General features: G+C 40.2%; 1 protein-coding gene across 1 annotated transcript; it reads left to right on the top strand.

Annotated features, from left to right (window-relative positions):
* The first annotated feature begins 61,468 nt into the window (after window positions 1-61,468).
* XKR6 (XK related 6) lies at window positions 61,469-263,153 on the top strand. The gene is made up of 3 exons (XM_058164828.1): window positions 61,469-62,190; window positions 256,280-256,476; window positions 262,189-263,153. The coding sequence occupies exons 1-3, from the start codon at window positions 61,469-61,471 to the stop codon at window positions 263,151-263,153; spliced, it is 1,884 nt and encodes a 627-aa protein (XP_058020811.1).
* The last annotated feature ends 25,205 nt before the right edge of the window (window positions 263,154-288,358 follow it).

Here is a 288,358-nt window from a genome sequence, read left to right as displayed (position 1 = left end):
AGAATTGGTCTAGCAAAGATTTTGTATGCCGTAGTTTGCAGTAAAATATTACCAGAGAAGAAGCTTCGCAAGATTAGGTTAACAACTCTTAATGCCTTTTTGGCAATGCTTTTACAGTGAGCTCTGACACTTAAATCATTAGAGATGAGTACACCAAGGTCCTTGACAGAGTGAGGGTCGTCTACGAAGTCATATCCGCCCAGCTTGTATTTTGTGTTCTGATTTTTTTTGCCAATGTGTAAGACAGAGCATTTCTTGGTTAAGATTTGGTTGGTTTAAAATTTGCCAATTGTTTGACCATTCTGACACAAAGTCTTTTGTAGGGTAGGTTACTTAAGAAGTGGGTGCAGTGTCAGATCTTTTTGTGATCTGACAAAGGATTGCTGCAGTAAAAATAGAAATAATTAAAATTAACTTTAAATGCATACGTGGAGGTTGAGCAGTTTATAAGCAACTTTCAGCTCAATTTTTAGTGCTTAGGATGACAGAAAGCTATTGAGCACCACACAGTGGCACAAAAATGTATTTAAAAATTAAAGCAAGAACAATCACATCCCATGCCTCTTTTGCTATTTTTATAAAAGATAATGGAAAACTCCTTTTCTGAAAATAATTTTAAAGGAATCCCTCCCATAAATATGATGATAAATCATAATTGGTCACAAAGTCAGCTGTTTAAATTAGATTTGGCATTTTTGTTCACCTATCAAGTTCTTTCCAAGGACCTGGGATAGGCAGATGTTAGTTGATGGTGTTAAAGATTTATTAAATACCTTTATAAATAATCATTGCAACAATGAGATGGTCGACTTATAAATTTTATGAATAAGCAGATACTAAAACTGTGAAATCACAGCTGCCAGTTCTTTACCTAAAACTGTTAGCCTTCACATGCATTGATTTCTTTCCAAGAAGCTATGGTATCATAATGTTTCTGCATAGCATATATGCAGTGTGGCTTTATCAATGTGCATATTTTCTAAATGTTATCGTTATTATCTGTGGGTAATCATACAATTAAATTCACAATCTAAAACTGATGGATATTTAATAATTCAAACTCTAACTAAGGACCTAAGAATTATTAAGGCTAAATCTCAGTGCTGAGCTTGCCGATTGAAAGGTCGGCAGTTCAGCAGTTTGAATCCCTAGTGCCGCATAACGGGGTGTGCTCCCATTACTTGTCCCAGCTTTGGCCAACCTAGCATTTCGAAAGCATGTAAAAAATGCAAGTAGAAAAATAGGGACCATCTTTGGTGGGAAGGTAACAGAGTTCCGTGCGCCTTTGGCGTTTAGTCGTGCTGGCCACATGACCACAGAGACTTCTTCAGATAGTGCTGACTCTTCGGCTTTGAAACGGAGATGAGCACCGCCCCCTAGAGTCGGGAATGACTAGCACATATGTGCAAGGGGAACCTTTACTTTTAAGAATATACACAGTTCCAAGCAAGGTGGTTTTTTGGTTTTTTTTTGTAAAATTAGGCTCTTTAGGTCCAATAAATTCAGCATTTTCAGATATCAAGTAAATGCTTTATGTATCACTCTGAGGGCTCCAACCCTGATTGATATAAAAAGAGATTTGTTTTTCCAAAAGCATTCAATTTTGATCTGCAAGCCCCAGTATTTCATTTTCCCCCCAATTGTTTTTCCTCAATTCTAGCAACACCCAGAATAGCAATATTAACAGCTTTCTTCTTTTCAGAAGTTATATCACTGTTCTATCAGGTATATAATGAACGAGATGCTTGTCTGTTTGGATCTTAAAGTCCCATAAGATCTTAACTCGTTCATTTTCCAAAACCTTCATATTTTTAGTAGTTTACATTCAAATCCAAACCTCTTATTCAAATTTCTATTGAATAATTGTGGCAACTTACTTATGGTGCTGCTTGTAATGGTTTCTGAAATTCTACAGGGGGAAAAAATGTATATTTGATTTGCAATTTTGCCTGTAAGTAGCTTGTATGTTGTTAGCAAATGGGTTGTGGTTCTGTTCTTTCCAGGCTCATTTCCCTTCTCCTTCTGAATTAGAAATTTCCATTTGTTAGCCATGTTTCATTTTCTGATGTTTCCAAAACCCAATTCATCTGATCTGTCAATCTTGTGTAGATTTATCAATGGTTCGTTCTTTCCCATCATTCCACTATAACAACTACTACTGACCTTATTTGCAAGCTACTTAATGCAAGAAGCCTTGTAAATAAAATACTCGAATTCCTCCTCTTACTAAATACTGCTATATTCGACATTATATTTGTCTGTGAAACTTGGCTGAATACATCCCTCCCTGATTCTATTACTACAGTAAGAGACTATTATGTTTACTGGTCAGATCATGAAATCCGTAGAGGAGGTGGTGTTGCTATCTTCTACAAAAAGTCTCTACATCTAAAAAATATTCAAGTTACACAGGAACTTGCTCGTCCTGAGACCATTGTCTGCGACCTGTCCTTAACTACCACATTTCAATTTTTACTTTGTTACAGAACCCCAGATGACAACATCGAATATGCAAACTACATAACTTCACTACTAACCTTGGCAGCCTCCTGCCCACACCCAATAATCTTTCTTGGTGACATTAACTTACCACTTATTAATTGGACCCTAAATGAATGTACAACTGAACCTATACATGTAACCCTGTACAATACTGTAACTAATCTGGGACTTGTTCAACTAATAACTAATAACACTAGACTCAACAACTGCCTTGATCTCATCTTCTGCAACAGTTTAAATTCAATTTATGGACTACAAATAAAAGAACCATTCTCCAACAGCAACCACACCATGATTGACTTTTGTCTCAACTTACGCCCTCTCAAAAATCATCATAATGATGGGATTCCATTAAAACTTTAAAAAAGCCAACTATGATCTCATAGACAATGAACTCGCATATCTTGATTGGCAAATTCTATTCTCTAGCTGTAATACTGCTGATGACCATTACAACATTTTCTTGTGTGAAGTCAAAAGAATCATTAAACTTTATGTACCACTAATATCCCACCAAACCAGAAAAAATAAACTACCAATAACAATAAGGAGATTACAATCCAGAAAAAAATCTCTTTGATGAAAAAACAAAACTATGTAGCTAACTTCAAAAACCGCTATAAAAACCTATGCCAACAAATAAAGACTGAATGCACCAATTATCACATCAAGCAAGAAGAAAACCTACACACAAAATCCACCCGTGCCTTCTATAATTCTGTAAACAACAAACTTAAAGACTCGAGATCCATCCCACACCTAAAAGGACCAAATAATGAAGACTGTATTGACGAAACCGTTAAAGCCAATCTCTTTAAAACGTTCTTCTGCTCAGTCTTTGTAAACAGCAACAACACACAACCAATATTTCCCAGCCGTACTACAGACAATTACAATGATTACGGTGATCTTATATATATTGATTTTACACAGGAGTGAAATCTAAAAATTTTCACTACTGGTTCTGTGGGCGTGGCTTAATTTGTGGGTGTGGCTTGGTGACTGGGTGGGTGTGGCTTGGTGGTCAGGCGATATACCATGATATACAAATTTAGCCATTTAATACATAAATAAGAATAACAGAGTATACAAAATAGTAAAAAAACAATAAAAGAGGTACTTAAATACTTACATAAAACTGTTAGTCGTCTTTAGCTATAAGATGTTTCCACATAGCTATTTCAGTGGCATTCTCCTCACTTCCACTTTTCTTGCACGTGATGTGCAGATCATTGGCTGAGCAATGGTGTTCTCTGAACCATTTTTTCACTGCAGGAACAGGGTCCCATTTTGGAAGAGGTAGTCCAATAATGCTGATGATCATGAGGTTGGTTAGATTGGAAACGGCTAGGTGACTTCTGCTCTCTGAACATATCAGGTTCATTTTAGAAAAACCCCTTTCCGCTTCAGCAGAACTCACTGCAATTGTTCTGACAATATCTTTTGCTTTTTTGATACTGTCAGGAATTGCATACCTCTTCGAATCTTTCAAGACATTCTCCACAAAATCTCTGTAGTCATTAATGTCAATTTTGTAGTGAAAATGTCACTAAATGTGCGAGTTGTTCTTCAGCTGTTGCCCATGGAACAACTGTTTCCTCAACATCCCAGTACTCTGGCACAAAAAACTGTAGAAACTGTAGTTTATTTGTGGTGTCTTACAGTTGATTCCCAGTTTTTAAATGCTCACAGTCCATCAGTCGTTTATGCAAATTTTTGATGATACTTTGTAAAAGTCTTTCTCGATGAAGACCAACAAATCGATAGTTTTCTATGAACTTTTCTATGAACAAGAAGCCTTCCCTGGACCCAGCTATTTTGGGAAATTATCGTCCAGTCTCCAAACTTCACTTTGTTGTGAAGGTTGGAGAGAGTGTGGTGGCTCGGCAGTTACTCCAATACCTGGATGAAGCTGTCTATCTAGACCTGTTCCAGTCTGGCTTCCGGCCTGGATATAGTACGGAGACAGCTTTGGTCGCGTTGGTGGATGATCTCTGGAGGGCCAGAGACAGGGGTTGTTCCTCTGCCCTGGTCCTATTAGATCTCTCAGCGGTTTTTGATATCATCGACCATGGTATCTTGCTGCACCGGTTGGAGGGGTTGGGAGTGGGAGGCACCGTTTATCGGTGGTTCTCCTCCTATCTCTCTGATCGGTCACAGATGGTGTTGACAGGGGGGCAGAGATCGACCGCGAGGCGCCTCACTTGTGTGGTGCTGCAGGGGTCGATTCTCTCGCCCCTCCTGTTCAACATCTATATGAAGCCGCTGGGTGAGATCATCAGTGGCTTTAGGGTGAGATACCAACTGTACGCTGATGACACGCAGCTGTACATTTCCACCCCAGGCCACCCCAACGAAGCTGTCGAAGTGCTGTCCCGGTGCCTGGAAGCCGTACAGGTCTGGATGGGGAGAAACAGGCTCAAGCTCAATCCCTCCAAGATGGAGTGGCTGTGGATGCCGGCACCCCGGTACAGTCAGTTGCAGTTGCGGCTGACTGTTGGGGGCGAGTCATTGGCCCCAGTGGAAAGGGTGCGCAACTTGGGTGTTCTCCTGGCTGTCATTTGAAGATCATTTGGCGGCTGTCTCCAGGAGAGCTTTTTACCAGGTCCGCCTGGTTCGCCAGTTGCGCCCATTCCTCAACCAGGATGCCTTATGCATGGTCACTCATGCTCTCTTTACCTCTCGCTTGGATTATTGCAATGCTCTCTACATGGGGCTCCCCTTGAAGTGCACTTGGAGGCTTTAGTTAGTCCAGAATGCAGCTGCGTGGGTTATAGAAGGAGCCGCATGCGGCGCCCGTGTAACACCACTCCTGCGCAGGCTGCACTGGCTGCCTGTGGCCTTTTGGGTGCACTTTAAGGTGTTGGTTACTACCTTTAAAGCGCTCCATGGCTTAGGGCCTGGGTACTTACGGGACCGCCTGCTGTTACCTCATGCCTCCCACCGACCCGTACGCTCACACAGAGAGGGACTTCTCAGGGTGCCGTCTGCCAGACAATGCCGGCTGGTGGCCCCCAGGGGAAGAGCCTTCTCTGTGGGGGCTCCTACTCTCTGGAACGATCTTCCCCCTGGCTTGCACCAATTGCCTGACCTTCAGACCTTTCGCCGCGAGCTGAAGATGTATTTATTTACTCGCGCAGGGTTGGCTTGAATTTTAAATTTTTGGATGTATTTTAATTGGGTTTTAGATTTTAATATGTTTTAAATTTCGGCCAATTTTATAATAAGTTTTTAAAATTGTTTATTTTAATTGTATTTTGTTATTGTTTTTATTCCGGCTGTACATCGCCCTGAGTCCTTCGGGAGAAGGGCAGTATAAAAATCTAATAAATAAATAAATAAAATAAAAATAAACTTTATATTCCTGAAGGTTTCTGAGGTAATTAATCGTTCAACTTTTCTTTCCTATGGGCCCTTTCCCTTTGTTAGCAGTTCACATGCCTTTATTGATCTTCTCACCAGTTTTTCAGCTTTTATTATGTCCATATTGCATGCTTGCAGTGCAGTTAAAAGAAGTGAAATTTCTTCCAAAATGTCTATCATCAACACCAAATCATTTAAGAAATGTTTATTTTCCAGATGGGTAGCCATATCGAGTATTTTGCATTCACATGAAAATATTGATGTAGCACAGGATAAGCATGCCACACAGCTATGGTTGCCCTTAAACTACAGGCAGCCAATCTTGGCCCAAAAACCCGACCAATCCTTATGATGTTAATTTCAAGTTCTTCAGATATTTCGTCAAGTTCAATTCGGTTTTTATTCGATTGCTAGAAAATGGATCCTCATTTATTCTTTCTTTCTTATAGAGATCTTCAAAATATTTATGTGCAATCTCTTTTTTCTTTTCTATTGTATGTTGGTTTTCTCCATTTTCATCTTGTAATTGGTAAATGGTTCTTTTCTCTCTCTTTTGAGTTTATAAGATAGCCATCTTCCTGGTTTAGTTGCTTGTTCAAAGTATACTTGTTTGGTTGCTTTCAGGTTTCTGACCAGTTCTTCCTGCTCAACTATATTGAGTTTGTGTTTATGGAGAATTAATTGGTCTTGTATTTGGAAGGTTTGTGGATTATTCTGTAAGTTAGTCTCTAATTTTTTGATTGTTTGAAGTAGATTATTTTGTTGAGCATATTTTTCTTTGTTGTTTTTTTTGCAACAAAGGATATTATAACTCCCCATATCACAGCTTTCATAGTATCCCATAGATTTTGGGTCATTGTATATTGATTATTATTTTCTTTAAAATAAAAATTTAGTTCTTCCTTAATTTTCTTAATCAGTTCCTCATCTTTCAATAATTGGGTATTTAGCATCCATCTTCTCTTTAGTTTTTTCCCCCCTTCCAACTAATTCTGAGCAGGTTATGGTCTGCCCACAAATTTGGTAAGATTTCTGCTTCTATCACTTCTTTTGCTAGTTCTCCACTCATCCATGCCATGTCAATGTCTGACCATGACTTATGGGGGTTTGAATAAAATGTGAATTGTCTCTTTTCTGGGTTTGGTGTTCTCCATATATCTATTAAATTTAATTCCTTAGTCATTTCTACAAATATTTTGGGTAGTTCTCTTTTCCCCCCACTTTCTTATTTCCCCCATTGTAATCTTTTTGATAGTTTGTTATCACATTATAATCTCCTATGATGCAGTTATTTTTTTTCTAATTTAATAATTTTATCATATAGGGCTTTGTAAAATTCATTTTGGTTATCGTTGGGGGAATAAATAACCACTAGTATGATTTTTTAAAAATTTATCTGTATTTTTATTGCCAGAATTCTTCCTTTGGAGTCTTCAAATACTAAATTTGCCTCTATCTCTTCCTTAATGTAAACCGCTATTCCCTTCTTTTTCTGTGGATCTGCAGAAGCGGTAAACAGCGTCCCTAATTTGGGGCAATTTAAATATTTTTCATCAGTTTTTAGAATATGTGTTTCCTGTAGACATATGATATCTACATTTTGTTTTATTAAGTTTGTGTGTTTGTGTAGTTAGAGTGAACCAGTACAGAAACACACCAAATCTCAGAAAGCTGCACAAATATTTATTTTATCATTTTATTTTTATTTTTAGATAAAAGCAGCTAAATTTAAAACTTCCTAAACTACAAATGAAAAAAAACCCTCTAAAAAAACCCCAATTAACTAATTTTTTTAAAGCTCCCCCCCCAAAATAAAGAAACTTACTCAGTTGAAGGGACAGGGCAGGCAGATTCAGTTGCTCACCGGTGAGATCAATTGCAGACAGGCAGATTCAGTTGCTAGCAAATGCAATAGATTGCAGGGATTACAGCAAACAAAGGAAGGCAGGCATTGCAACCAGCAGCTCGGGATTCGGTCCAAAGAGCGAAGGTAAGCAAGCTGGAGGCTGGGGGAAAAGGTGGATGGTTAGCCAGGCCAGGCAGGCAAGCATGGGGACCGGGGACCGGGGGGATTTGACTATGTGTCAGATTGGTCTAACAAGTGGCAACTTCAAATCTCAACCAATAAATGCTCTGTCTTGCACATTGGCAAAAAAAAATCAAAACATAAAATACAAATTAGATGGACATGACCTTATAGATGATCCTCACTCTGTCAAGGACCTTGGAGTACTCATTTCTAAAGATCTAAGTGCCAGAGCCCAATGTAACAACATTGGCAAAAAGGCACTAAGAGTTGTTAACCTAATCTTGCCTAGCTTCTTCTCTGGTAATATTGTACTACTAACTAGAGCATATAAAACATTTGCTAGACCAATTCTCGAATACAGCTCATCTGTCTGGAACCCGCCCTACATTTGGACATAAATACAATCGAGAGAGTCCAGAGATGTTTTACAAGAAGAGTCCTCCACTCCTCTACCCACAATAAAATACCTTATGCCACCAGACTCCAAATTTTGTAGAACTACCTGACTTCAGTCTGACCTAAATATAGTACATAAAATTATCTACGACAATGTCCTACCTGTCAATGACTACTTCAGCTTCAACCACAAGAATACACGAGCAAATAATAGATACAAACTCAAGGTAAACAGCTCCAAACTCGATTGCAGAAAATATGAGTTCAGTAACAGAGTGGTCAATGCCTGGAATGCACTACCTGACTTTGTAGTTTCTTCCCCAAACCCTCAAAACTTTAAGCTTAAATTGTCTACTGTTGACCTCACCCCATTCCTAAGAGGTCTGTAAGGGGCATGCATAAGAGCACCTGCATGCCTGCCGTCCCTGTCTTAATATTCCGTTTTACTTACTCTTTTCATGTATCCAAATTATGTTTATACTTTTACCTGTTATTTTATATATGATTGACAAAATAAATAAAAATAAATAAAATAAATTTTCAAGACTTTTGTAGAATTGATGCCGATTTGCTCTAAATTTCAAAATCTGGTGGAATGGAATTATTTGTTATCATATCAGTTGATTGTCTCTGCAATAGTCATGTCTCTGTTTCAATTGTTCTACTATTTCTGTAATTCCTTTACTTTCCAGGTTAGTTCAATTGCTTAGTTTTGATTTCCTTATTTTTCAAGTTTTCTTCAAATTCCTCAAATGGCTTAAATCTATGCAAATTTTCTTTATCTTCACTTCCAATTGCATTTGCCATTTAGATTTTCATAACCTAATAACAGAGTTGGAAGGGACCTTGGAGGTCTTCTAGTCCAACCCCCTGCCCAGGCAGGAAACCCTACACCATTTCAGACAAATGGCTATCCAACATTTTCTTAAAAATTTCCAGTGTTGGAGCATTCACAACTTCTGCAGGCAAGTTGTTCCACTGACTGATTGTTCTAACTGTCAGGAAATTTTTCCTTAGTTCTAAATTGCTTCTCTCCTTGATTAGTTTCCACCCATTGCTTCTTGTTCTATCCTCAGGTGCTTTGGAGAATAGTTTGACTCCCTCTATTTTGTGGCAACCCCTGAGATATTGGAACACAGCTATCATGTCTCCCCTAGTCCTTTTCATTAAACTAGACATACCCAATTCCTGCAACCGTTCTTCATATGTTTTAGCCTCCAGTCCCCTAATCATCTTTGTTGCTCTTCTCTGCACTCTTTCTAGAGTCTCAACATCTTTTTTACATCATGGCGACCAAAACTGAATGCAATATTCCAAGTGTGGCCTTACCAAAGCATTATAAAGTGGTATTAACACTTCACGTGATCTTGATTCTATCCCTCTGTTTATGCAGCCCAGAACTGTGTTGGTTTTTTTGGCAGCTGCTGCACACTGCTGGCTCATATCTAAATGGTTGTCCACTAGGACTTTTCCTTGCTTAATAACTTCATTCCTTCATATTTTAAGCCTCAGCTCTTCAGCGGTTATGTAGGCTGTGTCATACATCAACTAGTTCGTTTGGGCTAATGTTTCAGCTTATTTTAACGTAAGATTTTTAACAGCTTCATTAATATTTGTCATGGTTTTAGCCAAATTTCTTCATTAGCTTGATTAAAATCTTGGCAAACATATTCTTTCAGCTCCTTTCATTCAGTCCTTGTTTATTTCAACTGATTCTTGATAACCAGCAATGCTTGCTGTTCTTTAGCAACTATTCTGGTTGTTTTTCATTAGCATCAATAATTTATTGTTTATTGCTCACTCTCCAAATTGGCATTATTATCTCTTTTATTCATTAAACATGAAACTCAGTCAACTGATCATTTAAAATTATTATTATTATTTACTTTATTCATTAAACATGAAACTCAGTCAACTGAACATTCAAAAATGCATCACAAATACCATTGACTGGTGCTAATGGTTGATATGGGTTGGTGCCAGCGTCCTAGTTATCAACCTTCTTAAGATGTACAATGTTCCAAGTAGTGCAGTTCTTTGCAGTTCCACTGGTGTTATTGCAGGAAGCTGCAATTTGTTGATGTATCTTATAAAATTCTTGGACATGGTACCAAGTCCCGATGACAATGGGTATCACTGTTACATGTTTCATCCATAGCTGTGTAATTTCGATGGCTAGGTCACAATATTTCATGATTTTTTCCATTTCTTTTTCTTCGACTCTGGCATCTCCTGGTATCGTGATGTCAATAAATTGTACATTTCGGTTTTCGACAACTGTGATATCTGGCATGTTGTGTTCCAAGTGGTGATCCATCTGTATTCGAAAGTCCCACAAGATCTTCACCTTCTCATTTTCTATAACTTTTTCCACTTTATGTTCCCATGACTTTTTGGATACAGGTAAGTCGTATTTTTAAATAATGACCAGTGGATTAATTTAGCAACTTGGTCGTGTCTAGCTTTGTAATAAGTTTGTGTGATTTTGCTGCATTCACATATTAAATGTGAAATAGTTTTGTTGTTGCAAAGTCGACAGTTAGGATTGTTGGTGGATTTTTGTATCTTTGCTTTCATGCCATTAGTTTGTAGTGCTTGTTCTTGAGCAGCGAGTATTAAACCTTCTGTTTCTTTCGTGATTGTTCCCATCTTAAGTATGCCCATCTAAAGTTGTCATCACATTTTCCTTCAATATTTTTCAAGTGCTGTCCATGCAAAACTTTGGTTTTCCATCTATTTAATCTGTCATCCAGCTGTTTTTCCTTATATTCTGCCTTTGTTTCTGTTGTTTTTATAATGTTCTCCATTTTCACAGCCTACAGCAATTTTTCTGTATTTTGGTTCACATAATCATTCAAACTTCGTTTTTCTTCTTCTACAGTTTGATGGATTTACAATAGTCCTCTGCCCCCTATTTTTCTTGGCAGGTACAACCTGTCGATGTCACTTCGTGGATGTAAAGTGTTGTTGTTATTATTATTATTATTATTCTGATTAAACCTGCATTTTGAGTTGCTTGTTTTACAGTTGCTTCCAATTCAGTGCTAATATAGAACTTGTGCGTTAAAATTATGTGCTTTTGGTCCAGAAATCTCTCCTTCCTTCCTTCCTTCCTTCCTTCCTTCCTTCCTTCCTTCCTTCCTTCCTTCCTTTCTTCTTCTTACTACTATTATTATTATTATTCCTTGGCAATTAAAAGTATCATGAAATAGATAAATTTATAGAACAAAATAAAATTCTTTTTTTCTTCTAGATTGTTTTATGGAGTAAGACATGCTGATTTTACAGTTTGAACTGAGTCTCAAATCAACACAAAGTAGGCCATATTTATAACTTTCTTATGTTTAATGTGGCTGCGATAAACAAAATTAAAGTATAATAGTAAAGAAAAAATGTGTTTATATAAATTTGGAAATTCCATCTATTTAGAGTAATCTTACCTATTCAAAAGAGAGTACCAAGAGAACATTGTCACTTTCTCATGTTAGAGGGAAGATGATCAGCTCCTAAACCTGAAATGCAAATATTATGCAGTCTACAACATCAAGATCCAAGACCATGATGATTGGCATTGCTCATTTTGGTATGAAGGGCCTAAACACCTCATTCTCTTTTCACCCTGAAATTTCACAAGATGCAAAGCGAGATTAGCAGAATCTCAGGAGGTGTCAAAATTTGAAAAAAAAAATATTTCAGAGAGGGCAGTTAGGCCATGATCTCTGTCCAAAGAATTTCCATTTATTCATACCCTGAGGCTAATTGCACCCAAAATCCCAATCTATATAGCTAGGTATTCTAAGGAAAGAAAAGAAAAGAGGTCTAAAAGGGAAACACTAGCCATGATTTCTTCGGATTGGAAATAGACCATGGCCAAAAACTAAGGGCTATAATTCAGGACAATGATAAATTGGGAATATATTTGTTTTTGTCTTCATTTCAGTTTTGAATCTCAACTCTCTAGCAATCACAAATGCCACTGTGCCTAGTTGCTTTGGTATTTCTTTCACATAGTGATTTCCTTTGGCATTCACTAATGTCCTGATTAGGATATGGGATGTACATATCTGTTGGTTTCAATCATCACAGCAAAGCTTAGTCAGATTGGACCCCAAAAAACGCAGTATACATTGGATTTTTGCATGCAGGTGTGTGTGTGTGTGTGTGTGTGTGTGTGTGTGTGTGTAATTTATATCCTGCTTTTTAAAAACATGGAATTCAAGGCAGCTACCAATAAAAAAATGGACAGTTAAAATATTATAAATACTGCAATACTGCATTCTAACACTGCACCACCACGGCTGCACCATAACCAATGGAGTTAGTTATGACAGTTAAAACCACTGTCATAACTAACTCCATTGGTTATGGTGCAGCCGTGGTGGTGCAGTGTTAGAATGCAGTATTGCAGTATAACTCACTGCTTGCTGCCAGGAGTTCGATCCTGACCAGCTCAAGGTTGATTCAGCCTTCTATCCTTCTGAGTTCAATAAAATGAGAACACAGATTATTGGGGGCAATATGTTGACTCTGTCATCATGTAAACTGCTTAGAGAGGGCTGTGAAGTGGTATATAAGTCATAGTTCTATTGCTAGTGCTAACTCAAATTGAAAATGCTTGGTTTAAGAGGAAAACTCAACCTTTTCTTAACAGCAGAATTTGCAGGGACTGAGCACAACTTTGTAGGACATGCAGTCAAAAATATGTGGGGCAGAGGCTAAGATTCGAAAAAGCCTTCTTCAGTGAGCCTAATTTAAGCTTGATTTGGAAAAAAAATTATTCCTGATCTGATTGATATTTTAATGGGTGATTAGTATTAGGGGAAAACATAAGGCAATGTAGATATACAAACCTTTAGCATGCAGTGATTCTTTCGTTTTATATGAAACTTCTCTTCGGGTCCTTCTGGCTCATTGGCCTTCAAAGAGCTTAATCTTTATTTCAATCTTTTCCGCTCTTATTGTTTTCAAGGTGTGTTTGACATTTTTGATCCCATAAACTGTTAAGACACCATTCATTTATCAGTTTCATTTGTTTAAAACTAGAGATCCGGCTTAGGAAAATAGTGAGTTCCGGCTTCTGGAGGTTAGTAAAAAAAATGGTAGCCATTCTTTCTATATCCAAGATATGACTGGGAGCAATGAACAGTCAGTCTGTCAAGGTCAGGATGACACAAAAGAGTTCTGAGACAATAGTTCAAGCATCATCCACCTATTATCTCCTCCTCCCCCATTTCATCAGATCTTCCATAAATGCTGGGGCTCCTGACTATGTTCCTTCATCTGACTTAGCAGGCATCTTTGCCTTTTTTCAGATCATCTCTCATCAAGGAAGGGCTGAACCAGCTTCTGACCATGAGGATCATTCTCCTTGCTTTGGATGTGCTCTTGCTTTTGGCCATAACTTCTGAAGGTAATGACATGGGAATTCAGTTATGAGTCTCTAGAGAATAGATGGGTGGGATTAGATCAGAGATGGGGGAACTTTAATTCTCCTTAGATGTTATTGAATTATAGTGCCTATATTCCTCACAAGGATTATGCTGGTTAAAGCTGCTGAAGAGACAAAAGTTCCCCATCCTTGGATTAAATTACTTGGTTACCTTTTTACTCAAAGATTGTTTAATGATAACTGTGCTTCCTTTGGAGGCAGGAATAGCATTATGGCTGCAGGCTTGTCTTTATAGAAGATTGAAGAAAATTCCTACGTTCTTGTATATAATGAGTGTGGTCACCTTACTAGAATTTTTCTGGGAAGGGGAAGTCAATGTTAGGAAGTCTAGAGATGGAGGTTCACAATTAGCTGGAGAGAAATGCAGTGATGTGGCAAAGTCTTGAAATAGGAACATAGGGGGAGCCATGTTGGTTCAGAACAAAAATCTGAGTTCAAAGTGCTAATTCGGGAGAAAGGGATGAGACTGACACTTAAAGAATCTGAGAGAGCTCTAAAACAATTCAGCACTGCTAGGTTTGATCCACACATGCTACTGGATGAGATGATCCCAGTTCTAAATTAGTTGAGTTGAACTTTTAGATTACTTAGATAGAATAGAGTAGAATGGAAATTTTTTATTGGCCAAGTGTGATTGGACACACAAGGAATTTGTCTTGGTGCATATGCTCTCATTATACATAAAAGAAAAGATACGTTCATCAAGAATCATAAGGTACAACACTTAATGATAGTCATAGAGGACAAATAAGTAATCAGGAAACAATCAATATCAATATAAATCATAAGGATACAAGCAACAAAATTACAGTCATTCAGTCATAAGTGGAAGAAGATGGGTGATGGGAACGATGAGAAGTAGTTCAGATTTAGTAAATAGTTTGACAGTGTTGAGGGAATTGTTTGTTTAGCAGAGTGATGGCATTTGGGAAAAAACTTTTAGGTTCTAGGCAATAGTCTTGAATGCTCCTCCATATGCAGAAACACTCCTGCAAGATTCTCACAAGTAATTTCATTTTGTATTCTTTTAGTTCCTTATTTGTGGGGAAATTTTCAAGTTTATTCAGGAGGATTCAGAAATGAGGTTTCTCAATAATGATTCTGAAGGGGTATCTCATCCTTACCTCCCAGGGGTCTCTCCCTGCTCATTGATTCCTCATTCCCCTTTGCCAATTCTCCTCTTAGCTGGCAAATTATAAATAACTTAAAGAAACAAAGCCACGAAATGGGATAGAATTAACAAGAATCATAAACAGGACAGCCCCTCTGTGAACTGTGAGTTAATTAGAGGAGATGTAAGAGTCTTGGGATGACATGCTGAAGCTGGGGATTTGGTTCCTATATTTAAAAACTCACCTAAGTCCACCATCAGGTTCTCCAGCTTTTGCTAGAAAACAGGAAGATTGTCTCAGATTGGACCTCAAAGCAGCTCAGGGACTGAGGGATTTGGGAGAAAAATTTACCATGATCCTTCCTGCAAAAGTTCACTTTAATGATAGTTTAATGACTGAGACCATCCAATCCAAGTCACTTCATTGCCAAATGAAATAACTAATAAGTGAATAATTAATCCATTCTTTCTTTTTCCTAAAATATTTTGATTCCTAACATGTCACAGCAGGTGGCAGCACTTGGCTAGCCAATCTAACCAGCAAGCAAAAGAGAATTAGACCTCACTGATACATGGAAAGGAGATACTCAAGAAAAGCCAGGGCTGTAGACTAGACCAGGAATTAATATATGTTTAAGAAAAAAAACATGATGCAATAAATCATTTCTATGTTATGGCCAAAAAATGTTGTGGCATATGCACCAAGATAAATTCCTTGTGTGTCCAATCACACTTGGCCCATAAAAAATTCTATTCTGTTCTGTTCTGTTCTGTTCTATTCTATTCTATTCTATTCTATTCTATTCTATTCTATTCTATTCTATTCTATTCTATTCTATTCAATAGGAACATGGATGTGCCCATATAGTCATCGGCACTCAGACTGAACATAAGAAGGAACTTCAACTATTGCTGCTCTTCCTAAAGAGTAGGAATTTTGAAGAGAATGGAGTGTTGGGGGCAAATTGTTCATTTTATCCTAAATGATGGAATTTCTCCCCCATTTTCTTGTTGTTTTTCCATTGAAGCCAGATGAATTTCTCTATGTGGAAATAATTTCAAAATAATGAGATTATATTTTACCTGATTAAATGCTTGAATGGGAAATCCATTTGATCGCACTGAATACCGGACCAAAATTGGCTATAGCCTACTTCACATGAATACAACCGCCCCAAATCCTTTCTTTTCTTTCTAATGATCCAAAACTATGTTTAGGGTCCTTGGAGTTCTCTGAGCCTGGTTGTTTTCTTGCAGATGTTTCACTACCAAACTAGGTAACCCCATAGTTCAAACCTGAGTTACAAATATTATCTTCTATCCAAAGCGATGTTTAGCCTAATCTTGGCCTTCCTTTTTTTTTTTACAGCTTATCCAGTACAATGTGTTCAAGACTGCTATGGGCAATGCTTTAAAAGGTGCCCAGCAAACTGGCTTCCTACATCAAGCTGTGGCTGTGCACATACATCAAATATTTGCTGTCAACCACCGCTACCACCACCGCCTCCTCCTCCTCCTCCTCCTCCTCCACCACCACCACCACCACCACAACCACGACCTGCTCCTAAATGGCATTACCCACGTCCACCCCTGCCTCCGCCTCCACCACCCCTAGCTCCTCCTCCACCTCCTCCTCCACCTCCACCACATCGTAAATGGCACCATCTTCCTCCTCCTCCGCCCCCACCCCCTCCCCCACCCCCTCATCGTTAATGGCACCATCTTCCTCCTCCTCCTCCACCACCTCTGCCTCCTCCTCCACCACCACCACCACCACCTCCTCCTCCTCCTCCTCCTCCTCCTCCATCTCCAAAATATCATTGGAGGACTCACTAGTAACCTGGAGTTCCAGAAGACCAAAGGAAGAGTGGCGTCCTATTCGAGAGCTGGTGTGGTGTTGTTTTTTTTGACCCGTGAAAAAAAATTCTTTCCTCTTATTGAATAAAAATACGTAAGCAATCAATCATTTTGATCTTTCGTGTTTCTTTTGCATTTTGCCCATCTAATGTTCAAGGCAGGTTGGTAAGAAGCAGTTACTGGTCCTCAGCTGACTACTTATTTGCTGTTATAAGCCCACCCAGGTAAAGCAAAATAGTAAACACAACTAGATGAGCTAATTAAATGAGCTCTTATTGTTAGGCTATATTAAAAGGATCAGGCAAGTCTGGACGTACAAGCTTCCTGTCACTACTTTTAACTTCTTGATCCATTAGGATGGATTGTTCCTAAGTTTCTTTCTCCGTTAAACCACTGGGGGCTCCTGCCTCTCTTGTCTGGTTGTTTCAGTGGTGGGTTGCCCCCAGTTCAGACCGGTTCTATAGAACCGGTAGTAAAACTGTCAGGAGGCTCCGCCCACTGACCCAAACGTCATCAAAACTCTTCTGCGCATGCGTAAAAGAACATGCGCGCCTGCCAGCAGAGCAAGAGCGCGTGCATGGGCACGATGTAAACCGGGGGTAAAGGTAAGTAGAACCCACCCCTGGGTTGTTTCCTAGGCAGCATCTCTTCCCCTCACTCCCCAAGGTCAACACACATTCCATGACAGTTATCCTCTTACTTCCAGAGTCACAAGAATAGTGACTTCCTTGCTTTTAGCTTCCTTGAATTTAATATACTTTTAATGATGTTCCGTAGCTATAGTTTATCAGTGTGTAACAGATATGATACCTAAAGATCAGGAGCATAGGATCATACTTTATTTGCGGGGTATTGTTGTTGTTTGAGAAAGAGGAGAAGGAGGTGGATATGGACTGAACTTTCTTGTCCTTACAGAAAATGGTACATACAGATTTTCAGGTATATACTTAAGCAAAGTTCAGTTTTTTAAAAAAAATATCTCACAGGACTGAGACATATAGCTGGGATTAGAAAGGAGGATGCAAAAAAAAAAAGAGAGAGAAAGAGAGAGGATGGATTAAGGTGTTGTACTATTGCACAATTTTTCAAAAATCATCATGAGAAGAGAGCCTGAGGACTAAAACAGAGGCTAAACTGCACCTTGCCAAGTCTGGTTCTATAGGCCATAAATGGACTGACTTTTATGCCATTTATTATGGTTTCTTATGAACAAATAGGTACAGTGCAGTGCAAATGTTTGATTACTTGTAACAAGAGAAAAACAAATTCAGAGACTTCTCAGAATATCCATTGTAGTGGAATGAAAACTTAGAAATGATGCTGAGTTCCTATTTATGTAAAAAAAAAAAAAGTAAAAGTAGGTGGACATACATATAACCTCATTTGACATGTCTGTCAGATATGATTGCTTATCAAGTCTTCTATTATCAAGACAGAACAATTGATGTGAATGTGAGAACATCTGAGTGACTCTATACCAGAGGTCTCCAACCTTGGCAATTTAACAACTTGTAGACTTCAATTCCCAGAAATCCTCAGCCTGCACATGCTGGTTGAGGAATTCTGGAAGTTGAAGTCCACAAGTCGTAAAGTTGCCAAAGTTGGAAACCCCTGCTCTATACTACTGTCAAACAAAGATTTCTCTGATCAGAATTAAATCGTGAGAGTTACAATCCCAAAATTCTAGAAGAGATAAAGTTGTCTTCTTTTGCTTTACACATTCCATTTTGTTTTCTGTGTTTTGACAGAATAGTGTAAAAAAAATAAAACAAACAAGCTCTCACTTGAAGCAGTTGTCATTATGCTTCACAGAACTGATAGTGTGTGAGAAATTGGGATGGCTTTACGTTTTTCTTTTCAGGTTTGTATTTGGAGGTAAAACACAAACCACACTTTTAAAACAAATTATAGTCATCTGTGGTCTCATCTACTACAACTGTTTCTTTTTAAAAAGAGAACAGGATTCCTCTCAACAGGCAAATATTAACACCAATGGAAATTGGCCTCAAAGAAAGGAGAATAGAATAACAGCCATGAAATGGTGCCCAAAACTCCAGACCTCACAACTGATTGAATATTGAATACTGAATACCAAACGCTGCTGAGAAATCAAGAAGCACAAGGATAGATGCAGTGCCCCATCTTGGCTCTATCAACAAACATGACTATATGGTGTCTCCATGTTGTGACCTTGCCTGAAAGCCAAATGAAACAAGTCTAAATGATCTGTCTTCTCCAAGATCCTCCGGATTTGAAGCTCAGTCTCAAAAGGTCCGAGCTACGGATCTAATCCAGTAGCAACAACCCTAGGCATGTGGGTGGGTGCTAACTGGTTTATTAAGCCAGATTCAGGCATATAAATGAGCTCCAAAAAGCACTGCTCACAAAACAGATGCAATCCAGAATTAAAGTCAGCACTGGGAGCATTCACCTCTCAGCACATTGATATGGGCAAGCTACACCCTCCGCCTTGCTCAGAAGTCACTCGCTCGGCTCCACGTGGCTGCACAGCTGATCGTTGGATGTCCCAGCTGCCTCGCTCTGGCTGCCTCCTAGTCACACAGCTGATTGGCACTCCAACGGAGGTTTGTGCTGTCTGCCTCCCTGTCACAGCTGATTGGCACTCTAATGGGGTTTCTCTGGCATGTGGCTGCAGCCTCCAGTGTCATGAATTCCCACCACCACCAAGACCTTCCCTCCCCCCCCTCCTGGTAAGGCAAACCCCCAAGGTTTGACAGGTGGCTCCCCTCTCAACAGGGCAGCACCTGGAAGAAGTAGTGAGGATACATAGCAAAAGGGCATTATACCTGGCCTCCCGTATGCCCTCCCCCCATTTGTGAGGATATTTCCCACAGGACTTCCTGAGCAGACGGGCCGCCCCCACCAACAGAACCTTCTCTCCCCCCTCCCTGGTAAGGTAAACCCTGAGGTTTGACACTCAGCCACATTCTCAACAACCTTTCCTAAAAAGGGAATGTTTGATATTGGACAGAAATTGTCCAGAATCATTGGGTCCAGCAATGGCCTTTTGAGGAGGTAATGCACCACAACCTCCTTCAAAGCTGAGAAACAACAGTAGATATCACTGATTGGATTCAATAATAGGTCATCTCCCAGGCAGTCTTGATCAACCAGGTGGGACCTGGATCAAATAGGTGGCTGAATTCACAGTCTGAACAACTCTGTCCACTTCCACAGGTAGGAATCACATCCATAACCTTGTTCCAGATACCCTAGAAGACTCTATTCCAGGCACCTCCAGTTGGGTTTAGGACAACTCAGCACAGCCAACACAGTGCAGCCAACTTTCAACGGACAACTCGCCATGGCCAACTTGCTGAGGGACAATCACCGCAGGACAAAAGTTACACTAATATCAAAAAAATGATGGAATTGTATAATTAAAAAAAGGTTGCAAAAGGAGGGGCAAAGTAAAATGTGAATGACATAAATTAAAATATTTTTAATTATTTTAAATTCTTATATTGAATTGTTGAATTATCCCACAGCAAATTATCCTGCGGTAAGTTGACCATGGTGAGTTGCTTGTGCAGAGTTGGCCACACCAAGTGGTTCCATTCCGCCTCCGATCCAACTCCAAGCAATTCCGAGTACTTTCTCTGCTAGATGGAAATAACTTGCTCGTAATGACCCCTAAAATGTTCCTGTGGCTTGTCCCTCCCAGCAGGACATGAGTTACCTTGAACAGTGTCATTGGGCAATCTTCAGTAGATTTATTTAAGGGCAGAGACATAACGACTTGTTACTGCTCTTAGTACCAATGATGCAATCCTGAATATGGGCTCTTACTCATGTTTGGTCAGGCTTTCACTTTGTCTTCCTTTACTCATATTTTATAAATAGCTGTAAGAACTGTCATGGGGGCTGAGGCATTCTTAGAAATAGAGGAAATACTGAAAGTTGGCATTTTGTCTTGCAGTGCATTGGCTTTCTATTTAGAAAAAAAAATTAAAGACTCTCTTCCTACCCCTCCCACACACTCAGAAGCAGGACAAACAAGGCGACCTGGCAGGCACTAAAAGGGATGGCATCAGCCGCCTTCGACAGGACCTGTATTTAACTCATAGAATCATCTATTGCAATGTCCTTCCTGTTGAAGACTACTTCAGCTTCAATCACCGCCGCTGGGTGAGATCATCAGTGGCTTTGGTGTGAGGTACCAGCTGTACGCGGATGACACCCAGCTGTACTTTTCCACACCGGGCCACCCCAACGAAGCTATCGAAGTGCTGTCCCGGTGTCTGGAAGCCGTACGGGTCTGGATGGGGAGAAACAGGCTCAAGCTCAATCCCTCCAAGACAGAGTGGCTGTGGATGCCGGCATCCCGGTACAGTCAGCTGAGTCCACGGCTGACTGTCGGAGGCGAGTCATTGGCCCCGATGGAGAGGGTGCGCAACTTGGGCGTCCTCCTGGATGAACGGCTGTCTTTTGAAGATCATTTGACGGCCGTCTCCAGGAGAGCTTTTTACCAGGTTCGCCTGGTGCGCCAGTTGCGCCCCTTTCTAGACCGGGATGCCCTATGCACGGTCACTCACGCCCTCGTGACGTCTCGCCTGGATTACTGCAATGCTCTCTACATGGGGCTCCCCTTGAAGGGCATCCGGAGACTGCAGTTAGTTCAGAATGCGGCTGCGCGGGTGATAGAGGGAGCCCCCCGTGGCTCCCGCGTGACACCTATCCTGCGCAGACTGCACTGGCTACCTGTGGCCTTCCGGGTGCGCTTCAAGGTTTTGGTAACCATCTTTAAAGCGCTCCATGGCATAGGGCCGGGTTACTTACGGGACCGCCTACTGCTACCGAATACCTCTCACCGACCCGTGCGCTCTCACAGAGAGGGACTCCTCAGGGTGCCGTCAGCTAGGCAGTGTCGTCTGGCGACACCCAGGGGAAGGGCCTTCTCTGTGGGGGCTCCCACCCTCTGGAACGAACTCCCCCCAGGACTTCGTCAACTTCCGGACCTCCAAACCTTCCGCCGCGAGCTTAAAACATATTTATTCATTTGCGCAGGACTGGGCTAGGTTTTAAATTTGTATTGATTTTAATTGGTTTTAGTATTTATATCATTTTAATTAATTTGGCTTTAGAATAAGTTTTTTAATTGTGATCTTAATCTGTATTTATATGTTTTTATTGGCCCTGAGTCCTTCGGGAGATAGGGCGGTATACAAATTTGATTAAATAAATAAATAAATAAATAAATCACAACAATACAAGAGCAAACAATAGATTTAAACTTAATGTTAACCGCTTCAATCTTGATTGCAGAAAATATGACTTCAGTAACAGAGTTGTTAATGCTTGGAACATACTACCTGACTCTGTGGTCTCTTCTCAAAATCCCCAAAGCTTTAACCAAAAACTCTCTACTATTGACCTCACCCCATTCCTAAGAGGTCTATAAGGGGCGTGCACAAGAGCACAAACGTGCCTACCGTTCCTGTCCTATTGTTTCCTTTCATTATATCCAATTAATATAGTTATTACATACTTATGCTTGTATATATATATATGCTTATATGATATGCTTATGCTTATATATACTGTTGTGACAAAATAAATAAATAAATAAATGTGTATTCATAGGATGACACTGAGTGGGCACAGCATATTTATTCATTTGCAGGACTGGGCTAGGTTTTAAATTTGTATTGATTTTAATTGGTTTTAGTATTTATATCATTTTAATTAATTTGGCTTTAGAATAAGTTTTTTAATTGTGATCTTAATCTGTATTTATATGTTTTTATTGGCCCTGAGTCCTTCGGGAGATAGGGCGGTATACAAATTTGATTAAATAAATAAATAAATAAATAAATCACAACAATACAAGAGCAAACAATAGATTTAAACTTAATGTTAACCGCTTCAATCTTGATTGCAGAAAATATGACTTCTGTAACAGAGTTGTTAATGCTTGGAACATACTACCTGACTCTGTGGTCTCTTCTCAAAATCCCCAAAGCTTTAACCAAAAACTGTCTACTATTGACCTCACCCCATTCCTAAGAGGTCTATAAGGGGCGTGCACAAGAGCACAAACGTGCCTACCGTTCCTGTCCTATTGTTTCCTTTCATTATATCCAATTAATATAGTTATTACATACTTATGCTTGTATATATATATATGCTTATATGATATGCTTATGCTTATATATACTGTTGTGACAAAATAAATAAATAAATAAATGTGTATTCATAGGATGACACTGAGTGGGCACAGCATATTTATGGCAATGACTTCCATAATCTCAAGCAAAAGTCTTCCCTACTAGTTGTTATCTGATCCTTTTTAACTGGGAATGCCAGGGCTTGAACCCAAGGCCATCTGCATTCAAAATATGTGCATTTAGCCAAACTGTACTCCCTGATTTCTAAAAGAAGGAAGAAAAAAATAGAACACAAACAACAAAATTCCTACAAGGAATGCTAACATTTTCTTTTAAGGATGCTTTTATCCAACTCCGCTGAATATATTAGGGGGAAAATTCTATGAGTCGTTTCTCTCATCTCCCAAGGATACCAGCTCTGTAAAAAGCTGACTGTCGATCTTGCACCATTCATCAGGGATGCAGAGAGTGTGAGACAGCAAAGTGTTGCTTTAAACAAGTGATGTCATGAAGTCTCCATGCTACTGCATCATGGCCCCCTCTGCTGTGCAGAAACTGAAAGCTTTATCCCTGAAAATGAGTGCTAAGCATTTGGGTTCCCAAACGGTACCTGCAACATTCTGTATAAAAGGCACAGGAGGTTTTACATTCATATTTGTGTCTCAGGGAATCACAATGTCAAATTGCAAGGGGGGAAAAATGCAGCACCTGGAAAACAACAGAGTCAACTGAGGTCAGGAGATGAGTTCCTCAGTGTGGCAGGCTTCATCATGGCTTTCCTGCTAGAGAGATCTGCTGGCAGGCTGATAAATGGAGGGCATTTGTACTGGCTTTTTTTTTTTTTAAAGGATATTAAACAGCATGGTGCATTCTTTGTACGTATATCTTTTTAATATGAAATCAGGCTTCAAATGTAAGCCTTTTCTCCTACAGTAGAGGTTAAATTAACATGCTTTTCCACCTATCTTAGAGTCAGCAGATTACATTCTTGTGAACTTTGCTGTCCCCGTTGCTGATTCCTGTTTTTTAAATTATAGTCTTATTAAGCATTTGAAGAAATGAAAAATCAAAATGATACACAAAAAGAGAAAAAAAATAAAGTATCAAGTAAAAGAACAGGGGATTTACAAACATCCTAGAATTAGATTGCAATTTCAGTGGGTTTTTTTTAAAGTAGTTTTAAATAATTGACTAAACTATAGTGTTTTAAAAGTCACAAGTCATTGTTAAAATTCAAGCAATATCTGAATATCAATAACAATAGGCAGTGCAGGAAATGTCATAAAATGAGATAAGAATTACAGTAATTTCTATCTGAACAATTGAAAAACTCAAAATGTGGATGTGGTACCAGCCTATATAGTGTTACAATCCAAAAATGCTTTCTGAATTGAATTAGCTGATTAGATGAAAAAGGGGAAAAGCCAACCTGATACTCTACTGTGGTACTGGGACCAGGTTTAATTTTGTGGTTAAGGCTGAACTTGGTCTAAGCCATATTTAACAGAATAATAGAGTTGGAAGGGTCATTGGAGGTCTTCTAGTCCAACCCTCTGCTCAGGCAGGAAACCCTGTACCATTTCAGACAAATGGCTGTTCAATCTCTTCTTAAAACCTCCAGTGTTGAAGCATCCACAACTTCTGGAGGCAAGTTGTTCCACTGATTAATTGCTCTAACTGTCAGGAAATTTCTCCTTAGTTCTCAGTTAGATCCCTCCTTGATTACTTTTCATCCATTGCTTCCTGTCTTGCCTTCAGGTGCTTTGGAGAATAGCTTGACCCCACTCTTCTTTGTGGCAGCCCCTTAGATATTAGAACCCTGATATCATTTCACTCCAATTCTTTATTTATTAATTTTATTTATTTATTAATTTAATTTCTATACCGCCCTTCTCCCGAAGGACTCAGGGCGGTTTACAGCCAGATAAAAACACAATTATACGCATAGCACAAAATTAAAAACCTGTTAAAAATCTAATTCAATAGGCCGAAATAAAACTAAAAACAATAGTACTTAAAATAATAATAAAACTATAAAACCCCTATTAAAATTACTATTACTTTAGGCCAGCCCTGCGCGGTAAAACAAAAACGTCTTCAACTCGCGACGGAAGGTCCGGAGGTCAGAGAGTTGTCGTATCCCTGGAGGCAACTCATTCCAGAGGGCAGGTGCTCCCACAGAGAAGGCCCTCCCCCTGGGGGCCGCCAGTTGATATTGTTTGACTGACGGCACCCTGAGGAGGCCCTCACTGTGGGAGCACACAGGTCAATGGGAGGCTATCGGTGGCAGAAGGTGGTCCCGTAGATAACCCAGTCCTATGCCATGGAGCGCTTTAAAGGTGGTCACCAACACCTTGAATTGCACCCGGAAGACCACAGGAAGCTAGTGCAGCTTACGCAGGAGAGGTGTTATATGGGAACCTCGAGTTGCTCCCTCTATAACCCGCGCAGCCGCATTCTGGACTAACTGAAGCCTCCGGGTGCTCTTCAAGGGAAGCCCCATGTAGAGAGCATTGCAGTAGTCCAGGCGGGAAGTGATGAGGGCATGAGTGACCGTGCATAGGGAATCCTGGTCTAGGAAGGGGCGCAACTGGCGTATCAGGCGTACCTGATAAAAAGCTCCCCTGGCAACGGTCGTCATATGTTCTTCAAAGGACAACTGTCTATCTAGGAGGACGCCTAAGTTGCGTACCCCGTCCATAGGGACCAATGACTCACCCCCAACAGTCAGTGATGGAATCAGCTGGCTGTACTGGGATGCCGGCATCCACAGCCACTCAGTCTTGGCAGGGTTGAGTCGAAGCCTGTTCTTCCCCATCCAAACCCGCATGGCCTCAAGACACCGGGACATCACTTCGATGACTTCATTGGGGTGGTTTGGGGTAGAAATGTACAGCTGAGTATCATCAACATACAGATGACACTGCACCCCAAAACCACAAATGATCTCGCCCAGCGGCTTCATATAGATGTTGAACAGAAGAGGCGAGAGAACCGACCCCTGTGGCACCCCACAAATGAGGTGCCTTGCGGCCGATCTCTGCCCTCCTGCCAACACCATCTACGACCGGTCAGAGAGATAGGAGGAGAACCACCGAAGAACGGTGCCCCCGACTCCTAAAGCCTGCAGCCATCGCAGCAAGATACCATGGTTGATGGTATCAAAAGCCGCTGAAAGATCTAATAGGAACAGGGCAGAGGAACAACCCCTGTTCCGAGCTCTCCAGAGATCATCTACCAACGTGACCAAAGCCGTCTCCGTGCTGTACCCAGACCTGAAGCCAGACTGGAACGGGTCTAGATAGACAGTTTAATCCAGGTACTGGGGGAGCTGTCGTGTCACCACACTCTCAACAACCTTAGCCACAAAACGAAGGTTGGAGACAGGACGATAGTTCGCTAAAACAGCTGGGTCCAGGGAGGGCTTCTTGAGGAGGGGCCTCACCACTGCCTCTTTCAAGGCAGTAGGGACAACACCCTCAGTCAAGGAAGCATTGACAATTCCCTGAAGCCAGTCTCGTTTGACCTTCTGTGTGGCCAGTACCAACCAGGAGGGACACGGGTCCAATAAACATGTGGTCGCATTCAGCCTCCCCAGTATCCTGTCCATGTCCTCAGGAACCACAGTATCGAACTCCTCCCAAATAATATCCCCAAGACCTACCTCCGTCATCCCGTCCGAATCTACCCAATTTGAGTCCAGACCAACCCGGATCTGAGCGATTTTATCGTGCAGATATTGTCCAAAATCCTCAGCACGCCCTTGTAGGGGGTCCTCCCACGCCTCCTGATGAAGGAGGGAGCGGGTCACCCTAAACAGGGCGGCTGGGCAGTTATCTGCCGATGCAATAAGAGCGGAAACATACTCATGTTTTGCCACTCTTATCGCCACTAGGTAGGTCTGAATATAAGACTTTACTAGTGTTCGATCGGATTCAGAACGGCTGGCCCTCCATCCACTCTCTAGGTGTCTTTTCTGGTGTTTCATTTCTCTCAGCTCCTCAGAGAACCAAGGAGCTAGTCGAAATTGGCACCGGGTCAGAGGCCGCAAAGGCACAACACGGTCCAAAGCCCCAGCTGCCGCCCTTTCCCAGGCGGCGACTAGTTCTTCAGCCAAGCCGTGGGCTAGATCCTCAGGAAATGGCCCAAGCTCCATCAGAAACCTCTCCAGGTCCATCAGGCGCCTGGGATGGAACCAACGAATCGGCCCCATCTCCCTGCGGTGTTGGATGGTGGTTCGGAAGTCAAATCGAAGGAGCGAATGATCTGACCATGACAGGGGTTTGATAACTAGATCCCCTAATTCTAGATCATTCAACCACTGTCCAGAGATGAAAATCAGATCCAGAGTGTTTCCCCCGATGTGAGTGGGACCATTAACTAACTGGGTCAGGTCCATGGCCGTCATGGAAGCCATGAACTCCTGAGCTGCTGCTGATGCTTCACCGATTGACGGCAGGTTGAAATCCCCCATAACCATAAGTCTGGGGGTATCAACCGCCATCCCGGCTATCACATCTAATAGCTCGGGCAGGGCTGCTGTCACGCAGCAAGGAGCCAGGTAGGTAATCAGCAAGCCCACCTGCATCCCCTGACCCCACTTCACACAGAGAGACTCACAGCTGGCTATCTGTGGTACAGTGGCCTCCCTCGGATCCAGACATTCATTAATAATAACTGCCACCCACTCACTCCTACCTTGGGCCCTCGGCTGATGAAATGCTCGGATGCCTGGTGGGTACATTTCCACAAGGGGCACCCCCCCTTCCGTGGCCAACCAGGTCTCCGAAATGCCAAACAGGTCCACACACCCCTCTTGTATGAGATCGAAAATGAGGGAGGCTTTATTTACCACGGACCTGGTATTACATAGCATCAGCCGAAGGTCCAGGCTCTGGGGATTCCAGCCACTCGGGGAACGAGAGAAGTCAGAGGGACCGGAGTGCGCGATCGCTCGCAAACAGCGAGCGCGCACTCCCCGTACAGGATACGGGTCCCCACTTCCACCATATCTGCCTCTCCCAATTACCGTGCCAATGGAATAGCCCCCATAGAATTGAGATCTTGCCTCCTCCTTCGCCTCCGAATCTACTGCAGCTATATCGCGAGCCCTAGCAGGGTCTGGTCCAATCCCAGATGGGTTTCCCCCAACACCCAGCCTTACCCTCCCTCCCCTTAAAAACCCTTTAAAAAACAAGTTTAAAAACCCCCAAAGACTCTTCTTTGCCACATGCCACCTCTCGGGATTCCAAAATCCGTCATCAAGGCAGGCCCTCGATAGAGTGGAGGGCCACGTCTGTGAGAGGAGGAAATCTCGCAAACCAAGAAGTTCCGCTGCTGAGTACATATGTGATTTGAAGAGTGGCGAGTATTCTTATCCCGGCCAGTCCAGATGGAAAGTCTCTGACTAGGAGCAAAGTTAGATGATAATAAATCCAAGGCCTCAATCACCGAGTAACACCCGCTCAGCTTCAGAGGGGCCCAAGGGGGGAAAGAAGTCACCACAACTGCCGCCGCCGCCACCAAAGCGCCGTCGCCACCAAGAGACATTGCCGCCGCCATCGCCACAGCCGCAGTCGCCACCCGGTCCAACCATTCAGACCTCCGGGGGGCCCCAAAAAGGGAAAGAGGCCGCCGCCGCCAAGAGATGTCGCCGCCGCCACTGCCACGGCGGTCGCAGCCGCGGCGGCCATCACCACGGCGGCCACAACCCCCCAAAACCCCCCAAGAAGGCTCCATGGGGGAGACATCGCCATCGTCGCCGCCACCGCCGCCGCCACCTCCGCAGGAACAGCACCACCATCGCCAGGAACGCCAGGAACGTCGAGGATATCACCACCGACGCCAAACGACGATGATGACGATGACGACAATGACAACGACGTGGCCACAGCCGCGGCGGCCACCATCGCCGCAACCACATTCCCAAACCCCCAAGAGGGCTCCACGAGGACTCCGTGAAGCTCCCTCCGTGGGGGGGAGATACTCCGTGAAGCTCCCTCCGTGGGAGGGGGAGATACCGACGTCGCCACTGACGTCGCCGCCTCCTCCTCCTCCTCCTCCTCCGCCACTGGAAACAATGCTGTCGCCGACCGGAATGGTGGGAACGCCTCCCCCGCGGCCATCACACAGCCTCACTACCGGAGCCTTACCAACGTAGCCACAGATTCCCTCGGCTTCCCTCGGCTTCCCTCAGCCTCGTTCTTCATCAGCCCTGCTCTTCCTGGCTGGCGAGTCGTTCATCTAGTCGGGCAGGGGACCTAAAAAATTGAAAACGGTCTCCCCGTTCAGGGCTGACCGGAAAAGAGTCACCATCCCCCTTCACTCTCACAACTGCAGCACCATCTTGAGCATGCGCAATTATGCTCTTCTTTTCATTAAACTAGACATACCCAATTCCTGCAACTGTTCTTCCTATATTTTAGCATTCAGTCCCCTAATCATCCTTACTGCTCTTCTCTGAACTCTTTCTAGAAACTCAACATATTTTTTATATCGTGATGACCAAAACTGGATGCAATATTCCAAACGTGGTCTTTCTAAGGCATTATAAAGTGGTACTAACACTCCACGTGATCTTGATTCTATCCCTAAAAAAGGTTGTCCGCCAGCCTTCAAAACTAACTTTTCCCAGGATATACACCACACATTAAAATAATAAAACCTTTCTTAAACTAAAATAATGACCAAAATGCAAGATATCAGCTGTAGATCTCGCTGTGTGACAAGTATGCTTTTTCTTGGTCTACGTTAACTTTTGCTGTGGAAAAACTGCAGGAGGCAGTGATCTATATTTCATCTTAAGTTGCTGGAACGGTTAAAAATCTAACAAAAGAAGAATGGATGAACAGGGCAGAACATATCTCTGTGGTGTAACTCATTAAGGAGAAAAGTCATGATTTGCAGACCAAAATTTCAGCAAGTACCGGTACTTTGATCAAGTAACTCGATGGAGCCGTGGCTGAGACATCCATGGTTGCCACTCTGCATTACATTAGGGCAGGGGTCTGCAAACTTGGCTCTTTTAAGACTTGTGGACTTCAACTCCCAGTGTTCCTCAGCCAGCAAAGCTTTGCTGGCTGAGGAACACTGGGAGTTGAAGTCCACAAGTCTTAAAAGAGCCAAGTTTGCAGACCCCTGCATTAGGGTAAATTCCCCAAGTTCTATAAAGCAGAGCTACCTCCTAATACTTCAACGTCTCCTAAATTTCCTAGGACCATGGCATTAAAAATGTATGGCACGGTTTTTCATAATTTTGGACTGCTCTGGGAAACAAACAAACAAACAAAGGAAATGTATTAATTCTCCAGAAATAATTAAAAAAAAATCATGGTGACTGTGGAGATAGAAGAACCATGTGATTTGATTGACAGCAACACCAAACTCATTTGCCATTGTGTTCTTCTGAATTGTCTCCCTTACTTGCCGTCAAGTATGGGTGGGTTGAAGGAACTCAGCGGCTAAGATGCTGAGCTTGTCGATCAAAAGGTCAGCAGTTCAGCGGTTCAAATCCCTAGTGCTGCATAACCGGGTGAGTTCCCGTTACTTGTCCCAGCTTCTGCCAACGTAGCAGTTTCGAAAGCACATAAAAAATTCAAGTAGAAAAATAGGGGCCACCTTTGGTGGGAAGGTAACAGTGTTCCGTGCTCCTTTGGCATTTAGTCATGCTGGCCACATGACCACCGAGACGGCTTTGGACAGCACTGGCTCTTCGGATTTGAAACAGATGAGCACCGCCCCCTAGAGTCGGGAACAACTAGCACATATGTGCAAGGGGAACCTTTATCTTTACCTTTTTATGGATGGGTTGGTGTGGGGGGGGAAGATCCTACCCCTGTTCTAACAATAGCTTTATTAGCTCCTGTAACCCTTCACTTTCAAAAAAACAAAATATTAAAACTCTACCCCCACATTTTTTTTAAAAAAAGGATTCAAAGTTCACCATAAATCATATATTGTTTTGTGTTTCATGTTATTGAAAAATGTAAGAAATGCCGCTACAGAAGTGACAAGAAATGGCAAAATATTGGAAGATCATGAGTTCCAGTCCCATCTTAGCTTGGTGACTTTGGGCCAGTCATCCTTTCTCAGTCCAACCTACCTCACAGGGTTGTTGTGAGGAAAGTAGGACAAGTAGGTTGGATATGATCACTGCCTTGAGTTATGTGTAAAAATAATAAAGGTAGAATACAACCAAAAAACCAAATAAGTTTTGTTTCTTTGTGCCCAAAGGAATGCAATTAGACCTAATAGGTTAAGTTGAAAGAGGCTAGATTTTAGGTTAACATCAGGAGAAATATATGTTTGTAAGGATAATTTGAGAATTGAGCTAATTCATTCTACCAAGGTTCTCTCCCTCTCTTCCACTCTGTCTTCAAGCAGAACAGGGATGTCAAACTTGTGGTCCGTGGGCCGGATGCGTCATGTGCCGGCCATGCCCATGTCCAGTTTAGCAAAGAGGGAAACTTGCAATATGTCACGTGATGATGCTATGACGATACGAGTTTGACATCCCTGAAGTAAAAGCTCGTGTCACCTATAAGGAATGTTCCAACTTTGATTTCCTAGCTGAAACAAAGGAACTGAAGTAAATAGCAAGAATCTTCCTGATCACAATTCTTGAATGGCCATCAACTTGCATAACTGAGAGTACTCCTCTTCCTACACAACCTTCTCCAGCTGACTAGGCCAGGGGTCTCCAATCTTGGCAACTTTAAGCCTGGTGGACTTCAACTCCCAGAATCCCCCAGCCAGCTAAATTGGCTGGGGAATTCTGGGAGTTGAAGTCCACCAGGCTTAAAGTTGCCAAGGTTGGAGACCCCTGGACTAGGCAACAATTCTGCAGAAAACCCTAACCACAACAAAATGACTACACTTTACATCCGATTGACCTCAATGTCTTATCTGTCCCAGTCTGCCATGTGTTGTGGCTGACTCAAGCCACCTAATTGGAGGGCCATACCTGGAGTCAGCACTGTCTTCCATCTCTCTATCAAGTGCTTATACCTCCTAATATTTACTCATATATATGTTTATATACTATATAATCCTTTTTATATGATGTTGTGACAAAAATAAATAAATAAAAAATAAAATAAGTGTGATGCATTCAATATGCAGAAGCTAACATCAGATGTGTTGTGTTTTGACTGAAGAAATATGTTCGTAACTCTGTTCTTTCAACAACAAATACTTGGTGCAGCATATGGCTGTTTCCAACAGGGTTGAAAATCTACCACCACCCACAAGCCCACCCACTCTTCTGTGTGAGTTTGCTACAAAGTGTTGCTGTAGCAGGGCACGGATCCAGATTCTTGTTGAAGATGCAAATCATCCTTCTGTATGTAACATAAGCCAAAAAGAGTCTGATCACTCAAAGGACCAACTATTTGCTCGTTGGATTACATTGCTAGTTAGCATTTATTTGGAGGACATGGTTATCAAAGTAGGTAGTTGATAAAAACCTCTTTATTTTCCTGCTACTAAAAGGATTTTTACTAAAAAAATATAATCCATTACCTTTAAACCAGAAAAAGATGGTTTAAACCAGAAAAAGATACTGTAGAGAAGCAATCCTATTGTCATCAAATGTTTGCAACTTCAGCTTTGATCAACCACAGCCAGCATGGCCAATGGTGGTGAGACCCCTCCTCAAGAAGCCCTCCCTGGACCCAGCTATTTTGGGTAATTATCGTCCAGTCTCCAACCTTCGCTTTGTTGCGAAGGTTGTAGAGAGTGCTGTGGCGCGACAGCTACCCCAATACCTGGATGAAGCCGTCTATCTAGACCCGTTCCAGTCCGGCTTCCGACCCGGGTACAGCACGGAGACAGCTTTGGTCGCATTGGTGGATGATCTCTGGAGGGCCAGGGACAGGGGTTATTCCTCTGCCCTGGTCCTATTAGACCTCTCAGCGGCTTTTGATACCATCGACCATGGTATCCTGCTGCGCCGGTTGGGGGGATTGGGAGTGGGAGGCACCATATATCGGTGGTTCTCCTCCTATCTCTCTGACCGGTCGCAGACGGTGTTGACAGGGGGGCAGAGGTCGACCGCGAGGGACCTCACTTGTGGGATGCCGCAGGGGTCGATTCTCTCGCCCCTTCTGTTCAACATCTATATGAAGCCGTTGGGTGAGATCATCAGTGGCTTTGGGGTGAGATACCAGCTGTACGCTGATGACACCCAGCTGTACTTCTCCACCCCAGGCCACCCCAATGAAGCTGTTGAAGTGCTGTCCCGGTGTGTGGAAGCCGTATGGGTCTGGATGGGGAGAAACAGGCTCAAGCTTAATCCCTCCAAGACGGAGTGGCTGTGGATGCCGGCACCCCGATTCAGTCAGCTGCAGCCGCGGCTGACTGTTGGAGGCGAGTTATTGGCCCCAAAGGATAGGGTGCGCAACTTAGGTGTCCTCCTGGATGAACGGCTGTCGTTTGAAGATCATTTGACGGCCGTCTCCAGGGGGGCCTTCCACCAGGTTCGCCTGGTTCGGCAGTTGCGCCCCTTCCTTGATCGGGATGCCTTGTGCACGGTCACTCATGCGCTCGTTACCTCTCGCCTGGATTATTGTAATGCTCTCTACATGGGGCTCCCCTTGAAGTGCACTCGGAGGCTTCAGTTAGTCCAGAATGCAGCTGCGCGGGTGATAGAGGGAGCTCCGCGTAGCTCCCATATAACACCGCTCCTGCGCAGACTGCACTGGCTACCTGTGGCCTTTCGAGTGCGCTTTAAGGTGCTGGTTACGATCTTTAAAGCGCTCCATGGCTTAGGGCCTGGGTACTTACGGGACCGCCTGCTGTTACCACATGCCTCCCACCGACCCGTACGCTCTCACAGAGAGGGACTTCTCAGGGTGCCATCCGCCAAGCAATGTCGGCTGGCGGCCCCCAGGGGAAGGTCCTTCTCTGTGGGGGCTCCCACACTCTGGAACGAACTTCCCCCGGGTTTATGCCAAATACCTGACCTTCGGACATTCCGTTGCGAACTGAAGACGCATCTTTTTATTTGCGCGGGGCTGTCTTAAATTAAATTTTATCAAATTTTTAAAATTCTTATTAACTAATTTTAAATGGGGTTTTAGCTCACTGTATATTTTAATTTTCAGGCCAATTTTAAAATAAGTTTTTTAGTTGCATTTTAAATTATATATTGTACTGTCTGTTTTATTTTTGCCTGTACACCGCCCTGAGTCCTTCGGGAGAAGGGCGGTATAGAAATCAAATAAATAAATAAATAAATAAATAAATGGCAAGGGACTATCCTAATCTTAAACTTGAGAACATGGGCTTTTTTTTTTTTTGCCTGATATAAAAGGCCAGTAATTTCTCTCCACCATCATGGATCTAACTAGGGGTGCATGGGTCTGTCTGAAGTTGCCACATATGCATGCCAGCACAAGCAATGGAGAAACACATGTGAGGAGGAGGAGTATGAATACGAGGAAAAATGTAGAGAGGGTTTGGACAACATTAAGCTGTTCACTAGTACTAGCTGTTTACTAATATTCAAAGTAGGTCAAAAGAAGCACTTATTACCTAAGTGAGATGGCGGACCGCTCTTTGCCCTGATAAGTTCAGATGGGAGCTACAGATTCATCTCTCTGAGATGCTTTAATTGGATTCCTGTTCTGAGCAGGGATTAGACCAATGGGCTAAAACTAAATGGTCCTTTCTAACTACATCATTCCATGGTCCAAAAGCAAAGTGTGATAATACTGAAAATCAACAAATGCCTTGTAAGGACTTTGGATAACCCCACTATTCTATTATGCAAATCTGGGATTAAGACTAAGCTTGATTTATTTTACTGTAGGGAAGATATAAAATGCCGAAGGTCACAAATTACAAATTAAGATTATTTCATATTGCAATAGAGCACCATCTATGAACAAATCTGTTAGAAGGCTCCTTATTTTGAAAAAGACTTTGTAGCTGCCATTTCTACTTTGGTTAATTTTGAGAATATCTCAGTGCTAACAACAAGTCATTCCTGGCATTTTTAATGAATATAGGTAGACCTCAATTTATGACCACAGTTGAGCCCAAAATATATGTTGTTAGGTGAGTTTTGCTCCATTTTATGACCTTTCTAGCCACAGTTGTTAAGTGAGTCATTGCAGTCGTTAAGTTAGTAACACGATTGTTAAGTGAATCTGGCTTCCCCATTTTGCTTGTCAGAAGGTCACAGAAGGGGATCACGTGACCCCAGAACAGTGCAACCTCCATAAATATGAGTCAGTTGTCAAGCATCTGATTTTTGATCATGTGACCATGAGGCTATTGCAACGGTCGTTCGAAAAATGGTCATAAGTCACTTTTTTCAGTGCCATTGTGACTTTGAACAGTCTTTGAACTGTTGTAAATCAGGGATTAACTGTTGTTGTGACCCAGGCCCAAGTAGGTAGTAGGAAACTCAGTCAGTGTAAAAACAAACAAACTTTATTTGAACAGCTGAGAATTCATTCTCAGCGTAGTCCAACTAAATTAAAGCAAATTCCTCCCAATACAATTCTTCAGTCCTATCACCCAACCTTGGTCCAATTAGGCAAACTGCTAAAGGCCTTTCTTGGCAAAAGTTCAGAAGACACCGATACAAAACAAATGCAACAAGACAAAGCTATCAACATTGTTTTCTGGCAAAGAGCCCAAAAGTTGTTGCTGGTCTTTTAAGCTTTATAGAAGAGGCCAATCATCTCTTGGCCCTACTCCCAAGTCGTCCTCTTTCCTTGTGCTGCTCTTGCCTTCTGGTAGCTCTTTTCATGCATGCATTAGGAACAGGCGCCTCCTGTTCCTCTGCCTCACTACTGTCAGCCTCTGGAGGCTCTGGAGTCCGCACCTCACTCCCCGATGGCCCTGGCCCTACCTCTGCCTCCAACACAGAACCCTCATCCGGGCCTTCCCCAGCCTCCAGGACTGGCCCATGTTCTTCCTCAGCCTCATTGCTGTCTGACTCCGTTGCCATCTCCGCAGGCAGCTGGCGGACCACAACACCTGTACAGGAAGCCAAATTAATGCCCAGTGCATACAATAAATACTTTTAAAAATGGTCCAGAAGCAAAACCTAGATGCTTTGAACCTTCTACCATTTCCCTTTCTTCGTGGACACTCGTGGCTGGATCATATTGTCCATTTATGCCAGCTGGGTAAAAACTTCAGCTAATAAGCTGTGCTGTTGAGTTTTATGGCTACTTTTCTTTTGTCATTTCAATTACCCCAGTTCTTTGTTTCCCCTGATCTGAAACTGCCAACATTTGTTATTCTCTCATATCTTGGAACTTTAGCATTGTCTGTAGCTCAGTGCTTCCTCCTCCCCTCTTTGAAATTATTCTATCTTTCTCTTACCCACCTACTGACCCCCATTTTCCCTTTTTTTATTTTTCATACTTCATCAGGATGATGGCTATTTCAGAAGAAGTAATTCACATAAGAATTTTCCACTACAATAATTCCCTGCCATCTTAAGCAAGCAGTACACCAGTCCTCTCTATCAGGGATTCTTCTTACAAGGCCAAGCCTTGACTCTATTTTCTCAACAGTTCATACATGAGAACAACGGTGCTTCTTTATAAACAACGAACAAACAAATACTAGAACACCTGTCCTTACCTATATAATAGGTGCCACCACTTGACCCTTAATACAACCATGGAAGTAAAAACAGGTGAACTCTCTTTAATATGATTTCCCTCTAAAATATTAAGCTATTATCCAAATTGGGAACTGGGTTAACAAATTTCAGATTCAATTCAAACTTGGTTTTGCTACGAAGGGTTAGTTCCTCCACCCCCTATGAGCTGTTCCACCTCATTTACTCTAATCTACAAAGGCAGCACTCTGTCTCTAAGTCATACTTGCCTGGTGGCATTGAGTGGCAGTGGCAAGTGAACATGAGGTGAAGGAAGCAAGTCTCATGAATCTGAATCACTCCTGGATTAGAAGTCAAATAGACTGGTTTCTGAAAACCTTAAAGACCTTCAACTTTATTTTGTTCAGATTTCATATCAGAACAGACTCATGCTCAAGAGGCTATATCAGAGTCTTTTTTTTTTTACACAGCTACTCTTTCTGTGTGTGGGGGTGTATGTGTGTGTGTGAATAAACATAATGGAGAAGCAGATCTATAGAATGAAAAAAACATTGAAGAGTAATTTCCATAAAAGATCCTCATTCACATTGTCCCATTAACGCATTCTTTGAATTTTTCTAAGAGTATGAATTCCATAAAAGCAAATAAACAAAAAAAAAGAGTTCATTTTCTTTCTTATCTTCTTTCATCTTCCTCTTTTAGATTTTGGTTTTGAATAAAAAGAACAAATTGCCTCCACTTCCAGCTACCAGGCAGACAAGAACAGATCCTACAGCTCACTCCAGTTAGCACAACATGGTCCTGTTGAAGTTGGCTTCTCCGCTTTGGAAGAACATTGTGGGAGAGAATAGATGACTATAATAGGCTGCACACATAAGTTCATCAGAAGGAACAAAGACTTGCAAAATAATTTGTTTTAAAAAAAGTTTCTTTCAACGTGTAAGAAACAAGAACAAAGTCAAGGAAATGATTGGTCCACTAATGGAAGAACATGGCAAGGTGGTAATGGGTAGGAGAATGAAAGTGGTACTGTTTAATTCATTATTTGACTCTGTCTTTACTCAAAAGGAAAAAGTGGTCCAATCTATCAAAAACTGAAGATGGAATAGAAATGCATGTCTAAATAGGAACACTTATCTCCAGTGGCTACTTAAAGATGAGCAGTCCAAAATTACAGCACAGGTGGCGCAGTGTGCACAGCAGCACTGGGGATTCGTTGGAAACATGTGTCAAACCCACCATAGCTATTTTATACAACAAATGTGGTAAACCCTTCGCTTCTTCCTTTCTCTCTTAGTAATAAACTGACTATGGGCTACACAGTTTATGGATTGTGATTTTAGTATAATTAGACCATGTATAATTGACTGGATTTTATCATAGATTTTATCTGTTATTTATTATTTTACTCTAGAATTTTTAATTGTATATTTATTGAGTGTTTTTATTTGTTCTGGTCTCTGCTCTATGACTGTAATAAATAGGAAGGAAATGCTAATCTGGATGGATTCAAGTCACCAGGATCAAGTGGTTTGCATTCCAGGATTCTGAAGGAGCTGCCAGATGTGATCTCAGAATCTTTTAAAGTTGCTGGAGCACCAGGGAATGACCAGAGGAGTAGAAAAGAGCTATTGTGGTTCCAGTCTTCAAGATAAGAAAAAAAATGGATCCAAGAAATTATAGACAGACATCAGTCAGTCTGATATCAATACCTGAGAAAATTCTGTAATAGATGATCAAGCAGCGGATTTGCAAGCACTAGAAATGAGTAAAATGATTACTAGAAGCCAGCAAGAGTTTGTTAAAAACAGATCATGCCAAGAAAATCTTATCTAAAATCTATCCAATAAGATTCAGTTCAGTGGTGAGAAAAGTAAGGTCCTGCAGAAAAAAATCAAATGCACACATTTAGTACCTGGCTTAACAGTAGTAACTGTGAGAGAGATCTAGGTATCCCAGTAGATCCAACTAAGAATGAGCCAACATATTTAAATCTCCAACTGCCCAAAAAAGTCAATGCAATCCTAGGATAAATCAACATTAAGATAACATTAACATCATGAGAAGTGAAAGTGCACTAGTGTGCACTAGTGAGGCCACACTTGGTATACTGTATACAGTTGTAGTCACCATAATACAAAAAAATAAATAAATTCTGAAGTTCCAGAAAGAGTGCAACAAAGATGATGAGGGGGCTGGAGGCTAAAATATATGAAGAATGGTTGCAGGAACTGGCTATGTCTAGTCTAACCAAAGAGAAGGATAGGGGCTGTCACAGAGTAGAGGGGGTTGACCTATTCTTCAAAACACGCAAGGGCAAGATAAGAAGTAATGGATGGAAAATTATCAAAGAGAGATCTAACCTAGAACTAAGGAGAAATATTCTGACAGTTAGAACAATTAATCAATGGAATGCTTGCCTCCAGAAATTGTGGGTGCTCCATCACTGGAGATTTTCAAGAAGAGATTGGACAACCACTTGTCGGGATTGGTGTAGGGTCCCCTACTTGACCAGGAGGTTGGACTAGACTTCCAAAGTTCCTTCCAATCCTGTTATTCTATGTCATTCTGTGCTTCTCCTCACTCACTTTATCTTTGTGTGAATTAAGGAGTGGCCTGGCATAAGATGTTTACTCAAATTATTTTGGGCAGGTGGGCTCAGGCTTCATATCTCACCATTGCCTTGGAAGCAGCAATTCCTCCTGTCCTTCAGTGCCATTCCTTAGGTACTCTACAAGCTGGAATTAAAGAAGTTAATAGCAGAGGGAAGGCTATGACAAGAAACTAGAAACAGCCAGGTTTTCAGCACCCGCTTAGAGATCAGACAAAAGGAAAGGATCTTTCTCATACAACAGAATTGGAAGCTCACTGTATTGGAAAGCTCACTGTATCAGCAGAAAATTATACTGCTATGTTGCAACAAGGGTTTTGTTTGTGGAAATGGGGCATTATAAACAGTGACCTGTTATGGGACCATTCATTATTCCTCATGAGCGTCTCCAAAAAATGCTCCATTGCTCTAACCCAAAGCTTGAATATATTTCATTGAACTGATGCCCAACTGATGCCTTCTGTATGATGCCTTTATGGCTATGCGTATTGTGTGTGTGAGAGAGAGAGGGGGGGAGACAGACAGACAGACACAGAGAGAATGTTGTCTTCCATCCCTCCAATCATTGCCCAATATTTTATTTTATTTGTGTCCCACCTTTATTTTTTTAATAAACAACTGAAAATGTCAAACGTGTCTAGTACTTCTTCCTCCTCCTATTTTTCCCATAACAACAAATCTATGAGGTGAGTTGGACAGAGAAAGAAAGTGACTGGCCCAAGGTCACCCAACCAGTTTTCATGCCTAAGGCTGGACAACACCTCACAGTCTCCAAATTTCTAGCCTGGCGCAAACTGGTTTTGTCAACTATGTGATTAAAAGAGCCTATTCAGGAAGCTTCATTAAACAACAGCACTTTGCAGGGAGCGATGGAAGGAAGGAAGGAAGGAAGGAAGGAAGGAAGGAAGGAAGGAAGGAAGGAAGGAAGGAAGGAAGGAAGGAAGGAAGGAAGGAAGGAAGGAAATAAATAAATTCAGAGGAGTTAAGCAGAATTATAAGTACTAAGAGCATTAAGATATTTTAAATTTTAGTTACATGCAGTTTTTTAATCTTTCAGATTACTAAAGGATTATATCCGTAGGCTGTGGTAATCTCTGTCTACTTATAATATACACGACGAACTCCTGAAATGTCCAACATTTTTCCGTTTTCTGTCCCGGTCTGTCTTTGGTCTTTGATGCCCAGACTTAATTTTGCTGGAAACACAACGTAAGTGCAAAGCTCACATCGCATTCATTCTTCTTCCTCCTATTCCTGTTACGTCGGCGGCTGTAAAGCTAAGATTCCCCCTCCCCCGCCTAAGTGGTTTTTAAAACAAGAAAAGCAAAGCAAAGCGACACTGATTCAGTCTCTGCCGCCTCTTCTACACTAGTAAAATCGGTGCGCGAACACAACAGATTTCTCCTCCGCGCGCCTCGTGATAAACAAACCCAGATTCTTAAGAGCCGAGGACGCCCAAATTAGCAATGATGAGACAGTCGTTTGGTGAGTGTTGACGCAGCACGAAAGCAGCCAGCCCCTATTTTTAATGAGTAGTTAATTACCAGCCGTTTTTAATTAGGGGGCGCGCGGAGCCAGGCGCGAGTTTACAAACTTGCCACCCGCTAAACAAACACATGTGCCAGACTCAAAGCGCTCGGCTGCCTCCCTCAGTCCCGGTCCCTCGTGCCAGCGGAGGAGCGGAGGGCTGCGAGTCATCTCGCTTAGTGCCAGGCGTCTAAAGACGCGGAGACTTAAGCGTGGTTTCTAAAGGAATAACGGGGATAAGACAGAAAGAAAATTCCTTTCTTCCCCAAGAAACTGACTTCTGGGAACGATTTCCCCTTATTTTCCAAAGCACCTGAAGGCCAGACAATGAACAATGGATGGAAACTGAACTAGGAGAGATTCAACCTGGAAATAAGGAGAAATTTTCTGAAAGAATAATCAGCCAATGGAACAGAAGTTGCCTTTGGAAGTTGTGGGAGCTTCATCACTGGAAGCTTTCAAAGAGACTGGACTGTCATCTGTCAAAAATGGCGTAGGGTCTGCTGGCAGTGGGGGTGGTTGGACTAGATGACCTAGAAGGTCCCTTCCAACTCTGTTAATCTGTATCTGTAGAATTAAGAGACCAATCCCTGTAATTAACACATTAACAGAGTTGGAAGGGACCTTGTAGGTCATCTAGTCCACCCTACCCACCCACCCCACCCAAACAGGAGATACTACATCATTTCTGACAGATGGCAGTCCAGTCTCTTCTTGAAAGCTTCCAGTGATGAAGCTCCCACAACTTCTGAAGGCAGAAGTTCCTTGGTTGATTGCTCTGTTAGAAAATTTCTCCTTATTTCCAGGTTGAATCTCTCCTTGTTCAGCTTCCATCCATTATTCCTTGTCTGGCCTTCAGGTGCTTTGGAAAATAGCTTGACCCGTTCCCCTCTGTGGCAGCTCCTCAAATATTGGAACACTGCTATCATGTCTCCCCTGGTCCTTCTCTTCTCTTCACTAGACTAGCCATGCCCAGTTCCTACAACCATTCATTGTATGTTTTAGCCTCCAGTCCCCTAATCATCTTGGTTGCTCTTCTCTGCATTTTTTCTAGAGTCTCAACATAAGTGAGGGAAAGGAAGGATGAGATAACAAACAAGACTGGAGGAACAGAAGGGTCCTGGGAGATCCTAAAGGTGCTTTTTCAAGAGGCAACTGGACTTCCTTGGGTTTTATTTTTTAAAAGCATCTTTGGGACAACCATGACCTGGATGACTGAGAATCTCCATAGACATTTAGCTGTGCTGGGAGATGGTATCCTGAACCAAGTCAGTTGCAGAACCGGCAGTTTCATTTCTACAATATATGCAGTTTGGGGTGACATCAACCCAAGGGGAATTTATCTTTTGGACTTTACTGCTCTACAAACTAGTTGATGCAGTTTAATTTTCAACGCATTGCGCACATCCAGAAAATTGATTAATTAAGTGCATTATGTGAATGCCACCAAGGTCTAATCTCACAAAGTCCTGGAGCATGGATGTCAGTTTCGACCTGGAGACCTTTTATAATTTACACCTATCAAATGAATAAGGCTGCCCAATACCATAAAGACTCTGAGCAGTACGACTTTAAAAACAGCAGGAACAATCAAAGACATTAACTAAGAATGTAACAACATGTGTCACTTTCGGTATTTCTACTCCATGCATTGCAAGAACATATGGAGAACGAGATAGCAACAGATCTATCATTGCATGCGCATGAACGGTTTTCTCAGATGGACATGCTGATTCCTAAGCATGGTGTGTTGATTACAGACTGCTTGCACGTTATTTTCAACTGTGATTTACTTAATCATTGTTTACTGACTAAGCTATAATTGGCTGGGCGGTGGTCACACACTCTAAGCCATAGCCAATGGCTTATGAACTATGCAACCTGATGATTTTCATGTGATGTTATGAAATCAGTTTCATACAATGCTGCTGTCCTTCCAAAATAAGCTGATCTTCTTATTGCAGGGTTAAAGTGCAAACTGAGTCTCCTCTTCAGCCAAACCTTAATTTCACCCCATAAAACCCACAACCAACCATGGCCTTAGGTCGCCAACTTCCTTGAAGAGAAAGAAGAGCTAATTCTTTCTAAAGGTAAAGGTAAAGGTTCCCCTCGCACATATGTGCTAGTCGTTCCCGACTCTAGGAGGCGGTGCCCCTCTCTGTTTCAAAGCCAAAGAGCCAGCGCTGTCCGAAGACGTCTCTGTGGTCATGTGGCCGGCATGACTCAACGCCAAAGGCGCACGGAATGCTGTTACCTTCCCACCAAAGGTGGTCCCTATTTTCCTACTTGCATTTTTTATGTGCTTTTGAACTGCTAGGTTGGCAGAAGCTGGGACAAGTAACGGGAGCTCACCTCGTTACGCGGCACTCGGGATTCAAACCGCTGAACTGCCAACCTTTCGATCAACAAGCTCACCGACTTTTTTCATCATCACTAAAGATTTTTATCTTTGACCCAGTGTATTACTGAGGATATTAAGTTCCCTGGATGTTTTGTTTCCCTTTCCGCATCTCTTTTCTGATCTTTTATTGCAAGCTTTGTATTTCTTCTTCTTGTTTAACTACTTATTATGTTTTTTTTACGGTTCTTTTGTTGTCTATTCTGAATGGTCTTTAAACAGAAAGGCAGGGCAGACATTTTTTTCCATGAGTAAAAGAGAGTTGGTCTCTCTACTGGACTTGGACTCAGGAACTGGCTGTCTGAAAGTGAACCGACTGAAGGTGCCCTCATTAGCCATAATAGCTCTTCTGAGCTTTGTGGAGTTTCCTCTTTGTGTTGTCTGGCGGAATGGGGTACAAGTAGTCCTGGACTTACAATAGTTTGTTTAGTGACCATTCAAAATTACAACAACAGTGAAAAAAGTGACTTATGGCCATTTTTCACACTTAACAACGGTTGCAGCATCTCCAGAGACACATAATCCAAATCCAGACATTTGGCAACCGGTTCATATTTCTGTCGGTTGCATTGTTCCAGGGTCATGTGATCACCTTTCCCAACCTCCTGACAGGCAAAGTCAAAGTTGAAGCCAGATTCACTTAATAACCGTGTTACTCACTTAACAACTTGCAGTGATTCACATAACAACCATGTCAGGAAGGGCGTAAAACAGCTCACTTAACAACTGCTTCACTTAGCAACAGGAATTTTGGGCTCAGTTGTGGTCAGAACTGGAGGACTACCTGTAATTGCATATTTGTATACTAAACCAAAAGGGGATGCGGTGGCTTAGTGGGTAAGACGCTGAGCTTTTCAATTGAAAGTTCAGCAGTTCAGTGGTTCGAATCCCGAGTGCCGCGTAACAGGATGAGCTCCCGTTACTTGTCCCAGCTTCTGCCAACCTAGCAGTTCGAAAGCATATAAAAAATGCAAGTAGAAAAATAGGGACCACCTTTGGTGGGAAGGTAACAGCGTTCCGTGCGCCTTTGGCGTTGAGTCATGCCGGCCACATGACCACGGAGACGCCTTCTGACAGTGCTGGCTCTCCGGCTTTGAAATGGAGATGAGCACCGCCCCCTAGAGTCGGGAATGACTAGCACATATGTGCGAGGGGAACACTTACCTTTTACTTATACTAAACCAATTTAGGGCCCTAAAATGCAACAGCATTTTTTGGGGGGCAATAAAGGAAGATACATAAAACTACATGTCTTCCAAAAGCAAGACTATTTCCTTACAGCTTTCGAAGGGAAGTCTTAACATGACAGAATTAGCACTATTCAAGAGACTGGATGGATTTTTTCCCCCCCAAAAGGTCATAGATTTAGCTGACAGTTCTAGATTTTCAATTTGGCTAGAAGCACTTTCAGATAAGGATTCTGCACCAGTTCAGAGTTTGCTCCAGGTGATGTAGGCTTGGCTACTGTCAGAGTCAAGCATCTTATCTTGTCTGATGGAGATACAAGAAAGAACTGTAGCATGGAAGAACAGTATCATGGCACGAGATACTTTCACACTGAGGAAAAGGAGCAGCATAGTCAAAAGGCTGACCAGCGTTCAAAAATAATTGAAGCGGTATTGTATTTCGAAGAATAGGTGTAAAATAGAATCAAGGAGCAGGCCTGAATCCAAACATTGGGGTAAAACAAAAAACAAACAAACCCTGACTTAGAATATAAACATGCAAGTAAAAAATGAACACTGTGAGTGATGTTGCTGCTGGCCTAACCAATATTTTTAACGGAAAACTCCATCCAAACTTAGTCAATATTTATTAGCGCTTGAGGGAAAACATTGCTCCAAGAAATTCTGAATAAGCTTTGAATTGTACATATCTGTGTCACTCTTCACATCATTCTCTATCGTAGTGGTGCCATTCTTATGGATTTAATGATGTGGAATAATTTTATGATCAAAAGATGGGAATATGTGTTCCAAAGGGGTAGAAAGAAACAGCTTTCTCATTAAAGTCCCACTTTGTTCTGAGAATTCAAGGGAAAAATGCTATTCCCTTGGCTTCATGAGTTCTTCCTCTTTTCCTGAAGAGAACTATCTGAGAAAACCATTTCAGACCTGATTAAATGATCCTAGATTTTTCATCTGGCCCTATTATGCTTATATCCCATAATGCAGTACCTGGGAGCTTATTTCTCTTCTGAAAATGACCAAACCAATAGCACTGAGACTTATATACTGCTTCACAGTGCTTTTACAGCTCTCTCTAAGCCAGCGGTTCTCAACCTGTGGGTCAGGACCCCATTGGGGGTCGAATGACGATTTGCCAGGGGTCGCCTAAGACCATCGGAAATATGGGAAGTATACTTGCGAGTTGAAGAATTGCGCTCCAATGGTTGACTCCACAAGCCAGCTGCAGGCTCTTCAAATCGCTAGCTGAATTCGGCTTCAGGCGTGATCAATTAAAAAAGAGAGAAATCTTTGCTCTGATGTCTCCCTCTCAAGCCAGCTGCAATCACTCCCAATCGCTAGCCTAATCTGGCTTCAGGTGCGATAAACTTAATAGGGGAGGAGTCTCCGCTTTAATGCCTCCGTCCTCAAGGCAATCGCAAGCAGTTCAGATCGCTAGCCAATACGGCTTCAGGCGCAATAAATTCAAAACAAAAATAATTTTACGGTTGGGGGTCGCCACATCATGGGGAATTGTATTAAAGGAGTTGCCACATCGTGGGGAATTTTATTAAAGGGGTCGCAGCATTATAAAGGTTGAGAACCACTGCTCTAAGCAGTTTACAGAGTCAGCATATTGCCCCCAACAATCTGGGTCCTCATATTACCCACCTTGGAAGGATGGAAGTCTAAGTCAACCTTGAGCCTGGTGAGATTCGAACTGCCAAACTGCAGTTAGCCGGCAGTCAGCAGAAGCAGCCTGCAGTACTGTATTCTAACCACTGTGCCACAGTGGCTCTTTTAAAATATGCAATCAATATGAATCTGTATAAACTTCTTGCTGGATAATAGTGGGATGAGTGTGGAAGCAGATGCATATGCTGTATAGGATAAAAGACAGTGGTGGAATATTGTTAAAGCTAATGAAAAAAAAACCCAATCCTGTGACACTTCATTGAGGAATATTGAATGGTTCTTGGTTCTCAACTAATAGTACTATTTGTATTCTGTATTATGCAGCCACCCACAGTAGCTTTTATGCTACAAATACACTACATTTTAGGAGCCTAAATACCATATTTTTTGGAGTATAAGACACACCTTTTTCCCCCAAAAAAGAGGATGAAAATCTGGGTGCGTCTTATACTCCAAATGTAGCCCATGCAGCTTCTCAAATGGAGGTTTCAGAGGCTGAAAGAAGCTTCAGAAAAGAAGCTCCCAAACAGCGCTTCAGAGGCTTTTTTTTCTGAAGTTCTATTTTGGAGGCTTTCAGAGGCAGAAAAAAGTTTTTTCTGAAACAAAGTTTCAGAGGCAGGGAAAAAAAGTAAAAAAAAAGCAAGGCACAGAGTTCACAACCAAGGAACCTGTTGCTAAAATTCACCTCTGGGAACAGCTGATTGGGGGTATTCCAGGAGGCCAATCCACCTGCCAATCAGCTTTTTTCTTATTTTCCTCCCAAAAACTAAGGTACGTCTTATACTCTGAAAAATACGGATAGTTGGGGAAAAAATGGAGGTAGTGACATTTATTTTCCTGGGCTCCAAGATCATCACAGATGGGGACTATAGCCAAGAAATTAAAAGACGCTTGCTCCTGGGGAGGAAAGCTATGGCAAATCTAGACAGCATATTAAAAAGCAGAGACATCACCCTACCAACAAAAGTGCATATAGTCAAAGTTATGGTTTTCCCAGTTGCAATGTAAGGCTGTGAAAGTTGGACTATAAGAAAGACTGAGTGCCAAAGAATTGAGGCCTTTGAACTATGGTGCTGGAGAAAATTCCTGTGACTCCTTGGACTGCAAGGTGATCAAACTGGTCAGTCCTAGAGGAGATCAACCCTGACTGCTCTTTAGAAGGCCAGATCCTGAAGATGAAACTCAAATACTTTGGCCACCTAATGAGAAGGAAGGACTCAATAGAGAAAAGCCTAATGCTTGGAAAGATTGAGGGCAAAAGGAGAAGGGGACGACAGAGAACAAGGTGGCTGGATGGAGTCACTGAAGCAGTCGCGTGAATTTAAATGGACTCCAGAGGATGGTAGAAGATAGGAAGGCCTGGAGGAATGTTGTCCATGGGGTTGAGATGGGTTGGACATTACGTTGCAACTAACAACAACAACAACAACAACCCAATAGGGTGTGGAAGTACCTAGTCAATTGCAACAAATAAATTTAAAAACATTGGACCAGAATGATTGCATCAAGAAGACAGATTTGCATAATTTCAGCTGCTTCATACAATGGTGCCTTCAGTGCAATGGAGAAAATCTAAGGCATTGAATTCAGCATTAAGGTCAGCAGGAGAGATGTATGCATTTGGCTTTGAGTGCATTGCCAATATATAAAATCCATATTAAATTAATTATTCAATCAACCATTCAGTCAGTCAATCAATCTGTTTCCTGGAACCAAAATACGGTTCTAAAACTGCCCTTGGATTATGCAGAATGCTCATCCCTATCTCCCTAGCTTTGCGAAAAGCCATCTAGAATTTGATAGTACACTTTAAAGGATAGATTGTTGGGCTACTTAAATTTATTTACTTATTTTGTAGCCAGTCTTTATATTAAATATAGGACATAATGACCTAAGAGTAAAATATAGATGCATTTAGACTGTTGTAATTAAAACAGGTTAAACATACACGTATGAGCTATTCTTTCTGGAAAAGCAATGCCATTGTTTGCCAATAGAGGGTCCAGGGGGATGAAGCTATCTGGGCCTGCATTGTCAAGATAACTTTCATCAATTTTTCCTCATTAGTAAGGAAGAAGGAAATGCCTCTCCAGGCACTTTAAACTGAGGCAGGTCCAGGTGGTAGAATGTGGTTTTCCAAACATCTAGTCCCAGAACAATAGTAGAGACTTATAGTATAACTGATAAATTAATGGTGTGTCTGCCTGTCTGTCTATCTTTAATCCACTCAATATTCATAGCTCTGGGATCCTGAAATCACTGAACATCCAGGATGTAATAATCACCCCCAGCCTCACATAAAAGTTACATTACACAATTCCAACCAATGTATTGGGTCTAGATCAGAATCAGATCTGAGCATCTTAGAATTTATCAAAGCTTAGAAAAAGCTAAAAAAAAAAAGACAGAAACTCTGTTCCTTTTCATGTATGGGACTCCTGCCCATTTTGCCTGGTCACTCATTCTGCCCACTGCAGCCCTCATCCTTTCCAAGAAAATGGTAAGTGCACATCCCTGCCAGCAAAGAGATGTTCACCACCAACAGAGAACAACTTGCCTCTAGAAGTTGTGAATGCTCTGGAACACTGGAAGTTTTTAAGAAGATGTTGGATAACCATTTGTCTGAACTGGTGTAGGGTTTCCTGCCTAAGCAGGGGGTTGGACTAGAAGACCTCCAAGGTCCCTTCCAACTCTGTTATTCTATTCTATTCTATTCTATTCTATTCTATTCTATTCTATTCTATTCTATTCTATTCTATTCTATTAGCATAACATTCTTTTTAAAATCTGAATCCGTTTTAAGGAAGTATCTCAAATTATAGCATTATGAATTGGTGAGTGGTTAGGATATATTAATGTGAACTTCTGTCCATTATCATAATTTCATGCATAATTTTTAATAAATCCTAATACCATTACTTAGTGGAGTTTTTTAAGGATGAGGGGTAGAATATTATTACTCAATCCTGTCCAGCAGTGCCAGGCATCCCATAATATTGGAGAAAACAATTATAGTAGATTTTCAGAATTCAGTATGGTTAGTCCTTGAGTTATGACCACAATTGAGCCCAAAATTTCTGTTGCTACGTGAAACATTTGTTAAATTAATGAGTTTGTCCCATGTTACGACTTTTCTTGCCACAGTTGTCAAATTCCAATCGTGCCTTTTATAATTTTGTCAACAGTAAACTTAAAGATTCAAGATCCATCCCACCACTAAAAGATTCTAACAACAAAGAATGCAATGACGAAACAGTCAAAGCAAACCTCTTCAACATTTTCTTTGGCTCAGTTTTTGTTAACTCCGATAACACATATCCAACATTCCACAAACGAACCAGCAATGACTATGATGATTTAACTCATATAGATTTCACAGAAGACAACGTTGGTAAAGCTCTTCACAACTTAAAACCATCGCTTTCTATTGGACCTGATGGTCTATGTGCATATTTCTTAAAAAAACTTTCCATTAATATAGCTGAACCCCTAAGTATTATCTTTGATAAAGCTTTCACTACCAGTTCTCTTCCCAAACTCTGGTCACTAGCCACAGTCATCCCCATCTTCAAAAAAGGAGACCCCAGTTTAGTCGAAAACTACAGACCGATCTCCCTTTGCTGCGTCACCTGCAAAGTCATGGAATCTATCATCAATCAATCCATTACCTCACACTTAGAAACTAACAACCTACTCTCCAACAAACAATTTGGTTTCAGGAAAAAGTTATCATGTAACTTACAACTTCTCCACTGCAAAAACATATGGACTTCAAATCTAGATCAAGGCAAATCAATAGATGCAATCTACATAGACTTCTGCAAAGCTTTTGACTCAGTAGTACACGATAAACTTCTCCTTAAACTAACATCCTATGGCATCTCAGGACCCCTCCACAAATGGATATCTGCTTTTCTGTCTAACAGACAACAAGTGGTCAAAATTGGCAATGCTTTATCAAATCCTGTTCCTGTCAAGAGTGGCGTTCCTAATAGCTTTAACCAAAAACTTTCTACTATTGACCTCACCCCATTCCTAAGAGGACCATAAGGGGCGTGCATAAGCGCACAAACGTGCCTACCGTTCCTGTCCTATTGTTTTTCTTTTCTTCTTCCTATATATGTTTATATGTGTATATACTATATAATCTTTTTGTATGATTTTGTGACAAAAATAAATAAATAAATAAATAAAATAAATAAATTTGTTAAGTTAGTAACATGGTTGTTAAGTGAATCTGGATTCCCCATTGACTTTGCTTGTCAAAAGGTTGCAAAAGGGGATCAAATGACCCTGGGACACTGCAACCGTCATAAATATGAACCACTTGCCAAGCATTGAAGTGTGAAAAACGGTAACACGTCACCTTTTTCAGTGTTGTTTTAACTTTGAACCATCACTAAATGAACTGTTCTAACTCAAGGCCTACCGGTATCCTCTAAACAGGTGAGATAAAGTTCACCCATCAGAAACAACATTCCCAACCAATATAGCAGTCATTTGTATGAACACCTTACTTTCAGAAGCAGAACTCAGAAACTGGAGTATTTCAAGAGCTACTGCTGCTCCTTTTAAAACTTCACAGAATTTTTGAACTCCCTGCAAACTATTTGTTAAAGGCATCTCCCCCATTCAGTTCAGATGCTGCTTTTCATGTTTGGTGTCTTTGCACTGTTCTTTTGTCTGCCTTCTTTCAGTGCTTTTTGCCTTCCTTGGATATGACTAAATTTGAGCCACGGCTTGAATGTGGAACTTGTGTAGTTAGAGACTTTGCTAAAGATGGAAAATTTGGCCAGTTAAGTTAGGTGGAAAGTCAAAGCTGAGATCTTTTGACTGGGATATCTTCTGTTTTAATATAATGTAGACAGCTATGTTGCATTTAAGGAAAATACGCCCATAGTGTCTTTAAGATTTTGGAGAGGTAACAATGTTCTGTTGTGATACTGATGAATAGATATGCTTCTGGCCACAACTGGCTGGTGGCCAAATGTGATGTTACAGATACCTGCTACATTGCAGCTCAGATCATGATCTACCTAGAATAGAATAGAATAGAATAGAATAGAATAGAATAGAATAGAATAGAATAGAATAGAATGGAATGGAATGGAATGGAATGGAATGGAATGGAATGGAATGGAATAGAATAGAATAGAATAGAATAGAATAGAATAGAATAGAATAGAATAGAATAGAACAGAATAGAATTTTTTATTGGCCAAGTGTGATTGGACACACAAAGAATTTGTCTTGGTGCATACGCTCTCAGTGTACATAAAAGAAAAGATCATCAAGAATTCTAAGGTACAACACATAATGATAGTCATAGGATACAAATAAGCAATCAGGAAACAATCAATATCAATATAAATCGTAAGGATACAAGCAACAGTTACAGTCATACTGTATGTTAGAAGAATCATCTATTAAAATTAGGATTACAGGAATGAAGGGCAGCATCATTCTGTTTTGATCATTATGAAAGAAGAAAAGGATGTTAGGAGGCTGCTAAATCTGATCTCTAAAGGAAGAAAATTACAATGAGGTGGGAGATCAGTCAGGCCAATATATTATATAATGTGTGTGTGTGTAGCAGAAAGAGCAGTGAGTTAGTGGCTGGATTTACACAAAACATAAAATCTGGATTAACATAACTCAGTATCTATTTTTATATGCTACATTTAAAAAATCCCTGTATAATCACTTTATAACATGATCTGCTTCACTTACACTATTGTGCAAGTGGCGTATTGAGTGAACCCAAATAATATGTGTTAAAGATGGATCTCCTCCTTTTGGCTCATTCTATTAGTAGCAAAATACAAAAGTATTGTGCTTTCTGCTTCTACTGGTGTTGACTTATTGTGCTCACTCAGAAAGTTTGCCATTACCTGCAACACACAAGAAAAAAAAAACTCTTGAGGATTGGACATCTAGAGCTTGTCATTATATTTGAAAATGATATTATCAAGTTCAGATACCCCGTTTTCCCCAAAATAAGACATCCCCTGATAATAAACCCAATTGTAATTGTACTAATGAATAAATTTTAGCTTCCTGAACACATACTAGGAAAATAAGAAGAGCCTTGCTGGATCTATTATATTATATCATTTGCTTCTCATTCTAGCCAACCCAATGTCACTAAAACACTCAAAAGTAGGACACAAGGCAATCATCTTCTCTTTTTTGTTTCACTAGTAGCTGTTATGTAAAAGTATAATGATAGTTCCAGAGGAAGCAGATGGCCCTCATGATTATAACCACCGCTAAGGAGATTCATATAAAATAAACATTTGTTACCTTTTTCATATGGGTTGAACATTTGTTGAAATTACAGAGTTGAAAGCTTAATAAAATTTGTAGAACAAAGACTGATTCTGGTGATAGAGGAAAGGAAGACCATATAAGATTGAAGAGTTGATCAGAAAAGTTTGGCTGCAGATTAAAAACAATTAAAATTGAAGCCATTCTGGACCTCAGACTTTCAGAATAAGACTTTCAAACCATGAAGGTTTGTGAAATATTTGTGGAAGGAATGGATCTATAATATCTCTTAAATGTTTTCACAAGGGCAACTATTAAAAATATGAATCAGATATACAGCGGTTCTCCTGGCTCAGGTTTGTTCCTGATTTGAATTGTGTTCCTGAGCACTTGCAATTAAAACTCAACATTGCAGTCCTGCCAAAAACAAACTTCCCCTTTTCAATAGTTAAGTGATGTGTACTGATTGGCTCATGTCTATGTTATCAAGGGTAATGGGCATTTCATTTCTTTTTTTCTTTTCTTTTTTTACATTTATATCCCGCCCTTCTCCGAAGACTCAGGGCGGCTTACAGTGTGTAAGGCAATAGTCTCATTCTATTTGTATATTTACAAATATACAAATTGTTGACTTTGTTGAAGTTTTTAATACTTATTATCTATATCTGTTTGAGAGTAAAGAGTCCCCTGGGATTCTGTTTAAACATTTAATAGAAAAAACATTTAAGACACTGCTTTGTCAAACTTCTAATAGTCACTTGCAATCAAGATAGCCACCATAGATTCTTGCAGAGTCTCATTTTATATATATATATGGTTTTCACGGGTGTTTGTATGTAGGTCTTTGGTTATTTGGGTTTTCTCCCGCGTAAAATTGGAAGTGTCTTGGCCGTCATGAATTGGCCAAGACACTTCCAATTTTACGCGGGAGAAAACCTGAATAACCAAAGACCTACATACATACATACATACATACATACAAACATACATATATATATATATATATATATATATTTGTTTTCTGAGGTTTTCACAGGTGTTTGTATGAAGGTCTTTGGTTATTCGGGTTTTCTTTTTCTAGTTAACTATACAGCGGTTCTCCTGGCTGTAGTTAAAAAGGAAGAAACAACTAGCAGTTAAAAAGGAAGAAACAACTGCAATCACACATTGCTCCCAGAAGCACAAAGCTGAAGCCTGAAGATGACGAATGAGACTTCATCGAAACGTCGCCAAGACACTTCCAATTTTACGCGGGAAAAAACCCAAATAACCAAAGACCTACATATATATATAGATAGATAGATATAGATATAGATATAGATATACATATACATACACACACACGCACACACACACACACACACACACACACACACATATATATATATATTTTAAGGAAAAGGAATTAAATTCCAAAATCTTATGAATAAGGTGACCAGACTTTGTTTGCAAGGCCTTGTTAATCCTTCTGATACAGAAAGAATTCAAACCATTTCAGAATTCATTCTGATTGTCACAAAGAAGTCCTCTTTGGACTGAGAGCAAAAAGACATCAGATGAAAATTTGGGGACTGTAAAAAGTAGTGAGTGTATTGTCATAATGATGTCTATTATTAGTGAAGTCAGTGAAAAGTGAGTGTAGTCAGTGAAATAAAATGGAATTTTGGATTAGAACAAGAGACAGGTTTAGATCTACATGGTCATGGAAGGTCAGCAAGTGAACTAGGGACTGTCCTCTCTCAGTCTAATCTACCTACAGAAATGTTTAGAGACAATTTGAGAAAGGAATATTATGTATCTCATCTTGAGCTTCTAAAGGAAAGGAAAGATATAAAAGATGTACAGCTCATAAATAAATTAAAATAACCTCCTAGTACAAGAAGGCAAATATAAATTAATAGATGTAACAGAGATAACTCCAATAATTGGACAATAGCAATTAATCTATATAATTTGTTCACAAGGAACAGATGCAATAGATAGGAAGGAGGAGTTAGTTTCCACTCCTGCTCATAAATCTAGGGAATGGACTTAGTCATAACGTATAGACTTATCTGGTTTATAATAAGTGAAGAAACAAATAAAAACATTGCCATTGTTGATGTCTACTATCACTACACCCATCAAGGAAAAATGTAACAATGTATTCCAAAAACAAATTTTTGTTCTTTCAAAGAGGCATGAAGTAGCAGTGATTGGGGAATTTGAATTAACCCAACATCTTTTGGGACACAAACTCTGCCAGGCATGTTCCTTCTAGAGGATGGAGTAAGGCACAAGAGAACCAGTTCTGACTTAATGCTAACTAATAGAGAAGACATCATCCAGGAAGTTGAAGTAGTAAAAAGATTGGGGTAAAATAATGCTACAGTTCCTGATTTGAAGAGAAACTAAAGTGGAGTACAGACAAACATGTATTTTGTGCATTAAAAAAAGCAGATTTTAATCAATTTAAAGCAATAATAAGCAGAATCCCATCGCAGCAGAAACTAATGGGAAAAGGAGCTCAAGAAGTGTGAGAAAAGTACAGTTCTGAATTATTTCAAAGAGGGGGGGAAAAGGAGGTCATCAGAAGAAGCCTGGACATGTTCAAATGCAAGCTAGGCAACCATCTGTCAAAAGTGGTTTAACCTGGATCTCTGTACTGGGCAGGAGAATGGATTTGATAGCTTAAATGGCCTCTTCTAGCGCTATTATTTTATTATCCTATGATTCTATTCTATAATGCCGACACAAACATTATGATAATCTAGGATGGCCTCTTTTCTCCTTCCCATTCATGGATTTTCTTGTTGATTCTTTTAATTAAGGATTTTTAAGTCTCAGTGCTTTGTCTCTACAGAGCACTTTCCCTTTCTTGTTGTTGAAAAGAAATGAAGAATGTGAGAAAGGGTCTATCAATTGACAAATCTTTTCTCCTCTCAGGAGCTTGTACTTAAGAACAATGCAAGGTTAATTTGCTGGCCGTTTCTGAAGAATAAACCTCACATCCATAGGAACTGAGAGTGAAGAAGCAGCAGATGGGGAAGATGTGTTTAACACTTTGCCCAAACACTGCCTATTTCCCTTTAAACTGCCACTGTAGGGGATTAAAAAGACTCTAATTTTGAATGGCCTGATGCCTATCTGTGACTGGGGACCGTAAATCTTGAACAGCCTGCGTAGTAGCTGGGAGACTTTTAAGGATTCTTAAAACACTGCCACTGTCCCCTCCAAGGGAATAGGCCCTGTGTGAAGCAGGTACATTAACAAAAGAGATTTCATGAGGAATGCAGGCCCAGTGCCCCAAAGCCCTGGAAGAATTGGAACCAGAATGATAAAGTTAGCATGGAAAATAGAGATTAGCTCTATTTAAGAGATTGTTTATTTCTCTTTACTGCTGCTTGCTCAGCTTGGTATTATTTTATATTTGGTCTAATTTTCTCTTTCTTATTTTTTGTCTGTTTGCACAAATAATTTACTGGGTACAAGTTAGGATCCGCAGGTATCAGCTTTGAATAACAACCGTAAAGTTTGCCTTTTGTAACAACCGTATCATGTATGTTTCATATTACATATAAACAAAAAAGAAGAAGAATCCCTTATCTCTATGGGTTGTATGTGTCTTCCTCAATCTTCAGTCCTCTGTCAGGGGCCTGGGAATATGAGGGTGCTTCACAGTATCTTAGCTGTTCCTAGCATTGGACAGAGAACTCTGGTGTTGTCCCTGGGATTTGTTGGAGCTGCTCTCCCAGTTTAGAAGTAACAACCAACTCCCTACCACCATCACCACCGGGCTCACTTAGACCTCTCTGGTTTCTCTTTCAGGCCCTGGTACTTCTCCAGCTTCTTATACCCCTTCTTCCTAGTGTTGCTGTCACTACTACATCTGTCATCACTGTTGTGATCTAGGCCCAAATAGTTATTACCAGACACAATCAGCCCTAAACAAAGATATTTTATTAGAATAGCTGAGAATTACTTCATTCTCAGCTTCGTCCAAATTAAACAAAGTCCTTCAGAAAAAGTCCTTCGGCCTTATCACAAACCTTTGTCTTCTTTGGCACCCTGCCAAAGGCTTTTCTTGGCAAGAACCCCACAAAGTTCAGAAACAAGAGGTAAGAAACAACTGCAACAATGTTGCTTTCCTGCAAAGAACCCAAGAACCGTTGCTGCTCTTTTAAGCCTTATGGGAGTGGCCAATCATCTCCTGGCCTTACTCCCGAGTCATCCTTTTTGCTTTAGCTGCTCTTGCCTTCCGGCAGCTCTTCGCATGTGTGCACTAGGAACAGGCTCCTCCTGTTCCTCTGCCTCTCTGTTGTCCACCTCTGGAGGCTCTGGAGTCCTTGCATCGCTCCCAGATGGCCCTGGCCTCATCTCTTCCTCAGATGCAGAGCCCTCGTTCGGGCGTTCCCCTGACTCCAGGACTGGCCCATGGTCCTCTGCAGCCTCCTCACTGTCCAACTCTGCTGCCAGCTTCGCAGGCTGCTGGTGGACCACTATAATTACTACTGTCTTCTGATTCTTTTCTATTACTAGAGTGTCTGGTTGATTGGCCAATACTTGATTGTCTGTCTGAATCTGGAAGTCTCACAGGATCTTAGCCTTCTTATTTTCTATAACTTTCTGTGGGATCTTTGATCTGGACTTGGGAAGGTATAGCCCATATGCTGCAGATGTTTGTGTACACAATGTCAGCTACTTGGCTGTGCCATTCAGGCTGTTCCTGCCTGCATCTTATACCCTGCCACTAAGTGCTGGACTGTCTCTGAGCCCTCTCTGCACTGTCTGCACCTTGGGTCCTATCTAGCATGGCAAACCTCTGCTTCTATGGATCTGGTGCTTAGTGCCTGTCTTGTGATGCTATTTACAACATCTCAATGATATCTTTTAGTCTAACTCTTACCAACCACTGGTAGGATTTTCAAGTGTCTGCCACCTCAGCTATCTGATGATGGTACATCCCAAGCAGAGCCTTGTCTTGCCATGGCACTTCCTCTGCTTGATCTTCCTTCCATGTCTGCTGCTGCCTCAGGCAATCTCTCAGCAACTCATCTTTGGGTGCCGCCTTACTCCTCCTGGATGCTCTGGATTCTTCTATCAAAGTCACTCACCAGATTCTCTCCACCCTCTTTCTAGCTGGTGCACCCTCTTTCTCTGGTTGTTGGAATTTGGGGTGGAAACCTCCATACATTGTGAGAAGCTTCTAGGTCTTTATATCATCATCTGCATGTCCCCCTTTAGCCAGTTCATTTTATGACAGGTATCTGATGACTAACAAGGTGTACATATTCCTGGTGAGGATCTTGTTCTTCCCATTGAGTTGGCATTTCAAGACCTTTTGTCATGAAATATCAGCTCAATGACATTTTGTGTATGTCCTTAGGCTGGTAGCTGATGTTGTGAGATTTTGTTTGGTAGTTCCTAGGGCTTCAGATAGAGTCAGGCTCTTATTTTTTCAGTAGCTGAGTCTTAATCTCAACACCCTTCTGTTGTTCTTCCATCTGATTAACTTCTTTCTGAATTGTCTTCATTTTAGCCTCCAACCCCATTTTTGGAAGGGGGGAGAATAGTATGCACTGCTTTTCTTGATTGTGTATCCAAGTATCTTCAGGATTATATGGTAGTTATTATAGCCTATACCAGATCATTAGTTATGGTAGTAGTAGGGATTGTTGTGAGGGCACTATTGGCATCTTCTAGAGTACTGACTGATGTACTTCTTCACTGTGCCTTAGTAACCTGTCTTGAGGGGTGATTGTAGCTAGCTTATTCATGACCTTATATCTCAAATAAGCTGCTGTGCTCTGTAATAGAAGAGGTGGCAGTGACATTCCAGCTTCAGGTGTTGGGTATATCTAATTGTTCTTCTGGGTCTTCTTGAAACTAGGATGCACTGTGAAGTTGGTTGATCTCAAGCTGTGAGAGCAGCTTCCTCTTCACTAGGTAATTTACCTGTTCCTCAATTAGTGTGAATACAAGTCTTCTGTCCATCCATAGTTCCCTCATTTTTTTCATATACCTCTGTTATTAGGTTTAGTGTTGTAGTAGCATCCCATCACTCGGGTTCCCTTGTCTCATCCATGTTTGTTTGTTCTAGTAACCATTTGTCATCAGATTGCCTTGGTTTCCTGACATTTGGTGTGGACCTTGGGTAACATCCAAGGTCCACACCAGATGTTAGAGAACCAAGGCAATCTTGGTTTCTTGGTTCGTGTCATTCTCATCTCCAAAGGGGGCAGGGAAAGTGTTAGATTCTTTGTCAAAGGATCCCTACTGGCAGATATCAGGTAGGTATCAGCCAGGCCTTGCTACATTAATTCATCAGTATAGGACAAGTTAACTTCTCAACTTACTCTGAACTTTTCAATTTACCTCTGACAGCTAGTCAAAAGCAGTGAGAACAGGTTTGATATGGTTCTGAAGGATGTCTATGTGACTGAATTACTACCCATACCTGTTCAAATAACCAAGCTTATTCTAAAAAGGAAGGTATTGTCTTCTACCCTATCCATATTCCAAGTTAGTGAGCAGCTTCCCATTTAAAAACAAATGGTTTTTAATATATAATATAACTACTTGCCTAATGAAAACTTTTTCTCTTGGAAGAATTACCATATTTAAGGAACTCAGGTAGACAGATTGGTAATCTCATATAACAGTCTAGCCAGCTGCTGGTACTGTTGGTAATAGGCAACCTTCCACCTTCTCTATAGAGCCACCCAAACATTTTCTGCTACAATTGGTTTTTCAAATCTGTGTACAGATTTGAAATGCTACTTGCTAGGGAAGACTGCTTGGATAGGCAATTTTTGAATGAGAACTAATTCAGGGAGGAATAGTTAAGATACCTATCCCTATTGCACATTTCCTCACTATTTGCTTTTGAGCAGCTTTTTCTAAAATAGGAGGGGGGAAACCAATTAACTTCACACATAATTTATATGCGTATGTTCTTACAAATGTTGCAGATTCTTACTTGGAATTGGTTTTTAGTTAATCAGCCAGACATATCCAGTTTATATGACTCAAAGAGGAGCACAGGGCATGCAAGAAATGAGTGTTCTCGCATGCATAAAGCAGCAGCAATTCAGGCCAGGATCCTGGAAATGGCAAGCTAGACCTCAGCACCATGGACAGAGGTAAAAATAATTCCAGCCTGAGCAAGGCAAGTGGCACAAAGCTGAAACTAAGGCAGAAAATGCAGCAACAGGTGATTCTATTGCAGCCGGGAGTCGCAAGTTGCTTTTCATCAGAGTCATTGTTGATTTATGGACTCCACTGGTGCTTCTTTGTGACTATAGCGGTCAACACATACGTTGCATAAACGGAAAGTGGGAGACCCTTCCAGAAGGCCAAAGTGTGGCTGGAACAAAGAAAGAAGCATAGTTACACAACACTGACTATGAGTACCTTTACCCCAATTGTTGATGGATGGTATTAGGGCAAGATAAAGAATCAAGAAAGCAAAGCAGCCAGAGAAACAAACTATGCCCATGGATTAGATGGGGAATATTTCTTTGAGAGAGAAAGCAGAAATTCATTGGTGAATGAGGGTGAGAAAGAAGGTATCTTTGGGAAACCCTGGGTAGTTTATGCAAAGGAGAATCTTTTTCTTCTTTTCACTTAATCTTTCCACTCTTCTCTATATAGATGGACCTTTTGGGTTTCCCTTAGGACCTTGATCCCTTTTAAACCTTGGGTTGCATCCTCCATTTCTCAACTCAGTCTGTCCTGCCTTTCCACCTAAGTCAGTCTCTCTCCTGGTACCTTTTACTGCTGCATTGAAACTCCTGATAAAAGCTTGCCCTCTTCACACTAGCATCTTCTAATTGATCTGACACATCTTCCTTTTTCTTTTTTCTCCACTCCCCCAACCTCCTTGAGCACTTTGGTGTGCCTTAGGCAGGGCTGGCATTTTGTGTTTGCACGACACAAAGCACCTCATTTGAATAAACACTTTAGAAATACTATCATTCCAGCTCAAGGATTCACAACTGTCCCCATCCACCACCAATAATCCAAGATGTTAGATTCATTCTAAGAGGAGGTTATCAGACTTGAATAATGAGCAGAAATAGTGAAGCCTAGTATGGGTGGTAAGAATTTAAAAGAGCCCTAGATTGGGCAGTTCCAGGGAAGTAATAAACACATTTACCTGTGGTAGAGGAAAAGTGGGCTTTTGGAGTAGAAGGAATAGAAATCTGGTAGCATTCTATGAAAGTGATCTAAGAATGAAAATGCAGAATTGTAGGAATGTTTCAAAAAAGCCAATAAACACTTGGGATTTTAATCTCAGCCAACCAGTTTTAAACTGGGATGATAGTTTGCAACTGGCATAGGGTGTGTGTCTGTGTTTACGTGGAGTGGGAGGGAGGGAGGGGGAGGGGAGGAGGAGGGAGGGAGGGAGGGAGGGAGGAGGAATAATAATCCAGGGGGTTGCTACTCTTGCTGCAGAAGAGCTGAGCCCTGAGAGGCTAGTATGATAAGGAGTCAGTGCAATTTTTGCCCACTAACGTCGTAGGCTGCAAGTCCGGCAAGACAAGGGCGGGCAGGCGGAGGTGTGACATAGCTCACAGGCGTGAAAGTCGCCCAGGCGCATCACCTCCAAGGGAAGCAATGGGGACATCTCAGGGAGGGGGCTCTGTGCTGAGACTAAGGATGGCGGATGGAGGCTAAAAAGCGGACGCGGGGCTACGTGCAGGTGGAATGGAGGTGGAAGCCAGGCAATAGAGGCTATGCTTGCAGGAAGCCTCCGGTTCGGTAGATTTCGAGCTGAACCAGCGCCTGTGTAAGCTGGAGAGGGCGTTCGGGAAGGGGGGGGCGGGGGTGAGCTGGGGATGCTGGACCTTGGCAGGGGGAGACCGGGCCGATCTGGTCCAAGCCAGCCAGCCAGCCAGGCGAGGGTGTCCCCCCTCCTCCCTCAATGCCAGCCGCGGTGGCGTGGGCGGACGTGCGGGGTGGTCTCCTTCTCCTTCCCCCTCAGTGGAGCGCTGGCTCTTTCCCGGCGCTGGCACTAGGGGTCCCCCAGCCCCATCCTTCCTGTGCGGCGGCGGCGGCGGCGGCGGCTGCTTGCGGGTCTGGAAGGAGGAGGAGGGAATGGGGGCCCCGGTTGGTCTTTAGCGCCTCCCTCCTCTCCCGGAAGCGGAGGGGAAAGGAGGAGGAGGAGGAGGAGGCGGCGGTGGGTGGTGGGGAGGGCATCCCGAGCCCTGCGGCCGGAGGGGCCCGGGTGGAGGGCGGGAGGAGGGCGGGCGGGAGGAGGGCAGGCAAGAAGGAAGGGAGGACGGACGGGAGGGCGGCGGGAAGCGGGCGGGCGGGAAGCAGGCTGCCGGGCCGGGCAGCAAGGGGGGAGCCTGGTGGTGGCGGTGGCGGCGGAGGCGGCGGCGGCGGCGGCAGGCGGCGGAGGTGATGGCGGCCAAGTCGGACGGCAGCGGCTTCTCGCAGCTGCACAACCTGGACGACCTCCCGCACCATCATCCGCACCACGCCGCCGCAGCCGCGGCCGGCCCGGGCGGCTGCGGCGGCGCGGGGGACGAGGCCGGGGGCAGCAGCTCCATGCACATCTGCCATTGCTGCAACACGTCATCGTGCTATTGGGGCTGCCGGAGCGCCTGCCTGCGGAACCTGCTGGGCCGGGCCGGGGGGTCGGCCTCGGGGGGCCCGGGAGGAGGCACCGACCCGCTGGAGCCGGCCGACGGGCAGCCGCCCTCGCCCTCGGCGGCGGTCGTGGCGCTGGCGGTGGAGCGGCCGTGGTTGGACTGTCTGTGGATCGTGCTGGCGCTGCTGGTGCTGCTGGGCGATGTGGGCACCGACCTCTGGCTGGCCCTGGACCACTACGGCCGGCGGGACTACCTGTGGTGCGGCCTGACGCTGGCCTTCGTCCTCCTGCCTTCGGTCTTGGTGCAGATCCTCAGCTTCCGATGGTTCGTGCAAGACTACACCGGCGGAGGCCTGGGAGCCGTGCAGGGCCTCACCAGCCGCGGCCCTCCCATGATGGGCTCGGTCGGAGGGGGCCGTCGGGCTGGCCCGGGACATCACGCCGCCCCTCCCGGCGCACAGCGCCTCTGCAGGCTTTCCGTCTGGATCTGGCAGACTGTTATCCACCTGCTGCAGATGGGACAGGTCTGGAGGTAAGGCGGGAGAGGCAGGAAGGCAGCGAGAGGGAGAAATGGGGCGGTGGGAGCGGGGAGAAGGCTGCCTGCAAGGGGTGAAAGGGGTACGGAGGTCTACGGCCCTGTCGCGCCCCAGGCGGCGGAAGGGTGACCTCCAAGGCTGACTGAGTACACTCAAGAAATGCATGGAAAGGTGCAAGGCCCCATCTCCAGTTTGCAAGGAGGAATTGTAAGTGTGGCTACCGGGTGGAGAGATGCTCCCTTTTCTAGATTGCCTATGTGTTTGTGTGTGTTGGAAAGTCTGCGCTCATTTTCCCTACAGAGATTTTGCGGAGGGAGGGGGAGACGGGAGGCAGGCAGGCAAATCGTTCCAGATGCCCTGTGAGGGAGGAGGATTCCTAGGAGAGTGGTGTTCTCTCCAGAAAAACTAAATGCATATGCAGGAATGGCCAGGGAGGGGGGAGAAGAACGCCTCCAGTCTCCCAAATCTCAGGCAGAGCTAGGCAATCTCATATTCTTATTCAAAAGCTTATGCCAAGTGACGTAAGGGAATGCTCAGTTGCGTGAAGCACAGAGCCAGCCACTGAGGCCAAGACAGGATTTCTCTTAAAATCTGGTATGTTGGGGGAGCAGCGTTGCATGTGTATGCTTTCTGTACACACGCTGAAGAAATAGAACAGTTTAGTGGAATCTGGTGCTCTTCGGATTTACTGGACTTCATCCCCATAATTCCCAGAGAACTTGGGTTTACCGGATGATATCTCTCTCTGTGTGTGTATGTATGTGTGTGTTTTTGTTTGTTTGTGTGTGTGTGTATTTCTCTCTCTTCCCCCCCCCTCTCTGGGAGGGGGATGTAAGCCAATAGTCTGGGTTAGGGAAGTCTCAAATGGAGAGGAAACAACTTGTACTCACCTCTCAAGAATGCAGTTGCATTGTCCCTGTTTTGGTAAAGGAAGCACAGACACATAATATGCACAAACCAGCCAACAGGGTGCTGCAGAAAAAAAGGGAGCTTTCTTGGCCATCCTGATCTTGACTACCCTCTTGGGAAACTAATATGATCACCTCTTAGAATGAACCACTGCAGTTGGGCTATTTCAAGAAGAAACAGTATTATGCTCTTGTACAGTATTTTTAAGTCTTAAAATATTTTTCATCCCTGTGGAAAACCTGAAGTCATCCCCTCAAAGAAAACCTGTGGACATAATGCCCTTAAATTATTATGGAGGAAAGAAATTTCAATCTGGGAATAACTGAGATGCTCAAAGCATGGCCAAAAAAGAAATCACAACACTGAGATATTTGGCCAAGGATTACATTTTAATCAGAAAAGATTCTCTGGTTATCATCTAAAATAGATTTGGTTCATCTGGTACCTTCCAGATTTCCTGGACTCCCCTTCGAATTAGAGAAGCTTTCTCCAGCCTGGTATCTCCAGATGTTTTAGTTTCCTTCCCCCCCCCACTACGTTCTAAAATTACCTTGTTTGTTGGATTTGTTCTGCTAAAATGAATCTGAGGTAAAAAACCTGAATGTTCTTCAGACTCTGGCATGACAAGATAACATAGAAAAAATGCATTAGGATAATATAATCTTAAATCCTTTACAATTGAGAAATAAGAACATCCTACATCTCTTCCTTAGATGATCAAGGAAGTTCTCCTAGGACTAAATTTCTTAGGACAATAATCTTCCCTTTTGGATCACCTTTAACAGAAATATATATTTGGACCACAGCTTGCCTTTTTAAATTGTAGGCATGGATGTCCCAATGATGATGTAAACTGAGATAAGACTGAGACCTAGTGATGTAACATTCTGCAGATTGGTGTCCTCCAGTTATGTTAGGAATGGAACTGCCATGATACCCAGGAGTTACAATCCCAACATACATGGAAGTTACCACACTAAGATTGAGCTGTTGACAATCAATCAACCAAGAGTATGTTGGAGAAAAGCAAGTTCTCTCTTTCCTGCTCTACCAAGAAGGCACTATAGTGATGAGAATGCAAACTTCCTTGCTTCCTTGATTGAGAATAAGTCCCACTGAAGACAATTTGATTGGCTGAATAAATGAGCACAGTAGTTAAGGATGCAAAGGATTTTTCACTGTAGAAAATAGTTCTAGGCCTCAATACTGGAAGACAGGGATAGTAAGAGAGGGGGTAGAAATGTATTTGCACTTCTAAAAATAAAAATGAAGAGCAATAAGTAGAGTTGTGGTAGGGTCAGTCTTCCTCAAAAGGAAGTTTTCCTCGATAAAACCTGAGGTGGCTAGATTAATTTTTAACCTAATATAGGACCAAGTTGAAAGTGAAAAGCAATTACTTCCATAGCCCATGGATAGCAAAGTAGAGCCACTGATGAACTTGTTTCCCCAAAGCAGTATGGTTTAATATTTTTTCATCTGCTATGGCATATAGGACTGGCAACAAGAATGGCTCAGGGTTGGGTCAAATACACAAGATTTATGCATCATTTTCCCCATATATATATCAGATGATGGTCAGGTTGATAAAATCATTAGATATATTGTGAATATGACATTAGACTCCCTCCTCCCACCCAGGCTTCCTGAAGCTAGAATATTGAAAAGAAGGTCGATCCCCATGCCTGGCAGAGGGGGAGCTCTAGAATAACTCTTTTCAAGAGAGGAACTATGGGAAAAGATGCAGAAGGTGTCCTGGAGAGACCTTTGCTAAGAGAGGAAGCCTTTGCAGAAACAAGGCAGCTGAGAGAGCCTTTAGCTGCCTCACAGCCTGCTTGATCGGCATGCATGTGCACCTATAAGCATGTACACATGTGCATAGAGCGATCCAGAGTGTTTTGCAGAAAGGGTTCACAGCAGGATACCAAAATGAACGAGTATTTTGCTTAAGTTGTTTTGAAGCCATGAAAGTGCATAAGATGCCTTGGGGATGGCATCAATCCAAAGAGTGGATTGGCTTATATAAGCTAATCAAACAGGATAAAATAAAGTTTGAGAAAGGAAAGGATTTGAAATCCCCTTTTGAAGAGGGAAATGTCTCTGTGTGTGTGTGTGTGTGCAGTGAGCATGTGCCTTTGTACGTGTATGAAAAGGTATGTTTATATATATGAAATTAGCAACTGGAATAAACTGGATCTTTGTAATATGATGGGAGTGGGGGGGAGGGAGGGAAATTAAATGGAGTGTGAAGAGATATGTTCACTTAATGAAGACCCTTTTTGGTGAAATCATGTGGGTAAAACAGGCCAGGTGGGGTTAAATCGCAGACAGGCTGGACCAGTTTTCTGCCTCTGAAATTGGGGGGGGGGAGCGAAGACATTGCTTTGATGAAAGATAATGTTCAAATGAGTTGGAAGGGTTAAAGCAGTTCCTGAGGAATTTGCTTTGAACCAATTTAAAATGGAGGCAACCTATTTGAGTAGCTGGAGGTGGTGGTGGTAATATCGGCTTGATGGTGGGGAAAAACAGTCAAGGAAAAAATTGAGATACACAGGAAAGATCAGGGAGGAGGGAAATAAGGGAGGAAAACACCCTCCTAAACATGTGTGGGTAGCTTGTATGAAACTGCAACCTGGGAAATACGCCGGTGAAGTCATACACTGCAACAGAATAAATTTCTTGCTTTTTCAAAATGTCATTTGCACTGCTTTATGGCAGGCGGTCTCCTCTCTCCCCCCGCTCTCTTTCTCCCCCCTCCCTCTCCCTCGTGCATGTTCTAGCACAGAACATGATGTATGCAAGCAGGGCAAGGTTGTAACAAGAGATTTCAGTTTTGCCTGTACCATGAAAGATGGATTTGTGCCCAAATCATTTCTCTCCCTCCTTCCCTTATACATCCAAATATCAACCATATAAGCTGAGGCAGCTGTTGGAGGAAAATGCATGTGTGCCTGGCAATTTACCCATCTCTTTTGGCAGCTGTGTATTGAGATGGGAATTAGAGTGTATTTTCCAGGGGTAGGATGAGGGTTCTTATACTCGCTCTGTCACTAAATAAACATCTCTGACATACTGGAAGATGCCGAATCATTGGGAAAAGGGGGAATGGAAAGAAGCAACTGTTTGTACTTGAGAAATAAAACTGTACAGGTCTTATTCTGCCAAAACAGATGAAAGGTAGGGTCTCACTTAACCCTTGCCCATTTCTGAAGCCCTAAATGTTCTTTGGAGCCAAGTGGGATCTACTAAAGAAAGGGCTTTGCCAAATCTTGCTCTCTGTAATGAGGATTTGTATTTAAAATTGGAATATGTCAAATATTTCCTTAAGGATTAGGGCAGCAACATCTGTTTGGGGGCCTCACACAGCTGTCAAAAGTCTATTGAACAAATACTTAATCACCAACAACCTTTTGCGAGAGTCATTTAATAAATAAATAAATAAATAAATAAATAAATAAATAAATAAATAAATAAATAAATAAATCTGTTCCTCTTGCTGTTATGGCCGTCATTTGAATTATTCCTGAATGCTATGGTGGGACTAATCCAGCAAGACAGCATGCCAGAAGCTGAATTATTGCTTGTTGGACTGGTGAAATGTTTACGTTTGGAAGGATTTATTGGAAGGGGGAAGTAACTCACTGTAAAATGGCCCATATCAAGTTAGCTTCCCTTCATAAGAATGGACATAGATGTGGATCTTATAGTAAGATATTTGTGAAATATGTCCTCTGGTCTGTAAAATTCTTGAAAAGGAATCAATTAGAAGAAACAAAAAATAAAATAAAATAAAGTATGTAATAGTGGTCCTACTAGATGGCAACATCTAGCTGACCTGGACTGATCTCAGAAGCTAAACAGAGTAAGACCTCATTAATTCTTGGGTGGAAAATCACCAAATAATACCATGCCTGTAGGCTGGATGGAGAAGTTGAAAAATGTTGTGGAATACAATAGTGGCAAACCATATAGTGTTGCCACAAAAAAATTAATTGGACACATCTATTTAGTTCCCAGGGTCAAGTTTGCTCAAAAGTGTCCTTACCTAAATGATGCTAGAGAAAAACTAATGGAACCTTCCAATTTGACCTTAGTTTTTTTATTGTTTCAGCAAATGCAAAAAATATAGCAGAATGGCAGTGGATTTTTTTCCCATTATCTCAACACTGATAAATTAATTGCATGAGGCCAAGGAAAGACCTGAGTTAAAAAAAATTGTGTGTGTGTGTGTGTGTGTGTGTGTTTTGCATAACGTGTCATAGAAGGCTAAAATTAGATTGAATAATTTGAATTTTGATATATTATGGGAAATTCAGCTATTCTTTTATAATGCTATGTCAATCACGCCATCATGTAAAGTCATCATAAAGTTTATTTAGGTACAAAACGCATACACAGCAATTGTGAGCGTTAAATCCAATTCAGTATTTCTCACTACAGTTGAAGCATGGTGAGTGCTTACTTTTGGCAAGTCATTTAATTTGGAGTGGAGTGGACAAATTTATGCAAATAAAAAAATCTTGGCTACGTGTCAGACAGTGTCTGGAGAAATTTGAAAATAATTACATTTTATTTTGTGAAACTAACCCTGATTGCACAAAGTGATTTTTCGTAATTTTGTCAAGTACTTGATTTAGTTAAAGTTTTTTAAAGGTTTTTGGGCAACTACTAGATTGCAGCAAAGATTGGGATGTTGTACATCTCAGATAATCCTAGCGAATAAGATTCAGGAATGAGATCTGAATGATGCTGTAATTCAGGTGTCTTTGAGACATGAAACAACTTGACACTTCATCTATCAGTCTACTTAGTAAAAGAGTTCAGTTGACTTTGGATGAGTCATGGAAGCCATTACTTTCCATGGAAGGAATGGAAAGAGACAGCTGAGAGACAGGATGTCAACCTTGGCCCATGATGGTCCTGTTGAATTTGATGGGCTGTAGTTTCCCCTCTATCCCTATGATTTTATCATTTTGTTTCAATCCCAAATACATGTTTTGGTCATCAGCAACTGTTTCAAATAATCATATGCAAGTTTTTGCAGTTTTGTGTCCTGCTCCTCTAAGGCAAACTTCCCTTGGTAAAGATGACTTTGCATATTTATACATTGACTGAAAAAATGTTTTACAAGATACAAGTAGAAACTTTCCCCAGCTTTCCCATGAAATCCTAGGAACTGAATTGCGGATCATTTGCATACATTTCAGCTTCTTTATCAGTGAGCTGTAGCCAATTTCAAACACAAGAAATATATACCAGTGTTATATAAAAATTGTAGTGCATCCCTAGATTGATAATCTCCAAATACATTGGACTATAACTTCCACCATTTCCAGGGAACATGAATGAATGGATGTGACTCCAAACTTTACAAGATACCATATGAATGAAGATCAACGCAAATACAGTTGAAATAGAAGTCTTTTGTAGCCTGAGACCGAATGGCAACTGAATTTGAAATCTTTTGCTTACAAACACATGTTCATCTACAGAACACAGAACTATGACTACAATTCTTGATTCAACGTGCTTTTACTTTTCAAAAGAAGCTTTCTAGTTTTTTGTAACGCTGGAAAGTTGTTTTTTTTTTAAAAAATCCTATAGTAGAGTACTCTGAAGATGTGTTGCCTATCTTACTTGTGTACCTGATTCAAGTATGTTTAAAAATGGATAGGAGAAACCCATCCAAATACTTCAGGCATTTTATAAATGAATGCTCCAAAGTCTAGACAAAGATGGAATCATAAGGAATCACAAGGGAAATTCTACTTATTTTTACTAGATTGTGAGCTAATTGGGACATCTGCTTCTTGCTTATTGACACTTACTTGTTGAAACCAAAGTTGTTTGGATATTCAGCACCACTGTGAAGATTCCCCAGTTTGAGATAGAAATAGGAGGAGGAAGTTATGGCAGTTAAAAGAGCACCATGGTCAATCACATGGAGTGAAATAAAGCATGAGAGGGTACACATGAATGTACATTTGCTGTTTTGGGTCTTGTGGATACATAGATAGTAAGGAGAGCAATTTTGTCAGCATATTTTCCAATGGAATTAGGTTTGAAGAAGCAGGGCCATTGACTATTGGATGAGTCACGTCATTTTCCTTTCTGGTGTAATGAAAATATTTCTTCCCCTTCTGCTTTAATTAATTCTGTGTACAAAAAGAGATCAAACCAGCATTTTTACTTCAACACGGGAAAACAATCTCCATTAAAACATTTTTAAAAGAAGTTTGGTTTGGAGCAGGGATCTCCAACCTTGGCAACTGTAAGTCTGGCGGATTTCAACTCCCAAAATCCCCCAGCCAGCTTTGCTGGCTATGGAATTCTGGGAGTTGAAGTCCACCAGGCTTAACGTTGCCAAGATTGGAGACCCCTGGTTTGGAGTACCCAAGACTGGTGATATGGACTACTCAGTTCTCCAGTGCACCAGTGTTTGGCCCTGGTGTAGTGCTGCGTTCTGTCTTAGCTTTCGGAATAGGACAACTTGCCATAGCCAACTAGCCATGGGACAACTCACTGACAATTCAACAAATACAAAAGTTAAATGAATTTCGACAGAACCGTGGCCAGTAATAATAAAATACAGAAAGTCAATCCAGAATACAAGCGTTACAATAATTTCAATGAAAATGTTGTCACCAATAATAAAGGTAACCGAATGAAACCATTGATTCAGGGTTGTTGTCCTGCAGTAAGTTGTCTTGTGGCAAATCAGGCACGGTGAGTTGTACCGTGGTGGGTTGTCCTAGACCCCTTATTTGCGACCAATCTTGCTCAGCAGTAGAACATGGCAAGTGGTATGGTCAAGCTAAATCAAAATGAAGTAGATATGCTGAGCCAGAAGTAGAAAAGTTAAGGCAAATTAGCAGACAGCATAGATGGCAAAAAGTTTTTAAGAAGAGATTGGACAACCATTTGTCTGAAATGGTATAAGGTTTCCTGCCTGAGCAGGGGGTTGGACTAGAAGACCTCCAAGGTCCCTTCCAACTCTGTTATTCTATAGAGAAGGGGAGCATAAAGATATATATATATATATATATATATAATTATTATTATTATTATTATTATTATTATTATTATTATTATTATTATTATTATTATTATTATTATTATTATTATTTATTAGATTTTTATACCGCCCTTTTCCCGAAGGACTCAGGGCGGTGTACAGCCAGAAGATAAAAAACTCAATATATATACCAATTAAAACCAAAATTTAAAACAAAGCAAATTACAAAAAAGGCCGACATTAAAAATTTAAAAATTTAAAACCCTAAAGCAATAAAACCCCAATTAAAATTTAATAAAACTATTAAGCCAGTCCCACTTGAATAAATAAGTGTGTTTTTAGCTCACGGAGAAAAGTCCGAAGATCAGGCACTTGGCGTAGGCCAGGGGGAAGTTCGTTCCAGAGCGTAGGAGCTCCGACAGAGAAGGCCCTGCCCCTGGGGGCTGCCAGCCGACATTGTTTGGAGGACGGCACCCTGAGAAGACCCTCTCTGTGGGAGCGTACGGGTCGGTGGGAGGCATAAGGTAACAGCAGGCGGTCCCATAAGTACCCGGGTCCTAAACCATGGAGCGCTTTAAAGGTGGTAACCAAAATCTTGAAGCGCACCCGAAAGACTACAGGAAGCCAGTGCAGACTGTGTAGCAGTGGTGTTATGTGGGAGCAACGAGTGGCTCCCGTTACTACTCGCGCAGCTGCATTCTGGACTAACTGCAGCCTCCGGGTGCACCTCAAGGGTAGCCCCATCTAGAGAGCATTGCAATAATCCAAACGAGATTATTATAGATTATAGTGGATGGACAAAGATACAGCAGATAGGGAAGTGCCAGAAATATAAATAAAAGAAATCTTTCTCTTTTCTGTATGCTTGGGAGTTTGAGAGTTTTGATTGATACTAACATTTGGCCTACTCAAGGATTCATAGTAACATTTTTTAGGTGCTTTGAGATCAGTCCGCTAAGAAACTATAATCAATTGCTGGCAACCCGATGCAGAAATTCAGCTGTGTGGTTATGGTGGCATTTTGGGACTGCAGATGTCAATGGAGATTCTCAGTCATCCAGGTCATGGTTGTCCCAAAGGTGTTTTTTCAAGGGGCAGCTGGACTTTCTACCAGAAAGTCCAGTTGCCTCTTGAAAAAGTGCCTTTGGGACTTGGGACAGCAGCAAAGGGACTTGCCACCACATACAACTTTTGGAATTTGATATGAAAGATGAGCAGAACAGTTTCTTACAAGCAGTAAGCAGTACAGGTAGCCCTTGATTTACAACAGTTTGTTTAGAGACCGTTCAAAGTTACAGTGGCACTGAAAAAAGTGACTTACGACCATTTTTCACAGTTAAAATCATTGCAGCATCCCAATGGTCACGTGATCAATATTCAGAAGCTTGGCAACTGATTCATATTTATGACAGTTTATTTATTTATTTATTTATTTTATTAAATTTTTATACCGCCCTTCTCCCGAAGGACTCAGGGCGGTGTACAGCCAAGATAAAACTCAATATATATACAATTAAAACCAGAATTTAAAACGAAGCAAATTACAAAAAAAGGCTGGCATTAAAATTTAAAAATTTAAAAACCCAAGACAATAAAACCCACTTTAAAATAGTAAAAAACTATTATGCCAGTCCCGCTTGAATAAATAAATATGTTTTTAGTTCACGGCGAAAGGTCCGAAGATCAGGCACTTGGCGTAAGCCAGGGGGAAGTTCATTCCAGAGCGTCGGAGCTCCAACAGAGAAGGCCCTACTCCTGGGGGCCGCCTGCCGACAGTTTGGTGGACGGCACCCTGAGAAGACCCTCTCTGTGGGAGCATACGGGTCGGTGGGAGGCATAGGGTAACAGCAGGCGGTCTCGTAAGTAACCGGATCCTAAGCCATGGAGCGCTTTAAAGGTGGTAACCAAAATCTTGAAGCGCACCTGAAAGACTACAGGAAGCCAGTGCAGACTGTGTAGCAGTGGTGTTATGTGGGAGCAACGAGTGGCTCCCGTTACTACTCGCGCAGCCGCATTCTGGACTAACTGCAGCCTCCGGGTGCACCTCAAGGGCAGCCCCATCTAGAGAGCATTGCAATAATCCAAACGAGATTATTATAGATTATAGTGGATGGACAAAGATACAGCAGATAGGGAAGTGCCAGAAATATAAATAAAAGAAATCTTTCTCTTTTCTGTATGCTTGGGAGTTTGAGAGTTTTGATTGATACTAACATTTGGCCTACTCAAGGATTCATAGTAACATTTTTTAGGTGCTTTGAGATCAGTCCGCTAAGAAACTATAATCAATTGCTGGCAACCCGATGCAGAAATTCAGCTGTGTGGTTATGGTGGCATTTTGGGACTGCAGATGTCAATGGAGATTCTCAGTCATCCAGGTCATGGTTGTCCCAAAGGTGTTTTTTCAAGGGGCAGCTGGACTTTCTACCAGAAAGTCCAGTTGCCTCTTGGAAAAGAGCCTTTTGGGCCTTGGGACAGCAGCAAAGGGACTTGCCACCACATACAACTTTTGGAATTTGATATGAAAGATGAGCAGAACAGTTTCTTACAAGCAGTAAGCAGTACAGGTAGCCCTTGATTTACAACAGTTTGTTTAGAGACCGTTCAAAGTTACAGTGGCACTGAAAAAAGTGACTTACGACCATTTTTCACAGTTAAAATCATTGCAGCATCCCAATGGTCACGTGATCAATATTCAGAAGCTTGGCAACTGATTCATATTTATGACAGTTTATTTTATTTTATTTTATTTTATTTTATTAAATTTTTATACCGCCCTTCTCCCGAAGGACTCAGGGCGGTGTACAGCCAAGATAAAACTCAATATATATATACAATTAAAACCAGAATTTAAAACGAAGCAAATTACAAAAAAAGGCTGGCATTAAAATTTAAAAATTTAAAAACCCAAGACAATAAAACCCACTTTAAAATAGTAAAAAACTATTATGCCAGTCCCGCTTGAATAAATAAATATGTTTTTAGTTCACGGCGAAAGGTCCGAAGATCAGGCACTTGGCGTAAGCCAGGGGGAAGTTCATTCCAGAGCGTCGGAGCTCCAACAGAGAAGGCCCTACTCCTGGGGGCCGCCCGCCGACAGTTTGGCGGACGGCACCCTCAGAAGACCCTCTCTGTGGGAGTGTACGGGTCGGTGGGAGGCATAGGGTAACAGCAGGCGGTCTCGTAAGTAACCGGATCCTAAGCCTTGGAGCGCTTTAAAGGTGGTAACCAAAATCTTGAAGTTGCAGCCTCCCAAGGTTATGAGACCCTTTTGTGACCTTCTTACAAGTAAAGTGAATGGGGAGCCCAGATTCACTTAAAAACTTAACAACTGCAGTGATTCACTTAAGAACTGGGGGCAAGAAAGGTCATATAATGGGGCAAAATTCACTTAATAATTGTCTCATTTAGCAACAGATATTTTGGGCTCAATTGTGGTGGTAAGTCGAGGACTATCTGTAACGTTTTGGGCTTTTATGTGATTTTAGTTACCATCTTCTCAAAAGTGAACATCTCACATATCGGATAGTTAAGGATGAGACAAAAAGCTCCTTTGTTGAGTATAACTTTTGCTTACGTTGTATCCCTATTTTGCTTTAAATGTGGGCAAGCAGAAACTTGTACTGTTTTTCAGTTGCCTTTTCCTGTAAATTGTTTCTTCCTTCTTGAGAGATGTTCAGAAAGATTTATAAAGTCTAGTGATATATTTTCATGCAGTGGAATATAAACTTGTGGAACTCCCTGTTGCAAGATGTTTACGGCCACAAATATGAGCGTAAAGTAGAGCACTTATAAAGATGAAATGAATTTTCATGTTCTGATGCAGTAGACCTCTGAACAGGAGCCATTGCTTTGGCTTCCAACCCATTTTTTATGCCTGTAAGTGATGATGAGATGCTGCACTTTCACTCTGCTTCAGCAGAAGTTTTCTCATGTGAGATTAGGCTGCAAATAATTAACAGGTTTATTTAGGCAGTTGAGATTAAAATGTATCAATTTTAAGTATTCCAGACTTTTTTTTTTTGTACCTCTGTCTTTTCAAGTTTGCTTTCTGATCCAATAATGTTTATTGTATATGGAAATGTACATATGTTATTGTAAAAAAATACATTATGGAGGTTTGTATTCAGCATAATTTACCTACAGATCAGGGGTCTCCAACCTTGGCAACTTTAAGACTTGTGGACTTCGACTCCCAGAGTTCCTCAGCCAGCAAAGCTGGCTGAAGAACTTTGGGAGTTGAAGTCCACAAGTCTTAAAGTGACCAAGGTTGGAGACCCCTGCTACAGATGAAGAGCAAATGAAGGCATAAAATACAGTATATTACTGTACAGGTGTAATTTTGTCAAAGAAACATGGAGTAAATTATGAACTAAGCAAAGGGAGAAGGGGAGAAAGGGGGGAGGGAAAGAAGCAAAGTCTCATACCCTTTGTTTTTACCTGATACATAGTACTAACGATGGAGATGGAGGACAAGAGGTGTTGGCCTATGGGGAGAGAGAGAGAGAGAGAGAGAGAGAGAGAGAGAGAGAAGAAAATATTTTGTAAAAAAAACAAAGCTGAGCCCAATGTCTATGGAGATTCTCAGTCATCCAGGTGATGGTTGTCCCAAAGGTGCTTTTTCAAAAGGCAACTGGCCTTTCTTTGTTTTTCCTTGAAGACAGAAGGGGAGGGATACAACACCACCTATCCCCTGTTTGCAACACAGTCCTTTCAGCAGTTCCAGGAAGGTTCCATACCCATTTGCACTATTCAGGTGACCGTGAGGGCACAGATAAACTTCCAAGTAGCCTCAACAACTCTCAGGGAAAGTGCTAACCACCAGTTGCCTGCAAGGACTATAAATCCTTCTGTTCTCCATCATTCAGTCAGAACTGAAGAAGCTTCTTGAATGAGAAGTGAAATGTCTTCAAGGGAAAAAAAAGAAAGTCCAGTTGCCTTTTGAAAAAGCACCTTTGCGACAAAATTGAGCCCAATCTCCCCATGACTTTAGAGATACTGTATATAATTCAGCCTTTTCAAGTGGGCCTGATTGCAGTCCACAATCCAGCATAGTTGAATCAGATTAGGACAATGTGGTTTCTGTTAGTAATCCTTGTCAATTGATGACTAGTAACAGTTGTTGCTAGCTGAAGCCCTCATACTCCTTTCAAGAAGAACACTGCAAAGGACATGCTGCAGTAGTCTAAATTGATAGAAATTCAATTTCAGAATGTCTGTTTGTCCATTTCTGGCAGGTGAAGGTTGTCCTATATGGCTAAATCAAGATGATGGTTGGTAGCTATAATGAGATTGGGGGAAGGTGAATGGAGCAGTATGAGAAGTTTATAAAACGGATTTCAAGAGGGTGAATAAGGAAAAGTGATTCCTTCTTAAAATGCAACCGCATGTTCTTAAAATGCTGCTGTGGCAGAACCAAATAAATATTTATTCCCACTTCCAATCATTAACAAATATTTTCATAACTAAAAATTATGACAGAAGTATAAAATTTTCCTATGTAGTATTTAGCATTTTTTATTCATTCTTGTGTAAATTTTAATAGTGTACCAATGGACCAAGATGCATAATTAAACTGTAGGGCTGCCAACAGTATGAATTGCTTTGGAAAATAATTAGGTTTCTTGGCCAGCTAGTTATACATGGATGGCTACTAGCCATCATTGGCAAAAATGCAGCCTTCATATTGAGAGGTTTTGGAGTCTGACTGCCAGATGTTATTGATTAATGGGACAATTGTCACTACCTGCACTTCCTATGAACTTTCGCCTGAGTTTTGCCTGCCCTTCTTGGGAGACAAAATTCTGAGTTGAGTGGACTACTAATTGTGCATGGAGAAGTCTTTTTCAGAAGTAGAATTTGGAGAAGCCATCACAGAACCTACTTGAATACTGTTTAAGTGCAGAGAACATTGTCTTTTAAAGTCTCTGTGTGGCTGTTTTGAAGCCTTTTCTGAACTTCTGACTCTGCAGGTGTGTACATAGGAGGCCTTTCCACTGGGACTGTTGCCACAGCAAAGTAGCTATGTTGAGATTCAGTTCCTTGATGCTCTGAGCAACAGGTTCAGAAGAATGAAGTGTTTTAACCAGTTCTTAACAATGCTTCCAGACTGGTGCTCTGCTGATGATCATTTCAATCTTTGGATCAAATGGGAAATTTGACCAAGTGGTTAAAAAGGTCTCCTCCCATCTGCATTACTTGATATTAAACCCTTGTGGACTTATTAGATATCTTAATTTATTTCACCATTGGCATGAGATTCAGACCGAATTTTTGTCCACTGGCTTAAAAAAAACAATTTCCATTGTAGGGGTGGGGGGGAGAGAACCTGAATAATAGACTATGTCTTTCTTTCTCATACTTTCTAGAGATAATCACTAGAAAAACTTCTATTGTTGTTGTTGTTGTTTTGATTTAGGCATTACCCAACTTCCAAATGGCATTGAAATTACCAAATTTCCTAATAATTTTATTTACACTGAAACAAATATATTTATGGGACTTTTCCCATACTCCTTTGATCCTAATGGAAAAATGAAGCATTAAATATAAATCCAGATTATTATTATTTTTCACCATATGTCACAGGGTGAAAGAAGAGCAGAAAATGAGTAACATAATAGAGGAAATTGCAAGTTTAGCTCAGATAACCAACTATTGCCTGATGATTAGGGGTTGAGCTGTATTATAACAAGTGTTCAGCTCAGAAGCAAAAGTGCAGCTAAACACGCTTGTATTTCGTTTGGAGTTAACTGATTCACACTTCACACATAAATTCTTTGAACTTTCCATAAATGCTTTAACTCTTTACATCAGGATTACATAATTTAAAGTCCTAGGACTGCAAGAGACCAACAATACTTGGATATCTTAAAATATAGGATATAAATCCTAAGGATGTAAATCCTAAACACCTGTCCAAAATGTATTACTAATCTGTGATTTTTATATGACAGAAGAGACAAATTAAGAAACGTTGTGAATAATCATATTAATTATATTTTTCCTACATGCAATATTTTTCTTCAGTGAAAAACAATAGATAAAGAATATATAATCGAAAATAAATTCCAGAGGAAAACAACCATCGGTTAAACAATTAAAAAATTCTACAGGGGGCTTACCATCCATTCTGACCGAGGGACTGAGGACAGACACAGATTTTAAAGATTAATTTAAAGAAGGCTAGGGTGGGGGACCAGGTGAATCTCTGGGTGTAATAGTGTTCTAGATCAGGGGTCTCCAACCTTAGTAACTAAGGTTTGTGGACTTCAACTCCCAGAGGAAAGCTGGCTGAGTCCACAAGCCTTAAAGTTACTAAGGTTGGAGACCCCTGATCTAGAACACTCTTCTAGATAGTAAATGCCAGGCAGTGTGCATAACATACCGTCCACCAATTCTTCTTTCCCCCCCCCCTTCATAGAAATGGAACCCTGTGAGATAGGATGGACTGAAAGTAAGTGGCTCAGAATCAATCAAGTATCCTCCATACACAGCTGAATGCTACCTTGAATCTAGGTCTCTTCGTCTCAGTGCAAAACTTTATTACAATACACTTTAACTGAAATTTCATCTCTGTGTCAAATAAATCTAATGTAGTTGTCCCATAAACTCCTATCCCATCCACTTTGGGGAATGTAGCCCCACCATTTAATTAGGGTATCAAGTGTGGCCTTCAGGCTGACAAATGGTGTACTTTTCTGACTTTAAGTTTTAATAAATGATCTGAGGGTTGCTTTAGTATCTGTTATCATTTTCCTTTAACAATTATATAGTCGCTTGTAAGAGTCAAAAATGTTTTTCCAGAAGCATCTCAAAATACTCCAGGATAGCATATCAACTTGTGCCATCATAAAGGACTATGTCAGTGGTAATATCAGTAAAACGTGGTCGCCACAGACATGTTTTAAGGGTTTCTCCCTTGGTACATTCCTATCATTGCTTTAAGACTGGGTTTTACTAATATGAGTGTGTGAATGTGTGAGACACCTATCGTGTGAATTCCTTACAAGGGATATCCAGGAGTGTGATCAGAATTTATGGCTTTAGGAGGAATAGCCTGTTTCCCTTGTTAACACTGTCTAGCATTATTTGTTCAAGGTAGATACATTTTTAGATTTTGCTGTATTTAAGGTTCTTACTTCACTTGTTAAACTTACATGGTTGATATATAGCTGGAATATATCTGGACTTTTATACCTATGATGTAAAGAAGATCGTGCAAAGATAAACTGCCATTTCTTTTAGTAAAAGAAGTTGAATCATTTCTTTATTTTATTTGTAGTTACTTGAATTGCAGCATGCCTTTTCCTTGGAGTTCAAGCCTTTGTGCCTCTTGCCTGCATTTTATCTTCACACCAAGACTCTGAAATAAGTTAAGTTGACAGATGATAGCTGACTTTGATAGTTGAATGGGGATTTGAACCTGAGTTTCCCCAGTTCTGTCCCGCAAGTAGACTGGATACCCGTAGTTCTTATTGTAGTTCTGGACAATAAGTTAGCTCTTACAGGTGTCCTGCCTACTCTTGCAAGTAGGAAGGACACCTGCAGTTCTTATTGTAATCTGGATAACACAAATTAATCTCTGTGTGCATGAGAGTTGTGTGATGTGGTTTACGTTTTAAGGCACAGCTTAGAGAGGGCATCAAGATACTGTATCAGTTAACACTGTCTTCCAAATTCATGGAAGAGGGAATATGGAGAGGGAATTTGCTTTGAAAAGGAAAAATCCATGGTGAAATTAATGTTTAATAGCTTTGAAACTGCATTTTCTGAAGGCTTGTTTGCTTGTCTGCCTGTTTTGTATTTGAGCCTTGTTATGTGATAGGTGATCAATTGCATTTCGTTCTGATGAAGATAACAGCCAAAACTGCAGGGAATGTGGTTACATTTAACCCAGATTATAGCATACAGATTGAAAGCGGCCCAGGGCAGAGGCTATGTGTAATGTAAAATCTGTTTAATCATACAGTAGATACGAAGAACAAGAGTTTACAATCTTTTGCATAGAAAGCATGTGCTTTACTTAGTTTCTGCCTTTTCCTGTTGGCTAAATTGCCTGGCTGATATAACTGTGTCCCTTTGGTCAGTCTAGACTCCTGGCAACTTCATAGACAAATCCATGCAGTTTCCTTGGCAGCACTTTTGCATGTGGTTTGTCGTTGCCTTCCTCCTAAGGCTGAGTAACTGGCTCAGTCACCCAGCTGGCTTCCCGCCCAAAGTAGGACTAGAACTCACTGTGTCTGGGCTTCTAGTCCAATACTGTTAACCCCTACTCAAACAGGCTCTCATGCCCATTAATTCCTATATCTGGGCAAACAGGCTGTGGCTGAGGGGCAATTGTTTGTTTCATGATTACATTTTCAAACAAACCACAGAAATAAATCATATTAACATGATGATCTGTTTCATGCATTGTGCTAGGCCAGGATTTGGTTCCTACCGTATGCTGAGTGATAACGTAATCCAACTCCTAGGCAAAGTTTTGGAGTTTATGAGCATACTGAGAGTTTTGAAAACACTTGAGAACTTTCACAAAATGGTTGCCAAAGGAGAGAGATTCTAATTTATAAAAAGGCTATACTCACGATCCATTTACCAGAAAGCAAACTGATGGGACCTCTAGCCTTCCTGCCTCCCAGATAATCTTTTTTGCCACCCAGTTTACCTCTTTTCCCCTTTCTGGTCAGATATTATACCAATAGTACTGCCTATTATTGTTTTTTGAAGAGGTTTTATGGTGTTTCTTTGGGCCTGGAGGCATTCTTGACCAAGACACTCCAAAGTTCTTGAATCTGATACTATATCAGCTTCTACTCTCATTTCATTTACAAACATATTAACAGAATTTTAAAAATATCATCAGAATAGAGCAGTTGGTTCCCAGAAATACAACACAATCTACCCCCAGTTCAGACCTTTGTTCCTTCTAGCACCTGTCTGTCTATTTTGTCCTTCTAGACGTGGCAACTTTAAGATGTATGGACTTCTATGGTGGCTTCCTAGGTGGCTCTGTGGCTAAGATGCTGAGCTTGTTGATCAGAAAAGTCGGTGGTTCGAATCCCTAGTATAGGTCTCCTGCGTGAACAGGGGGTTGGCTAGATGGCCTCCAAGGTCCATTCCAACTCTGTTACCGTTACTATTCTCAGACTTCCACAACCAGCATGGAGCTGGCTGGGGAATTTGGGGAGCTGCAGTCCACACATCTTAAAGTTGCCCAGATTAGAAATATTGGTTTAGTTCATGAAGCCCAGTTTGCTGTAGGTGCCAGGCCATTCCTTCCAACTCACATGCTCCATTGCTGGCTACTGCTGCTCTTCCCCTTTTTAAAGACCAGCTGTAGTAAAAGGAGATACATTAAAATTTCTCACTGTTTCAGTTGTATTCTTTTGAAAAAGGTATGGGTGAAAGAGAGAAAGAGACAGAGGATCAGTTCCGTTTTCAATAATGCGGAGCTGAGTACCAAAGAAGACCATGCTTCATATAAATGTAACCAAGTTACTTATGGAATTATCTCTCCACAATTATCTTTACCCATCCAACCTGATATGCTCTGGGTCAGTAGTGGCTTCCTCTTACCTTCGCTACCAGTTCAGAACTGTGAACGCGCGCAGAGCTTCCAGGCGAGTGGGTGGAGCCTCCCGCCGCCACCACTACCGGTTTGCCCGAGCCAGGGTGAACTGGTAGAAACCCACCACTGCTCTGGATGCTATTGGCTATGGAGTGTCATCTGGCAGGTCCCAGAAGAAGTGCCCAGAAAGAGCTCCAGCCTTTTGGAACGTCATCCCTTTGAGGTTAGATTAACCTTGTCCCTGCTGGACTTCTGTAAGGTACTGAAAACTTGGTTTTGTGCCCAAGCCTAAGACCCTAAATGCTCAACAGAGCCCATCTCCTGGTTGTGTTGATAGTTGCTTTTTGTTGCTTGGCTCCTAGGTGTTTTATTTTTTTATGCTATATATTTTATCTATTTTATTGTAAGCTAGCTAATGAATGTAAGGCTATATAAATTGAATGAATAAAGGAACGTATGAATAAAGGAATAAAAACATCAACCCACCGTCCATTGCATGTATAATTCCAACTCACCTATTCAAGCCTGAAGTATCATAATTAGCAAGACTAGAATCTAAGAATGGGCAGAATTATTAATATCATGTTTTCCCACATTTATTTATTCATCTGTTTGTTTGTTTGTGTATTCATCTGAAGACCTTTATTCTCACTGTATGAAGAAATTGGCTAATTATTTGAAATCAGTGATAAATTTGCTGTAAGCCATCTGTTGATCAGCCAGTTAATAGGAAAAGTAAGAATGGATAAGAGTTACATATAATTGAAATTTGTTTGGGCTAAAATGAAACTGCCATTACCTGCTGGGGAAACCTACATTCAAGAGCCGTAGCGGCACAGTGGCTACTTCTACTGATCACCGGCTGCCAGCAGTTTGGCAGTTTGGGTCTTACCAGCTCAAGGTTGAATCATGAATCTATTCCAACTCCTACTAAGGTGGCCACACATATCTGAGAATATAATTGGACCACCACACATATCTCTTGCTCCACCAAAGGACAATTTATAAAAATGCGAAACAGATGCCGACCTCTGCATTAGGTTTCAGTCTGTTTGATGAAACTGTTAAAATTACATTCAGATGGGTAATCGTTGTCTAAAATAGTCTTGCTTTTCAGTAAATATATCATTCCAAAATTCTCAGCAATGGCCTTGCTGGCTGGTGAATTCTGGGAGCTAAAGTCTACACATCTAAAGGACACCTAGACTGGGGAAGACTCCTGTGACATCTCTGCTGTAAAAATCTGTTGAGATAGTTTGAACCATTCTTCATGCAAAGGTTTTCTATTGTGGCCATCAACTCAGTTTTGTTTCTTATAAATAGTCATATAAATAGAGCTTCTACATGATGATCTGTCTCCAGCCTGGCTTTCCAGATCTTCCAATAGTATACTCATTGCCACAATAAATGAGATAATCCATGTTGCTATTGCTCATCTTCTTTTTCTTCTTCCCTTCCACCTTTCCCATCATTATGGATTTCTCAAGGGAGCTGGATCTTTATGTATCCAAAATACTGTATGACCATTTGATCCTGGTTATTTGTACCTGACATGAGACTCAGGATTGATTTGTTCTAGGACTCATTTGTCTTTTTTCCTTGGCTACCCAGGGCAATCTCAGTCTTCTCAACATGAAAGCTCAAAAACATCAATATTTTTTCTATCCTGCTTTTTCAACTTTCACTTCCATTGTGTCACATAGACAATTCTTTTCCTGCATTATTTTGATTTTTATAGGTTTATCCTCAACACAAAATATAACTGTATTTTCCAAGACTTTCATTGCTATCCTACCCAGTGATGGTCTACAATGTATTTTTTAACTGCTACTTTTAAAAAAAAAATTAAAAAAAAATTTAATTGTTGATAGTTGACCCTAAAAGGCAGAAGATACCCAACACTTTGGCATTTTTGTTATCAGTGCTAAGGTTGGTTGCTGTACTTGTCATTACTTTTCTTCTTTATATAAAATCCTGGTCCATTTTTTTCAATCTGTTCTTTGACTTTGATCATTACAGGTTCCAGAGCTTCTTCAGCTATCAAAGTAATGTCATCACCATAGTACAAGTTATTGATGTTTCTTCCTCATTGGCTTCAGCAGACTTTCTTCCCTTACTATTGGAAATCGTCATCTGGCAGAAGACTTGAATGTGTTCTATTATAGGTTTGAGAAGAGTTCACCAACAGTAGCCAAATCTCCTACACTTATCTCTAACCCTCTAGGCCCCCCACCTCTGGTGATCTTAGAAAAAGACATGCAAGGCCTGTTTCATAGACAAAAGATTGAAAAAGCACCAGGCCTAAACAGAGTAACTTCTTGCTTGAAAACCTACACACATCTTTAATAAATCACTGGAGATATGCTATGTCCTTTCTTGCTTCAAATACTCTACTGTAATCCTGGTTCCCAAGAAACTGTCTATCAAAGTGCTGAATAATTACAGACTGGTTGCACTGTGATTTGTAGTTATAAAGACCTTTGAGAGGTTGGTGCTGGTCCAGCTGAAAGGCATCATGGATCTGCTGTTTGATCCTTTGCAGTTTGCCTACTGAATTAATAAATTGGCAGATGAGGCTATCAATATGGCACTGCACTACATCTTGCAACATCTTGAATTCCCAGGGACTTATGCATGGGTCCTTTTCATAGACTTCAGCTCAACATTCAATACTATCATTCCAGAAATTTTTTGCTCCAAATTGATTCAACTAACTGTACCTGTCCATACTCATAGTGGCTATTAGCTTTTTGATAGATAGGAAGCAACAGGTGAAACTGGAGGAAATCACATCAACACCCTGTTGATTAGCACAGGCATCCTCCAGGACTGTGTGTTCTCTCCATTGGTTTTCTCTCTCTAGACCAATGACTGCATTTTTAAGGATCTGTCTGTTAAAAGTACTGAAATTTGCAGATAATACAACAGTCATTGGTCTCATTCAAGATGGTGATAAATCTGCATATTGATGGGAGGTTGAACAATTGGCCTTATGGTGCAACCGGGATAATCTGGAGCTGAACATGCTTAAAATTGTAGAGATGAGAGTGGATTTCAGGAAGAGCCCTCCTACTCTACTGCTGCTTACTATATTTGACAGCACAATATCAGCAGTAAAATCCTTTAAGTTTCTGGATTCTATAATTTGAAATAGACACCTAACATTAGAACCATCACTAAAAAAAGCACAACAAAGAATGCTTTTCGTGCATCAGCTTAGGAAGTTAAGACTGCCCCAAGAGCTGTTGATAACAGTTCTACAGAGGAATTAAGTCTGTCATCTGTATTTTGATAACTGTCTGGTTTGGCACAACAACTAAACAGGACAGGTACAGACTTCAATGGGTAGTTAGGTTTGCAGAAAAAACAATTGCAGATAGCCTTCCTTCCATTGAGGACCTATACACTGCACAAACCAGAAACAGGGCTGAGAAAATATCTACAAACCCCTCACATCCTGGCCATAATCTATTTCAACTACTCCCCTCAGGATGGTGTTATAGGGCATTGCATGCTAAACATCTAAACCAAGGGTCACTAACCCCCAGTCCATGGACTGACATTGGGCTGCAGCGTGCCAGAAACTGGGCCACACAAACAAGTGAATCCCCATCCATGGGATGCAGGTAGCACACAAAACATACCCCATCTGGTCCATGGAACCGGTTCCTAGTGCCCAAAAGATTGGGGGACGCTGATCTAGAAGGACAATTTTTTCTCTTGTGCCATCACTCTGCTTCAGAACACCTAATCTTTACAGTATTGTTTTATGTCTAAGTATATTTACCTATATTGTACATTTTCATCTTCTCTACTACCTGCTCATATTGGTATTATATTGTGATTATTATTATTACTCTGTGGCTTTGCGTGTACTTTGCATGTACCTTCTGCACTGGAGACAAATTACAATTGTGTGTCTATTCATGCTTGGCCAAGTAAAGTAATTCTGTTCTGTTCTGTTCTGTTCTATTCTATGTTCTACTCTACTCTGCACTACTCTACTCTACTTTTAAAACCATAATCATCCTTTTTACCTTTTACTCCCTCAATATATTGTCAGATTATAAATAGAAGCGAAAAGGAGAGAGGATATAGCTTTACCTCACTCATTAGTCAGGTTTGCCATGTTCTATCTGGACTGTGGCTCCCTATCCATGTCCCCACTGATCACAAATGAGGACAATGAGGTGTCCTGGGATTCCCATTTTTCTAAGCACATTCCACAGCTTGACATGTCATCATAACTGAAAGCCCATAATGAGTTTTTCCTGGAATTCTTTATTAACCACTGGGCATCAGCAATAATGTGTCTTGGTCTTTTCTAAAATCAGATTGAATACCTCCTTTTCCATAAAAAGTTTGTCTGTGTTGGATGATCCTAAGCATTATTTTGCTACTACCTGAAATTATGGAAATCCTTGATGTGCAATATTTTGCACATTGTCTTAAGTCTCTTTTCTTTATTATTGCTATGTAGACTGATTTCTTCCAGCCTGTTAATAACTGTGTCATGCTGTAGATATGCTGGGTTAGAAGTTTTCTGATTCTCCTTCTGTTGCTTGTATATATTTATAGATACACCATCAGTTTCTGTCTATGGAAATTCTATGGAGATACTCTCTCTGTTTCTGCAGCCTTCCAACTTGGAAATGACTAGAGGATGGATCTAACTTTATCTTCTAGTACAGGGGTCTCCAACTTTGGGAACTTTAAGACTTGTGGACTTTAACTCCCAGAGTTCCTCAGCCAGCAAAACTGGTTGAGGAACTCTGGGAGTTGAAGTCCACAGGTCTTAAAGTTACCAAGGTTGGAGACCCCTGTTCTAGTACTAGAGAATCTTGTAAGTAGGGAACATTTCCTAAGATATCTTTGAAGTTGATCTCTCTACTACATAGAATTTTAGTGTATTCTCTCCATTTTTATTTCATCTTCTTTAAATCAGTTATTATCTGTACATTAGTGCTCTTTAGCATATCAGTTCGAGGCTGGAACCACCTGAATTCAGAATACTTTTGGAAGTCCTTTTCCATGTCAGTTTCCATTTTCAATGTTTTTACAGATTACATTATAATATTGCTTCTTGTCTCTTTTAACAGCTCTCTGAAATCGTTTGTTAAGTTCCTTCTTGAGATCTTGGTCACAGTTTCTTTCAGCTTCCTGGCAATTTTCACTGTTTGTTCTGATATCCAGTTGTCTTTCTTCTATTTCTTGGCCTTTGGCAGTCTCTTTTCACATTCATTCTGAACAACTTCATTGATTCCATTTCAGAGTTCTTTTAGTTTCCTATCTGTGAGGTTCAGGATATAAAAAGAATCCTCAGTGTTCTCCCTGAAAAATGGTGGGTATATACTCAAGATCACATTGTGGAAACTGGTTGGTTTTGTTCTTCAAATTTAGCTTGATTTAGAATTTAAACACGACTAGTTCATAAGCTGTTCCACAGGCAGCCCCTGGCTGTTTAGCAAAGAAGTTATAACTGAGATCTTTTATCTCTTTGTACCAATAATATGATCTGTTTGATTTCTGTGTATTTCATCTTATGATTCCCATGTGATATACTGGCTGTTGGAAAGCTATGTTACCAATGAAGAAATCATAGGGCTGTCAGAATCTGATAAGTTGTTTTCCTGCTTCATTTCTGCTCCTTGGGCTTAGAAATTATCTAATCAACTTTTCGGCTTACTATTTCCAACATTGGCATTCCTATCTCCAAACATAACAGTGCATCTCATTGCATGTTCTGTTGATTTTAAATTGAATTTGACTTTAAAACTTGTCAACCTCCTCTATGTCTACATTGATTGAAACAGGAACTTCAATAAATGTCATATTAAAGGGTTGTCCGCAAAGTCTAATTGATATTATTCTGTCATGGAGTGTGTTGCATTAAAGCTCTGTCTTTGTTACAGCCTTCCTGACGATGTAAGCAATGCCATTTCTTTTTTGTTTTTCACATCCTGAGTAGTAGACAGTATGGTCTTTTGATGGAAAATGTTCAGTTCCAGTCCATTGCATTTTACTATTGTCAGTGTATGATCAATTCATTTTACCTTTCACTGTGTTGAACTTTCCCATTTTCACTCTTTTAAATTCCATATCCCCAGTTTAATTCTGTCTTTACATCTTCAGATTCTCTTTTCCTACATAGAGATACCAAAAACTAGATGTCCTTAATCTAGTTGTGTCATAAACACCATTAGTGAAAATATTTACAGACCCCTCACATCCTGGACATAAATTGTTTCAACTCCTACCCTCAAAACGACGCTATAGAGCACTGCACACCAGAACAACTAGACACAAGAATAGTTTTTTTCCTGAACGCCATCACTCTGCTAAACAAATAATTCCCTCAACACTGTCAAACTATTATTAGTCTGCACTACTATTAATATTCTCATTGTTCCTATTACCCATTTACTCCTACTTATGACTGTATGACTGTAACTTTGTTGCTTGTATCCTTACGATTTTATTGATCTTGTTTCCTGATTGCTTATTTGTACCCTATGGCTATCATTAAGTGTTGTACCTTATGATTCTTGATGAACATATCTTTTTTTTTATGTACGCTGGGAACATATGCACCAAGACAAATTCCTTGTGTGTCCAATCACACTTGGCCAATAAAACATTCTATTCTATTCTATTCTATTCTATTCTATTCTATTCTATTCTATTCTATTCTATTCTATTCTATTCTATTCTATTCTATTCTATTCTAGTGTCAAGTGCCCAGAAAATCAGGCAATTCAAATGAATATATACATTTATTGCAAGCTTAATCTCTCTACAAGAATCTGGCCAACTGGCCATTAAGGGAACATGGCATGGGAGATAAGAAAGGCATTCAAAGTGGGCCAGACCTAGATCTCTTGCCGGTGTGCAGGGACTCATGACTTATGACATGTTTGACCTCTCCCTCAGGTTCAGCCCAGCCATCTCCTACAATTAGCACTCTGAAAGATCTTCAGCTCTTTCCCAGCACTATGAGTGTTTTCATCTAGCACTATTTCACCAATCCTGTCTGTCCATATGCTTTCCTTGGTGAAATACTGGAATGTTTCCCCATTGCCTTCTCCTACACGGCATAAACATGATCCTTTTCCCATGATCAACTACTTTCAGCATGTTCCTGGGCAATGTATCTACCTTCCAGCTTTAGCTGGGCAGTTTGGATAACCTGCACAACTTGAGTTAATCTCCTGGGAATACATACTCTTGGCATACACTCCTGGTATTTTTTGCTCATCTCTCCCAGGAACACACCATCGTCACTTCAATGAGGCAGCATAGCATGACCTGAGGGATTATACTGTAGTTGTCTCACAGATACGTGTTAATAGCCTGGCTATTTCTTTATGGTCTCACTGGATATGCATGTGTTCCTCTAGGAGAAAGCACACATGCTTAATCACATCAATTAAAGGCAGTGTACAAAGCCTGGTTGGTATTAACCATGAATAGAATTTATGTGTGGGTGTGAGAGAGAGAATATGGCTTAACATGATACAGGAAAAGAATCTGTTTGGTTATTTTATGGTTCAATATATTGCACCCATCCACCCACCCAATTGATTAATTCAGTAACTTTTGAATATAGTTAATTATATACAATCTCCCTGTCTTCTCCAACACAGTACCCTATAAATATATTGGGATGGTATAGGAGTGGACCATGCCCCTCATTTAAAATCACAGTAAAATCAAATTACTTTGATTAACAAAAAAATTTGACACACGAGGGTTCAACATTTTGGATTTTTGAGTGCGTGGGCGTATGTGTATGACTGTTTATGCGCCTGACACCCACTGCTGTGAACAGAAAGCAATCAGATTTGCCCTCTCTAGCACCTCCATCAAGTTAGCTAGCAGTGTTAGAAACACCACCAGCCCACAAAACGGCAGCCGTATCCAGCTACGGATGTCTTTAGGCTCTGGTTGGATGCTATCCCAGTTCTTTCCAAGCCGAGGAAACACTCAACAGATTGTTTATAAACAGAAAGCTTTTGACAAAATGCACACACAGTCTGACGCAAACGAAGAGGTGGGAGTTGTTCCAAGAATAAAGTATAAAGTAACTTTGAAAAATAGAGTGAGTTCCAACTAAAATCAGTTGATATTTCAGTTCCAGATAAATTTCTAAAGAGCTGCAGTATCCAACCAGAAGCCATTGTCTTGAATTGTCAAATCTAGGAAGCCTTGGTGAAGATCATGGGGCTAGAATATGAGATTTGCTTGCAAAGGGTATAGCTAATGCTTGGGTGTGAATACACATTTAAAAGCAACAATTCAAGATTCAGAGCTTTTTATTAGAGTAGAAGGGATTTGGATAAGATTGAGTGTTGAGTTGTGTAAGCTTTCAGTGTTACAAGAAAAGAAACAATTTAGATTATAGTTGATACCAAATTCAAGTTTTGATATCACATGGAAAGAAACAATTGACTTCCGATTGTTACCGAGTCTTGGAAGCTTTCAATGTGCTAAGGAAAAAAATTATTTAGTTGCATTGGATTCTGAGTCTCATAAGCATTTGATTTTTATAAAAAAATAAACGGTTTTGATATATTTGGTCCCATGAGCATTTGACAGTCGTAAAGAAAGTTTCTTGGTTCTATCAATGAGGAAAGAAACAATTCGGACAGGACTAGTAACTCCTACATGCTCTGAGGAGAATATTTTAGAGGTGATTGGTGTTGTGTTTTCTGAACCTTCAACATTAGACTTTGAATTGAATGTGAAGCTCCTGCATTCCACACTTTTTCCTGTGTTTTGGGGTTTCTTATTTTCATCAGATATAATTTTATCTGGTCATTATACCCAGCTTCAGAGATAGTTTATAGCAGATAACAAAATCAACAAACAAACAAAGAAATGCAAATATTTTTACATCTACAACCCTTTCCCGGTGCCTCTCTCAAAGCTGCTATTGACCTCTGGAGGAGGAGGAGGAGGAGGAGGAGGAGGAGGAGATTGTTTTCAATAATTCATTGTAGATATATAGGTTCATGGTGAAAATATAACCAAAATCAACAAAGTAAATCTTGCCCTTGTTAGATTCTGAATCACTAGAAAATAGTGACATAAAATAAAATAAAAATCCAATGCACAGCTTTTTGGTAGACAATGTTTGCTTTACAGATGCATCCATAATTACAAATAGATGCCAATTGCCAGTAAGATAGTAATTTAACTCTACAGATTTTCTGATGCAAACTATCATTACTTATATAAAATAACATAATTTTTATATGAACATTTCCAGTATGAAATTTATCAGAAAGAAATATAGCATTACTTAAGAAAAGGTTGGATTTACAAGATACTTCACTCACTCCATTACTTTTTATTACATTTTTAAACCATTCTGTGGTTTAGATAACTAGAGCCTGTTTTGTTTTGGAGGAGGTCTCACACACTCTAAAAATTGCTAGAATATTTTTATACTAGATACATATTCAGTTTGTCATGTAGATCCTGCTTTGGAAGGAAAAAGCAAGATAAAAATTGTTATGGTTGTCCCAAAAGTGCTTATTTCAAGAGGCAACTGGACTTTCTGGTTTTTCTTTGAGGATATTTCACTTCTCATCCAAGAATGGATGACTGAGAATCTCCATAGTCAAGTTTTCATGGTATTTTGCTAGGTATTTCCTCTTCTCTTTCCTTCCTTCATTAGTACTATAATTAATAGCATCTCAAACTAAAAATGGAATATGACACAATATGATGTAGCAGTTAGAGTACTGGATGAGGATTGGGGTCATTTGGCTTTCAAACCATCTTCAGTTATAAAAATCAAATGGTAAGTTTGACCAATTAGCAGCCTAATCACAAATTCTAGTGGGATTAAAATAGACGAGTTTATTTGTCATGAAACTAACTAAGCAACCAAACAATCACTTCATCAGTCAATAAACTGTCCTGTTTTAATCTGATAGTTTGCAGAGATATATCTGAACCCACAACTATATCAGATAGCACACTCGCTCTCTTTTAGCCTGCTGGAAATGAACTGCACTCCACTCCAAAACTCAGGAGAATGTATGGAGGGGGTTTTCTTTGGGATCAACTAATCGTAGCCACTGACCAATTCTGGAGGCCTAGATTGTTGTCCTCCAGACATACCCAGACCACCAGGATGGCAATATATATTATTTTTCAACTAAACATCAGTCATGTTTCCTGACTTATTTGAAATCAAGCAATGCCATCTATTTTGCTTCTTGAGCTTCATTTCATTGGAGGCAAACTACTGCAATCTGTTGAGTACTGTGTGTTGCAGAAATAATACCCTGTACTTTTTGGACAATAGTCATTTCTCTCTGTGGCCATATTCTTTTCAAGTTCACCAGTAAAACAATGGACTATCTTTTTTTGTAGCAAGTTCATTGATGGACCAGTGAAATGATGGACTTGTTATTACAGATTAACAGAGTTGGTAGGGACCTTGTAGGTCATCTAGTCCAACCCCTCACCCAAGCAGGAGACCCTATACCATTTCAAATGGCAATCCAATCTCTTCTTGAAAGTCTCAAGTGATGAAGCTTCCACAACCTCCGAAGGCAAGCTGATCCATTGGTTGATTGTTCTCAATGTCAGAAAATTTCTCCTTATTTCCAGGTTAAATCTCTCCTTGTTCAGTTTCCATCCATTATTCTTTGTCTGGCCTACAGGTGCCTTGGAAAATAGTTTGATCCCTTCCTCTCTGTGGCAGCCCCTCAGATATTGGAAGACTGCTATCATGTCTCCCCTGGTTCTTCTCTTCACTAGACTAGCCATTAAATCCTCTTCTAGCCCATATGATAGGAAAAATGACAAAACTGTGGCCTTCCTTCCTTCCTTCCTTCCTTCCTTCCTTTTTGCCAGTCTAAGAGGAGTAGATACACAGAGGGATTCTGTTTGAATGCACTTTGTACAAAAGACCAGGCCATTGTTGACACCAAAGAAGAAGAAGAGGTGGAAATCCATGGATGTATAGGATGTATACATCCTTCTATCTGACCTGCTCAATGTTCTCAGATAGATTATCAAATTTGTAAACCAGTAAAAATGCTAAATATAACAAAAGTCAGAAACTGGGAGATATTAGTGAGTAGAGCTTTTGCGAATGGAGAAGCAGCTGTTTAAAAAATCACAACTCCATAGTAGCTTTTAAGTAGAAAAAAATTAGATTTAAATGAATGGATGCCATTTTAAGTACATTGCAACTAAGCCAGAAAGAAAGTAATTCAGTCCTCAAATACAGCTGATATTGTGCAGTCATAGAAACTAGAGGCTCTTTTTGAAATGGTGCAGACCTGTGGTTATCCAATGTACACACAGATGCATGATGAAAGAATTACAATTAAAGTAAGTAAAGAAAAGACTTATTTCCTGGAAAAACGTACTCTGGACTTTTACAAAATTATGAATGATTTGGACGAACTAGACCACAGGAGATGGCCATTGTATTACTCAGAAACATTTGGCTGGCCATTTCTGCAAACCAAATATGGAATAAAAAGTACCACAACATGGCTAGCGAAGCAATTCTATATTTGCCTTGATTTGCTTCTTTCTTTCTACTGATGTTTCATGTATACCCGGTTGGGCCTTTGGTGAAGAATATTAGTATGCATACTTTTGAGCTGTTGAGAAAGATAGTACTTTGTTTGCAGCTTGCTGATTGAAGATGGTTAACAGATAATGATGTCCAATGATTCATGTGCTTTGAATCATTTGGTTTGATAAGTTTGAATATGCTTTTTTTGCATCACTGAAGCATAAGCAAAGATACTTAACGTATCTTCGTTAGAATCTATGTAGAATAATAAAGAACTCAAATATATATTTGCAATTTTTTTTCTTCTAGAAATACAGATTTAAACTTCTGAGAATGGAGCATGAATAATTGTGATATGGCTTCAATTTGAATCCTTATTAAATATCTTAGGGACATTGATTGTAACCCAAGGAATATAAAATCTATTTTCATATTTGAATCTTTTCCTTATAGTATACCTTGTCATCAACAAAAGGTTTCCTAACTTGGTAATAGACTGTCCTTTGGGAACACCATTAATTGGATATGTGAATTAATTTCATTAAGCTGCCATTATCATTTCATTTATATTCTTTCTGTCCTAAATCCTTAGTGGAAACATCTGTTCATCTGCTTGAAGAAACATTATTTTTCAAGAAGCATTTTCATTGTTTAAAATACTTGAATTCTACTATTAGATATCCAGGCAGCATGATACACACACACACACACACACACACACACGCACACACACACACACACACACATAGAGTGGGGGGAGGGAGGGAAAGATAGATAGATAGATAGATAGATAGATAGATAGATAGATAGATAGATAGATAGATAGATAGATAGATAGATCTCCATTCCTTCTGCCACTACTTGAAGACAGCATAATTTTGATAGGGTAGGAAGGGTTCAATGGCACTTTCATTAGTATTAACAGTTTGTGTTACTTCATCGGCTTTTGGAGTAGAGAAATAAGATTTTGCTGTCCGGATACTGTGAGTCTACAATAGGGGTATCAAACTCAAGGCCCACAGGCCAGATCCAACCCATGGGGTGCTTAGATCTGGCCCACGGGGCCACCCTGGAAACAGTGAAGGACCGGCCTGTGGTGCCTTTCCAGCAACCCTCCCAAGCTCTGTTTTTGGCAGTGACAGCTTCCTGCATCCCCTGCCAGCGAAAACAGAGCTTGTGCGTAGCCCTTCCCCAAGCTCCTTCTTTGCTGGCAGAGGGCTGCAGGGGGCCATCACTGCAAAAAATGGACATTGAGCTGGCCATGCCTCCTGCCCCCCCCCCCCCCCCGGTCAAACACAATCCTGATGTGGCCCTCAATGAAATTGAGTTTGACACCCCTGGTCTACAATAACTTTCATGATCCATTACCATTTTGGATTTGCTACAGGAGGGTCCAAGAACATCTAAAGAACTGTGGATTATTCAGCTCTAATTTTAATCAAGCAAATAAATGCATGTTTTGATGCAGAGGCTAATGTTAAGGTCATACTGGTGATCAGAATACAATATACTTGTTTATTCCTTTAACATATATTAACCTTATGTCTTCTGAATAGTTCAGCACAAATCATTATAATCATAGCATAGAGCCATATTTTAAATTCTATACATCTCATTAGCTCTTTTAGGATTTCTGGGGATCTCTGTTTTATTTTAGTCCCTGGTTTTTCCATTGTTACACTTTAGGGGAGTATGATAAAAATAATAAAGGCAACACACATAAAAAACAGGTGGATTTGATTGCACTGGGTCAACTGCCCTCTTGACTCTTCTGACCATACCCTGCGGACATCTTTACACTCTATCCTTGATTTAAACTTTATTAGATTTACTAAAACCTTTTTATACCGCCCTGAGTCCTTCGGGAAAAGGGCGGTATAAAAATTAAATTATTATTATTATTATTATTATTATTATTATTATTATTATTATTATTATTATTATTATTATTATTATTTAATTTAAATCTATAAGTGGATTCAAATTCTACATTTTTAGACAAGCACAAAATGGACAACAATTTCAATGGAATATTCTTTAACTTTTGAATAAAATTCAAAGACCATAAAGTAGACATGGGTAATCTTTTTCCTACACTGATACTATATACATAGTAGGCCAATGTGAGATTATTGTTGAACATCAGTCCCATTATTACTGTGTTAGTTTCTTTTCACCCTAGCTACTATAGTTGGGAATAATGTAACCCAACATATCTGGAGGATGATACATTATGAAGACTAATTTGTAGTATCTATCATCAGCAGAGGTCCTTAGAAGAACATCTGGAGAACTCGGGTTTTTTTTATTATTATTTGCATTTATATCCCACCCTTCTCCGAAGACTCAGGGCGGTTTACACTATGTCAAGAAGTAGTCTTCATCCATTTGTATATTATATACAAAATCAACTTATTTCCCCCAACAATCTGGGTCTTCATTTTACCTACCTTATAAAGGATGGAAGGCTGAGTCAACCTTGGGCCTGGTGGGACTTGAACCTGCAGTAATTGCAAGCAGCTGCTGTTAATAACAGACTGTCTTAGCAGTCTGAGCCACCAGAGGCAACCAGAGGGTTAAAGCTGGCTAGAGTTTGGTGTTCCAGCACTAAACAATCACCCTTTCCTTTCAATGTATTTTGAAGATACCAAAGCCGCAAATATCAAAATAGGAGGAAAATAGCAGATAACATTCAAAAATATCACAAATTTTCTGCAAAATTTGTAAGTAGTGTTCATGCTTCTTGGGACTTCCTAAGTTTGTCTCTTTTTGTAAGTCTAATTTGATATGAGAGGTTTTTTAATTAATATTTTCTTCATCATATTATTACTTTTTGCCTATCAAATATATTAGTGACTAAACAGTTTGATAAATTGGTACCCTACTTTTGTGCCAATTGTTGCTCATGGTTGATAATAACAGTAATATAAATTCTATAAATAAATAAAATGACACTTAGATAAAAGACAAAATATATTTTTTTTAAAAGGCAGTTAAACGTCAGTTTAAAAAAAAGATGTAAAGCCAGTTTACGGCCACAATCTGCCTGGAAAAAGACCAGCAGCCAATGTAACTGCATAAAAATAGAAATCCTGATATTTAACTTCAGTCAGTAATCTGATTTCTGTATCTCGGAACTGATGAAATTTCTAAATGTCCTTGAAAGGCTGTCACACATAATATAAATGAGATGTAATTCAAGCATGTGTCATGGTGGCAAACTCTGTTGTTTCTAGGAACAGGCACAATTTGTTCATGAACTCTGCTTTATATACTAACCATTATTTAACAAGATCTCGTAACCACAAACTTTGCTGCTCACAGAACACAGCGTATGTGTTGTTCACTTTTAATGTCATAGATCTCACAATTCTAATGGAAAAATGGACAGGGATAATATTGTTTACCTTGTTGAATACCTCCTCATGGCATGAGAGTTGAAAAAAAAATCTCATGCCACGAAAGTCATAATTTTATCTTATAACCTCCCGTCCTGTCCTAAGGATCAGAATATTTTTTTTGTACAAGTTACATCAGTGTATTCATTTCTATATTGCAGCATGTTTTAGAAACTGCAATATATCATGTAGTAGCTGCCCTTGAAGACTATTCAGAGTTCAAATAATAGAAAATAACTTGGAAGTTGCAAGTGGGTGTGAATGTGAAGGACCTTATCCCCCTTCTTATAAAAATTGCAATCCTATTTGACTATTTCTGAACAGGCTTTTAATTAGATATATTTCATTTAATTTATTTCCTATACTAAGTTAACAGTCATGCAAAAAAAAAAGAATTAGATATATTTTTCTGCCTAGCATATTAAGTTTCTACTTGCAGAAACAGTATTATTATTATTATTTTGTGATAAAAGCATTTATATTTCCCTAGTCCTGTTCCCAATCCTGTAGTTTAAAAAAGTTTATTGCAGTCTGATTTTCCCTCAGCCTTTCTTTATCTCTTCAGGATTACCCAAAGCCAAGCATAGACCCTTTGGGTTGAGTAAAAAGTCATTTTTAGGGCAGACATTTTTTCTTTTGGTTCTAATACCCAGAAATAAGGCTGACGGTAAAAAGGATGGAACACCTTAAGAATGGTAAATGCCCAGAGAGTCAGCCTCCTCTTCAAGCATTATATAGGGATAACTTTTTAAAAGCTTTATTGCAGTGAAATCCTTCTTCTTTCTTCTCCACATTCTCTGGTCCCTTCACTACAGCTTTATCTCCAGGACCTACTTCTAATACAGAAATATTATATTGCAGGAGATGATGCATCTTATTATCCTATGACTACATCTAAGGGTTACCAGATTCCCCAGATGTTTCTGGTCCTGAAAGCATTAATGCATCGTCTTCCTGTTAACTGACTTCCTTCCAGTTTCAGGACACTTGATCATTTGATCCTGGATACAAAGATGCCATAACTTGGCTGTCAGAAACAGAGTTCTCCAAGTTCCTGCTGCATAGGAAGAAACAAGGCACAGTTATGACAAATTGAGAAGTGGACAGAAACAGTTGGCAGATTCCTATTTGGATCTATGTTTCAGGATACAGAATTATTTCTTATTTTCTATGTATAAGGATGGGTTGGTGAGACAGCTTTGGTGATAAGAGACTCTGGTTACCCTTCCTATACACACACAGACCAGGAGTGAAATGCTACCAGTTCACACTGGTTTGGGCAAACTGGTAGTAATAAAAGCTACCGGTTCGGGCGAATCGGTAGTAAAAAAAAAGCTACCGGTTCTTCTGAACTGGTATTTCTGACGATCAGCTGTGTCACGTGATTTATATTCACTAGAAAGCAGGAAATCCTACTTTCTAGTGAATTTAAATCATGCAGCACAGCTGTTCCCCCCCCCTCGCTGTTCTATTTACCTTCAAAATGCTCCTTTTTCCATGCGTTTGGTATGCATTGTGCATGTATGCACATGCAGCATGCATTTGGTGTGCACTGTGCATGTGTTTGGTACACAACATTGCGCATGCGCAGGCAGCAAACCGGTGGCAACCTGTGGAGGATTTCACCACTGACACAGACACACAGAGAGACACACATACAGAATTATTTTGGGATTTGCTCACTATTTTTAATATAGTGAACTGACACTGAAAGTAGACAATGAATGAAGCAAAGCTGAATAGCTGGCCTAAGGAACAGGTAAGCATTTTAGTTGGTGTCAAATGCTCCAGAGAGAAAGGAATGGTGCTATTAACTGTTTCACTGCCATAACATTGGTAGTAATCTAAAAACCAGCCAAATGAGATCAGAGGACTCATATCTACATGAACTACACCTGTTTTAATGACTTTCTGGTGTGTTAGACTTCAATTCTCATTATTTAGCCTTTGGGCATGCTAGCTGGGGATTCTGAAAGGTGATGCCCATTGTATTTGGACACTATCAGATTCAATCATATGAAACTGTTTTATTCAAAGGACTTATGCCAGATTATGGACTGATCCATAATTTTTTCAAGAACAGATGGAGGCCACAATACTGAAACTTAATTTAGGCAAGTTAACACACCTTAATTATCCAGGTAATGTAAACCAGGTACTGTAAACTGCAGTTCCCTGGAATAAATTTTATCTGACTGTTGGATTCCTTAACTCATCCCTTTCTCTGAATGCTTAGGTGTCTATTGTTGCTAAGAGTATCTTTTATCAGTTTTAGCAGGTATTACACCTGCCCAGAGGTGAAATCTAAAAATTTTCCCTACCGGTTCTGTGGGCATGGCTTAATTGGTGGGCGTGGCTTGTTGGTCAGATGACTGGGTGGGCGTGGCCAATAACAATAAATAATAAAAATAATAAAGTATAAAAAACAATGAGGTACCAAAAACCAACTTTCACACTTTACACACACACAACACAACACCACTGACTCACACACAATGTAAAAGCAGCTGCACTTCACACTTCACACAGCCACAAAAAGCTCAAAAACCAACTTTCACACTTTACACACACACAACACAATTGACACACACACACAAAATGCCACATATAGCTTTCTGAGATTTTGTGTGTTTGTGTAGTTAGAGTGAAACACTACAGAAACACACAAAATCTCAGAAAGCTGCACAAATATTTTGTTTTATTATTATTATTATTTTTATTGTGGACTTCAATTCCCAGAGTTCCTCAGCCAGCAAAGCCAGCCAGCATTAGTTGATCCCTGAGGAAATAGATTAGCTAAGTAATTGATTCTGTCTGTCTGAAAATGAAACTGGGGCTTTCGGGCTGGAAAAAAAGCCATGCGTTCATCAGTAATCAGGTAAGTGCCTTAGAATCTCTATTCTTACTTGTAGAAAACATGTTTTCTACAAGTAAGAGTACAAGTAAGGTTCTGCTGATGAGGAACTCAGGTGAGATCGCCAGAGGAGACGTTAATTTTTTTTTTAAGTTTAAAGGCTCTGCCGATCTCAGCTGAGGGGTGGGATCCTCAAAGGCTTTTTTTTTTTACTTTTAAAGGCATGTTTCGGCTGAAAAAAAACCGGCTTTAAAAAAACACCTCTGCTGATGGTGTGACTCAGGGATTTTTGCTACAGGTCCTCTGAACTATCAGCCGCCATCGCTACCAGATCGCGCAAGCCGGTCCGAACCGGGAGCATTTCGCCCCTGCACCTTCCCCTTTTCCAGCAGAGATTAAATTTAGCATCATCAGTTATTGCAACATACTTTGTATGGAGCTGGTTTTGAAGAAATGCTGGGAGCTTCAGCAAGATCTAAAATGAAGCAAGCGCATTTTTATGTGACAAACCTACCAGCTTCCATTCTAACAGAAACTCCCAATAGCTTTCCATTTTTGAACAAGTCTGAAGTTTTAAAAGTTCAGTGGCTTAGGATCAGGTTACCTCAGACCTAGCTTGCTTGGAAATTAAAGTCCATCTCAGCAGCCATATTTTCAGAGGCACCTCAGAAGGTTCAGTGAGAGTCTTCTCTGTGATGCTGTCAAGAGACTAAAATGGCCTTCTGTTTTAAACTTCCTTTTGGCAAGAGTTTCACCAGATTCTTATAAAAGTTTAACATGTAGTTTTTCATATGTAACATTCTTGCTTTATTAGCTGCCCAGAGTTATCTTGTAGGGTAGATGAGCAGGATAAAAATACAATATAAGAAAATATTATTATTCATTTTAACATGTAACTTTATTGGCTTTTAATTTTGCTTTGCCATAAGTGTTGGTAACAATATTTCATTATATAATTTTAAAATTATTTTGGACACAAGTTGAGGTTTTACTTATATTCCTTTTTTTCCTCTCTCAGATGGTTAATAAGCCTTTTTTTTTTTTTTGGTAAAATGTGATAATATCTGTTTTTGGTTTTGGCTAAAGTACTCTGTACTTTGCCAATTAAATGATGTTGTTTGTTTGTTTCCGTAGCTTATTGCTGATATATTTCTGAACCATCATTTTTGTGGAGATCTCATTAAAAGCCACCAGTCCACAAAATGTGAAGCTTAGGTTTTTTTTTTTCATTTTTATTAGAATTGTGAATGCTTTCAAAATATTGGGGAAAAAAATCTGTCCTTATTGTACATAATTATTTGTTAGTCATTACTTATAATAATTACAGTACAGTATAGTCCACGTTGTTGAGTTTTCAGTCTGCCACTATAATTGCATCAAGAGCTAGAAGGTTCAGTCTTCCATTAATATTAATCTAAGAAACAACTGATTCAGATAGCAGTTTGCATTATTGTTATTATTCATATGATCATCTGAAATATCTTGGGATGGAACTGTTCATCAAGTATTCTTGATGAACAGTTCCATCTGTTCATCAAGAGGAATGAGAGACAAGCAATTCAAAAATAGCCAGAGAACTGGCAGTAGAGACTGCTCCTGTATCTTTTATGTACACTGAGAGCATATGCACCAAGACAAATTCCTGGTGTGTCCAAACACACTTGGCCAATTAAAAAAAAAAAAATCTATTCCTACCACCCAAAAGAACTATATTGAATCAAAGTTCTTTTGATTTATGGAAGACAACTGAGATACCAAGCAACCACAATTAATATAATAAGTGACATTCTGTTCCACCAAGGAATATATAGATTAAAGTTCAAAATGAATCATCGAGCAAAAGGGACTTTCTTTGCTAAATGAGTCTCTCATATTGGATCCACAGAGTATCCAGAAGTAAGCAGCTGTCCCTTCCCAATTATTCTTGAATTCCCTACAGCATCAGGCAGTGGGAATGGGACAACTTGCACAGCCAACTTGCTGCAGCCAACTCATCATGGCCAACTCGCCATGGCCAACTCATTGCAGCCAACTCACCATGGGCAACTCACTGCAGGACAACTCACCATGGCCAACGTAACAATTCTATTTAATTATTTAAAATAAATTAAAAATATTTTATTTTTTGCCATTCACATTTTATTCTGCCACTCCTTCTGCATCCTTTCTTTAATTATTCTATTCTACCATTTCTTTGATATTAGTGTAACTCTTGTCCCGCAGTGAGTTATCCAATGGCGAGATGGCCGTGGTGAGTTGTCCTGCAGCAAGTTGGCCATGGCAAATTGGTTATGCTGAGTTAGTCATGGCGAGTTGGCCATGGCAAATTGTCATAGACCCCCAGGCAATGTGGCCAATATTGAAGGGATGCTGGAACTGTAGTTTGGCTATAAGTTACCCATCTCTGATTTAGAGCCACTTGCAAGTTTATAGGTAGACGAAATGTCAAGCATGTCCTGATTTGCAGCCAAGTCACATAGTTCCCATTGTGTAGTTCCCATAGTTCCCATAGTGTATTGCACAACATGGGTTGTAGCATCTCCCGAATTGCCTTGTAATATCAGAAAGGGCTGCTCATCACATTTACAAACTATCCATAAACTCAAGCCCACGGGTTCTCACATAACTTGGTTCCGGAGATGTTTTATTTATTTATTTATTTTCATTTAGCTATTTTATATGCCCACCTATCAGTAAATGTGACTCTGGATGTGCAAAACCAGCAACCATTAAAACACACATATAAATAAAAATGAAGATTGCAGGAGAATAGCAATTACCTAAACACAATGTAGCTCACGTACAAGCTCCTCATGGATCCCAAAGTTGTTAGAACATTTCAAAGGCTTTCTGGAACGCTAGCAAGGATGCTAATCTCACTTCAGGAGAAATGACATTCCAAAGGGTAGGAGCCATAGCAGAAAAGGCATGTTGCCTAAGTCCAATCAGAGAAAACACTGTAATGGACGTAACCTACAATACATCCCTTCTGCTGAGAGGAGGGAGGAGACAGTCCCTGAAATAACCTGATCTTATGTCATGGAAGGCTTTAAAGGTCAAAACCAGCACCTTGAATTGCACCTGAAAGGAGGCCTGCAGTCAATACAGTTCACAGAGCTAAGGTGTAATGTATACTATCCTTGGGGTAGACATAACTGTCGATGCACACTCAAACCAGTTAAAGCTTCTGGATGCTCTTCAAGGGCAACCTCAGGTAGAATGTATTACACTAATCCACTCTGGAAGCGATGCAGAGCATGATTGGATGGGCTCTGGGCACACAGAGAAAAAGAGTAGAACCATTATAGAAATATTACTTCATGGGAGGAAGAGTAAAATGTGAGAAAGAGACTCAGAATAACTCTGCCTTAATTATGCCAGGTATAAGTTGATCTGGAGAATTGTTTTGGCAGGCTCACAAAACTCTGTCACATTATGTTACCCTACTAGCAATCAAGATTGTTCTAGAAATCCAAATAGTCCTTGTTTTGTGAGTTTCCCAATTTTGAAGGATGTAACACACAACCACCCCCTCCCCCTATCATATTGCTAAAAAAAACGGTAAGAAGAGCTGTGTGGATTAGATATAAAGTCAATCTAATGACTAGATTTTAGTCAAATAAGATGCTTCAGGAAGCCCAGAAGATAGTCCTAAAGGCAGCTCTCTACAGCTTTTGCTCCCCATCGGGTGGTATTCAGCTGTAAGCTAGTACCTATTGATAGTTTTATCCTCCATTAGTTTACTCCTGTTTTGAACAGCAAATGACTGGGGACCTAGAATTGTGGGTATATTGAGATTGGAGAGCTGTCATTAAAGGCCTTTGTGTATTGTACTTGGGGATTCTTGGAACAAAGGAATTTGGGATAACCCCATTAACCTAATCAATAAAAGCAAGAGGGGCAAGTGGAAGAGGAGAGTATACAAGTCTATTTTTACAAATCGGACTCACTTAGGTTGGCAAACTATTGTGTCAATTATATTGGAGGTATAGCAGTGGTGAGGTAATGAAAAGAGGATTTAATTGCTGTGGAAAATATAATTCACATAGCATTAAAATCAAGGAAAATAGTTCTCCAGGGAAGCAGTTCTAAATCTTATAAGATAATTCTGGATTACCCCTCTCTTGCCCCATTCCCCACAACTTATGTTTGGTATACTGATCACTGAATCCTTGTTCTGGTATGTATAAGTTTCAGCCAAGTTACAACTTCTGCTATACTGCTGTTCCATGAGCTCCACTGGCTGTCAATTTGCTTCCGGGTGCATTCCAGGGTGTTGGTTATTATCTATAAAGCCCTGCATGGCTAGCTGAGGAACCATCTCCTCCCAATGGGCCTGGCCCACCCCATCCCCAACCAGCAGAGGAGACATGCTGCAGATCCCTTCTGTCTAGGAATTTTTGCTGGTGGGGTGCAAGAGAAGAGCCTTCTGTGACATGGCTCCTTCCTTTAGAACATCTTACCTCCTGGAGTGAGATTTGCTCCCATCCTCCTGACCTTTGATAGGGGCCTGTAAACCTGGCTCTGCCAGTTGGCTTGGGGTCCCAGTGGCAGAGATCCACACTGGAAATGGTGGATGGACTAATCACAGATCCCCACTCACCCTCTGCATACCTTGTTCCCTCCCTCCCCATCTTTCTACCTTAACTTATAATTTTTGCTATATATATTTGTACTGTTTATTGCTTTTAACTTTGTAAGCCACCTAGAGTTGCCTTCTGGTGAAATGGGCAGCAAATAAATCGATGATGGTGGTGGTGAGGGTGATGATGATGATAATGATGATGATAATTTTTAAGAAAATGTTGGACAATCATTTGTCTGAAATGGTGTAGGACCCTTCCAACTCTATTATGATGATGATGATGATGATGATGATGATGATGATGATGATGATGATGCAACTTCTATGCATGTGTTTTGTTCATTTTTGCTAGAGAAGTGAATTTTTTCATTTTTTAAGTTTGAATTTATATCCCGCCTTTCTCCGAAGATTCAGGGCGGCTTACATTGTGTTAAGCAATAGTTTTCATCTATTTGTATATTATATACAAAGTCAACTTTTATTGCCCCCAACAATCTGGGTCCTCATTTTACCTACCTTATAAAGGATGGAAGGCTGAGTCAACCTTGGGCCTGGTGGGACTTGAACTTGCAGTAATTGCAAGCAGCTGTGTTAATAACAGATTGCTTAGTCTGTTGAGCCACCAGAGGCCCTTTTGAGACACCCATAATGGGTTGCTTGTTAAAAACATTTTGGCCACTTCTCTTCCTTTTCTTTCTCCTTTCTCATGTAAAGCCTATCTAATCTCACATTAAATACCTTTTCCTTAATCCTAAAGAAATGATAAATCAAAGATCCGTGTTCTAAAAATGTGGATATATTCATTGTTTTTAACAATCATGAAAAATGTGATTCCTTATAACCAGTATAAATAATATTGGCATACAACCATAATATTGTCAGCATCTACCTAACAACTGTAAATATTCAAAATGGTTCCCATATCCCAGTGTGCTCCAGTGTGATCTAGATGTACGCATTTGAATGAGGGGAATGAAAATTTAACACATTTAAGCAGGATATAAATTATTTGAGTTGATCTGTTGGCAGTTTCATATGTAGAATATTTGCATCTTGAAATATGTCCATTTTGGAGCATTTCATAGAACCATAGAGCTGGAAGGGACATCAGAAGTCTTCTGGTCCAACCTCCTATCCAAGGCAGGAGTCCTAGTAGTACAGTGGTGGCGCAGTGGTTAGAGTGCAGTACTGCAGGCTCTTTCTGACTGCCGGCTGCCAGCAGTTTGGCAGTTGAGTCCCAGTGGCTCAAGGTTGACTCAGCCTTCCATCCTTCCGAGGTGTGTAAAATGAGGCCCCAGATTGTTAGGGGCAATATGCTGACACTGTAAACCGCTTAGAGAGGGCTGTAAAGCACTGTGAAGTGGTACATAAGTCTAAGTGCTATTGCTAAGTGCTATATCAGGCAAATAGGTGTCCAGTCGTTTCTTGAAAACCTTCAGTAATGAAGCACCCACAATTCCAGGAGGCAAGCTATTTTAGGGAGGGCACTGTCAGGAAATTCCTCCTTATTTCCAGGTTGGATCTCCTTCTGATGAGTTTTTACCCATTGCTTCTTGTCCTACTCTCAGATGCTATGGAGAATAAATTGATGCCTTCGGCCCTATGGTAGTCCCTCAAGTATTAGAAGACTGATATCGTATCTCCCCTTAAGCTAAATATGGCTACTTCCATTAGCCTCCAGGTCTTTTATCATCTTTGTTAGTCTTCTCTGAACTCTTTCTAGGACCTCAGCATGTTTTTTTGTATTTTGGCAATCAGAACTGGGTACACTATTCCAAACACCTAGTTTTCATTCAAGATTTCCTGACTAGCTAGTATAACAGGAGAGACTATAGCAGTCACAACCCTTCTGCAATGACTACTGCAATGCTCTCTGCATGGGGCTCCCCTTGAAGAGCACCCGGAGACTTCAGCTAGTCCAGAATGCGGCTGCGCGGGTTATTGAGGGAGCGGTTCGGAGCTCCCACGTAACACCTATCCTGCGCAGATTGCACTGGCTACCTGTTGTTTTCCGGGTGCGCTTCAAGGTATTGGTTACCACCTTTAAAGCGCTCCATGGCTTAGGACCGGGCTATTTACGGGACCGCCTACTGCCGGCCTCTATCTCCCAACTTCCGGTGCGTTCCCACAGAGAGGGAATCCTCAGGGTGCCATCGGCCAAACAATGTCGACTGGCGGCCCCCAGGGGGAGGGCCTTCTCTGTGGGGGCTCCTACCCTGTGGAACGAGCTTCCCCCCGGGATTCGACAACTACCTGACCTTAGGACCTTTCGCCGCGAACTTAAAACTTATTTATTTCATATGGCTGGACTGGCCTGATTTTAAATCTTAAATTTTAATTGTGGGTTTTAAATTTTTGTAATTTTTATGGGGTATAATGGTATTTTAAATTTTCTGGCATCTTGAATCAGTTTTTTAAGGGTTGTTTTAATTGGTTGTTTGTTGCTGTTTGTATTTTATTGGCCTGCTCACCGCCCTGAGTCCTTCGGGAGAAGGGCGGTATACAAATTAAATTATTATTATTATTATTATTATTATTATTATTATTATTATTATTATTATTATTATTATTATTATTATTATTATTATTATTATTCTGCTCTTGATTAGTCTCCATGGGGTAATTTGGGAATAGAGGGCTGAAGGATAGCACAGGCTTCATATACACATATGTCTATATGGAGTTTATTCATATAGACTTCATTAAGACAGAAGAAGACTTCTTGCACTGTCTATCTCCAGTCAGGTAAATTACTGTTTTTAGGAGGGGAAGGAGCAAAAGAACTTTTCCCTAGAAAAGTTGGATTACATGTTGGTGTGTGCAAAATTGCACTTGTTGTATTTTATTTGCAGGCACATAAAGGTGCATATTATGCATTTTTGTAAGGCTGCGTACCTGTTGCTACAGCTGTTCAACTTACATAGTTGCAAATACTACTAGTATAGTATAGATTTGATTGCATTGTGGGTGTTCTGATGACGTTGAGTTTCAAGGTTTATTTAAAGATATAAAGCTTCTGTCTTGCTTGGGGCTCATTTGTTTATTTTTGGTGCATATGTGTGCATATTCTGCGTGGTTTTCTGTCCTATTATTGAGCTTTCAGGATATCTTTAAAAATGAGATTGACTGAATTGTATTACCTGGGATTGTCAGAGTTCTAGTTCTGGTCTTTTGTGCCATCTGGAAATATATAATTGTTCCATGAGATCTTCAGAATGCATTTTGTTTGTTGATTGTAATACAGTATATATTATAGTATCATATTGTGGTATAATGTTATCTTAATGCAGCAGTTGCATTAATGGAATAATTCATAACTTGCACTATTAATTAATACTTAATAAATTGCATTGTGTCATAGTTGCATGGTTAATTTATGTGTAATCTTAAAAAAAAATAAGACAAAGTACAAAGAGGGGGAAAATTGTGCTGCTTCCTTCTAGGAAGGATATAGTATTTTATTTATTTATTAAATTTATATGCTGCCAATGTCACTCTCCAAATTGATTCTGGGTGGCTGAAAAACAACCTAATATATCTGATACTCTTAAGTTACTTATTTTAAATGTTAATATAAAGGATGTTGTGAGATAAATTAGCTTTTCCTTGTTAATGTGTTGGTTGAGCACTTCAGGGGTTTACTAAACAAAATGAAATACTGTTCACCACAGGGGATGGAGTTTTAAATCTCTGCTCCAAGAAATTTTATTTCAGAGGATTTTTATATTTTAAAATTGTTCTCTTAAAATCATACCATTTTATTTATTTATTTTGCGAGCTGAGAGCTTAATAGTTATCAGCATGAATTGCTTCCCCATCTACTCTTGATACTTGGGTGAAAAACAAGGGAGCAATAGACTTGCCTCAACCTTGCATTGTTTCCTATAGAATTTTTCTACGGCTCTGATGGAATATGAAACACTCAAGCTGTTTGAATGTTGCTTTGTTGCAACATTGCAATACAGGCTCCAGTAGCATTATTTTCTGAGCTCAAAACAAAACATGTTTTCCATTTTGTACACAATGTTATTATTAGCTTATATTTGCACTGTAGAAAAGAGTCAGGGAGTCTTTACCATCCTGTGAAGCAAAGGCAGAGAGAAGAATAAAATCTGCTTCATAAAACACCAGTGTAATGAAGTGATTAAAAAGTTGGATCTGAGCTGGCATGGGATGATGTAGGGTCACTTTTCTTTCTCATATGAAACTCTTTGAATCGGAGCTTAACTCAGTGGTCATCTCATTTTATCAGATGGGAATATGGCTGAAACATAACTAGCATCTCCATTTTTTAATATACAAGCTCACATACACAAACACACTGACATATTTTCATTCATATATCTATATATCTATATCTATCTATCTATCTATCTGTCTGTCATCTGTCTGTCTGTCTGTCTGTCTGTCTGAAAAAAGTTAAGGGAAATACTAGTTACTTTGTTTCCCCTAAAATAAGACATCCCCTGATAATAAGTTCAACTGGGCTTTTGAGCGCATGTGTTAAAAATAAGGCCCCCCTGAAAATAAGCCCTCCCTGAAAATATTTAAATGCATGCGCAGCCAGTCCCCGCCATTTCCTCTGGATCGGGTTAGGGAGATAGAGCTGGAAATCAGGTAAGATGGCAAAATGCTCAACGTGTGCCCCAAAGTAATAAAACATCCCCGAAAATAAGGCCAAACACTTATTTCAGGGTTCAAAAAATATAAACCAGAGCAGGGGTCTCCAACCGTGGCAACTTTAAGCCTGGAGGACTTCAACTCCAAGAATTCCCCAGCCAGCTTTGGTTAAAGTTGCCAAGGTTGGAGATCCCTGAGGCAGAGTCTTATTTTTGGGGAAACATAGTAAAAGTATTTTTACTCTTTTGTATTTCTTAAAGGTCTATTCAGCTCAGATTATAATAGGGGGGAAGGTGGTAGAAAAAGGAGCATAGAAAGAAGTTTAGAGATGATTGGCAGATCCCTGCAATCGGACCTGCTGCAGAACTGTGATTGGTAGTAGGGTTTTTTTTCCCCTAGCTATCCAGTCCCATACAAAAAAAAAAGGGAGAATAGCAAATCTGGAGGAACCAAAATCAAGAAATCACCATTCAGCAGTGAGTCAGAACAGAGCCCATAGAGGCAGGATAGGGATCAGTAAGAGGGTCAGCAAATTTCATGCTGGCATAGTTTTTGCTGACTCAAATCAGGGAGGATAGCACTTAAACTCACCTGTAGGGAAAATCCGTGGTGGTATATCTTTTGAACTAGGTTCTTGTTGACAGATTTAGAGTTCTGGATGCGCAAGCCTAAAGTCCAGCCACCAGCTATTTAGGTTGTCAAACTCTTGCGTTGGTTGACTTCATGGGATGTCTTTAATTAATAAACATTTTATCTTGCCCTGGAAGGAATAATCAAATTCTCCCAATTTCAACCATTGCTTGAAGTCATATATTGTTTAAAATACCTGAGTGCTGGGAAACTAACAACCTGCAAAGTGGAAGGATGAAAAGCTTGTTGAGAACAGAAATTGCCATCTTTCTGGGTTTCCCCATAGCAATTGCTTGCTAGCGTTATCTGTTTCTCCTTTAAGAACAAAATTAGCTCAAGGAGTGAGCTAATCTAGACTTCGGAAAAGAGGATTCAAGGATCATAAATCAGCTTCTGATCAAAATATAGGGGGTGAATGCCAGAAAAACAATTATTTATGAACTATCTTCATAGACTTTAAACTGCACAGTAGTAGTAGGCAAAATGTTTTTACCCACGGAAATATTTCAAGTTAGCATGGACATTTGGGAAGATTAGAGTAGTAGAACTGGAAATATTTTAGGCAATTGACTGACTCATCTCTATATCTAGATCAAGGGTAGTCAACCTTTTTATACCTACCATCCACTTTTGTATCTCTGTTAGTAGTAAAATTTTCTAACCACCCACCGGTTCCAAAGTAATGGTGATTTATAAAATGTATCATCGTCTGCACATGTCTCTCTCGTATCGTGGATTGGGTTTGGGGGGTGGGCGCCAGCTACCAGCTCTGCTTGTCTGTTACAGCTGGGTGGTGTGGGGGGAGATGCACAAGCTATTCTGGGGTGAGGCTCTTTTGTTTGCAGTCGCACTATAGCGTGATTTAGTTTCACTTACGTAACGTGAACTAAACTTATGCGTGGGCGATACAAATTGTCACAGGGAATTTTATGAAAACCTAATGAAAATGTTTTTAAATAATGCTATGAAAATTTTTAAAATTTTAAAAAGTCAATTAAATTAAAAAAAGGAAAGTGCTTCAGTATGTTCAGTATAGACAAAACCCCTACTGCCCACCATGAACTGCCCACCATGCACCTCTATAACTGTCTGGTTCCGTTCTGCAACCCAACAAGAAAGACACAGACTTCAGAGGATAATTAGAACTGCAGAAAAAATAATTGCTACCAACCTGCCTTCCATTGAGGACCTGTATACTGCACGAATCAAGAAGAGGGCCGTGAAAATATTTACAGATCGTTCACATCCTGGACATAAACTGTTTCAACTCCTACCCTCAAAACGACGCTATAGAGCACTGCACACCAGAACAACTAGACACAAGAACAGTTTTTCCCCGAAGGCCATCACTCTGCTAAACAAATAATTCCCTCAACACTGTCAAACTATTTATTAAATCTGCACTACTATTAACCTTCTCATCGTTCCCATCACCAATCTCCTTCCACTTATGACTGTATGACTGTAACTTTGTTGCTGGCAATCCTTATGATTTATATTGATATATTGATCATCAATTGTGTTGTAAATGTTGTACCTTGATGAACGTATCTGTTGTGACCCAGGTTCCTGGACCTGGACTCCTGGACTCGGATGATTCAGAAAGTGAGGGAGAAGACCTGGCAAGGCCTACTTCTCTTCGGCCCTCTCCCTCCCTGGCACCCACCCAAAGGGAGGAGGAGGGGCCGGCAAGGCCTGATTCTCCCGAGCCTTCTTCTGATTTGGCAACGCCCCAAAAACAGTTTTGGAGTGATGCAAGACTGCGCAGACGTGACCGGCGCGTGCAGCAGAGGAAGCGTTGGGACAAAGCCAAGGAATGATGGTCATGCAGTGACATCTGCAGAGACTATAAATAGGAGGCGGGACTTCCTGGTTTTTTGTCTTGGACAAAGCAATGAATTTGCGCGGGCAAACTGTATCAATGGAGGGAAGAATATATTCGTGAGTAATTCTGGCCTTATCTATAATTTCCTCGTTATCTGCAGAGACTTGGCAGGCCCGTGGGTAGACGTGGGCAGGACATTTATCTATGTAGATAAATCAGAAGAGAAGGCCTTTGACTGACTCTTTGTTGGGAGTATTGGGGGAGGGAAACAGAACAGTATCTTTTCTTTTATGCACACTGAGAGCATATGCACCAAGACAAATTCTTTGTGTGTCCAATCACACTTGGCCAATAAAAAATTCTATTCTATTCTATTCTATTCTATTCTATTCTATTCTATTCTATTCTATTCTATTCTATTCTATGAAAGCTGGAACGCCCACTAGTGGGCGGTAGGGACCAGGTTAACTATCACTGATTTAGATAATGTTTCTAAAGAAATGCTGTCTGGTGGTGTTGGCCAGCACATTTGAAAGGAACCTGCCTGGGGAAAACTGATCTAAATATTTAATTCTAGCAAGGTGTGGGTTAATTGTAGGTACCAAAATTTTATTGTTAAAAGTTAAAAGTCCTTTGCCCTCTGACTTTGTAATAAACTACTCAGTTTTACTTATAACAAGGGCTATATATAGGTTTAGCTTGGACACAATAATTCCAAAATCCTGGAATTCTACTCGGTTCATATAACAGAGGCAGTATCAGTTTTATGGCATCCCTGTGCATTTTGTTTCTTGCATTCTCCCCCCCCCCACTTCATTATTCAATGTATACAATGCCTTTTTTCCCCCTGAGTGATAGTAGTAGGATCACTACATTCTCCTTGAGAATAGAAAGCAAATACCAATTAATGCAGAATAACTCTGTATGTTGAACCCTGGTAATTGTTGGAACAGAATGAATCCATCATGGCTTGATGGAGTGTAGAGTTGCCAGTTTCTCTTTTTCCTCTCCAATTTTTCTGAGCATCTAATAAATCGTTCATCAGCAGAGACTTGTAAAAATGAACAGTGATTGCCTTTTATCAGTCTGTAATGTGCTTTCATCATCCAGAAGAAATGTGTGATTCTGATATTAAGTCGGTCTCTGGAGAATTCTTGAAAGATTGTTAGTGTTTCTGTATTTAGCGTACTGAGTTTCCCCTATTAAAAGATATGAACCCCTTTGTTGAAGGAAGAAGACACATGGGTAGCATCCTCAGAATGACATCAGTTACAGTGAGCAGAATTATTTTATTTTATATTATTTCTCTTTGGAATGTTCATTGTGGTCATTACTGCCCAAAAATATGTTTTGTGAAATTTTGAGGTAAGCTTTTAAACAGAAGACACATTTTGATTTATTGTAATGCCACAAAATCAGGTATGAATGATTTGTAAATGTAAGAGTGAATAACATAGCTATCTTCAAGTAATCAAAGATCCCATGTAAGTGATAGGACACATTCATTTTTTTGTTATTCTAGAACAGGGCTGTCAAACTCACGGCCCATAGATCGGATGCCTCATGCGCTGCCCACACAGCTTCTAGCAAGAAGGGTGTGCAAAGGGGAGGAAGTCATGATACATCATGTGACAACGCCATGACAATGGGAGTTTGACACCCCTGTTCTAGACGTTGACTCCAAAGTGGAATCAAATGTTAAAGAAAAGAATCTTGCTTAACTTTAAAAAGAACTTTGTTTTTAATTAGAGATTTTCAAGCAGTTGTAATGGTTACCTGCCAAAGTTGCTTTTGCATGAACAAAGCTTAAACTAGATAACTTTGGGAATTTCTTCCTGCAATTATATCCCCAGTCTTTTTTTTTTATGATTCATATCATGTCACTCTAACATTTGGAGAAATATTTATTCTGATGTTTCAAAGAGCTAGACAATCCTGGTTTACATGAGTTTTGAAAATACATATAATGGAATGTAAAATAGCAATTTGTTTGAGATGGCTATAGCTTATAATTAGATTACCTGGATTCCTGTTTTGCTCAGCTGTAGAATTTGAACCACTTTCCATGTCCCTCTTCTTCTCTACTTCCTAAGGTGACTGGGAGAATAGAGAAGGAAAGAAACCACATGTGCCCTCCCAGGAAGACCAGAATAAAAATGGAAACATATTAAGACAGGGGTCTCCAACCTTGGCAACTTTAAGACTTGTGGACTTCAACTCCCAGAATTCTGAGAGTTGAAGTCCACAAGTCTTAAAGTTGCCAAGGTTGGAGACCCCTGTATTAAGACATCTGAGAATGTTAATAGCTTAGAAGAGGAAAGCAGGGCAGAAGAAAGCCAGAGGATGGCCAGAAGGTTGATGAGAGTGGAGGACATGAATAGTTGATCTACTTCATAACATTACAAATTACAAAGAATATACAGTGTTCTTTGTAATTCCTTTACTTGGCACTGATAATTGTCAGGTCAACAAATACATTGTCTGGGAAACATGAAAAATTCCCACATTTATTTTTAGATTCAACATTTTAGAAGTTGTTAAAGAGATTTACCACCATTTCTCATGAATTAAGGAAGGACCAAGGTTTCTAATCACTGTATATATATTAACCAGCTAACGCATGCAAGAATTTCTGTTTCGTACCGTTTTTGCACAGCTACTATTTATAGGTGATTATCATTCTCTCAGACATCTTTTTTACCACTAGCTCTTTCCCCTCACCCAACAACAGAATGTATTTATATTTTCTTCCTCAGTACTCCATTAAACTTGATGAAGGGAATAACTACAAAAACCTATCCAATAAATTGTCTGGTTTAATGAAAAGAAGAACTAGGGGAGACATGACAGCAGTGTTCCAATATCTCGGGGGCTGCCACAAAGAAGAGGGAGTCAAGCTATTTTCCAAAGCACCTGAGAGTAGAACAAGAAGCAATGGGTAGAAACTAATCAAGGAGAGAAGCAACTTAGAATTGAGGAGAAATTTCCTGACAGTTAGAACAATTAATCATTGGAACAACTTGCCTCCAGAAGTTGTAAATGCTCCAACACTGGAAGTTTTTAAGAAGATGTTGGATAACCATTTGTCTGAAGTGGTGTAGGGCTTCCTGCCTAAGCAGGGGATTGGACTAGAAGACCTCAAAGGTCCCTTCCAACTCTATTCTATTCTATTCTATTCTATTCTGTTCTATTCTATTCTAAATTTATGAAACTTTAAGGTATTGTATGAAACTTTAAGGTATCGTAAGGCTGTTCTTCTTGCGTGTGAGATTATCAGACTGGGTCGGTTTCCCACCACCACCAGTTTGCCTGTCTAACAGATCTGGGATTTTGTGGTGGATTCCTAAGCAAGTATTAAGAGTTTTTCAAAGTCAGCTAAGGTCAGCTAAGTGTTGTATCGTATCAACAGATCTTGTGAAGTTTTCTCATGAGTATATTCATTTAGCAAGTTGCTTCTTCTCTACCAAGTTTTGCCCCACAATCCCTGATAAATTGAGAAGGCAGTGGTGAAACAGAATGTCCCATGAAAATTTGATTTACATCCACGAAATAAAATTATGGGATGTTCATTTGGAGGTAAATATATATTTAAAGATTAAGCAGCTGCAGCTTCTTTTTCTTCTTTTTAAATTGAAGAAGCTTTATTGCTTCCTTAAGTGACGGTACTCAGCTTCCTGGAGTATCCTCTTGAAATTGGAGACACAATACTGCAAGGTAACAATACTGCATCCTGAGATAGCATCATTACAAATACTACTATAAGTTACACTTTGGGCAGAAAATACATCCAATAAATAAATAAAGCATGAGAAGTTGTTTTTTTTTAAGATAGCTGTCGTACCACGAATAATATCAAGTTGTGACATTAAAATTATCCCCTTTAGGCATTTTGTCCCAAATTTCAAAAGGGAGTGCTGGCAGGCTGTTGAAAGCACTTTAAAAGGTGGCAAAGCTGTTATATCTTGTTAAGAAAAAGAAAAAAGAGATAATTTTAACAAATCCCCAGAGAAATGGAATTCCCTGTCTTCCTTTTCACACACTCACACACTATTATACATACGCAGTCCTTGCAAAAGTAGCAGACAGATTCTAGTCTAGTTTGAATTCTACCAAATCTCTTAAATTTTTTTTTTTTTTTTTTTGCAAACTGAGATGTTTTTGTTAGAACGTTAGCAATGTTTTAAATGAATTTGAATTTCATAGAACGAAAAGACGGTTTATTCAAGTTATAACAGGAAAAACAAGGAAAAAGAAGCAAGCACTTATTTTCAATTTTTTGGGCCGGGAGGAGAATGTGTTAAATTTTTACATGACTCACAGAGGTCTGTTTTCAAGGTTTACTTGCATAGAGAATTTGCTTGCATGGAGTTTGGCCACCTTGCAAGAGATAGTTAACAATTAATTAGTGCTGTGACTTCGGACTTCTCAATGCAGAGTTCTTCAATTCTTATCTAACAATTGGCTTTCACTGACTGGAAGATAACAACAATTTATGTTAATCTTAAGCCCTTATCAGAAATAGGTGAATCTGATAATTCAAAATCACAGGCAGATATTAAACTAGTTCTGTGTTTGATATCAGCCATGTCCCTCTATGATTTTGAACGGTATTGTTACATGATCAAATAATATTTGGCGCCTGGTCAAAGGCTCAGTAACTCGCTGAGTTTGAATATGACATACTACTTTTACAAATGTGTAGAATGTTCTACCTGGCTCTGAAGAACCTCAAGGCAGTCATCCATCTGCTGACAGTGCCCTTCTAATAATTAACATGGGCCAAACACATCAGACATATTTCTCCATCTCTCTTCAGAACAGAATAAATGGGACCTGAAGTTAAATGATGCTACATTTCCCTAGACAAGAATGATACTTTATTTTGTTGTTACTGTTTTTCATACTTGAAGTCACAAAGTAATCAAGTCCTTATATTTGCTAACTAGTATGGATCCTGGAATGACTAATTCATGCTAGCTTCAGAGCATTCCACTCTTCCAAGATCGCTAAAATGAGGACCCAGATTGTTGGGGGCAATATACTGACTCTGTAAACTGCTTAGAGAGTGTTGTAAATCACTATGAAGCATTATATAAGTCTAAGTGCTATTGCTATTTGAACATGCCACAAATAGTATAACTATATCAAGTCCAAAAGGGGTAACCAAAAATCTTAAAAGACAAAGATGCATATGATGGGATTACTTTGTTCAATTTTGGGAATGTATGTAAGAGATTCTTAGGAAAAGTCAGTGGGACGGCAAGAGATAGTTGAGGCCACAGAAAAACTCTGGAGCAACCTGTTAGAGATATTTACTTTCAGAATGATGTAGTGGAGTAGATAATGTCATTTGTGTAGGCTGTGTCAGTGCCTTTTAGTGGAACTATAACTCGCTGCCAGTGTACAATCTTTACTTGCAGAAAGTCCAATTCCTGCTGTGTCCAAGTTAAACAGGGATCTCTCATGTGGTGGGGATATATGAGGGACCTGTACTGAAGCCCCAGGAGAGCTGATGCCAGCCAGAGTAAACGGTTCTGGGCTAGACCAACAAAACAGATGGCTTAAGTATAAGGCCATTTCCCATCTGGCTAAATGGATACAGATTAAGCAGTGAAATGGCAACTTCAGGAAATCAAGGCAGTTTCAGCTTCCAGGGAACATTCTGTTCAACCTGTTGAAGCAGCCATCCTTTGGCAGCAGCAAACATTTCAAAGAATGTCTTTAAGATAAATTGTCGAGCTGGAATTCATCAGCAAATGTTTGGACTCCATAGAACTAGGAGTGCCCAATAAACAATAAACACTTATTCTTGGTGTTAGATTCTACTAGCCTTTTCCTATCTGGCTTATTCCAGATTTATTAGACTATGACTCCTATCTTTGTATGTACATGCATGTGTGTATACACATACACACATACACACACACATACATGTGCACCCACATATTTTTATTAAGATTCATTTTAAAGTAAAAATACAGAAAAAACCCAAAAGAAAACTGAGAAAATTGAGAGGAAGAAAGAGAAAAGTGCAAAGAGAGAGAGAGAAAAAAAAAGTGGTGGCTTCTTTTTTTTCATTGCAGTAAAATACAAAAAGAAAAAGAAAAAAATCCTCCAACCTCAATCTTTTGCTTTACATTTTACAACAGCTCATGCCATTTCTACAATAACAAAATTATTCCAATAATCAAAACCTAAAAGCAACATTTCAGGGTTTTTTCAGTTTTGAGCAAGAAGTCCAGAATGGTTTCCAAGCAGAAAGAAAACTATTTTTTTTGAATAGAATAGAATAGAATTTTATTGGCCAAGTGTGATTGGACACACAAGGAATTTGTCTTGGTGCATATGCTCTCAGTGTACATAAAAGAAAAGATACGTTCATCAAGGTACAACATTTACAACACAATTGATGATCAATATATCAATATAAATCATAAGGATTGCCAGCAACAAGTTATAGTCATACAGTCATAAGTGGAAAGAGATTGGTGATGGGAACTATGAAACGATTAATAGTAGTGCAGATTCAGTAAATAGTCTGACAGTGATGAGGGAATTATTTGTTTAGCAGAGTGATGGCCTTCGGGAAAAAACTGTTCTTGTGTCTAGTTGTTCTAGTGTGCAGTGCTCTATAGCGTCGTTTTGAGGGTAGGAGTTGAAACAGTTTATGTCCAGGATGCGAGGGATCTGCAAATATTTTCACGGCTCTCTTCTTGATTCGTGCAGTATACAGGTCCTCAATGGAAGGCAAGTTTTTATTTAATTAAAACAGTTTTTTCATCTCTACTAACTCTATCACCTTTATCATCCACTCTTCCATTGTGGAAATTAATGTATCTTTCCTTCTATGAGCATATAAGATTCTCACACTAGACTATGACTCCTATCCAGTGGTGGGATTCAAGTAATTTAACAACCGGTTCTCTGCCCTAATTACTTCTTCCAACAACCAGTTTGCCAAACTGCTCAGAAAATTAACAACCGGTTCTCCCGAAGTGGTGCGAATTGGCTGAATCCCACCACTGCTCCTATCACCCATAACCGTGATATCTGGTTGGTTCAGTTCATGCTGTTCACCTTGTTGTCCCCACTATTGACATTGAGTGTGAGCTTTCTGATTCAAGTATATTTGTGTGAGTTGAAGAAAAGAAACCTGATCGAGATTATCTCTGTTTCCAAACCGAATATCCAGATCCTTTCAGGAAGATCACTCATAAAGAAAGCTCATTATGTCACCCTTGCTGCTGATGTTCTTCCCCAACTGCTATTAGAGATATTACAATATAAACTTACAAACAGCCATAGCCATGATGGCCATAATTGCTGTGAATCCTTCTTAACTCAAAGATTTCCCAGCTAATAACCATCATTACCTCTCATGGTAATGAATCCCACAATTGGACAGCTGTCATTTTAACTAATTAAATACTTTATATTCTGCCCAATAGACATATCTGTTTAACATGGCTAAGTAAGTATGTACTTGCCAGGCCAAGAAAGCAGATTTGGCATCCAGAGGCAGCAACCAGGACTCCACTCAAGAGTTTTCCAGAACTATAATTAGCATTCAGTCATTACAATTGGAGGCTGCCCTTCCTAATTCCCCAAAATAGCACTACTATATCATTGCTTCAGAGTATCATGGGAAATTAAAACAGTGCTCCCTTAAAAATCTGAGACCTGTTATTAGAAATGTTCACAATGCTCTCAGATCTGGCTGGTCAGCATAGACCAAACTGCAGCAATTGCCTGGTGGTGTCAGTGCTATGAAGTAAGGAGGGCATCCATACCAGAGTATCCTTTTCCATGGATCTTGTCTAAACTGGATCAAACCATGGTATTCCTTTGCTTTTGTACTCAGGTTTTGCAAATTTGGCCTTTCTTTCTATATCCAGTTTCAGGAAACCCTATCAAGCCTATGACATGCTGCGTCCAATGAAAAATTGTGCCACAACAGATTAACCCTTCGGTGATACCATAAAGGCTCCTTGACACAAACTCTGTTCTAAAGTAATAGGTTCAGCCAATAGTGACAGCGGCTTGCCTGATGAACACCAAGCAGAAATAACATTAATGGCAGAGTCATGGTTTCTTTCCTCTCTTTTTTAGATTTGGATTCCAGTATTTGTATAAGGGACGCAGTGGCTCAGGGGATAGGATGTTGAGCTTGTCGATCGAAAGGTCGGCAGCTCAGCGATTCGAATCCCTAATGTTGCCGTGTAATGGGGTGAGCTCCCGTTACTTGTCCCAGCTTCTGCCAACCTAGCAGTTTTGAAAGCACGTAAAAATGCAAGTAGAAAAAATAGAGACCACCTTTGATGTGAAGGTAACAGCGTTCCGTGCACCTTTGGCGTTGAGTCATGTCAGCCACATGACCATGGAGACATCTTCAGACAGCGCTGGCTCTTCAGCTTTGAAACGGAGATGAGCACCGCCCCCTAGAGTTGGCAATGACTAGCACGTATGTGTGAGGGGAACCTTTACCTTTACCTTTATTTATATAAGGGCCACATGATAACCTTCCTCTGTTTTACCATCTAACAGTTATCAGGATTCTTGCAATCCAGATATGATAATCAAGATGCAAATCTTGACCAGCAGTGTGGACAATGCTGAGCATCATGGACCAGTAATATGACTCAAGTGTCCTCAGTGCTGATGGTCATAGCATTCTCCTTCCTTAAATTAAGTCCCAAGCTGGCCATTCAATATTTCCTTTGAAGAAGGAGACTAGAAGAGGATTTTTTTGTTCTTGGGAAAGCAAATAAAAAAAATTAAGGCCACTGTGACCAATTTTTTTTTAGAGGAAATGCTCATGCTGACTTAAGCATGCTCCCTCTTAGTGGGGTCAGTTTCTGAAATTAGCACAATGTGACAATTATTGTTGTTGTTTTCTGAAGCAACCAGAGAGTTCTGGCTGTTAGATGGCATACAAATAGAGCTCTGCTACTTTTCAAGTGAAAAGCACCAAACTAAACTTATTTACCGTATATTTAACGATGCTGCATTGTACTGATCCTTCATTCTTTTTATATCAGGAACTCAAAGTATGAGTATTGCATGCAAAGGATATATATTTTACCACACAGCAAAACTTCCTATTTCTAATTGCAACTGAACCCTAACTCCCATTACACAAAGAAGGGTCTTATTATTATTTGTTCCTATCTTTTATTTTAAGTGTAGGCTTCCAAAGCTAAACTTACCTGCAATTCTGGAACAGATCGGCAAACCACAGGAGAATAGTTCTTAACTGATAGTTAATAAAACTTCTTGTAAACTTCTTGTGTATTTTATGAGCCTTGCTGCCAAATAATTTACGAACGTGTCCAAAGGCTGAATTCCAAGGACTGGCATGCTTTCTTCTCTCTTCTGGGCAATGTGTGACTTGATATTACTCCCTGCTCAGCCTGAAATCCAGATGATAGGAATTAGGAATGAATCCTATATTTTTCATCTGAACTCCCCTCCCCCCTTTCCCATACCCTCCAATTCCATAACCACGAAGGGAATCAGTCTTCAAAATAAGGGAGATGGGCAGCATAATAAATAAATACACATAAAGCATATGGTGATTTTGAAAATAGTTTTGAATGCATTCTCTGTGCGTGCCCTGTTCCTACAACTTTTATCCCAAACACTTTGTCAATTGTTTTTAAGATTACGGTATTCTTTTGTCAGGTCTCATCCAGTTCAATCCAAAATAGCTTGTTATCCAAATTTCTTTCAAAAGAAATAAATTTTGATGAAATTCTATTATATTTCTGCACTTATTTTGTTATCAGAGCCCAGGTGGTGCATGTGAATATCCTGTTTGTTTGCTTTGCACCATGTCCTGTTCAAAACAAAACGTCAAGAAAGTATAACAAGGGGGAATTATTCCCATGAAGCTCTTTCATACTGGGAGTATGGGAACCATGAAGTTTCAGGGTATTGAAAAGATGTATACAGAAAACAAGTACCATCTCCAATGATACAGAAGTTCAGAAAACATCAGAAGACAAAATTTGAATAATAAATAAATAAAATGAGGGGACCTTTCAGAGAAATATGTTTCAGCTAAGCATTTCAAGAAATCTCCTACATTTATGTCAATGGAACAGATGCTGCAAGGTCTTTTTCTACTAGAGCTACTTAAACCAAGGTTTATAGTTATCTCTCAGAGATATTATAGCTCAGTCCTATAACGACTACAGAGTTAATTTAGTATTTTTCTTGGGTTCTTATAATAGAGAAAGAGAGGCTGAGTATGGAAGTCATGGCATCTGTGAGAATTTTGTTGTCAAATTTTATGTTAATAGAGGCAAAATATTCTGGTTGATCAGACTATTTGATGTTTTATGGGGCTTCCAATTTGACATCACGGCGAGATCAGACGTTAGGGGTGGGGTTCCGCAAGCTCGTGCCAAATTCTCCTCATTGGAGTCCCCCCCAAGGGGCTATAGTCACCCTTTAGGGATGACAAAGAAAGTAGGGGCAACCTGCAGGTTCAACTGGAAAGTGGCGGCTCTCCAGTTGGACCCAGAGATTCCCTCCCATCCAATGACAAAAAGGAGAAGCAACCATTATGGCTGCCATGAAGCTGGGGCAGCTGAAGAAATGAAGAACGTGCTGGAGCAGTGTAGATGAACAGTGATTGGAACTGGGTAAGGTGATTCTTTTTTTACCTAGAACCTAACCCCAAAGAAAATAAATCCTGGAAAAGAGACTCTTTGGAATACTTGTTAAAGCGGTGAATAATTACAGAGAGAAAAATTATAGAACCGAAAGAAAAGGAACTAAAGGGAGAGCGCAAAATCTTTAAAATATAGAAAGATTGGATTTAGACATCTATAGAAAGCTACTTTTAAATGCCAAGATCTATGACTTGAAAGAGTGCAGAGAAGAGCAATGAAGATGATTAGGGGACTGGAGGCTAAAACATGAAGAACATAAAACATGAAGAACGGTTGCAGGAACTCGGTATGCCTAGTTTAATGAAAAGAAGGACTAGGGGAGACGTGATAGCAGTGTTCCAATATCTCAGGGGTTGCCACAAAGAAGAGGAAGTCAAACTATTCTCCAAAGCACCTGAGGGTAGAACAAGAAGCAATGGGTGGAAACTAATCAAGGAGAGAAGCAATCTAGAACTAAGGAGAAATTTCCTGACAGTTAGAACAATTAATCAGTGGAACAACTTGCCTGCAGAAGTTGTAAATACTCCAACACTGGAAATTTTTAAGAAAATGTTGGATAGCCATTTGTCTGAAATGGTGTAGGGTTTCCTGCCTGGGCAGGGGATTGGACTAGAAGACCTCCAAGGTCCCTTCGAACTCTGATATTATTATTATTATTATTATTATTATTATTATTATTATTATTATTATTATTATTATTATTACTACTACTACTACTGAATTTATAGAGTGGACTTAAGGAGACATTTGGAAATCTTCCTGGATTACCTAAATGGAACTAATTGACTGACTGTGGGACACAAAGAACTGTAACTATTGCATTCCCCTGAGGAGCAACACTAGGATTGAGCAAATGGTTTCTAAAATGGCTTACTGAGGTCATAGACAATTGAGAGATTGGGATGGTGACAGACTACAGACAGGGTATTGAGCAAGATTTCAAAAAGAAATGGTGTTGATGCTCCGAAGTACTTATGATATGTTGATAAAGAACCACAGGGAGATAAAAGATTTAATGCATGATATTGTGGGGAAATCAGAAAATGTTCAACAGGGAACAATGAATAAAGATCATAAAACATAGGAAATAGAGGAAATAATAGAAAGACCATAGGAACAGGCAGAACAGATAAATCAACAAATAACACAAGAAGAGAAGAAGGAGAAGACAATAAAGACTTACGAATCAAATAAGGGACAATATACATTAAGAGATCAAAAAAATGGGATTGGATTAAAAAAAAGATATTTTTAAATAGAAGATAGGGACTTGGGCAGATCCTCTGAAGGTAGGACAGCAAAAGATAGTAGAGATGGAAGACATATTTGGGTTAAATAGGAAAGATGTAGAGAGAAACAAAGACCCAAGGGAAAAGTTTGGGAGGCAAGTCAAAAAACGAATAAGAATTGAAATACTAAAGCGGGCAAGAGATGACTGTTAGAAAGGGAATGCTGTTTAATATAAGATTGGCTTTATTGAGAGCCAGAATAGAGGTAGAAACAAGATCAAGGGGGAATATCAATATACATATTTTTATATAATATGCTAAAAATAATAGCTAGTAATGTAATGATTAGATGTTGAAAGATGGTATCACTATGTACGTTTAAATAATATTGTGATTATTAGAATGGTGCACAAAAACACTGAACAACTAAACAATGAAGGAACACATTCTAATACAAATATGTATAATACCACAATTACATAAGTATGATTAATGTAACAAATATTATTAATATTGCTATTATTAACTGTATGAATGATACAGCTGAATGATGCCCAGATGCCTCACTGTTCATATAATGATATTGATGTATATCCAATAATAATAATAACAATAGTAGTAGTAATAATAATAATAATAATAGTAATAATAATAGTAATAATAATATGTGACATTTTCTGTATACTCACTTGTGTAAATAAGGCAATCCTGCACTCCTAAGGACATCCTCCAAGCTAACCTTGTTTAAGATCTTGTTTTTTAAAAACAATTTTCTAAATTAGTTATTAAAAAATCTTAAGAAAACATATTCAAGTGTTTGATCAATTCAAATCTATATCAATCACGTATGACCTAAAAGTGGTTTTAAAATGACAAGGTTATTCATCTTTAGGATACCTAGTTACCTAAAAACTAGTAATGAACTTTGAATTGTAAATCCTATGTTGAACAGAGCTTTGGAAGAAATCAGTGGCTCTCATTCATTCATTCAATTTCCAGATTAGCAAGTCTTCCTTCCTACCTTCCTTCCTTCCTTCCTTTCTCTTTCCTTTCTTTCTCTTTTCCTTCCTTCCTTCCTTCCTTCCTTCCTTCCTTCCTTCCTTCCTTCCTTCCTTCCTTTCTCTTTCCTTTCTTTCTTCCTTCCTTCCTTCCTTCTTCCTTCCTTCCTTTTCTTCCTTTCTCTCTCTCTCTCCTTTCTTTCTTTCTTTCTTTCTTTCTTTCTTTCTTTCTTTCTTTCCCACACCAATTATTTAAAAGGTCTAGGTCCACAGGCTGTCCCTTTTATTAGAGTGGATGATCTCCAACAACCTTTCTACTTCTACAACAAAAGAATTGAAAAGAACAGAATTATTTATTTTCTACTTTGTCCAGCTTTCAGCCTTACTTGGGTATCCTCATTGTGTTTCTTATTCTTTGAAAGGTCTAAAAAATAAATTCATTCAGGTACATGTTATATGTATTTATTCATATAATAATAATTCATATGGCACACACTCATTTGAATCTATTTTTGCTCTGATTGTGATTCTTCTGGGTAGCATTTGAAAATGTATTATTTACTGTTCTGTTGTTTAATAATAATAATAATAAATAATAATAATAATTTAATTTTTATATCGCCCTTCTCCGAAGGACTCAGGGCGGTTCACAGCCAAGTAAAAACAACAATAAGTAAATACAATACAAATAAAATCAATAATTAAAAAATTTATTCAATTTGGCCCCGATTTAAAATACATTAAAACCATAAAACCCATTAAAATTTAAAACCCAATAATAAAAATTCTAAAAATTCTATGCCAGTCCTGCGTGGAAGAATAGATACATCTTCAGCTCGCGGCGGAAGGTCCGAAGGTCAGGAAGTTGTCGAAGTCCTGGGGGAAGTTCGTTCCAGAGGGTAGGAGCCCCCACAGAGAAGGCCCTTCCCCTGGAGGCCGCCAGCCGACATTGTTTGGCTGACGGCACCCTGAGGAGTCCCTCCCTGTGAGAGCGCACGGATCAGTGGGAGGCAAATGGTGGCAGTAGGCGGTCCCGTAAGTAACCCGGTCCTAAGCCATGGAGCGCTTTAAAGGTGGTAACCAGGACCTTGAAGTGCACCCGGAAGACCACAGGCAGCCAGTGCAGCTTGCGCAGGAGTGGTGTTATATGGGAGCTACGAGCGGCTCCCTCTATCACCTGCGCAGCTGCATTAGGGACCAACTGGAGTCTCCGGGTGCTCTTCAAGGGGAGCCCCATGTAGAGAGCATTGCAGTAGTCCAGGCGAGAGGTAACAAGAGCATGAATGACTGCACATAAGGAATCCCGGTCAAGAAAGGGGCGCAACTGGCGGATCAGGCGTTTATTACATTTAACGTCTTATGTGCTCTTTTAAGGTTCTTAAGGTACCAACAGTTCTTCTTATCTCATTCCATTCTAACAATATTTTTGTGAGGCAGGTCAGTTTAAAAAACCAGCCCAAAGCCGTTCTTTCTACATCATAGTTGAGCATGGATATATAAGTCACATTTTCTCTAATTCCAACCATTGTCACTCACACCATTGGTTGAATCTGTCTCTCTGTTAGCAAATACAATATATTTCTTAGCATTTGAATAGTCAAGCAATCGTGGAATAGCAGAAGAAATAAGGTGCAAAATTAAATTCAAGTGGGGCTTACAGCAGCAGATTGGTCTTTGCTTAAAATGAGCAGCTTTTCTCCATAGGGGATGATTACATTTCAAGTTTTGGCATGTTGCAACTTCAATTGCCCATACTTCCTTTAACAATTTTGGGGAAATACAGTCCAAACATCTTATTCTTATTTCAGCTTTAGCCTTTGGTACCTGCCTTGTACCAGAAAAAATTATACCCTAGGAAACCATAATGCTTCAAGTGTCAATGGAATGTTGCCCCCCCCCCCGAAGATATAACTGTTGAACCTTAATATATCTGAATGCATGGGATATTTCATCCAGTTCTCATTTAAGCCTCAATACTAGTCAAACCAGTAGCTCAAAATCAGCTCTCTTGTTTCATAAAATAGACAGCTCAAATACAAATCATGTTTATTTTTGTTGATTGTGGTGCCTTTTTAAATAGCCTTTAACCTTAAAGTAAAATTATTTTCACAGTCGTCTAGGGAATTATTACCTGCTTTGTAATTTTCTATAATGAAATGTAAAAAAATCCATTTGTTAGTAACGTGATGGATAAACAGGATCATTTATGCGTTAATCTATATTTATGGGTCCTTTCGTTCCTCCTAGCTGTAATTACCCATGTTTTTCTATGAGGATTCATCTAGGAGTGACTAAATATGCTTGTTTTTGGTTTGTGTGTGTGTGTGTTTGTATGCATGTGTGCATAGGGGTGGGGGCATTTCATTCTCCCCATCACAGTATAAACCTTACTTGCAAAATGAGGTGGCTAAGTTTCTTGAAAGATGCTCTCTATGGAATAACTTCACTGTTTTCAATAAGTTGTTCTGCATGTTAAGAATAATAATGCAAGTTAATTAGACTTCAGAGGGTATAGCCCTGACTCAGAATAGGCAAATGAAAGGGAGGAAAAGGTCAACTGAATTCCAGCCTTCCCGGGATGATCAGAGGTCCAGATTATTCTCTTTTGAATAATGTTTATTGGTTTGATTGAAGGGCAGAAAGTAGATCGAGCTGGATTTTCTGCAGATTTTTGCTCTCTCATTCTTGTTGTGCCAGGTCTCTTCCCTGGCTTTCATAGATGGTGTTTATATTGCCAATTTCCTAAGTTAAAAATTGCTTTGACGGATGATACTAAAAGAAGGCAATAAGACTGTCAATATTATGAGGAAAGGTTGAAGATACTGTAGAAAATGCTAACACCCTTCACAACAGTAATAGAGAGTTAAAAGCGATAAATCTAATAAGTGTTAAGATACAAGAGGATAGATTTTGGTTCAAACTTATAGGACACATCTGAACAGTACCAACAATTTGGCGATAGCTAGTTGGTGCCTTCCAAGTTCGTCTTAACCATACTTCTATCAGCACACTAAGCAGGGCTTAATGGGGATTGGGGGCATTTTAGTCCAAATCATTCAGAGGGTTGCAGCTTTCCCTTGAGCTGTTTGAGCAAAACTGGATAGCTGCCCACTTAGAGTATCCTAACTCTGAAATTCTCACCTCCTCAGTTGAGGAGGTATCTAAATGACCAACTGGTAAACCTTCCTGTTTTCAATCAGGCTGAACAATATATAGTGATCTGATTCACATATCATGCTAAGTCATAAATACCATTTACTAATCTTAATGGCTGGGTTAACACATCATATAAATCCATAACAATATTATGACTTAGCACAATGTGATGATGATGATGATGATGATGATATTCAATCATGTCCATTCTTGGCAATTCTATGGAGCAGCTCTCTCTGTATTTTCTGATCTTCTTTCAGTTGTTTTATGCTCTGGCTGGTGTTGGCTTTGATAGTATCTAGCGCTGTGGTTTTAGGTTGCCTTTTAGCATTGGCCATTTCTTCCATAACAGTCTGTGAAACTCTGACTGATTCCAACTATCAGTTAATAACTTTGGCTTGGTTGATGCCTCTGTAAAAGGATAAACAGTGTGAAAACTGACCCGATACTGTCCTCCTTTTATCTGATGCTGATCATTTCATTTCTCCCAGAAGAGTCACTAGAATTTTCCAGGAAATAACTGTTGATGATTGGACTCTTGTGTCAGCTTCCTCAGTTTTAGCTAGAGTATTTTAAATGCAATTCTTCAACTCCGATCTTGATTTAAAGATGCTCGGTGGTACAAAATGGCTTAGCCAAAAATGTCAGAGGCAAGAATAAGTAATAAAGGGATATTCATCAAGTTCAGGAGCCAGTCTTCTGTTTCTATAAGGCCCAACTAGATAGTCCAAGATGACCCTGAATATAAGGCCACATTAAATATGAAAGCAGTAGCACTTGTTTCTGTTTTTATTTCCCAGCAAGTGATATTGAAAGGCAAACTACCTCCAATGCTGATATAATATAGGAATTATGGGGCATGCATAAGAGCACCAGCGTGTCTACTGTCCCTGTCCTAATGTTCCCTTTAGTTGTATTCATTTTATGTATTCAATTCATGCTTATACTTATATATATTATTTAATATGTATTTGACAAAATAAATAAATAAATTATAATTACTAGTCATTGATAGTTTTATTCCTTACTATGGGATTTATCCCCTTGCCAGTAAGAAGCCAGGGCACAAAAGCAAAGCTTCAGGCTTTGTCTAGTTTTCTCCTTGACATGCTAAGTTAGTTCTTCTCCTCCCTGTTTTCTTTGATGGAGAATGAATGGAGGGAACCTGAAGCTTTTCTCTTTGTTGCACTGGTTTCCAGCAAGATAAGAAAAATGTAAAGAGCATAGCTTCTGGAATTCCTTTCAGCCACTTTACTACCAGGGTCCATAAGGGTTGCCTTAATTTTCTTCTATGTAATGAAGTATTGAGTTGCATGTGTGTGTTTTATTGGTATATGTGGAGGGTCAGTTGCCTAAACTCAGCTCTGAGTTACACAATCAGGAAGGACCACCAGCTGATCGCCTCTTCCATAAGGATGCATTAAGGGACATTTTTTTCTGGAATGTTTTTCTTCATAGCCCTAGGCCAAAGTTGTCCCATTTTGGGACTCAGTGTTTTCTTTGTTGGCTTCATCCGCAACATCAAATTTAGTCTCATCCAGTTTTGCTTTTGGAGAGTTACCTTGCTGATGGACAGACTTGGCATATCATCTTTGCAGCATTCCGTTGGATGGAATCGATAAGAAGCATTCCAAATTTTGCATTTAGAATGAATGATACGAATTCTGATTCAAGTAATGACAATTGCTTAAATTGTTAATTTAATACGGTCATATATTGTTATACAAGCACATTTCATTTTCATAATTAACCAGTCATTTATCATTCATTCCGTTTTTAAATTGTAAGGCAACTATAAATAGATTATAATAAGCCAATAAATAAAACGTAGCTCGCTCCCTCTCTCATTCTTAATATGGACACAACAGACAACTATAATAAACAGCAACCTGGCTTTCCTTTGGGAAAGTTTTGGGACTTGCCAAATCTATTCTGGCACATGTTACAGTGTAATGTATCTAGCTAAATCAAAGGCAAGTGCAGGTCTAAGAAAACCTGTCCATACTGTATATTCGCATCAGAAAAGCAACGTTTTTAGGAATAAACATTTATTTTGAAGGATGTTTCTTTTCTCCCCCCACCCTTTTCTTTCTTCCCGCTAGCTACAGTCTGTAGGTGGTTTTACTGAATTTGGGCCACAGGGTAAGGGATTCCATTTTCCGTGTTTATTATTTAATGCATTTCTCCTTCTAAATATAGGCAGCACAACGTACTGGGAACTTCTCCAGGGCAGCTTTTTTGCATTTCCCTTTCTTTAAGAAGGAGCAATTAATGCCGTGAAGCTCAGCACCCTCCAGGAGCAAATGCTTCTTACCAAAACAATTCCATAGAAGCCCTATGTTGCCATCCACCACTCCTCTTTTTGTCTTTGGAATGGATTGTCCAAATCCTTCCAAAATAGTTTAAAGGTTCTACTAGAACCAGAAAGATATAAGCAGAAGATTCAAGGAGTTGACATCCACACATCTTAAAGTTGTGTGAGGTTGAAAAATTACCAATATGGATAGCCTATTTCTGTTTGGGAAGTGCAGTTCTGGCTTATTGCAGTGTGTTTCCACTCATCTTGAAACCAGTTCTTTTAGGATGAGGATGGGAGCCAATGAGGTTTCTGTAATTTGGATCTAATGTGATCCTAATCTCAGCTCCAGGAAGTAGTTTTGCTACCATATTTTGTAGCAACAAATTTGGATGAGAACCTTAGGCAATGGCACTCAAAGGTAACTGTACTAATCAGGGCCAGGTTTCAAAACCTGTCGCTATCAGTTTGCTCATGGGGGCGCTCGCGTGTGAGCGTGATGCTTCTGCGCATGCGCAGAAGCGTCCAGGCAGGTGGGTGGAGCCTCCTGCCACCGCCACTACCGGTTCACCCGATCCGGGATGAACCAGTAGCAACTCACCACTGGTACCAATTCAGAATTCCAGATAGTCTTCAAAAGCAGCCACAATACAACAGCATCCTGAGGGATACAATTCGCAAGGTATGAAGTATTCTAAAACCTGGGTGTGGAATCTACATCAAGCAAGTGAAAATCTACTTTTGAGTCAATATCTTTTTCTTTTCTTTTGCAATTTTTGAAATCAGGAACATAGATTCCCTAATGCTGAAAAGAAGAATATTGACGGTTGTAGGGAATGGAATTGCCCTTCCATTCCACTTAACAAGACCCTAACTTCCCAGGAATGAAGCTAGAATAAATCATCATTAATTTGAGTCCCTTTGCCTAAGATTCTCAGCCAGGTTTGTGCAACCCAGCCAAAATGGCACTAGGATAACTGTTGGGAAAAATGGCACTAGGAAAACTGTTGAAGTTTGACATGTGCCAAAATGTTTCCTTGCAAGGAAGAATACTTTGAGAATCAAATGCATTGCCCTCTTGAATCCTGACTCAGATTGGTTTGAGGGTTTTGTCTTCTGGACTGTTTTAGCTAGTTTTGATCCCATAACACACTGGATTAGAGATTTAGTATTTTATCATTGAGCATGTTGTAGAAACCTGCTCATCACTAAGTAATGATATAGTTGATTCGTTTGGTCACAGCTCATTGTCTGAATACTATTTTTAAAAAATGTGTGTGTATGTGTGTGTTGTACTTAATAATTTTATTAAAGAAATCTTCAACAGAATTTTAAAATCCATTAAAAAAATGTAACTTTCCCCCTTTCTTCGGCTCAAAGTCCATAAGGCATGTCCAGTCACTAATAAATGTAGTTGCTCTTTCTCTAATCAAACTAGTAATTTTGCCATCCCTGATAGTTATATCATATTTACCAGCCTCTGCTATGGATATTTCCAGATCATTTTTTAAATTAAAGCTCAGCCCCTATGGCTGCTAAAACAGTACAGTGTTTTGGATTCAGTCTGGAAAAAGGGCTTCAGAAGATAGGATATGAAGGTTACACCTATCTATGACACATTAAAGCAGCTTCAAACATTTTCAGGTCGGATACATGGCTGTGTTCCTTCCAAATCAAATTAGAATAGCACTAATAACTATATTTTTATACTCCTATCTCTAAACCTAATCCACGACAGAATATTATATTATATATTATTGTAGCCAGAAGTCTGTTCAATTGCTGTAGAATAATTAGATATATTCAGATGGAAATGGGCAAATGGGTCTTATTTCCATTTCATTTCCTTTTAAGTTGTGGTCAACCACAAGATTCTTCTGTCCTTTTTAATATTAATTTGTATTTGCATATTTGGCTTTTGCATAGAATACCTTACCATCAAACCCGCTTAGAGATTCATTTCTACCATAGCTAATATTAAAGTCTAGTATTAACATAGAATTATTATTTATTTATTTATTTATTTATTTATTCACATTTTTATACCACCCTTCTCCGAAGACTCAGGGCGGTGTACAGCAAGTAAAACGACAATAATCCAAAACCATTTAAAATATCATAACAAAGTTAAAAATCTAATTAGACTGCTGTATGCTTAAAACTATTAGGTAAAATGTAAAAGATAAAAAACCCTGTTAAGAAACCCGCTAAAATCCCCAAATATTAAAATCAATCAGGCCAGTCCCGCTTGGTGAAAAAAGAAAGTCTTGAGCTCGCGTTTGAAGATCCTAAGATCAGGGAGAAGACGGAGTCCCATGGCAGCTCGTTCCACAGAGCCGGGGCCCCCACAGAGAAAGCTCTTCCCCTGGGGGTCGCCAGCCGACATTGGTTGGCTGACGGCACCCTAAAGAGGCCCTCCCTGTGAGAGCGCACTGGACGCACCGGACAATGGGAGGTAACTGGTGGCAGCAGGCGGTCCCGTAAATATCCCGGTCCGATGCCATGGAGTGCTTTAAAGGTGATAACCAACACCTTGAAGCGCACCCAGAAGACCACCGGCAACCAATGCAGCCCACGCAGGAGAGGTGTTACATGGGAGCTACGAGGAGCTCCTTCAATCCCCCGCGCAGCCGCATTCTGTACCAGTTGGAGCCTCCGGATGCTCTTCAAGGGGAGCCCCATGTAGAGAGCATTGCAGTAATCCAGGCGGGAAGTGACGAGGGCATGAGTGACTGTGCATAACGAGTCCCGGTCCAGGAAAGGGCGCAATTGGCGAATCAGGCGGACCTGATAGAAAGCTCCCCTGGCGACGGCCGTCAAATGGTCTTCTAAAGACAGCCGTGCGTATTATTTTTCTGAATATAAATAAATAGTTTTAATGTAGGTTTAATAATTCTGAATGTAATTTTCTGAATTTAATTGTAATGAAATTTACTGAAATTGCAGTAAAATAATAGTATGCAGCTTACATATGTAATATTTTGGCCATATTGTAGCCCCGACCTATCTGTACTGTAGGATTTTTATGAGGAAAATGAGTTGCTCTGAAATTCCCATTTTTCTGAACATAACCCATACCTTAAGATGGTCAATAAAACTTAAGGGCTTTCTGTATCAATGCAGCACATACTGACCTCTTTGAGGAATTGATTCCCCCCTCCCCAATTAATGTCTCCTGTTTCTTGGCCTTTTCAAAAACTGGCTTGAATTATCTCCAGTTTTAACATGCCAGTGGAGTCTGTTAGCATGCCAGTTCAAGGTCGGTACCTCCTTCTGAGTTCAGAGAACTTTGGGGAAAATTTCTTTGTTTTTTCATGGTTATTTTCCTGCTTTTGATATTGCTCTTGTCTCTTCTAATCGCTCCCTGAAATTTTCTCTGTCTTTCTGAGCTTTGGCTTCTCTTCACTTGGCAATTTCCGTCATCTGTTTTGACATCCAGGTTTTTTCTTCTTGATTTTTGGCAATCTTTTTTCATATTCATCCTTAACAACCTCTATAGGTTCATTCCACAGTTCCTCTAGTTAGCTGTCAAGGCGGGCCAGGACTTCAGAAGGATTCCTGATTTCTCCTTGAAAATGAGAGAATATGTGATCAAGATTGTATCATGGACACTGGTTGTCTTCTGCTTTTTAGTTAACTTGGAACTTGCACATGAGCAGTTCATTATCTATTTCATAGTCATCCCCAAGCCATTTCTTTATTTGTTATTACCGAGCTCTTCTTCCTTCTTTTAGCAATAATTTAGACAATTAGATTTCTGTGCATTTCATTTGGTGATGTGTATGTGTATAGGTTTTGGGGTTGTTTGAAGACTGTGTTAGCAATGAGGAAATAATTGGATTCACAGAAATTGATACGCCATTCTCCTGCTTTATTTCAGTTTCGTAAGTAATACACTTCAAATTCATTTTCCTTTTTAATACTAACATGGCATTGTGGTCACCAACAACATACAGCATATCTTGCTTGTTTGTTCAGTCAATTTCAGATTGAGCTTGATTTAGAAAAAAACCTCTTTACTTCTGTATCAGTGGTTGAAACATAATCTTGAATAATTATAATATTAAAGGTTGTCCACAAAGTTTAATTGTTACTATTCTGTCATTGACTGTACTATAGCCAAGTACTACTATTCCTGCTATATCCTTCCTAACTACGAAAGCAAAACTATTACTTCTTTGATTTTCATGTCCAGGATGGTAAATAGGTTGATCTTCTGAGAGAAAGTGTCCAGTTCCAGTCTATCTCAATTTGGTGTTGCCTAAGATATCAGTGTGTAGTTAATTCACAGTATTGGCCTTCTCCCATGTTCATGCCTTTCATATTCCATGTTCCTACTGTAATTCTGTTTTAGAAGCTTGTTATTTTTCTGCATCACAACACCAGTAGATATCCTAAAGGGTTTAATCTATCCACATCATAAACACTATTAGTACTCTGAAAGATACTCATATCTTCCTCATTAGTATGTTGATTACTATCCATACTGAGAGGCCCATCAGCCAGCACTATGTTATCAATCATTACGTATTTTCTACCCATGTCATTTTCTTGGTAAAATACTGGTGTGGTTTTCTAATGCTTTCTCCCATGCAAGGTGAAATTATCTCTGCTGTTGTCACTAAAGGGATCTAGAAACGTCTTATATTGTTGCTGCCTTTTTGTTTTAGCTATGCAGCTTGGATGGCAATCATGTCTTGGATGATCTTACCAGGAGTATATACTTTTTTCATACATTCCCTCATTCTTCATTCATCCCTCTCAGGAACATTATACATACAAAGACATGCTCACACCATGGGCCTCTGGTGGCTCAACAGACTAATGCAGTCTGTTATTAACAGCAGCTGCTTGCAATTACTGCAGGTTCAAGCCCCACCAGGCCCAAGGTTGACTCAGCCTTCCATCCTTTATAAGGTAGGTAAAATGAGGACCCAGATTGTTGGGGGCAATAAGTTGACTTTGTATATAATATACAAATGGATGAAGACTATTGCTTGACATAGTGTAAGCCGCCCTGAGTCTTCGGAGAAGGGCGGGATATAAATGTAAATAAAAAAAATAAAAAATAAATGATGAGGCAGCATGGCATGATTTGGGGAGGTTGCTCTTTAATTGTGCTTTAAAATCAAGGAGAGAAGTACCCTAGACCTAACGAGAAATTTCCTGACAGTTAGAACAATTAATCAGTGGAACAACTTGCCTCCAGAAGTTATGAATGCTCCAACACTGGAAGTTTTTAAGAAGAGATTAAACAAACATTTGTCTGAAATGGTACATGGTTTCCTGCCTGAGCTGGAATTGGACTAGAAGACCTCCAGGCTCCCTTCCAACTATTCTGTTCTGTTCTGTTCTGTTCTGTTCTGTTCTGGTCTGGTCTGGTCTGGTCTGTTCTACTCTACTCTACTCTACTCTACTCTACTCTACTCTACTCTACTCTACTCTATTCTAATTTTGATGCCACCTTTGAGAGGCATTCTGGAAGCCATACTCAAGGCTTTAATAGATTATGCATGCCCAATCTACTGTGAAGATTTATTTAAATTCTCATAATTCATATTTTACAGTACTTGCGGAGGGGTCAGTTTTTTAAAATTCCATGAGATTAACGTTTTCAGGTTCCAAAGTTTTGGTTAAACCTTTCAACAGTCTCAAAGCAGGTGGGTAGCTGAGTTCTGATCCACAGTTTAATCAAGGAATTCCATTCTTATTCTTCAAATTTCCCTATATTACTTTCCCCTGAATTCTTGACTCAACCAGACTGCTGTTATCTTTAGAGGCTGTTTTACCTAAAGTATACTAATACTTTCTCATGGATTAATTGCTGACTAAACAGTTTTGGCCTCCAGGTCTGAAAAATGCAATAATTAATTGTAATTGTAATTGTAAGTGTGAGTGAATTAAAATAATAAATGTCCTAAACTTGTAGTAGTGTTGGACAATTTGAGGTTCATAGCTCATTTACAATAGTTATTATAATCTCCCAAACTAGTAAATCTGTCTCCCTAACTGTTGTTTTCTGTATATTTTGGTTCACAACCTCCGCCATTCCAAGCTTGTATGACCAATAGATGTGCTTGCTGAAGATTATGATATGTCATTTAACACATTTGAAAGCATCAGATGAAGAAAGGCTGCTCTAATATCAATATCGTACAAGAGCATGAGAAATCAAGGCCTGAACCTGGACTGAAGATTCTTAGATCTGTTCTTGATCCTGCCATATAATGGCTGGATTTGTACATCACTGGAGTCCACTCAGAATATTCAAGCACTAGGCAAGCTAATGAATATCTTAACTTCCTTGTGGAAAAGTAGCTTCCAAGGCATAAGAGTGCCCCATATATTCAAGGTGACCAAACAACCAATTAATATGGCTAGGCATAATGGGGAACAGAAATAATTGCTGCAGCCCTTGTAATCCCGGCATGCTTGACACAGATCCTGGAACCTAAAATGAGAAGCCCAGGAATAAAATGAAGACCTCTCCTTCACAGGGAAAGGACTTTCTAATGACAAAATGTAAGACATGATTCAAAGCTTCAGACCATGGCCAAGAGAATGAGGCTTCATTCATATGAATGAAGTTATGTTATATGTAGTGAAGTTATAGTTTTGAGGGAAATGCTCTTGGTGCCAATGCCCTTTTCAGGGACAACAACAATATTTCTTATAATCGTTCCCTTTTGTTTATAGGATCAACAACTAACTTTACAGGTGCCAATACTGTAGCTGACACCCGTAACTGCAAGACCATTGTGGTACTTCGTTTGGGAAATTACCTTAATATTACCTCATGAATTTGGCTTGTAACACTACAGACTTATGGGTAATCAATTTTATGGATTGGAGAGACAATCTCATATCAAGTTCTTCACTAAGCCTCCTTTTTGCTTAGATGCAGGCACTAATTCATTCTTTGCTTCAAGTAGCATCTCTCAATGATTATAACTAGTTTCATTCTACAAATGGTACCAGGATTTACATATTTCTGAATTCCAAAGATTCAGAATCTTTGCCATTAAATATCTTTGCCATTAAATATGTCCATCCTACCTTTTTCTTTTTATTAAATATATGACAGCTATAGTGGCAATTTCAACTTGAGAATGGGCTATAAATATTTTAATTAAGTAAGGAAAATAAATAAATAAAAAGGATCATGATAATACCCTCAGGTAAACATCTGGCTTATTATTACTCTCACAAGAGAATACCTTGATTATTATTTATCCTCAATTTAATCAGTGCTAAATTCTCTGAATCTTTTCATCCACACACATCCACCAAAATCCACCTACTTTCCTCCCAGAGTTCCAATTCATTAGCATCTGTCTGATGCAGGTGACTTTATTCCAATGGGCAGATTCAGCACTTTGTACCATTTTGATCAGTCAGGCCATAGTATTCACCTGATTGGACATTTGGCTTCAATGATATCTATCACTTCTTTGAGAACCTGTTCCTCCTAAGCATTATTTCCTTAGACAATAGATTTGTCCATACAATTTTAAATACATTTAGATATTATTATTGTGGATGTTATTGTTTGTTTTTATCATACTGTTCTTTGTTCTATGTTAAGAGTTACACTAATATCAAAGAAATGGTGGAATAGAATCATTAAAAAAGAATGCAAAAGGAGGGACAAACTGAAATGTGAATGATAAAAAATTAAAATATTGTTAAAATTGTTTTAAATACTTAACTTGAATTGCTGTCTTGGCCTTGGCAAGTTGGCCATGGTGAGTTGTCCCAGACATGATCTACATCCCAGGGTTTTGAAGGTGCTGACAAATAAATAAAGATTTTCAGAGCTCCTGGAGCATGGTGGAACTGTCACAGGAAAAGAGCTGATGTGTTTCCAATCTACAAAAAATGGAAAAAAGTAAATCCAGGAAACCTCAGATCTGTCAGTTTGACATCAATCCCCAAGAATATCTTGGAAAAGATAATCAAGCAGCAGGTTTGATTATCTAGAAATGACAGAATGATTACCAAAAGCCAGCATGGGTTTGTTAAAAACAGATCATGCCAGACAAACCTTATTTCCTTCTTTGATAGAGTCACTAAATTAGTGGATGAGGGAAACACTGTAGATAGAGTATACTTAGACCTCCGTAAGGCAACTGACATAATAGACCACAGCCTACTTCTCTGTAAGATAAAACAATGTGGGAAAGACAATACAACCACCAGATGGATTTGCAGTTGGCTGATCAACCACACTCAGCATATAGTCCTCAGTGGAACTTTATCTACTTGTAGGAAATGCAGTGGGGTACCTCAAGGTTCTGCTTTTGGGACCAATGCTTTTCAACATCTTCATAAATGATCTAGATGAGGGGATAGAATGGAATTTATCAAATTTGCATTTGATGCCAACTTGGGGGGAATTGCTAACACTTTGGAAGATAGACTCAAGATTCAGAAGTTTCTCGCAAGACTTGGGCCCCACCTAAAAAGATGAAGTTCAGAGGTGAAAAAAGTAAGGTCCTGCACTTAAAAGTAAGGAAAAATCAAATGCACAGGTATAGAATAGCAGTATCTCACTTAAGTTTAGTAACTGTGAAAGGGATCTTGGTGTCCTAGTGGACCACCACTTAAATATGAGCCAGCAGTGTATGGCAACTGCCAAAAATCCTAGGATGCATCAACAGAGGAATGGCATCAAGATCATGAGAAGTAATAGTACCATTTTATACTTTAGTACTGACTCATATTTGGAATATTTGGTATTCAGCTGCTCAGAGTTGCCTGAATCATAAAATGGGCAGCAAATAAATTAGATAAATAAATATAATACCGTGTCCAATTCTGCACAATACCGTGTACAAAAAAGCTGCTGAGAAGAGCAACTAAGATAATAAGGGCTCTGCAGGACAAATTGTACAAGGTTAAAGGAACTAGGTATGTTTAACCTAAAGAAGACAATAATTAGGGGTGACATGATAGCTTTCTTCCACCATAGAGAGATGGGGTTTGACTTATTCTCCAAAGCTCCTCAGTATAGAACTGTGATGGTGAACCTATGGCACGTATGCCAGAGGTGGCACACAGAGTCCTCTCTGCTGGCACACGTGCCATCGCCCCAGGTCAGATCTCTGTGGTGTTTCGTTCGTGAGCTTCTGTTTCCCTGCAAACAATGAAACAGAAGCTCATGAAAGAAAAAGATCTTACCTCTTGCTGCGCTGCCGGTCTTGGGATGCCCCGCCCCCCACCAACTGGTCTTCAGGTCTCTGCTGCACATGCACATGTTCACGCATGTTTGTGCATTCACGAGTTCATGCACGCACACACTCCTTTCTGTATGGGCATCCATGCTCACAGTTTGGGCACTTGGTGTCTAAAAGGTTTGCCATCACTGGTATAGAACAAGAAACAATGGTTGGAAGCTTGTTAAAGTGAGATCTCATCTGGAACTAAAGAGAATTTTCTGACAATGAGAACAATTAACCAATTGAACAGCTTGCCTCCCAGAGTTGTGAGTGCACCATTGCTGGAAGTTTTCAAAAAAGACTGGACAATCATTGCTCCTGCCCTGGGAAGGACTAGAATACCTTTAAGATCTCTTCCAGCCCTATGGTTCTATGAAAAACCCAACCATTTGATCAGTTTATGGTTCAGTGGGTTGTATGAATCCATCAAATGGGTTAATCCCATGAATAAGCTAAGTATGTTGTGGAAATGCAGCTATTGAATGCCATGTCTTTTTTGGCATTTAAACATCACTTATTACATGGCAAGTAAGACCACACCCCTCTATTTGGAGGTGTCTGTGTTTTTTAGCTTCTATCGTCAAGGTTGTTTTTTTAAAAAAAACCCTTTGCTTAATGCTTTGCAATTCTCTCACTTTGTGTGTTACGAAAGCTATGACTTTAAATGAAATATTAAAAAGAAAACAAAGGGAATCTTTCCTTAGCTGCTGCTTCTCACCTCTAATGTTTCAACTATGAATAAAATTCTGTTTGCAGGATTACCTCTTTAAGATACTGATTAGATAGAGGTGTGTCTCATTAGGGCAACTTCGGGAGCATTGCCAAGAAATCCACATCAGAAACACTTATTAAAAAGGAAAAGAAAACAACCAAGAGCATAGAGGAATATGAATAGAGTAGAGTAGAGTAGAGTAGAGTAGAATAGAATAGAATAGAATAGAATAGAATAGAATAGAATAGAATAGAATAGAATAGAATAGAATAGAATTCTTTATTGGCCAAGTGTGATTGGACACACAAGGAATTTGTCTTTGGTGCATATGCTCTAAGTGTACATAAAGAAAAAATAAAACATATTCGTCAAGAATAGGGAGTATCAAGATGGATGACACATGGATTGTTGCTTTTTCTTTACCTTTTTCTTTCTTTTTTGCAGTATATTGAACATCATGGAGTCCAAATACGCAGTCCACACCCCAAAGAGAAGTGTCAGTAGACTTGGGTGGTGTTCCCAAACAGTGCAATGAAAACTGGAGGAGGGAACAGGGGGGAAATCCATTTTTTTTACTACCAGTTCTGTGGGTGTGGCTTGATGGGCATGGCAGGGGAAAGATCTCCATTCCCACCCTACTCTGGGGCCAGCCAGAGGTGGCATTTGCCAGTTCTCTGAACTACTCAAAAAATCCGCTACCAGTTCTCCAGAACCTGCTGGATTTCACCCCTGGGGTGGTGGGTGGGGAATGATGACAGGTGAGAAGAGAGATGAAATCAAACATCATGTAGGAAACAATGGTTAGCTAAATAACAAGACCAATTTTTAGGAGTCCATATGACAGCATTTTGTTCAGATTCCTTTGGTCTCTACTACTGTAGTAGCAATTATTTTTGCATTAACAGATAATAACCCTGATTAGATTTCTGCAGTCATAAACTAACAAACATGAGTCCCTTTGCACAATTCCCTTCACTATGAAATAAAGATGACACTGGCAGCATCTTTTTTTCAGTATGGATGATACAGAGAGGGTTGCAATTCAGCTCTTATGTTGTCCAACCAGGGAAGCACTATTGCTTTGCCACATTCTGGGATATGTCATTAGACTGAGAAAGCACCCTGTAGCTGAACAGGGCAGGGCAGGATAGTAATTGATGAAATAATACAATATCCAGATATGTGTCCTAAGGCCACTTGGAATATGCTTAGAAAATTGAATTATTTTTATGGAACGTGACCCTCATTAATGTCAACTATCCCCAAACATAAGAGCATAATTAACAATAAAATATTATATAGCCTTGTCTAGGGAGATTCACGGTCATCCAGGTCATGGTTGTCCAAAGCTCAGAGCTGAAGAAGCTTCTTGGATGAGAAGCGAAACATCTTCAATGAAAAACAAGAAAGACTAGTTGTTGAAAAAGCACCTTTGGGACATTATTTAGCCTTATTATATTACATATAGAACTGAGTGACTACATGTAACATAATACATGTAGTGGACCTGAGTGGATCTGGGTTAGCATTCGCCAACTTTCCAGTCCCTGATGATTTATTTCTGATTTTTTCCCCCGCTCATCTGACATGGATTTTCTTCTTTCTCCCGTACAGATTTACATAGTGTAAGCTTTCATTCTTAGAGATGAACTGAGTATTCACAGTGAACTTCAAATTCAATTAATTTCACAAAGCCTCGTGGGTATACACAGTGGAATGCCAAATTCTTCTTTCACTGTTCAAACAGGATGTATTTAATGGCTGCATAGTATTAAACTAGGCTACTGGCTTTGATGGGTTAAGGAAAGGATAAGTGAGAACTTTGGATTATTTATTTATTTATTTATTTATTTATTTGATTTCTATACCGCCCTTCTCCTGAAGGACTCAGGGAGAATAAAACAGGCAAGAATAAAACAGACGGTACAATATACAAATTTAAAATGCAGTTAAAAAACTTATTTTAAAATTGGCCTGAGAAGTAAAATATATAATAAGCTAAAAAAAACCCATTTAAAATTAATTTCTAAGAATTTAAAAATTTGTTAAAATCAATTTAAGCCAGCCCGAATAAAAGATGTGTCTTCAGTTCGCGACGGAATGTCCAAGGTCAGGTATTTGGCGTAAACCGGGAAGTTCATTCCAGAGGGTGGGAGCCCTCACAGAGAAGGACCTTCCCCTGGGGGCCGCCAGCCGACATTGCTTGGCGGACGGCACCCTGAGAAGTCCCTCCCTGTGAGAGCGTACGGGTCGGGGGGAGGCATGTGGTAACAGCAGGCGGTCCCGTAAGTACCCAGGCCCTAGGCCATGGAGCGCTTTAAAGGTAGTAACCAACACCTTAAAGTGCACTCGAAAGGCCACAGGTAGCCAGTGCAGTCTGCGCAGGAGCGGTGTTATATGGGAGCTACGCGGAACTCCTTCTATCACCCGCGCAGCTGCATTCTGGACTAACTGAAGCCTCCGAGTGCACTTCAAGGGGAGCCCCATGTAGAGAGCATTACAATAATCCAAGCGAGAGGTAACGAGTGCATGAGTGACCGTGCACAAGGCATCCCGATCAAGGAAGGGGCGCAACTGCCGAACCAGGCGAACCTGGTGGAAGGCCCCCCCTGGAGACGGCCGTCAAATGATCTTCAAACGACAGCCGTTCATCCAGGAGGACACCTAAGTTGCGCACCCTATCCTTTGGGGCCAATAACTTGCCTCCAACAGTCAGCCGCGGCTGCAGCTGACTGAATCGGGGTGCCGGCATCCACAGCCACTCCGTCTTGGAGGGATTAAGCTTGAGCCTGTTTCTCCCCATCCAGACCCGTACGGCTTCCACACACCGGGACAGCACTTCAACAGCTTCATTGGGGTGGCCTGGGGTGGAGAAGTACAGCTGGGTGTCATCAGCGTACAGCTGGTATCTCACCCCAAAGCCACTGATGATCTCACCCAACGGCTTCATATAGATGTTGAACAGAAGGGGCGAGAGAATCGACCCCTGCGGCACCCCACAAGTGAGGTCCCTCGCGGTCGACCTCTGCCCCCCTGTCAACACCGTCTGCGACCGGTCAGAGAGATAGGAGGAGAACCACCGATACACGGTGCCTCCCACTCCCAATCCCCCCAACCGGCGCAGCAGGATACCATGGTCGATGGTATCAAAAGCCGCTGAGAGATCTAATAGGACCAGGGCAGAGGAATAACCCCTGTCCCTGGCCCTCCAGAGATCATCCACCAATGCGACCAAAGCTGTCTCCGTGCTGTAACCGGGTCGGAAGCCGGACTGGAACGGGTCTAGATAGACGGCTTCATCCAGGTATTGGGGTAGCTGTCGCGCCACAGCACTCTCTACAACCTTCGCAACAAAGCGAAGGTTGGAGACTGGACGATAATTACCCAAAATAGCTGGGTCCAGGGAGGGCTTCTTGAGGAGGGGTCTCACCACCGCCTCTTTCAAGGCGGCAGGGAAAACCCCTTCCAACAAAGAAGCGTTGATAATCTCCTGGAGCCAGCCTCGTGTCACCTCCTGAGTGGCCAGTACCAGCCAGGAAGGACACGGGTCCAGTAAACATGTAGTGGCGTGAAGTCTCCCCAACAACCTGTCCACGTCCTCGGGAGCCACAGGGTCAAACTCATCCCAAATGGACTCAACAAGACGTGTCTCCTCTCCCTCGCTTGGATCATCCCAATTTCGGTCCAGACCATCCCGGAGCTGAGCGATTTTATCGTATAGATAACCACTAAACTCCTCAGCACGTCCCTGCAATGGGTCATCCCGCACCTCCTGATGAAGGAGGGAGCGGGTCACCCGAAACAGGGCGGCCGGGCGGTTATCTGCCGACGCAATGAGGGTGGAGGCATATGAGCGCCTCGCCTCCCTCATTGCCACTAGGTAGGTCCTAGAATAGGACCTAACTAGTGTCCGATCAGCTTCGGAACGGCTGGACCTCCAGGTGCTCTCTAGACGTCTTCTCTGGCGTTTCATCTCCCTCAGCCCCTCAGAGAACCAAGAGGCCAAACGAGATCTGCGCCGGGTCAGAGGTCGCAAAGGCACAACACGGTCCAAGGCCCCAGCCGCGGCCCGCTCCCAGGCCGCAACTAGTTCCTCAGTCGTGCTGTGGGCCAGATCCTCAGGGAATGGCCCAAGCTCCATCCGGAACCTCTCAGGGTCCATCAGGCACCTGGGACGGAACCACCGTATAGGTTCCGTCTCCCTGCGATGGTGGATGGCGGTTCGGAAGTCTAGTCGAAGGAGAAAATGATCGGACCATGACATCGGTTCTGTTACTAAATCATCTAATTCCAGATCATTTAACCACTGACCAGAGATATAAATCAGGTCCAGTGTGCCTCCCCCCATGTGCGTGGGGCCATCATTTACCCGAATCAGGTCCAAGGCCGTCATGGAAGCCTGGAACTCCCGAGCTGCAGTCGATAGCAAGCCAGCCGATGGCAAGTTGAAATCCCCCATGACTATAAGTCTGGGGTCTCAACCGCCACAGAGGCAAGTACCTCCAACAGCTCGGGCAGGGCTGTGGTCACGCAGCAAGGAGCCAGGTACGCGATCAACAAGCCCAACTGATTCCTATGGCCCCACCTCACATAGAGGGATTCACAACGGCAATCTGAGGAACAGTGGCCTCCCTCGGTTCTAGATCTTCCTTAATGACAACCGCCACCCCCCCACCCCTACCTTGGGCCCTCGGCTGATGAAATGCTCGGAAACCTGGAGGGCACAGCTCAACGAGGGGAACCCCCCCCTCCGGACCCAACCAGGTCTCCGTAATGCCCATAAGGTCCGCGGACTCCCCCTGAATAAGATCGCAAATCAGGGGGGCTTTATTAGCCACGGACCGGGCATTACATAACATCAACCGAAGATCCAGGCTCTGAGGATCATGGCCGCCTGAGGAACGGGTAGGGACTGAGGGGCCGGAGCACGTGATCGCCGTCAAACATCGAGCACGTGCTCCCAACACTCGATACGCCCCCCCCTCCGCCATATCTGCCTCTCCCACTTACCGTACAGATTGGACAGCCCTCTAGTCCTGGAACAGAACCCTCCCCCCCTGCCTTCAGACCAGATGTAACAATGTCGCGAACAAGCACAGGGGCTGGATCCCTCCCCGATGGGTTCTCTCCCCTACCCGTCAAATCCCTCCCCCCCTCCCAACCCTTAAAATCCCCATTAAAACTCCCCTTAAAAAATCTATTAAAACAACTAATTAAAAAACCCCTAAGCCTCCTATTTTTCGCATGCCACCTCTCGGGACTCCAAAGCCCGTCCTCAAGGTGGGCCCTCGATAATCTGGAGGGCCAAACCCGCGAGAGAGGGGCATCTCGCAGGGCAAGTAGGTCAGCCGCAGTAAATGTTCGCATCACTGAGAAGGTCCGGCAAAAGGCCCATCCTGGGCTGGTCAAGATGATAGCAGATGACAAAGCAGATGGTAAAGTGACCATGACCAGTCTGTCCTGATGGGAAACAGTTAGAGGTAATCCATGTGCGGTAGATGACCAAACCGCTGACTCAGTCAATTCACCACCCCATACAAGCAACCAGGGGTGGACTATGGAAGAAGGGGGGGAGGAACGATGATAAAGATGTTATTTAAAGATGTTAAATAATGGAGGGGTATCCGTTGGGCCCGTGGGCCTTCCTCAGGCACCACCAGATATCCACACCACTAGGGCAAGGCCACAAACCATCTTGGGCCTACCGGGCCATCCGCCGCCTCAGAGCACCGGGGCAGGCCGCCGCCGCCTACCACCTCCGCCCGGCCATCGCCGCCGGGAAAGCCCCATCGCCACCGCAAGCAGGCCACTGAAATCCCCACCATCCGGGAGGGGGCACCAGTCGCCAAGTCCCGCCAGCAGTCCCGGGGTTCCACCGACGCCAACGCCCGACGAAGAGAACCAGGCCGCCGCCGCCACCGCCAAGAGTTCAGCCCGGGCGGCCCTCCAGATCTTCATTGGGGCGCAGCCCCTCCGGGGCTCCTCCCATCGCCCCCGGAGACGCCCAGCTCCAAAACCCATCCTCGAATTGCCCGAGTCCTCCAGGCAGGATTAATTGGTTCATAGATTCAGCTGCTGGATTGTTGCACTCTTGTAAAGGAAATCTGTAAAGGAAATCTGATTTACTTGATGGTTTCTGCGATTGATGGTTCAGTCTCCCTGCTAAAAGTGCCCTTGTGCTCTATGGATAGAAGCTGGATGTAATGCTGGGAAATCCTCCTAGTAGTGGTGGTTCTTTATTTTTTCATTGCATTTATATCCTATCTTTTCCCTTGGAGTTCGAAGTTATGCTTGTGCTTCTCCAATCCCATTTAATCTTCAGAAGTCTATGAGCTCAGACTGATTTTATGATGTCCCCAAATCCAAGTATAACATTCAACTACTATGGTAAAAAAAAATATCTGCCTCTCTCTTTTTTTCCAGACAGCAAGAGATTCAATTCCAGAAAATAGGATTACTAGGGTGAGACTAAATCCCAGATGAGGGACACTAATATTTCTTATTCTGTTTATCACGAGATGAGGGAAATGGAAACCAGAAGATTTGGATTTTATATGACATTTGTAATGGATGTTTTAATTAGCTACTTATTTCATTTGGATTCCTTTAAACTGCCATGATTTGGTAGGATACAAACTTCCCTTTTGACTTTTCCCACACCAGTCCCATTGCCACCACTAAGGAGAAGTCTTGCCCTTGTGACATTTTGGAAACTGTTTTCCTTCTCCCAAAGAAATTGCCCATCCAATTCCTCCATATCAACATAACATAACAAACAGAACAGAACAGAATTCTTTATTGGCCAAGTGTGATTGGACACACAAGGAATTTGTCTCTGATGCCTAAGCTCTCAATCAAACAAGAAAGTGATAGGTCACAGATCATAAATCATAGTTCCAATCATTAATCATAAGATACAAATAACAAGTGATAAATCATAAGATACCAATAGGAGAAGATAGTAGGAAAGATGAGAAGATGAGAAGGATAATAATAATACAGCCATACTACATGGGTAAATATCTTTAGGCCTAAGAGTGCTGTGGTAATTAGGTGTTCAGCTGAGTGGTAGTATGGGGGGATGGGGAATGATCATCTTTGTGTCTAGTTATTTTTGAATGCAATGCCCTACAGTGGCATCCTGAGCGGAGAAGTTAAAACAGTTTATGTCCAGGATGTGGGGGGACTGTAGATATTTCTTCAGCTCTCTTTCTGGTTCGTGCAGTATACAGACCCTCAATGGAAGACAGGCTGGTTGCAATTGTTTTTCTGCAGTCCTAACTATCCGTTGAAGTCTGTACCTGTCCTGTTTGATTGCTGTGCCTAAAACAATTATAGAGGTACAAATGACAGATTCAATAACTCCTTGGTAGAATTGTATCAGCAGAACCTTAGACAATCTGAAATTTCTGAGTTAACACAGGAAGAACATTTTTTATTGTGCCGTTTTAATACTTATTTTAATAATTATTAGGTGTCCATTTCAGATCCTAAGAGATAATAGATTTCTATTGTTGATACTGGGTTGCCTAATATTGTAAGAGTTGGTAGAATAGGAGATCTTCTTCTAAAATCTACTATTTGAATGTTGAAAGGTTGCTTGTATCCCCTCTTAGACTAAAAATGCTCTGAATCTCAGCAAGTTAGGGCCTTGGAAAATATTCAGCAGACTTAACTGACAGCTTAGGAGAACTTTTATTCAGCAAACATCTTCACAGTAGACAGATAAAGCCTTTATCATGTTTCTCTAACATACACTTTTTTGTATGCATGGTTTTGATCATCAAATTATGAACATGCAAAGCTTGATAGGAATACATTTTATAGATAAGCTACAGAGGTGTCTGTTTGGAAAATGTGAATTTGAACTTTTCAGTACTTGAATAAACTTATCTAGGCTTGGTCATACCCATGAAGTTACTAGGAGTCAGAGCTGATTGAGTTGTCAGAGCAAAAGTATATAGATTGGCAAATCTAAATTTGGACATACAGTAAGAACTAGTATGGTACAAATAGCTCTTATTCGGGGTTAACTTATTTATTGTCTGATTTGAGTGAATTATTTTCTCTGGTTTAGCCTACCACATAGGATTCTTATTTGGGTAAAATGGAGGAGAAGGATAAAGCTGGATGAAAAATACTCGTAAATCAAGTAGATTAAATTAAAAAGATTCTGTTAACTGCAGAAGACAAGGAATTGAAAACAGTTGTAGCTGAAGTACAGCTTGTTTAGTTTGTCAGCTATAAAATATAAAGAGTAATAGAGGTTGGCCATTGGTTGTTCCCTAGCCACCACATTACTGTACATTATTTCAGCTTACTATAATGATGAACTGAGAATTAGCTAGAGTCTAAAAAATTCTCAGCTTCCTTCTGATAGTTTATACAATAATCTCTCAGAGGATACCACTGAGAATCCGTTAAAACCCTGGAAGTAGTATTGGATTTTGTGACCCCCAGTTCTCTCTTTTTCCCTGCTTTGATGCTTTAATTATTTTATTCTGCTTTTAATTCTCTAGTAGGGTATTAATTTAAATAGATATGTAATGGGGGATGGGTGGATACTCTTAGATATTTTATAAAGAATAATACGGTATAGAAAATTGTTTAGAAAAGAAGGGTCAGTAAGGGGCAAGAGAGATACAATTATATCTGATGTAGAGAAGAAGGTAGTTTTTGCCCCTTTCAAAATAGCAGAAGCTGAGTTCATCCTACGAAGTTGCATGGCAGGAAATTCAGGATGGACAAAAAAAAAAAGTACTACATCACACTTTTAAAATATATATATTGTTTTATCACAGAGAATAAAATACAAAACAGTAAAACAAACAAACAAAACAAAACAAAAACATACATTCAACCTTAACAACAACAAATAGTGTAAAAAAAAAGGAGGAAAAAATGGTCAATTAAATTTAACATTTAACCCTAGCTGAGTGCTCAAAGAAAAGAAAAAGCAATAAATTGACTAATTTTCAAATCTCTCTGTTAACCATCTGTCATTATATGTAGCACGTAGAAAGTCCACAAACAGTTTCCAGTCTCTTATATAGCTGTCTAGTCCATTATCTCTAATCAAAGCAGTTAATTTCGCTATCTCTGCTAATTCAGTCAATTTCAAAATCCTTTCTTCAACAGTCGGCATCTCTTTTTCTTTCCAGTGCTTAGCAAGTACAATCCTCGCAGCTGTCATCGTGTGGAAGAATAGCACTGCCCCAAACTGTTTTTTAATTGACTTGTCTATCATACCTAAAAGAAAAGCTTCAGATTTCATTAATGTTTATATCTTAAATATCTTCTGCATTGATATTGTTATGTTTATCCAATATATTTGGATAAACATATTTGCAAGACCACCACATATGATAAATGAACCTGGGTTTTGACTACATTTCCAGCACTTATTAGAAATCCCTTTATACATTTTCGCTAGTCTATCTGGGGTCAAATACCAATGATACATCATTTTGTAAAAGTTTTCTTTCAGACTATAATTTAATGTAAATTTTAGTCCCTTTGTCCTTACATCCTCCCATCTATGTAGCATTATATTATACCCCCCCAAAAAAATTGCCCATTTTACCATACACTCTTTAACATATTCATCTTCTATATTCATATACTTTAGAAATCAAGTGGACATCTCCAGAACATAAATTAACAGCCAATTCAGATTTAGTTCCTGTGAAAACAAAACTTTTTTTAATCAAGGTTTATTAAATCTTTCAAAATAATTAAACCAATCACAAGCAAATCCTTCACTTATTAATTGTTCTCTTATCTTTATCTTAAATCCCTCTTTTTCAAACATTGATAAGTCTCAATATGTCATTCATTTACATTCCGAAAACTTCTAAGTTCTATGTAGTCCTTCTTAAGATGATAACCAAAATGGCACTTTTAATCTTTTTATACTTCTACCATTTACATGCAACCGATTGCCTAATAGCATGAATCTTGCTTCCGAGACATTGTTGACTCCAGGTGTATGGTTCAACAAATCCCTGCAGTTTTCTTAGCAAAATTTCAGTGGTGATTTCCCATTGGCTAAGACCTAGAGCTGTGAGAAAGTGACTGGCCCAAGCACAACCTGCTGGGTTCAGTGCCTAAGGTGGGGCTGGAATTCAGAGTCTCCCAGTTAGTATGCTGGTGGGAACTGTGGAATTTACTACCATTTAGTGTTCACTGATTCTTGGTTCAGCCTTTAAAGGCAATTAGAGAAATCCATGAGGAGAAAATTTATCAGTGTTTTTTACTCATGGCGCCTTTCTATTACAATCAGCATCAGAGACCAGTTGCTTTGGGGGACATAGAAGTAGCTCCTGTTACTCCAATCATGTCTTATTTAGAGGATTTCCAGTAATAGCTTGCTGGAAACTCTGGGACAACATATCGTCAATTTGGTAGGCCAGGACAATGCCTGTGGCCATTCACTTTTTCCCAGATTACCCCCTTGGCTTTTTTTTTTTGGCTCCTTGCCCTAGTTGAAGTGGTTCAGAGCTGCCTTTTAGGTATTATAATACCCATATAATAGAGCAGTCAGCATTTCCCCCATGATAGTCTCTGAATGAGAGTGACTATGATTTGGTTTCAAAATGCCAAATGCACCCAATAATTTTCCCTCTCTGTCTTGGCCTTTTGATTCATCTAACATCTATTACAGTTTCCAGTGTGGATTCTGCCTTCAAAGTGTCTTCCTTGGGAAACTCCTTGTCACCAATGTGTCAGTTGAATGCAGTGTGCAAACCAAACATCTCCAGGATTTTAGGATGCAGTTCTGTAATGTACATGGGAGTATGTCCCATTTGAAATCTGTTGCGTAAAACTGCAATCGTGTTTTAATATAGTACTTGGAAGGTATTTTTCCCTGCAGTAGGAGCCTGCTGTTTTTACATATTACCTTGTTTTACTGCCAGGTGTTTATTTATTTTTATTTTTCTTGTAAGTATTTAGCACTGATGCTTCAGGGTATAAACCTCAATGAAATAAAACAATAATAGACCCATTCATAGTATTTAACTAAGGCATATTATGGGAAGGTTGATAAGTTATTAAGTGAAAGAGATACTTACAATTTAAAATACACTCAGGTTCTTGTTTTGCATCTTCTGAGCAGGCTGTTTCAAGAGCCAGAATTGCTAACCTCTGCCCCTTTAAAACCTAAAACTCTGAGAGACTCTGCAGCTATGTTGGTGGCCCTTGACACCCTATTAAAAATGTTAATTGTAGGGCTGTTAATCCACCTCACACTTTAAAGAGATTATTTTCGTTTATGTTCACTATCCCCAAGCACTCTACAATCCAAAGAAGTGAAATTAAAAATAAAAACAGGAAATATATATATATTGCAGTGCAATCACAGTTCAGTAGTGGAGTTCACATTTTGCAAGCGATATGCGGCTAATTCTTAATTTTTTTTGCAATATCTTGAAAGAAATATGTCCCCCTTCATTTAGACTTCAAAATCACAAAATCGTAGATTCGTAGAATTGGGGAGTTGGAAGGGAACACAGTGTTCATCTAGTCCAACCTTCTGCAGAACACAGGAAAATCAATTAAACCCTCCTCAAAAGAAAACCGTGCAGCCTACTCTGATTCATGTATTTGCAAACCAATAGATAGTGCCTGTCCTCATTGATAGGGACATTTGACTGAACCTTTAGCAGTCTATACTAAGAAAATCAATAAATTACACTGCGAATCATGAATCACAAGGGGCAGAAGCCAACTGGGAGAGTAGGAGGTGGCGAGGTTGGGGAAGGTCACTATGGGTATAGAAATTAGATAAATTTATGGAGGCGGATGAAAAATGTATCATGGGCATTGATTCTCCCCAAGACTCCTTTTTTACTGGTTACCTTTTAGTATAATCACACCAGTGTTAAGTGTAGATTTCTTGAAGTCTGAAATTTTCTGCTTCCATCATGAATGTGAACATTCTTTTGCACAAAACAAGAGGATATCCTCTTTGATGAAGGATGAATAGCCAGCCAGCTGTAGTGAGACTAGATTTCACTTTAATAATAAGCCTGTGAGTCATTTTGCAGGTATGTGGGAGACAACTGCTGATCGTTGTTCATATTTCATAAGAGAAGTTAAAAGGGTTTTCTCTACTCTGATGGAATGCCCAGCCCATCTCTTCTGAGGTTATAGTAACTTTGTAAGAGCAACAGTAAAGCTCACAGAGAACATTTCTGTTTTGTGAAAACTGAGTGGAAGAAAGAGGAGAAGCTGCTGTTTTTATTAAGTTGCATCTTCTGCCCAGTTGTCATCATCATATCAAGGCAGGAGAATGGCCATTTGTTCAATGACCATTTGTAACAATTCTGTTGGGCTTTTTGCCAACATTTTATCTGAGGTAAAGAGATTTTCTGATTCTCAATTTAGGCTGTTCACTACTTTAATATAATTGCTCTGGGAGTAAAATCTTTGCGCTCATCGGTTCATGTTGAATGCTTCCACATAAGATTTTCCTTGTGCATTTTCTGCTACAGTGAAATATGTATCCAACAAGTTTTGTCTTTAGATTCAGCCCTATTTTTGTATTTTAGAAAAACTTGGGTTCTCCCACACCTTTGTCACTTGTGCAAAGATTGTGGTTCTATAAAGATTTGCCCTTGAGAATAATCACAATAAATACAAAGGAAATTAGTTGGAATTGTACATCATATATTGGCGGTAAGCTCTGGGTCTCAGTGCTGAATTCATTACAGCATCTTTAAAGTGTTAAAACCCAAATTACCCAGATATATCAGTACAACCATGCTGGACAGCTAATGAGTGTTAATGCTTGAAAGATATTGAGAGAAAAATGCCTATCATTGCCTAGAAGTGAGTAATAGGGCTTCAAAACTGCATTTAGATTTGTATATAGTTATACATATTGATGTAGCAGTACATGGTCACAGTGGTTTGTCATTGTCTGGCTTCTAATAAAGTATCAGAGGAAGGAGAGGTATTTGTCTGAATTAATTATTTTACCCTTGAAGAAAGCTTATGACATCACAAATACTTTTTACTGCACAAGGATCAGAAACAATTTTCTTCAATAGATAGTCATGGGTAATAACTTCTGTGCCTAAGAGAAGGCCAGAATTCATGGTCTCCTGGTTTTTAGTCAAGCATCATAACCATTACATCTAAATGGCTCTCAAATGGACTTCCCAGATGACTAACTCCATCAGAATTGGGCAAAGGACAACCTAACTCAGATACAGAATTGGTGTGTTCTGCAGTTCAGATCCCAGGTTTAGTGGTTTAGGATGGGCTTTGAAGGATAAATTGCTATTATTAAAGCAAACTTTAAACTTGCCATGATGGTTTCAGAAATTCTTTCCTTGGCATACTTTTTAAGTATCTCATTTAATAAATAATATCAGGTATAAGCAATATGTGATATTACATATGTTGCTGTAGTCCAGCTCCCGCCTTAAAAAAATAGCAGGGTAGGGTGTTGGGCACTATAATTCAGTTAACATCCACAGTGCTACAGTTTACCTTGCATCTCTATTATTGTTTTAGGCCATTACAAACTTAAGTTCTATTAGAGATTCAGAGCCATCTAAATATGACTATGTTTTCAGTAAAGGGGAGACTCTTCAATAAAAAGGCCCTACCTGTTGTGCCTCGTCTGCCCTCCTCTGCTCAGCCGGGCCCCTCCCATCTCCTGCTATCTGAGCCAGAGACTGATAGTGAAGAAGAATGGCCTGGCATGCCTCCAGTCCCCAGCCCTGGCACCGTGCCCGGACAGAATGAGCAAACAAACCTCCCTCCTACAGCGTGTGAGCAAGAAGCCAGCCACGTGCTAGAAGTGCCGGCAGCAGAGCAGGAGGACGGAAAGACACAGTGGACGGATCCCCACTTCCGGAGAATGGAGAGGCGACGTCAGCAAAAGGAAGGGAGGGGCAGGCCTGGATAAGTGCTGAGTCATGGAGCCACACCCCATGGCCTATATAAAGATCTGCTTTTTGGCATTCCTTGAGTCAGGCAAAGTCTCACCTGGTTGCTGAAGTCACACTTTGGATTCCTGCCTGCCCTGAGAACTCTGACAGGAATTTGGCAAAGCTGCAGAGGCTTCATGGCCACGCTTGATACAGACTTCCCAGACTCGGCCATCAGAGGAGGAGTGGGACACGACACTACCTTCTTTTACAGCTTTTCATTTCTACATGGCAAGAAAGTCAGTTTGATTTTGAACTCTTAGAGATAAAGATGGACAGTCTAAACTTGTGGGCTGCTTGGCACAACAGGTTTCTGTTTTGCAGGCATTTCCAGGGTGGTAAGACCATCCTGAAATGATTTAGAGAGCAGGTTTTCTCTCCCATTCTAAACTCATAGGCTCTGCTCTAAGGAAAGTGCTATTTCTTTTAAGGTAGATGCTATTAAGAATGCATTGAGAAGATGCTCAAATGTGCTTTTAGTTTATGATAGAACTAGGAAGGATTTCAAGGTTACACCATCTACTTGTTTTCTTATTAGAAGTCAATAGCCTTTGAAACGTTGACTTATTAGAAGTCAAACGATCTACCAAGGAAAAAGGTGATACAAGATTTGGTCTGGAGACAGAGGCAAAATGATAATTCAGGAAGTGAAACTACTTTCCTATTTTGCCCTACAAACTTCATGGAGTTAACTGGATGAATAATCAAAAATCTTTATTTGTCTTAGTCAATGCTAGTTGAGGAATTTTGGGAGTTGTAGTCCAACTTAAAGCTTGAAGTCCAACTTAAAGTGAGAAACACTGGCATAGACTGTAGCTCAAACAGCAGCCAGCGGAATCATCTGGGCAAAGGCAATAGTGGAATTCATTGAGGAATACCGAGGCTGAGAAATGTGACTAGCCAGGCATGTCAAAGAAAGTTGTTTTCTTTGTAATTTGACTTATTGTGAAATGATTGGGAATCGGAAACTCTGCAAGTCACTCAGTAGTCAACCATTAATGCCAACCCATCTTTTTTTTTTTTGGCCAAGATTTATTTATTTATTTATTTATTTCGTCAAGCATGTATTTTATGACAGATATAAGTGTAAACATAATTATAAATACATGTAAAGGATACGAATAAAAGAAAACATTAGGACAGGGACAGTAAGCACACTGGTGTGATTATGCATGCCCCTTATGCATTCCCCTTAGGTGTTGTGTCTTGCCCGCCCTCAGAGCAGCCGGGGCCTTCTTACCTGCTCCCCAACACTGAGGAATGTATGTCTTCTGGCCCAAGTCCTGGCTCCATGCCCCCACAAACTGCAGAAGAAGGAGCATCTCCCTGCCCCAGCCCTGACTCCATGCCCAGGCAAACGGAGCAGCTAGACCCCTCCCCCTCCTCCACAGCAGGTGAGCCTGAGGAGGGTTTACTCCCAAGAACAGCTGATTGGAGTGACCCTCGCATCAGAAGATTGGAGAGGCGGAGGCAACAGAGGGAAGGGAGGGGCAGGCCTTAATGAGTGCTGAGTCATGGAGCCACACCCCATGGCCTATATAAAGGAGCTACTTTCTGGCAGTCTCTGAGTCAGGCAAAAAGTCAAACTTATCTTGCTGAAGTCACTTACTAGTCTCCTGCCTGCTCTGAGGACTTTGCTAGGACTTTGGGCAGAGCTGCAGAGGCAAGCCTGATTCGGATTTCCCGGACCCAGCCATCAGCGGAGGAGTGGGACACGACATTAGGAATGGGGTGAGGTCTAAAGTAGACAGCCTAAGGTTAAAGTTTTGGGGATTTGGGAAAGAAACCACAGAGTCAGGTAGTCCATTCCAGGTGTTGACAACTCTGTTACTGAAGTCTTCAGCCAATTCCTCCCTTATATGTATTGCAAGACCCTGGAAATCCACAGCAAGTCCAGGTTTGTGTATATTTTGAACACCATCAACATTTCAAAAGCTACTGACTATTTAAATTTATTTCAATTATTAATAAAGCCATGCAGGAAATCCTGTGGTTCAGAAGGACATTATTCCTAAAAGAATATGCTTTCCCCCCTCCCCAGATCCTCGTTAGCATCTCATGGTCTGCTCCACTGAAAGCGTCTGTGTTTCGACTATCACAGATCGTGCAGTTTTGTAAACAGTTATTTAAGTGGGTGTTTTTAGCAGTCTGGCAGATGGTTAATACAGCTGCCTCCTCCCCCTTCCCCCAATTACATACCTCCTCTACAATTACAACTCCTCATTATTTTTCTCGGTTGCTTTTGTTTCTGTGACTCTTTTTTAATTCATAAAAGGGTATATTAAAGGAATAAGTAGCCAGCAATTGACTATAATCAATATGCTACAGTAGAATGAGGCAATGAGCCCTCAGTCCAGTGACTTAAATCTGTTTATTACTATGGCCAATCTGAAGTTTTGTTGAGGTGTTTTTAATTAATTGTGTATCCATGGTTTGCACATCAGGCATAGGTATCCCGGCAGTTTTCTGATCCAACACCTGTTCTTGGACAGCACTATTGCATTTCGACCTCCTACAATTTTGAAATGAGCAAATAAAAAACTAAACCTAAAATAAGGAATGTGGCTTTAAGAATGTAGGTCTTGAGATTCGGTCTTTTCCTGTGTAAGGTTGAGAGTAACAGCAGCGTTTGACGAGGTCTCACACGTCATCTTAAGGCTGGTGCTTACGGCCGTGCTTGTGTGAGCAAAGCTTTGCTTGCACAAGCTTTGCTCACACAAGGCTTTGCTCGCACAACCATGAAGCCGTAAGCACCAGCCTGAAGATGATGAGTGAGATCTCATCGAAATGTTGCCAAGATACTCTCAACCTTACACGAGAAAAGACCCGAATAAGCCAGTGAAAACCTAATGGCTCTACCCATTTATGTTATTGGTGTACCATACATGTTGTAGCGCTTAGCCTCCCCGAAATCCATTAGTTGTGGCCTGTGGCTTACAGACAGTTGCTTAATTTATGTAATGCTTTTCAATGAGGATACACAAGTTGTCTAACAAGACTGATATCTTACAAAGGCATAACCGCTAGAGCAGGGGTTGGCAACCTTAAACACTCAAAGAAAAAAAAGAGAAAGAAGAAGAAAGGATTACTGTGAAAAGGAAAAGATGAAATGGAAGACAGGCAACCCCGAATATATTTGAATATATTAGGATAAAAATTGAAATAGTTAAAAAAAAAAGAATGAAAGAGAATGAACATGAATAAAAATGGAGAAATTAGAACTTGAGGGCGAAAGAAGATGTGACTTAATAAAATGAGCAAGGAAATATTAGGAAATGAATAAAAACTATGAAAAAAGAATATTCTGGCAAAAACTGTAACTAAGTAAAATATATTTGAATATATTGAATTATATAAGATATGATATGGCCAATACTCTGCTCATAAATCATGTATGTGTGTAGGGGGGGAAACAAAAAAATCAGTAAAAACTTTTTCTAAAAAAAAAACACTCAAAGAGCCACTTGGACCCATTTCCTACAGAAAAAATAAGGAGGGTTTCTCTGCACGTGTGCAGACTCCCAGCTCAGCCACAGCCAACCGGGGGGGTTATGAGAGGAGGAGGGGGGAGGAGAGTGCAGGAGCGAAGCTGTCCTGTACCTGCTTTCATGCCACATTTGCGCGTAAGGCAGCCTTCCCTTCCTGCTGCTTTGGGCTGGAGTCCAAAAAAGAAATAAGAAGGGCAGGGCAAACCAGTGGTGGGACAGGGAGCCGCAGCAGAGAGCCCAAAGAGCCACTTGTGGCTCTGGAGCCACAGGTTGCCAACCCCTGCACTAGAGTAAGAACCTTAAGGAATACACCCTAAAATATTTTGTAACTGGGTATAGTGAACTGGTCCCCCATTTATTGATGATTACTGATAGTCCACAAGGAAACTGCAAGTGGGGCCTGGCTCAAAAATAATACTGAAAACAAAAAATAAAATAAAATAGAATGATCAAAACCTCATGGAATCACTGAATCCTGTAAGAAAACTTACATTCTTCTTCCCTGGTGTCTGGAAGGATTCAAGAAGATAAAGTTTTCCAAGATTCCCAGGCAGGGATTTTCAAATAATTCTCAAGTGATGTGGGGGGGGGGGGAGGAGAGAAAGATTTCTCTTTCTCCTCTCCCTCCTCTCCCTCACTTCCTTCATGACCCAGATTGGATGTGAGAGGATTGGATTGCAATTTAGAGGGTTTTGCCTGTTTTGATTCTGTATGTACCTATGGTCAATGCCATGTTAGAGTTCATTACGAAATTGAGTAAAAATATAACTGAAAATTATAATATCCTTATATACTCTATTGTATGCCTGAGTATAGCTACAATTCTGTCTATGGAGATTCTCAGTCGTCCAGGTAATGGTTATCCCAAAGGAACTTTTTCAAAAGCCAACTGGACTTTCTTTGTTTTTCCTTCAGTTTTCCTTTGTTTTTCCTTCAGTTCTGAAGAAGCTTCTAGGATGAGAAGTGAAATACCTTCAAGGAAAAACAAAGAAAGTCCAGTTGTCTTTTGAAAAAGCACCTTTAGCACCTACAGTTCTGGATTGACATATTTGAAAAAAATATGTGTAATTGAGCTTGGAAAAAAGCAGAAGAGGCTAAATAATGATTGGAGGCTAAAATACCTTCTGTCTCAAAAAAGGTTAGATTGCTTTGGAAAAAAAAATTCCAAACTTGCTTTGGAAAAAAGGTGACTAAGGTGTCATAGCTGAAGTGTATAAAATTATGCATAACATGGAGAAAGGGAGCAGGGAGAAGCTCTTCACCTCTCAAAACACTAGAATATCCAATGAAGCTAATTGGAAAGCAGTTTAGAACAGATAAAAGAAAATAATTCATCACAGAACCTTAATTAACCTGTTGAATGCATTTCTACAAGATCTATTTGTTTCTTTATTTAATTTTAGTCCAACTTAGTTGATTCTTGGGGGATTACAGTTAGTAATTTGTAATTAAATATCCATTTCATGGGAAGAGGTGTTGTCACAAACTTGGATGGGTTTAAAAAGAGATTGGATCAATTAATAGAAGACAAGTCTATTACGTGCTGTAGTCTTGAAGACTCAGTGTTACCCGAGTTGGGGTGCAGAAATGAAATATTAGTTGTTGGGGAACAAAAGGAGAAAGGGGATCTGTATCCATCTGCTGCTTAAGAGCACCCAAAAGGCAATTGGTTGGCTATTGTGAGAAACAGATATTGGAATAAGATGCATCTTGGCCTGATCTAACAAGGTTTTCTTATTTTATAGGTTTTGTATGGTGTTACTTATCCACTCTTGTATAATGCCATGAGTTCAAATAGCTAAAAATAAATTTTAAAAGTGGCCAACATTTTATAAAATTGCCTATTCTCAATCATGAGATCTCGCACAATTTCATATAAAAATTGTTCTTATCTAAAATCTCATGGAATCTTGTGAAAGATCTGAAATTCTTACAAAATTTTGGTTCTTTTAAAAATGTAAGTATAGAATTCTATGACTGTCAGTAGAATGATTCCCAACACTTGAATCTATTATTGATCAAGTTTTTATTTTCTTGACTGGGTTAACTCATAAATCACTTGTGTTGAGGGCTGCCTGAGTTTATTAAAAGTGAAAATGTTATGGTCTAATTCTTGCTCAAAAAAATCCATTAATTGGAGTGGCGGAAGAGGGGGATCTAAGAAAGATTCCCAGTTAGGGAAAGAGTCTTAAGAATTTAAAAAAATTTGAGCTTCCTTAAGTGATACTGAAGTGGAGTGATACTAGAGTGATAATGAAAACAGACAATGAATGTTAAGATTCTTTGTAGAAGAGCAAAATCCTGGGATAATGGTATCTGCATTCAGTTCACATACATTCTTACCATCAGCCAATACAGAGTTAGGGCAGTCTTAGAGAGGTGGGAACTGCAACTCTGCCTCCTACCCATACAGAGGGCTGCAGGAGGTTGTCTGGTAACATGCCGACAGCACAGAAAGGATGGAAGTGAAATTTGGACCCTGTTTTGGTGAGGGGCGGGGATCTGAAGGATCAGGGTGTAATATTTTGTTTTCAGGAAATTTTGTGCATTTTGTGGAAGAGTTTTAAGGGTCTCCATGCTATCTTTATTTTGGAGGGGAAATGAAAATTCAGCCTGAATTTTGCTTGTGCATTTTGCCATTAAATTTTGGCAGCATGATCTCGGAACCATAAGCTGATTTACTCATTTATTTCACAATATCTCTTAAACACCACCACTGGGTGGACAACACCAACACAGTGTGGTCAATAAGTACAATGTCATGTGACTTCCTGGCTTATGACATCAGTTCTGGCTGCAGGTGTTAATCATGATGTCACGTGGCCTCACTTTGTTAACTTCCTGCCAGCTTCCCCATCGACTTGCTTGTCAGAATCTGCGTATGAAGGTCACAAATGGCAATCATGTGACCACAAGATGCTGTAATAGCCACAACATCAAGGACCCAAACCCAGTCTCCTGTTTCTGCAGTTTTGTAACTGAGCAGTCTGAAAAAGCTTTTGGTAAGAGAGGACTAATTTGTCTTCCACAGGCCAGGATGGGTGATGGTTTCATGCACAACCTGATCCTGCGCATGTGCAGATGGCGCTTCGCTCACTCACCCACTGCTTGTGTGGCCCAGTTCCTAACAGGCCATGAACCAGTACCAGTACACAACCCAGGGGTTGGGGACCCCTGCAGTAGTACATAGATACAGTGTGTTGGTACAGATCCTGAGTGATCCTGAGGAGCACTTTTAACATTTTTCACAATAACAGAACTGAGTTCAGAATTCTCACTCAAAACATCCACTCACTTTCTACCCAGACATTCTTGACTTCAGCATCCTAATTTATGTAAGAGAAAGGAGGGGGGGGAGGCTTTTGTATATTTGCAGCAATTAGATGCCAGAAATTCTTTCCAATTGCTAATAAATCTTCCTCTGGCTGAACTGCTGTGTCTCATCTGAAAGCACTGTCTTCCCAAGACCTGATGTGCAAGGACATTTTAACTGGAGAGGCTGAGAAACACACCTGGGGCCTTTTGCGTGCAAAGCAGGTGTTTTATCACTGAGCTACAGCCCCTCCAGGTTCTTGCCTGGATAACCAAGAGCTTTGTCTGATCACCAGAGACTAGCTTGGATTCTGTTTTCTGGCCTGCTGCCTAGTCAGTTTCTTTTTCCCCAGCCCTGCTTTCTATGAATGAACCAAACAGATTTGGCTGAGTGCCTAAAAGCTTTTATCAATGGAATCAACAGTTTGTCAGATCAGCAGCAATGATGAGTCATGGAAAGATCCTGTTACCTCTTGTGAATGCCTTGGATTGCAGCAGTCACCTGGCTCAGAGGTTGCCAAGCTCTTTGCCTAGATTCAGGAGAAAATAGTAAAGCTGTAGCACATCTACCTGTTTGCTTGATAATAGTAACTTTGGTCAATCTGTGGGTATTAAAGTGTTCTTCAATTGTAGAGATTCTCAGTCATCCAGGTCATGATTATCCCAAAGTTGCTTTTTTAGGAGGCAACTGGATTTTCTTATTTTTTCTTTCAAAGATGTTTCACTTCTCATCCAAGAAGTTCTTCAGCACCCTTGAAAAAGCACCTTTGGGACAACCATGACCTGGATGGCTGGGTTACTGAGAATCTCTACAGACTTTTAGCTATACAATTTGGGATGAACACCTTTAGAATGGTGTGGAGTAGGAATGGATTTCCAGAGGGAAAAAAATGCAGACTACAGGAGCCAGGAGCAGTACTCAGGTGACCCTGAGGACACAGATAAACCTCCAAGTGCTTCAATGGCCCTCTAAAAGGATGCAAATGACCAGCTGTTTGCAAGGAATATAAATCCTTCCATTCCCTACTAGCCTGTCAGAACTGAAGAAGCTTCTTGGATGAGAAGCAAAATGTCTTCAAAAGAAAAAACAAGAAAGTCCAGTTGCCTCCTGAAAAGCACCTTTGGGACAGTGTTCTCTAGTGTGATGCCATCTGGATCTATTGGACTATGACTCCTATAATGCCCAGCTAAGGATCTGTGCTGAAGAGGAATTATGTTTATTGTTCAATAAATCTGGAAATGTCTCATGCTGGGAAGGGCTTTTTCATCATAGAACCAGTCGTGAGATTCAAGTAATTTAACAACTGGTTCTCTGCCCTAATGATTTCTTCCAACAACCAGTTTGCCAAACTGCTCAGAAAGTTAACAACCGGTTCTCCGAAGTGGTGTGAACTGGCTGAATCCCACCACTGCATAGAACCCATAGGAAGCCATTGTTTCTTTTGCTGTCCCAGTGGTCCATCAAGTGGCAATAGAAATTTCAGTCCAGATTTACCTCCCTCTCTGGAGATTTCAAGGATTAAATATAGGATTTTCCCTTCATCTTCCATCACCAAATTAGTCTTCTCCAAGCAATATTTTAGGTATAAGAGAAGTTGCCTTCTAGTAAATGAAAAGCTTTTCCATCCAGCAGCAGCAGTCCAATGTTCAAGGCAATGTTCTTACCTAACCCATGAGGCTATCTTCCACAAATCTTGGCATTCAAGACTCAGTATCTACCCAGCATAAACACTGGGGGGGGGGGCAGCATGTGTCCAAAGCAATTAGAGAATACAAACTTCTGAAAAGCTGTTTGTAACCATGCTCACCATATCATAAATTGTTCTTACTATATCTAAAGCAAGTAGTTTGGGAAGTCAGTGTAGTTCATAAACCCTGAAGTGGAACCAAAAACCTTGAAATAGCCAAAATTGTTCTTTCCAGCAACATACTAGTACCATTAAGAGCTCCTGGAAAGACACAGGGAGAGGGCAAATTATGAAAGCAGTATTGTATTAACATGCCAGGTCCGTTGTAAATAAAGCCCCCCTCATCTCTGATCTTATACAGGAGGGGCGCGCGGACCTGATAGGCATTTCGGAGACCTGGTTGGGCACGGAAGGGGGGGGGGGTTCCCCAGTAGAAATGTGCCCACCGGGTTTCCGTGCATTCCATCAGTCGAGGACCCAGGGTAGGGGTTGGGGGGTGGCAGTTATTATTAACGAGAGTCTTGAGCCAAGGGAGATCACTGTGCCACAGATAGCTGGATGTGAGTCCCTCCTTGTGAAATGGGGCCTGGGGATGCAGGTGGGTTTACTGATCACGTATCTGGCTCCTTGCTGTGTGACAGAAACCCTGCCTGAGCTGCTGGATGTGATTGCCGGGACGGCGGTGGAGACCCCCAGGCTTATGGTCATGGGGGATTTCAATCTGCCGTCGGCGGGGGTGGCATCCATGTTGGCTCGGGAGTTCATGGCTTCCATGACAGCCTTGGATCTGACCCAGTTAGTGAATGGTCCCACTCATATCGGGGGAAACACTCTGGACTTGATTTTTGTCTCTGGGCAGTGGTTGAATGATCTGGCGTTAGGGGAGTTAGTTATTAGACCCCTGTCATGGTCAGACCATTCGCTCCTTCAGCTGGACTTTCGAACCGCCGACCCCCACCGCAGTGAGACAGAACCGATTCATTGGTTTCGTCCCAGGCACCTGATGGACCCAGAGAGGTTCCAAATGGAGCTTGGGCCATTCCCTGAGGATTTAGTCCACGGCTCGGCTGGAGCCCTAGTCGCCGGCTGGGATTGGGCGGCTGCTGGTGCTCTAGATCGCGTCGTGCTTTGCGGCCTCTGACCTGGTGCCGATCTTGATTAGCCCCTTGGTATTCCGAGGGACTGAGAGAGATGAAGTGCCGAAGAAGATGCCTAGAGAGTATCTGGAGGGGCAGCCGCTCCGAATCTGACCGGACACTAGTTAGGTCTCAAATGGGAGACCTATGCACAGTCACTCACGCCCTCGTGACGTCTTGTCTGGATTACTGCAATGCTCTCTACATGGGGCTCCCCTTGAAGGGCACCCGGAGGCTTCAGTTAGTTCAGAATGCAGCTGCGCGGGTGATAGAGGGAGCCCCCCATGGCTCCCATGTGACACCTCTCCTGCGCAGACTGCACTGGCTACCTGTGGCCTTCCGGGTGCGCTTCAAGGTTTTGGTAACTATCTTTAAAGCGCTCCATGGCATAGGGCCGGGCTACTTACGGGACCGCCTGCTGCTACCGAATACCTCTCACCGACCCGTGCATCTCACAGAGAGGGACTCCTCAGGGTGCCGTCAGCCAGGCAGTGCCGTCTGGCGACACCCAGGGGAAGGGCCTTCTCTGTGGGGGCTCCCACCCTCTGGAACGAACTCCCCCCAGGACTTCGTCAACTTCCGGACCTCCGAACCTTCCGCCGCGAGCTTAAAACACATCTATTCATCTGCGCAGGACTGGACTAGATTTTAAATTTATATTGGTTTTAATGGGTTTTATTATATATACTGTTCTTTTTAATTCATAAAAGGGTATATTAAAGGAATAAGTAGCCAGCAATTGGCTATAATCAATATGCTACAGTAGAATGAGGCAATGAGCCGTCAGTCCAGTGACTTAAATCTGTTTATTACTATGGCCAATCTGAAGTTTTGTTGAGGTGTTTTTAATTAATTGTGTATCCATGGTTTGCACATCAGGCATAGGTATCCCGGCAGTTTTCTGATCCAACACCTGTTCTTGGACAGCACTATTGCATTTCGACCTCCTACAATTTTGAAATGAGCAAATAAAAAACTAAACCTAAAATAAGGAATGTGACTTTAAGAATGTAGGTCTTGGCGTATTCGGGTCTTTTCCTGTGTAAGGTTGAGAGTAACTTGGCAACGTTTCGACGAGGTCTCACACGTCATCTTAAGGCTGGTGCTTACGGCTTCGTACTTGTGTGAGCAAAGCTTTGCTTGCACAAGCTTTGCTCACACAAGGCTTTGCTCGCACAACCATGAAGCCGTAAGCACCAGCCTGAAGATGATGAGTGAGACCTCATCGAAACGTTGCCAAGATACTCTCAACCTTACACGAGAAAAGACCCGAATAAGCCAGTGAAAACCTAATGGCTCTACCCATTTATGTTATTGGTGTACCATACATGTTGTAGCGCTTAGCCTCCCCGAAATCCATTAGTTGTGGCCTGTGGCTTACAGACAGTTGCTTAATTTATGTAATGCTTTTCAATGAGGATACACAAGTTGTCTAACAAGACTGATATCTTACAAAGGCATAACCGCTAGAGCAGGGGTTGGCAACCTTAAACACTCAAAGAAAAAAAAGAGAAAGAAGAAGAAAGGATTACTGTGAAAAGGAAAAGATGAAATGGAAGACAGGCAACCCTGAATATATTTGAATATATTAAGATAAAAATTGAAATAGTTAAAAAAAAAGAATGAAAGAGAATGAACATGAATAAAAATGGAGAAATTAGAACTTGAGGGCGAAAGAAGATGTGACTTAATAAAATGAGCAAGGAAATATTAGGAAATGAATAAAAACTATGAAAAAAGAATATTCTGGCAAAAACTGTAACTAAGTAAAATATATTTGAATATATTGAATTGTATAAGATATGATATGGCCAATACTCTGCTCATAAATCATGTATGTGTGTAGGGGGGGAAACAAAAAAATCAGTAAAAACTTTTTCTAAAAAAAAACACTCAAAGAGCCACTTGGACCCATTTCCTACAGAAAAAATAAGGAGGGTTTCTCTGCGCGTGTGCAGACTCCCAGCTCAGCCACAGCCAACCGGGGGGTTATGAGAGGAGGAGGGGGGAGGAGAGTGCAGGAGCGAAGCTGTCCTGTACCTGCTTTCATGCCACATTTGCGCGTAAGGCAGCCTTCCCTTCCTGCTGCTTTGGGCTGGAGTCCAAAAAAGAAATAAGAAGGGCAGGGCAAACCAGTGATGGGACAGGGAGCCGCAGCAGAGAGCCCAAAGAGCCACTTGTGGCTCTGGAGCCACAGGTTGCCAACCCCTGCACTAGAGTAAGAACCTTAAGGAATACACCCTGAAATATTTTGTAACTGGGTATAGTGAACTGGTCCCCCATTTATTGATGATTACTGATAGTCCACAAGGAAACTGCAAGTGGGGCCTGGCTCAAAAATAATACTGAAAACAAAAAATAAAATAAAATAGAATGATCAAAACCTCATGGAATCACTGAATCCTGTAAGAAAACTTACATTCTTCTTCCCTGGTGTCTGGAAGGATTCAAGAAGATAAAGTTTTCCAAGATTCCCAGGCAGGGATTTTCAAATAATTCTCAAGTGATGTGGGGGGGGGGGAGGAGAGAAAGATTTCTCTTTCTCCTCTCCCTCCTCTCCCTCACTTCCTTCATGACCCAGATTGGATGTGAGAGGATTGGATTGCAATTTAGAGGGTTTTGCCTGTTTTGATTCTGTATGTACCTATGGTCAATGCCATGTTAGAGTTCATTACGAAATTGAGTAAAAATATAACTGAAAATTATAATATCCTTATATACTCTGTTGTATGCCTGAGTATAGCTACAATTCTGTCTATGGAGATTCTCAGTCGTCCAGGTAATGGTTATCTCAAAGGCACTTTTTCAAAAGCCAACTGGACTTTCTTTGTTTTTTCTTCAGTTTTCCTTTGTTTTTCCTTCAGTTCTGAAGAAGCTTCTAGGATGAGAAGTGAAATACCTTCAAGGAAAAACAAAGAAAGTCCAGTTGGCTTTTGAAAAAGCACCTTTAGTACCTACAGTTCTGGATTGACATATTTGAAAAAAAATATGTGTAATTGAGCTTGGAAAAAAGCAGAAGAGGCTAAATAATGATTGGAGGCTAAAATACCTTCTGTCTCAAAAAAGGTTAGATTGCTTTGAAAAAAAAAATTCCAAACTTGCTTTGGAAAAAAGGTGACTAAGTTGTCATAGCTGAAGTGTATAAAATTATGCATAACATGGAGAAAGGGAGCAGGGAGAAGCTCTTTACCTCTCAAAACACTAGAATATCCAATGAAGCTAATTGGAAAGCAGTTTAGAACAGATAAAAGAAAATAATTCATCACAGAACCTTAATTAACCTGTTGAATGCATTTCTACAAGATCTATTTGTTTCTTTATTTAATTTTAGTCCAACTTAGTTGATTCTTGGGGGATTACAGTTAGTAATTTGTAATTAAATATCCATTTCATGGGAAGAGGTGTTGTCACAAACTTGGATGGGTTTAAAAAGAGATTGGATCAATTAATAGAAGACAAGTCTATTACGTGCTGTAGTCTTGAAGACTCAGTGTTACCCGAGTTGGGGTGCAGAAATGAAATATTAGTTGTTGGGGAACAAAAGGAGAAAGGGGATCTGTATCCATCTGCTGCTTAAGAGCACCCAAAAGGCAATTGGTTGGCTATTGTGAGAAACAGATATTGGAATAAGATGCATCTTGGCCTGATCTAACAAGGTTTTCTTATTTTATAGGTTTTGTATGGTATTACTTATCCACTCTTGTATAATGCCATGAGTTCAAATAACTAAAAATAAATTTTAAAAGTGGCCAACATTTTATAAAATTGCCTATTCTCAATCATGAGATCTCGCACAATTTCATATAAAAATTGTTCTTATCTAAAATCTCATGGAATCTTGTGAAAGATCTGAAATTCTTACAAAATTTTGGTTCTTTTAAAAATGTAAGTATAGAATTCTATGACTGTCAGTAGAATGATTCCCAACACTTGAATCTATTATTGATCAAGTTTTTTTTTCTTGACTGGGTTAACTCATAAATCACTTGTGTTGAGGGCTGCCTGAGTTTATTAAAAGTGAAAATGTTATGGTCTAATTCTTGCTCAAAAAAATCCATTAACTGGAGTGGCGGAAGAGGGGGATCTAAGAAAGATTTCCAGTTAGGGAAAGAGTCTTAAGAATTTAAGAAAGTTTGAGCTTTCTTCAGTGATACTGAAGTGGAGTGATACTAGAGTGATAATGAAAACAAACAATGAATGTTAAGTTTCTTTGTAGAAGAGCAAAATCCTGGGATAATGGTATCTGCATTCAGTTCACATACATTCTTACCATCAGCCAATACAGAGTTAGGGCAGTCTTAGAGAGGTGGGAACTGCAACTCTGCCTCCTACCCATACAGAGGGCTGCAGGAGGTTGTCTGGTAACATGCCGACAGCACAGAAAGGATGGAAGTGAAATTTGGACCCTGTTTTGGTGAGGGGCGGGGATCTGAAGGATCAGGGTGTAATATTTTGTTTTCAGGAAATTTTGTGCATTTTGTGGAAGAGTTTTAAGGGTCTCCATGCTATCTTTATTTTGGAGGGGAAATGAAAATTCAGCCTGAATTTTGCTTGTGCATTTTGCCATTAAATTTTGGCAGCATGATCTCAGAACCATAAGCTGATTTACTCATTTATTTCACAATATCTCTTAAACACCACCACTGGGTGGCCAACACCAACACAGTGTGGTCAATAAGTACAATGTCATGTGACTTCCTGGCTTATGACATCAGTTCTGGTTGCAGGTGTTAATCATGATGTCACGTGGCCTCAGTTTGTTAACTTCCTGCCAGCTTCCCCATCGACTTGCTTGTCAGAATCTGCGTAGGAAGGTCACAAATGGCAATCATGTGACCACAAGATGCTGTAATAGCCACAACATCAAGGACCCAAACCCAGTCTCCTGTTTCTGCAGTTTTGTAACTGAGCAGTCTGAAAAAGCGTTTGGTAAGAGAGGACTAATTTGTCTTCCACAGGCCAGGATGGGTGATGGTTTCATGCACAACCTGATCCTGCGCATGTGCAGATGGCGCTTCGCTCACTCACCCACTGCTTGTGTGGCCCAGTTCCTAACAGGCCATGAACCAGTACCAGTACACAACCCAGGGGTTGGGGACCCCTGCAGTAGTACATAGATACAGTGTGTTGGTACAGATCCTGAGTGATCCTGAGGAGCACTTTTAACATTTTTCACAATAACAGAACTGAGTTCAGAATTCTCACTCAAAACATCCACTCACTTTCTACCCAGACATTCTTGACTTCAGCATCCTAATTTATGTAAGAGAAAGGAGGGGGGGGAGGCTTTTGTATATTTGCAGCAATTAGATGCCAGAAATTCTTTCCAATTGCTAATAAATCTTCCTCTGGCTGAACTGCTGTGTCTCATCTGAAAGCACTGTCTTCCCAAGACCTGATGTGCAAGGACATTTTAACTGGAGAGGCTGAGAAACACACCTGGGGCCTTTGCGTGCAAAGCAGGTGTTTTATCACTGAGCTACAGCCCCTCCAGGTTCTTGCCTGGATAACCAAGAGCTTTGTCTGATCACCAGAGACTAGCTTGGATTCTGTTTTCTGGCCTGCTGCCTAGTCAGTTTCTTTTTCCCCAGCCCTGCTTTCTATGAATGAACCAAACAGATTTGGCTGAGTGCCTAAAAGCTTTTATCAATGGAATCAACAGTTTGTCAGATCAGCAGCAATGATGAGTCATGGAAAGATCCTGTTACCTCTTGTGAATGCCTTGGATTGCAGCAGTCACCTGGCTCAGAGGTTGCCAAGCTCTTTGCCTAGATTCAGGAGAAAATAGTAAAGCTGTAGCACATCTACCTGTTTGCTTGATAATAGTAACTTTGGTCAATCTGTGGGTATTAAAGTGTTCTTCAATTGTAGAGATTCTCAGTCATCCAGGTCATGATTGTCCCAAAGTTGCTTTTTTAGGAGGCAACTGGATTTTCTTATTTTTTCTTTCAAAGATGTTTCACTTCTCATCCAAGAAGTTCTTCAGCACCCTTGAAAAAGCACCTTTGGGACAACCATGACCTGGATGGCTGGGTTACTGAGAATCTCTACAGACTTTTAGCTATACAATTTGGGATGAACACCTTTAGAATGGTGTGGGAGTAGGAATGGATTTCCAGAGGGAAAAAAATGCAGACTACAGGAGCCAGGAGCAGTACTCAGGTGACCCTGAGGACACAGATAAACCTCCAAGTGCTTCAATGGCCCTCTAAAAGGATGCAAATGACCAGCTGTTTGCAAGGAATATAAATCCTTCCATTCCCTACTAGCCTGTCAGAACTGAAGAAGCTTCTTGGATGAGAAGCAAAATGTCTTCAAAAGAAAAAACAAGAAAGTCCAGTTGCCTCCTGAAAAAGCACCTTTGGGACAGTGTTCTCTAGTGTGATGCCATCTGGATCTATTGGACTATGACTCCTATAATGCCCAGCTAAGGATCTGTGCTGAAGAGGAATTATGTTTATTGTTCAATAAATCTGGAAATGTCTCATGCTGGGAAGGGCTTTTTCATCATAGAACCAGTGGTGGGATTCAAGTAATTTAACAACCGGTTCTCTGCCCTAATGATTTCTTCCAACAACCAGTTTGCCAAACTGCTCAGAAAGTTAACAACCGGTTCTCCCGAAGTGGTGCGAACTGGCTGAATCCCATCACTGCATAGAACCCATAGGAAGCCATTGTTTCTTTTGCTGTCCCAGTGGTCCATCAAGTGGCAATAGAAATTTCAGTCCAGATTTACCTCCCTCTCTGGAGATTTCAAGGACTAAATATAGGATTTTCCCTTCATCTTCCATCACCAAATTAGTCTTCTCCAAGCAATATTTTAGGTATAAGAGAAGTTGCCTTCTAGTAAATGAAAAGCTTTTCCATCCAGCAGCAGCAGTCCAATGTTCAAGGCAATGTTCTTACCTAACCCATGAGGCTATCTTCCACAAATCTTGGCATTCAAGACTCAGTATCTATCCAGCATAAACACTGGGAGGCAGCATGTGTCCAAAGCAATTAGAGAATACAAACTTCTGAAAAGCTGTTTGTAACCATGCTCACCATATCATAAATTGTTCTTACTATATCTAAAGCAAGTAGTTTGGGAAGTCAGTGTAGTTCATAAACCCTGAAGTGGAACCAAAAACCTTGAAATAGCCAAAATTGTTCTTTCCAGCAACATACTAGTACCACTAAGAGCTCCTGGAAAGACACAGGGAGAGGGCAAATTATGAAAGCAGTATTGTATTAACATGCCAGGTCCGTTGTAAATAAAGCCCCCCTCATCTCTGATCTTATACAGGAGGGGCGCGCGGACCTGATAGGCATTTCGGAGACCTGGTTGGGCACGGAAGGGGGGGGTTTCCCCTGGTAGAAATGTGCCCACCGGGTTTCCGTGCATTCCATCAGTCGAGGACCCAGGGTAGGGGTTGGGGGGTGGCAGTTATTATTAACGAGAGTCTTGAGCCAAGGGAGATCACTGTGCCACAGATAGCTGGATTTGAGTCCCTCCTTGTGAAATGGGGCCTGGGGATGCAGGTGGGTTTACTGATCACGTATCTGGCTCCTTGCTGTGTGACAGAAGCCCTGCCTGAGCTGCTGGATGTGATTGCCGCGACGGCGGTGGAGACCCCCAGGCTTATGGTCATGGGGGATTTCAATCTGCCGTCGGCGGGGGTGGCATCCATGTTGGCTCGGGAGTTCATGGCTTCCATGACAGCCTTGGACCTGACCCAATTAGTGAATGGTCCCACTCACATCGGGGGAAACACTCTGGACTTGATTTTTGTCTCTGGACAGTGGTTGAATGATCTGGCGTTAGGGGAGTTAGTTATTAGACCCCTGTCATGGTCAGACCATTCGCTCCTTCAGCTGGACTTTCGAACCGCCGACCCCCACCGCAGGGAGACAGAACCGATTCATTGGTTTCGTCCCAGGCACCTGATGGACCCAGAGAGGTTCCAAATGGAGCTTGGGCCATTCCCTGAGGATTTAGTCCACGGCTCGGCTGGAGCCCTAGTCGCCGGCTGGGATCGGGCGGCTGCTGATGCTCTAGATCGCGTCGTGCCTTTGCGGCCTCTGACCTGGTGCCGATCTTGATTAGCCCCTTGGTATTCCGAGGGGCTGAGAGAGATGAAGTGCCGAAGAAGATGCCTAGAGAGTATCTGGAGGGGCAGCCGCTCCGAATCTGACCGGACACTAGTTAGGTCTCAAATGGGAGACCTATACACGGTCACTCACGCCCTCGTGACGTCTCGTCTGGATTACTGCAATGCTCTCTACATGGGGCTCCCCTTGAAGGGCACCCGGAGGCTTCAGTTAGTTCAGAATGCAGCTGCGCGGGTGATAGAGGGAGCCCCCCGTGGCTCCCATGTGACACCTCTCCTGCGCAGACTGCACTGGCTACCTGTGGCCTTCCGGGTGCGCTTCAAGGTTTTGGTAACTATCTTTAAAGCGCTCCATGGCATAGGGCCGGGCTACTTACGGGACCGCCTGCTGCTACCGAATACCTCTCACCGACCCGTGCATCTCACAGAGAGGGACTCCTCAGGGTGCCGTCAGCCAGGCAGTGCCGTCTGGCGACACCCAGGGGAAGGGCCTTCTCTGTGGGGGCTCCCACCCTCTGGAACGAACTCCCCCCAGGACTTTGTCAACTTCCGGACCTCCGAACCTTCCGCCGCGAGCTTAAAACACATCTATTCATCTGCGCAGGACTGGACTAGATTTTAAATTTATATTGGTTTTAATGGGTTTTATTATATATACTGTTCTTTTTAATTATTTGGCTATGTGAAATAAGTTTTTTAATTGATATTTTATTCTGTATTTATATGTACCTTTTTATTTGCCTGTGAACCGCCCTGAGTCCCTAGGGAGATAGGGCGGTATACAAATGCGAAAAATAAAAAAAATACTAAATAATAAAAATTCGGACCTATCTAGTGGCGATGAGCGTGGCAAAACAGGAATATTTTTCCACTCTCATTGCATCAGCAGATAACCGCCCAGCTGCCCTGTTTAGGGTGACCCATTCACTCCTTCACCAGGGAGCGGTGGAGGATCCCTTACAGGGACGTGCTGAGGAGTTTGGACAATATCTGTTTGATAAAATCGCTCAGATTCGGGAAGGTTTGGACACAGATTGGGTAGATCCGGGCGGGGTGGGAGAAGCTGGTCTTGGGGTTACTATCTGGGATGAGTTTGATTCTGTGGCTCCTGAGGACATGGACAGGATACTGGGGGGACTGAATATGACCACATGTTTACTGGACCCGTGACCCTCCTGGCTGGTACTGGCCACCCGGAAGGTTACACGAGGCTGACTCCAGGGATTTGTTAATGCTTCTTTGATGGAGGGTATCTTCCCTACCACCTTGAAAGAGGCGGTGGTGAGGCCCCTCCTCAAGAAGCCTTCCCTGGATCCAGCTGTTTTAGCAAATTACCGTCCTGTCTCCAACCTTCAATTTGTGGCGAAGGTTGTTGAGAGTGTGGTTGCACGACAGTTACCCCAGTACCTGGATGAAACTGTCTATCTAGATCCAGTCCGGTTTCCGGCCTGGTTACAGCACGGAAACTGCCTTGGTCGCGTTGGTTGATGATCTCTGGAGGGCTCGGGACAGAGGTTGTTCCTCTGTCCTGGTCCTACTAGATCTCTCAGCGGCTTTTGATACCATCGACCATGGTATCCTGCTGCGCCGGCTCGGGGGACTTGGAGTGGGGGGCACCATTCATCGGTGGTCCGACTGGTCGCAGATGGTGTTGACAGGAGGGCAGAGATCGGCCCTGAGGCGCCTCCTATGTGGGGTGCCACAAGGGTCAGTTCTCTCGCCTCTTCTGTTCAACATCTATATGAAGCCGCTGGGTGAGATCATCCGTGGTTTTGGGGTGAGTTGTCATTTATACGCTGATGATACACAGCTGTATATTTCCACCCCTAACCACCCCAACGAGGCTGTTGAAGTGATGTCCCAGTGTCTGGAGGCCGTACGGGTCTGGATGGGGAGAAACAGACTCAGGCTCAATCCCACCAAGACTGAGTGGCTGTGGATGCCGGCAGCCCGGTACAGTCAGCTAACTCCATCACTGACTGTTGGGGGCGAGTCGTTGGCCTCCATGGAGAGGGCTCACAATCTGGGCATCCTCCTGGATGTACGGCTGTCTTTAGAAGAACATATGACGGCCGTTGCCAGGGGAGCTTTTTATCAGGTTCGCCTGATACGCCAGTTGCGCCCCTTTCTGGACCGAGCTTCCTTGTGCGCGGTCACTCATGCCCTTGTTACATCCCACCTGGACTACTGCAATGCTCTCTACATGGGGCTCCCCTTGAAGGGTACCCGGAGGCTTCAACTGGTCCAGAATGCGGCTGCGCAGGTGATAGAGGGAGCAGCTCATGGCTCCCATGTGACACCTCTCCTGCGTAGTCTGCACTGGCTCCCGGTGGTCTTCTGGGTCCAATTCAAGGTGCTTGTTATCACCTTTAAAGCGCTCCATGGCTTAGGACCGGGGTATCTACGTGACCGCTTACTGCCACCAATAGCCTCACACTGACCAGTGCGCTCTCAACAGAGAGGGCCTCCTTCAGATACTGTCAGCCAAACAATGTCAGCTGGCAACCTCCAGGGGGAGGGCCTTCTCTGTGGGGGCTCCTGCCCTCTGGAACGAGCTGCCTCCGGGGCTTCATCAACTCCCCGACCTCCGGACCTTCCGCCGCGAGCTGAAGACGTTGTTGTTTTGACGTGCAGGACTAGCTTAAACGTAGTTTTAAATCGGAATTTTAAATTGGGGTTTTTAAAAGGGGTTTTTAATCGTATTTAAAATTTTTAGGCCATATATCGAATTAGTTTTTTATACTGTTTTTTAATCTGTATTATATGTATTTCGGTTTTTATTGGCTGTGAACCACCTTGAGTCCTTCAGGAGAAGGGCGGTATGCAAATGTAATAAATAAATAAATAAATAAATAAATAAATAAATAAATAAATAAATAAATAAATAAATAAATAAATAAATAAATAAATAAATAATATGCATATATGAAAGAACGGTATTTTATAGCATAGTGCAGTTTTTATTATTTTGACAATTCCTCCAGATACAGCAGGACTGGGTGGAGAAACACTTTCTAAACCTATGATTTAAGAACCTCTTTCCAGGGTAATCCGATCTAAGCTGCCACCTAGATCAGGGGTCTCCAACCTTGGCAACTTTAAGCCTGGAGGACTTCAACTCCCAGAATCCTCCAGCCAGCAAAGCTGGGGAATTCTGGGAGTTGAAGTCTTCCAGGCTTAAAGTTGCCAAAGTTGGAGACCCCTGACCTAGATTACAGAAAGGCTGAGGGAGAAAAGATACAGAAACTTAGAAAAGGTCTACGTGTGTGTGGACATGCTTGCTCAAGTTGTCTGCTGTTCAGCCTAATCATAGAAATTCCTGATAGAAAATAGTCTATTTTCTCCATTTGCCTGAGGAAGTAGAGAGCCAATTGCATAAACAGTAAATATCTTGTGAGATTCTGCCAGAACCATCGTCTCAAACTGACTATAATGATACTATTGAAACTGCCATTCATTCTCCCTAAATTACCTGGAAGTATTTGAAAAGTAAAGATAAATAGTTGAAAGCCTGAGCTATGAAATAGTGCAATGATGTTTATTAGTCAGAGAAACATAGATTTCATATCATACAGTGAAATCACAATGGGGCATGAGACTTACGGACTTACCTATATCCAGCTGGAGTAAAAAATATTTGTATTTCTTTACGACAAAGTTCTCATCTAATTTCTAGGGCAGGGGTCCCCAACCTTGGCAACTTTCAGACTTGTGGACTTCAATTCCCAGAATTTCTCAGCCAGTTCTGCTGGCTGAGGAACTCTGGGAGTTGAAGTCCACAAGTCTGAAAGTTGCTAAGGTTGGAGGCCCCTGTCCTAGGGCACAGGTGTCAAACTCACGGTGTCACATTGCCATCATATGATGTATCACGATGGTTTTCCCTTTCGCAGAGCTGGAGTAAGCGTGACTTGCACATGACACCCCTGTCTAGGTAGTATATTTCCAAACCAGAAATAGTGGGGCAGAAGTTGAATCTGGATCAAGTGGTGGACTTGTGGATGAGGTGTAGAGCTAACTAGGTATTGTTAACAATACATCAAAAAAAGTTACCCTGTCTATTTGAATTACTAACTGTGAATTCAGTGCAGTTCCTGTGGTCAGAAGAAATTGTTGGAATGAACTTTAGTTTAGTCTACATGAGCATTTTGCACTTGGCTTCCATGTGTAAAATAATAATCAGAAGAGAATGTAGTCCTCAAATAGATGATCCTCCAAAAACCAATAGGATCATCAACTCTTCCTGAACCAATTATCTTCTGACATTAATATATTATGGTTCATCGCACAGTCAGCCAGATATTCAGACTGGATTTGACATTTTTATCCACCTATCGAGTCCTTTGCAAGGACCTAGGATAGGCAGATGTTGTTTGCTGGTTATCGTTGCAGAATGTAAGCTGTTCCAAGTATAGCTGCCTTTTGCAGTTGATTGATGGTGATTTTGTCAATGCCAGTGATGTTATTTTTATTTCATGGATCTTGATGCAAAAGTTAATAATTTGGTAAAACAGTAGCATATTGAGACAGCATGGGGGTCGGTGGGGGGAGGACTTGTACTTTCATAATAGTTTGGGTAATACTTCTTAAAATCATCATATTTCAACAGTGGAAAATGAGGTAATTAAGAAAGGGAGTTTTTTTAATACAAATTTCTCCACCATTGCAACTGATTCATTAATCAGTTTGTTGTTCTTTTGATCACTCCCATCGCAACCAACTTGGCCTTAAGGAGAAAATATTTTTTAAAAAAAACCTGCTACAATTAGCAAAGCTGGCTGAGGAACTCTGGGAGTTGAAGTCCACAAGTCTTAAAGTTCCCATGGTTGGAGAGCCCTGCCATGGAACATATGTCTAGAATGTGATTTAAATTGCATTGATACATAATATTCTGTTAAATACTATTCAACTCTTTAAGAACGCCTAGAGTATTATGATACCTTGCTAACATCTTCTTTCAAAAGACAGTGCAGGATGGGCTAAAACTGTAGGGAAGAGTGACTAGCAGAGAAGGAGGGATAAAACAGTTCTCAGCCAGAATTTATCATTTGTGCAAAGTGAGAAATTCAGCTCCTGGGGTTTTGCCTTTGATGGTCTGAGTGAGAGATACCATTTATACAGTGTTAAAATGGATAGAAAAAGAAAGGCTGATCTTGTCACCTGTACTGCGTAAAACTGAGAACAAAGCCCAGTGAAGTTCTCACCACAGGGCTGTCCTCCTTAAATACTATTTGGAGACTGCTCCTGATCTAGAATATGTCTTTCTGGTTTGTATATAATATACTATAATATAAAATATAATATAAAAATAACCAATGCTTTCCCAATTATACTTGTTGCTGTATTGTTTTTCCTTTCAGAACACAATGCAAACCCTTTTGATCAACTGCTTTAAAGAACCTATGATCAACTTACGTTAATGTTATGTTGGATGTTCTGCCCAAAGTCTTGGATGCTGTAAAGAAAAAAAGGCATTTTTGATTGCAGGAAGAAAAGATAAGAGGAGGGTATTTAATTATCAGTCAGATGTTACTTGGCAAGCTGGTTATCTATACAGATGGTCCTCAACGTATGACTACAATTGAGCGCAAAATGTCTGTTGCTAAGTGAAACATTTGTTAATTGAGTTTTGCCCCATTTTGTGACCTTTCTTTCACCGTTGTTAAGTAAATCAGTGCAGTTGATAAATTAGTAACAAGGTTGTTAAGTAAAACTGGTTTCCCCATTGACTTTGCTTGTCAGAAGGTTGCAAAAGATGATCACCCCAGGACACTGATGATCACCCCAGATGATCACCCCAGGACACTGCAACTGTCATAAATATGAATCAGTTGCCAAGCATCTGAATTTTGATCATGTGACCATGGAGACGTAGCAATGGTTGTAAGTATGAAAACAGACATAAATTACTTTTTTCAGTGACATTGTAACATTGAACAGTCACTAAATGAACTGTTGTAAGTCAAGGACTAACTATATTGTCATTCCTGTTTAGAAAAATCAAATTCCTTGGTGCTTCTCCACCTTTCTCATTAGGTGAATGGTTGTATTAATCTTTTCTTCTCTTTCCTTTTGTTTCTTCTTAATGAAACAAAAGAGGGCATAAAGGCCTGAATAAATTAATCCTAGGTAGGTTATCTGTAATTACCATGTATGGGACACAGTTTTTAGTTTATAATGTTTTTATTTTTTCCATATATTGATATGTGGCACATTGTATTTAGAATGGTGGATCACAGTTCATTTGTTAGATGCAAATAGTATAGATCTGTGTTATGTCTCCATAACACAGAGGTCGAACAACTAGCCTTGTGGTGCAACCAAAACAATCTGGAACTGAACACACTCAAAACCGTAGAAATGGTGGTAGACTTTAGGAGAAACCCTTCCATACTTCCAACTCTCACAATACTTGACAACACAGTATCAACAGTAGAAACCTTTAAATTTCTAGGTTCTATCATATCGCAAGATCTAAAATGGACAGCTAACATCAAAAACATCATCAAAAAAGGACAACAAAGAATGTTCTTTCTGCGCCAACTCAGTAAGCTCAAACTGCCCAAGGAGCTGCTGATTCAGTTCTACAGAGGAATTATTGAGTCTGTCATTTGCACCTCTATAACTGTCTGGTTCGGTTCTGCAACCCAACAAGAAAGACACAGACTTCAGAGGATAATTAGAACTGCAGAAAAAATAATTGCTACCAACCTGCCTTCCATTGAGGACCTGTATACTGCACGAATCAAGAAGAGGGCTGTGAAAATATTTACAGATCCCTCACATCCAGGACATAAACTGTTTCAACTCCTACCCTCAAAACGACGCTATAGAGCACTGCACACCAGAACAACTAGACACAAGAACAGTTTTTTCCCGAAGGCCATCACTCTGCTAAACAAATAATTCCCTCAACACTGTCAAACTATTTACTGAATCTGCACTACTATTAATCTTCTCATAGTTCCCATCACCAATCTCTTTCCACTTATGACTGTATGACTATAACTTGTTGCTGGCAATCCTTATGATTTATATTGATATATTGACCATCAATTGTGTTGTAAATGTTGTACCTTGATGAACGTATCTTTTCTTTTATGTACACTGAGAGCATATGCACCAAGACAAATTCCTTGTGTGTCCAATCACACTTGGCCAATAAAAAATTCTATTCTATTCTATTCTAGTCTAGTCTAGTCTAGTCTAGTCTAGTCTAGTCTAGTCTAGTCTATTCTATTCTATTCTATTCTATTCTATTCTATTCTATTCTATTCTATATTTTTAAACAAACTTTTTCTAAATTAACTTATCTGCTGAGGGACCTATGGGGCCACGTTGCATAGAAGCTTTCTGCAATCTGGTGCTCTTTGGATGTGTTGGAACTACATCTCCCAGAATTCATAATTCCACATATCTAGAAGGCAACAGGTAGGAAAAGGCTATCTCAATATGTAGAGACAATAGTAATGGCCAGGTCTATCCAGAAGATACTTTGGTTTGGGGTTTTTTAAAGGCTTATTTGCTGGGGCTACAATATAACACTCAGCTCAATTTTTTCTATGGTAGCTTCTGCAGAGTGATTTTTGTATTTAAACTGGCTTTAGAATAAAACCAAGTTAGGAACATAGATGTTCCATACATCTATGTCATACCACTTCTTACATCCCCCCGTCTCCCAAACCACACACTCTATCTTAAACAAGGACTAGCGTTGTCTTCCGTGTTCTCATTCATTTTGCTGTCACCCTTACCAGAAATCTTTCCAGTCCATTGTTGCTTTAGAAAGAATAAAAACTAAGTTATGGAAAGCATGAGGTGTAAAAGATGGTTTCTGGATTTTTTTATCCCAACTCTTTAATAGCAGTCATGTGGGTGGAAAGGAATAGATAGGATGGCTTAGAATAGAACAATTGCCAATATTCCCAGCAGTTGCCCAGTTGCCCCTCTCATAAAGACACAATGGGGGATTTTTTTTTTCTCTGCCCCACCTCTCAGCTGGAGATGGACTCTCAGCTCTCAGTCCATTTTTTATCTCAATTTTTCTTTTCCCACTTCTCCTCCCACACCAAATTTGGTCCTATTCTGTTCAGTTTTCAGGGAGTTACCACTCTGACAGATAGACAGAATCTTGGGCCATTCACATACTTTTTTCCAACATGTTACTGAATTAGAAGGAATAAAAAAAACAACAACCACTGCTTGGAAGAAGCCCATTGAGCCCCAGTGGCGCAGTGGTTAGAGTGTAGCACTTCAGGCGACTTCTGTTGCCTGCCAGCTGCCTGCAATTTGGCAGTTCGAATCTCACCAGGCTCAAGGTTGACTCAGCCTTCCATCCATCCGAGGTCAGTAAAATGAGGACCCAGATTGTTGGGGGCAATCTGCTGACTCTGTAAACCGCTTGGAGAGGGCTGTAAAGCACTGTAAAGCGGTATATAAGTCTAAGTGTTATTGCTATTGCTATTTAGGCAAACTTGTTCCCATTTTACTCCACTAAGCAAGTTCCTTTCTTGCATACAAATATTACAGAATGCTACTGGATGACTTTGTTACTCCTTTTACCCCCATTCTTTTGAAATATACAATGTTAACACTTCCCAAATTCCACAAAATAAAGTACCCAGGCTACTGCTTCACCAATGGGCCAGCCTTCTTATTTTTGCAAACTGTGCATATGGTTTTTTGTGGCAAGCTGTTACATCACCCAAAGCAGGGATGCTAATTAGATTAACATATCACTATGCCAGCATTAAGATTTGAGTTCTATAACCCCTCCCACTCACACTATTACAGCCTAGCAATCCTGTCATTATCTGGTATTATGAGGCATCTCTCAGGAGGCAAAGAAATTTCATTACTTAATAAAGAAGATTTGGAACTGGTGTCAGAGGAAGGCCTTAAAGAGGAAAAATGGGTTGGAGTGATATTGAGGATGCTTTTTATTTGCATTGTAAGTTTCCCAAACCTCACAGAGTAAGCTCATACATATTGGGTATTAAGAGAAGAATACAGAAATCAGCTATCCTAGCATAGTAGAATAGAATAGAATAGAATAGAATAGAATAGAATAGAATAGAATAGAATAGAATAGAATTGAATAGAATTGAATTGAATTGAATTGAATTGAATTTTTTATTGGCCAAGTGTGATTAGATACACAAGGAATTTGTCTTGGTGCATATACTCTCAGTGTATATAAAAGACAAGATACATTCATCAAGAATCACAAGGTACAACACTTAATGATAGTCAAATAAATGATAGGGTACAAATAAGCTATCAGGAAACAATCAATAAATATAAATCATAAGGATACAAGCAACAAAGTTACAGTCATACAGTCATAAGTTCCTAAGAGGTCCGTAAGGGGTGTGCATAAGAGCACAACCGTGCCTACCCTTCCTGTCCTATTGTTTTCTTTCATTATATCCAATTAATATAGTTATTATGTGCTTATGCTTATATATATATGCTTATGTATTATATATTTACTTTCATGCTTATGCTTATATATACCGTTATGAGAAAATAAATAAATAAATAAATAAATAAATAAATAAATAAATAAATAAATAAATAAATGGAAGGAGATGGGTGATGGGACCGATGAGAAGATTAATAGTAGTGCAGATTTAGTAAATAGTTTGACAGCGTTGAGGAAATTATTTGTTTAACAGAGTGATGGTGTTTGGGGAAAAAATTGTCCTTATGTCTAGTTGTTCTGGTGTGCAGTGATCTACAGCGTCATTTTGAGGGTAGGCATTGAAACAGAGTATGTCCAGGATGCGAAGGGTCTGTAAATATTTTCACAGGCCTCTTTTTGACTCATGCAGTATACAGGTCCTCAATGGAAGGCAGGTTGGTAGTATTTGTTTTTCCTGAAGTTCTAATTATCCTCTGAAGTCTGTGTCTGTCTTGTTAGGTTGCAGAACCAAACCAGACAGTTATAGAGGTGCAGATGACAGACTCAATAATTCCTCTGTATTTACTATATTTATTTAGTTCTAGAATCAAGAGGTTCCATGCAAAACATCTTGAGTGAATTTCCAGAATTATTGAACCTTGTTATTAAATTGTAATGTTGATTGTGTCAGAAAGGGAAAATTATTAACTGCATGGAAGGAAAACATTCTACTGTTTAAGAGAAGGAATAGCAGAGCCTGGGTACAGAGCAAAAAGAAGGATCAGCCTAGTATCCCTACATATCCACAAATGAACTAAGTCCAACCACCCTTAAATGCCATTGAGTCTTATCTGATAGTAACCAGTTGAGAAGATTCCTGGGCATAGGCAATAAATCAGATTAATTGAACCCTCGTGTAGCGACCTAGTCTTTCACACCTAATAACTATGATAATCGTATTAAACAACCAGGATTGGTCCATTCCAGTTGAACTATCGGGTATTTTCATTATATTTAAAATCCACCTTTCCTATAGAAGAGATAAAGACAGACCCAAAATCTACACCCAAAAGTGTAGCATTTGATTTTTATGGGAGATGTTATAAAGTTTTAATTTAGAATCAAGTTAAAAATGTGGTTGCTTGGTTGGTTAGTTAGTTAAATAGGTAGGTAGGTAGGTAGGTAGGTACATAGGTAGGTAATTAAAACATTTATGTATGTATGTATGTATGTATGTATGTATGTATGTATGTATGTATGTAGCAGACTATCTTATAGCAAATTCTGTGTGGTTCCCACTCATGATGTAAATAGATTCTTCTTTCTAGCAGTTTTAAATATTAATGGGAGAATAGAGAAGAAGTAAGGATTGCTCTTAGTTACTGTTTGCCCACAAATTTCTATATCTTATTCAACACAAAGCATGTAGATAATTTAGGAGTATTTTATGAACTTTTAAACTGTTGGGCATAACTTTGGGGACAGCTTTTACTAGGGAAAATATCATATGAGACAAAGATGAAGGGATTCTCCATTTGAATTTTGGACCCATCCATCCTCACCCCTATCCCTGTCCAAGTAGCATTGATATTTTTCTCTTCCATCCTCATTTTCAGTATACAAACTACCTGTGTTTGGCTTTGGTTTTACTTGGAAAGAACTAAGGGGATGCACAGTTGCATCATACATATTCTCATTTCATTCCCTTTGCAATGAAATGTTATTTTTCCTCATTTTTCACATGTGGAAAACAACAAAGCTGTTCAGGAAGCTGTAATTCTGACTCAACTGGACAGCACAAGGCTGGACATGCTTATCTTGCCTCACATATTAGAATGTGTGGAGGACAATGGGAAATATCTCCCAACAAACATGTTCAATAGTGTTTTTCAAATTAATTCAAGTTGCCTAATCTGGAGAGGACTCATGATGTTCCATAGATGGCCTTGGATTCTTGTCCCAATATTGCTGGCCTTCAGATCCTGTAGCTGAAAATAGTCTGCCAACGCAGCCAAAGCCTGGAGCCATCACTGTGTTTTTAGCACAAGTCTATATGCGATACATAATTGATAATAGTTATTCCTGTTATACCCGTCTTGTCATGCAATTTTAATGAGGATGAAGAAAAAGAGGGGAGGTCTTTATTTTACATCTCCCTCTCTATAAATATGCTGCATTATTAAATGCAGACATTTCCTGCTGTCCCTGCACTTGGCTCTGATCAAGGGCATGAGTTGGGTTTTTCAATAAACTCACCTGGATTGCAGCATCTAAAGCTGTTGGTGCAGCACAGAGCTATTAATGATCCTACCCACAGAGCCATTGGGATAGGCTGAGACCTGTTCGCCCATGGCCCTACAGAGAGCTTAACTACCGACAGAGAAGAGGCTTCTTGGAAGTGACTGAGATGAAGACCTAAAAGAAATGGTGATAGAAAAAAAGTAGAAACTTCACACCCTACTGAAGACATTTCTACATCTTCCCTGTTCTCAGCAGCCTTTCCTTATTTTGCTGATCTCACAAGGAGCACATGAAGCTTATGTGCTTTTCTTACTCTATGCTAAATTTCCCAACTTGTGCTAAGTCATACTTTTTATGGGTTTGAAAATTTGAAAAGAAATAGTATTTTACAATTTGCAAACATGACATGTTGCCAATTTGAATGGGATTTCAATCCTGTGAATGATGTGAAGGTGTGGACTATTGGTGGAAGGGGAGACTGAGCCTCTTTTTCCATTTTATCAGGGCACGGATGGCAAACTCACTGCGTCACGTTGCTGTCACATGACATTTCGCGACATTTCCCCCCTTCACAGAGCTGGGGGTGGGCGTGGCCTGTGCGTGACGCATCCGGCCTGTGGGCTGCCAGTTTGACACCCCTGCATTAGGGCATGAAATGGTAATTGCCAACAGCACCTTCTAATCTCTAGTGCTGCAAAATAGTTTACATTTGCCACCCCCAAATCATGTTTTAGAGATGTACAGGTAGGCCTCGATTTATGACCACAATTGAGCCCAAAACTTACGTTGCTAAGTAAAACATTTGTTAAGTGAGTTTTTCTCCGTTTTATGACTTTTCTTGCCACTGTCGTTAAGTGAATCATTGCAACTGGTAAGTTAGTAACATGGTTGTTAAAGTGAGCCTGGCATCCCCGTTGACTTCACTTGCCAGAAGGTCACAAAAGATAATCACATGAACAATGCAACCGTCATAAATATGAGCCAGTTGCCAAGCATCTAAATCTTGATCATGGGACCATACAGATGCTGCAATGGCCATAAGTGTGAAAAATGGTCATAAGTCATTTTTTTCAGCGCCCCTGTAATTTTGAACAGTCACTAAATGAACTGTTGCAAGACAAGGACTACCTGCATTGAGATGACAGGTTTCCATAGCTCCCTGTTGATGTGACATTCCATACCTCTGAGGGGCTCCCGATTGGAAAAGGCTATTCCAAATAATACTCTGGATTCACATTCTCCATTATGAATGAGAGATCAGCAACTCCAATTCTCCCTTATTTCAGCCATGGATTAAATAGGTTATTATATCATCTGAAATGACTCTGCCAGTACACCTAAAAAAATGGAGGACAAGGACTTAGATGAACTAAGAAGCAGAATCTGCTGACACATGTATGTAAAAAAAACAAGCAAAAAAACCAAACAAAAACAATGGACGCTAAACCCAAAGGTGCTTTTTTCAGGAGGCAACTAGATTTTCTCGTTTTTTTTCTTTGAAGACGTTTCGCTTCTCATCCAAGAAGCTTCTTCAGCTCTGACAGGATAGTGGGAAATGGAAGGATTTATATTCCTTGCAGAAAGCTGGTCATTATTATTTGAATCCTTTTAGAGGGTCGTTGAAGCATTTGGAGGTTTATCTGTGTCCTCAGGGTCATGGTTGTCCCAAAGGTGCTTTTCCAAGAGGCAACTGTCAGAGCTGAAGACGCTTCTTAGATGAGAAGCGAAATGTCTTCAGAGAAAAAACAAGAAAGTCCAGTTGCCTCCTGACAAAGTCACCCATCTAAGGAGCTTCCAGTGCTTTTTTTCTTGCCCTCCCTGCCTCAACACAGTGTACCCTCAATTTCTACTGCTGTAGGATCCCCAAACTTCTGGAATCAATTTAGCCAGAGCAGAGGATTACAGGGAAGAAATGACACTTATTCTGCAGACTGATATTGTTCCATTGGCAAGTTGGCACAGTGGGGTACCAGCTAAAGAGACCAATATTATGATTCCATTCAGTTATGGCATGAAATTTATATTATTACATTTGCATTGGTCTCTAATTGGTTTCTAAACATACCGGCTTGTTTAGAAAAAGGGAATAAGATTATGTAAAATAGAAAACAGAGGAAGCAAGATCAGCTTTGTAGAAGTTCCTTACGCCTACCCTTGTGGATTGGCCTCTCTGCTTCAAGTTTTAATCTCTTCCTATGGCTATCCCAGAGAGAGAAGCTGTGCCCCCTAAGTATTAAGGTCATACTTTATCCTTGATAAACTGGTGGCGCTTCTCCTGCCTATTCATATCCCCAGTGCTGTAGGTGTGCATGTGGGATGTTTGCTGTCTTTGAGCCTTAGACCTTTGTGATCAAATGCCAGCTCTTCAGAAGGTGTCAGTCTCTCATGTTGAGATACTACAGAACACTGCAAAAGGATCTGCTTTTGGGCTGGATGCAGAGGAATATTTTGCATTGTGGAGGCCTACATGGAGCATTGGTTGCCATGGCAACCGTACAACCATTTAAAGGAGGATGCAAGAGTGTTGTGCTGTGTCTGGGAGTGGGAAATCATTTATTCTCTGCCATATTTTATCTGTAATACGACCAAGTGACAGACAGCTACAGGTTTTTTGAGTTTTCCCTTCCTCTTCCTTGGCACTTCATGAAGTGATCCTGACTCCTGCCCTCTATAGGAAGCTGAGCAACCCATACAGTGCTCCAAGAAAAGGCTAATTCTATGCTCAAACTCTGATTCAAATGTTTACAGCAATGTGAATGCTTTCAGAAAATGGATTTCTTTAGCAGAGATAGAGGGAGATAATAGTGTCTCTAGCAATGCAAATTAGAAATGTAGTGTCTTTATTATAAGAAAACATTATATAAATATCTTTGCTATAAAAAAGTATTTTATTCTAAATGAATATTTTTATTATAAATATTTTTATGAATATTATCTATATTATAAAAAGATGTAGAGACTCCGGAAAGAGTGCAGAAAAGAGCAACGAAGATGATTAGGGGATTTTAAGAATGGTTGCAGGAATTGGGTATGTCTAGTCTAGAAAAAAGAAGGAATGGGGGCAATATGATAGCAGTGTTTGAATATCTCAGGGGCAGCCACAAAGAAGAGGGGGTGAACCTATTCTCCAGAGCACCTGAAGGCAGGACAAGAAGCAATGGATGGAAACTAAGCAAGGAGTGAAGCAACCTAGAACTAAGAAGAACTTTCCTAACAGTGAGAACAATTTATCAGTAGAATGGTTTGCCTTCAGAAGTCGTGAATGCTTCATCACTGGAGGCTTTTAAGAAGAGACTGGGCAGCCACTTGTCTGGAATGGTATAGGGTCTCTTGCTTGTGCAGGGAGTTGGACTAGAAGACCTCCAAGGTCCCTTCCAACTCTGTTTTATATATATATATATATTTAAAAGCCATCTCAGGAAGTATACATCCTCTCAGACCACAAATTAGCTTTCACCTATAGAAAAGTTTACATGCAGCTGAAAAACATTCAGCTTCCTTTACAATATGATTGCACACTTGTATTTCTGCTCCATATTCCATCAAAACATGCCAGTTGGTCCAGAATGCAGCTGCGCAGGTGATAGAGGGAGCCCCTCGTGGCTCCCATGCGACACCTCTCCTGCGCAGACTGCACTGGCTACCTGTGGCCTTTCGGGTGCACTTCAAGGTTTTGGTAATTATCTTTAAAGCGCTCCATGGCATTGGGCCGGGATACTTACGGGACCGTCTACTGCCACCGATTGCCTCCCACCGACCCGTATGCTCTCACAGGGAGGGACTCCTCAGGGTGCCGTCAGCCAGGCAGTGCCGGCTGGTGACGCCCAGGGGAAGGGCCTTTTCTGTGGGGGCTCCCGCCCTCTGGAATGAACTTCCTCCAGGACTTCGTCAACTTCCTGACCTTCGAACCTTTCGCCGCGAGCTTAAGACACATCTTTTTATTTGCGCAGGACTGGATTAGGATTTAAAATTTTAAAATTTGGTTTTAATGGGGTTTTTATTATTCTATTGGGGTTTTAATATTCAACCGTATTTAATAAGTTTTTTAATTGGAGTTTTAACTTGTATTTATGTATATTTTACGTGGCTGTTAACCGCCCTGAGTCCCCTGGGAGATAGGGCGGTATATAAATATGATTAAATAAATAAATAAATAAATAAATAAATACCAGGATTTTGATGCCACCAGCAACAACTGATGTGTTCTTGGTGGCATGGTCCAGAGGGATATTTCAGGGTGGTACCATGCCCAGAAAATGAATTACAGGTTGCCTTGATACCCTGCCTGAACTACTTTCTGACACTGGAAGAATCCTGGCAAAGTCAGCTTTGTAGATATCATCGTTAAAGTGGTTAAGATTGTGATGGGTGAAATATCGGCAGAAAAAGAACAAAGCTGTTTGGAGGTGGTACATGTTCATGCTTCCTGGACATTGACTTTATTTATGTATTAATGTGTTTGTTAGATTTATAGCTGACTTTTTTCCAGATATTCTTCCCACTTTTTCCTATAACAAAAACCTCCAGAGCAGGGGTGAAGTGTTCCTGGTTCGATCCAGTTTGCCTGAACTAGTAGTAAAAAAGGCTACTAGTTCATCGAACCCGTCATAAAAAATGTAAAAAAAAAAAGTTCTGATGATCAGGTGAACGACACGCATCGTCGGAACTTTTTTTAAAACTTTTTTAGCATTTTTTACTACCGGTTCTCTAGAAGTTCCAAAGGTCGTGCATCACTCAGCTGATCGTCAGAACTTTTTTTTTTAACTTTTTAGGCATTTTTTTTACTACCGGTTCTCTGGAACCGGTAGTAAAAACGCTTTTAAAAAGTTTTTTTAAAAAAAGGCTCCAACAAACACAACTGAGCTGTGTGATTGTCACATCCTTTTTTTTGCTTTTAAAATCATTTTTTTACAACCTATTTGCCTAAATAGGTTGTTAAAAAATGCTTCTAAAAGTAAAAAAAAGATTGTGCACCACAGTTGATCACATACACATACCTGTGTTCTGTTCTACTTACCCCATGCCTCCTTTTGGCATGCACTGCATGCACACACATGCACCTCACATTTGGTGCATGGTGTGCACTGCACACAAGCAGCATGTATTTGGCGCACTGCACGCATGCACAGCCAGCGAACCGGTAGTAAACCAGTTCAGATTTCACGACTGCTCCAGAGACTGGGATTCATGTTCTATTTACTAAAACCACCCAGTGATTGTCTGTGGCTGAGGATCCTGGGCATATTTGGTCCTAGTTCTAATCCAATATTTTAACTTCTCTGCTGCATCAGTTCAAATTTCAGTAAAATCCGAAACACCTAGCTTTACTCTTCCCCTAGTACTTCCTTCCATCAGTAAGCATTCTTTTATACAGGAATAAGTGAAGGTAATGCTCAATTCATTGGCAGCAAGGTAAGGATCCTAATAATTGAGAATCAAAGCCACATACAGCTCCACCTTTCCTCTGCATAACTCCACCTACTTTGTTCTGCTTTTAGGTCACTTTGCAGTCAGGTGGAGCATTGGCTGAGGGAGAGAATTGCAATTTGCTGTCACCTCAATAATTATTCAATATAGTTTCACAGCACAGTGCTGAAGAATTTGGTATCTAGGCTTATCTCACAGGGGCTTCAGAGGAACAGACTCATAAGCTATATGGTCTGTTTGCATGAAGGCATCCCATGGAACCAAGAAGAATGCAGCATAATGCAGACATGGTCAGTAATGGAGACCCATCATTTTAATCTTTGAAGCAGATCGTGCTTGGGCTGCAGAATGCATGCTGTAACCACAGCAGGAAGGATGTTAGTTCAATGTGTTCAACATTTCCAGTCTTTTACCTGGTAGGTTTTTCCCAGAGCCCAAGAGAAAATCCAAGTATTTAAAGCTTTATGAAAGCCAATTAAGTCATGGCCATCTGAAACCAGGAGGTAAGGTAGGAATCTGCTATTCCAAAATGCTGCCACAAAGAAAGCACACCTCCTGGGTCTTGTTGCAGGTGTGCAACAAGATGATGTCTGTTCCTAGAGGGAACCTGAAGCATGTTCTTCCTCCTGTCCTTCAAGGCCATCCTTTTGCCTTTTACAATGACCAAGCTATCAGTAACTATAAGCAGGATTTCCTGATCCAGAAATAGGTGCAACTAGCATACAAGATGGACTTGTGCAAAGGGCCTCTTAGACACAGCTACTACCTGCTCTAACAGCTTCGAAAACAGAAGCTGTTGAAGAGGGGGAGCCCAAATTGTGCACCAGGCCTGTATGGAAGAATGCCATCCCATAAAGAACCAAAGATGGGAAATCTCCCAAAATGGGGGAGGGGTTGCAACTTCAGCTTTGGTTGAGTTGAAGTCAAGATTCTCTAGATTCTCACAGCCTCCAGATACTAGGGAAGACTAATGGTATTATTTGGTCAACCAGGCTACAGATGTATAGCTGTGTATGCTTAGCCTTTCCTATGAGTTTTTAATTTTTCAGGCTACAATTTCTCATACTTATAAATTGTCCTTTACTAATCTAGTAAAGGATAAGTTTTAATTTTCTGAATGGACTGGCTAGAGAAGAGGCTATTAGGATAGATAAGAGTAACCTCCATTTTCAGTGGGAATTAATGTTGAATAAGAATTGTTTGGGGGACACACAGAAAGAAAAGCTATTGATTTTATATCTTAAGAAGCTTCTGAGACCCCCTCAGAAGCATCTGGTTGTTCATTGTGAGAGGATGAATACTGGACTGGATCAACACTTATGTTGATCGAGTAATTACATTATCTTTAATATGTGATTGTTACTTTAACATGTTTTTACTGAGACTGAAAACTAGATAAATTTAAAGTCTTCCAACAACTCTGGGCACTTTACATTATAAATTAGCATAAAAGATGAAAGGGGAGTCCTTTGGAACAGATCCTGAGGTCTCTAGTTATGAATTTTATTTTATAGGCTGGAAATAAATCAGCCTGGTTCTCCTCCTTCCACTAAGACAGAGAGCAAAGGGCAAGGAATTGTAAATCATTACTACAAGTGCAAATATAATTGTCTTGTTAAAATAAAGGAATTTGTTTATTTTTATATGCTCTACTGCAACAGAAGCTGTAACAAAACCCATGTGTTGCTGTGAAACTGAAATGGACTAGGTCTGAATTTTTGACCAAGCAGAACTTTCATGAGTCCTTGAGCAGATGGAAAAGATAGAAAGTTAAAGCCTGGGACTAGAACTGTCAAGAGAATGGCCATATAAACCTTATAAGTTTCTTTCCATTTCTTTTCTCTTTTTTTAGGTTAAGTAAGCTGTTATGGGCACAAGGAGACTTTAAAAAAATAATAACTTAATAACATTGCTAAAACAAAGAACAGACTGTTGATGTCAGTCCTTTGTCAACATTTGAGTTTGCTCCTCTTCAACAGACAGCAAAGGAAAAGGTTTTCCAAACTAGTTCATTAATTTTTCTTTAGATATTTAGTCAATTATTATATACTTTCAAGGGTCTCCCACCCACCCCCACCCCCGCTCCATGCTTCAATTATATATTTTATGAGACATTCAAGGAAGGAAAGGAAGGAAAGGGAAGGAAAGGAAAGGAAAGGAAAGGAAAGGAAAGGAAAGGAAAGGAAAGGAAAGGAGAAAGTGATTACTGCCAATTGTGAGATTGAAATTCTATTTCTTTTTTTAGATGTGTCCTATTGTGTCATGCAAAGATCATTAAAAAGGGGCAAGGCTTTCATCACATGATTGTGGCAACCATTTTGTCATTTCTGACACACACATACCTCTGCAGATGGCCTTGTGTTGCATTACATAATCACTGGGTTTTCATAACATGCTGAACTTAGAGGAAGTAGGATTGAATTGTTAGTGGTTCAACGTGTTCAAATCCAGAATTTGTTTTAGCAGGTTAAACGAAGCAAATCGTTATACATCAAAATCACCCAATCTTTGTGAACTGAGGGCTGTATTTGGAATGTTATGGCCAAAATGAATAGTGTGTCCAATTATAAGACACTTGGTTATCAGAAAGCAACCAAAACACTGAATTTTGATACCATGTTTGCTTTTGCCCCACAGGGCAGAGGTGGGTTTCTGCAAGTTCTGATCAGTTCTGGAGAACCGGTAGCGGAAATTTTGAGTAGTTCGGAGAACCGGTAAATACCACTTCTGACTGGCCCCGCTCCCATCCATTCTCTGCCTCCCGAGTCCCAGCTGATTAGGAGGAAATGGGGATTTTGCAGTAACCTTCCCCTGGAGTGGGGAAGGAATGGAGATTTTACAGTATCCTTCCCCTGCCATGCCCACCAAGCCATGCCATGCCCACCAAGCCACGCCCACAGAACAGGTTTCACAAAAAAAATTGAAACCCATCACTGCTACAGGGCTCTTCATAGCTAGGTTGTTTGCTCGGTGGCTCTTATGAAGGATCTCTGCAGGGCATTAGAAAACTGCCTTTGGTTCTCTGGGGATTTTCTGCTTACCCCGACATATATAGTTTTATTACTTCCATATGAAGTATGGAATAACATTGAATACTTCTATAATACTGCAAAAAAACTAGCCATTGTATTATTTCAATAATGTAACTGCAGATAGGTTAAAAGAGATCTGCTAATCAATCACCTGTTCTACCTTGAAAGCATTGTCAGTGCATCCCAATTGCCAAATGCCTTTCTCCCATGAGCAGATCCCAAAGGTAAGTTTATTTATTTATTTATTTATTTATTTATTTATTTATTTATTTATTTATTTATTTAATCGCATTTTTATACCGCCCTATCTCCCGGGGGACTCAACTCCTTGCTCAGCAATGAAGCAGGAGACAGAACAGGCAATCATTTTCTCCAATTAAAATGGAGAAGGGCAGGATAGCATGTGGGAGCTCATGCCATTTGCCTCTGGGCCAAAAGAAACCTTGGTTTCTCAGGAGTTGTTGGGAGTTGGAGTTTCTTGTGTGAAAGGCACTATAGCTGGACTGCAGCCATCAGAAACCTTATACTGCTGTTCTGGAGTGGATAAATAGGGGTAATTGAGATAAGGGTGGAACATCCGAGAATGTTCAGTCTCTGGTATCTCCAAGTTAAAAGATTGTCTGATAGCAAGGTTGGGAAAGGACCTTCTAAATTGCAGCCAGTCCAGATAGTTAACTTTAAGAGATAAAGCCAGCTGGGTTTTTTAATGCTAATTTTCATTTGCATAACCGCAACTGTATTTGGAGAGTAGGGACTGATATCACTGATTACTCATTAACTTCCATCACAAGGCAAATATTATAATTATTGTGTTAAATTTAATCACAATAACACCAAAGTAATGAAATATATATCACGATTACCTTTTTCTTCCTGAATCATGGTATTGCAAGTACTTAAGGGCAGCGTCTGCCTTATAATGTTACGTTGCATTGCTTCATCCCTTGCCCCAGTAATGGCTATGGTTCATCCTTCTACCCTCTGTGGTACTCTCCCATTCCAGTTGGTGAAGATCAATGAGGAAATGCCATGTTTTCATTATGAAAGACTGAATTTCTTATTTCAGGACTGGCATCAATCTGTGCTACCCTTTGGTAGTTTTGAGACCCTAGCATGCTGGAAGCCCACTAACATCACAACTGCCTTAGTGTAATGCCAAGATGTCAGGTCTGCAAGCCACCAGTTTAGTTTTAATCTGTCCTCACTGATGTTCTGAGATACTTTAGTTTGAAATCTACTATGTTATTCTCATGCCTTGTCCTTGGGCAACATAAGAGCAGGGTGCTGCTGGAATGGCAGCTCTGAGATTTTGACCAGGAATATAAAATTGTGCAGGAGACAAATGAGAAGGCAGTTTGCAGATGTTTTCTGTTAATCTGGAGCCACCTCTCTTTAAGTTGTATAATACAGGCATTTCCAACCTTGGCAACTTTAAGACTTGTGGACTTCAACTCCCAGAATCCCTTAGCCAGCAAAGCTGGCTGAGGAATTCTGGGAGTTGAAGTCCACAAGTCTTAAAGATGCCAAGGTTGGAGACCCCTGGTATACTAGACATAATTCACAACAACCATTTACTGGTCAAGTAGTGTTCGTGACAGGCAGCATGGGTAAAACAAATAAAAAAAAGTGTGCCCTGGAAATAAATAGCGTAGGTATGGGTTTGTTTGTAAACAACAATAAAGGAATCCCAGAAGTGCTTTTTCTCCATTATTCAGTCCAAACCGAAGAAGCTTCTTGGATGAGAAGTGAAACATCTTTGAGGAAAAACAAAAAAAAAATCCGGTTGCCTTTTGAAAAATCACCTTTGAGATAACCATGACCTGGATGACTGAGAATCTCCATAAACATACAACAATGGCTGGATAGGAGAAAATCTCTAGCTAGCAAGAGTTGCTGCCATAACATGTCATTCCACTTGGTGTGCATCTTTATTTTGTCCTCTGCATTATTGGAAAACACTTTGATGTGGTGCACTCTGGTTATTTTTGCCATTCTTTATTTTTTGTCATGGAAAAATAATCATTAGGATCAGAAAAGCAACACATTCTCTTTACCCATCCTCAAACAGATATCCCTCTTTTCCCAAGAACTGTCAAGTCTTTGATTGTATTTCTAGAAATGGTCTTCGCTTATTAAGCTGGATAGGTTGGTAAAAAGGTATCCAGTGTGACTAGAATAAAAAATACTGCAGCTTGTGATTGGCTTAGGGGCATAAAGCCAGAAAATAGCTTTGCTCAGATGACAATTTCCAAACTAGTACAGCTGATCCTTAAAATAGCAACCATCCTCTTCATTTTCTTTCTCCATTCTTTTATCCAATCCTAACTTTTTAAAAAATTGTTATTTAGGACCAAGACCTGCTTGCTTCAATGGAAATTACATCCCATAAAGCATGTTTAAAGATACTCTAGGAATATGGCTATTCTCTTTCTCTTTTCCATCTGACCAATATACATAGCTACTCTAATACAGCAAATGTTTCTAAAGGCTACCTTGACATGAAATCTGTTTCCCAATTGCCTAGATGTCCCTAATCCAGGAATAAACAACTGGTCCATGGGCCTTATGTGGCCCAGTATAAATTAACACTTCCAAAATTTAGCAGCAAGATGGCTAAATTAGGAAACCTTTTTCATGCTTTGGGGAGAAGAAAAGGAAAAAAAAATATTTTTCCTTTAGGAAGTCTTTTGCTCCCTAATCCCTCAATCCACCCCCAAAGCCAAAAGATGCCTTAAAAATTCAGCATCCCCTTGCAATGATGTTCACCCACCCCCTGAAATGATGACCACCAAATGTCATCTTCAGAAGACATTTTTGGGTCTTTCAGAAAACTTTTTAAAGCTTCAAACATTGCCTTTCTGCTTTAGGAAAGGATGCTACCATAGAGAAAACCAATGTCATTAGGGAACCAGCATGGAAGATTAACTTCTAATTTTTGATTTTCCACTGAGATACAGTTTTCTGCTCACTTTTTTCAAATACACGCACTTGTTGCTGAATATGAGGGACAGTTGTCTATTGGCAGGCAGACTTTTTTCATGTTTTTCCTATTACTGATCTTGAGAGCCATTGTGGGGTCTATGTCAGACTAGGCCTGGTGAAAACTAGGTTCCCAATCATCCACGATGGTCACTAGTGACTTTGGGCAAGTATTTCTCTCATTTATGCTATCAGCTCACTCCATCGTCTGATTTTGATTTTATTCTCTCTTGCTGCGTTGTTCTCTCAATTTCAACATCACCAATTGTGAATACCATTGTAGACACAGTACAAAATGCTTTTTGAGTGAACGAGGAATGGAAATATTCCTTCTTTAACTGCTCAAGCTTATAAGCTAATCAATCATTTCACAGAACTTTTAAAGGAAAATTGAAACTATTAGGGGACAATGACAAAAATCCATTTCACAGATAGAGTAAATAATTAAAAAAATGAAATACTGGATTTGAGCCACCAGGGAAGACCCTCTCCCTCCCTCCAAAAAAAACCAAAAACCCATCACATTTTTCCCTTGCTTTTTTTTTTGCCACTATAGCAAAGACTCATCCACTTTGCCCTTGTCTAAAAAAAAGACAAAAAAATCATTTGGTTCACACTGAATAAAAATTTCTCAAATAGGCACTCCTAACATTGCAGAAATCAATAGGGAAACTATTTCCTTATTTTTGTCAAGAAGACAACTGAATAAGTTTATCAATTCACCAAGAGTTGAGATCAGGGGTGAAATCCAGCAGGTTCGGACAGGTTCTGGAGAACCGGTAGCAGAAATTTTGAGCAGTTCGGAGAACCAGTAGCGGAAATTTTGAGTAGTTCAGAGAACCGGCAAGTACCACCTCTGGCTGGCCCCAGAGTGGGGTGGGAATGGAGATTTTGCAATATCCTTCCCCCAGGAGTGAGGAGGGAATGGGGATTTTGCAGTATCTTTCTCCTGCCACGCCCACCAAGCCACACCCACCAAGCCACGCCCACAGAACCGGTAGTAAAAAAATGTGGATTTCACCATTGGTTGAGATGGACTGGAAGTAGACTTCAACTAATATGCAAAGTGGGGCTTGTGCATAACCAGAATTTTAACAACAGGTTCTTACCCTACGCAAGCTACGATTCTGTTTTTCTCCTCTGCTGTTTTATTTATTTACATCATTTGTATACCTCAAACTCCACAAGGACTCCTTGTGTGCAAAAAAAACAAAAAAACAAAAAAACCCAAACCCCTGAAATATAAAATCCATTAAAACAGCAAAACAATAACTCGCTTCCCCCACCCCCAGCATTCACATCATAAGCAACTCCCCAATTAATTGTCATAAATTAAAAGCCCTGCAAAAAGTCTCTAAATGGATTGCCTTTTGAAATCTTACTGGGAGAGTGCCACCTACAGTTTGGGAGGTAAATTGTTCCATAATAATGGAACGACCTCAGAGAAATAGGTTAATAGAAGTCCCTTCCAACTCTGTTATTCTGTTATTAAATAGCTTACACTTATTCCTTTCTCCCACTCCCTTGATCTCACAAGGAGAGAATTCTCAGAATCCCAATTTGAGATGAAAGCTTCATGAAAGTTAATACTCCTGCAGGTAACTGGGCACTAAGGCTTTATGTATAATATTAATTTCTAGCATGAGAAAGGAGTAGGTCTCAGGATCTGGCAGAGGAAAAAAAAACCTTCAGGAGCTTTCAGTTCTCCTGAATTTACTGCCAACAGTGAGTGGATTGTTCCATTTTATAGTGTTCAGTCCTTCACCCTAATAAATTGACAGCTTGGGAGAACAAGTGCAAGAAAAATCCTTCATGTAATACTATAAACTACACAAGTGATTTAGCACACCTATTTTCTATTAAATTAAAACTTAATAAATTCTCACTCTCCTTTAACACATGAGTTCTACTTACTTTATTCCATTGGTTCAAACCATGCCAATCTGCCCAAGTGAATTTTCAGTCTCGGCAAAATTTCACAGAACGTTTCAGTGCATTCCTGAATCTTCAAATATCTGATTTTTTAAAAAGGCTTATAAATTAATGAGTAACATTAAATACTGCTAATACTCATGTATTTATTAAGCTATGTCCAAGGATCATTAAACAGGCACGTCAGGTAATTAACTCTCTCTCCCTCTCTCTCTCTCTCTTTACACACTGGTTCTAAAGAGTTTGCTTGCAAGATAATGTACCCCATTGCTTTGGAAATCACTAGAATGAACGCCATGATTAGAAGCAGGATAAGATAGAAATTTCTTCATGGAAAAATGCTGGTACAAATATGAGAAGCAAATTTGGGTCACCAAATCAACTTGCGGATGCATGCAAAATTCTTGTCTGTGATAATAACTTTTTTCCCCTTTTTGCCTGTTAATGTTCTTTTCTTAGCAGCAAAGTTCTTGTTTCTTCCTATAATAATCAACAGATTGTACTCAGGGCACTGTGTAGGATAACAAATTCTGATACCAGTGGAAGGAATTGAAGATAGCCACCATTTGCTTGCAGTACTTCAGGAAAATGTTGGTTATGTGAATTCACATAATCCACTTTTAGCTTTGTTAACTTTTTCACTTTGATTTTTACTTTTTAACTTGTACATTTTAACCATGTTTTTAGCTGTGCTTTTTAATCACTTTTTTTTAACTTTATGATGCTGTTTTTTAAACCACACAGAGTTACTTAGGTGAGATGGGCAGTGTACAAATTTGATAAATAAAAAAAATATTCAATTAATTGTGCTACTGATGATTTCATGAGCCTTCCAGACACTAGATCTCTATGTCTTTATGACCATTGAGACATTTTGGAGCTGGATTTGATGTCCTATTTGCTCACTGATGCTCTCTAGTTCCTGTTCCAAGTAAGCCAGGGCTGTGAAATTTGCGGCCCGCAGGCCAGATGCGTTATGCACTGACCATGCCCATGCCCAGTTTAGCAAAGGGGGGAAAGTCACGATATGTTACAGGACAATGCCATGATGACACGAGTTTGACACCCCTGAAGTAAGCCATTCAAACTTTAAAAGGTCTTACTAGACTTTCTGAGAAATACACTTTCCTCAATTCACCTTCCTTTTTGTGGATTCCAAATTGGAAGGACTCATCTCACTATTTTTTTAAAAAAAGGCTCCCATATTGTATCTTCATCATTGTAGTGGCACAGTGGATAGAATGCAGTATTGCAGGCTAACTCTGCCCGCTGCCAGGAGTTCAATCCTGACTGACTCAAGGTTGACTCAGTCTTCCATCCTCCTGAAGTCAGAAAAATGAGGACCCAGATTTTTGGGGGCAATATGCAGACTCTATAAATCACTTAGAGAGTGCTGCAAAGCACTATGAAGCGGTATATAATTTCTTATCCTACACAGTGCCCCGAGTACAATTTGTTGATTATTATCGGAAGAAACAAACAACTTTGCTGTTATTGCTATTGTCTGTATGTTTAGCTTTTTTTCTTATTTTTTCTTAATTAAAAAACAAGAAATAAAAGGGGCTCCTACTTGAATATGGAAGCAACATAATAAAATTCTATGCTGCACAGGATCATCCTACGTGCACCCATGATCAATAATCCCTGGATATTGATTACCCCAAATTGGAATTGAAATCCACTTGAGAAGGAGCTTACCAGTCTTTCCATAAATCTGAGTTCTACTTTTGATAGATGGGTGTTGGGGACATTGGATTCAATAAATGTCTTACTCTGTGAAATCTCACTTGTGCTGAAAAGAACCACATCCCAGTGTCAAATTTATAAACTGGGTTTAGGAAAGGTTCCGCAGGACAAAGTGTTTGCAAACTTCTTTTTCAGCTATGTAACATACCAAATGGTCTGACTTGCTTATTTGGCAGAAAGGTTTTTCCTAAGGAGAACATAGCAAAATGATGGGAATATACACTATGTTCTTTGACATTTGCTTTTCCTTAAGCAGATGGCTGATTCCAAAATTGCTTCTGAGAATGAAGAAGTGGAAACCCATTATATTTGGGGGTGGGGAGTTAGGTTCAGAACCATAGCTAGCTCAAAGTCTAGGAGTCAGCAAATAACTGGGACACCCTTCTTGTTTGAACCAGCCTGAGCCATGTTGTTTAACTAGAAAAAAAAATGGAGAGATAGAGTAAGTTGGGGAGCCTAGCTCTATGTATAGAGGTTTGGTTGTTTGACCCAGATCCCCTGTTCTTCCAATGCCACAGCTGAAGCTCAGCATCCTTCACATTCACAATCTCTAGCCTTGAGATCCTTAGCTTCTTCCTTAAAAATCAAAATACTATAGAAAACACAGTCAGCTATAATATAGAGCAAGGGTGTCAAACTCAAGGCCCAGGGGCTGTATCTGATCTGCGGGATGCCTAGATCTAGCCCACGGGGCCACCCTGGAAACAGCAAAGGATCAGCCCATGGTGCCTCTGCCAGTTAAAACGGAGCTCAGAAGGGCCACAAGCGGCCGTCACAAACTCCATTTTCCCTGGCAGAGGGTTGCAGGAGGCCATTGCAGCTGAACACAGAACTTGAAAGCCCGTTTTTACTGGCAGAGGCACCACAGCACCCCTAACAAGAGTAATGTCAAGCATGCCCACCCTGGCCACACCCACCCCAGCCCCCCTAGGTCAAACACAACCCTGATGCAGCCTTCAATGAAATCGAGTTTTATACCCCTGATATAGAGTAAGATACATATAGGAAATACAAAGCTAGGGAGCAACTGAGAGAAAAGAGGGAATGTTGACTTTCCAGATAGATCCAGCTAAAGCTGAACTTTGGGTACTCCTCGGTCACAGCTTTCAGATGCTGCTTACATTCTCCCAATTCATCAAAAGTTGTCTATTTAGAAAGAGGCACAATTTGGCAGTGAAACACAATCTTCGTATAATGATTTCCTTCCTGGCATTGTCTGTTGACAGGATTAATGAAGGGAAAAACCTCCTTCCTGTCTGAAACCCAAGGGGGTGGCTGGCAGAACACACAGACTGAGGTGTGTGCTTCTGACCCACCTCTTTCTCTAGACGTGAGATAATGCATGGCTTGCAAGGGCCGTTCCTTGCACTTTGGTGTGCAATGAAGATGCATTCAAGAGAAGCAGGGAGCTTAAATAAAGAAGCAGCACTTGAGACTTGGCTGTGCTACTGCCCTGCTGTGCTCATGCGGCTGCTACCTTGGCAATCTGCCCTTTGCAAAGCTGCCGTTCAGACAGTGGCTCAGTGCCAAGGAAACACTTGATGTAGGGCAATTCCAATTCCACCCACCCCCACCTTCCCCATATGCATCTGTTTCCAAAATGCTCATGGCTGAGTAAGGAAATTGGATGAAGAGTGTCTGGGGGTGTGTGTGTCTGCGTCTGCGTGCACTTGCACTGATAGCAGACTTAACAGCACGTGGCTCCTCTTGTGTGCATTGACATTTTCAGCCAGCTGCAGAATTGCCACTTAGAAATGGATTGTTTCACTTCATGGGTTCCATTACTAGCTGCTCTGTCTGTAATACTTCAGGTGTGTTACAAGTCTTAAGCAATGTGGGTACATTTAAAACATTCACACACAATAGTAAGTACAGCATATATAGAATAGAATAGAATTTTTATTTATTTTTTTATTTATTTTTTTATTGGCCAAGTGTGATTGGACACACAAGGAATTTGTCTTGGTGCATATGCTCTCAGTGTACATAAAAGAAAAGATACGTTCATCAAGGTACAACATTTACAACACAATTGATGATCAATATAAATCATAAGGATTGCCAGCAACAAGTTATAGCAGCCAAATATCAGCTAATACCAGTAGAATAATGTTACTATTCCCCAATCCTTCAGTAAATTTCCAGAGAAAGGATAACTTCTCCTAAAACTGAAACTGAGCAAATCTCATGAGAAAACCTAACACTGAAGGCATGAAAGCAGCTATAAAGAGCCGTGGTAGCGCAATGGTTAAAATGCAGTATTGCAGGCTAATTCTGACAAAAGCCGACTGCCAGTAGTTCGGTTCTGACCAGTTTAAGGTTGACTCAGCCTTCCATCCTTCCAAAGATCGATAAAATGAGGACCCAGATTGTTGGGGGTAATATCCTGACCTGTAAACTGATTAGAGAGAACTGTGAAGCAGTATAGAAATCTAATTGCTATTGCTATTTTCCATACTGGTTTATTCCCAAGGTGTAGTATCCAAAGAAATGGCTTCTGAACATGGATTTTCTATCTAGCTTTGCCTTTATCTAGTTGTTATTCCTTCTGTGATTGCAGCCATACTGTTGGGGTTCTACAAAGTCATACATACTGTAAGGATCAAGTGAAAGGCCTTATTCCAGAGGGGAAATCCAGCAGGTTATGACAGGTTCTGGAGAACCGGCAGCAGAATTTTTGAGCAGTTTGGAGAACCAGTAGCGGAAATTTTGAGTAGTTTGGAGAACCAGCAAATACCACTTCTGGCTGGCCCCAGAGTGGGTGGGAGATTTTGCAATATCCTTCCCCAAGGAGTGGGGATTTTGCAGTATTCTTCCCGTGGAGCAGGGTGGGAATGGAGATTTTGCAGTATCCTTCCCCTGCCACGCCCACCAAGCCGTACCATGCCCACCAAGCCATGTCCACAGAACAGGTAGTAAAAAAATTTGGATTTCACCACTGCCTTATTCCACAATTATTTTTTTACTTTGACTAACAAGATACCCTTGGGAAGCCTTCAGATAGGCCCCTGCATTCAATATTACATTATATCTGAAGGTACACTGAAGTTGGTGTTCCACACTGAATATGGGTAACCCACTTAAGGTAGTAGCCACTATCATCCCACATCAGTGATGAGTTTTCGGTGGTCTCCTTTAATTCATTCTCATACAATGGAATTCCCAACACACTTTCTGCTTTGCAATGCTTTTAAAATATGCACGTTGTCTCATTTATGCTTGCCTCCTGGCTCTATTCTTCATGCAGAAGAATGGAGAAGGAAGGAGGTCAATCACTCTAATTCAAAACAAAACAAAAAATGACAAAACAGTTATTTATGAAATTGATCAAGGTCTGTCTGCTGCAAAGGAAAGCCCCAGCTTTGCACACTTTTATTTCCAACAGTGCATTTGGCCTTGCGTACGAAAGCATTCTAAGCACACAAAAATGGTAGAGAGTTGCACTTCAGTGCTTTGTTTTGAAGTGTGCCTCTGACAAAAGGCAGAGTCAAGCTTCTTAGCTGGCTAGAGAGGTATTGAGGAGCAAGCCAATATCTTTACTTTCTGGAACGCCTACATCAACTTCTTACAAGTCCAGCTGCTCTTGCTGTCCCTAGAAGATTGGAGACATTTAACTAATTTAGAGCAGGGGTCTCCAACCTTGGCAACTTTAAGACTTGTGGACTTCAACTTCCAGAGTTCCTCAGCCAGCAAAGCAAAGCTGGCTGAGGAATTCTGGGAGTTGAAGTCCACAAGTCTTAAAGTTGCCAAGGTTGGAGACCCCTGATTTAGAGCACTGTTCTATGCCCAGAAGAGGCTGACCTCTGGGTTATGAGAGGAATAGAATAGAAACAGTTTTCCCCCCCATGCCATCACTCTGCTAAACAACTAATTCCCACAACACTGTCAAACTACCTTGTAGGACTGTATTACTATTATTTTTCTCATCTTTCCTATTACTTATTTCCTTATTTTCTTATGACTATAACTTTGTTGCTTGTAACTTACGACTTATATGAATTGTTTTATTTAGTGTCTTGGTATGATTTATGTTGATTGCTTACTTAGTATCCTGTGACTATCGCTGAGTGTTGTATCTTACGATTTATGAAGAATGTATTTTATGATTATGATTTATCACTTACTGTTTGTATGGACACTGAGAGCTTAAGCACCGGAGACAAATTTCTTGTTTGTCCAATCACACACGGCCAATAAAGAATTCTAATTCTAAAATAGCACATTCCTGCTTATGTTCCTCAGCAACTGATATTCAAAATGTGGAACCTCTTAATTCATGAGGCAGTGTATAGTCCATTAATAGTTTTTTCTTCTATTAGCTAGTGAATGCAGTGGTGGTATTCAATCGGTGTAACAAACGGTTCATTGAGTACGCACTTTGCTCCGCCCCTACATGCACGGTACATTTGAAAACAGCTCTAAAATTTAATAATAATAATAAATAATAATAATATTTTAATTTGTATACCGCCCTTCTCCCGAAGGACTCAGGGCGGTGAACAGGCAGATAAAATACAAATACACACAATAATTAAAAACATCCCTTAAAAAACTAATTTAAATGCCCAAATGTTAAAATAACATACTCCCCCATAAAATCACAAAACTTTAAAAACCCATCAAATAAAGATAAAAATCAAGCTAGTCCAGCCATACGAAATAAATAAGTTTTAAGTTCGCGGCAAAAGGTCCTAAGGTCAGGTAATTGTCAAAGTCCGAGGGGAAGTTCGTTCCACAGGGTCGGAGCCCCCACAGAGAAGGCCCTCCCTGGGGCCGCCAGTCGACACTGTTTGGCTGACGGCACCCTGAGGAGTCCCTCTGTGGGAACGCATCGGACGATGGGAGATGGAGGCCGGCAGTAGACGGTCCCGTAGATAGCCCGGTCCTAAGCCATGGAGCGCTTTAAAGGTGGTAACCAATACCTTGAAGCGCACCCGGAAAACAACAGGTAGCCAGTGCAGTCTGCGCAGGATAGGTGTTATGTGGGAGCTCGAACCGCTCCTCAATAACCCGCGCAGCCGCGTTCTGAACTAGCTGAAGTCTCCGGTGCTCTTCAAGGGAGCCCCATGTAGAGAGCATTGCAGTAGTCCAGGCGAGAGGTAACGAGCATGAGTGACTGTGCATAAGGCATCCCGGTCCAGGAAGGGCGCAACTGGCGGATCAGGCGAACCTGATAAAATGCTCTCCTGGAGACGGTCGCCAAATGGTCTTCAAAGGACAACCGACCATCCAGGAGCACGCCCAAGTTGCGTACCTTCTCCATCGGGCCAATGATTCACCCCGACAGACAGCCGCATCTGCAGCTGACTGTACCGAGGTGCCGCATCCACAGCCACTCCGCCTTGGAGGGATTAAGTTTGAGCCTGTTCCTCCCCATCCAGACATCATCACGGATGCTCTGCACATGCGCAGAACCTTCTGCGCTTGCACAGAAGCACCACGCACGAGTGAAGCAAGCATGCATGCGCCTCCCGATTCCAAACTAGTAGCGAAGGTAAGTGGAACCCACTCCTGTTATGTATGTATGTAAGTATCAGTGGTGGGTGAACCGGTAGTGGTGGCGGCAGGAGGCTCCGCCCACCCACCCAGACATCATCATGGATGCTCTGCATATGCGCAGAAGGTTCTGTGCATGCACAGAAACACCACGCACGAGTGAAGCGAGCACGCATGCGCCTCCCGATTCCAAACTAGTAGCGAAGGTAAGTGGAACCCACTCCTGTTATGTATGTAGGTATATAGCTGTGTGTCTGTCTGTCTGTCTGTCTGTCTTGTCTGTCTGTCTGTCTGTATGTATGTAAGTATCAGTGGTGGGTGAACCGGTAGTGGTAGCAGCAGGAGGCTCCACCCACCCGTCCAGACATCATCACGGATGCTCTGCACATGCGCAGAACCTTCTGCGCTTGCACAGAAGCACCACGCACGAGTGAAGCAAGCATGCATGCGCCTCCCGATTCCAAACTAGTAGCGAAGGTAAGTGGAACCCACTCCTGTTATGTATGTAGGTATATAGCTGTGTGTCTGTCTGTCTGTCTGTCTGTATGTATGTAAGTATCAGTGGTGGGTGAACCGGTAGTGGTAGCAGCAGGAGGCTCCGCCCACCCACCCAGACATCATCATGGATGCTCTGCATATGCGCAGAAGGTTCTGTGCATGCACAGAAACACCACGCACGAGTGAAGCGAGCACGCATGCGCCTCCCGATTCCAAACTAGTAGCGAAGGTAAGTGGAACCCACTCCTGTTATGTATGTATGTAAGTATCAGTGGTGGGTGAACCGGTAGTGGTAGCAGCAGGAGGCTCCACCCACCCGTCCAGACATCATCACGGATGCTCTGCACATGCGCAGAACCTTCTGCGCTTGCACAGAAGCACCACGCACGAGTGAAGCAAGCATGCATGCGCCTCCCGATTCCAAACTAGTAGCGAAGGTAAGTGGAACCCACTCCTGTTATGTATGTATGTAAGTATCAGTGGTGGGTGAACCGGTAGTGGTAGCAGCAGGAGGCTCCACCCACCCGTCCAGACATCATCACGGATGCTCTGCACATGCGCAGAACCTTCTGCGCTTGCACAGAAGCACCACGCACGAGTGAAGCAAGCATGCATGCGCCTCCCGATTCCAAACTAGTAGCGAAGGTAAGTGGAACCCACTCCTGTTATGTATGTAGGTATATAGCTGTGTGTCTGTCTTGTCTGTCTTGTCTGTCTGTCTGTCTGTATGTATGTATGTAAGTATCAGTGGTGGGTGAACCGGTAGTGGTAGCAGCAGGAGGCTCCACCCACCCGTCCAGACATCATCACGGATGCTCTGCACATGCGCAGAACCTTCTGCGCTTGCACAGAAGCACCACGCACGAGTGAAGCAAGCATGCATGCGCCTCCCGATTCCAAACTAGTAGCGAAGGTAAGTGGAACCCACTCCTGTTATGTATGTAGGTATATAGCTGTGTGTCTGTCTGTCTGTCTGTCTGTCTGTCTGTCTGTCTGTCTGTCTGTCTGTCTGTCTTGTCTGTCTGTCTTGTCTGTCTGTATGTATGTAAGTATCAGTGGTGGGTGAACCGGTAGTGGTAGCAGCAGGAGGCTCCACCCACCCGTCCAGACATCATCACGGATGCTCTGCACATGCGCAGAACCTTCTGCGCTTGCACAGAAGCACCACGCACGAGTGAAGCAAGCATGCATGCGCGCCCTCCCGATTCCAAACTAGTAGCGAAGGTAAGTGGAACCCACTCCTGTTATGTATGTATGTAAGTATCAGTGGTGGGTGAACCGGTAGTGGTAGCAGCAGGAGGCTCCACCCACCCGTCCAGACATCATCACGGATGCTCTGCACATGCGCAGAACCTTCTGCGCTTGCACAGAAGCACCACGCACGAGTGAAGCAAGCATGCATGCGCCTCCCGATTCCAAACTAGTAGCGAAGGTAAGTGGAACCCACTCCTGTTATGTATGTATGTAAGTATCAGTGGTGGGTAGCGGTCAGAAAGTCTAGGCGAAGGAGAAAATGATCTGACCATGACAAAGGTTCAACAACTAAATCATTTAAAACCAGATCATTAGACCACTGGCCAGAGATAAAAATCAGGTCTAGGGTGCCTCCCCCGACGTGGGTAGGGCCGTCAATTAACTGAATCAGGTCCAAGGCCGTCATGGAAGCCATGAACTCCTGAGCTGCCGAAGATGCTATGCCGGCTGATGGCAAATTGAAATCCCCCATGACCAACAGTCTGGGGGTTTCAACTGCCAACACGGCCAGCAACTCCAACAGCTCAGGCAGGGCTGTAGTCACGCAGCAAGGAGCCAGGTACGTGATCAACAGGCCCACCTGAGTCCTACGACCCCACTTCACCTTCTGCAGCAGCCCCAGTGAGTAAAACAGCTGAGGCAGGGCAATCCACTCTGCTGCGCTGATCAGCTGGGCTTCAAACAAAGGAAATACCTTATTTTTTGGAGTATAAGATCCAGACTATAAGACGCACCTACCTTTTTTGGTGAGGAAAACAAGAAAAAGAAATCTGCCTCTGCCTCCCAACAATTTTGCCTCCTTGAAGCAAACAGCAAATAGCTTGCTTTACTTTCATTTTCGTTTTCAGCATAACTTGATTAGCACAAGAAAAAAATAGCCACTAGCTGGCTGAGGAATTCTGGGATTTGAAGTCCACAAGATTTAAAGTTGACAAGGTTGGAGCCCCCATCTGTGCTTGAGAAACTTGCAGTAGCTGTCCATTTTTTCTTGGCTTACAGTACTTTAAAGTATGCTTTTTTAATCTTCAAAAACCCTAAATAGATTTAAGCTTGGTTGTCTGATGGAAGTTTGATCTGCATATGAGTATGTAGAAACATTAAGGTCAGCAGGAAAATCCCCATTTTGGAATCTAATAGTTCAAGGTCCAACTATAGCAGGGTCTCAACCTTGGCAACTTTAAGATTTGTGGGCATCAACACTGAGTTTCTCAGCCAGCAAAGCAAAGCTGGCTGAGGAATTCTGGGAGTTGAAGTCCACAAGTCTTAAAGTTGCCAAGGTTGGAGACCCCTGATTTAGAGCACTGTTCTATGCCCAGAAGAGGCTGACCTCTGGGTTATGAGAGGAATAGAATAGAAACAGTTTTCCCCCCCATGCCATCACTCTGCTAAACAACTAATTCCCACAACACTGTCAAACTACCTTGTAGGACTGTATTACTATTATTTTTCTCATCTTTCCTATTACTTATTTCCTTATTTTCTTATGACTATAACTTTGTTGCTTGTAACTTACGACTTATATGAATTGTTTTATTTAGTGTCTTGGTATGATTTATGTTGATTGCTTACTTAGTATCCTTGACTATCGCTGAGTGTTGTATCTTACGATTTATGAAGAATGTATTTTATGATTATGATTTATCACTTACTGTTTGTATGGACACTGAGAGCTTAAGCACCGGAGACAAATTTCTTGTTTGTCCAATCACACACGGCCAATAAAGAATTCTAATTCTAAAATAGCACATTCCTGCTTATGTTCCTCAGCAACTGATATTCAAAATGTGGAACCTCTTAATTCATGAGGCAGTGTATAGTCCATTAATAGTCTTTTCTTCTATTAGCTAGTGAATGCAGTGGTGGTATTCAATCGGTGTAACAAACGGTTCACTGAGTACGCGCTTTGCTCCGCCCCTACATGCACGGTACATTTGAAAACAGCTCTAAAATTTACCTTCTACAGCAGCCCCAGTAAGTAAAACAGCTGAGGCAGGGCAATCCACTCTGCTGCCTGATCAGCTGGGCTTCAAACAAAGGAAATACCTTATTTTTTGGAGTATAAGATCCAGACTATAAGACGCACCTACCTTTTTTGGTGAGGAAAACAAGAAAAAGAAATCTGCCTCTGCCTCCCAACAATTTTGCCTCCTTGAAGCAAACAGCAAATAGCTTGCTTTACTTTCATTTTCGTTTTCAGCATAACTTGATTAGCACAAGAAAAAAATAGCCACTAGCTGGCTGAGGAATTCTGGGATTTGAAGTCCACAAGATTTAAAGTTGACAAGGTTGGAGCCCCCATCTGTGCTTGAGAAACTTGCAGTAGCTGTCCATTTTTTCTTGGCTTACAGTACTTTAAAGTATGCTTTTTTAATCTTCAAAAACCCTAAATAGATTTAAGCTTGGTTGTCTGATGGAAGTTTGATCTGCATATGAGTATGTAGAAACATTAAGGTCAGCAGGAAAATCCCCATTTTGGAATCTAATAGTTCAAGGTCCATCTATAGCAGGGGTCTCCAACCTTGGCAACTTTAAGATTTGTGGGCATCAACACCCTGAGTTTCTCAGCCAGCAAAGCTGGCTGAGGAACTCTGGGAGTAGAAGTCCACAAGTCTTAAAGTTGCCAAGGTTGGAGACCCCTAATCTATATCACACACATAGCAGGGAGTTTTCTCTTATGATATTCCCAAGAATACACTCTTCCAGGAGTTATGCTCTGGCCACAAACTATTTCTCTTTTGAGGAAAAGGCTCGAGAGCTTCTTCTTTAGCAAGGTCTTTTGACATTTTAATTCGCTTAATAGTGATTTTATCTGTTTTTAATGACGTTTTAAAATATTAAAACAAGTTTGCTTTATCCATATTGAATGCCATGTGGGAATAAATTGTGCTTATGTATGTAGGTATATAGCTGTGTGTCTGTCTGTCTGTCTTGTCTGTCTGTCTGTATGTATGTATGTATGTATGTATGTAAGTATCAGTGGTGGGTGAACCGGTAGTGGTAGCAGCAGGAGGCTCCACCCACCCATCCAGACATCATCACGGATGCTCTGCACATGCGCAGAACCTTCTGCGCTTGCACAGAAGCACCACGCACGAGTGAAGCAAGCATGCATGCGCGCCCTCCCGATTCCAAACTAGTAGCGAAGGTAAGTGGAACCCACTCCTGTTATGTATGTATGTATGTATGTATGTATGTATGTATGTAGTATGTAATTAAAGCATCTTTCCCTTACTGCACCTCATTTTGGTTTTTTTGGAAAGATTTGGACTTTAAAAAGTCCCAATTCAGCCCTAAAGGTTCTTCATGTTCTGCAATCAGGGGGAAAAAATCCAACTTTCTGTTCCACTCCAGTCCCTATCATTCCCCCTGTCAGCTGTTTACTGCCTGTTCACAGCATGGATTCGGGCAGCTAATTGTGTAATAGATGATCTTGTTTGTTGGGCTTATTGTCAGCCTTGTTAACCTCCCATCAGGGGTTTCTCTCATTTCTCCCTAACTGCATTGTGCCTCTGGTTTAGCTATCCTAGCTTGGGGCCTTTCCTACATAGTCATTTATTTGCTCAAAGAGGCTTCTTCTTAATTCTCATTTGTGGTGCCCAATTTACCAGATCTCTCTTCAGCCTTCCCCAGCAGTACCTACCAGAGTGTGAGACTATGACTCTTATCATTCATAGCCAAGCTTTTCCCATGCCACTTTTATAGGCAAGTCCAAAGCAATTGCTGCCTGAAATCTGTTTGGGCACAGGTCACAATTTGAATTGTTTTAATTGGACAAAGGGGCCTGTTAGTATTTAGGCAATTGCTAGTCCAGAATCCTGTTTTAAAAGTGAGAATTTCTTAGATGCTGAACATACATGAAACTATGATGTACAAGCTGAACATGCATGAAACTATGGCATCCAGAGCTTCTACCATAGTTTGTCTAATATTCTGGAAGCACACTGGTTCTGAATTAGGAATATCAACAAATTTTGTTTTTGTTACCATTTTTAAGGAGATCGTCCAAATGTTCATAACTTGAACTACTTTACAGATTGGCACTCTTGTCTGGATTTTGTTATTCAATTCTCAGCTGAAATATTAAAATATATCTACAAAAAATGTGCGTGTTTGGATGTGCACACGAACGTTCTTTCACTTCACCAAAACTGGAGTATAAAAGACGTAACTCTGTACTAAAACAGAGTTGCTTGCTTCAAAAGAAATCCAGGTTTGTTTCTGGCATATTTATTTAAAACCTTCTCAGGGCATCACATGTGGAAAAGAAGTGATTGCTACCTAAATGGTCTACTGCTGTCTTCAGTGCAAAAGAATTTCAGAAGGGAAGAATCTCTACTTCTCCAGATGTTGTTGAGATCCCCAATTTCTATCATTTTTGCCAGTCTGATGGTCATCAGAGGTAATAGAAACCGAGTATTTGGAGTTTCACTGGTTCTTCATTCCATTGCCTTGTAGAGAACCCTTCCCAAATAAGCGTCCTTAACAACACCATAATCCGAAGGTTTTGTAAAGAGCAGCTTTTCTACAGTTTTTTAAAAAACATTTCCTCTATAACAGGTATTTGTGTATGGTATGCATGTAAAGTCAAATGAGGGCACTACAGTATGAAAGGATTGGAAGATTAGATTGCATAAAATCCACGAATGAGCCAAGAGTTTCATATATTTTTTTTAAAAAAAAGCTTGGCAAGAAATATTCCAATTTAAATAATTGGCTCCTCCTGTTGGTTGTTTATTCTAACATTCCCCAATATTTTGCCTTTCAACCAACAATGCTGCCAGTTAAAGCTGAGCTGTGCTGAATTATAGCACCACTTTACTAATGCTGAGAGAGGCAAGCATGACTTTAAAATATGATTAAGTCTGGAGGGTCTTCTCTCAATATTTTCTAACTGAGTTGTTGCTTTTAAGAGAGGGTAACCAGAAATATAATAGTTATTCCTACAAATGGCCTTCAGGGAACAGCTGCAGATCAATAAATTCAGGGACTGATGCTTCAATATAGGATTTTGCAGTTCATATCTTAAGACTTCTCAGCATCTAAATTGTGAAGTCAGACTGTATAAACTAGAGGTCTGCAACCTTAAACACTCAAAAGAGCCATTTGGACCCGTTTCCCACAGAAAAAAAAACACCGGGAGCCACAAAACCTTTCCTGTGCCTGACTATTTCTTGATGGCCACAAGCTAGCATTATGTAGTTGAATTAAACCTTCTGTTTTCTTCCAAATCTTTTCTTTTCTTGGATTTATCTATGGTTGGCCTACCGAGGGTTGAAAAGCTCAATAAATCATGTGCTGGCAGGGGTTGCATATTGGCGGTTGTGATGCATATTTTGAGTGATAGGGAGCCGCAGCACAGTGGTGAAAGAGCCACATGCAGCTCCAGAGCTGAAGGTTGCTGACCCCTGATATAAACCATCTAGTTCAGTTCTATCAAGTAGCCTTTCTGGTAAGGCTACTTGGACTGCAAAATCCAGGTGACCACCAGGTGACACAAAGAGTTATTCTACCTGGGAGAAACCAAAGATGGAATCTGGGATCTTCTGCATGCAAACCACATAGTCAACTATTCAGCTACAGTGATAACTGACATTCCATATGCCTGGATACAGTGCAGTGTAATAGAGATTCAGCATTATCATCATGGCCATAAAATGTTTCAAGTCTGGCATATCATATATTACATTTCCATTTACAGTATCAACTGAGACAACTGTGTTCTTAAGGAAAGTTAAGGCTATTTCTAGCTACAGCAGGACCTTTAAGATAAGAAAAAGCCTGAAGAGCAGCAAATACATCTCTCTTTATAGTTGTCAGCCTACTGTGTAGACCAGACTGGGAAATCAACTTCACATTAAGGCTACATTTACTTTTATTGAGATTGGCTATAATAATAGAATCTTGCAAATCTGATTACTCTATCTCCTCTGTCTTGTTACGCTTCAGTAAATTTAGCGAGGTGTCTGTCTGAGCTGCTTCCAAATGTTATCTCATTCTGAACTTTCAAAATGTTTCGTCCCTTTTTATCTTTGTATCAGTTCTTGTATATTTCCATCAAAGTCATCTTCCTTCCTTTACAATAGCAAAGTTCAGATACCTCTTAGAACAAAATTCCTAGGTTATTCCAATGAAATACTTCATTTTTAGCACAACCAATATTCAAGAGTTTTGGGGTCATATTAAGTTCTCAGTGATAAATATAGAAAAACCAAGAAGGGTTGTCTCACAATGAGATGGGTGGGAAAGAAGAAGGAAGGAAGGAAGGAAGGCAGGCAGGCAGGCAGGCAGGCTATTTAATTTTGAAAGAGAGAGGACAACAGGATAGACAACATGAACTGTTTAGAAGTAGATGAGCAGAAGAAACAAAAGCTTTGAACATCTGCAGAGTGCTTATGTCAATTCGCCAAAAACTGTCAGGGTACCAGACAAGTTGATAATTATTATTTTATGTATCTTTCTAAGCTTTTACATTGCTTTTAACAAAAATCCACAAACAGCAGTAATTAAAATTATATGCCACAAAAACAAATCAGGTATGGCTATACTGAAAATCCAGAAGAAAGCCATTCCAACCCATTCAAGAAACGACTTGGGGTACTAAAATGGCTGTTAGAGTTTCCTGAAGCCCGGCAGTGGTGGATACTGACAGATCCCAAATGGGCCATTCATAAGTGAGGCTGTGGCAGAAAAGTTCTTTCCTCCTACTTTAATCAAATTTCAAATTTGTACAGGTAAAAGGGGCCTCCATTCTTATTTATTTATTTATTTATTTATTGTTTATATTTATATACCGCCCTATCTCCCAAAGGACTCAGGGCGGTTTACAGGCATTTAAAAGCAAATAAATACAATCTAAAAACAATTAAAAAACTTATTCAAAGCCTAATAATTAAAAATATAAAAAATAAAACCCAAGTTAAAACCCATAAATTAAAATCTAGCTCAGTCCTGCGCAATTAAATAAGTATGTTTTAAGCTCGTGGCGGAAGGTCCGAAGGTCCGGAAGCTGACGAAGTCCTGGGGGCAGTTCATTCCAGAGGGTGGGAGCCCCCACAGAGAAGGCCCTTCCCCTGGGCGTCGCCAGACGACATTGCCTCGCTGACGGCACCCTGAGGAGTCCCTCTCTATGAGAGCGCACGGGTCGGTGAGTGGTATTCAGTAGCAGTAGGCGGTCCCGTAGATAACCCGGCCCTATGCCATGGAGCGCTTTAAAGGTGGTCACCAAAACCTTGAAGGGCACCCGGAAGGCCACAGGTAGCCAGTGCAGTCTGCGCAGGATGGGTGTTATGCAGGAGCCACGAGGGGCACCCTCTATCACCCGCAGTTCTGGACTAACTGCAGCCTCCGGATGCCCTTCAAGGGGGGCCCCATGTAGAGAGCATTGCAGTAATCCAGGCGAGACGCCACGAGGGCGTGAGTGACTGCACAGGCATCCCGGTCCAGAAAGGCGCAACTGGCGCACCAGGCGAACCTGGTAGACCGCCCCCCTGGAGACGCCCGTCAAATGATCTTCCAAAGACAGCCGTTCGTCCAGGAGGACGCCTAAGTTGCCCACCCCCTCCATCGGGGCCAATGACTCGCCACCGATGGTCAGCCGCGGATTTAGCTGACTGTACCGGGATGCCGCATCCACAGCCACTCTGTCTTGGAGGGATTGAGTTTGAGCCTGTTTCTCCCCATCCAGACCCGTCGGCCTCCAGACACGGGACAGCACTTGATAACCGTTGGGGTGGTCCGGCGTGGAAAGGTACAGCTGGGTGTCATCCGCATACAGCTGGTACCTCACGCCGAAACCACTGATGATCTCACCCAGCGGCTTCATGTAGATGTTAAACAGAAGGGGCGAGAGGATCGACCCCTGCGGCACCCCACAAGTGAGGCGCCTCGGGGCCGACCTCTGCCCCCCTGTCAACACCGACTGCGGCCGGTCGGAGAGATAGGAGGAGAACCACCGATAAACGGTGCCTCCCACTCCCAATCCCTCCAGCCGGCGCAGCAGGATACCATGGTCGATGGTATCGAAAGCCGCTGAGAGGTCTAATAGGACCAGGGCAGAGGAACAGCCCCTATCCCTGGCCCTCCAGAGATCATCCACCAACGCGACCAAAGCCGTCTCTGTGCTGTAGCCGGGCCGGAAACCGGACTGGAACGGGTCTAGATAGATTTAGCTAACCTTTAATGATTGCCTTCTAGAAAGCTTATATTTCAAAATAACTTCAGGAATAGAGCATAGTTATTGAAAAAGAATTTTGGAACTGTACTGATTGGCATATTTAGGTATCTATCATTGCCTCCTCTCCCCCAATCTGATAGCTAGAAGTTTTTATTGGCCTCAGAGTTTGGCAGAAAAAAAACAAACCCATACTGGCCAAGAACATCAAGCAGACTTCTGCACAGATATCAGAGGCTCAATCAGAGTCATTCTTTACGCAAATCACCCACTCTCTGACCAAGGTATGGATTATCCTCTACAAGCTCTAGACTGCGTATTTCAGAAGTGGGCATCAGTGGTGGGTTGCTACCAGTTCACACCAGATCGGGCAAACCAGTGGTGGGAGGTTCCACCCACCCATCCAGACACTTATTTATTTATTTATTTTATTTATTTTATTAAATTTTTATACCGCCCTTCTCCCGAAGGACTCAGGGCGGTGTACAGCCAGAATAAAAACAAAATATATACAATTTAAAACAACATTTAAAAAGAGCAAATTTTAAAGGCTGATTATTAAGTGCCACCCGCACATATTAAGTGCCACCCGCACAGAAGTGCCACCCGCGCACGAGTGAACTGGCAGTGAGTGGATTTGGAACCCGCCCCAGTGGGCATGTAGGATATATGGAGGCCACAGAGTCCATGAAAGTTATATCATTAATCATTCTAACTGATAATTTTAAGCTGCATATCTTTTATTTAAAGGAACTAAATCTTGAATTGACTTAATGCATCTGAATTTTTTTAAAAACAAACGAGCAATTCATCCATACCCCAGAATGAACATTTAAGTCTTATGCTGTATAACTGTGTCATCAAATCATAATCAAAAGGATGCCAAAAGAAGTTGCTTACACTTGTCCTATTTGAAAACCAAACTGTCACTGAAAAGTCAGAACCAGAGTTCTGCATGAGGAAGCCTGGAAGAGTGCAGGGTTATAGCACTTGCTATCAAATCAAGACTCCAGACAGTAACTTCGCCACATGTGGTCGGTTCAGTTTCCATCCAATTAACTCGTTTAATGCTCAGCTTAACTCTATTGAATAGAATTTGCAGGAAATGTTGACTGGATCATCTCCTTTGTAGTGCAGTGTACCAAATGCCAGGTCTCAGTAGATTCCTTTGAATTCTTTTCTCCCTTGTAGTTTTTGATGTCAAAAGCCACACGGAATTGTCTCTTCCTTTCTCCTTTTCTCTGATTTGTGGTATCCAACAGAATATGGCATATCCCATTGACTCATTAAAAAGCAATGCTCAAAAAAACATTCAAGGGAGTTATTTTTTATTAGAGCTGAATCAGCTTTTTGTTTCTTAGCCAAAATTGTATTATTGTGATTGATCCCTCCAATATATAGTAAGCCTTTGTGGTATTTGTTGTTTATTCTTATGTGTGGGTAATCTACAATTAGATACACAGTGTAAGACTGATGGAAACTTAATAATTCAAATCAAACCAAGGAGCTAAGAATTATTAAATTAGCATCTAAGAATATAGGCATTCCCAAGATGGGTGTCTTTCTGTAAATTTAGGGGACTTAGGACAGAACAATATTTCCAGATATTGAGGAAGCACTTTGGGTATGGTTCCACGGGCTCGTATCACAATTGGTATAGCAACCGATCGCCTTTTTCCATAAGTGTTAAACTTCAGTCTACATGTCGTGGTATTCTATATTTTTTCCCAATTGTTCTTCCACAGTCCTAGTATAGCAACATCAATGAATCAGACTTTTTTTCTTTTCAAAAACTGTTATGTCAGGAATGTTATAAACAAGATGCCTGACTTTTTGGATCCTAGTCCCATAGGATCTTAACCTGCTCATTTTCCAAAATCTTTTTTTTTTTAATTTGCATTTATATCCCGCCCTTCTCCGAAGACTCAGGGCGGCTTACACTATATCAGGCAATAGTCTTCATCCATTTGTATATTATACACAAAGTCAACTTATTGCCCCCCAACAATCTGGGTCCTCATTTTACCTACCTTATAAAGGATGGAAGGCTGAGTCAACCTTGGGCCTGGTGGGACTTGAACCTGCAATATTGCAGGCAGTTGCTGTTAATAACAGGCTGCATTAGCCTATTGAGCCACCAGAGGCTCATGTTATCTTCTCAACTTGATGAGCCCAGTTGTTTTTGCTATGCTCAAATGTAAAGTTCTAGGAAAATTTCCAATGAATAATTCTGGCAACTCAATCATGACACCGTTTTTTATCAGTTTGTGAAATTTTGCTGCAGCCATTGATCACATGGTCAATTATTTCATTCTTTCCACTTCAAAGAAAATGTTTGCTGTTGTTTGTTACATGTTGGAATTTTCACCTTCATGCGTTAGCTAACTAATTGCTTAGTTAGTTAGCAGCTTTCAGTTCCTTTCTTTAACAATACATATCTTAACTAACTTCATGTGAGGTTTTTTTAAAAATCAGCTTTTCCTTCTTTATTCTTCAAGTTTTGGCCATGTATTGGCTTGTTCTTCCAATTAACAGACTGGTTTTTAATTGTTTCTTTTCTATATTCAGCCTTTCTTTGCTGTTTTCAAGAGCTTTCCTCGATTGAGTTCCTTCAGCAAACTTTCTTGATTTGTCTTAAAGTAGTCAATATGCCATACTTTTCTTCCTCCATGGTTTGTTTCATGTGTAGGAGTCCTTATCGCTTTTGGCTTTTGGCAAATACAGCCAATCAATATAAATTTTGGGGTGCAAAGTATGTGCATTATCATTAGTTTTGTTTTCTCTTCAGATCCAAGTTATCAAATTCCATCTGAGTTCAGTCAGCTATTCCTGTTGTATAATCAATAACAGGAATTGCCCAGAATTGGACTTCCTTGTTTTTTTCATGTGAAGATGTCTAAGAAGCTTCTTCAGCTCTGACAGGATAGCAGGGAATGGAAGGATTTATATTCCTAGCAGGCAGCTGATAATCTGCATCCTTTTAGAAGGTCCTTGAAGCACTTGGAGGTTTATCTGGACCAGGAGCACTACTCAGATGACCCTGAGAACACAGATAAACATTCCTACTCCCACATCATTCCAAGGACGTTCATCCCAAATTATATAGCTAAAAGTCTGTAGAGATTTTCAGTCATCCAGGTCATGGTTGTTCAAAGGTGCTTTTTCAAAGGTGCTGAAGAAGCTTCTTGGATGAGAAGCAAAACGTCTTCAAAAGAAAAAACAAGAAAGTCCAGTTGCCTCCTGAAAAAGCACCTTTGGGACGACCATGACCTGGATGACTGAGAATCTCTACAGACTTTTAACTCATTGAAACTGACTGACATGAGTAATGATGGACATTCTTTCATTGGAAGTTCTTAAGCAGAAACTCCAAACATGGCCATCAGTCAAGGATACTCATTTGCAAGACCCTACAGTAAACAGAGGGTTAGAGTAAGTGTAAGACCTCCAAAATAATTTTTCTCTTGAAAATTCTGTGATAATTCATACTATTTTGTTTAGCTGTTAAAAAAATTATTCAGATTTCTGCAAATTAGTATTTTTGTTCAAATTACCAAGTATGCAATGGCCTGAAGTTTGTGTGCTGTGCATTTGATTTATGCCTATGGACTAGTACCACTCAAACTCATCTGGTGCTATATATCCAAAAATAATAGAATTATAGACTTGGGAGGAATTATAGAGAATGTGGAATAACTCTAATATCATCACAGACTGGCAAGTGCTATCATCCTTGTTCTTGCCCCAACCATGCAGAATTCTATTTGTTTGACATATTTTCAGCAGGGCAACAAACAAGGTTTACTTCATTGTATCATTTGTACAACTCTGTGAGATAGGTAGGCTGAATATAAATGACTTATCAAAGGCTCCATAGTAGACTTGATGATAGTTCAGGGTTTTTAAGCGAGACAAACCCTAAAGCTACTGTTATTATTTCAAACGCAACTTCAGCTTCAATAGGAGACAGATTGGATATAAAAAAGGAAAAGAGAAAATAAAAGAATCTCCTGAAGATTTACCTCAGTTAATATTGGTGACAATACTGGAAACAGTTTATTTTATAAAAGGTTAAGGAACTTTTCTCTTCAGATATATCTGAATTACAGCGCTTCTGAGATTTTAATAAAAAGGGAAAATACATTTAATAAATGAAAAATAAGCTAAATGTCCATCACTGGTGAAGTTAGTTGGGTCTATAGAAAGTTGTTGTACAACATTTGCAGGACCATAATATTCCCACCTATGTTGTAAATCCAAAATATTAAGCTGCTTTTGAACATAAATTCCATTCAAGATGAATGTATCAAGACGAAACTGTTCTAGATTCTTTATGTTTAAAATATCAGTCTGTGTATCTTTGACTAGAACAGAGACTTGATTATAACATTAATAATTATGTCTCAGTATTTGAATTGTGTTCTATGTTCTTAAAGAATCTGATGACAGGAAGGGAGTGTGTTTTTTGCATCTGCCCTTGTTCTCTGCCACTGGAAGAAATTATTAATGATAAGCATGATGCTATAAAATCTCAGCTGATTGAAATGGTTTCTTAATTATTAGGGCTGTTTAAATAATTTGATAAGGCACTCTAAGATTAGCATGGCTGCTTTGAGACCCTCTTGAGGTCTTCTAGGTATGCATGTTCACCAAATGGTTTAAGGAAAAAGCAAAAAGTTAAACAACATAGGTATACAAAACTAGCACAATGAATCATGGATTTACAAGTTTTACGAGAAAGTTGGGAGAGTTGTAGCCCTATGGATGTTGCTAAACTACAACCCTGTATATCCGAAAAACATTTTCTTAAAAACAAGACCAAACTTTGGGAAGTCATTGAAGCACCTGCATAGAACCTTTGGAAGGTATAGTCACTCTGCGATTTCAAGGAATAAATTTAGGAAGTCCTGGAGAAGACCTGGAAAATGGAAGTTGGGAGATCCAAAGATTCTCTTCTAGAAGTCATTGTAGGTCCTCACACCTTCACCTCACCTACTGCTATGGGCAATGTTTTTTTATATAAAAAATTTTTATTTCCATTTTCCAACATCATATTTATGTATAGTCTGTTATCCATCATTAATCATTAATTTTTATTTATTGCTGATTCGGGCCTGCCTGACTGTCACTTCCTTTCTTCACCACCTCCCTCTATCCTCTACTACTTTCCCCTCCTTCATCTCCTTCACTTTACTACTTCCTCTCCTCCTTCTTCACTCCTCCCTTCTTCCACCCTTTCTAACCTTCTTATTCCCCTCCTCCTTCTCAACTCTTTCCTACCTACTTTCTTCCCTCCTTCTACTCCTCTCTCCCTTTCTTTCTGAAATGGCAGTCGGGCAGCCCCAATATCATTTCAAATTTTAATTCCCCCCCGGACTTCCCAGAGCAAATACCAGGTATTATGACCAACAATCATAAGCTAAAGTATACAAAATATACATAAACTCCCACCCCTCACTAAAACTTTAAATCCCCTCACAATAAAAATAAAGAGATAAGAAAAAATAAGAAAAAAGAAAAAAGAAAAAGAACAATACCAATACAATCATCCTTTCACATATTACTTCTTCTTACAGTCCATTTTTAAAATTAGTCCATCTTCTCAAATTCAAATTTTCTCCACTTGTATATTCCTTCAAATTTCATAAGTCCATTTCTTAAATTACAGTCCATCTTCTCGAGCTCAAATTTTCATCACTTATATATTTCTTCCATTGTCATAACATTTATTGTCTGATCTTCCGATATTACTCCATCAGTCAAATATCATTACGAATAAAGTCTCTCAGATACAATATTTCCAACTTAACTTCATAACTTTTACTGTCTATAAATGTATCAATTAAAACGAATAATCATTTAAGTTACATCCACAATATAACAGTAAACAATTAACATCATTACATCTACATTATCTAAATTCATAAATTTTACTTTCCATCCTTCACAATTAAATAATATCATCCCATAGGTTTATACCTTACAAATAACAAATAACAAAAATCGTATAATTTATATCCTAAACAAATCAATTTTAGAAATTAACCATAATCATCGTATTCACATCTTAAACATTTCCCCCTCTCCTATTCTATTTTCCATCATCTCCAAACCAGTTAACTCAGCATCTAACAACAAAGGATTCCCACTCTTTAAAACATTAATATAGAAATGTCTTGCTTTCATAACTGTACTAAGAAAATACTTTCTACCTCTAAAATTCACTGACAAACCCATTGGAACTTCCCATCTAAAATATATCTGATGTTTCTTAAACTCATCCACTAAAAAAGCAAATTCTCTTCTCCTTCTTAACATTTTAGGAGGAATTTCCTTCATCGTTTTTATATCTTGTCCCAATATTTGAAATTTATTTTTATAAAAGGCTTGCAAGATTTCATACCTAACCTTTTTAGTTGTAAAATAAATAACCACATCCCTTGGTAATCTATTTTGTCTTGCCCACCAAGAATTAACACAATAAATTCTTTCAATATTAATCTCAAAGTCTTCTGGCTCCACACCCTTTATCTGAGCAAAAGCTTGCGTAAATCTCTTTTAAATTTTCCTTCCTACTTTCCCTCAACCCCCTCACCCTTATAGCATATTCCATTAATCTATATTGTAATATTACTCTTTCTTCATCTGCCCTATCTACCTTTGCCTGTATATCTTCCATCCTATTATCTAAGTTCCAATTGTTTTGATTCTTTTGAATTTCCTCTATTTTCCTTTGCAACTCTAAATTAGCTTTATTAATTTCTTTCAAACTATCCTCCATCTGAATACAAGACCTTAATATTTGCGAAATTGCATCCTTTACCATTTTCATTTCCCTCTTCTGCTCTTCCGCCACTTCCTTAAAATCCAACATCTCTTTCTCTATTTCATCAAATTTTTGATCTATTTCTGAAAAACGAGTCTCCAGAAACTCCTGTAAAAATTTCTTAATTCTTCTTTAATTTCTTCTTTTAATTTTTGTATCTGAACTGAAGAAATTTCAAAGTTTTTAGTGGCTTTTGGTACTATTTGCTTAAAAGCAATTTTTAAAAATATATAACCTACCCAATAACAGAGGACAAAAAGGGGTTAAAAAGGAAATATACAAAAAACTTTTCTTCTAAATCACTATAATCCCAAAGAAGAAAAAATATAAATCATAAAATTCTCATTTCTTCCATTTAGTCAGTATTTTCTTGTATATCTCCTAGTTCCACACTAGCTGTTAATAAGCATTTCCTTAACTTTTGTTTCCAATACACAAATCGCCATTTGCTTGCATTCCACAAAACGCCATTTGCATTCTTCTCTCCTATCTTCGCAACAAATGTATCCTCTATTAGGGGCTTGCAGTCTTCTTACAAACAAATGCTAGAACTCCAGTTTCTGCTCTGTCCGCATTACAATCCATCACAAATCAATTTCTGCCGCAGAGATTGGACGCTACGTTTTTTCCTGCCAAAAGGCAGATGCCCTCTGAGTCTGGAGCTTTTTTCAGGCTTTGGAAGGAGCACTCCCCTCAAGCCTCCAAAAACTTTTCTGGGGCTTCTCTGGGTGGCTCAACTTCAGCCTGAATGCTCATCTCTCCCTCTTTGCCCGAGGGGAGATTTACAAGCTGCCGGACAGCTGATTGACGCTGTCCTGGCAGCTCTACAGACTACGGGGTTAGCAGTCTAAAAAAGACTGCCATCAAAAAAACGGAGCCAAAACGGAACCGGCAATGTTTTAAAGTAGTATCTCCATCTATCTTTCAGAGGACTTGTTAGCTAATTTGTTTCCCCTTATGCCAGTGTTTGAAAGAGATAGGCTATTACAACCTATGCTACTTATCTAGCAATTAAAACATGTACATGCAGAAAGTGAATTAGTTTCTATAATGCTATATTCTGGCCATGCAGCATAGAAACTAAAAGATTGAGAAATAGACAAATCTTACTAAAGATAAAGAGAATAAACTTTATTTTAAAATACAATACTCCCTTTTTACGATAAATACCAAAATGTAAAGTTAATGGTAAATGAGGAAAAATACCAAGCTATTCAGATCACAGTCAGTTTAAAAAACCCACTGTAATAAGGGGTGGGGGGACCTAAAAACTTTTTTAAAATATAAAACTTTTTTCAGAGTATGGAGGGCATTCTGCTGCAATGACTGTTGCTTTCTGGCAGGATTTTAGAAGAAATTCTGCAAACATTATTATTCCACATCATAACATTACAAATTTTAATTTCATGCACTTGTCTGATTTGTGCATCAAAGAAAGTTTTGTATCTTACACAGAAAATTAAAATTAAAAAATTTACACAGAAAATTAAAGAGAATGAAATAATAATGAGACAGTAACCCAGTACCGAAAAACAAAAATTAAAATCATAACACAAACTCTTTGTTAGACTTATTATCATAATAGAATCACCTTGAAACAGACATTCAGCCTGTAATTATCACTAGGTCTTCTCAGTTTTAATCAAATGTTATGGGGAGATGATAACCCCCACTCTTCTATCCATACCGTTATTCCAGAATGGCCCTTAGTTTTAAAAGTGTTTCTCTTTTCAGCAAAGATTACTTGACTCTACATGGAAAAAATGTCTTAACTCAGAGGAATGTGTAGATATGCACCTATGGGAATGGGAGTTTGTATCTGAGCTCGTAGCTTCAAATCTTCTGAATCATAATTCTACAAATGGATGGAAATTAATCAAGGAGAGAAGCAACCTAGAACTAAGAAGAAATTTTCTGACAGTTAGAACAATAAATCAGTGAACATCTTGCCTCCAGAAGTTGTGACTTCTCCAAAACTGGAGGTTTTTAAGAAGAGATTGGACAACCTTTTGTCTGAAATGGTATAGGGTTTTGTACTTGAGCAGGGGGTTGGACTAGAAGACCTCCAAGGTCCCTTCCAACTCTGTTGTTCTATTCTATTGTAAATGTGATAATAGAAAAATTGAATTACAAAAATCTTTTATTGTTAACAGCCCAGAGTCACTTAAGTGATATGGGCGATGTAGAAATGGGATGAATAAATAAATAAAGGGTTAGTAGACATTTTGCCTTGATTGCATAGTCCTTGTAAATACAGAACAGAATAGCGTTCTTTATAAGAAAATAGCCACACATATGTGTTTGCATGTGTGTGTGCCTTTTTGACAAAAGTGCTTAGACTCAAAGAACACTATTTATCAATTTTTTATTCTTTATAACCGCCCTCCCCAACCAGGTCCTTGTGAATGTGTGGAGTTACAACTCCCTTCATTGAAAATCAAAATGCCCAATATAATCTCTTAGCTTGACAAACCTGGAAATTTAGAGAAGTTGGAAAGCTGCTTGTTTGTGAAATTTTGATGTGTCTAATTAAGATGTAGATTTGGCTTTTTTTTGTTTTTCTCCAGCACGGATAAATTGGGTGGCAAAGCATCCGTTTAAATAGCTTTTCATAAATGTATTCTATTTCTTTTTCAATCTTTAACACAAAACGGCTGTCAGCCACCTTTGCACTTGGTACTCCCACTTAGCACTTGAAGCTCTCCTGTAAGAAGTAGTTCACAGCATCCCTTTTGTTTGCCAACTGCTGGATGGTGTGAACTCCAAGTGCCTGCTCTCTTTCCCAGCCCCTCCTTTTCACAACATTTCTGTTCACAACCCATGACTGCTAAGAAAACATCGGCCTCTGTGATGTATTTCCCGAAGCAGCTGGCAAGAAATGAACACATGTCACTGCAAAAATGGAGGTAAAAGTTAGCGAGTCTCTTCTTTTCTTTAAGGCCAATATTGTTGAAGCTTTTAGCTTTCTTGTAAAACTCTGTTAAATAGGTGATTGACCATCTGAAGTGGAGGCCCAGAGCTATTTCTATCTAGGCTAATAGTTTGTGCTGATATTTATTAGATTTACAGCCAGTGGTGGGATTCAGCCAGTTCACACCACTTCGGGAGAGCCAGTTGTTAACTTTCTGAGCAGTTTGGTAAACTGGTTGTTGGAAGAAATCATTAGGGCAGAGAATTGGTTGTTAAATTACTTGAATCCCACCTCTGCTTACAGCCCACTTTCATTCTGGAACTCAAGGCGGCATACATAGGGCTCCTTCCTCCTAGTTCCATACAAAACAATCCTGTGAGCTAGACTAGACTGAGAGAAGGACAAATCCATAATACATCTAGTGTACTTCTAGAACAGAGGGTAAGCTAAAACCTGGCTCTCACCATTCCTAGTCCAGCACTTTCACTGCTGTGGTATATTGACTCTCTAGTATACATATCTCCTTAAGTGCAGAAATATCAAAATGATGTTTTTGCAGTATTTATGAATGAATTCATAATTACATAACTGAGAGTAGAGAACACAGAGAGTATCCCAACATAATTACTCTCACCAATAGGTAATTGCTCCTCCCCCCTCTTTTTTGTTTGGTTTTTTTTAATAGTGATTTTATTATATAAAAGCAGGCAACACAAGCTGATTGGATTAGAAATGTTTTCAATTCCTTGTATTTTACCATCCTCTGTCTACAATTTTCTTAGAGTCATGCTTGTCAAAGCAAATTTTACTGTATTCGGTGAGTACCTCCCAGTGCTACAGACAAACTAAAAGTAAAATAAGTGTTTATGAGTGTGTCTGGAGGGCAGAGGAGTAAAAATACAAGTCGCAGTGTGCAACTTACAACTTATTCTTGTCTGTGCCTATTCCACTGCGGAAGATGCAAGCTCCAGACTATATACATTGAAGTTAGTCCTCATGATTTTGTCCCACGTGAATGCAACTCTTGCCTCATTAGTGGGATTTCACAGGAATTCAGAGATTGTCAAATTCCACCCATGGTTTTTCACTGCTTCCTTTTCTTTCCCCCTCCACAAATAAACCCATTAAGAAGAAAAAGACAATATAGCTGCACAACTAGCTACAGAAAATTTTAAATTTGACAAAAGGGTTAAAGAGGCAGGCACTGCACACCAGAACAACTAGACACAAGAACAGTTTTTTCCCGAAGGCCATCATTCTCCTAAACAAATAATTCCATCAACACTGTCAAACTATTTACTGAATCTGCACTACTATTAATCGTCTCATAGTTCCCATCACCAATCTCTTTCCACTTATGACTGTATGACTATAACTTGTTGCTGGCAATCCTTATGATTTATATTGATATATTGACCATCAATTGTGTTGTAAATGTTGTACCTTGATGAACGTATCTTTTCTTTTATGTACACTGAGAGCATATGCACCAAGACAAATTCCTTGTGTGTCCAATCACACTTGGCCAATAAAATTCCATTCTATTCTATTCTATTCTATTCTATTCTATTCTATTCTATTCTATTCTATTCAAGAAAGGAAATAATCTAAGGAAAATTGTATACTCTAGAGCTGCCATCATGATTCAGATGTTTTGTATGCTGTATGCCATTTCCCAGATGTCTGGGACTACATATACCATGATTCCAAGCCATTTAGTGTACTATTCAGGCACCAGTTTCCTCTATCTGCTTTCATACTGTCTTGACTGCATAAATGGCAGATCTCACCCTGTTTCCCTTGATACCTTGTCTGGTTTTACTTTGTAATTCTATGATAATCAATTTGAGTGAAAGAAATACTTTTTTCACACAGAGAGAGACACAAGTCTTTATGTTTTTTAAACTCTACATTGCTTCCCTCCAACCCTGCATGAGCTGGTCACAAGCTAGCATTTGACTCAACTTCCCATTTTATTGGGGTTCAACTCTACCATTGTGTGTTTTGATCAAGACGGCGGGAGTTCTAGAGGAAAGAGAAGAGTTCCCCTATGAATAGAAGAGTTTCATCTCAACTCTCCTGTGCCAAAAATAAATTCTACAAGCTGCTCATTAAAGTGAGACTGGAAAGTGGAACTTGCTAATGACTCCTGGCTATAGAGTAGAGGTGCTTTGCGCTTTTGTATTTTGTATTGTTAGACAAAAAAAAAATGAGTTCACCTTTGATACTTCATATTTTTTTAAAAATGGAATCCCAGAAGCGAAGATAAAACGAAGAGAGAGAAGGGGAGGAAGAGATTTGATTCTACTAGAAAGAGGACAGTGGCAGACCATTTTTCTTTTGCTTCTTGAACTCATCTTAAACAAGGCTTGATACGTTAGTTATTGGGAAAAGTGACATTTTGATTTTTGTCCTAGGCATCAAACAGGGTTAATGCCCCAGATGGGGCAAATAACAAACCCCTGATGAAATTATATTACCCTATAGGGCGGGAAAGCTGAAAGCCCGGGTTTGAGACCAGAGTTCCGCATGATGGGGCGAGCTCCCATTACATACTGTAGCTTTTTCCCATCTAGCAGTTCAAAAGCATGAAAATGCAAGTAGATAAATAAGTAATAAATAGGTACCACTTTGGTGGGAAGTATGTGTGTGTGAGTCAGTTGTGTTGTGTTGTGTGTGTATGTAAAGTGTGAAAGTTGGTTTTCGAGTTTTTTGTGGCTGTGTGAGGTTCCTGCTTGTTGCAGGGGCCATTTTGGGTGAAGTGCAGCTGCTTTTACATTGTGTGTGTCAGTTGTGTCGTCTGTGTGTAAAGTGTGAAAGTTGGTTTTTGGTACCTCTTATTGTTTTGTGCACTTTGTTTATTATTTTTATTATTTATTGTTCTTGGCCACGCCCACCCAGTCACCTGACCACCAAGCCACACCCACCAATTAAGCCTCGCCCAAAGAACCAGTAGGGAAAAATTTTAGATTTCACCCTTGCTTAAAATGAATTATATTTCTAATTCACCTGTCCTCTTAATTCATTTTAAACTTTCTTTGTTCAAATTGTTGGCAAGCCTTTTGTTTTTAAGTGTTTTTATATCTTTCTAATTGTCTTTTTACTTTTAACTTTAAACTATGTTAAAGGATCACTGACCAGGTGGCTTGATCACTTCACTGCTAGGAAGATCTCTATGACTTTCAATTTTTTTCAGATTCTAATGTGGGTTAGAAAATAAAGTGGGTGAACCCTTTAAGCAGGTTCCGTTTGAGGCTGTGAGCTTGATCATTGTTCCTCACCTCCTGGTTACCTGCAAGATAATATTGTGGGTTTACTTGCAAAGATCTGCCTTCTAGAGCACAGATGAGCAATTCCATTGCTTCTCCTTATCCAGAAGAGATTTGCAGGTTCAAGCTTGTCATCCACCTCCTAATCTCCATCTCAACATTATCCCTGCAGTGTGCAGAAGAGTTAATCTGCCTTTTTCTCCATCTGGAAGCCAACTTTCTTTCCAACTTTCCATATCCTCCCTTGCCTGTTCAGATATTTGGTAACCTTAACATAGAGAGACTTCTCGTGCTAGTAACTTTTTTTTACTCAGGGTTGGAAATATTATCACATGGTTTTGGATTTCCAGTCAGTATCTCTTCAGAATTGAGAATGTGGGGTAAGGAATGCAGGTCAAGATAATCAAAGATTTGGTAAGAGGACACCTATCTGCTTTGGACAAATTCAGATCTCCTGGACCAGATGATTTATATTCCAAGGTACTACAAGTTGGCAGATGTGATCTCATAACCATTGAATGAAATCTTTCATAGTTCCTGGATCATGGGGAAACTGCCAGAAAGAGCTGATGTGGTTCCAATCTTCAAAAAGTGGAGGAGGGGTGGAGAAATCCAGGAAATCAATATCTGGGGAAATCATCACTGGAGCTGGAGCTTTTCAAGAAAAGATTAGAGAACCTTTTGTCCAGGATGGGCAGAGGATTACACTAGAAGACCTCCAAAAATTCTTCCAGCCCTATGATTCTGTGACTGGAAAATTTGGCAGAATGGGGCAGAAGTTGGTGAATGTTTTTACATGTTTTTACTCCAAATATTTCTGCCTCATAAATTTAAATTTACTATTGAAATGATCTGATCCTTTCTATGCACAAATAAATGTACCATTTATTACATTTGCAGCCTGACATAAAACAACTTAAGGAGTTGTTTCTTCCCATGTGAATCATTTTTAAAGTCGAATTATAAAGCCTGTTTGCAGCATCTAAAGTATATGTGGAGAGTCAGATTAGTGTAATGGTTAAGGCACCAGGCTAGAAACCAGAAGACTTGAGTGCCAATCCTACCTTAGTGGTGGGATTCAAATTTTTTTACTACCGGTTCTCTGGGCGTGGCTTGGTGGGCGTGGCAAGGCCTAGTGGGTGTAGCAGGGGAAGGATACTGTAAAATCTCCATTCCCTCCCCACTTCGGGGAAGATTACTGAAAAATCCCCATTTCCTCCCAATCAGCTGGGACTCAGGAGGCAGAGAATAGACCACTCATAGGTGGTCTTTACCGATTCTCCAAGCTACTCAAAATTTCTGCTACTGGTTCTCCAGAACTGGTCAGAACCTGCTGAATACCACCTCTGGTATAAGCCAGCCAGGTGATTTTGAGCCACTCCCAGCTCTAGGAAGAAGGCAATGGCAAACCACTTCTGAAAAACCTTACCAAGAAAACTTTAGGGAATTATATCCAGGCACTCGCTGAGAATTGGACATAATTGAACAGGGGAAAAAATCTTTCTTGCACAATGCCTAAAGTCATATGATTGTGATAAAAATAATAATTCTCACCCATCCTATAGAATCTGTAGTCATTCACAAGTCTGAGCACTGTGCTGCTCTTCAAATGAGGGCTCTATTACAAAATAATAGCAGTTTGCCTTCACACTCTTAACAAGAATATTTCTGCTCAGTCTGCTAGCTAGTAAATCAAACCCCTTTCAAAATATTTTTGAATTATAATATAAATTATATACTGTTGTAGCTAGGCTATCCCTGCCAAGAAAGGATGTATTTGGTCTAATGAAAACTGGTAATTGGCAGTTCTGATCAGATTCCTGGCAAACCCCCTCCTCTCCATAGGAATATATTGATTTGCTTAATGGCTGCTGTGTTTACTCAACAACCAACAAAAACAATAGTAAAATTGGGTCCAGGCATGTAGGGTAACTGTCATGACATACAACCATCATGACTTATGACGGAAATTCCAGGCTCCATTATAATTCTACGTTGAGGACTACCTGTATTTAGAACTGGAAAATTATCTAATTCTCAAATCTAGGAGCCACCATCCCACAAGGATTGCCATGAATCAGTTTTAGTTTGTTTGTTCTCATCTATCCCATCACTGCATCCAAGCATTGGTTGGGAATATTTGGTCATATTTGAATCTCCTGATTCAAATGTGACCAAAAAGTAGAGGTAAGTGTCCATTTTATATCAGTGACACCAACTCCAAAAACCCAGATGACCACCTGTAGAGGTTTCATAGGTGTTCAATAGCTCTATGAACACAATAGTGCTCATAGAGCTATTGGTATCTCACAACACACCTAGTACCTTGTAGAAGTATAGTCAGCTATTACTACTTATTGAGAACATCCTGACAAGTAAGATTGTAATAAGTGCCACTGAATCTCAATTCATGGAGAAGATCCAGTGAAGTACTGTGGCCAAAGGAAATAAAAAGCCACTGGAGAATAGGGTTGGAAGGTCTTCTAGTCCAACCCTAGAGTTGTTCATCCGCTCTCTTTTCCATGCAATAATGCTTCTATCAAAACTAATGTGGCTGATTCTGAATGAGAGATCTGACTTTACACATATTACATATTTATTGAAGTATTGATTGATTGATTGATTGGGTACCATCAAGTTGTTGTTGACTATTAGCCACCAAGATAGGCAAGATCAAGAAACAGACACAGCAGAGATCCCAGGAGTATATAGGGTAGGATAATAGGATCTTGAAAACCTGTCCGAGTTAATCGTCCCATCTTATACTAAAAAAATCAGCATGGGATTTTATATATATACATATAATATATATATATATATATATATATATATATATATATAGGTCTTTATTATGGGTTTCTTAAAATTGGAAGTGTCTTGGCGGCGTTTTGAAGTCTCATTCGTCATCTTCAGGCTTCAGCTTTGTGCTTCTGGAAGCAATTGCTCCCAGAAGCACGAAGCTGAAGCCTGAAGATGACGAATGAGACTTCGTCAAAACGTCGCCAAGACACTTCCAATTTTACGCGGGAGAAAACCCGAATAACCAAAGACCTACATACAAACACCCGCGAAAACCTCAGAAAATATATATATATATATATATATTCTCATGCTTTTCTCTTAGGACTATGTAATCTTTCCTCAAAGTCCCCCTTAACAATTTGATTATTCTTTCCTCATTCCCAAGGCCATCCTTTACACTTTAACCAGGTTAAAGTTTTGATTATAAGGCCCAAACAACTTTGAATCACAAGTCCTAACAAATTCCCCTTCCTCATTTTAGATCCAGATGGGAGATCCTGGAACACATACTAAATACTGCTGACTGGCTGCTTGCAGATGACATTTCTTAATGGCAAAGGCATGCTCTAGAACAGTATTGATGAGCCTATGACATGCGTATCAAAACTGACACACCATGACGTTTTGTGTGACAACCCTGCATTTACGCCAGCATTCACCAACACTTGACAGCTATTCTAAAAATTATGCCCTATTCTCATGTGATTCATGAAGGCTGCAGAGGCTCCATGTACATGGAGGGTGTTCTTGTGCAGCGTCAGGACCCTCCAGAACTCACACGGGAGGAGCTGCCCTCATGCAGCCTCCAGAGCCTCCAAAAACCATGTGAGAATGGGACGTGCTTTCACACAATTTTCAAAGGCAACAGGAGAGCATTTTTGAAAGCTGCTTCACAAAAATGGCATCGTGAGACCCAGAGCAGCCCCAGGTAGGCTGTTAACAGAAAGAGAACACCATCAGAAGGTAAGCGGCACATGACAGATGCTGTGGAGCACTAGGCAATGGGGCAATTGGGCACACATACCTTGGGGAATGGCAAAATGTGGTCTTCTAGAATGGCAGCAGTAATGCTAGGACTAAAGTCAGAATCAGAATCAGAATAGAGCTGGAAGGGACGTGGAGGTCTTCTAGTCCAGCCCCCTGCTCAAGCAGGAGATCCTATACCATTTAAGACAAGTGGCTGTCCAGTCTCTTTTTAAAAAACCTCCAGTGATGAAGCACCCAAGCGTCTAAAAGCAAGCTGTTCCACTGGTTAGGAAGTTGTCCTCACTATTAGAAAGTTTCTCCTCAATTCCAGGTTACTTCTCGCCTTGATTCGTTTCCCTTCATTGTTTCGTGTCCTGCTGTCTGGTGTTTTGGAAAGTAAATTGACCCCTTCTTCTTTGTGGCAGCCTCTCAAATATTGGAATATTGCTATCATATCCCCCTTAGTCCTTCTTTTCTCTAGACTAACAAAAACCTGACCTCTGACCTTGAGGCCCTGAACCTCTGCTTCAGGCCCATTCTCAGTACTGCTGCCGAGTGTTGCTGTTCAAGGTGGCCCAGTTGGGAGAGAGATAAATAACTATTTCTTTGTGTGTGCTTGTGTGTGTCAGAGAGAGAGGGGGGGAGAGAAGCAAAGTCTCATACTCTTTGTTTTTACCTGATACATAGTACTAATGATGGAGATGGAGGACAAGAGGTGTTGGCCTATGTCAAGATGGTGAAAAAAACATTAATTACAAATTTAGAGGCACTCTCTTCAACAGTATTGTGAGAAACAATAAAAAAAGAAGATCTTGGAGCATAGGATTATTTCAGCCCCTTCAAAGATGTCTCTCTATACCGTATATGCATACACAGCTCCAAGAAGACATTATTTCTAAGTTTCAGTCAGTCTTTAAATGTGTGGTATGCTTGCACCAAGATCTAAGCCTTCAGGCTACAAAGGTTGCAAAAACAACAAATTCTGCTTGAACATGTAGACATCATCTCATCTCCCCCTCCCTCCATGCAGCCATTTTCTAAAATGCAGCCAGAAAAAAAAATGGAGATGAGGAAGAAGGATCCCTTTTTTTGCCTCTCTAGAAATGATGGCCTTTGATGCTGGTGTGCGCTGCTCTCGCTATATAGAAGGAAGATGGCCCCTTGCTAAGAGATGCAGTGCTCCTGAACTAAAAATAGCAGCTATCTCAGGCTGCACTGTCCAGATTTCACACAGTTACTTCCCTGACAGTTTTTTTTTGTACCTAGGGCAGAATTAATTTTAATGGCATAGGGAGGGATACAATCACAGAAATAATTTCTTGTTTGAAAACCCCATTCCTCTGTTTAAAAAGGACAGCAGTTGTCCATCCCTGTTTCCTTGCTGGATCACCACAACCTGTAAAGCAGATAACTCATCCTCCTCCTCTTTTGAGAAAGGGTCAGAATAAGCCAGTTCAGAACTGCCTTCTTGGGAATTCAATCACTTTGGGAAGTAGAAGTCTGCCCTCTCTTTGAGCGCCACCATTCCAGTTTAAAAACAAACAAATCTATCCCCATGCAAATGGAAAATATTTGCTTCTCACACCATCCTTAAATTTCACAGGTAGGGCCACTAAACTCCATTGTTAGCCTCTTAGAAAAAGACAGCCATCTGCATGCCCTTAAACAAATCTGGAAATAACAGGAAGCAATTCTCAAGAAAGGGAATTTGTCAATTCATCTTTTCCCCTTGAAGGTACCTAACCGAGAAATGTGAGAGGCATTTCTTAACCAGGGAAATGGCTCAAATAAATGTCTCCAGAGGTACAGAGTCCCTCTTTCCCCAAAACTGTTAGCCTTCCAGCCATTTCAAATGCATCATGGCTTAGTTAAAAATAAACTGATTAATTTGTCAAACAGGGACTTCTTGGGATTACTGTGATATACAGCTGATCCCAGGTTCCTTCCACTTTCGTCTCTATGTTTAACTTTTCAACCAAATTGCCTTTTAGGCCAATAAAAAAGCTCAAATATCCTGTGTTTTGGGTGGATTCAGACTACCATGTTCTCAAGCTTAATAGAGTTAGTTTGGGTTGCCTAAATTCATTTGTCATTCAAAGGGCAGGATTTCTCTGATTTCTTTCATCTGTAGAATCTTCTTAATAATACAGACTGTACGGATTGGAATGGATTAATAGGTCATCTGATCAACCTCCTGCTCACTGCTAAAATCCACTAAAGCAGAGGTCTTCAAACTTGGCCGCTTTAAGACTTGTGGACTTCAACTCCCAGAATTCTATGCTGGCTGGAGAATTCTGGGAGTTGAAGTCCACAAGTCTTAAAGCTACCAAGTTTGAAGACCTCTGCACTAAAGCAATTACAATTGTTGTTCTTCCATCCCTACTGAAAACTTCAATTAAGGGAGAATCTGCTACTGCTTTAGGAAGAACTCTTCTGTTGTGACAGTTTATATTATCTAGAAATTCCTCTGAATATTCACCTCAGATCTCCTTTTTTTAATTTCAGAATAACAGAATGAAAGAGTTGGATGGGACCTTGGAAGTCTTCTAGTCCAAACCTCTGTTCAGGCAGGAAATCTTATACCATTTCAGACAAAACCTTATCTTATTCTTGGTTTCAATTGGGCAGGTCAAATCCCCTTGGAGGGTTAGAGTTAAGTTGATAGCATGTCAATTTTAGTAGACAGCTATCACATCACTCTTTAGTTTTCTCTTTTAGAAACTAAACTTGCCCCACTCTCTAAACAGTTCTCCTACTGCTTGATTTCTGGACAACTTATCATTTTGGTAGCTTTCCTGCTCCGTATCCCTGTACATGTTTCAAAGTGCAGTGCCAGAACTAGAACTAGATACAGTAGTGCAAAGGATGGTCTAAGTAGCATAGAGTACAATGGAGTAATTATTTTGTTTAATCTGAATGCAGTGCTTTTGTTAATTCAGCCAAAGATTGCACTGCTGCATCACACTACCTATTCATGTTCAGCTGGTGGTACAGCAGTATTCCTAATTATATGCAGGGCCAGTATGACAGTATGACAGATTTCTTCAACCTGGTATCTGTGCATCTGTGCCATTGATTTTTACAACTGAGGTGGAGAACCTCGTACCCGACATAGTTCTAAACAACATAGATAGGTTTGGTCCAATCATCAAGCCTATTGAGGCTATTTTTAATTGTGGATTAAAATATATTACTCAGTCCCCCTAACATGATATCATCTGAAAATTTGATACTTACGTTTTCCATTCCGTAAGAAGTTAAATAGCATTAGGCCAAGAATGGAGCCTTAAGAACGCCATTTGATTCTTCCCACCAGGTTGACTCAACTATTTATGAGCAATTTTAGTGTGATTATTCAACTAGCTGTAAATCTAACAGAGTACTGTAACAATCCAATCTATTTTTATCCATCTAGTCCATAAGGGTATTTTATGAAACTTTGTCCAACACGATCAAAATATAATAAATCCATAGCTAGTCTTTCTGTCATAAAAAGAATCAAGTTTAGTCTAACAACATTTTCTGAACAAACCCATGTTTGCTCCTGGTACCATTATTTTTAAAAGTTCACAAATGTAATACTAGACAATCTAGTCTAGAACTCTGCAAATCAGAGACGTTAATCTAATAGATAAATTAGTTAGATTCTAGTGAGACTGTAGTTTCTAAGATTAGCCCTCTTTTCCTTTTTAAATATTGGACTTAGGTTGACTGTTAACCAGTCTTCAGCACCTTACTAGTTTCCTGTACTTTTAAAAAGTTCTCAAATGTAATACTAGACAATCTAGTCTATAACTCTGCAAATCAGAGACGTTAATCTAATAGATAAATTAGTTAGATTCTAGTGAGACTGTAGTTTCTAAGATTAGCCCTCTTTTCCTTTTTAAATATTGGACTTAGGTTGACTGTTAACCAGTCTTCAGCACCTTACTAGTTTCCTGTACTTTTTAAAAGTTCACAAATGTAATACTAGACAATCTAGTCTAGAACTCTGCAAATCAGAGACGTTAATCTAATAGATAAATTAGTTAGATTCTAGTGAGACTGTAGTTTCTAAGATTAGCCCTCTTTTCCTTTTTAAATATTGGACTTAGGTTGACTGTTAACCAGTCTTCAGCACCTTACTAGTTTCCTGTACTTTTTAAAAGTTCACAAATGTAATACTAGACAATCTAGTCTAGAACTCTGCAAATCAGAGACGTTAATCTAATAGATAAATTAGTTAGATTCTAGTGAGACTGTAGTTTCTAAGATTAGCCCTCTTTTCCTTTTTAAATATTGGACTTAGGTTGACTGTTAACCAGTCTTCAGCACCTTACTAGTTTCCTGTACTTTTTAAAAGTTCACAAATGTAATACTAGACAATCTAGTCTAGAACTCTGCAAATCAGAGACGTTAATCTAATAGATAAATTAGTTAGATTCTAGTGAGACTGTAGTAACCCTCGGGTGTGTAATGGGGTTCAAACGGTCAAGTGGGCACCGGAGTTTCGTCCCATTAGCAATTCGGCTGGGCTTTTTCCGGTGGCTGTGCTTGGGGTTCTGTGCTGGACGGCTAGGAAAAGTCTATTTTGTTTGCCAGTCACCTGGCTTGAGCCTGGACACGCCTCCTTAGCGCTCCGGACGGAACGCTCTGCAAGGCCATTCGACGCAGGGTGGAAAGGTGCAGAGAGGGCATGTCGGATGCCTTCCTCTGCCAGGTACTCTTCAAACTGGGCTGCCGTGAATTGGGGCTCATTGTCGGACACCAGAGTGTCCGCAACCCGTGAGTTGCGAATAGGTGGCGAGGGTTGCGATTACTGCTTCGGCTGTGGTGGACTTCATAAGTATGATCTCTAACCATTTGGAAAATGCGTCCACCACCACTAGGAACGCTTTGGCCGTGAAAGGGCCAGCAAAGTCAATGTGGATTCTTGACCAAGGCCCTTGGGGCTTTTCCCATTCTCTGACTGGGGCTGTTGGGGTAGCGGTCTGGACTCTTGGCAAGCTTGGCATTTCCCTACCCTCTCAGCAATCTCTGCGTCCATGAGTGGCCACCATACATAGCTTCTAGCTAACCCCTTCATCCTTACGATGCCTGGGTGACCTCGTGGAGGAGGTGGAGAACCTCGTACCCGACATAGTTCTAAACAACATAGATAGGTTTGGTCCAATCATCAAGCCTATTGAGGCTATTTTTAATTGTGGATTAAAATATATTACTCAGTCCCCCTAACATGATATCATCTGAAAATTTGATACTTACGTTTTCCATTCCGTAAGAAGTTAAATAGCATTAGGCCAAGAATGGAGCCTTAAGAACGCCATTTGATTCTTCCCACCAGGTTGACTCAACTATTTATGAGCAATTTTAGTGTGATTATTCAACTAGCGGTAAATCTAACAGAGTACTGTAACAATCCAATCTATTTTTATCCATCTAGTCCATAAGGGTATTTTATGAAACTTTGTCCAACACGATCAAAATATAATAAATCCATAGCTAGTCTTTCTGTCATAAAAAGAATCAAGTTTAGTCTAACAACATTTTCTGAACAAACCCATGTTTGCTCCTGGTACCATTCTTTTTAAAAGTTGACAAATGTAATACTAGACAATCTAGTCAAGAACTCTGCAAATCAGAGACGTTAATCTAATAGATAAATTAGTTAGATTCTAGTGAGACTGTAGTTTCTAAGATTAGCCCTCTTTTCCTTTTTAAATATTGGACTTAGGTTGACTGTTAACCAGTCTTCAGCACCTTACTAGTTTCCTGTACTTTTTAAAAAATATTATCACCCACCCTGAGATTATATCTGTCAGTTCCTTTACTATTCTGGAGATAATTCATCATGCCCTTGAGACTTAATGTAAGTTAATAAAGCAAGTCTATACTAAGTTGTATTTCTCCCCATTCTTCCTTATTTTAGGAAGTGTTTTCCCACCTCTTCTGAAAGAAGACAGACAAATCAGTTCCTTCTTCCCCGTCTCCATTTTTACTTCTTTATCTTCCCCAGGCAGTATACCAACAACATCTTTGATTCTAAATTATAATAAAATGCCTAATATCTTTTGCCTAAGTTCAATAAGACCTTCTTTGTAATGTCCTATTTACAAAATTAATTTATCACATTATTATTGTTTTTGCTTTTTCCTAGTTGCCTTGAAGTCTAAAATGGCATAGTTTTCCTCAACGAATTAACAACTTCATCTCATTAACCAATGTCTCTTGATTGATAATGCCTCTTGATTGGTCAAAATAAGATGAAGGACCTGACTTCCTTTGTTTCCTCTTCTACCTTCTGGGGGAAAAAATCATCAAGAAAGTTCAGAAATTTGGATGTTTCTAGCAATGTTATTTTTTTAACTGACATTAATCTTCAATTACTACTATAACCTGCCTTCTTGAGAACTTAGACTTAGAATAACTTTTAGAATAACATTATTGTCACTCTGAATGTGCACTAATCAGCATATATTAAAATGAAATTTTGTTGTATACAGCTCTCAATATACACCTCCAATATACACTACCTAAACATGACAAAATAAATAAATAAATAAATAAATAAATAAATAAATAAATAAATAAATAAATAAATAAATAAATAAATAAATAAATAAATAAATAAATAAATAAATAAATAAATAAATAAATAAATAAATAAATAAATAAATAAATAAATAAATAAATAAATAAATAAATAAATAAATAAATAAATAAATAAATAAATAAATAAATAAATAAATAAATAAATAAATAAATAAATAAATAAATAAATAAATAAATAAATAAATAAATAAATAAATAAATAAATAAATAAATAAATAAATAAATAAATAAATAAATAAATAAATAAATATAGTCCATCGAGTCAAACGTGGCGAAAGTGCCACAGGCGTTGGCGGTCGCCAGCCAGTAATCCCAGTAACGGTCTGTGGTCAGTCACGATTTCAAAATTCCGCCCAAAGACATACTCATGGAATTTTTGACCCTGATACAATGGCTAATGCTTCTTTGTCTAATTGGCTGTAGTTCCTCTGGGGAGGACATCGTTCTAGAGTAGAACGCTATAGGGCTTCTGTGCCGTTTGAAGTCTATGGCTGAGTACAGCCCCACCCCATAAGGGACGATCGCAAACCAGCACTAGGGGTAGTGAGTCGTGATATTGGATGAGCAGGCTATCACTTGAGAGCAGGTTCTTTACTGCTTCCTGCATAGCCATAGGTGCCATCTTTCTCAATGGTATCATCTTCTTTCAACTTGTTCTCATCCAGGATCCTACTTGTACTTTTTGTTCACTGATTAGGGATAGAAAATGCACAGAAACGTTACTTTCGCCCGCAGCTCCAAATTAATCCAATATTCACTACTCCCACTGGAATGCCTTCTGCCTCTCTAGGCCTTTCTTTATGGCTTCTCTGCTGCTTCTGGACAATTTCTTCTGTCCTTGGGATCTCATTCTGCTGCTTTAGTAGACATTTCGTGTGCTCTGGCCTCGCCCAGAGCGGTGGCTAGTGTCAGGTTGCTCCTGGCTAGCAGTCGTCGCCAGAGGCGGATGTCCTTGACCCCTCGGATGAGTTGCTCGAGTAGCACTGCCTAAGTCTCGGTATCCGCAGTCCTTGGACGCTCTTCTTAAAGCGCCATGTAGTCACCGGCGGACTCGCCTCCATCTGTCTACGCTTCTCGAATTCAAACCGCTGCACGATTTGGACGGCGCCGGTGCGAAATGGTTCTTCAGCAAAGTCTGCAGAGTCGGCCACGATACCGATTGTATCGGGCGTTGGCTCTGCCAGGGCTTCCGCACTCGCCACGGTCCTCCGTGTCGCTTTCTCGTCCGCAGACCCTTCCTCATCCTCGCCTCACCTTCGGATTCGGACTGAATCTCCTCCTGGTGTACTGGCGTTGGCCTTGCGCCGCCTTGGATTGAAGAGGCTTTTGCAGAGTCTCTGCTGCTTTAGTAGATATTTCGTGTGCTCTGGCCTCGCCCAGAGCGGTGGCTAGTGTCAGGTTGCTCCTGGCTAGCAGTCGCCGCCAGAGGCGGATGTCCTTGACCCTCGGATGAGTTGCTCGAGTAGCACTTCGCCTAAGTCTCGGTATCCGCAGTCCTTGGACGCTCTTCTTAAAAGCCTGCAATGATGGAGAACCCACAACCATTCCATTGACTAATTGTTCTCACTGATAGGAAATAACTCCTTAATTCTAGATTGGATTTCTCTTTGTTAAACTTCTATCCATTACTTCTTGTTGTGCCCTTAGATACTTTGGAGAATAGGTTAACCCCTCGTCTCTGTGACAGCCCCTCAAATATTGGAAGACTGCTATCCGATATCTCAGGGGTTGCCACAAAGAAAAGGAGTCAAGCTCTTTTCCAAAGCACCTGAGGGCAGGACAAGAAGGAATGGGTGAAACTAATCAAGGAGAGAAGCAATCTAGAACAAAGAAGAAATTTCCTGACAGAACAATTAATCAGCGGAACAACTTGCCTCCAGAAGTTGTAAATGCTCCAACACTAGATGTTTTAAGAAGAGATTGGATTGTCTGAAGTGGTGTAGGGTTTCCGCCTAAGCAGGAGATCCTATATGATTGGACAAATGGCTGTCCAATCTCTTCTTAAAAGCCTGCAATGATGGAGAACCCACAACCATTCCATTGACTAATTGTTCTCACTGATAGGAAATAACTCCTTAATTCTAGATTGGATTTCTCTTTGTTAAACTTCTATCCATTACTTCTTGTTGTGCCCTTAGATACTTTGGAGAATAGGTTAACCCCCTCGTCTCTGTGACAGCCCCTCAAATATTGGAAGACTGCTATCCGATATCTCAGGGGTTGCCACAAAGAAAAGGGAGTCAAGCTCTTTTCCAAAGCACCTGAGGGCAGGACAAGAAGGAATGGGTGGAAACTAATCAAGGAGAGAAGCAATCTAGAACAAAGAAGAAATTTCCTGACAGAACAATTAATCAGCGGAACAACTTGCCTCCAGAAGTTGTAAATGCTCCAACACTAGATGTTTTAAGAAGAGATTGGATTGTCTGAAGTGGTGTAGGGTTTCCGCCTAAGCAGGAGATCCTATATGATTGGACAAATGGCTGTCCAATCTCTTCTTAAAAGCCTGCAATGATGGAGAACCCACAACCATTCCATTGACTAATTGTTCTCACTGATAGGAAATAACTCCTTAATTCTAGATTGGATTTCTCTTTGTTAAACTTCTATCCATTACTTCTTGTTGTGCCCTTAGATACTTTGGAGAATAGGTTAACCCCCTCGTCTCTGTGACAGCCCCTCAAATATTGGAAGACTGCTATCCGATATCTCAGGGGTTGCCACAAAGAAAAGGGAGTCAAGCTCTTTTCCAAAGCACCTGAGGGCAGGACAAGAAGGAATGGGTGAAACTAATCAAGGAGAGAAGCAATCTAGAACAAAGAAGAAATTTCCTGACAGAACAATTAATCAGCGGAACAACTTGCCTCCAGAAGTTGTAAATGCTCCAACACTAGATGTTTTAAGAAGAGATTGGATTGTCTGAAGTGGTGTAGGGTTTCCGCCTAAGCAGGAGATCCTATATGATTGGACAAATGGCTGTCCAATCTCTTCTTAAAAGCCTGCAATGATGGAGAACCCACAACCATTCCATTGACTAATTGTTCTCACTGATAGGAAATAACTCCTTAATTCTAGATTGGATTTCTCTTTGTTAAACTTCTATCCATTACTTCTTGTTGTGCCCTTAGATACTTTGGAGAATAGGTTAACCCCCTCGTCTCTGTGACAGCCCCTCAAATATTGGAAGACTGCTATCCGATATCTCAGGGGTTGCCACAAAGAAAAGGGAGTCAAGCTCTTTTCCAAAGCACCTCAATTGTGCCTCTGTAAAAAGTAGCCAGGACAAACGGAGAAAGATGTGGTCTCCTCATCCAACTCAGGAAATGCAGACACTGGTTTGCACACTTCACTAAGGATGACGTGTGGAGAGACCAGTTCAGATTGTTAGTTATCTGCACCCCCAGATGCTTAATATTGTTGACCACCTCTACAGCTGCATCCTTGATACTGAGTGGAGCATGACTATGCCAGCTCTTCTAAAATCTTGATGAACTTGATGAATTCAGAAAGGTATCATCGACATCTTCTGCTTTTGTTTGTTCCCCATAGTTTATTTGTTGGTATACAAAGATGGGAGATATCAGGATTAATTGGTCTCCTTACATCTGTATGATTCCCAAATAACTTTTACTGCTTCCTGCATAGCCATAGGTGCCATCTTTCTCAATGGTATCATCTTCTTTCAACTTGTTCTCATCCAGGATCCTACTTGTACTTTTTGTTCACTGATTAGGGATAGAAAATGCACAGAAACGTTACTTTCGCCCGCAGCTCCAAATTAATCCAATATTCACTACTCCCACTGGAATGCCTTCTGCCTCTCTAGGCCTTTCTTTATGGCTTCTCTGCTGCTTCTGGACAATTTCTTCTGTCCTTGGGGATCTCATTCTGCTGGCTTTAATGGAGAGGTCTCTGTGCGATTATCTGTGTGTTCTTCACTTTCCCTAAAGAGTTTTAAAGAAGAAAGAGTAGCCTCCAGCAAAGAGGGACATCTGCATTGTCAGCAGGCATAATTAGCTACATACTCAGCGTCCATCCTTTTGGCAGAGCCTAAGGCTGTCTTGTTGTTCCCCTCACACAATTCCCTGTTGGCCTGCACTGGTTGCTCCCTGTCTTTCTTTCTTTCTTTTTTAGGGCTAGGTGATAGCTGTGGAATAAGCACCCCCATTAGCTGATCACCTGATCAAGAAGTCAGCTTTGGCTTTAATCCTCTTCTCTTCAGACTGACAATCAGTGCAACAATAAATCAGTGCAAATAATTTTAAAAATGCCCTCGGCCAAAAGAAGCTGCACAGCCTTCTCCCAAATTCTCCATATCACTCCATAACTCTTCAGCTCCCCCACAAAATTTCCTCAGTTTCTTCTTGCTCTTCTGTTTTCTCACTCTGGTTTGGTTGTGATTTCACAGTTGCTTCTCCTCATTCTAAAGTCTGTTTGTCATTCTCCTTCCATATGTTTCTGAACACAGTGAACATCTCTTTTCCTGCAAAAAGACTGGCTGTCTCTAATATTAAATTCTCTGGGAGCTAAAACATTCAAAGGGATCAAATTGTTCCCTGAACCTCCCCCACATCATATTCTCCAATTCTGAACTTTAACAAACTGTAAATTTGGTACCATTGAACATTAATTTTAAAAAACAACAATTGGTTCTTCTTGGATAGTCTATCAGAAATTCCTTAGTGAGTATGACATAGATTATGTTTACTTATGTTTACATAGATTGCTCAATGTTTTTTGTATATATGGCTATACCTAAATAACGTCCACACAAATCTTCAACGAATTCTATATGAATAAATGATTTCAGCTTCCCATAGACATTCCATGTAGCCCAAATGTTCCTTTCTCTCTCGTTATTTTTTGTTCTATAATTTGTTTATTATTTGTATATTTATATTCGTATTTTTTCCCTATGGGGATAAGAATACTCAATGTGGCTTCTGAATATTGACATCAGAATACAGAGATGGACTTTGGAAGTCTTCTAGTTCAACTCCCCACTCAAGCAGGAGATCCTATATGATTGGACAAATGGCTGTCCAATCTCTTCTTAAAAGCCTGCAATGATGGAGAACCCACAACCATTCCATTGACTAATTGTTCTCACTGATAGGAAATAACTCCTTATTGGATTTACTCCTAGTAATAACTCCTAGATTGGATTTCTCTTTGTTAAACTTCTATCCATTACTTCTTGTCGTGCCCTTAGATACTTTGGAGAATAGGTTAACCCCCTCGTCTCTGTGACAGCCCCTCAAATATTGGAAGACTGCTATCCGATATCTCAGGGGTTGCCACAAAGAAAAGGGAGTCAAGCTCTTTTCCAAAGCACCTGAGGGCAGGACAAGAAGGAATGGGTGGAAACTAATCAAGGAGAGAAGCAATCTAGAACAAAGAAGAAATTTCCTGACAGAACAATTAATCAGCGGAACAACTTGCCTCCAGAAGTTGTAAATGCTCCAACACTAGATGTTTTTAAGAAGAGATTGGATTGTCTGAAGTGGTGTAGGGTTTCCCGCCTAAGCAGGAGATTGGACTAGAACAGGGGTTTCTAACCTTGGTCCCTTTAAGACTTGTGGACTTCAACTCCCAGAGTCCCTCAGCCAGCAAAGCTGCCTGAGGAACTCTGGGAGTTGAAGTCCACAAGTCTTAAAGGGACCAAGGTTGGAGACCCCTTGACTAGAAGACCTCTAAGGTTCCCTTTCAACTCTACTATTCTATTCTAATGTTTGTAAGTTGCTCAAAGTTTCAAGTTCTAGACAGGATGGTCAGCACACAAATCTAATGAAATAAACAAACAAACAAACAAACAAACAAACTCAATCAGTGTTTTGCTGACACTGAAAAAGCTGTAATATCTTTTTATCACATCAGAAAATCATTACTAATACTGATTTTAAATTTAACTACAGTTTTAAAAATGAGTTCAAAATTTGCTGGAGAAATTTTTAAGAAAGTCTTAATCTTAACTAAGCTTCTTTAGTATGAATGGCCAAATCTGTCAATTTTTATTTTGCTTTACTTCTTTTTTTTTTTAGCATTCTTTATTTCATCCTATAACTATTTCAGTTTACGGGATTTTAAATGTCCATGTAGCATTAATATGCACATTTATGCAGGCACTTTTCCCTACTAGGCATTTTGGTGCTTAATTTTCCTAATTTATATATTTCTTGCTCACAGTTTGTCCTTAATATAATGCATTTTGTATGCATTTTAAAATACAGGAATGTATTATCACTGCATTCTGGTTTGCACATAGAATGAGATATATAATTTGAGTAAATTACACAACCAAATTTTTTGCAGTCTGCATCCTAGTTCAGGGGTCTCCAACCTTGGCAACTTGGCTGCCAATAGAAAAATACATTGCTCAGAAGAAAGGATCTCGGAGAATAACTTCATGATCCAGGGAGCTCTGTGCAGTAGAAAGTCATCTCTGGTCCCAAAATTGCATTCTTCTAGATTGCCAGGATATATATATTTGAAGTTTATATGGGAGTTTGCTCATATTTCCTGAGGATAGGGTAATGTTAGTGGCATCAAAGGCTAAAATAAATCTACTGTTGATCTACTTTGTGGCAGGGTATTCTCAGCACCAATATCTATAGCTTGGTTTACCCATTTGTCAATGCACTATGCTTGTTATTTGAACTCTGAGGTTACCATTTCTCCCATCCTTGTTGATAGAAGCCACCATAGGAACCTGGAGAAGAAACATGATAAATAATTCCAGTGCCCTCTAGTGGATTTTAAACAAACTGATTCTAGTAGCCTTCGGCCTACTATCTAGACTATTCAGTAGTCTTTTTTTTTTCTCCCTTCCTCAAATGGAAGCTGATCTACCCATTCTACAGATTGGTTTCTTTTCTAGTGCACCTCTAACTTTATAGCTGCTGTTTTTGGAAACAGAAATTCAGACAGAAAGCAAAGAAGGAGGCTAATTTAAGGCAAAACTGAGAAGCATAAATAAAATATCCACAATATTTTTCTCTTTAGAATTGTTCTGAAATAAGGTAGCTTCCAATTCTAATAAAGTAAAAATTAGTTCCTTAAAATAATCAGAGGACTAAACAGGTGATTCAGCAGAGAGAAAAATAAAGATTTGTGATTTTCTTATATGTATTTTTAAAAAATGTACAAGGAACATCTATCCTGATATTCTGCACCTTTTTATATAGTCAGTGCTATGATGCTGGCTGACCATACGAATGATGTGTAGCAAATAGCACAGTAGATAGTGTATATGATGCAACAAGAAGTAGGAATTAAAAAAATAATGTATCGTGGACAAAGTTAGATAAGGAAAATAGACTGAATTATTGCAAGATGTACATGTATAGTAAAACACTAGTGCAAATAGGGCTCTGTTTTAGGCCCAATACTCTTCAACATCTTCATCAATGACTTGGACGAGGGGATAGATGGGGAACTCATCAAATTTTCATATGACACCAAGCTGGCAGGAATAGCCAACACTCCAGAAAATAGGCTCAAGATACAGAAGGATCTGGACAGACTTGAACATTGGTGCTAACTAACAAAATGAAATTCAACAGTGAAAAAAGTAAGGTTCTACATTTAGGCAAAAAAAAACCAAAATGCACAGATACCAGATATGTGGTACCTTGCTCAATAGTAGTAACTGTGAGAGGGATCTTGGAGTCCTAGTGGATAACCATTTAGATATGAGCCAGCAGTGTGCAGCAGCTGCCAAAAAAGCCAACACAGTTCTGGGCTGCATAAACAGAGGGATAGAATCAAGATCACGTGAAGTGTTAATACCACTTTATAATGCCTTGGTAAGGCCACACTTGGAATATTGCATTCAGTTTTGGTCGCCACGATGTAAAAAAGATGTTGAGACTCTAGAAAGAGTGCAGAGAAGAGCAACAAAGATGATTAGGGGACTGGAGGCTAAAACATATGAAGAACGGTTGCAGGAACTCGGTATGTCTAGTTTAATGAAAAGAAGGACTAGGGGAGACATGATAGCAGTGTTCCAATATCTCAGGGGTTGCCACAAAGAAGAGGGAGTCAAACTATTCTCCAAAGCACCTGAGGGTAGAACAAGAAGCAATGGGTGGAAACTAATCAAGGAGAGAAGCAACTTAGAACTAAGGAGAAATTTCCTGACAGTTAGAACAATCAATAAGTGGAACAACTTGCCTGCAGAAGTTGTGAATGCTCCAACACTGGAAATTTTTAAGAAAATGTTGGATAGCCATTTGTCTGAAATGGTGTAGGGTTTCCTGCCTCGGCAGGGGGTTGGACTAGAAGACCTCCAAGGTCCCTTCCAACTCTGTTATTATGTTACGTTAAATACATGACACCGTGTATCTGGATAGACTATTTATTAAAAAGGGGAGCAGATGGACAGGTTTTAAGATATTCAACTGCTGGTTTAAAAATAGTGGGTAGCATATGGTCCGTTATTTATTATGAGGAATGAAAGTTTGTCAATTGAAGCCAAAGTGGCTTCTTATACAAAATGTACTTCAGGCTACTTTATTACAGAAGAATCAGAGTTGAAATTGTCAGAAAAAAAAATTGAATGAAGTTGGAATCAAGAGGTATGCAGATGTAGTTAAACAAGAAGACATAGGTCAAGAAAGAATGATGAATGAAGATGGACTGAATACAAAATTAAAGAAAAGGGCCAGTAGATGAAATAATTTAGGGATGTAATGAAAGTAAGGATAATTTGCAAGGATAGAAAGCTAAAATTAGCTACCTTTCTTTTAATTCATGCTTTAATTTCTTTTCCTTTTTATTCTTTAATCTCTTTCTGTATTTTTTGTAACACTGTATCCTGAAAAGGAATATCATGACAGATTATGTATGTATGTATGTATGTATGTATGTATGTATGTATGTATGTATGTGATTTGTATGGCTATCCATCTTAACAAGTTACTCTGGGTAGCAAGCAACATTTTTAAAAAATTAAAACAATTATAATAATGCAAAAATTAAAATTGCAGCAGTCAAGAATAAGTCATTCACCCTAATCACTAAAATATCCAAGAAACAGGTCCCTGAACCATTTCCTCTTTTTTAACAAATAAAATAAATTGTTGAACCAACTATACAGTATATTAGAGTTGTGAGATGAAACTCTTTCTACTGCTAGGTCGCTAAATCTCTTTGAAATCACCTATTATTAACAAAATTAACTTTTTAATTTTGGAAGTATAGTAACTACAACTTCTTCTATTGCTGGTTTGATATTTCCCAACTGATTTCCCCAATTAATTTTTCAAATCTAAGGAAGGCATTCCAGTTTGACTCTTGTGAAGAGGGAGAAAGAATTTTACATATGCTCAGAGAAATTCAGGAATAGATGCCACTCTTTCAGTAAATAAGGGCAGCTAAATTAACTGGAATCATTGATACAGTTTTGTCAGAATTGCATTTAGCTTCCTGCATACTGAACAAGAGTTCTCTTTCTCCTTACTGCCTTACTTGAAACTCTCGTGCAGTTTTGCCTCTTGCATTGAATGTGAATCAATCCACTTGAGTTTACAGATACATTTGTCAAGCCAAGTCGAGACACTCTGCAAACATTTGTTCCGGGACACAAACATTTGCCATTTACTGCAAACTGCTGAGGAACAAGGTTAGCTAACATTTAGAATCACATTAGCTAAACTCAAGTTAATCACCCATTAATTAATCCAAGTGCAAACGGAGACAGAAAAAAACTGCTTTAAAAAAACCCTAAAGAAGGGAACCATGGAGTAGGAAGAAAAGGAAATGTGTTGATCCAGGCCTCAAGCAGAGGAGGACTATACCACTTCTAGCCAAAACAAAGAACATTCTGGCCTAGCTCTTTCCATGTTATAAAACTTGAGCAATTATGTGAAATGTCATGTGTGTTATCTCTTTTTTCCTTTTATCCTTTCTTCGTTTTCTGACCATCCATATTTCTGCTTTTGTTTGAAAGATGCTGTAGTCACTAAGAAACTGATGATGGGAAAATGTTTCCATGGTTTGTAGAGGATTTAGTTCAAGATTTCTGAACTCTAATGGAGTAGTCATAGAGAAACCTCTCTGAAAAAACATAGAAAGTAGAAACCAGGCAAAATACCTGTCGAGGTTTATTTTTATTTCCTAAGCAAATATAACATTTATGAAAAGAGAGAATTGACATTAGTTGGGACATACTGGGTCAAGGGAAAAGAGAAATATTTGCCCTATGTGCAGTTTTTATTCCCTTTTTCCCTTGGTGAGAAAGATCCCCCTTTCAGTTTTTAATCAATGAATGGAATAAAATAGAACAGAACAGAACAGAACAGAATAGAGTAACAGAGTTGGAAGGGACCTTGGAAGTCTTCTAGTCCAACCCCCTGCTTAGGCAGGAAACCCTACACCACTTCAGACAAATGGATATCCAACATCATCTTGCTCCAACATTCACAACTTCTGGAGGCAAGTTGTTTCACTGATTAAGTCATAATAATAATTGACATAACCACAATTTTAATTTTACAAAATATTACTTTGAAGATTATAAACTTTTGGAAACTATAGTTAAAGTAACTGGAAGTTCTTTCAACACTAAAAGATGTTTTAGGCTAAACACATGTTTCCCATGTGTTTAGCAACTTTAAGATGTATGGACTTTAGGTCTCAGAAATCCCCAGCCAGCATTGCTTAAAGTTCACACATCTTAAAGTTCCTAGAGTTAAGAAACACTAGTTTAGATGAAAAATAATGATTTTTTTCTTCCTATATACCTCCTATGCTCAAAATCTTGCTTGCTCCGTTCACCTGGACCATAACTAGTTTTGGTTTGAGCTCATTCTGCCAACTTTTTTCCATGTCAGGGCTGCCCCAAGATGTAAATTAGGGCACTTCTGGTTATTGCTAGAGAAGTTATTTTGTATTTTTTCTATTAAATCCCATTCAGTTTGACAAAAGAGAACTGTTAGAAATTCATTCAAATAATAACATTATACAGAAATTCTTGGGAATGGAATATGGTATTCTTGCACTTAATTACAAGATATATTGTTCTCTGATTAAAATATTCTCTGTTCATCTTTGAGTTGGCAAAAAACTCAATGTGAAATTTACTGTTTCTATTGCCAGTTCTTCTCATATCTCTTCTGCTTGTTTCAGATCACTCCAATCATTTGACTTCAGGTTTTATAAACTTTGATTTCACCTTTAGAGGATGTCAGAGTAAGAGGGAGATTGCTTCAATCCTAGGGCAGCTCAAGATGACTTAATTCTATCTCATCCATGGACTGGAGATGAGATAATAGCACATGGGAAAAAATGATGCCATGGCACTCTGCTCTGTCATTAATTGTAATTAAACTCCAGGGAAACACATCATGGATGAACATTTACCATGGTTCTGTTTTTCATAGTGATGCTATTATCTACACTTAGAGCAGGAGTGTCAAACTCGATTTCATTGAGGGCCACATCAGTGTTGTGTTTGATCTCAGTGGGCTGGAGTGGGTGTGGCCAGCTCGGTGTCACCTGTGGTGGCCAAGTGCTAAGGCAGGACTTCCATGAGACCCTACCTCACTCTCATTATAATCTCTCTCCTTCCTTCCTTCCTTCCTTCCTTCCTTCCTTCCTTCCTTCCTTCCTTCCTTCCTTCTTCTTTTTCCTTTCCTCTTCATTCTCCTTTTTCTTCCTTCCTCCTTTCCTTGTTTTTCATTCTTTGCTCTCTTCCCATCTTCCCTTCTTTTTCTTTTCTTTTTTTTGTGTGTGTGTCTTTTCTCTTTCCCTTTCGCCTTTCCTGTTCCTTCTTGCATGTTCAAATGCAAAAGGGAAAACATTTGTCCTTCTGTTTTCTTTTTAGTTCATTTAGCCCTCTACCAGTGAAAACGGGCCCTGCTTTTGCTGGCAGAGGGCTGCAGGAAGCCATTGTGGCCGAAAATGTGCCCTCCCAAGCTCCATTTTCACTGGCAAAGGCACTGTGGGCCGGTCCTTTGCTGTTTCCAGGGCAGCCCTGTGGGCCAGATCTAAGCACCCCATGGGCCAGATGCAGCCTACAGGACTTGAGTTTGACACTCCTGGCTTAAAGGGAACTCTATCTGTGAGATATTATTGGAGAATGCATTCATCTAGTGTTTCTCCTTACAAAAATGGTGAGTTCTCAAACAAATGTTTGAGCCATGACCACTTCCAATTTGTGCAGTGGTTACACTTTACATTGGATGCTGAAGAGTAATAAAACTAAAGTGGCTATTTATTCTCCTGTTGCCTCTTGTTCCCCTCCAGACATCTCTTTATTCCTTCAGATTTCATGTTGCTAAACACATTCCTGAATCAGTTTAGGACTTTGCTTTTTCTACTAAAGGTTTCCAAGTATCTCTGCCCACTCGTTCTGTTCATAGCCTTCCACCTTCTTTCTCCATATGTCTCCTGACATCCCTGTTCCAGCTTTTTAACTCATATGCTGCTTGCAGTTCACCATCTTCTAGATTTATTCTCCTTGGCTACATATTTTTTTCCATTGCTCCATCCAACTCTGGCCGAGCCTTTTAGCTCATTGCAAATTTTGGATTCTATAGCTGTTATCTTGCAAATATTCCTTGATCAAGTCTCAAGATACATTTGTATTTTAGAGATTTTCATCACACTTCTAGATACTTATTGTTCCCTAACTATATCTTCCTGTGAAGGAAGGTTCTCCAGAAGTTGAAGATTGGTCTTGTTCCCTATTTCTGTTCAGACAACCATCGTGCCCCAACACTTGAAGCCATCTAACATGGTTGACAGCTTTGCAAATATCATTATCTTTATCCAGTTTAATTTATACTTCAGCTGCACCATGAGACAGTCAAATGAATTAGTTCAGAGGTGTAAATCTGGCATTCATTGGCATCTATTTACTATAACAGAGACCTGTGACTATGGAGCATTTGCACTTCAAAGAGAGCTGCAACTACATGCTGAGAGCAAGCAAATAGTTTTGCTACTTTTTTGGCAATATTTTGCACTCTTCTATAACCATCAACTACAATCTCCCCCACCCCACCCCTATCCAAGTAATCAAGGCAATGTTTTGCTTGCTTGCTTGTTCAATCTTGTATGCTGCCATATTTTAGGATAACTCCTGGTGTTTAGCAATAGAACAATACAATAAAACATCCACAATAAATTAATAATTAAGTAATTAAATTAAAACATCTACAATAATAGTAATAATAATTAAAACCATAAATAAAACTGGAGCATTATAATACAACAGGCAAAAACATCTTCTCGGTCCCTGAAACTTCAATGAAAAAAATTTGTCTTTATCAACTTCCAGAATGTGATCAAGAATGGAGCAGGCTGTTCCATAATATCGGGACCGTAATGGAGGAGCCTCCTGGTCTCAGTCCCCCTTTTTTCATGAAAATGAGGAAACCTCCTCTTAGGGTAAGATATTGGCTGAGAGTTTGTTGGTCTAGTGGCTAAGGCATCAGGTTAAGAAACCACAAGACCATGAATACTAGTCCTGTCTTAGGCACAAGGCCAGTTGGATGATCTTGGGCCAGTCACTTTCTCTCAGTCCTAGGAAAGCAGTAATGGCAATCCAGTCTCCAAGAATCAGGCACAATTGAACAGAAGAAGAAGAAGAAAATATATTGGACAGACTGATGCCAGTGGATGAATACTTGAAAGTGTAAAACCAGTACATTGAATTGTATCAGAAACCTATTAGCAATCACTTCAGGTTTAGTATCTTGTTGGTGGCTAATGCAAGCTAGTAAACAGGCTGGGTTTTAGTTTTCTCCAGTGGCACGCTGTTAATTATTAGGGATGCATATATGAATATACAGATTTGCAAAGACCGACACAAGAGAAGAATGCATCTAGGCACATTTTCTTAGTCATCTATCTTTTATGTACACTGAGAGCATATGCACCAAGACAAATTCCTTGTGTGTCCAATCACACTTGGCCAATAAAAATTCTATTCTATTCTATTCTATTCTAAACTTGGGCAAAGTGGCTTAACTATGTAACTGAAAGGATAAAATTGTATAAAAAAATACCAGTACTATACGGTAGAAATATTGATGTTACCTAAACTATCTGGGCAATGGGGTCTATACTTTCTTCTTACTCAGGGTAAATAATAATGATATTGATTTATTACGCTTGTGTGCTGCCTAACTCTGCCTAAAAAATAAAGAGGGGAAACCCCTAAAGTCATAGCCTTTCTTTGCCTTCGGTGATGTCACTGAGGTTAATGAGATATCGTAATATGCACTGTAATGAAATTATGATCACAGTGTCAATTCTGATTCACAAAGATCATAAGGTGAAAAGAGGATTTCAAGTTTTTTTAAAAATATATATATTTTCTGTTCAGTCTTGTAGCAATTACTTTTTACACAAAGTAAAAGAAATCGGAATTGTAGCTCAGAGTTGAAATAAGGGGTCCTTGGTGCTCTCTGAGCTTGGCTGTTTTCTTGCAAACGTTTCATTACCCAAACTAAGTAATATCATCAGTGCTAGCACAGATTAGCACTCATGATCTAACCTACTTTGGATAATGAAACATCTACAAGAAAACAACCAGGCTCAGAGAGCATCATGGACCTCTCAGAAGTGGAAATTCTGATATTTCCTCCTGCTCCCACTGCTATGTGTACAGTGAAATCTTTTTTTAAAAAAAAAAAAAACTGTAACGTGAAAGTGGAATAGAAAGTAGAATCCTATTTTTGTCCCAGGCATGACTTTACAGCCTAAATATCAAATTTTGTATAATTAGAGCATATTGCCACCTAGTGTCAAAGCTGAGTCACTTCTTGCTCATTCTTTTAGAAAAAAACAAGTTTTCCAGGCCATCTTGCTTCATTCAGAGTTGACCTTGTTTTGCTGCTATTACTACAGCTAGTTTACAAATCGGGATGAAATTTTTGAGCTTCACCGAAACCATCTTACCATACATGAAGGACACTCTCCATCCTTTTCACAGTTGAAAATAAGAACATAATAATTTGCCTTTAACCGGATCTCTGTCCATTTATATCACTGTTGTTCACTCTGATTGATGGTGGTTTCTCAGGGAGAGAACGCCTCCTGAAGATCTGGTAGTGGGACACGGTTGCTCTACCCCAGTTCTCTAATCAAGTTATCTGGTTTTTAAATTTATTAAATTTATGAAGGCCACACAATCCAAAAGACTCTTGAGTGGCTGGATGGGTACCAATCCTCACATTGCACATTGAAGAAAGCTTTAGGTTTTACTTCATTCATTCTGCCATCATTTATTTTCTGAAGTAAAAGGCATTGGTCAACTAATCAGAATTGTCCTTTTATTCATTTATGCACAGCACATTTTTCCATTTTTAACTTATGCATGATTTATGGAGTTAACACCATCTCCTAAGAAAATGAAGACACGCAACCTTGAACTAATTAAATAACCCACTTGTTTAGGCCAATACACTGGGCTAAAGTACATACTATCAGTGTGTTTGAACTTTGTTGTTAGAGAATTTTTTTAAAGAATATTGCTTTGGATACTGACCGCAGGGTTACAAGCTGTAAGTATTTGAAATCCATCAAGTTTGTAAGAAAGAAATGAAGATGATGATGTTGAGTTGTATGTAATCGCTATTTGTAATAAATAGATGAAAATGCTATGGTGCTAACCTGACTATGTATATAAGTCAGCCAACAATATTCATAGTACAGCCTTATATACTGTACATATACTGACTCTCTTCTACGCATGCGCAAGATGGCGGCTTACTGAAACGCCGGATCATCGGCTGGCGGATCCCTGGCTGATGGCGATGTTTTGCTGTCGCCTATGCCGCTGGCTCCCCTCGGCCCGGTGAATATTACATCTCAGCAATCGCGGGTGGGGTCTTTGGACCTCCTTGAACCCGCGGTTGCTGCGCTGGAGGCCGGAGGAACCGGAGACGGGGCGGATGAAGATGGCGGCCCTGCGGAGGTGCGTGGGCGGCCGGCCGACCCTCAGCTGTTCTCAGCTGTTTGGCGGTGAGCGGCGTGGGTTTCTAGCGCCGCTACCGCTTCCATCAGGCGACACCCACCCTGGACTAAGCCGCATGGACTCGGCTCCCCCGCTCTTGTTGTCATCTCCCTGTTGGTTACAGGGTGAGCGGTGGGAGACGAACGGCCATGTGGAGGTGTGGGGGGGGCGGCGGATGCCAGCTTCGCCGCGACGCCCGGGTTGTGTGGCTCAGCACTTTGGCCCTCGCTTTTTCAAAACATCTTTTCCGTCGGCGGTGGAGGCTTGGCGGACTGGTGAAGGCGGCCTTGTGGAGATGGGGGGAGGGGGCTGCATGTTTTTCAGTTGAGATGGCGCTTATTCAGCTGCGCCTTGTTTGCACCCCTGGACTACGCCTCCTTGGGCTTCTGGTTTCCAGCTTGTTGGATCATCTCTCCCACTGAGGGTGGGGGCAAGTGATGGACATGACGACCATGTTGAGGCGTGGGGCAGGAAGGTGTATTCTCCAGCTGACACTGTGGCTACCCTTTACCCCCACCCCCGGACCTCCTTCCTGGACTGCTGGAACATCTCTCCCGCAGACGGCATACTCCGGTCCAGCGGAACATCTACCTGGTGGATGGGTTGAGACGGTTTACGATCTTTTGTCTGCTAATCCATCAGGATATAATGGATTTTACATCTCTTTAGGACGGACTGCCTGTCTCTTTTTTCCATCTCTTTTTTCCATCCGTTACCGGACTCCAGAATGACATCCCAGTATAACATCTCGGCTGCCAAATGGGACATAGTCAGCTGATGGTTGATTCTATGCGTTATTCGCCACAGGAACTCTTGCGCCTGCGAGGTGCCCCCGCCTCGCAGGAATGGCCCACCACATTATCGAGGGCCGGCCTCTATGACGGGTCTTGGGACCCACAGAGGTGGCATGCTAAAAAGAAGGGTTTATGGGGTTTTTTAGAAAGGGAATTTTTAAGGAGTGGGAGGGTAAGGCGGGTGATGGGGGTACCCCGCCGGGTAGGGGGCCAGTTCCTGCACATGCTCGCGGCGGTTTTTCTTTATTAGGTCCAGAGGTTATGGGGGGAGAGCGTGTTCCTATTTGTGAGGGTGGTTCTATTGACACGGTAAGTGGGAGAGGCAGGTATGGCGGAAGCGAGGGGTCATACCAAGTTTCGGGAGCGCGTGCTCGATGTTTGAAAGCGATCACGCGCTCCGACCCCTTGGACTTCACCCGTTCCCCGGATGGTCAGGATCCTCAGAGCTTGGGCCTCCGGCTGATGTTGTGCAATGGCCGGTCCGTGGTGAACAAAGCCCCTCGTTTGTGACCTTATACAGGGGGTTCCATGGACCTTATGGGCATTACGGAGACCTGGTTGGGCACTGAAGGCGTGCCCTGGTTGAGCTGTCCCCCCCGGGTTCCCGTCCATTCCACCAGCCGAGGGCCCAGGGTAGGGGTGGGGGGGTGGCGGTTGTGATTAGAGAGAGTCTAGAGCCGAGGGAGACCACTGTACCTCAGATTGCCGGGTGCGAATCCTCTTGTGAGATGGGGTCATAGGTGTCAGATGGGTATGCTGATCACGTACCTGGCTCCTTGCTGCGTGACAGCTGCCCTGCCCGAGCTCCTGGAGGTGCTGGCTGGGGTGGCAGTTGAGACCCCCAGACTTTTAGTCATGGGGGACTTTAACTTGCCATCGTCCGGCTCGTCATCGACGGCAGCTCGGGAGTTCATGGCTTCCATGACGGCCTTGGACATGACCCAAGTAGTTGATGGCCCTACTCACATTGGGGGTGGCACCCTGGACCTGATTTTTCTCTCTGGTCAGTGGTTGAGAGATCTGGACTTAAAGGAATTAGTCATTGAACCTTTGTCATGGTCAGATCACTTTCTTCTTCGCCTGGACTTTCTGACCGCCATTCACCACCGCAGGGAGACGGAGCCGACACGTTGGTTCCGTCCCAGGCGCCTGATGGACCCGGATGGGTTCCGGACGGAGCTTGGGCCATTTCCTGAGGGTCTGGCTCACGGCTCGACTGAGGAACTTGTTGCGGCCTGGGAACAGGCCGCGCGGGGCCTTGGACCGTGTCGTGCCTTTGCGGCCTCTGACCCGGCGCAGGTCCCAACCGCCCTTGGTTCTCCGAGGAGCTGAGAGGATGAAGCGCCGGAGAAGACGCCTGGTGAGTCTCTGGAGGTCTAGCCGTTCGGAAGCTGATCGGACACTAGTGAAGTCCTATACTAGGACTTACCTAGTGGCATTGAGTGTAGCGAGCCGTAGCTACGCCTCCTCCCTCATTGCATCGGCAGATAATCGCCCACCCGCCCTGTTTGGGTGACTCGCTCCTCCTACACCAGGGGGAGCGGGATGACCCGTTGCAGGGACGTGCTGAGGAGTTTAACGGTTATCTATACGATAAAATCGTTCAGCTTCGGGATGGTCTGGACCAAGATTGCAGTGATACGGGCGAGATGCACGAGGGTGGTCTTGGTGACATTGTGTGGGATGAGTTTGACCCTGTGGCTCCCGAGGACATGGACAGGTTGTTGGGTAGGTTGAATGCCACCACGTGTTTACTGGACCCGTGCCCCTCTTGGCTGGTGCTGGCCACTCGAGAGGTGACACGAGGCTGGCTCCAGGCGATTACGACTGCTTCTTTGGTGGAGGGTGTCTTCCCGGCCGCCTTGAAAGAGGCGGTGGTGAGGCCCCTCCTTAAGAAGTCGTCCTTGGACCCGCTGTTTTAGGTAATTATCGTCTGTCTCCAACCCGCCGCGGCGAAGGTTGTAGAGAGTATGGTGGCATATCAATTTCCCTTGCACCTGGATGAAACTGTCTATCTAGACCCGTTCCAGTCCGGTTTTCGGCCCGGTTACAGCACGGAGACGGCTTTGGTCGCGTTGGTGGATGATCTCTGGAGGGCCAGGGACAGGGGTTGCTCCTCTGCCCTGGTCCTATTAGACCTCTCAGCGGCTTTCGATACCATCGACCATGGTATCCTGCTGCGCCGGTTGGAGGGATTGGGAGTGGGAGGCACCGTTTATCGGTGGTTCTCCTCCTATCTCTCCGACCGGTCGCAGTCGGTGTTGACGGGGGGGCAGAGGTCGGCCCCGAGGCGCCTCACTTGTGGGTGCCGCAGGGTCGATCCTCTCGCCTTCTGTTTAACATCTACATGAAGCCGCTGGGTGAGATCATCAGTGGTTTCGTGTGAAGTACCAGCTGTATGTGGATGACACCCAGCTGTATTTTTCACACCGGACCACCCCAACGGTTATCAAGTGCTGTCCCGGTGCCTGGAGGCCGACGGGTCTGGATGGGGAGAAATAGGCTCAAGCTCAATCCTCCAACACAGAGTGGCTGTGGATCCCGGCATCCCGATACAGTCAGCTAAATCCGCGGCTGACCATCGGTGGCGAGTCATTGGCCCCGATGGAAAGGGTCCGCAACTTAGGCGTCCTCCTGGATGAACGGCTGTCTCTAGAAGACCATTTGACGGCCGTCTCCAGGAGAGCGTTCTACCAGGTTCGCCTGGTACGCCAGTTGCGCCCCTTTCTGGACCGGGATGCCCTATGCACGGTCATTCACGCACTCGTGACGTCTCGTCTGGATTACTGCAATGCTCTCTACATGGGGCTCCCTTGAAGGGCATCCGAGGCTGCAGTTAGTCCAGAATGCGGCTGCGCGGGTGATAGATGGAGCCCCTCGTGGCTCCCGTATAACACCCATCCTGCGCAGGCTGCACTGGCTACCTGTGGCTTTCCCGGTGCGCTTCAAGGTTTTGGTGACCACCTTTAAAGCGCTCCATGGCATTGGGCCGGGTTACTTACGGGACCGCCTACTGCTACCGAATATCTCTCACCGACCCGTGCGCTCTCACAGAGAGGGTCTCCTCAGGGTGCCGTCGGCGCGGCAATGTCGTCTGGCGACACCCAGGGGAAGGGCCTTCTCTGGAATGAACTACCCCCCGGACTTCGTCAGCTCTCGGACCTCCGGACCTTCCGCCGCGGGCTTAAAACGTATTTATTTAATTGTGCAGGGCTGAGCTAGATTTTAAATTATTGGTTTTAAATTGGGTTTTATTTGATATTTTAATTCTAAATTTACGGGCTTTTTAGAATCAGTTTTTTAATTGTTTTATATTGTATTTATATGTCTTTTAAATGCCTGTACACCGCCCTGAGTCCTTCGGGAGATAGGGCGGTATATAAATTTGAATAAATAAATAAATAAATAAATAATATACCTAAAAATGCCTCACTTAGAATAGATGACTTACTTCAAGTAAGACTATGTAGATTTGCCATTATTGTTTCTATGGCAGTCAGTTTGAAATATTTTGATAAAATAAGCAACTGCTCCTCTTTAATTGACCTACAAGAATTATTCCTCATATTTAAAAAGTACTTGTATTTTTTTTTCCCGTATTAGAGAAGGCACTCCATTTTGATCATTGGAAAACAAGATACACTGCTTTAACTTGATTCTTTGTTGCAATACATAACCTGCATCCTCACCAAACAAGGAACAATGCTAAATGTTTTCATTTAAGAAAATTTATTACATTGAGAAAAGAAGTAATATCTCTGTACAGTTTAAAAGAATGATAAACTTCAATAAAAAGCACGGGGGTTAGGAGGAGAGACAATGAACTAACATGGATGAAGGAATTACCTTTCACTGATTCTCTCCTCATTTCATATTTTGTCCATACTTTCTTCCTGTCTCCAGGTATATCCGAACTATGTATCTGGGGATCCAAAGCCAGAGGCAAAAGGAACACCAGCGGCGCTTTTACTGGGCTATGATGTACGAGTATGCAGATGTCAACATGCTGCGCCTCTTAGAGACCTTTCTCGAGAGCGCCCCTCAATTGGTGCTACAACTCTGCATAATGATCCAGAAGAACCGTGCAGAAGCTTTACCGTGTAAGTGATCTGACTGGTGCTCCTCGTTTTGGAAGAGTGTGGGACATGTTTGGATTTCTCACCGAGGTGGAAGGTTCTGTGGTTGATACGGTCCTTCACATTAGTCAAGGGCAATTCCCCCCAACTGAAGAGAATACTTAATGTACTTTAGGGTAGAATTGTGGGATCCTTGGTGCTCTCTGAGCTTGGTTGATTGCTTGCAGACATTTCATTATCCTAAGGTGGGTTGGTAAAGGAATATGAGAGGATACAGGCCTGGGTTTAGGCAAACCGGAAGAGGCAGAGGTGAGATGGGATGTTCTAGGAAACATCACCAGTGCCTGGCCCTGACAGTTGGGTAATGAAATATCTGCAAGCAAACAAGCAAGCTTGGAAAGCACCATCAAGAACTCCACCGTTCCCCCAACCCTGTACTTCCATAAGATTAAAGAAGGTGTAGCTCAGAATTTCAGAAAGCTAAAAGGCATTTCCTCTAAGAAGGTCTGTGAGAAGGCTTCCATTCCTGCTTTTGCAGAATCTCAAATCTACTTTCCCCTGCCTGTCTTGCAGTGAACATTCTTATGGAACATTAGAGAGAAAGGCAGGCGTCTAGCAATTTGCTTTTTCATTATTACATATTGATTTTCCAAGAAGGAAACCAGAGAGTGATTTAACAATAATAGTGCCATTTCAACAATGGAATTTTTTTTTGCATGTAAATTACTGTATATACATTTGGAGGAAGGTAAAAGTATAAAGTAAATAGAATCTGAAGGATTGCAACTGGATACAGTGCAATGAGAATGAAAAATTTGCAGTGAATGTGGGCCATTAAAAATGGCTGGTAAAACACTCTCTCTCTTGGCTTAGATAGATGATCAGTTCAGTCCCCTGGCAAGAGTAGTCCGGTACTTGCTGGATAAAGAGATGAGGGAAAAGGAGGGAGGGAGGACAGGAGGCAGAAGAGAAAAAGAAAGAGAAGGTATTAAAAAGAGAATATAAAATATTCTAAAACCCTGTCCTTAGCTTCAGCCTCTGACTGATTAACTCTGAAGGAATGCGAACTCAGCAATTTACTGCTTCTAGCATAACACATCCCATTCCCATGATTTTGTTTATGAAATAAGTCTTAGCAGAGAACAGGATTTAACCCCATTCCGTTAATCCTGGACTTTCTTTTACAAACTCATGGGAAATTCTGATTCCGAAATAACTGCTGATATGGCACAACTATTTTTTCCCTTATGTTTTAAAAGGACTTGGAGAATTCACAAACTCCAAAGTACTGTGAGCTAAGCTAGCTTCTAGCTACAGATCCCGAGGCTTTTGATTTAGGCAGAAAAGAAATTTCTGACAAGTTCTTAATTTTTTTCATTGTTTGCAATGGATATTGAATTAAATGTTTTTCAGTTTTCTGACTTTAGGTCACTATTTCTTAAACTTGGCAATAAGCCTCAAGCCTCAGAATTCCCAAAGCAGTGCTGGCTATTCTGGGAGCTGAAGCTGACACATCTTAAAGTTGCCAAGTCTGAGAAGCACTGGTCTAGATAGTGCCAGCAAGCATAGAATGAAATTATGTTTGTTTTCTTTCTCTCCTTACCTCTCTTCTCTCTTCTCTCTCTTTCTCAGACACACACAGCATATAATAGGAGGACATGTTTATCTGCTATTTCAATTTCTTCTTATTCTAAACTGAAGCAACAACACTATTAACTCATACAGGACCATCTCATATAAGCGTTAAAGTATTCTAGTGTCCTTAGCCCTAAGACCTCTTAAGAGCCCTCAGGGTCTTTACTTCTGCTTTATTCAGCTTTTGGAGAGAATTAACTCAGCAGCAATTTAATATTCCCTAATAACTCCTACAATACCCAGAAACACTCAGTGGACCAGGGCATTTGCAGAGAGGAGATTAAAGTGTTAAGGTGGCACCTAAAAAGAGAGTGGGGCTTCACTCACATCATCACAATTGCCATTTTGATTTTTTGGGGCACCCATCCACCATAAAGATGCCCCTACAATGAACAATAGGAAGGCAAGATACTGTTGTTACTCGTATGTGATAGCAGTTTGTGGGTCGTCTGACAAATAAGGAGTTCTGAGCTGGAGGTTGAAATGTGTAATCTCTTCAAGATAGACTAAACTAGGATGTCAGAGTCATACTATGAATGCTAATACTACTTTATTTTAGGGTTACAGTAACAAAATCTTCCATTCCTTTACTTTCCCTTCCATTCCTTTATTTTCACAAGAACTAGGGAAGGTTGTACTTGAGACAGTTTCTCAAAGTACATTTCTGTTTTGGGTTCAAATTTATTTTATTCCACCACTGCCTTGACTGGGGCTCTTTCTTCTGTTCCTCAAAGTACTTACTACTGCCCATTACAGAATGCAAGGAGGGACTCTCTGTAAATGATATTTTTGAATCTCCAGATGGCAGCTGGGATAAAACCAGTTAAACAATTCAAACAGCAACTGATGGGAAAGGTTCAAAATGCTAGTCCATTAGCTACATGTCGCTTACTACTTATAGTTCTTGAAGTAGATGAGCCCAAATATATAAACCTTGTTATGTATTGGAGGGAGGAGGTGGTCAAGGTTTTAAGGAACTTTGCAGGTATTTAAGGCTAATGTCTTATCTTCAAAATTCCTGAAACCCCTTTCAAAATCAGTGGATCAATGGATTACTGATTCCATCCCCTTTTGGAGTGCAGCACTCAAATTGTCATCTACAGTTTGGTGTGGCTTTTAAACTGTTTTACATGACAAGAGAGTGAAAACCCTGCCTTTTCTTTTATTTGTTCAATTTATAAGCCATCCATCTCATGTGACTCAACTGTTTTACATTTACCAAGGCAGTAAATCTAAGCATAAAGTGTATTAATTCAGATGCAGAGTAGCAAAACAGAAAAGAGCCTCCTTTAATGACAAGTGTTTTAAAATGGAAAACTACATATTAAATTATGACTGCCATATTGCTGCAAGCATCTGAACAATTACTAGATGGAAGCACAAAACTGGTGTCCCGAAGGTGCTTTTTCAGGAGGCAACTGGACTTCTTTTTTTCTTTGAAGATGTTTCGCTTCTCATCCAAGAAGCTTCTTCAGCTCTGGCAGGATAGTGGGGAATGGAAGGATTTATATTCCTTGCAGGCAGCTGATCATTTTCATCCTTTTAGAGCAGGGGGGTGGTCAAACTTGATTTGAGGGCCGCATCAGGGTTGTGTTTCATCTTGGGGGGCTGGGTAGTGGTGGCTGGGGTGCATGACCAGGGTGGGTGTGGCCAGCTCAACGTCACTCATTGAGGCTCCATTTTCGACTGTGACAGCCTCCTGCAGCCCTCTGCCAGTGAAAACAGACTGTGCAGCCTCCCTGGGCCTCCATTTTCACTGGCAGATGGCTGAGGGAGGCCATCGCGGCCAAAAATGGAGCCTGGGCAGGCCTTGCACAGCCTCCCTGAGCTGGGTTTTCGCTGGCAGAGGCACCCCAGGTCGGTTCTTCACTGTTTCTACAGTGACCTCACAGGCCAGATCTAAGCACCCTGTGGGCTGAATCTGGCCCCCGGGCCTTAAGTTTGACACCCCTGTTTTACAGGGTCATTGAAGCACTTGGAGGTTTATCTGTGTACTCAGGGTCACCTGAGTAGTGCTCCTGGTTCCTGTAGTCTGCAATTCCCCACCCCCACCCCGAAAATCCATTCCTACTCCCACACCATTCAAAGGTGTTCATCCCACATGGCTAAAAGTCTGTAGAGATTCTCAGTCATCCAGGTCATGGTTGTCTCAAAGGTGCTTTTTCAGGAGACAACACAAAACTAGTGGCATCTCTTATCTGCCACTATTTTAGTTGGTTTTTTGAAGTTTTGCTACCCCAATATAGTAGTCCTAGTTAAGGAAAAAATTAGTTAGTGTTGGGTTTTAGGATTTAGTGTCCATGGTCTAAATAACAGATTACTTGACGTTTAGCCAGCAACTTTGGCTGGCAGCTTCAGGAGCAAAGTCATCTGCTATACAGATCACAGGCAGCTGAGCAGGGATTGACTCCTGTCTTTATAGCTAGATCTCCTGTATTCCCAATCAAGTGTTGGGAGGGTGTAAAAGGCATACTAGACTGTCAAGATAGAGAAGAGAAGTGGAGAGGTCAGGGTCAGTTCTCTTTCAGAGACCAACTACAAGCTTGTTGTGAAAAGGCCATAACTCAGCAGCAGAGCATAAAACCTGGATAGATTAATGACCTAAACTCTGAAATTTATCCACTTTGTTGTGGAGATATCTCAATAGAGTAGCACTTTGTATATGTCTCTAATTCCCTTTTAAAATAAACTGTTGTAACCTGAGGCTATTGGACAAAATTACACTAGTGCCACTTTCAAAGATTTCTTAACATGCATGAATCAAAATATAAACTAAGCTGAGACACATATTTGAGAGCACATGTAATGGCAGAATAGACAGAAGATTCTGGGCCTATTTTGTCCCTCAATGGTAGGATTTCAAATAAGAGTGGAAAAATGTTCACAATTCACTTTTTTTCCTGGACAACTTTATTTCAGGAAGTTAGAAATCATAGTCACTTAGGCCATTATCTAACAAAATGAAATTCAATGTAGAGAAAAGCAAGGTTTTACATGTAGGCAAGAAAAATCAAATGTACAGTTATAGATCAGATGAAATCTGGCTCTAAAACAGTAACTATGAGAAGGATCTTGGAGTCCTAGTGGACAATCACTGAAATATGAGCCAGCAGTGTGCAGCCGCCGCCAAAAAAACCAACACAATCATGGATACATTAACAGAGGGATAGAATGAAGATTACGTGAAGTGTTAGTACTGCTTAGTAAGACCACACTTAGAATATTGCATCCAGTTTTGGTCACTATATTATAAAAAAGAAGTAGCAACTCTGGAAAGAGTGCAGAAAAGAGCAACAAAGGTGATTAGGGAGTGGAGGCTGAAACATATGAAGAACAGTTGCAGGAATTGAATTTGTCTGTCTAGTGAAAAGAAGGATTAGGGGTAACATGATAGCAGTGTTCAAATATTTGAGGGGCTGCCACAAAGAAGAGGAGATCAACCTATTTTCCAAAACACCAGACGGCAAGAGAAGAAACAATCAATGGAAATTAATCAAGGAAAGAAGCAACCTACAATTAAGGGGAAATTTCCTAACAGTGAGAACAATTAACCAGTGGAAGGGCTTGCCTTCAGAAGTTGTGGGTGCTCCATCACTGGAGGCTTTTAAGAAAAGACTGGACAGCCACTTGTCTGGAATGGTATAGGGTCTGCTGCTTGAACAGGGGGCTGGACTACAAGACCTCCAAGGTCCCATCCAACTCTGTTATTCTTTTATTCATTATTTGCTTATTTGTTGTGATGTCACAGAGGATATTAGCAATTTAAGAATCACAACCTTTTATTGATAAGCAATGACAGCCATCATCATAAACCATAACTGCATATAAATTACAGTTGCTGCTTCTGTAGGTGATAAAATTATGCAAATGGTAGTCATCATTTATTATAGGTGGGATCATGTTTATGCTTATTTCTCTCTCTCTCTCTCTCTCTTTCTCTCTCTCTTTCTCTCTCTTCTTCCTCTAGATCTTTTTCGCTAACCTGACTCGCATTATAATCATGTTTCACACCTGCCCCTCAAGAGGATGATGTAAGCAACTGCGTCCTTTCTCCTGTGTCTCCAGTTTAACTCTGTGGATTTGTGTGTGTTCTCCCGGCAGGTGTATCCTCTGTGGCCTCCCTGATGTCCCTGGCTTGGGTGCTAGCCTCCTATCACAAGCTTCTCCGGGACTCTAGGGATGATAAGAAGAGCATGAGTTATAGAGGAGCCCTTATCCATCTCTTCTGGCGTCTCTTCACCATCTCATCCAGAGTTATCTCTTTTGCCCTCTTTGCTTCCATCTTCCAGCTCTATTTTGGGATCTTTGTCGTGGTCCACTGGTGCGCCATGGCCTTCTGGATCATCCATGGTGGGACAGATTTCTGCATGTCTAAATGGGAAGAGATTCTCTTCAACATGGTGGTAGGGATTGTGTACATTTTTTGCTGGTTTAATGTCAAGGAAGGGCGGACCCGATACCGAATGTTTGCCTATTACACCATAGTCTTGACAGAGAATGCTGCCTTGACGCTCCTTTGGTATTGTTACCGAGATCCCGACACTACTGACTCATATGCTGTGCCAGCGCTTTGTTGTGTCTTTCTTAGCTTTGCTGCTGGGATAGCGCTGATGCTCTTATATTACGGCGTCCTGCATCCCATGGGGCCGAGAGCTAAGATTTTTGCCAGCTCCTGTTGCGCCGAGCTGCTCTGGGGCATTCCTTTGCCCCCTGACATTGAACCCATGGCTCCTCAAACCCCTGGGTATAGGGTGGCCCAGGCTACGCCACCCAGAGCGGCCACGGAGCAACAGGAGGAACTCACAGCTGACACATGCTTACCAGTTTTCCAAGTGAGAGCTATGGTGCCATCAACTCCGTCTGGGAGACCATTCCACCCAGAAGGTCCTCTCATTAAGATAGACATCCCAAGAAAGAGATACCCAGCTTGGGATGCTCATTTTGTAGACCGAAGGTTGAGAAGGACTATAAACATTCTCCAGTACGTCACCCCCACCGCTGTAGGCATTAGGTATAGAGATGGACCTCTCTTGTATGAATTGCTACAGTATGAATCTTCACTTTAAAAGCTCCTTTAAATGCAAATGCCCCTACACACACAGAAACACACACACACACACACACACAAACACACACATACACACACAGACATGCACACTATTGCAAATAAACACCCACCTATTAAAAGAGGGATTTCATGGGGGGGGAGGGAGAGAGAGGTGGGTTTATGGTCAAGACAGTTCTGAAATAACCTTCCAATAAGTTTTCTTTCTGGTTGCTCTATGTATTTAAAGGAAAGAGAGATCCTCTATGTTTTATAAGTAAAAATGAAATGAAAGGTTTTCTTTTGTTTTTTACACACAGGAGAAAGCAAGAACAACAACACAAACCAACCAGTATTGCAAACTTCCACAATTCAGAGGTTGGAGAAAAATTAATTACTTCACCTCTGAGTTTTATATCTTACACCAAGTGTAGGACATTATTATAGGGATTGGTGCTGATTGAAAATAATAATACTAATAATAAAAAATAAAACAAACAAACAAAAAACCTACAACTGCCTTATGCCCTTAGGTGCTGAGTTTCATTACGTACTGTCACCTTCCTCATGCAAAATGTTTTGATTATTTTAATGACATATAAATAGATAGATAGATAGATAGATAGATATAGTGACACACGCACACATAGGTGTGTGTATGTGTTTATACATAATATTAAATTGTACAAAAGAATCAGGTAAAAAGGAAATGCCATTGGTTTTGTTAGATTGGCACAAAACAGGTGAAAATGATTACCCTCCCACCCACCCACCCCAGTGAAGGAAATGCCAGGCTAAAGTTTAAAGAGAGATCATGGCTGTGTTTTGATTGGCATAAAAGTTACTTTAATCTGATATATTTAAGTTCCACTTTTTCATGTCATTTTGAATGGGACTGTACATTAACTGCATCCCTGCTATAGAAAAAAGGGGGTGATTCTTTATGATTCACTATATTAAGCTTGAATCTCAGGGTATAATCCTCTTTTTTCCCCAAAAAAGCAATGAAACCCCAAATTTTGATTTGCATCTGTTGTACAATGACTCAACAATTAGTATGGCTCAGAAGCACAAAAATGTCCCTTCTGGCACAGAGCCTGCCCAGTTCATATTTTAAAAAAAAGTTCATGCGCAAAAACTATTTATTTCCTTGAATTGAATATGGAAAGCATTATATCCGTTTACATCTCTCCTTGTCTGAAAAAGTTGAACCAAGGTGCAAGTCTCCAAAAGCAAGTGATTTCATTGGCTTTTCAATGCAATTGTCACTGGTATCTTTAAACTTCAAAGCTGAGAATACCTTTTAGATAGCCTTTAATTTTAAATTAAGTAACAAAAAAACAAGCATGAGAGAAAAGAAGTACTATTTGAAGGAGATGATAAAGTATTTTAAAATTCCATAACAATTTCTCTCCTCCCCTCTCCCAATCATTTTCAGTCTTAATAAAACTCAGCATAGTAGCAAAAAGAAAGTCCATTTAGAGGAACATGCTTTGATTGGAAATTGGGCTTCTGACTACAGGCATCATTTTAAGGCTATGAAGAGGGATATATGAATTGAATTTGCAATGATGCAGCTTGTTTTTTGTTTGAGCCTTAAAGTGATCTTATGGCATTCTCTGGTTTGTTTATGTTTTTCTATTTTCTAAGGAAAAAAGGAAAACAAAAAAAAATGAAAATGGAGGATTGAATCTCTGTATGGAAATAACTCATTACTGATGTGTTTCTGGTGAAAATTTGGTGCTTAATATTTCTATTGTTTCTATAGTTGTCATGATTTAGCCAAGAATCATTTGACTCTAATAGCATTTCTGGGGAACTACAAACACAGACTTGTTCTGATGGTGTCCTCTGCTGAATGTATGTAGAAAAGAAACCACCATTCAAACAACAACAGGACAGATTAGTATAGAATTTCAACCTCAACGTTTCAGATACCTGCTCACAGGAAAACTCTACAGCTAGACTCTGCAAGTCTGCATAAACCATATTTGATGTCTGAAGGTTAACATTTTGCTTATTTTCTTCTTTGGCTCTCAGCTGGAATAGCAGACTGTGTACAATATTTCCATTCACAAATCGCTTTGTTAAAATTATTTTTCTCTTGTCTAGGGCATCTAAGGTTTCAGTCTCTTGTCATCAGAACCGAGGGACAAAAAAGGAACAAGTGAACCATCCGAAACCAATGCCAGTTTTGGGGTATGGGTGAAATTTTTAAAAACATGCATAGCGATCTAAGCCAAATAGATATCTTCAGAACAGAAATCCAACAAGAGAGAATGGGTGTAACGATGGAGACTTTATAAACTAAACTGGTGGAAGCATTTGAAAAAAAGTTATACGAATTGTATATTGTTAAGCTGAAAGTTCTTTTCACCTGAATATACCTGACAGTAACAGATTTTGCAGTGATGCAGGCATTATTATCATTATTATTACAAATATGCTTCAGAAAAGGGTTGAGGATTTATTAGGGTAAACTCCAAATGCACAAAAGTCTTATTATTTAAAAAAAAAGCCAAATGTTTACTAGTCTCAGGGCAATTAATAATTCTTTTAGACTTAGCAACTCTGGGCTTCTTATTGAAATTTGTTGTCTGGCCATCCTTTTATCCAGTCATTATTTTTTTCCCCTATTTACTGAGGATAGTCTTATTTCAAACCTCCTACTTTTAATAAAACACTGTATTCATTTTTTTTTTATTGGAGGGCAGGCACATACTAAAATTGAAATTTCATGCCCCTACCCAGAACCCTGGATATTTAGATATATGTAACAGATACCCACTTGTATTTATTTATTTAAGAAAAGTTGTATGGCTGCCTGCCCACTCACTCAGTGACAGAAAAATTAGAGAAAATATTTTCACACAAAGGCAAAAAATGCAAAGAATTACAAAATGTTTGGGTCAACATAATAACTCTATCCTTATTAGCATTCCTAATTTAATAGTGAACACGGTCTCCCTTTCTGACTTTTTCCCCATAAAAATGAACAATGGTAGACTGAGACAACATTTTACCTGTAAAGATTAAAAATGAAGGCTTTTGGTAGAAGTACTCATTATGTGTAAAGAATTCTACAAATGGTTAGTCTCTGACAAAATGCTGCCACTTTTCTGTTTTTAAATTTCCCCTCCATTACCTCTACTTTCAAATAATAAATAGCAAATAAGACAAATAATAAGCAAATAATAATAAATAGCAGATTTCCCATGCAACAAGTTTGATTTGCAATTGTGAACAGTTCTGAGCTAAAGTGGTTATTCCTTATTTTTTTTATTTGGGAGTAACATCCCCGGTATGTATTGGGATTCTTATTTTTTTCTTTTTATTTTAATAAATCTGTTTATTAAGGCAGTTTTTAGGATATAGTATTGAAGAGAAAATAAAGGAACAGAGAAGGAAGTGCAAATATGACTTAAATATGCAGCAGTGCTTCAATTTTCAAATACAGTAGTATAGAATATATGTTTATATCAAACAGTTATAATGTAATACACTTTAGTTCTTGCCATCAACCATAATAGTACATTCTTCTACATAAAGATGAATCACTCTAGTGATTGATTAATTTATCATAATAAAAGTAATTCAGCCTTTTCATAGTCAAAGCTGTGCTTTGTTAGATTTTGAGTTAGATAACAGCTCCTATCTGAAACAAGCTAAACATTAAAAAAAAAAATTCAATGAATAGAAAAATCTTCATATCATGGACTTCAGCCATCTACTGCTACAGGTAATTCATCATATTAACAAAGGTCTGCCTGTCATGACAATTATTGATCTAGAAGGCTTCAGGTAATTTTCTCTCTGTACTTTCCTCCTTTTTGCACATTCTTTAATTATCTTCCCCCATCCCAAGACAAATGCTTCTAAAATGAAAATAGTATAGGAGAGTAAGTCACTTATGTGGTTATTTTCTGGCTGCAGGGAAGTAGTTAAAACTCCTTATTAATTGTAGTTTAGGGCCTTTCATTACTGCTCACTTAAAGTACAGAGAGAGAGAGAGAAATTGCCCATCATTTTGCTGGCAGAAAACTATCAGCGTAACATGTGCTGTCCCTATTGCAGATTTCTATCCTGTCTATTTTATGCAGTCACTTGATGTTCCTTAAATATTGATGGCCTTTCCTCCCTCAAGAAACCAGGGTAGTTTTCCAAATATTAGTCAGTGTAATGAAGAAGAAACATTTGATGCGTAATAAAAATAAAGTAACACATACCCTTCAAAAGTTGTTTCTATGGAAGATGAAAAGTTTGCTTAAAGCACAAACCTATGCTGTTCAAATCCAAGTAACCCTTACTTATTCTCAAGTAATGCTATAGGATTTTAGCCTTAAAGGAAGAATGTTTACAACAACCAGAGTGGAAGAGAAGCTTATAGTTTTTATTATTATTGATGTCTTTCTATAAAATTGTTAGCACTATATCAAACTTCATGTATCATCCAGTATGCAAGAGCTCCCAAGCTACATTTAAGTGATGACAACTATGCACCCAGTAAGTCATTCAAATGGATGGGTCTCATATCTACTGGTACCAGTTTGCTGCTACAGACATTTTCCTCAGTGCCCAATGCTCTCTGGCCAACTGTCTCATTTGTTTTCCATTAGGATTAGCATGAAAAGGGAAGCTAGCATGTTACAAGGCAAAGCATTCAGCATGGGATATTATCTTTATTTGGCGCTTCAGAGGCTCAAGACTTTCTTGCCAAAATACAAGGGACAGAGGGGTTTATTCAGTATTCAATTTCAAAATGAGCCTTTGATCCAAAGAAAAAGTAATATAACATTACCTTCCAATAAATGGATGTTTTGTGACTAGCTAGGCCCACCTTGGCAGCCATTTTAGGATTATGTATGATAGTCCTTGCGGCCGGTTGTTAGAATATCCACAATTTTTCACAATGGGCCAGCCCATTTCAAGGAATTGTTCACTTGGGAAAGCAATTCCTTTCGCTTCTCAGCAATAAAATAATCCCCACTCTCCTTGTAGTTTTGTTTGAGTTGGATATTATAGTTAGTGTCAGAGTAAGACTGGGAAAACTCAGGATCAAAAAGCTTATATTCTTATGAAACTGACTGAATGACATTGTAATACTTATCTTTTCTTGGGCTAACATATTAAAAACAATTTGAAAGATCATATTGTGGGGGAGGGGTGGATGAAAAAATGGGTACCTGGCTCTGAGATCCTTGAAGAATCTTGGAATATAAATGTAATAAATTATCCATCCAGGAACACAGCACTCCTCTGCTAATAATGAAAACAGACATAATTTTATTCAGGCTTCTATAGGGAAGCCTATAAAAAAGAAGTGATTGTTGTAATAATAAAGAGCAAAGAGCTTCCATCCATCTAGTTGTATCAAATCCAAAATGCTTCTTCCAATTCTATTTTCAAAGCTTGTATGGCTCACAAATATCTATATTAACTTTTACTTCTATTTGTAATTGAAAGATAGGGCAAACACTCAATAAATCAATAATGAATTCCAATTATGTCATTCCTTCATTCTGGAAATAAATCTTTAAAGGCTTCCATTGTATGCAAGGTAAAATACCAGAAATAAGTCCTTACTAAATCCCTTAAATGATAATGAGTCATTAGTTCTTAGCCTACCTCATAGGATTATTATTGACAAAAAACACTTGCTCTTGAAAAAAATACAGAAATTAATGCTATCCTTTAGGTTCCTTTTTCTGGTTTCTTTTTTTTTGTTATTTTTTAAGTTGGTTAATTGATTTAGTTTTGTTTGTTTGTTTATGATCTATTGCATGTTTACATTTTAAATTGATCTTTTTTGTTACGTTTTATACTGAAGTGATCAGTTTGAGATTGAAATTAGCATTAAAATAATTTAAATAGATTATGATTAATATAACTGGCAATTTTTTCTTCTACTCTTTGGGACAAAAAAACAGCTATGGTTCCTTTCTACCTTACTTTAGCCTGATCAGTTAAGCAGGGCATTGATGGAGAGTTAATGCTGTATACTGTGTTCAGAATACTTCAGTTTCTGCACACAGACATTTTAATCTCCATTCTCTCCACTCTCTTTTTATTTATGGCTGCAATACCTATTAGCATTGTTTTCAGTGTGTTCAGAATGTTACTTTTAATTTTACTCCCAATAATGCTATGGGAAAGGACAGGCATGAAAACAGTATTGAATAAGTCATAGCTACCTAATATAACTAATACGACCAAATAGAGATCTGGATCTGCTCTCCTATACCCAAAAACTTTACTTTGAACTGATTATCGCTTTTGCAAACCTCTACCTCACCATTATATCAAAGAATACTGATAGAGACTATACAAGATTCAACTTTACTTTCACAAGAGAAGGCTATGAATAAAATGTGGGGCTTCATTAACACATATTTTCATATAATTTGTCTGCAGAGTCCCCCCACCCACAACTTTTGATCTCGTACTTTTTGATCAATTAGGAGAAGAATGAGCCACTGGTTGTAATGTTGCCTCTGACACAAACACATTAGTCTTAAGCAAAATTGTGATGCCTGTGCCTTACATCCCTGTATGCTACCCTTCCCTTCAAATGTATAAGGTTTTCTGGGGAGAGGGGGAAGAAATTGTGTCTTGAACTGAGATCAATTTCGGCACAATTTTTGTGGAAGGTTAATGTCTTAATTCCAATCCCAAATGTCAAGAGTTGGGTAGCTACCCATTTCTTTCCACCAAATCCTACGTAGACAGCAATTACTCCATCAACATGAAATATTAAATATGGTTCTATTATATCACATATAGCAGATAATCCTCAGATAGCATTATCCATAAGAGAAGTCTGGAAAGTTTAAAAATTTGGTGCTAAAGCAACATTTCTATCCTAGCATTTTTCAACAGAATCCCAGAGGGGCTTAGATTAAAAAGAAATCTCAAGGCTGCAAGCGCCAAGGCATGGCTACTATTTGTACACCTGCATATTTACTTTGGAGTTGGTGATTTGCTAGTTTGCAACCTATTCTACTACAAAAGCCTTCTTGTGCCTGTTTTGCTGTGCCATTTTTGGCACAAGGCCTCAGACTTTTATCAGCTAGTCAGTAAAAAAAATTACACACTGCTGATTCTGCACATACACCCCAATTCCAACATTTTACAAAATTAAACCATGGTAGTCTACTTGGAACATTTCACACAAAGGGAAGGAAAACATTTCTGTTTCAGAAAATTGTGGGAAATGTTTCCATATTTGTCTGCTGCCTTAGACATTTTCAGGATGGCCTTGACTGTTCAGTGCATGGAGGCTGAAGGAAAGATCAGTATTTATCTTTGAATCTCAGGTATATTCTGGTGCAGGGAAACTCAGCTAATAGGACATCTCAAGGCTACCCCCAAAGCAATGTGGGCAAATGTTTCATTGAGGCATTCTGCCACAAACTGTTTCAGTATTGACAGGTCTGAATAAAAGTTTACAATACAATCACTGATTTCTTCTAGAAGCAGGGTTTTAAAAAAACAGTGAAGAACCCTCCTACAGAATCACCAGTAAATATTAACCAAACACCAAAGTACTATTTTGTACTAGAAGATTCTGTGAGCTCCAACAAGAAATTTAGGAAATGGAGATGACAAGTGTTTATGTTTCCACAGCATCTTCTTTGAACCACAGGCTAATTTACTCACAGAGGTCTCTTAATGGCCATGTGATTCATTACAGTGGGAGAGTCAAAGCTGAATGTGGGAAAAGATTCCACGGAAAAGCATTGTGTTGATATGAATGTTGGCAATATGAAAAGGCACTTTCATTTATGTGCAAGAAGTATGTCATCATTTGGTGCTGTAATCTTCAAATGATGGTCTGCATATATGAAGCAGTCTGTGGAGTAGACTAATTATAGCATGTGGGAAAGAAACATCTATGGGCTGAGAGCAATCTAGCCATGAAATCTTCTTTGTTCCCCCATGTATGTTGTGAATCTGGTGAAAGAAAAGGTATGTGTGAGAGAGAGAGAGAAAGAGAGAGAGAGAGGAGGGGAGGATGAATTTAACACCACCAAGAATAATTTTGTATTTTCCAACAGTTTTATTATGCCATTGTATTTTTTTGAACACAAAAAGGACTAACTGCTTTGGTATATATATATAGATTTCAGGTTTTGTTTGATACCAGTGATGATATTGGGGTTGTGATGTTGGGGTTGTGATGAAGACTGTTCATTGGAAATTTGTGGTTTCTATTTCTGTTGTAGAGTCTTTGAACAATGTGAAATCTCTCCGTAATAGGTTTTGTTGTGTCTTCAACTTATCTATTTGTAAATTATTTGTGATTATCTTGACCTACCTCACAGGGATGTTGTGAGGCCCAGCTAACCATCTCAGAAGCTGATGGACAAAAAGTGCTAAATATGTGTTAATCAATTTATAGTTTAGTTTTATATTACCACTAGCTGTAAGAGTGTTTAGTTAATCTGAAAGAGAAACTGTTCTCTGCTAATAATAGAGGACAATCTCTTTCATAAATGGTCTGAAAAATACTTTATTCCTCTGCACAATGTTGAGGCACATGTGTGTCATGAGGCTGGTTCACGCACATATATATGTAAGCCTGATTAACCTGATGACTTTCATCCGATTGTGTGAACAGACTTCAGTGAAAAGCCTTATGGTGAGCAAATACAATTTCATTTGTGATAATTGATAGCATGTTCACATACACAGACCATCCCCTGCTTCACTCCTTGTGATAAAATTGCATGTGTGAACCAACCTTTTATTGACCCTCAACTTTCACCAGTTCTTGCCATCTGATAAACCTGAGCAATGTACTAGCCAGTATGATAACAGTGGTGTGATTCTTAATGCTAGCAATCTTCTTGTTAAATCAGTGAAATGCTTGCTCATACTTTGGGGAAAAGCCTTGATTTAATGAGGGAAACAGTCAACAGTTGTATACTACAGAAAAAATTATCTTTGCTTGAGTCAAATAGGTTCATTTGATTGCCTTTGAGTTTCCTGACTGTGTAACCTATAAATCACAAATGGAATTTGTTACTTAGGGGTTTTTTCCAGTGTGTACAACTGTTATATGTTCTTACGGTTATTTTAACTGCATGATGTTATGCAAAGACTGATGGCAGTGGTGACAATGGAAGATCAAAAGAGATATCAAAATTCATCAGAGATTTTCAGCTATTCAAATACAGCAGTTCCTCCCAAGACCTAATGCAGCAAACTGTGCAATTAACAGAACTGGGAGGGACAAGGTGTTCTGTGATATATCTATAGGTCCACCTTTTTTATTATGCAGTGTTCATGTCAATGTTCAGAGGTGTCTTTAACCAAATGGAGGCATCTTACCTTAGAAAACCACTGGATAATCATGGTTTGGTCTATTGGAATAAGCAGAGCCCAGGGTTGCAGTGGAATGACTCTTATCTCTGGGATTAATTTAGTTAATGGCTGTCCTTTTAATTGTTTAAAATCGTCTATGAAAATACTGGTATACAATGACAAATAAGATGGGAGAGGAGCAGGAAGAGAACAAAAAGTATTTCCAACTCCTTTATTTTTCCCTTTTCTTCTGGATTATATTTCACCCACCAAGCTAACATTGTTTATATAGCACTATTCTGGAAATTAATGAGGAGAAATAATTAATCTTTTAATATTGGAAAAGGAAGCTATTGGATGTTTTTGATTCTTGCAGGTTTAATTCAAAGAAGCATTAGCTGTCCAAAGAATAATGTGATCACATTTAACCATGCAAAGGACATGTAAAATATTTAGAATTGTATGCAGTAATCAGATCAATGGTTTTACATTGATCCAATGTACATCTAACAGGAAGTAGTTCTGTATGTAAGATTTTCTTTTCAGGGAATCACTAAGGATCATATTTACATAATATATAATTTATCACGGTGTATTAGGGTGGTTAGAACATTGAATAGGGTCCATTAAGACCTAGATTCAAATCCTTGTCTAAACATAAAGTTCCCCTGGTCACATGGGTCCATTCATTATCTTTTAGTGAATGTCACCCTTTTAAAGCAAGAAAAATAACCATATCCTCCTTAAAAGAAGGATTGGATTTACAAATATTAAATAATTCTGAAATAAAGGAAAAGGAATTCTGGTTTTCCTTGTCAAGGGTAAGAAAAATGGTGCCTTCCAAATTTTCCTATATTAAGATTATTTTTAAAGCCTTGTTTAGTAGGGATGGGCAACCCATAGGCCCCTTGGAACCTTTAGCACCCCACTCATACTGCTCAGAACCTCCTAAAACATGTGAGAGTAGTTTTGATGGAGGGGAGTTAAGGGGAAAATGGGTAACTTTAACTGTTGCAGAGGTTTGATACGTCCTTAAAACCCCTGAAATTGCATCCCTTAAAAATCCCCAAATTGGACCAATGTTTCCCTCAGGAAGCGTTCCAAAACAAAAATCAATGATTTAAACATTGAAGAATTATTTTGCTATTTGAACCATCCCTCCCAAAAACACTCATAAATGGATCCAAAATTGTTAACCCCTCCAATGACATCACAGTATCAATGACCAAATTCTTACAACCTCAGAGAGAGCAACTTGTTGGAGTGTCACAAGTAGCTCTTATGCCTAAAAAGGTTGCTCACCCCTGACTTACAAGGATCTATTCATGGAAACAGTGATATTCTTAAGAGCACCTATTTTTTTATGCAAGAACATGATTACTAGAGTTCAAAATTTGGTTGCCATGGTGAAAAGATGAAAATCTTTTCATCTATTTGCTCAGTTTAAAGTCTCTAAAAAATTTTCCAATAGTATAAGGTCATGATTTCATTGTGGCAGAAATAAATAAGGAGAAAAGAAGAATTCATAATTTTAGTAACTGAATGCTATAAAAATGTCACCCTCATAGACTCTGAAAACTGGAACTTTCTATATTAGACATGAATTGTATATTTATGAATACAGCCATCATGTCTTTTAATCTCTACTTTCTTCCAGAATTTCCTGCTATTTTCAGATCTCTCATTAGGTTTGTGGCTGACACTAGGATAGTTTGTGTTCCTTTTTTGCCCACCAAAAAGTTTTGTCCAATTGGTTATGTCCATTTATTTTGCCTGGTTCATAGGATTTTTATCCCCCATCAAATGGTTTAGGTTTAGGCTTCTTGATCAATGATTGGCAGTTACCTTTATGAATTTATGTATCTGCTCTTTAATCCCAATTGTATCATTTACACAGCAGGCAAAAACTTTTTAGACATTAAATTTAAACACTAATGGAGGACCAAAAAGGAACCAAGACTCCCAAAATATTAAAATTGAATATTTTCAAATGTTGAATACTATGAGAATTTATGTAATTACTTACAATCCCCTAAGTCTATTGTGGTACCCTATTTCAATGTTTTCCTCAAAAGAAAATACTCCTGGTTCACCAAGCATTGGCTGAAACAGTACAGTGTTGAAGATCCACACTGTACCTAATTGCATACAATATATCAATATTTTAATTTTAACAATAGTTGTAACTTTTTCTATCTGTAGTACCTGTTGCACAACTTGGCTGCACTTCCAATATGTTATCAATTCCATCCTAGTGTCACATTATACAAAATGGGCTTGTGTATCAATACTATTGCAGGATCCAAGCCGAGTCAGTCAGTGGGACCAGAGGTTTATTCTTCCAAGCTTTTGGACTTATGCTAGAGCCCATCCTTTGAGATGGGCTAGAGATTGAGAAATTCCCTGAGTATCGGCTCCAGCACAATTCTGAAAGCTTAGAAGAAGAAACCTCTGTTCCCGGTGACCAATTCAGATTGGATCCTACAACATTATCCAGGGACATGTATATTTGCCTTCATTCATAATCAATATTATTGAAAGTAAAACTTGAGTAATAACTGGGGCCATTTCCATGCTTAAAAGTGAGTTAGTGGAATCCTTGTTCCAACATGCAAATTGCTGTCTGATTGCTCTTGTTAAATAGTGGCACTATTAAAAAGCATGGCCTTGCCTGAGCAATTTTAAGGTGTAGGCTGAATAATGAAATGGTGCTTAGCAGGTATAAACTAAAGAAAATCTACTCATTTCTAGATGTAAATATTCTTGAGAGAATAGTCTTCTGGTCTAACTTGATTTAATAGTCCTCTATTTAAAAAAAACCTCTTGCACCAAGAAAACTAGCATGGCAAAAAGAAAGCTAAGGTAAAATCTTAATTCTGACTTGATAGTGTTTTCTGTGGTTGAAGCATTTCCATATTGAGGAGACTATAGTTATGTATGTTTCTATTCCTGAGGTCTGAAATGTTGCAGCCCAGGTTCAGACTTGTCACCTTGTGTTTTAGATTAAAGTTGAAAGCTACCAGTTCAGAAATTCTATGAGCTGGTCCTTTATGGATGCTTGCTGTGGCTATTAGGAAAACCATAGTCTAGAGAAGTCAAGGATGATGGGCTACAGAGTTGCAAATGAAGGAAATAAATGAAAATAAATTATCCTCTCTGAACTCCAAAGTAAGTATAGTAACTCCACATTGAGGTTTCTCGTCAGTCATTCTAACTGTATTATACAGATGAGCATTGCCTTGTTTGTATTTTCTTATGATCATGCTATAGGTTGATTGGAAGGCCTCTTTTCAGCATACAGTGGAAACAAACTATTTTTACTCTTATTAGGTACCATCAGAATGTGCACTGAAATGGCCACTGATTCCATGTCTCTCTTTCCATAACCACAAATGAAGAAGCACTGCTCTGGGAGATTATAACATTTGAAAAATGTAATAAGTTTGTACTATTTCCTACCAGCTCACATCAGTTTAAATAGCATGGGGCAACTGCAGAATGAAGGAGAAACCATTTTGTTATCATTCTTATGCAGTTGCTGGGACTTCAGTTGATTCTACTACTGATGTCCTTCATTCCCTGCTGCCATCTTCAAATAAGCTGGAGTGGGGCTTTGGTACAGAAACCAATGTTGTGCCAAATCTCGAGCCAAATCTCTTTGGGAAGAAGGAAGGGAGAGTGCATTACAAATACATGAGAGTACAATTTACCTCTAATTTTCTGGGCAAGCTAATTAGGAAAAAAAAGATTAATTGGCTTATATATAGAAAAGAACCTCTTCCCCACCCCTACACACTCACTCAAATCATAGTACTCTATTGTTTGCATGTATCAAGGGTGGCAGTACAGAAGAACTATGATGGAATTGCTAATAAGAATTTGAATATACCTGAAATGGCAAGATCAAGAGTTAGAAATATTCCAAACAGAGAAATTATTCATCATTGTTTCCTAACTTTATCCCTTTATATTATGATAGCATGGAAATAACTTAAATGTTGAATAAACTGCTATCAAAGTGTATCTTAGTTATTTAGAAGTAAGTCCTATTATATTCAATGAGACTTATTCCAGGTGAAAATGAGTATAGTAGTATTGCCACACAGGAGGAGCTCAACTAGATCCTAAGCACTTTGTGGATTGATATATAAAAATTCTTCCCAAAGGTGTGTTGTTTTTTTCAAAAGGCAACTGGACTTTCTTGTTTTGCTTGAAGAAAGTCCAGTTGCCTTTTGAAAGAAAGCACCTTTGGGATAACCATGACCTGGACAACTGAGAATCTCCATAGACATAAAAAATTCTTCCTGATTTTATGCTCTGAAGTCATAATGAAACTTCTATGCATGGGGAAATTATTCCATATATATCTCTTCCATAAGAGAGTCCATGCACAGACGTTTGTGGTGAGTGCACATATGTTTTAGATAACATAGTGAGAAGCTCTGAATTGGTGATATACCGCAACAAGGTTCAATTATTTACTGCCTATGCATAATTTATTTTAAAATGTGTTTATATTGCATTTTTGTGCAAAAGTCATACACAGACTTTTAAAAAATACATACATTAATACAATCTAAATAGACTGAACAAAATAAATAATCCAGCTAATTCATATATCTATAATAAAGGAGTAGAATTTATCCCAAATACAGATGATTTTGCCATTTAAAATAAATAAATGAGAAGAAGCCAAACCAAATTCTTATTGTAGAAAATTTCCTATCATTGGGTCATTAAGACATGAATCAGGTTCTAATAGACTTTTCAAAGGATAGACATTAGAATGAGGTTCACTAACAATATTAATGCTGGATATGGAAGATTTCATGCAACCTACATATAAAAATAAATTATAAAAATTGTACTCATACAATGTATACAGTTTTCTGCTGACATTATATTATATTACATTATATTCATGTAGCAGATTCATCATGGAAAGATATTTTTATGACGTTTTCTACTTTATTCATTCTACTTACTTCATTGCACATGCATTTATTCACATTTAGTTCCATTTTAATCATTTCCATACTCGATTAAAGTATATGACACTAGACAAGGAAGTATAAAATTTGAGGCAGAAATGGAAGATAAGTCCAACTCAACTTATGAAATTAGGCAAATTCTAAAACCATCTCAGGCATTACTATCTTATTGACTTATTTAGATCCAAATTCTTTGATTTTTTTTAAAAAAAACTCTAATAAAACATTGGTGCTTATTTGTAGATTGTAACAATAATCAATTTAATTGATTCTTGAGGTAACCTAGACCAGGGGTCTCCAACCTTGGCAATTTTCAGACTTGTGGACTTCAACTCCCAGAATTCCTCAGCCAGCAAAGCAAAGCAAAGCTGGCTGAGGAATTCTGGGAGTTGAAGTCCACAAGTCTGAAAGTTGCCAAGGTTGGAGACCCCTGGCCTAAACAGTGATTTCAAGAGGGTTATATCACTGAAAATAGAATAAATCTGGGGAGAAATATGCCCTTAATCTGAGCCAAAATTGTTGAAGTTTAAGTTTTGAGTAATAACAAACACCAAATACGTGCTATCTCTTAGTACAATGAGACTTATAACTTTATTTTACTTTTTTTTTTAAAAAGATGCAAAGTATTTTGAAAGCTATTTTTACACATAATAATTATTAGTTTTCATATTTTCACTGCAGGATGCTGAATACATTCTCTGTGTTATTAAATTTAGTCTGATATGCTACCTGATCCTAGGCACATAAACTCAAATAAGTCCACAGAATTCAGCAGGGTTTACCCCAAGGTAGAAAATTGTAGGCTTCATTTTTTCATATTAAACCAAGATGTTACTTTCTTTGTAAATGATCAAAAATGGACTATTCCTTTACAGTAATACTGTACATAGCATCTTCTACATATTGTGATATTAAGCCTGTCTTCCATACTGATACATTGGCACAACAATGGATATGGAAGACACTATAAATCACTAGTAAGGATCCTGTGTAAGGGAGGGAGGGAGGAAGGGAGGAAGGAAGGAAGGAAGGAAGGAAGGAAAAATTTCTGAAATACTTTAATTAATTTTATTAGTTGTTATCAGCCACCAACCTTTGCAAAAATACTCAAAAAGAATAGATACTTCTTTAACACACATCATGATTTGGCCCTGATGTACTTTGATCTAATTCTAGAATGTTCTAATTCCTATTTACCAATTCATTCCTAATTATAGACCTTTTTTGCTTAGTTCCAACGATATAAAGAAACAACTATTTGTAATACTTGATTTTTTTTAAAAATGACATAGGAAGCAATTCTGCTTGTCTAGTATAAAATTAAAAAGAAGATCATTGTTCAATGACTTTGAATGGATTTTCTTTATTTTTGAATTAAAGATATGTAAGAAAAATCTTTAATACACAAAAGCTATAGTTGTCTGTATGATCAAATACAAATACTGAACTTGGAAGCATAAACTAAACTAATCTGTATAGAACATACAGTGAATAAGTAGGAAATTCACTTCTGAATTTCTTTTCCTGCACATTTAATATTCCTTTTTAGTAATCAGAAATCCATTTCCTAATCGTTGAGAAGCAAACCAGAGAAAGTGTATAGCATCTATTGTATAAATTGGCATGACATTCAAATGATCACTGCATAGGATCATTATATACTATAAAGGAGGGCAGGAGAAAAAGCAGTAATTATCTCATATAATAGGGAAAAGAGAAAGTGAGTTGATGTGACATTACACAGGACAGTAATAGGAACTGAAGGATTATTCAGATCCTAAAGTTCCTTTTGAACCCTAGTAGCTCTTTTTGGGGCTCCTTTTCATGGATCATTTACCATTTATAAACAAACATAGAATGATTCTATATTGGGCTGCAATAACCCCAACTTTTTTTGTAGTCTCCCTCTAGATCAATGGTCACCAATTAGTGGTGCGTGGACCACTGGTGGTCCGCGAGAAAATGTTGGTGGTCTGCAGAAAAATTATTTGCATTTTTATATTGCATTAAGTACTATTTACCTCTTTTAAAAATTCATATTAGTGGTTCTCAGGATTTAAAATTACGAATTTAGTGGTCCCTGAGGTCCGAAAGGTTGGTGATCCCTGCTTTAGATACCCTGCCAAATTTTAGCATTGTTTTATTATCAATTGTGTCTATGATCCAAAAATCAGAGTGAGTTGCAACTCATGAAAGTTTATGGTTTTTAATAGCATTTGTTAATCAAAATGATGATCCTTCTGATTTTTGCCACCATTAACTAATATAGCTCTTCTCCTACAAATTGCATATGAAAACTGGCTCTAGCATTTTATTCTTCCCCCCCCCCCACATCCCAACTCCTCACAAATGTTGAGTTTTGTCCCTTTCCTTAGTGATACTAAGTGGTATTTTTGAGTTTTTCCTGGTCATAACAATTTTTTCCCATTGGTAAAACTGGAATACACTGTTCAAAAGCTTAAAACCATATCTATTCAATAATAAGAATAAAGGTTCCAGATCTGTTTATGAATGTTCAGAAGTAACTATTTTGATGATCAACATGGACTTATACATTTGAAAATCTTCCTTCCTTCCTTCCTTCCTTCCTATAAAAAAGCTCTAGGCAGTTTACAGGATTAAATATTACTTTAAAGGACAAAATTATAAAACCCAAATCAGCAGAATTACATAATGCAGTTACCATAATGAAAAATGTTTAAAATAAAACATGAGACACTTACGAAAAACATCCCTCAGAAATAAATATATTTATATACTGAATTCTTCCATAGTGTCTGTTTTCTGATGTTCATGGAATTCATTTGAAAATAGGGGCATTCAGCAAATTTTACACATTCATTGTAGCATTTTAATTATAGATATACATTGACATAATTTTCTTTTCTCAAGGAAACATGGAAACAGTAGTTCATTGAGTGGAAGAGCATAGCACTAACTCATGATTATGCTAACCTATAATTTTCCTTGGTTGAATAATTCCATGGAGGTAGCCATGATAAACTATTAATAGTACTATATTTTGGTATAGAAATCATTTACAGTCTTATTTGGAGTGAGGTGGAACTCAGTTCAGGACAAACTGAGTTCCACCTCACTCCAAATAAGACTGTAAATTAAAAAAAGTAATGCAAAGGCAAGTCTTCTGCCTATTCACATAACAATAGCCAAGGTTATGGCAGTAATTCTTTAATGCAATGTGTGTCAACGATAGAAGATAGATAGATAGATAGATAGATAGATAGATAGATAGATAGATAGATAGATAGATAGATAGATAGATAGAATTTCTCTATCAACCCGTTTCATCTTTAGAATACCAGTCAGTTCCAATCCATCAATTTGTGGGTAAAATGTTTTTCCTTCCTCCTTCTGCCATTGTACAAGAAAAGGAAAGGAAAAAAAGAAAAAGGCTCAGCTTTGCCCAAGCTGGTTGGAGATGTACTGCAATATATGATCTGGAAAATTTAGGTTGGTGGAAGCAGAGGTACAGCAGTCAGGAATAATAAGCTTTTTGAGTTGTTGCAGTTGTGTTCTCTTTTGTTTTGGTGGTTCTCCCAAATATTGGCTATGTGGCAAACTATTATCCATTGTGGTTATGTTTAAACAGAATGCTCTTCTTTTCAAAATATATGCATGTATACCCTCTGAGAGGAAAATGTCAGTACGAAAGTAAATGTCAGAAGAATCATTAATCCTATAATGTATGGGAATAAGTATACATTATAGAATGGAGCTCCATTACCAATTCACCTTTCACCACTCATACATTTCTTTACATGGTTTTCCTTTTAAGATTATTCAGAAACCCTTTCATTCCAAAAAGATTCCTAAAATATACAATTTAAATCTCAAGAAAAAAATTTGAATTATCATGGCTTCCCCTGAAGAGGCATCAGCATTAAATTTCTGTGAAGTAGTGGAGATCCTTCCAGATCTTTCCCTTCTCTGAAGAAAGTCATTTCTGCCCTCATCTCCTCTATGCTCAGTAGTTAAAGTAAAATCATTTCACCTGTAGATGTGCTCTTAAAAACATTGGGATCAGAGAAAAATGTAGATGTTTCCACAGATTATCACATAAGAAATGTGATTTCTACTGTTATGTATCTCTTTTGTTCTCATCAGGGGTAAGTTAGTCAAATCAATACCTAATTAATTTTAACAACGAAAAAACATCTACTTTTAAGTACTTTTGATTTTAAAAACACTTTCTTCACCATGTACGCTTCATAATAATTCTGTGAGGAGACAATTATGAGTTCCCTACCAGACAATTCACTGACCCAAAGGAACATTGAGCCAACAAGCAAGGTGCAATTTGAATGCTGGTCATTCAAGTACAGATACCAAGAATAGCTCTTCTCTGAACAACAGGTCTCATAAGACTATGATGAAATGTATTTCACTGTTTGACTAATATGGGATGTGTTTATGGTGAGTAGGCAGATAATCAGTGGCCTTGATCTGTTGCAGCTGTTTCAACATTGGATTTATTCTGGAACCTCAACTATTGTATTCTATTTCTTTATTGAGAAACAAGTATTTTGGTCCTCTGGAAAAGAAAAGCCCAGCCATCTTATCTTCAAACAAATGACACTATTATATAACCAAGGTTAATTTTTCCAACCTGTTTTAAGCAGCCTTTGTACCCCCAGTCTGAGCTACAGTTTTTTTTAAGAGTTATTATACTGACATATTAAATGAAATGGAGTTTGAGAGAGATGTTGAGCCGTATTTTATACTAAATGGAGACACATCCATAATTATTCTATATAAAAGGTGCTAGAATAATTTTATATACTTTGGTTCATAGAAACAACAAAAAATTACACAGAATTCTTCCCATATAGCCTTACTATAGATAGTTATAAATATTTATCCAAAAATTAGCAAATATATATATATATATATTTTTAAAAGCAAAAATTTGAAAAGCGCCCCTGTTAAGACTTAACATATAACAAAGAGGAGAAAGTGCTTCCTACAGAAATGTAAATGATTGGACTAATACATAAATATATTTCAGGCAGGCAGCAAGACAAGAAGATTCTGAAAGTATTTTTTTAAACCCAAGAATTGTTCTTTATTTTCACATAGGATTGCGGGGGGAGTAAATAGATATATATATATATATAATATTTTATTCCATTCTGACAGAAAGGGAAACAAAAATTTAGCCAACAAGCTACGAGGGTAGAAGTAAGAATGGAGGAACAGTCTGGGAGGTTTTTTTTGTGGGGGAGGGAAGAAACTTTCCTATTTATGAGTACGCGATGCTGTTAAGTTGTTCTGCTTTAATAACTCAGTGCCATTCAAAGCCTGAGTGTTTCCGCATTTCACTCTTTATTTCAACAAAGCTTGCACTTTTAAACTTTTTTTCTATTTTTTCCCAAATGCCCATTTCTGTTCGTGTGTTTGTTTTCAACATAGCCATGGATGAGCAAGGGGGAGGGGGAGGGGAAAACAAACCTTTTGAGGTATCACAATGACACCAAAAGATTTTGGTGCTTACTCTGACCTTTCCCTGACGTGTATTTCTTATTTCTGTGATGTTGCTAAAAATCGACATTACATGAGGAGTCAGAGATATATCTATATATATATTTTCTTCAAGTCTTGCAGAATATGAAACAAAATATATTTAAAAGAGTACAGATTTGCATGGGGTGGGGTGGGGTGAAATCCCAAGGTGGAACATATAAGAATGGCTGTTATCAGTGTCAAATGTTAATTAATGAGCATGTGTGAGGATATATGGTATGTGTGGATATGTGCTGTAAATATCTTTTCATGTGTGATATGTAGCAGCGGATTGAAAAATATATAGATATATAGATATACTGTTTATGTGTATGGAACCGAACAATGACAAAAAAAAATTCGGATACTATTTTATCAGAAGATGCACTTTTTTCACCTTGATGAAAAGCCACTGTTCGCAACTATGCAATCTTTCCAGATGTCTTTTCTTTCTCCAACTTTAATTGTCCAAATAATTTTATGTATTTAAAAAAAAAACACACACACACATAGGGAGAAAGGGGGTTTTTTTCCTCCTTTTTTTTAAACAGAAAACACAAAAGAGTTCCAAACATTGGTTCAAGGTGAGAGTGCTACAGTGACTTTTCTCAAATTATAAGAGCTAACAAATAAACAGATAAAACAAAAAGGTTTTAATTTCTGTTGGGTGTTTTTAAGCAGGAAAAAAATGAGATTTGAAATGCTTCTCTTTATATTATGTTTGGTGTCTCAAATTTCTGTTGTGTGTGTTTAATATACATTGTTTTGTATCATTCATTTTTATCCATTGGTTTCATTTTGATTTCTGGAAAATATATTTTTCAACTACAAACAACAATCAGATTTTGCATTGTAGATATTGGGGATGCCAACACTGGGGCAAAATCTGGCTTAACTTTAAAATCTATATAATGTGCACGTTTTTCAGTAGATAGTAAGATATTACATCCATCAAGATGCACTTTATAGTTCACATTTCTTAAAATGTTGACATAAAATATACCTCCCTATAGTTATGTTAATTGAACTTCATAGTTTTGTTTAAAAACTTTAGATAATTGCTGATCCACCCTGGGTATCTATGTATGTGATTATTTAAATTGGTATTTTAGTCTAAAGCAACTCCCAATATTTCCCAGCCAAGGACTGAGAAACATTACTCTAAAGCCCCTTTCCTATGTGTGCTCTGGACTAACATAAAATAATAGAGTTGGAAGAAAACTTGGAGGTTTTCTTACTTACTTCTAGTCCAATCGCTGTTCAAGCAGGAAACTATATCATTTCAGATAATTTTTGTTGCTCTTCTCTGCACTCTTTTCAGAGTCCCATGAGGAGACTCTGGAAATGGACTCATGTGCATTTAAAGTGCCTCATTCACTCCAGTGGAAGATGACGACTCTGTGGGCTCCATTGAAGTGAATAGATGTGCTTTTCCTGGAAAGGGAACTCCCTTTTCTCACTGGAACTCTAATAGCCACACAAAATAAGAGCCAAAAAGAGCAACAATACACGTTGTGTGATGCTGTCTCTACAGTATCCATTTTGTCAAGTCCCAACCAACCATAGAGCTTTCAGATCCAAAGAAAGGAGTCATCTGAGTGCTTACCATCTTTAAACAAACCTCTCAATAAGGAATGATTTACCACTGCAAGTATGGGGCTGTCTGCACTTCAAACATCTGTCTATCATAAACCTGCACTTTGATTAAATTCTATCTTGTTATTTTTGCCCCAACCTAGTATTAATATCAGCATAATTATTGCCATCTTTATTTACTAGTGTGCTTTCCGGAGAGTTTCCTTTGTAGAACATGTAGGCTTGAATTTTGTTTTTCTTTGGATTTTCTTCAGATTTTCTGTTTTCTTCCTTCTCCTACCAAGCTGCCTTCTATTGGTTTGTTCCTTGAGGCTCAATTTGGCTCCTAACCTAAAATGTCAAGGTCAGTTAGCAACAAACATGGATACAGTATTTAGAGCAGAAGAAAGCAGCCTTTGTGCTACTGCATTTTCAGCAAAATAAATTGGTTCAGCAGCCATACTTTCAACAAAGCAAAGGCAGCAGAAACAGAATCTGTACTTTGCACCCATATCATTATCTATTCATATGCAATCCTAATTTGCAAAACGGGGCATTTTTGAATGAGTTATGTAAAATGTGGGTCCATCCATTCAATCACTCAACTCTGCCTTCCAGTCAGGGAGGTAACGTATCTCTTTTTGATGGGTCCTTGGTGCTCTCTGAGCTTGGTTGTTTTCTTGCAGATGTTACATTATCTAAACAGGTAACATCATCAGTGCTAGATCTCTTTTTGTTCAGACAAGTTAGTTGTGGAGAGTTAGAGAGTTTGCTTTCAAAGTTCTCTACTTCCCCTGTGATTATAAACCATAGGTACTACTATAGAATGAAGAAAGAAATGCAATAGTATCCTATGTAAGAATGGCTCAGGAAGAGATAAGCACAATTTTGGTGTGAGCTACTTCTGTAAGTACCACACCAAAATTCCCATGCACTAAGGCACAACATATTCACACACAGATACACACAGATACACACACACAATAGCAGGTAAAGACATTATGCAGTGGAAAGGGGGAAAGGGCCTGTACATCTAAAGCCTTACCAGATAGTTCAGTCTCTCCATGCCAGAAGCTGCCCAGAATATTAGGAAATGATATGGCTATTCTGATTGCTTCAGCCACTTTACACCTGTCAAGACCAACCTCAGCTGATGTAGCTTGCATACTGCACTGTATCATATTTTATGAATTCCAGTGTGAAGTAAGGCTTTGACTGGAAATGGATAGCCTTAAAAGAGATACAAAGCTGCTTGTTCTTGGTTTGATATAAGTAAGTATAACTAGGATATCCTGCCTAGGAAATTGTAATACCGTTGCTAAAGAAAACAAATTATACTAGTTAATTTTTAACCTAAAGTTGCCTTGTGGTTGAATCAAACTACTAGTACATACAGGCAGCATTGTTTATTGTGGACAGGTTGCTGGGGAGGTTGAATGCCACCACATGTTTACTGGACCCGTGCCCCTCCTGGTTGGTGCTGACCACACAGGAGGTGACACGAGGCTGGCTCCGGGGGATTATAAATGCTTCATTGTAGGAGGCGGTCGTCCCTGCCGCCTTGAAAGAGGCGGTAGTGAGACCTCTCCTCAAGAAGCCTTCCCTGGATCCGGCTGTTTTAGGTAATTATCGTCCGGTCTCCAGCCTTCGCTTTGTGGCGAAGGTTGTAGAGAGTGTGGTGGCATGTCAACTTCCCCGGTACCTGGATGAAACTGTCTAGACCCGTTCCAGTCCGGCTTTCGACCCGGATATAGCACGGAGACGGCTTTGGTCGCGTTGGTTGATGATCTCTGGAGGGCCAGGGATAGGGGTTATTCCTCTGCCCTGGTCCTATTAGACCTTTCAGCGGCTTTTGATACCATCGACCATGGTATCCTGCTGCACCGATTGGAGGGATTGGGAGTGGGAGGCACCGTTTATCGGTGGTTCTCCTCCTATCTCTCCGATCGGTCGCAGACGGTGTTGGCAGGGGGGCAGAGGTCGGCCCCAAGGCACCTCACTTGTGGGGTGCCACAGGGGTCGATTCTCTCACCCCTCCTGTTCAACATCTATATGAAGCCGCTGGGTGAGATCATCAGTGGCTTTGGGGTGAGGTACCATCTGTACGCTGATGACACTCAGCTGTACTTTTCCACCCCGGGCCACCCCAACGAAGCCGTCGAAGTGCTGTCCCAGTGTCTGGAAGCCGTACGGGTCTGGATGGGGAGAAACAGGCTCAAGCTCAATCCCTCCAAGACGGAGTGGCTGTGGATGCCGGCACCCTGGTACAGTCAGCTGCACCCGCAGCTGACTGTTGGGGGCGAGTTATTGGCCCTGATGGAAAGGGTGCGCAACTTGGGCGTTCTCCTGGATGGACGGCTGTCTTTTGAAGATCACTTGACGGCCGTCTCCAGGAGAGCTTTTTACCAGGTTCGCCTGGTTCACCAGTTGCGCCCCTTCCTAGACCGGGATGCCTTATGCACGGTCACTCATGCGCTCGTGACATCTCGCTTGGATTACTGCAACGCTCTCTACATGGGGCTCCCCTTGAAGGGCATCCGGAGGCTGCAGTTGGTTCAGAATGCAGCTGCGCGGGTGGTAGAGGGAGCCCCTCGTGGCTCCCATGTTACACCAATCCTGCGCAGACTGCACTGGCTACCTGTGGCCTTTCGGGTGCACTTCAAGGTTTTGGTTACCGTCTTTAAAGCGCTCCATGGCATAGGGCCGGGCTATTTACGGGACCGCCTACTGCCACCGATTGCCTCCCACCGACCCATACCCTCTCACAGAGAGGGACTCCTTAGGGTGCCATCCGCCAGGCAGTGCCGGCTGGCGACACCCAGAGGAAGGGCTTTCTCTGTGGGGGCTCCCACCCTCTGGAACGAGCTTCCCCCAGGGCTGCGCCAACTTCCCGACCTCCGAACCTTCCGCCGCGAACTTAAGACACATCTATTCATCTGCGCAGGGCTAGCCTAGGGTTTTTAGTTTTAAATTTAGTTTTAATGGGGTTTTATACTATTTTAGTGATATTTTAATTTCGGCCTATTTAATAAGTTTTTTAATTGCTGTTTTTACTTGTATTTTTTCTATGTTTTTATTTGGCTGTACACCGCCCTGAGTCCTTTGGGAGATAGGGCGGTATAAAAATTCGAATAAATAAATAAATAAATAAATAAATAAATAAATAAATTGTAAGGGATAACAGCTATTTCTGTATTTATGCTGCAGAGCTACTCAGAGGTGACTGCAGTAAAATAATACTCCAAGTAAGCAGGCAGAGGATTGCACTATTGTTACCATTTTTATTACAGATTGTAAAAGATTATTGGAAACGGAAACAATTATTAAGGGAAGGAAGGAAGGGCATGGTTGATGCATTCATACATTTATGTCAGGTATTCACAACTTGAAGATACTGAGCCATATACTGCTCTCAAAGGCTCAGCCCCAGACATACACATCATCAATTCACATACATCCTCCATTTTTCCCACCCAAAACGAATCAATGAAAATAATTATTAGGTTATTTTAGAAGAAAAAAATAACTTTTCTCAATTGTTCTCAATTATTTCTTGTTCCTGGTAGCTTGAACAGAAAGACATGAAAATGTTCTTAAATTCCATATAAATTCAAATATCCAACCTAAAAGATTTTTCCTGGATTATTGAAGTCTGAAGTTTAAACTTTGGCTCTGCAGGTACATCATGCATAAATAAGTAGAAATAATAGAATTATAAATTTTATCAATGGAGGGGAGATTTTTGCATCTGTACAGTGAATGTTTACATTGCAATACAAGGGAAGGGGGATTTTGCACGGTTATAACCACACAGCATCATAGAAGAACACCAATCAAT

Source organism: Ahaetulla prasina, chromosome 1 (assembly GCF_028640845.1).
Source record: "Ahaetulla prasina isolate Xishuangbanna chromosome 1, ASM2864084v1, whole genome shotgun sequence".
In the NCBI taxonomy this organism is placed as follows: Eukaryota; Metazoa; Chordata; class Lepidosauria; order Squamata; family Colubridae; genus Ahaetulla; species Ahaetulla prasina.
Note: the sequence above shows the minus strand (reverse complement) of the source record. Positions and strands in the feature narration are given on the sequence as shown.

Coding starts and splice junctions, on each gene's coding strand:
- XKR6 (XM_058164828.1), top strand. CDS start 61,469: ATGGCGGCCAAGTCGGACGGCAGCGGCTTCTCGCAGCTGCACAACCTG. Junction 62,191..256,279: donor CAGATGGGACAGGTCTGGAG/GTAAGGCGGGAG, acceptor TCCTGTCTCCAG/GTATATCCGAACTATGTATC. Junction 256,477..262,188: donor CCGTGCAGAAGCTTTACCGT/GTAAGTGATCTG, acceptor TTCTCCCGGCAG/GTGTATCCTCTGTGGCCTCC.